At 36.9% G+C, this 232,279-nt stretch overlaps 17 protein-coding genes and 1 long non-coding RNA gene across 30 annotated transcripts; 8 read left to right on the top strand and 10 right to left on the bottom strand.

Moving 5' to 3' along the window:
- Positions 1 to 557: 557 nt before the first annotated feature.
- Positions 558 to 29,749, bottom strand: LOC661420 (H15 protein). Its single transcript, XM_967577.4, has 5 exons — positions 29,350 to 29,749; positions 25,440 to 25,770; positions 11,411 to 11,684; positions 5,912 to 6,147; positions 558 to 1,671 (listed from the first exon to the last, which is right to left on the bottom strand). The coding sequence occupies exons 1-5, from the start codon at positions 29,732 to 29,734 to the stop codon at positions 1,113 to 1,115; spliced, it is 1,785 nt and encodes a 594-aa protein (XP_972670.3). The 5' UTR covers positions 29,735 to 29,749; the 3' UTR covers positions 558 to 1,112.
- A 19,657-nt stretch (positions 29,750 to 49,406) lies between these two features.
- Positions 49,407 to 53,877, bottom strand: LOC661462 (annulin). The gene is made up of 5 exons (XM_967617.4): positions 53,605 to 53,877; positions 52,353 to 52,598; positions 51,649 to 52,308; positions 51,256 to 51,602; positions 49,407 to 51,172 (listed from the first exon to the last, which is right to left on the bottom strand). The coding sequence occupies exons 1-5, from the start codon at positions 53,714 to 53,716 to the stop codon at positions 50,270 to 50,272; spliced, it is 2,268 nt and encodes a 755-aa protein (XP_972710.1). The 5' UTR covers positions 53,717 to 53,877; the 3' UTR covers positions 49,407 to 50,269.
- A 555-nt stretch (positions 53,878 to 54,432) lies between these two features.
- LOC661504 (hemocyte protein-glutamine gamma-glutamyltransferase) lies at positions 54,433 to 57,684 on the bottom strand. Of its 2 annotated transcripts, none has more exons than XM_015980577.2 (7): positions 57,536 to 57,684; positions 56,768 to 56,976; positions 56,361 to 56,587; positions 56,044 to 56,313; positions 55,391 to 55,992; positions 54,749 to 55,345; positions 54,433 to 54,695 (listed from the first exon to the last, which is right to left on the bottom strand). In XM_015980577.2, exons 2-7 carry the CDS (start codon positions 56,967 to 56,969, stop codon positions 54,470 to 54,472), a joined length of 2,124 nt encoding a protein of 707 aa, XP_015836063.1. In that variant the 5' UTR covers positions 56,970 to 56,976; positions 57,536 to 57,684; the 3' UTR covers positions 54,433 to 54,469. The 2 variants fall into 2 exon arrangements, with proteins under 2 accessions (XP_015836063.1, XP_015836064.1); XM_015980578.2 differs by having other exon boundaries at positions 56,768 to 57,045; positions 57,536 to 57,662.
- Positions 57,685 to 59,116: 1,432 nt separating this feature from the next.
- LOC107398004 (uncharacterized protein) lies at positions 59,117 to 60,468 on the top strand. The gene is made up of 5 exons (XM_015980521.2): positions 59,117 to 59,347; positions 59,398 to 59,567; positions 59,618 to 59,746; positions 59,799 to 60,024; positions 60,072 to 60,468. The coding sequence occupies exons 1-5, from the start codon at positions 59,200 to 59,202 to the stop codon at positions 60,329 to 60,331; spliced, it is 933 nt and encodes a 310-aa protein (XP_015836007.1). The 5' UTR covers positions 59,117 to 59,199; the 3' UTR covers positions 60,332 to 60,468.
- LOC661546 (uncharacterized protein) lies at positions 60,331 to 61,966 on the bottom strand. Its single transcript, XM_967697.4, has 4 exons — positions 61,770 to 61,966; positions 61,226 to 61,721; positions 61,137 to 61,172; positions 60,331 to 60,468 (listed from the first exon to the last, which is right to left on the bottom strand). The coding sequence occupies exons 2-4, from the start codon at positions 61,715 to 61,717 to the stop codon at positions 60,364 to 60,366; spliced, it is 633 nt and encodes a 210-aa protein (XP_972790.1). The 5' UTR covers positions 61,718 to 61,721; positions 61,770 to 61,966; the 3' UTR covers positions 60,331 to 60,363.
- A 48-nt stretch (positions 61,967 to 62,014) lies between these two features.
- On the top strand, positions 62,015 to 67,089 carry LOC661592 (uncharacterized protein). Of its 2 annotated transcripts, XM_008195477.3 has the most exons (5): positions 62,015 to 62,324; positions 62,377 to 62,513; positions 62,711 to 62,776; positions 64,011 to 64,227; positions 64,277 to 67,089. In XM_008195477.3, the coding sequence occupies exons 1-5, from the start codon at positions 62,122 to 62,124 to the stop codon at positions 64,467 to 64,469; spliced, it is 816 nt and encodes a 271-aa protein (XP_008193699.1). In that variant the 5' UTR covers positions 62,015 to 62,121; the 3' UTR covers positions 64,470 to 67,089. The 2 variants fall into 2 exon arrangements, with proteins under 2 accessions (XP_008193699.1, XP_008193700.1); XM_008195478.3 differs by lacking the exon at positions 62,711 to 62,776 and having other exon boundaries at positions 62,016 to 62,324.
- A 135-nt stretch (positions 67,090 to 67,224) lies between these two features.
- Positions 67,225 to 72,557, top strand: LOC661636 (uncharacterized protein). The gene is made up of 2 exons (XM_967786.4): positions 67,225 to 67,540; positions 70,760 to 72,557. Exon 2 carries the CDS (start codon positions 70,816 to 70,818, stop codon positions 71,557 to 71,559), a length of 744 nt encoding a protein of 247 aa, XP_972879.1. The 5' UTR covers positions 67,225 to 67,540; positions 70,760 to 70,815; the 3' UTR covers positions 71,560 to 72,557.
- Positions 72,558 to 73,418: 861 nt separating this feature from the next.
- Nedd8 (Nedd8 ubiquitin like modifier) lies at positions 73,419 to 74,048 on the top strand. Its single transcript, XM_008195479.3, has 3 exons — positions 73,419 to 73,590; positions 73,671 to 73,801; positions 73,856 to 74,048. Exons 1-3 carry the CDS (start codon positions 73,573 to 73,575, stop codon positions 73,944 to 73,946), a joined length of 240 nt encoding a protein of 79 aa, XP_008193701.1. The 5' UTR covers positions 73,419 to 73,572; the 3' UTR covers positions 73,947 to 74,048.
- Positions 74,049 to 74,179: 131 nt separating this feature from the next.
- Positions 74,180 to 78,144, top strand: Tango6 (Transport and Golgi organization 6). Its single transcript, XM_001814799.4, has 5 exons — positions 74,180 to 74,384; positions 74,896 to 76,898; positions 76,945 to 77,140; positions 77,546 to 77,697; positions 77,774 to 78,144. Exons 1-5 carry the CDS (start codon positions 74,330 to 74,332, stop codon positions 78,068 to 78,070), a joined length of 2,703 nt encoding a protein of 900 aa, XP_001814851.2. The 5' UTR covers positions 74,180 to 74,329; the 3' UTR covers positions 78,071 to 78,144.
- A 112-nt stretch (positions 78,145 to 78,256) lies between these two features.
- Positions 78,257 to 82,558, bottom strand: LOC661762 (uncharacterized protein). Its single transcript, XM_967903.4, has 4 exons — positions 82,270 to 82,558; positions 80,158 to 80,475; positions 78,987 to 79,433; positions 78,257 to 78,576 (listed from the first exon to the last, which is right to left on the bottom strand). Exons 1-4 carry the CDS (start codon positions 82,325 to 82,327, stop codon positions 78,326 to 78,328), a joined length of 1,074 nt encoding a protein of 357 aa, XP_972996.1. The 5' UTR covers positions 82,328 to 82,558; the 3' UTR covers positions 78,257 to 78,325.
- Positions 82,559 to 84,148: 1,590 nt separating this feature from the next.
- On the bottom strand, positions 84,149 to 103,516 carry smog. Of its 6 annotated transcripts, none has more exons than XM_008195482.3 (10): positions 103,370 to 103,516; positions 96,530 to 97,094; positions 95,548 to 95,681; positions 90,294 to 90,456; positions 90,176 to 90,244; positions 89,691 to 90,107; positions 86,883 to 87,131; positions 85,537 to 85,755; positions 85,423 to 85,443; positions 84,149 to 84,929 (listed from the first exon to the last, which is right to left on the bottom strand). In XM_008195482.3, exons 2-10 carry the CDS (start codon positions 97,049 to 97,051, stop codon positions 84,777 to 84,779), a joined length of 1,947 nt encoding a protein of 648 aa, XP_008193704.1. In that variant the 5' UTR covers positions 97,052 to 97,094; positions 103,370 to 103,516; the 3' UTR covers positions 84,149 to 84,776. The 6 variants fall into 6 exon arrangements, with proteins under 6 accessions (XP_008193704.1, XP_008193702.1, XP_008193703.1 ...); XM_008195480.3 differs by having other exon boundaries at positions 103,321 to 103,502; XM_008195481.3 differs by lacking the exon at positions 103,370 to 103,516 and adding an exon at positions 98,383 to 98,600.
- An 89-nt stretch (positions 103,517 to 103,605) lies between these two features.
- On the bottom strand, positions 103,606 to 121,562 carry Rab3GAP1 (RAB3 GTPase activating protein subunit 1). The gene is made up of 3 exons (XM_008195486.2): positions 120,206 to 121,562; positions 119,356 to 119,552; positions 103,606 to 104,931 (listed from the first exon to the last, which is right to left on the bottom strand). Exons 1-3 carry the CDS (start codon positions 121,475 to 121,477, stop codon positions 103,650 to 103,652), a joined length of 2,751 nt encoding a protein of 916 aa, XP_008193708.1. The 5' UTR covers positions 121,478 to 121,562; the 3' UTR covers positions 103,606 to 103,649.
- Positions 107,481 to 119,351, top strand: haf (hattifattener). Its single transcript, XM_008195485.3, has 6 exons — positions 107,481 to 107,720; positions 114,747 to 114,929; positions 116,197 to 117,870; positions 117,926 to 118,288; positions 118,557 to 118,785; positions 118,832 to 119,351. The coding sequence occupies exons 3-6, from the start codon at positions 116,200 to 116,202 to the stop codon at positions 119,110 to 119,112; spliced, it is 2,544 nt and encodes an 847-aa protein (XP_008193707.1). The 5' UTR covers positions 107,481 to 107,720; positions 114,747 to 114,929; positions 116,197 to 116,199; the 3' UTR covers positions 119,113 to 119,351.
- Positions 121,563 to 121,630: 68 nt separating the features above from the next.
- Positions 121,631 to 122,801, bottom strand: LOC103313103 (uncharacterized). Of its 2 annotated transcripts, none has more exons than XM_064357118.1 (6): positions 122,659 to 122,801; positions 122,396 to 122,600; positions 122,224 to 122,340; positions 122,087 to 122,169; positions 121,895 to 122,034; positions 121,631 to 121,847 (listed from the first exon to the last, which is right to left on the bottom strand). In XM_064357118.1, the coding sequence occupies exons 1-6, from the start codon at positions 122,716 to 122,718 to the stop codon at positions 121,748 to 121,750; spliced, it is 705 nt and encodes a 234-aa protein (XP_064213188.1). In that variant the 5' UTR covers positions 122,719 to 122,801; the 3' UTR covers positions 121,631 to 121,747. The 2 variants fall into 2 exon arrangements, with proteins under 2 accessions (XP_064213188.1, XP_015836016.1); XM_015980530.2 differs by having other exon boundaries at positions 122,221 to 122,340; positions 122,659 to 122,798.
- Positions 122,802 to 123,584: 783 nt separating this feature from the next.
- Positions 123,585 to 171,773, bottom strand: LOC103313104 (homeotic protein spalt-major). Of its 4 annotated transcripts, none has more exons than XM_008195488.3 (9): positions 171,290 to 171,772; positions 126,769 to 129,569; positions 126,443 to 126,719; positions 126,245 to 126,378; positions 125,763 to 125,912; positions 125,455 to 125,710; positions 124,642 to 124,793; positions 124,267 to 124,440; positions 123,585 to 124,220 (listed from the first exon to the last, which is right to left on the bottom strand). In XM_008195488.3, exons 1-9 carry the CDS (start codon positions 171,369 to 171,371, stop codon positions 123,963 to 123,965), a joined length of 4,284 nt encoding a protein of 1,427 aa, XP_008193710.1. In that variant the 5' UTR covers positions 171,372 to 171,772; the 3' UTR covers positions 123,585 to 123,962. The 4 variants fall into 4 exon arrangements, with proteins under 4 accessions (XP_008193710.1, XP_015836011.1, XP_008193713.1 ...); XM_015980525.2 differs by lacking the exon at positions 171,290 to 171,772 and adding an exon at positions 132,906 to 133,035; XM_008195491.3 differs by lacking the exon at positions 125,763 to 125,912 and having other exon boundaries at positions 171,290 to 171,771.
- Positions 171,774 to 206,408: 34,635 nt separating this feature from the next.
- On the top strand, positions 206,409 to 211,316 carry LOC103312445 (uncharacterized). Of its 2 annotated transcripts, XM_064356780.1 has the most exons (7): positions 206,409 to 206,612; positions 206,670 to 206,817; positions 206,878 to 206,925; positions 206,975 to 207,043; positions 207,099 to 207,223; positions 207,284 to 207,559; positions 207,656 to 211,316. In XM_064356780.1, the coding sequence occupies exons 2-7, from the start codon at positions 206,670 to 206,672 to the stop codon at positions 207,806 to 207,808; spliced, it is 819 nt and encodes a 272-aa protein (XP_064212850.1). In that variant the 5' UTR covers positions 206,409 to 206,612; the 3' UTR covers positions 207,809 to 211,316. The 2 variants fall into 2 exon arrangements, with proteins under 2 accessions (XP_064212850.1, XP_064212851.1); XM_064356781.1 differs by lacking the exon at positions 207,656 to 211,316 and having other exon boundaries at positions 207,284 to 207,625.
- A 13-nt stretch (positions 211,317 to 211,329) lies between these two features.
- Positions 211,330 to 213,940, top strand: LOC135266308 (uncharacterized). The gene is made up of 2 exons (XR_010334265.1): positions 211,330 to 213,381; positions 213,714 to 213,940. It is a non-coding gene; the product is annotated as an uncharacterized LOC135266308 (long non-coding RNA).
- Positions 213,941 to 214,422: 482 nt separating this feature from the next.
- On the bottom strand, positions 214,423 to 215,762 carry LOC107397956 (uncharacterized). Its single transcript, XM_064356779.1, has 2 exons — positions 215,557 to 215,762; positions 214,423 to 215,499 (listed from the first exon to the last, which is right to left on the bottom strand). Exon 2 carries the CDS (start codon positions 215,497 to 215,499, stop codon positions 214,447 to 214,449), a length of 1,053 nt encoding a protein of 350 aa, XP_064212849.1. The 5' UTR covers positions 215,557 to 215,762; the 3' UTR covers positions 214,423 to 214,446.
- Positions 215,763 to 232,279: the final 16,517 nt, after the last annotated feature.

Genomic DNA, 232,279 nt, shown 5'->3' with positions numbered 1-232,279 from the left:
TGTTCAATTGGTACTATCCTTTAAAATTTAAGTTCAGCGTTGCCAATAGACTCACTTTTTCGTCTTTCATACAAAAAATATAAAATTGTGAACAACTGCGCTGTTGCCTTTTTTTAGAGTTAATAGTGTGTGCTTTATATCAGATTTTTTTCAAGAATAATTTTGTAGAGTGAAATGATAATACGTTTCGTGTATAGTAATTACATAAATATGTAATAATATAATTTTATTTTCCAAGTTAATTAATAGTTTCTGCCGTATTTTATTATTACTATAACTAATTACCATTGTCCTGTATTTATTAGGAGTTAGTGAAATGGTCGAAGTTTTATGGGTTCTTGCGCGATTTTTTATAGATGCTTTAATAATAAAAAAAATCCCCAGTTGATTTTTATTATTTAAGTATTGCTAAAACATTCTTTTCCATGATTTTTGTTAAACTAGTAGGTATTTTTGTATTTTTTAGGTACCTACCTAAAATTATAATGAAGTAATTGAAAAATGTTTTTATTGGAAAACAGTGCGTAGCAGGAAGGGGTTGGAGGAGTAAAACAAAATTGATGTTCAATAATTGTTTATTTAATTTACAATCCACATATTATATATACACAACAACAAATTCCTTTTTAACGTAGTGTAATACAATGAAAAACTAAGTAAATAATTGACAGTGAAGGATATTTTCATAAAATATACATTTTACGGTAGGTACATAAACTATTTCTTATAAAAAATTTGGTTCTGTAGCAACATTTGAAACGATTTAAAACTGAACCACTGACTTTATCTGATATGGAATGCCGGTAATGTAAAAAAATAAATGTTCGAGCGTGCCGTAGAACCAACAACAAAAGGAACGTTTCAGTTCTCACAATTAGGAGAACGTAAGTACTACACTGATGATTATGTACATTAATACTGCTATCTGTTGTACAAAATATAATTACACGTACACTTTACAAGTAATAAAAAAAATCAGTGACTCTACCAGGACTCCCTATTTTACACAAATAAATAATTTCAACGACAGTTTATTTACAAGGATATAATCTCACAATTAGCGTCTTCCGGAAAGACTCTTTGGTATAGTTTCGGCTCGGAGCGACTCTTCATCAGTGTCCGGACCGCGAGGTGGGGCTCAGCGAGGGGGCTTGCCGGGGCAGGGGCGACGCGTAGGGGCTGAAGCGGTGCATCGAAGAGGGGAACACAGCTTTGGGTAACCGCAGATCGGAAGTACTAACGGAGGTGGGACTGGGCGATCCCGAGGAACTGGGGGTGGAAGAGGGCGGCGGGGTCATCTGGGGCCGGTGAGGCGGCGGCGGGCCCAGCAGGCCCGGGGGCAGGCCGCCGTGGATGGGCGACTGCCAGGACGAGCCGCCCTGGCTCCACAGCTGGCTCGTCAAGCCCAGGGGAACGGAGGGCCGCTGGCCCAGGTAGATTTGCTGGCTTGGGGAGCTGTTGAGGAGGAACGCGTGCAGCTCACTGGGGTTGTAAGGGGCGCCGCCCGAGGCGCGGCCCCACATCTGGATGTGCGCTCGGGCCTTCTCCATCATCGCGGCCGAGAAGAGCGAGCCGGCGTTGTTGTTCTCGGCGTCGAGGGAGTCGCCGGAGTAGAGGCGGAGGGATGAGCGCAGGAAGTGCTGGTCCATGAAGAGGCTGTCCATTGGCTCTCTGGAAAAAAATATCAGATGGTTTAAATAGGCCCATCCAACAAAAACACAGAAAAATGTAACTGGAGCTGGAGAAAATACGCTATGAAAACATTAAAAAATAGTAAAACAAACTGAATTATGACGAAAAAATAAAGCAAATAATGTTACCTAAGAGCTTATGAGCGCTTTTACCACTACCTAATTTTACAATCCATTGCAAAATAGCTTTCATTCTGGTAGAGATGACCAGACTCATCATTTTTTTGTTATTTTTTAAAGAAATGTTTTAGATAATTTGTGTATTTGTTCCAAATAAAATATTGCCTCTGTAGTGTCAAAAATGTTTTTTTGTTATTTTATAAAAAATGCGGGCCTTCTCTCTCCAAATTACCCTATAATAGAAAGTAATCAAAAAGGTACGAAATTAAAAAAAACACGAGCTAATAAGATGAAAGAACAAATAGACACACAAGAAAGGCCGTCTCATTTCCGGCTCATTCTAAGCAAAAAACCTAACTGTAGCAATGCGAATTAAGCAAGTAAGCAATTATCACTCATCACTCAAAAAATACATAATCTTATCTTTCATAATTTCCGAGAAGAGTAAGTTTTAAAGCACTCAACCTGAATTACCATACAGCTGTACAAAAGTACAAAAAGATTAAAACACAGATGAAATGAGCACTTAAGAGTTATAAAATAAAACAAAATTTTATGCGGTGTCAAAAATAAAGTAAAATCTTTCGGCTATAACACATTTTCAAAGAGTGTGATTAACTGATTAGTGATTACATTATTATAAGTAGATACGCGTACTTCTGGGCGTCAAGTTTCTAATTTCAGGAAGTCCTCAAGCAACAAAATAAATTATAAGTAGTAGGTAAATTAATAAATGTGTATCTACTTCTTTATGACACAAAAATTACTACAGAACTCGGATACTGACGGAGCTGGGAGGCTGGAATCCGAAATCCATAAAAGCCTTTTTTGTAAAACTTCAGTCTAAATGTAATTTTTTAAATTTTAAAATTTGTGGCAGGTAATTAAGATGAGCTACTGCCAATTTAAAAAAGGGCGTTTAAAAAAACAAGGTTTATTTATTGATTACTTTCAATTTAAACTAACCATTCATTTAAATTATTGAATGAGTCTAAAAATTCAAAGCGATTGGTTTTTCACTAATTTTAATGGCCGACCTTAATGAACCAATCATAATCCAAAAATATAATTTTGAATGAATCAAAAATTCTGAAGTGATTGGCTTTCTCCGTAATTTTAATGGCCGACCTCTAAAGACCCAATCAAAATGCTTACAAATATTACAACAATCATTAGCGTACTTTACGTTCATTCATTAAAGGATGAGTCTGTCTTTGTTGCATCTCACATCTACAGCTTTCCTTTGAGTTCTACCCCTCTTAGGTAATGTTGGACGCTCAGCTAAATGAAAAACACCAAAATTGGGATAATGAGAGGAAATAAATAGGGAATATTGGGTTGAAATTCTTTTATATTAGACAAAAAGGCTCAATTGACGAATTCTGGAAATTGAACAATGTGCGCATGCGCGCGCACTTTTAATTTGACAATTGACATTTCCAGAAAATCCAAGTAAAAAGACGAAAAGTCGGTGGAAACTGCCCCAGGATAATCAAAAATGCAAAAAGGATTCATGGGGTAAGTAAAAGTTGTAGTTTTAACACCGGGGCTGGTGTTTTTTTGCAATAAGTGTTTGTGTCCACATTGGACACATTGGTGGCGCGCATGGGTAGCGCGCGAGTCGCCGGGAAATTATCTTAGATTAAAAAACTGTGGTCTTTTAGTACAAAACTTTCGTCAAGTCGAAATTTCGCAAGTCCGGGTTCATTAAAAGTTGCAATAAGCCCGTAGCCCGTGGGTGCTCCGGTCGCTGAGACGTGGTTGGTTTGCGCGTCGATGTGCAAATTTGCGCTCGATGAAGACGGATCTGCCGCGCGTTAACCGGAAGCTTGTGGTCCGGAGCCGGTAAAAATCCGGAGGCAACGAACCATCAGTGCCGGAGTGTGCGGGCGGAGCGCGGCCGCGAAAACAATCAATAATATTGAGACGGAGCGATCGCGCGGTGAAGCGATAATGAGAGGCTCCGGGGCCCCGCCTCCGGCCACCAGGGGTCGCTAGATGTTGTATACCGCGTCCTAATTAAAGACAAGCAAAAACCCGAAACGAGAAAATAACTGGGAAAACACCGGAGTCTACCTGAGGTGTGAGAAAATATCTCGCCTTCATTATATCATCAAGCCGTCGTCGTGAAGACAACGATTGTCTGAAATTACAGGGCGGTACATATGAACACGCCCCATAGCGGCAGCGCAAGATTGAAACACGTAAATTAAATTCTATCACAACAGAAATGAGGCTGTTTTTTATGCGCCCGAAGCCACATGAATTATTACTTATCACTTTCACCATTCGTGTGCGTGCTCGCCTCCAAATCAAACCGACTCCTTTAATTAGGACGGACCTCTCGTCTGCCGTAACCGCAAGAGGACGAGGACTGTATCGCGGATATCGGCAATATTAATGGCTTTATCCTGCCACCGAACTGCTGCTCAAATAACACCACAACCAGAGATTGCAAATCGACCACCATAGAAATGCCAAAATTCATACATTCCCATAATACTTTCTTTCAAATAGTCAAGCTAAAAGTGACGACAATTCGCTGTAATAGTCTTCCAATAGATACTTATATTTTAAAATAATAACCCAACGAACTTCAAATGCATGGTAGTTTTAAATTGATGATACTTTTTCAAACATTAATGCCACCACTTTTTTTAAATAATAGGTCACGTTTTCTGATTACAGACAATAGCTTCTCGATCGTTATTTCACACCGTCATAAATGATTATTGTTTATAAAAATTCCATGGGTGGCAAATGCAACATTTTTTCAATACCTAATTTTACTGAAATTAATTCTGATAACTAATATTAATATATTAATATTAATTATTAATTAATATTAATATATTAGTTATATTTAATAAAATTTAAAGATTGAGATTCTACGAAATTTTTCTTTTTACTGTAATAAGGTAAACAAACCTACCTAATATATTGAAGCAACAAACCAACAATTTTGTAAAAAATTTATCGGAAATAATTTTGGATGAAAAAGCGAGAGTTCAACTGATTTAAACAGTTGTTAATATGAATATTCAAAAACCTTTAATAGTAGAAATCTACGCAAAAGTTATGCGAACTTTCGACTACCAATGCACAATACCACAAAAATGATTAAGATATTTCCCGAGTTATCAAACTGTTACAGAAATTTCCCTGATATCCTTGTGATTCTGGTTGTTGGCTCTTTGTTTATGTGGTTTGGAAATTTCATTCTCCAGCAATAATTTTAGTTTAAAAAATTACCTTTAATCCTCTCGAGTTGCATTTGTGCCCATCCGGCCCATAAAGAAAAAAACAAACAGACGGAAGTTTTATAATAAAGGACTATCAAAAAAATGTATAGCCCCACAATAAATAAATAGCTCAATGAAGTTTGGACACTTGTCAGTATTTAGTTGCAGTAGTTCACATGAGTGAACTGCAAAAAAATTGTTTTGTAAAAATTATTATATGAAAAAAATAAAACATATTCCTATGATTATGCCTATGACTTAATAAAAACAATAATTATCTTCATTAGTATTTTCGTATGAAGCTTTAATAACCATCTGCAACGCAATATTTTTACGAAATGAAGGCGGTGATTTATAGTTTCAGCAGAGATTGCTCCACCGTAATTCAAATGTGTGACCAAATTAAAACCCGCATTTGCACACATCAGATAGAGCGCCGAAAAAATGCACTCAAAATCGCCACCACGTTCCCCAGATTTTCCCACCCCCATTAAAACTTTTTGCCAAATTGTTCCTGAAATATTTTTATAGCCACGGGTAATCTGTAAATTGAGGGGAGGTTCCGGAATCGTTACCAAGACGATGTTCGCTCTTAATGTCCACTTCCCTGATAATCTCGAAGCTCATCATCTACGCCCTAGCGGCTCCCCGAAAGTCATCAGCTACCGTGCTACTTTATAGGCAATAAAAGCCGCCACTAATAATAATAAGATAATTACTCCCAGACCTATCACCCCAAAAAACGCTGTTTTACGAGCACTCCAGGCCGTTCTCGGCCCAATTTAATTAAAGGTAGTGGATAGGCCGAGAGTGCACACGGAATCGATACCGTTTCGGAGCCATCACAAAGCTTATTACCTGTCAAAATCCGTGAGCCTGGACGAATCCCTGAACCCTTTGGCGAATGGGTTCGAATCGATTTTCAATTTCGTGATGAGTTGATTTTGATAGGCCGTAACTGCCGTGAAAACCGATTCGGGGAAAATGAATGTTCTGTACTGCTCCTGCTCCAGGTCCGTGATCGGGCCCGAGTGCTCCCGCCACTTGACGATGTGGATCCGGGGCTGGTACCGGTGCATGGAGTTCAGGACGATCTGGAAGAGAAACGTCGGTCATAACTCAGGGGCTGATGAAGGCTCAGGTGAGCTAAAGAGCGTCTTTATCGCCTCTAGACCGGCAGCCATTGTAAGGTTTCACGCCACCAATCATTATTCCAGCAAGAGTTAGGAGTGTGTTGCTTAGCAACTCTGGTTACGAGGGGACCTGGTGAGGTTACGCTCTGCTGAACGCAAGCGCAACTACAACTGGGTGTCTATTGCACTTCTCTGAACGAAAGCATCGCGGCGAGCCCCCAGAATGGGGTTTAGCCGACAGAGCTTCGGAAACACGCGAAACAAGCACAAATATTTTAAACTGAAAAGTTGTTCGTGAGTGAAATATTCAATAAAATAATAAAAAGTATCGGAAATTTCCTGAAAATTCAATATCTTAGCGAGTGGATAAAATCAGTGATAATATTTTCTTAAATAACTTAATGCCTCGACCAAAAATTACAGATATAATGCCACCTATCAGAAAATGAGAGCATTTGTGAGAAAATGTTGAAATTACCGTAGTTGTGCATTTCACGATACTAACCGCTCATCCAAAAAAGGATAACGATTAGTCCTTTTAAGGTAGAAAAATTATAAATGATCTTAATGTTCGCTTTACGCATAATGATGGTAGTAATTATGCATAATGTCCCAGGCATATTTTGCTGTAACAATTCAGATTGCAAAATAATCTTCTGTACTAATTATCATCAGGGTCTAGTAAAAAACATATCGAGTAACTAAATTAATTCTTACTGTCATATTTTAATAATATGTAAAAAAAGACAACAACAGCTCTGGACATAAAGTTTATTATACTGTTTAACTAATTTTCACTTTATATCTCGCCTTTGGACGAAAGAGCTGAATCCAAAATGTGAAAAGTTTTACTTGGAAAAAAGTACCTTTTTACTACAAAAAAAGTAATACCGATGGAAACAAATGAAATTTAGATCCTGCATCAACTAATTTTGGAACGAAAAAGTTCCAAAAAAATGGCACAGCCAATGAATCTTTTCAACGAAAATTAAAATAGGTTGCAAATTCACATTCAGTCAGTACCTACCCCTCTAAAGGAGGATTTTGGTGTTATAAGTTTTTGCTTTAAACATTTATACTTGCGATATCGTTAAATCTAATGAAACAACTTTTCAGCCAATAGGTTAATACTTCAAGAGTTTGGGCTTCACTTACTGTTTTTAATTTATGTAATGTTAATATCATTAACATTTTTTTACCACCTATATTTACTTTCTGTATCTACTGATGCCTCTTAACTTTAAAATTTTAACATTTTTTTTAATTAATCATATTTCAACGCTGTCAACTTTGTCTCATAAAACAAAGCGCCTTTCATTCACTGAGTTGGAGGGTTTGTTGGATCGCTATCATATTACTCAAGTCCGGAAACATTTATGTCTTAACATATCCCCCAGGCATCAATTTAATAGCGATGTCAGTGAATAATACAAAAATTCAAGGAAGTGTTCATTTTCGATTTAATAATTTTATCCTTGTTATAAAAATAATAATTTCAAGCTTGAGGCCTACGATTATGTAGTTCAGGTGTAAATAATGCCTAATTACACCAATTCCATAACTTGGCAGCTTCATGAGGTGACATTTTTATGTGTAAAGCAGCTGTTTTGCAATTTCTAGGCTCGGTACCCAACTATAAAATTTTCAAATAAAAATTACATACAAACAGTAAAACTCGATGCTGAAGCAATATTAACTCCAAGTTCGATTTTCCCTCGAACATGCAACTCATTCATATTTTTGTATAATATTTTAGTCTTTTCAAGCGACTGAAATTGAACTCTCTACCTTCCGTGACTTTGTCATATGCTGGATTTTTAAAAGTTACATTATTATTATTTATTGTAACAACTTAATAGTTGGAGTAGATTATTAGAGCCTATTTTAGATGTTTCATGTTTGATAAAAATAATTTACATACGAAAGTATTTCTTTAATAAGAAATTTAAACTTTTAGGTTCTGGTTATTATTTTATCAAGTTATTCAATAGATAAATATAATTTATGTTTACTACCACATTGTATTGTCTTTGCCTGCTTTGCCAGCACACTATAATTTTTCGGCACAATAGATGCACTAAAATAAATAACAGTAACCCATCTTCGTTTATTATTATGTTCAACTATAAAATTTTATTGGAATAATCTCATGTGCAAATTTAAATTTTATGGAAGCATGCGGATTTATATTTAAATGCAATAATATCGATCTTTTTTGAAAAATGCAAATGCAACGCTTTCACACTGATAATAAAACAAATAATTTAAGTGCTATTGAATTAATAAGTCCAGGAAAGGAATTATGATGCAATCGTTTCTTCCGCGTTAGATATTGATGTGCAACAAATAAATCTCCTTATCTTCGTGCACAAACAAATACCAATTAATATCAACATACGCCAACCATACAAGACTGTTCATCATTGTGAACTTGGCAAAAAGTAATTAAAGCTGTAAACAACAAAACATGTTAATGTGCTTTTAGCATAACCATTACCATCTCAAATTATTTGTTACGCTAGTTTAATTACTTATTCGTAATAACTTAACATCAGACGTTATCTGAAAACACGTATTCACATAAAAATTATTTAATTAAAGACTTGGAAACGAATCTAGTGTTAGTCTCAGGACATTTCGTCTGGGAGAAGAAGCTGCCGGTGGTCCTCATCCACGCCGGTTCTGGCGACATTTCACGCTTTAGAACCGGCGGTTATGAAACAGCTTTCTGTCGAAGTCATAAATCTGTAATGAAATTTTTCCGCTGATGGACATTTCCAAATTCGTCAGAGATGAATTTTTTACGTCATCGCGTTCTGGGAAGGGGCCCCAGATGCCAAAAAATAAAAACGCTGTCAGTTTAGTATTAATCAAAAGCATTACAGAAAAAATGTCATGCATATTAAAATCAGGAGTTATGATTATATGACATTGTAAACTGAAAGGAGAGTGTTGTGTCCCAGCTGTATTAATCTCGTGCTGGGTGTCCCGGATGCATGTTTACAAAACGAAGTCGTCGACCAATCACCTGTTTGTCCCGAAGAAAAAGCGGAGGATGTGCGTTCGTGAATGCGCTACCTGGAGCGCTGGGTCTCCTCGGGGAGTCCAAAGGACAACAAATTTCTCACCTAGAGGCTAACAAGGCATCTCGTTTAAAATCCATTTCATGGAGATTGAAATATGAGCGTTTGTGTGCAGGCCAGGCCTTAGGGGGGCCCATTCATAAACGGCCAATGTTTGGAATACTAGCCATAAAACACCGCAGATATTTATTTTTAATTTGTCGATAATTGGACGGTTTCCCGATCGATGCTATTAATTCCGATGAATTTTTCCACAAAAGCTTTTAAAAATTATAAGTTAATCAATCATCTCGACCGAGTGGAGTTGACGTGAAAACATGAAATCTTAAAACACGTAGTGCCTGCCTACGGTTTTTTAAGTGGAAAATTATTTTCGTGTTCGGGCCATTTGATAATGCAGTGCGATTGCCAGCAGCTGCTAATATTTATTCAGCATTTATAAAAATTTTGACACGGGGTTTGGGGACAGAGCACGAAACTATTTCGAGGAATTCTTCAAGCTTCTGCAGTTGAAACTGATCGGATGGATCGAGTATTTTATTGCAAGCGACAGTGACCAGTGGGTCAACTAATTCCACTGTCAAGGCCATAATTTATGGAGTTACAAGTAAACGATGTCGGAGTCTTAATCGCATTCCTGATCTGACATACTGAACAAAGTCACAAATTAGTACTAAACATGTGCTCTTGTGTATTTCATTAAGGTAACAAGGTGTTCTTTTATGCGACCACCTTATCTCGCATAATTGTCTAAGCTGCACAAACAAATTCGTCATTTCTCAAATGGATCTGTCGCACAAAAGGCTCTTTTACTGTTTACACCGAAACTGCGAGACTTAACAAGTTTTAAAACGATGATGAAAGGCTAATTTTATTGGCCATAATTATTATTTTTATAGTTATATTGCCACAGGCTGTATAAAATACGATATTTACGACTCTGCCTCACCTGTTCTTCTATTCAATGGTACATAATCCGTGGGTCGTACACATCTTATACACCTGACAAAAGCTGTTTGCTACCAACAAAAACCACTTATTCATCCACACAATTCTTGGATAAATAAATAGCTTGTGAATAAACGTGTAAAATACACAACAATTTTTAATCCTATTAACAAAGGGATGACTTTACACCGATGCTGTGTCACAGTCGTCAAAACAGACTCTTCAGCGGGCAGTCCCACGAGAGCATCAGCATATTTCCCATTCCTTACCTCCAGTTTATAGTTCCTTTAACAACCCTCGCTTATTTATGACCAACTTTGTTCTCGGAAATACTCAAAAATCATTAAATTAGGCATCCAATCAATGTATTAAAAATAAAAAATAGTCAATCCCAGTTGAATTAATTTAAATATTTTTTAAATAACTGCAAAACAATTTTCTTTTATAGGTAATTACAGAAGTGTAAGAATATTTGTATACCGTGAGGTGTTTTGAAGACACAAGTACGTTTTTCAGTTTCATACGATTTTTATGATTTAACACATTCTTACTGTTTGAAAAATCTACTTTAACTCTATTACATAAAAACCACATTTCCTGTGTTTATTTTCCATTACATTATTTCTGCAAATGTTAATATTTTTTCTACTTTTATGATCAGCTGTATCCTCAATTATGGCGGGCAACAGTACGTAAATAAAAGGAAAAATTGAAACAATAATGGTTTAGAATAAGAACGAGCGAAAGTAAAAGTTATATTTCCTTTGATACTAAAAGTCAAGACGTATTCATATTTTATAACAAATATAATTATTCATTAAACTTGATCCTTCGTTCTAATGAATTTCAACATGTGTATCTAGAGGCATTTACTACCTGCACTTATTTATAAGTATTAACAATTTTCGACTCAACAACTTTTCAATTCCGTCAATTAATTAAAAAAAAAATGCAAAATAAAATTAAGTGCTCGCCGTCTGACATGACAATGCAAAAATCCTGCATGTATATTCCAGTAGTACATAATTTAATAACATATTAAAATTCATAATTTGAATTAAAATCATAAACACGCAAGCAAAGTTCTAAGCTGTATGTTAATGAGTTAATAATAGTTGTTCTCAATATCGTGGTGTATTATTAATGCCCGCTGCAATTACAATACAATGAGATGCCTTGCAAAAACCACCAACCTGTCCGTTTTTGTCCATTTCGTTGTTGGTGAGTTTGACCTTCTCGAAGGAGACGACTTGCTTTCGTAGCTGCTCCCCGGAGAAGGGCGAGTCCGGATGCGCGTATATCCTGCAGGGAGCCGGAGGATCGGCCTTGCCCGCCACCAGCCACGAGGACCGGTGGTAAGCGTACCGATAGCGTTTGTTGTCAACCGGAACGATGTCCAGCAGGACGGCGTACCGCTGGTCCGGGCGAATTCCGGTGAAGGAAACCCTCAAAGTCGGGAACATTCGTCTGAAACAACAAACAATATAATGAAGCGGCAAAAATGCATAAGTGAAGATGACCAAGCAAGTTTTTAATAACAACGTGTAGAGATTGCTAATCGTACGAGTTTTTCCCATTACAGGCGCCTGCCTCTTACCCGCTTCCGGTCTCTTCTAATTACACATGCCCCACGAAAATAAAGCGATGTTAACTTTAAATTAATTTTGAAATTATAATTAAAAAGAGCCTAAATGAAAAAGTACTTAAATATGCTAATCTCCTAGGCGAAATATTAAATGTCATTGTAACATGTGTAAAGGTAGGTGTTATTTAGCCCCATAAATCGTGCGGTTTGCGAGTTATTCGCGCTATCTGGCGTGATTATGATTGTGTTGTTTCATTAGATTATATTAAGGAAAAAGAATGCAATAAATTACGGGAATTATTTACTTTTTTACGCCTCGTGCAACAGGGAAACGTACTATAGCTCCTTTAATCACTACTTGGATTAATTAATGGCTCTGGAGGAGTGGTGGCACACCATAAAACCACAACACCTTTCACAGGTAAAATCATCTCGCCTTTTCGAAATTTCCGTTTTATTTTTCCCGTGCGTTGAAAACGGCTATTAGTCCGTTGTCTATAATTTGGTAACCAAAATGTTTGTAAGGTGGCTAACATTATAAACGTTGCACATATGTTGGACGTTCTTGAACCTGCTAATGCATGTTTCGAAAAAGCCGGTGTTAAAATTCCTAAATTACCTCCATTCTCGGTAGACAGCCTGTAATTTTGGTTTCCTTAGCCGCCTCGATCTCACGTCGGCTCTAAAACGTGTTTACGACTGATGTTGCATGTGAAAAGGTGTAAAAATTATACTTTTCCAGCATTTTGCTGAAAAAAGCTGGCTGGTTGAGGTCTGGCATTTCGCTGAAGGCCCTACATCTTGATTTTACGTAATTTCTAAAAGTGCGCCCTGAGCCACTGAGTGATTAAGGAGCATTTAATTATTTTTATGCGGCTAATCGAGTTGTTTTAATTAATAGTTAGCCGAGGTCCTCGGGATATTGTTAAGTTGCCTCACAATCATTAATCAGCACATGCCGACTTTCCCCCAGGGGATTACGATTATTATACTAAATCATTTTACACTCTGCAACACGCCATAGATAGATCGCTGCTTTGATGGGCGTAGAAAGTGCCACAAAAAGCAGCGCTGGAATTCATTTTTTCAATTTCATCAAACAACAGATTTTTTTACTAATTTTATGAATTGTAGAAAAAATACTGTATGTGATCGAAGTCAAGTCTTGAAGACCCATAGTTATAGTCATAATTTTTGTCTTAGAGCATTTAGTTAACAAAGGTATAGTGAGGGAAAGAATGTGGCATCGTCTTCGTGGAGGCCTGGTCTGCGTCGACGTGCGAAAACGAAGCCGATGACAAATGGAGTGCGGTGTGAACTTAGCTTAGCACCGCTATCGATTAACGATAAAGTGGAAGTGAATAACGCAAAGGAGTTAAAGCATATCCGCTGTATGTGTGCTTACTCACCTGCTGTACAGGTTTCGCAAAGCCTGCAATTTGCTGTTGTGATATTTTGTAGTAACTGCAAGCTCGTCCGCGTATAAAAATTCTTAGCACTTTCGAGGCGATTTTTGTGTGATATAGGAGACAATTTTAATATTTAATTTATAGCAAGCCTTTTGAATGTTTCACACTGGGCTTATACGCTATAACGTTTTGACGGGTATATGGTTATTGCCCATTTGCATTCTTTTAAGTCGTCGAAGTCGTTTTTTGGGAGCTAAACTGGTCACACTTCTGTTTATTTAGAATTAACATAAGAAACGTGTGTGACTGCTTAATGTTTATAATTCCAGAATTAATATGAAATATGCCGTAATTAATTTCTCCGAAACTACCTTGCCTAATTAATTGACAGTCCGGCGAAATTAACATTTAATTCAATCCTCTCTTATAAATTTGAAATTAGTTTTGTGTCAGCGCAGCGGTAATCCCCGGATCAAATTACAAAAATTCAACCTCACCTAAACGACAAACTATATTTCAACCGCTGATGGCCAATAACACCGAAATTGTTAGATGGATATTCCCAACTTAACAAGTTTCGTGTGCCATTTGCTAAAGGTTATTCGCAGTTACGGACAAATTAAATGCTGCTTTGCGAACGCTTATCATAAACTTACAAAATAACTACACACAAGTCAAATTTTAAAAATATTATTATTTCACTTTTTTACAAATAGCATGTGTCTCATCACCTTGAAAATGTTTATGTTCAAATATATAAATAAAAAGCCGGATACATAAAGATATTATTTCGACGTAAAACCAACTTATACGGTATTTAAATTGAAAATTTGTTAACATATTGGAACCTACGCGTTCGCAAATTGCAAAAATAAACTCAAATTGAACGCAACTTTTGAGCTGGTGGAAACAGACTGGTTCTGTTCCTCACGCATTTCAAGCCCTTATTATGTTTTAATTGAGGCTCTTTATCAATACACGTATTGACCCACACAATGATAAATTGTTCTAATATCAAACCCTACACCTAATGCGTGTTTTCAAAATCGAAATCTCGTAAATGTGGCCTATTAAAGCATAATTACTTAGTTCAGCGTCAGTTCTGCGGAAATCAAATTACGAGTAATATATCATATCTTCGGCAGCTGCTCTCGTTCTCCGCTATACAGGTTGAAAGAAGCTTGTGACATTTTGCATAATGTATGAATATAAATAAGAATAAATAGCTTAACAGCGTAATTACTCTTGATTATACTGGACAAACAATAAAAACCATAAATTTTATTTCGCAATATGTGTTAAATAACTTTGCGCAATGTGGAAGAGACGTCTTTGTTGAACAAAGGTGTTAAAAGTGCCTGAAATACTCTGCCGGCAATACAATTTATGATCAATAACTTTCGCAATGTCCTTGTGGCTAATTTGGTTCAGTAATGTGACGAGTTTCGTAGTTTTGTAACATCGTTAATTATGCCATAAAAATATCACACATTTATTCACAGTTTGATTCAGAGAACGACCTGTCCGGCCACATTTTTCGAAAGAAAAGGACACTCCTTAACGTGTCTCAATTTTTATACCTTGGGCTTTGAGACTTTTGGTGCATCCTTCCAGCAGAAAGCTGTGGCTAAATCTCGTCTACGACAGCGTTGTCGTCTAGCGATAATTCACGCGATTATTAGCTTCTCCATGTAAACTTAATGCCTTCCGTAATTTAATGCTCAAAGGATAATACATGAGTAATGACTTTATGAGAATGTGTAAATGTTGTAAACTTCCCAAATGTCAGAACTACAGTTACGTTAAAGCACTAAACCGAGTACGCAGTGTTCTTGCTGGAAGGAGATGGTCATATTTTTACACACTCTCCTAGAATGGCTCAAATAACGACCCGTAACGGTGAATGTGTAAACGACTATTGCTAATTGTATTTCGTGAGTCCGGGTTTCTTTGTTTTACGAAACTGCTAATATTTTTTGAAAGAGTTGCTACAAATGAGATAATTACCACACATCGTGATGGAGGGAATTAGTGCTTAATTGCCCCCTTAGTTCATAACTTTTGCCGGAGACGGAAGGAAAATAATAAGGCTTTTGTTCGACAAAACGCCCATTAAAATTCTTACCGAATTTTGCAGATTCGAGTGATACAATTAAGCGGTAATAGTAGCATTTTTATCAATTGGCACGTGAGTGCAATAAAATATTATAAAGTTACCCGACGCGAGTTAACGAGGCCAAAGTCTTGTTAACACACTAACAGGTGCGCATTTAGCTGTTATGTACCTACACACGATTATATCCAATAATTATCGTACAACTGTCCGCATTCAGACAAAAAGCCTCTGCTTTCAACAATTGTACGTCATTTTAATGGCGATTTGAAAAAACTTGTGTTGGCACAAAAGCTGATTGCACCTCGGTACCAAAGTACTTTATGATACGACAATAATAAATGATAATTTGTAGCCCAACACTCCCTTTCCACGAGCGTCTACAGCAATTCTGGAAAAACATGTCTCTCTATAATCAATAAATTTTCGATTATTTACGTAATTGAAAATTAAATTATGCTTATTTATTCATATTTAGCCGAGTCAAGGTGATATTTTCATATAATATTATAGAAAGTCGCTGGATTGTAATTAAAATCACAATATTTATGTCGCGCTATCATCTGGTTTCTAGACGCTGCAATTCGTTATTAATCCTAATTTTATTCACTCTTGATTGCGCTAACGCTAAATTGTTTATATAAGCCGCATTGTTGAAATGTGAATTTATCACTATTAGAAAGTTATTTATGACATTTTCATCATTACTAATTGCTAGAAATGCTGCTGATAAGCGACGAAATGGAAAATGCTGCTACAGTTCCTGCTAGACTCCCCCCGCTGTGTTTCGTTTTTAATTTTATTAGGAACGACATTATTATAGTTAAAACGTTGTCTAGACTATCTCGGGTTCACGTGTAGTGATCTGTTCAACGTCTGAGCGAAGCCACCGCCGTTGAAGAGGACAAGCAAGATGATTTAAGACTATTGTCAGCTGGTTCGAGTCAGGCGGGTAGCTGGTGCTTGACCCTCACTATTAAAAATATTAATATAGGCATGCAAAGTAATTCGAGAATGTAAATATAAATATTATAAGTAGATATTTATCATAATTTCCTCTCTTCGTTTAGAAGGGCGCACAAAGTGACGGGCAGCTGTTTGTCAGCTGGGTTCACATATTAATGATCACTTTGTAATTAGCCACTTTAGCCACCATGTAACACTGTGCATACCACCACTTTATAAAGTGCACTTTTTGCAACAACGCTGGATAAAATCATAATTATCGACCGCATTTGCAATTAAGAAAACTCTTAATAAGCAGATTTTAGTGTTTCCAGAAGTCATAAAGTTTATTTACAACGCTATGCGAGCTCGCACTACAAAGTGTCTAAAAAATATTTCACAGACAATGGACACAACAATTCATTCCGAAATTATGTTCCTTAAATGTTGCTTATTTATAATTCTGGGACTCGTCATTAAGATAACTACATAGTTTTCAGTGGTAAAAGCTCGAGTCGTGTGCTCTTCCGGTTTCGTATGAGCGTAACAGTGTTTCCGTCCCAAGATTAATGCAGAGATAGCTCAATATCACCCGGATAATCTTCAGTAATTTCAAGATAATATATATCATAGCCGGGCCGAGTCTTTTGACAAATAACGTCCTGCCTATCTTTCCATCACGTATAATGATCCGTCTAAACGGACCACTCCAGGCCGGGGCTCGGAATTCAGCAATTTTTTTTGAATCCGACTAATGCGGTTTTTATTAATTCAAAGTTCTCTGAGAACTAATTAAAATCAAATACAATTTGAAGATTATTAATTGTTTAGTATGAGTGAACTTTCTTCTCCAACAAGCCAGTTACGGTACCAGCACTCTAATTATTTATTTATTACCATTCCACTTCCGTTTTATTAACAATTAAAGCCACCCACGAGCACGAAAAATTATTCCATTTGTTACCATAATCATGTATTGTAATCGCGGCGAATTTGGTTTAAAGCCCGGTGAGAATTGTGCGTTTCCGCACGCCGGATACATGTTTTAAAATTAGCGTATTTTCGGGCTTCTAGCAATCTCTCATGTGGACCAGGCTTAATAATTGACGGCAGGTCGCGAGCTGCCATTATCATGGAATTATCGTTTCAGTTTAGACCGCGGGTTCATTAATTATTGGGGGAATTGGTGACAGGCTAGGTGAGGTGGCGGCGGCGGCGGCAGCCTCCCGTGGGGGCGTGGTGCCAGCAGCATCTGCCACCGTATCGATCGGCGGCCGCAATGGCGCGACGCGTCTGCTGTCGTTCCGAACGACAACCCACGTCAATTGCCCACCATCGCCCACATTCCGAAAGGGAGGAAAGGACAAGAAAAAGAATCAAGCTTAAATAACAAAACTTGAAAACTGAAAGAATCGATTTCTCTTTAATTTTTAATTTGATTTCGTAAAACCTTCCTACAAGTAGGTATGTGTAAAATGGAGTCAATGGGGGCTGTAAATTTGTCCATTTCCCCGTTGGAAGTTTCAAGGGAAAGGCATTGTTGGGCGAATGCCGTAGAGGGTTAAAGGCAAACGCAGTTGTCACAACACTAATTTCAAGGATAATATCCGAAAGTGGCATTCTTCAGGACACCGTAATAAATTGGACAAGGTTCCAAATCGTATCGCAGCAGGCCATGCATTTTCTAGAAAACCAAAATAACAATAGTTAAAGATAAGAATGAAAAATAAACAAAACTGAGTGATTGTAAAGAGAACAGCGGGTGGGTGTGCAATAAATCACACACTTCATCGCTAGCCAAGGTTTGGTGTGCTAGGTGGGTGGCTCAGACTAGATTTAACAAGTGTGTCCATTTACGACCAGCTTTGTCTCGGACATCCTCGGACGTGCTGCACTTTTATTGCACTTTACATAAATATTGTCGCTGTGACACCGTAAAAGTTAGAAAGCGATAAATCCATTCAGCGCCCAAAATGACCTACATGGACGGTGGGTTAACAATAGACGAAATTTAGCCTTCACCACCTAAACCAATTAAAAATAATTTGATTAAGATTGAGCGTTTTGGTCAAGGTCCTCCTCGTGTGGAATCCGGGTGTCGAGTTGCAAAAAATGACCCCATTTTTGCATATTTGCATATTAAATGGTCATAATAATTAGTCATAACTAAGCCGACTTGGTGTAGCATTTTTGTTAGTTAATATTCACGGTTTCTGTAACGTTACCGTTCTCTATTATCGCACTACTTCGATTACCGTCGAAATTATAGGACAGGGCAGGACAGCGGTATTATTATCTGTCTATTGGCAAAGTTTGCCGCTTTCGATATTAGCGTTCTCAATTATCGATGGAAACACGGACTAGCACACCTGTCACCGCAAAATGCGTCGATATAGTACAAAGCCGCCGCCAACCGCCCCCAGAGTGTCACACTCAATCATGGCGGCGGCTTTGCATGATTAATACATTAACAAGCTGTTTGTTGATTTTTACAACTTGGAAAAATAAATAACAGCAGACTTGTATAAGACTTGACTTTATCCTGACAACAAAATAGTCGTCTTTTTTAAACAAAATTTGGTATCAGATTTAGTAATTATTCGTTGATTACCCAAAAAGAAAGTAGTCAAAGGAAGGACTTAAACTTCGACAGTCAACCCACAAATTGCTGAGTAAACTATTATTTACCAGTCATTTCTCTTAACTGGCGTATTTTTTTTAATTTTTAGTTTGCATTTTTTCGTACTTGTTAACAATCTAATATAAAATTGAGCATTCATTACTGTTACAAATTCTGCACCAAAAATAAGAGAATAAAAATTTTTCGTGACAGCAGAGGTGGATACTATAAAAGGAAATTGTTTAAAAAAAATTGTTAGAAAAACTAAAGAATTATAAAAATAGTTCCAATTTTGCCATTTTTTGAGCTCTAAAGCATATTTTTGAGATATAGACGAGTGAAAAATACGCTGTTTTTCATCCAAAAATTCGAAAGTTTGTCAAAAAGTAGCCGAAACGTCATCGAGTTGGATAGAAAATAATATTTTTCGAGCATGTACGCACGTTTATCCTGACTTTATCCTGACAACAAAATAGTCGTCTTTTTTAAACAAAATTTGGTATCGGATTTAGTAATTATTAGTTGATTACTCAAAAAGAAAGTAGTCAAAGGAAGGACTTAAACTTCGATAGTCAACCCACAAATTGCTAAGTAAACTATTATTTACCAATCATTTCTCTTAACTGGCGTATTTTTTTTAATTTTTAGTTTGCATTTTTTCGTACATTTCAACAATCTAATATAAACTTGAGCATTCATTACTGTTCAAATTCTGCACCAAAAATAAGCGAATAAAAATTTTTCGTGTAACAGCAGGGGTGGATACTGTGAAAGGAAATTGTTTAGAAAAAATTGTTAGAAAAACTAAAAAATTACAAAAATAGTTCAAATTTTGCCATTTTTCGAGCTCTAAAGCATATTTTTGAGATACAGACGAGTGAAAAATACGCTGTTTTTCATCCAAAAATGCGAAAGTTTGTCAAAAAGTAGCCGAAACGTCATCGAGTTGGATAGAAAATAATATTTTTCGAGCATGTACGCACGTTTTTGATATAAAAACTCAATTATTTCCGAGATTGTTTCGCGAAATTTCGTCCAAAATTACCAAAGAACTTGCCGTATTGGAACGGAAACTTCACAGCTTTTGAGCTAAAAAGTTTAATTAATACGTAATAATTGATAATAGCTATGTGCTAACTTTTTGTAAACCAGTGAAATTGACATGGCTGTGTAACATTGTAGCAGTTCTAAGGGGATGGGTGTAGATTTTGTTGACTGCGTTATTAAAAAACAATTTGCGTTATCAGTGGGGGATCAAAAGGCGCGCAATTTAGCGATTGAGTTATAAGAGATCGCATCTATGGATGGCATAGTATGTAGGCATGGGTTTGGAAGCCAGGTGCCAAGATGGCTTCGATAGGCCCAGCAACTTAATTGCCGGATAACTCTATCACCATTGTTTATGGGACGTGGTTTTACTGCCGTAAAAGTGTTCGATTACATGCATAAGTACTCGCTTTTATGACAAGTCACTGTCCTATTATAAATTTTAGCTCGATTTCCAAAGCGCCCGCACCACACACGGCGTCGCTGATATTATTTGGCATTATTATTGTGTCGGTGTTCCTCTAAGACCCATTTAATTGGATCGGAATCAGAGTTCCATTTTGTAATTTTTGCGGGAAGTTGTAATAAGGTTGTCTAACAGAGGCGGAAAGCCGAGCGTGATTTGATTTAGAGGGAAACTGAGCCGTAATTAACTACGTAGCTCAGTGCAGAGAATTAGGGAGCCATTTCCAGACACATTTCCAGAGATATTTCTGCCTGAAGAGTATCTAATTCAGATCGGCTCTCGTTTCGGCCGCCCCTCGAGTTGTCTTCATTGATTTCCCTCCTGCTAAAGCTCACTAAATTGCTTTTTCCTCTTCCCCCGCCGCGTGTAAATACCGGATTCCGGAGGTAATTTATGGTCAAGGTGGAAGCTGCCCCCGGACAATTAATACCCGATACATCACCGGCATTGATTCCTGATCGGCGATTACGTAAAAATTTGATACTTTCACGCATTGCGCCCGCTCAATATTTCACATCTAGTAGCGACAGCCTGTGTAGGCTGCTGATTATATTTGAAATGTGTACAAATGTAACAAACACGTCGTTTGGGAGGACAGATGTGAACCCGGGACAATAGCAGTAACGAGGTGGCCCATAATATCTCACAATTCTTCCTACTTTCAACTATGCATTTAGTTTTTACAGCCACTCTGTTGCTGATCACAAACTCCTAACCTTTGCGAATATGGCTCTAGTTACGTCATTATTTCAACAGATAAAGCAGCCACAATCGCGAAACTGTCACACATTGTCTACTTGCAAATTATGGGAGAGATATACCTCATGTCAACTGCAATATCAGCAATGCAAGTGTGCCTCCTAGCGAAAATTACCTCTTTTACTTTACCAAACCTGAAGTTCTGGCACTTTGTACATTTTGCCTAAATAAACACTTACTCTCAGTCTTTGTTATAAACGAAAATTCAGACAACGTGTTAACAAGAACTGAAGAACTGGTAGCAGGTGTAAACTGTTTAATATTATGTAAATGTTACAATCTTAAATCTGCATATGTTTCCTGATAATTCGATTTTACTGATAAAATGTACCACAATTAAAGGAAACACATCTTGTACCAAATCATAAAACTTGAGACAACACACCATTCAACAAAAGTAAAAAATCAACATCATATCAACGTTAGAAAGACAAAAATCATCCACTTGTGTTATGAATATTTACAGTTGTTATACGCACTTTTGAGTTAATTTTCAATTATATTATTCTTCGTTATAGTGTTTGATTATGTAGGTGTTAAGTTAATTGAGTATAAAATATAAAACTAGGCAATAACAATGTCTACCACAATAAAGGAAAAGCAAAAACATTCTTACTACTTATTATTTGTAGCCCAACGTTAAAATTAAAATAAGAAATTAATAGCAAATTCAAAAAAATAGCCAACTATGCCAAAAATTATTAATTACTGTAAACGAAAATGATTTTGTGTTCCGAAGAACAGTTGTAGTTTCGTGTTACAAAAATAAAGCTATATGCCCTCATAATTGGGCTATAATAGTAAGTAATAAAAAGCATGAATTTAGTGGAACTGTGATAATTCCCTCCGAAATAAATTTGTTTGAATATCGGTATCTGAAAAAATCAGAATCCACCTTAAGCAGGGTTCCCTTGGTATGCACCTTTTTTATTATCAGCCTTTTAATCTGACATGTGTCATATATCTTTCTACCATTAAGTTCTCATTGTATAGAGGAAAGAACAGTCTTAGGAGGTTTTACGTTTGAGTTAACGGCAGATACGTGTGGAATATCATTAGACATTCGTTAACATATTTTCACCGATAAAAGGCAAGGCTGTTTTCGGGAACTAAACAGAAATGTAAAAATAATCAATTCAGGTTTTGTCTTGCGTCGCGTTTATTAGCAAAGAATCATAAAAGCGTGTCGGCAATAGCACGGCTATTAGTAATTTACATTCGGTATTGTGTTTCGGAATTTATTTCGGTAATGATGCGAGACCTAATCATGCCCGCAACTTGCGGCCTGCCGATCCTAAATCAACACGTTGTTTTCCGAAAAGTTCTCTGCTGCCCCGCTGGGCTGCTTATTCGAAATGTCATACGTGTCAAGTTTTAAGGCCGAATGAATGACCACCGACTCCAACTTCTACGGTTTCTCCACAATTATGTTTTTGCAAAGCCAAAAGTGCTCTTGCGTAAGTGATGGCTACCGTTGCGAGACGTAATAACACTAATTTCTTCTCGAAAGTGTTAACAAAAAGCGAGGAATACTGTAATAAATAAGTAGGAAAAGCGACGAGGTTTAATGATGAAAACCAGTGAGCGGATGCGACGATATACTTTACAATTGACCGACAGTTGGGGCTCACACGCGATCTGATCATCAACTATGCGACATTTGTATAACGCCAACTCCGTATATTTACACCCGGTGAGGGACACTCCAAATTACGAGTAATGCAAGGCCCGGGCTTTAGCCACGCTTTTTTCATGCCCGGGCCCAAATTACACCAAAATTGACTTTCCGACACTTTTTTCGACACCACTGCAGCTGACTGCATTTTCAGCAAGCTTCAGGTTTATACTCTTTGCTACTAATAAAAATAAAAAGCGGTTTAGCTATTTTGATTAAATAAGCGCGTGGTATTTATTAATTAGGTGTGTAGGTATATTAAAGATGACCTAAGCAAAATAAACTTTCAACACCTTGAAATAAATTTACCATCAAATGCTGTTGAAATCGCCTTTTCGCAGAAAAATCAGAATAGTTAAACGCCTTGCTGCTATAATAAGACAAAGAACTGTCTTTATATTCATACATTTACATAAAAATTATTTTAGAAAATTGCTAAAATTGTTGCTATGTTTTACTGACATGATAATATAGTTTGTTAAAAAAATGAGTAATCGGATACAACTATTGAAAGCGTAATAATAACACTTACTATACCTGGTATACATTTGATATACCTACACGTGTCATATTTGATAAAAATTCTTGAATTTCTTTAATTACAAGTTGTTTCTAGGTGTGATAAAGACGTACTAAAGTCGCTGTAATGTAATAAAAATAAAAATGAAAATCAATAGAAATGTTATTATTACCGTATTTTTAAGTGAAAAAATAAGACCGATTCACATTTAGCCAAGAGTTTATATTTTTAAATCAAATGCTATGCTGCCAGGTCTCACTGCTCATTTTTCCCTTTTGAAATACTGACAGTGACGATCTACAGAGTCGACCAAAATCTTTGGTAGTAGGTGATATAAAAGCATTCAAAAAATTTTTTTTACATTGTTTGAGCCTTTATGACTTTAAAAAAAAATTTTTGGAGCAAGTTTTTTGGCAATTCAATTTTTTTTTTAATTTAGTTTTTTCACAATGTACTTTCTAAAGTTAGGTACAATATTTTTTGTAACGAATCTCAAAAAAATATTTTTTATAATTTAGTGTTTTTTGCTAATAGGTGCTAATAGGTAATAGGACAAACAATCAAAAATTTGACAAAAACATATTTTCGTAAAAAATATAACCGTTTCCATCTAAGCGATGGCGATACCAACCTATTAATTGTTCTTAGCCATTGCAAAGTAAAAAACACCACACTGCAGGAAAATCCGTTTCTCACAGGCTGGAGCGTGTGGGAAATAGTTGTCTAAAAGCTATAAGTACAAAAAAATATTCATATTTAATATTTACTTTTTTGTAAGTGTTCCTCTAAGAATTTTTAAACGGTTGATTATAATGAGAAACCAAAAGAACTAGGTAAATAGATGCGTTTTCTTATATTTGAAATAGAAGAATATTTTGACCATAGGTATATCCAAATTAAGTAAAAATTGTTTTAATTCTTGTAATAGGTACCATGATCAACCTCTAACAATATTAGAGATGTCTTTAGTTCCAAAATTTTTGACACTAAAAAGCAAATGTAGCAAATGACTTCCTACATTGTTATAAAAGCGTCAACGTATAAGAGTTTTGCATTTTCCTTTTTTACATTATTCTCGTTCAAAGAACATGTCCAGGTGAAAAAATTAAGTGGTAATTGTTGTAACGCCAGCTTATGTAAGAGGCGCTGTAGTAATGACTGTGTTTAAAATGTACAAGTGTTAGCCTCTCTTGTACAAGCCTTATCACAAAAATGTAATTTATGCACGTGCTCGCCTATTTTTATGAAAATATTTGTCTTTGCGATAATTTTGAACTAATAAAGATGTTATCCTGTAATTAATACGAAGTATGGGTTAAAATAGCGAATATACAATGTCTGTTATCAGCGTAATGGCCAGGAAAGTGTGTACTTATGTATTGTCCATAGCATTTATCACATCTACTTAACTTTTTGCAGTATTACAGTAATTAGCGTTATTGTTAGCCAGTTGTTGTATATGCATCGTGTTTGATCCGTTGGAACAGCTTGCGTGCAGTTTTTCATCATATGTATCCGTTTAAACTTCTTTGTTCATTGTAAGCAGTCATTCAACCGCAAAATTGCTAAATTATTTGCGAACATCACTGAGGATGCAGTCACAGATTCCGATAGAAAGCAGCCGTAAAATCGAGCAACAACAATGTTTATCGAATTCAGATTGCGCTTACAAGGTTTCTGTTTCGCGATTAGTTCCTATTTGAATTAATCAAGCTCGTAATTGCTCCGTTCTGATGGCTTAAGCCGATAATGTCGATGTTACAAGTCAATAAATAGAATCAACCCCATGGTACATGAATGGGAAGTTGATTGTGATGTAACAAGGGTCCACCCCCTATCAGCGCAAGTGGCCCTCCACAAATCCGATAAATATTTCATCGGACAAATTGCCCAATTAAGCGATTGGCGAAAAAGACGTGTCATTAGAGAAAACAGCCTAATTAAAATGGACTGTGCACGAGCAGCCACTGGCCTAACAATGGCGGCAACGTTCCGGAACAAAATCTTCGCTCTTGTTCACGCCACTATACTCCAGTAATTTTCTCGAACTTGTTATGCGTTTGATGTGAAAATGGCCACCTACCTCCCGGTTTTGGTGATGATCATTTCCGTGCCAAGATCGTGGAACTTGTCCCAGAGGTCTTTGGTTTCGAGGTGGCATTCGACGTTCAGCAACTCGTCGCAGTTGCACGATATTTTTGCTTTCGAAATGGGTTTCTCTTGGATTATGTCGGGGGATTCCCGGTCTAAATCGGCCGGTTCTGAGCCACAGTCCGAAATTGCGGGAGATTGTCGAAGTTTCGGTTTCGAAGCCCTTGCCGATTCGCTGTCCGAACACTCTTCCACGTCTACTTCTATATCATCGTCCTCTAAGGGATCCTCCATGTCGGGTGAGCTGGATCGCGAAGCGGCACCTGGAAAGTTCACCCAAATCAAGGCTGGACTGTGACAGGAGGGCGTTAATCCAGTCACGGAAGGATAGATAATTTTGTTAATAATAAGCTGAATTTTTACCATAGAGAAAAGTTATTCATAATAAAGGTTTCCGGTTTAGGTTTTAAAAATGCAAATAAGTACAGGAATATCTTTATAATCCGAACTAATTATTGGAAGGAATTCTCTTCTGTCAGCGAGTTGATGCACTTATTTTTCGTGTTACAAGAGTTAAAAAAAAAGCACAGGTTTATACAATTTTTGGGCATAAGTACGAGTACGTTATAATAATAAGTATGTATAGTAAAAAGAAATAAGATTGGCTGCTATACCAAGTCCATCATCTAATAAATGCAAAGCGACAGATCGTGCTTTTGTAATTACCATAACACAATTAAACCGATAGGTACAAATGACTGCACATCAAGAAATAGAAATTGAAGAATTTGGTTTTGTTAGTCATATAATAATTTCTATTATACAATAACTTGTTCTTACATGCGAGTGATATCACTTATGTATAAAATAGAAATCAAAATAATGGTGTTCAATTATTTCATGTCTTAGTAAAGTGAAAATGCAATTTTGCAATTCCCTTTAATAAAATATTAATTATGAACTGTTTTGGCCGCACCTTTCTTATTATTTATCCCTAATGTCCTGTTTGTTAGTTGTAGAATAAAAATACTAATGTGCATAATTAGTTAAATGTTTGATCTCTTTTGGAGTGAGAAAAACCCACTACCATAATTATTATATTTATTTTTTCTTATTTATTGTATATTTATATTGTTTATTTTTTACTATTCTTTATTATTTCGTCAAATTAGGAATTCTTTATTAATTACGTAGATCGATATTCTATGAAGTTTTTTGGCTTTAAAATAATGGCGGCCAGAATCACTATAAAGCACAGTCGCTCAAAAACAAACGAGATCGAGTGGAACGGCCAAAGTAACAACAGTTTTATTTTAATCTTGTGATTTTGAGGAGTGTTTTGACAAAATCTTACAAAATAAATGAATTTCAGGCTCAAAACTGGCTTTTTATTCCAAAGGCGTTTTATAAAGAAAAAAACAAATCACTTTTTTCACTCCTTTAGGCAAAAAATAAATTCAAATCGAAACAAAATAATTATTATTGAATTAAAATTAACAGTTTAGTCCTCGAAACCATTTTAAAATCAGCTTGTGACGATCGACCAATACATTCGCTTTAAAATTTTTTGTCTAGGCATTATCTTTGCCTTTTTATTGGTTGAACGCATTGAAAGGACATGACTCAGATTGGCTTTCGGAATGGCTCCACCCAATTAAATTTAAGTAATTTAAACAAAACAAAAATATTTAGCAATTTTGTACTGTAGTCGTCTTGAATGCCTTCCATGATATGAAATTTGTTTCACTGATTAAGATCCTTAAATTTATTAAATAATTAGCTTTCTGTCTTATCAACATGCTAGAGAGTTACCTAAAAATATTATCTTTGGTCTAATTTCTCTTTTAGGTTTAACAAACTAGTGAAATAATTTATTTTGTTAATTTCTTTGCAAGTTTAATTAATTTTAATTTAATAAACAAACACGGCGCAACATTTGATTTTGTTTATAGGATTCCATTTGGAATTAATGAACAAACTTGAAGAGTAATTCAATTCTTCTAGCATTTTTTGCATTATTCTTGATAATTTTTACGAAATAATGTTACTGCATCAAAAAATCAAGAAAAATTAAAAAATGCTTCTTTTGAATATCAGTTTTTCAGCTCGGTTTATTTATTCAAAACATGTTCACAAGCTTAAAAAAAAATGCACAAAAACAAACGAAATCCAGTGTAACATGCAGAGTTACACTTAGTCTCATTTTATTTTTGTGATTTTGAGATGTATTTTGTTAAAACACCACCAGTCTTGACTCGTTTTGTGGATTTTAGACGTTTTTTAAACAAATCTTGTGAAAATAAATGAGTGTCAGAGCAAATACGCTCGGTAGGCGTTTGTTTATGGACGCAACATTTTCATTTTAGGTAACTGTACCTACTTTTTCTATGTATATTTTTAAAAGATCTCATATTCCCAGAAGTGTGTATCACCTAGCCAGACATAGGTATTGTGGTCAAAGCCTGATACCTTCTAAAAAATTCATTTATTTTTATTCATTTATGTTTTAAAATAATTCTTTTAACTGTAGGTAGGTGTATGAACATAAAAATAAATAATTACATCCATCCATCATTAATATTGGCACATATTTTAATAAATATTCAAAGAACGTAAAAAATGTCGTAAACGTTTGACGACTGCCACATAAATCCTGTTTGACGGGTTTATTTTTAAAATCTATAATAGGAGTAATAATTTTGAAAATCTTGACTGTATGAACAATTTGTCTGCAACTTGCCTTTAATCGATTAATTTATTAAAGTACCTATACATAATTAGTTGCAAGTACAAATTTCCTTTTTAGTAGTTTGTTAACTTTAATGAAGGTTCTGGGATTGTTAATCAAGTCTAATCTTCATAGGTATCATAACTAATTATCAGATAATTACCTCATGCAGCAATAAAAATAAAACAGGTGATAATTGGGTATTAGAGGTTTGTTAGGAGATATTTACACCTTCTGTGACGTGCAGACCACAATACTACCTCAGTAATAACTAATAAACAACAACCAAACTTATATGAGCTTGAGAAAAACAAACCTTATTGGGAATGAACATGCAAAGATAAAGAAACAGAATTTAAAAGAAATTCTTTCATAAGTAACCAATATAAACCTACGATAGTTTGCATGTGCCCTACACCAAAAACTTTACTCATAAGTTGCGCTAACAACCCGTGGTCAATGGTAAACAAGCATTTCTATACTTTGTACATTAATAACGATTTTTTGGTTACTGCAAGCATATTTCTTAGCGTCGGCAGTAAGTAATTTTCTATATTTTTCTCAAATTTTTACAACAGTATTTTGAAAAGTCTGTAAGCATTCGACTGAGAATTAATGGAACTTTGCGCAGTCGCAGATCTTTGAAAAATGTCGAATTAAGATGTAAAATAACATATTGTTTATGCTGAATTTTGGCGCAATTTTCTTGAAATTATGAGTTTTTTTTAAATGAAGTTACACTTGTTGTACTTAAACGATTAATCGTAAATTATTGAATTAATTAAAAATCGGTGGTTGTCGTTTGAAAGTTTGGTGAACAAAGGAGAGGATTTTATTGCAGACGTGGTACTGGAGGAATGTTGAGGTAGCAACAAGGCTTTTCTTTTCTTTTTGTAAAATGTAAGCTTGTGCAGTTTAGCCAGAGCAAATATCATAAGTAATAACAAATGTCAACAATAAAAAGTGACATAGACATTAAGTAGACTTTACTGCCTATCGCAATCATAATTTGTTAGGTTTATTAGAGCCCTGAATGTCACGACTACCTACATCAGTTGAAATTTCGTTCTTGGGTGTATGTAATTAAAGTGAGAGCAAGGTGTAGCAATAACCCAGCAATGAGGTCAATAAAACAAAGTCGGAGGCTATCGTGGTAAAAATGAGCAGAACTGACCGTCGCCTGGCAGTTCCCTGGCGTCGGCGTCCGGCGGCGCGACAGCCCCCCTGGCCATGATCGCGGCGATGGAGAAGTCGGTGGCGCGCGTCTTCGCCGTGGGCGCGAGCAACCCCGCGGCTGCACTTTCCTCGGGCATCGCACCGAGAAGCATCACAAACACTGGAAAGTCACAGTCACCAGAACCCACGCCAGTCAGCACATGTCCAGTACAACTGGTACCCACTGAAAGACTGACTGGTCGGGGCCGCGGTCCGGCGGCGCTGCACGAGGGGGCGGTCCCGGGGCGGGGCCTCGGGGGGCGTGGAGGGTAGTGTGTGTGGTCTGCTATCAGTTTCGCGTGACTTGAGCTATCAATCAGAGGCTGTGGTAGCGGTGGCGACATAGTCTGTAGACAGGCCACTTGATATCACTCCCCGGATTCCCTGGGCCACCCACCGGTCACCGCCGGCAATCGCCAACCCGGCCATTGCTGCCCATTATGGCATGTACTCCACTCATTCAATGGTACTATTCATCCGGAGCGCGCCCGCAACGCTGACGCCTGTCTCACGCGCGTCAATTATTACACACCTTGCCAGATGCGCATTCTCCTGGACATCGGCTTCGGAGATGAGATGACGAGGCGGTTTTAGCACTAATGCAAGCCGATTAGCTTGCTTCCTTACGACCGGCGACTACAACTTTATTTTTATAAACGAGACACTAACTATTAAATACATTTCTAATTATAACTTATCAAAATACCAAGAAGACAGCTTTGATCAGCACAGGGTGTTACAGAATTATCTTCTTGCGCTATTAAAGGCAGTATTTTGTTGAGAGATAGCAAAATCAGCATTTTCTGCAACTCATCTAGATGCTAACCAAAAGTGTTGGTACAATTTACGTGTCTACTAAATATTTATTAGTAGGTGGGTACAGACTACAAAGTGCCTCACGTAGTTTTACGAGACTTGCGCCTGGAAATGCAATCAACAATCTACATTTTTTGCTATAAACTTTATTAGATTTAAAAAAAAAGGAATAGCGAAGAGAATAAATAAGTGACTATGAATGGGAAAGAAAGAGTACCTAAATAGTAGACAGAGTAATTCATGGCGCGATAATCCACATTTTTTTAAAAAATTACAAAAAAAATATTTTTGACACTTCAGAGACGAAATTTTTTATTTAGAACATATACATAACTACAGTTGTATTGAGAACAGATATCTAAATAAGAAATTATCGAAAACTTTTCAAAAAAATCAGGAGTTGAGCTATCTACAACATAGTGCTAGAATAACATAACTATGGATGATATTTAAACGGTTTTGAGTCGGTATTACGTCTTTTAACGTAAAACCATACCACATTTGTCGCATAAGTTCAGAAATTTTAGACAATCCCACATAAAACACCTCCTACAGTTGAGATACTTAACCCAATCAGTTCTTTTTGATGCTTGATTATGATTATATTCTTCTCCACCGCTCGAATTGCTTTTACTATAATGTTCTACTGTTACTATCCGTAGAATCTGGTCCCAAAATTGAATTAAGATTTTTTTGACCATGAATTATCCATTTTTTATTAAGTTTAAATAAGTGTCTTACTTTTCTTATTAATGAAACTTTCTGTGTTGTGGCGTTTGTCGGTGCCGTAAGTGTTTAGAGTTGATAGTGGCATTTTTACGTCGAAAAGTTCTCAAATCTGTGTTGTATTGTAAAATTGTTTTTAATAATAAATTAAATAAATGGACCTGATAGTCAAAACTTTTATTAATAAAATTACATGCAAAGATCTATAATTAATTTTATTTAAATGTCTTATTTTTCTTTGATATTTGTTTTACATCATTCATTTTTAATATTTGGTTTTATTCTTTCTATTTTTAGGTAGTTAGAAAATAAAGATTAGTATCCTCATAACTTAAAGTATAATGAAATATTTTCAAACCACTGAAAAAAATTCAGTTTAGGATTTTTTTCAAAAAAATAAAAGGTCTAGCTAACGATAAATGTTAAATGTGTTAAAGATTTAGTTGCTGGTATTTATTAATTTTTAAACTAGGGATTTACCTACCTAATGCCTATGTAGCTCTGTAGTACCTACGAGTATAAGTACCTACTAACCATATTATGTGATACATCTGTTTGCTATTTTAAAATTTTATTAAGCTGTATAGATAGCTTCTAAATTTTGTAAGTTACAATTATCTGACCAAAATGTATAAATGCTTTCGCTAGATACTTTTAGCTATAGATACACTAATTCTAAATATAGAGGAAAATTACCAAATATAAAATGGTACCTGCCCCTAACATGAAATATCTTAATGCCCTATTTTTCTAAAAAAAAACAGATCAAAATTACATATACGATGATTCAATTTATTTTGAAAAAAATTGAATTAAACTTCAGCAAAGAAAGGTCATGGCAACACAAAAATGAAGACAAAGGTACCGCTAACAGTTTCGGTTTAATAGAGAAAATACTGCAGTTATGAAATCACAATGATGGCTTTGTGTCCCATTAGAAATTAGGCGCAATTGAGTATCTAATTTAAAGCCTGCTAGAATTATCTAACTTTAGCAACAAATTGACAACAATCAAAATAATAGACAACAATACAAAATAATAATGAATAAAAAAAACTATTATTTAATTATCGTATCGCATCCAAAGGAGTACAAAAATTAAAAATTTTAAAAATAAAACTGTAGAAGAATATAAGTAGGTATGCATCAGTTGTTTCCAGAATATTTCACATAATTTACACATTTTTTTATTAAAATAATTGTACGATATGAAATTTATTAAATCGAAAAATATAGTAGAGCTTTTGTCTGTCTTTAAACATAAGGTATTTGACTATCTAAGTATACCTACGTAAAACAATTGTAAAAGCTGAAGTGTGTGTTTGTGATTGCAAAATAAATGTCAAAATTTGAGTGAAAACTACTATTTATTCGGTGCATAATTCTGAATCACCGTTTTTAGAATCTTGCATAACTTTGTTTCGAATAGGATCCAAAACGGACCAATAGATTTTTGAAATTTTTAGGAATCAAAGCAGAAATTTTAACTTATACATAGTTTGCAGGGTTTAGAAGATAATTTAATAGAGGTGTTTGTTGAAATAAAACACTTTACGTCTATTTTTTGTGTCAATAAAATGAAAACTGGTATACGATTTTTTTTACTAATGTGATTTTAAATAATAAAATAAATAACAAATAAATAAAAACGAGCAATACATCAAGAATCAAAAAAGATAAAAGAAGCAAGCGAATTTATTTTAATCGTCGTTTAACAAAAGATGCAGTGATGTGTTTTTACAAGAAATAATTTGGAAAAAGGCGTCAAATTATATTTAAATAATATACTTGAAATGTGTTTTTTTTCTGTTTTAAACCTTGCAATTGAAAAATTGCCCATCTCTTAAAAAGCATTTTATTGCGAGTGCTTCTAGAACCATTCATTAAAATCCATTTAATCATCATAAAGCAGTATCCAACAAATATCTCGGGGTTATGAAAAGGCACGAGGACCGTGTGAAATGACTTTAGATTCGGTCCAGGTGGGTCATGACTCTTCAGTCGCCCAGCCAAGTCCCCATCGCACTTTCACCATTTCATTTCAACAACTTGCCTGTCTTATACCCCCAACAATGACAGAGTTTACATTACGTGCTATACTTTTTAACAATTGCCGGGAAGAAACCCATAAATTCAATCCCGTTCTCCTCTGGTGACATCTATTAGAGGCCACCAAAGCAGATAGTGGAACCCAGTTAGCACAAAGGTCCCAATGTTTTTGTATTCGCACAACAAATATATTGTATCAACCACAGATTGAATGTGCAGTTAATTGACCGTTAAGAATAAGAAGAAAAAGGGACACTTTTAACAAGTCAAACCCCCTTGTATGGCTTGGGATGGACCTCCTGTTGTTAGAGAACTGTTTCCACTCCCTGAAAGGTGATACTGGGCGACGTTACTCAACGGCGAAGTGGAAATACATAAATTTATTATTTCTATGGCTCCACGGTGTCTTCGGGGGCTCACTGTTGTCTTAAAATCACTTTTGACACTATGCCCACCTGTTGGAGGAGAGGTGGACTTCATTTGAATTGTTTGACACCCGTGGATTATGATTTATGGAAGGCTTCGGGAAAAATCACTTTTTAAATTTTGATGAATTGAACGGGGAAGCTTTGGTCAAACCGGAAACCGTTAATGCGCGCTTTCGACATTTCGTCGTAATTACATGCGATTAAAGCATTATAATATTAAATTATCTTTAAAACGTTGAAGAAGCTATCGATTTGCATAATGATCAACCTGCAGCTATCATAATTTCTCTAATTTAAATGAAATGCTTTTGTTGTAATATAAATTGATGCAGGAGGTTCGGTAATGATAAGGGCATGTAATTTCCGTTGTGTTGGGAGTAAAAACTCTTATAGCCCGAGTTCCCAAAGAACCAGTCACGTAGCCGTTTAATAAAAAAGCTCGCGAATGTCCCTGCTTACTGTGGAGGACTTTAGCCAATAAAATTTCCATGAATGCTCAACAATCGGATGTTGGTGCTGTAAAGACAGCTTATAATAATCGTCGGAGAAGAACTTCTGGCCACCCACAATTCTCGTTTGAATGAAGAACATTCCTCGAGCTTAGCATATCGCCCCATGGTGTTGATGGCACTGATAAACAAGGTATTATTCGAACGCGTCAGGTATCCGATGACATAAAAAAGACTTGTTTATATTGCCATACACTAACTGCATGATTAATGGCTCTGACACAATACTGAAAAGGATACACCAAACCATCACAAATGCCCGGTTAATACCCGAACTCCGCAGCGGTTACTCGGCCTTTGGAGGAGACTATAGACCATTTCTCATTGTGACGCAATTAGCTCGCTACAAATTCATATCCACATTACGCCCGCTCTCGGTGGTTGATGTTAATGGCACTTAACGAGCGACTTGTGAAATCAGGCTGCAGAGCTCTGCTGCACTAATCTGCCTAATGCATGAACTCCATTTCAACGTGATTCTGCTCATTTCGTACAAAAAATAAGCACAGTCCTGTCTAACGCTGTTCAAATAATTCATCAGCGCAGCCTACCGACTGCGCCAATTAAAAAGCACCCAAATTTTATTGTTGTAGGAAGTGACAACCACTGGGTCATTTATTCGGTGGCTTTTCTGCAATTTGCAATTTTGAGATAGGTATCGCCTTGCAGTGAGCGTTTGCAGTGCAGCGAGCGAAAATAAGTTGTGAAATGTGTATAAATCGTGTAGCAGCAGCGCGAACTTTATCGTCGTTCATAATAGTGGCGACAGGTCTCCAGGGCGGCGGCATCCCGGTTCGTCCCCAGGGTAGATGGAGAGCAGTTCATTAGCATGCAGCCCGCAGGGCACAATCGCAGCTCCGTTCCACGCGAAAATAGCCGCATTAATTAGCATTTAGATGGTTTAATGATAATTAGTCTGCGCGCATTAGAGCGACCAGCTGGGGGATAAAACATGGCGGCGGCAGGACGGAACGTAGGAAATGGTGTGAAAAGAAGAAACCAACCCCACGGAGATGACGCAGATACTCAAATTATCATGACGCTCCTGCGCCTAATCGCGCCTCACCGACGCTTATGATGAACTTTCTCAGATCTGCATCTAACTAAACGAGATCGTTTAAAACTTCTGCCCGCGATAACGCTCAGATTATGCTCAGTTTATATACGCACTGATTCAAATTTGCATAATTACTAACGAACGCGACCAAAAAACTCACGCGCTAACGACACTTTGCCATCAGAAGGCGCGCAGGCGAGCCAGAAATCATAGTTTTGCATAATTTGCAAAACAACTCACCGCTAAAATGGGTAATAAAGTCGGCTGAAGAGCTGAGTTATCCGTATTTTTACTTATTAATAAAGTCAAGAACATTTCACCCAACATCATGGTACAAAATAGTCCCTTCAAACGCAGCTTTCTTTTGAAACTTCAGAAATTCAGAACGCAGTACATACCTTACTTTATAAATTTTATGTGCACCCTGATTTGGAGTATTTTTTAATATGAATGCATTTTCTTAACAATTTTAATTGAATTTATTATCAAAGTCCAAACTTTAGGTCACATTGTCAGTTAGGTAAATTCTTTAATTTGGGAATTTTAGAAAAAAAGGGGGGTGTCAATAATCCGTTAGGTCCTGTCAATGAAAATATTTTCAAAAGGGCAACATTTTCGGTTATAACAGAAATGGTTAGCAACTTTCTTATTTTAAATAATAAACTGTGTTTTTTACTGCATTTCTAGATTACTCAAGTTATTTTAAAGAAGCTTTTATTAGCTTTCTCTGTACTTAAGTTTAGTCGTTTTCGAAATAATTACGATTTTTTGAAAATTTTTGGATTTTTAAAAATTGATACCTCTGCCGTTTTTAAAAAAATTAGTTTTAGATCTGTCCTTTGGTGTTTTTTCAAACTTCTAAAATAAATTTGCATAGCTTCAAACACCCATAATTCATACAGTTTTCAAGTTACATGAAATTTTTGTTGGCACTGAGAAATTTATTAGCCATATAGTTTTTTCGCATAGTTGACGTGAGTAAAATATAAGAAATCAAAGCTTTTCAGATCCAAATTCAGTGAATTCATTTTAATTTAACGGAAAAGGAAGCAAAATTTTGAACAGAACTTATCGTAATTCAATGAAAAACATTTCGTTATCAAAGTGTGCCAAAATGTCTGAGGCTAGTAAGAAATTTTCGGCAATGTCAAAGAAAACCAACATTAAAAATTATCACAGATAGATAAAGAATCGCTTCAAAATTAAATTTTCTTAAAAAATAATGTTAATATTTCGGGAGTTTGTAAGCTTTTTTCCAATTTTAAATACACTGAAGCAGAGATAAAGGTTTTCTTTTTTATTGTATAAATACGATTTCTAAAACTTTAAAAATGGCACCCGTACCTATTTTTGAAGTAAATTTGCAAATCCAAAAATTTTCCGAAAATTTTGATTATTTCGAAAATAATTTAAGTATAAGAAAAGCTGTTAAAAATTCTTTTGAAGTAACTCTAGAAATACAAAAACGCAGTAAAAACATATCTTTTTATTTAAAATAAGAAAGTTGATAGCGACTTCAGAATTTTCAATTCTTAATGTGGGATTTAGACGGAATGCACGCCTGCATTTAACAATGAAATAAGAAATCCAAAAGTATTTACTTGTGATTTTGTCATTAGATTTCTACGAATCAAAATTACTTCAAATACAAAATATTTCTAACAGTAAAGAAATAGACATGATATTAATTTTTGTATAGAAGTTACGCAGAACTTTATTCTCATAAAATAAAATTAAACAATTACAGGATTCGTCTTCTATTGAAAGAGTGAAATAGAATTTACACATGTGAAGAACGTGAATTAGGTAGTGATTAATAAAATTTTCATGTCATCTAAAATTCCATATGATGACAGAGTGAAATCATTTGGTCATTCGTCAGTTTTTAGAACATTAAAGATGAATAATCATTCTCGGAAAATAGTCAAAAAAGAAAGATTTGAACTTTATTTAAGTATTAAATGCTAAATTTCTAAACTTTTGTGCTTGGGCGCATATCTCGCGTGTTCGAGCGCTGGAGTAAACTCCAAACTTCTTCGTGGCTGAACTTTCGGTAGATGTAGGCGATGCATCAGCTTTATTGTCCGAGTGTTTTAGTAAAGTTGATGATGGCGAATCAGCGAGCGTAATAAGAAGTCCAGACGTCGGTATTGCCGGGCAATCAGTGGCAATATCATAAAGTACGCGGCTTGGAAGAACGAACCAAAAGTGCTGAACGTGTTCAGCACGGATCAGCAACATATATCAGGCAGATAACCGCTCCTGCCGCTTGACCGGAAAACGTGCTCATCCTACCAACAAGCGCCATCTGTTCGTCGGCCTTCTAATATCTCTTTATTTATCTATCAGCGCAAAACATCCCTCTTGAATCGGTAAGTAATGCAAAACGAAGGGTCTTATCTAAATGGCTTGACCACGTTCTTATGCGACTTCTGATTCAAATCCTAAGTTTATGTTAGTGTTATTGCCGCTGAGGCCCGTCTCAAACATCTTGCTCACCCCTATCTACATAAGGACGAGGCTATAAAACATATTTGTGACCGCCGTTCACCCACGAATCAAACCTGCATTGAGTAATGGAGAATGTTTTGTACTCATATCGGAGATTTTGTATAATAATACACTAAAATCCAACCGCACAAAGGCCGATCCTATCTTTTGGGCAAGAAGTAATTGCTCACTTAAACAGATAAGACCCAGCTGTATTATTACACAGCTTATGGTCAGTCGCTAATAAATACTTGGAGGCAAATACCCATAAATACTTCTAATTATCATCAAATGTAATATAACTACGAAAAGAAATTTAATTAAGTGCTTCGGCAGAATGTTTTTTATTTCTCTGAACTTCCCCACTTTCGAGTGTTATAGATAATTTTACATATGACTTAGGGGATGTAGTCAAGACAGTTGGTTACTGCTGAAGTTAATGGCTGAAGCCCTTGGTAAAAGCGTGTCTAATCGACAATGGATTGGCCGTCAAGGAACTAATTTTACGGAAAAGTCAAAACGCTTGCCAATTTTTACTGATTTTTGTTGAGCTTTTACACGCCTTTACACTTAGATCCAAGTACAGAATTGTGTTAGCAATTATCAATAAATGCGAATCACAAAACCTGTTAGTTTTAATTTAACTAAAATGAGCTGATCCTTTAAATTATGGGGCTTGTGCAACATATTGCCGAGCAGAATGATGTACGTCTAGCCATCCGCCCCATCCAGTCCTTAATCTTGCAGTTATTGGCGTGCATCCTGGACTTAACAGCTTAGACCCCGGATTTTTCCGGGACGAATTGGAGTCTAATGTGCAAGTGGCGCACTCTATCGGTGAGTTTAGTATGCAGGTCGTGTGGACGGCGCCGTCTGCTGCTCATCGCAGCATTCAACGAGTGGGGCTCATTTGGGTATCTAAATCCCCACAGACCGTCACGCTTTTTATAATAAAGTCCGACATGTCATGGAGAAATATTAAACTTTAACCGAGATTATTTGCTATCACAAAATGCATTAACTGCACGTTCCGGCAAATTTGCGCGGAATGGGGCTCTCGTTCTTTGAAAGCCACCACCATAAATCGCCGCCACCTATCGGAGCCGTAAGGTAATTAAAAAACGTCCCGATGCAGTGATACAATTAGCCAATAATCCCTGTGACCAAATCCCTATTTATTCCTCTCCATATATCTGACAGAAGGGCGGCAAGGGACCCATCTCCGTTATTATGTTATCAAGATTAAATACACGCCACTTTTATACAGGGAATTGCTTCTGTGGGGGTCGTTGGTGAGGAGTCTGCCGAACGGCGGCCACAAATCATCGGGAATGTTTACCTGTGCCCTGCCACCGAATAATTCACTGCAAAGCAGCGATTTGCATTCTTTATTCTGAACAAAACGCATTATTTTCGAAACAGATAGAATACGATTAAAGGCCCCATTGTCGCCACGTACGCTCCTTAGTTCCGCGTAATTCGTCTAAGGGTGGTATGTCCCTGGTGTTCGGGAGCCGGGCGATTCTCCTTGGTCACGCGCAGGCCTCCGTCAGCGGATACCGCAATTACTGGCCCAACTTCAAAGAAAAGCCGCCACAACGGCCCTAATCGCTCCGCGAAATGCACGGATTTATTAATATTCATCTGCAGCTGCGATTGTTCTCCGCAGAGCGCACGTTTAAAATTAACTAACTCCGTCGCATCGGTTCGTTTACAACTTTGTTGTGCGCTTTCATCCGTACCGACATAACTTTTTTTCAACTTGAGGAGAATGCATAAATATTAATTCTGATGAGCTCGTCACTCGCCCAAATTGGTGGATGCTCTGACGCGAAATTACGGCGATGCACAAAATCATCGCTTTCAAACCACTGACGCAAATTCGATTTACAAACATGTGTATCAAACAAAAAACAAATATTGTTAGCCACTTTGCAAGAAAATGAACGCTCCGGAGTTCGATCCCCGGATTTAATTAGGCCGCGCTGGTGTTGAATTTGTAAAAGCTCCGCCCGGAGAAATCGGGGATGTGACACATTTCATTTAACCGTTGCGAGTGGAGGTATGCGTGTCTTGCTGGAAGGTATTTCTCCACTTCGTGTTATAATGCCGTATTATATATTTATGAAAACCACAATCTGATATATTCAGGATTCTGTGATTACAGATGTCGCGCAGGTGTCTCGCGTTTCCGGGTTTTTCCTGGGTCTTCACCGGATTCGGTGTAATTCCGCGGCAAGACAAACCACCTGCACAAAAATAAGATTTTTATTATACATAAGCCCGTACCGTGCGGTTAATCTCAGTTTGAGTAATATCAATTTTTGGGTTGAGTGACTCCTAAAATTGTGTTTCTTTTTCTATCACTCAGGCCAGGCTGGGTGGCCGCAGGGGGCGCTCATGTGGATTCCGAGCAGTTTCATGAGTCGTGTTGATTATTTTAATGTTCCGACCATAATTTGATTATGTGACCGTATCTGACGGCTGTTACCGGCACAGAAAGGCCGTGAAACATTTCTGAAAAATCGGTTTTGTTGTTCGATACAATGTTGAGGGACGTGGAACTCAGCTTTGATCTTTTAATGCGCCGGATACAATTACACTTTTATGACTTTTATCCACATTTCATCTGATTTGGACGCGCCGACACATTTTTTAATGCAATTGGCGACGTTATCGGCACGAAATCTGCGCCAAACGCCCCGCTGAGCTTGATTTTTCAAATTTGGAATTGCGCTTAACGAAGATTCAATCTGTCACAAATTAAAGCTCTACATTTGAAATTGAGAGTTAATTAAGCAATTTGCTTTCCCTTTTCCTAGACCAAACGTCCAAATTATGGTTTCGGAAATTTATAGCCATTAGGCTCTTAATAGCGGACAGTCAGCTAATTATGTAAATAGATTCAGTTAAGATCCGAGCGGTCAAATTAAAATTTTTGATAGCGTAAAAACCGCCCTTCTTTCAACAAATCGGGCGAAATTTCCAAGCTGTCAGGCAGTTGTTAACTTTTAAAGCTACTTACAATCGTTCAATTTTAATAATAAAGAACTGAATATTTTTAAAAACTAATTAATTTTTCCATCGACGTGATCTCTAGCGAGTGGCTAATGGAACGGAGTGTCGCTTTAGCCGGTTTTAGGCCTGGAGAGGACTCATGATCCGCTCGTTTTGGATGATGATTACTTAAATGCATGGCTTCAAATATGAATATTTCATAGGTGGAGTCCACACCTATTGTACCAGTGACAGTGAAAAGGGTCCATGTCGAATCGAATTCAGTGCTTAACTGCGACTTGGACCGTGAGGTGTCACTCCATCAAGCCGTTTATGCTTCTGGGGCCCTGTGTGGACCTCCCTGCGCACCGTTTACGGTCAAATTTGTTGCCTGATTATAATAAAATTATAAGAGTGAGGAGGCAGACAATCACGACCGCATTCCAAATTCGGCTGACTAGCGCTTTTCGTGTGCAACTCGACGAATAATGACGATAGAAGCAGAACAAATAAAGCAGCTTTTGCTGAGGAAAAGTCCTAAAGTTGTCCGAATTTTTACTATTTTTTCATGGAAAAATCAGCTAAAATATTTAATTAATTCAATATGTAAACCGCTTTTATCCCGACCTAAAAATACAAAGAAGTAAATTGATGGCCCGAGGGTGTCCACCCCTCGAATTATTCCGATTAACCCCGGAGATCAACATTTAATAAGTAACATCCGTATCGTACGATACCGCTAATCTGTGTCTGTTTCACCCTGGGTGTGTTGTAAAGTCCGCCACCCTCTTGATTCATATTCCACTACCGCATCATCCCTATTGTGCAAGTGGAGTTAATGTCACTTTGTTGTGTTTGCCTGTGTAAATAAGCGATTTATTTAATGCTAATGACGATAAATTGGTCGAGGGCGCTTAGCAGGGAACGGATGCACCATTATTGTTTTTGTTTTTAAGTTTGCAGATTGATTATAATTATTTACACACAAAAGTACTTACAAGGTATAAAGTACTTTTAAAAAAATCGATACACTATAAATATAATAATTGTAATAACTTTACCGAATATAATAAATAAAATACTAATAAAAAGGGAGTTTACAGCTAATTGTAATACACCTAAAATACCACAAAGCTATTAATCAGAAAGGTCAAAGACATTGTGTGTGTGCAGGGTCAAGTGGAAAAGTTTAGATTTTCTATCAGCCCTCATATCACCAAAACAGATTGATCATTTTTTATTTCATCCTAAAGAAACGAAATAAATTTCGGTAATTCATCATAAATGTCGGCATCCTTATATTTTGTTATCAATAACATGTATAATTTTTATTTATTTGTTGGACCAGGTAAATAAATGTAATTTTTTCTTTTGTTTTGGGAGACAGATTAATGGTGTTAAAAATATGAGGCAGAGATGGTGTTTTTTGTAAGACACCTCCGTAATAAAAAAGCACTCGAGTGCGTGACATAAACATTTAATTAAAAATATTTACACCGAGAGGCAAGATAGTGGCAGGGATTGCCACCAAGCGCGGTCCTTTCATCCCCTGCGGCTAATCTGTACGGCTCATACATATTTATTTATGTAAGCCACCCCTCGTTGATGTCGTACATAAACTCTACACGAGTTAGGCGATTAGGGTTGTTTCGAAATGTGTAACACACTCTCAGTGCTTGATACGTCGTCGTAATTTATTTTTGCGAATTTAGATTTGAAGTAAATGGAATTATTAACATTTTTATGATGCAATAAAAGCGCAAATTCCGTTGTGCTCGGCGGAAGGGCTCCCGACAAGCGTTACTTTTGTGTTTCGCCGAAATAACCAATATTATGCGGCTTGGTTTCCATTGTGTCAAATGTGGGGCGAATTCTGTTGGATCATAACACGGAAACTGTCAATTTTGGCGGCGCTCCTGTTGAAAAATCCTTTGTTTGTGTAAACAACCCCCAAAGGGTAACATCTGTGCGGTATTGCCTTCAACAACGTATGTGGTGTGCGTAAAATACGCATATTAATGTACCCTAATTTGCATGTAACACGCAATACGCTTGGTTTGTGTGTTGACACAGCCGCTACAGGCCAATACCACCCCGTAGTCTGTCAATCATAATTTGAATTACATTTAGCTCCGCCATTGTAAGACCGAAACCGGATATTATCGCAAATATCGGTTTCACCTCCAGTGAGAAGATTTTTGCAGTTCGGGAGCCACAATTAGGCGAATTACGGCGCTTCATATTAAAATCGTTTTAGTGAATTCTATTTCACCCCTTCTCAGACCCCAGTCGCAACGAAAATGCGCTTATACCAGATTGCCGTCTCATTAAAATACGTTAATCGCATTTATATTTGCTGTTTAAATGTGAGGCGATGCCATAACTCACTTCGAAGTCAAACACGGGTTCATGGTAGCCCGAAGGGTTAACTAACTCGAGATTTATAACGTTGACATCTGAACTGAGGTGCTAATGCTACGCACAAACTGGTCGCCACATTTTCTTTCTTTGACTGCACCAAATTGAGACCAAAACGAATTTCAACCGACAAATTGACTCCGTTTTTAAAACCTCTCCAACACCCTACCTCACTTATTACAGAACTTTTGCCTCCTGTAAACTAAATTCCAGTGAGAGACCAATATTATTACCTAGTTTGAAATAGTTACGTGTATCAATAAAAAAACACTAAAGCTGTATATTCAAAGAATATGGACAATATTTTTCTAGGCAATAGCAGGGGTAAATAATTATTTTTCATAACATATTTCAGGTAGGTACTCGTATATCTCCAAACTATGGCAACTTTGGCCAATGTTTTCTTGTTCCAATTTTTTTTAATGTTCTCAGTTAGGTCTTTTGACTTTTTAAAAACTTGAGTAGACTCATTATCTCCAACTTACATAAACAAACAATTTACACGTTTAAAATAATATTTTAATATAGCAAAAAGTAACATTTTCCTAACAACAAACTAAAAGCATGTTTTTGAAATTTTTATAGAAATTAAATATTTTTTTCTAAACAATTTCTTCAGCTAATCCCAACGAAATAGGCTCAAAAATTAAATTTCGAATTTAAAAATTTGAAGCAATTTGTGTTGAAAAATGGAGTAAATCAAACACACTAATCCAAAAATATAAATTTTGAAGCTAATTTTTGCTGTACAGAGAGGTACAGAAAGAAAAAACCAGAGACGTCACATTTTATACATGTATTTAGCAGTTTATAGTTTGAGTTTTGGTGAAATTGAGTGTCATACAAAAATTTTTTTCAGTAAATATGAAATATGAATTTATGCTCCTGTTTTGAAAACTGCGGTTGATGGAAAACATATATGGGATTAAGAACAATTTCCATAAATGTGGGGACCGAGCCAAAGGGTTCGCAAACTGTAAAAATCCGGGCAGACCGATAACTTGGATTAGAATCGGACAGAACGCTACCCTTCTCAAAACAGACAAAACATCACTCAGATACGACTCTGATTCCCATCTTTATGCAAATACGTTATAATCTACGAGCAATGCTTTATTGCAACGTGTAATTTAGTTTTTAAGTGCAAGTTAACTACTATAAGCGTCTCTTCGGAACCATAGTTAAAATATTTATCAAGAATTCTACTCTGTATATAGGTATAAAATTAATTGGTATTTGGTAACCGCCAATTTTTGAGAAATTGCTTTATTTGTAAAAGAAATAAATGTTTTAACTGAAACCTATTTTATATTTCTAAAAAATAGATCAGAAGTCTTAAAATTTGGAAGGAACATTAAAGACAGGTCAGAATCCATAAAATTTTAACTGTTGTTAAGACCATGGGTGATTTCCAAACGCGAAAACGTATTAGCAAGTTAACAGTAGAGGAGTATGGCGTATTGTGGCACCGACTTGCCGTTACCGAAGGCAACACCATTAACAGTAGCGATAATTAAATAGCTGCCATATACGTGCTCGTTAAAGTCAAGTAAAGAGTTGTCCTGATAAGGATAAAAGCAGGAAACACAAAGGAGCCAAGGGACGCGTGTGTTCTGATAAGACGACCAGCGGCAGATTAAGTCTCAACTACAACATCTCCGGTATATTGAGGAGGTCATCTGGAACGCAATAACAGGCGGCAACGCTAATTAATGGCCACCATATCAGGATATCATGCTCGACTCGTGCTTAAATGAAGGTAGCCATATGGTTTAGAGGATGTCGGCTGCGGCACTGCTTTCCTCCTCAATCAGCAGCCGACTTTATCGACACACACCATCTTCTGCCTTCCACGGTTAAAGTGTCGAATTTCCACCACGTCGTGTGAAAAAATCCAACAAATTGATTGGTGTTTTCCAAGTGTGAGAGAAGTGCGGACGTACATGGGCACCTTTATACTTTACCTTCATGACGTTATTACACTTTTCTCGATTTATATATGAAAACTCCTCCCCAAGCATAAACGCACGATCTTAACATTTGTGATTTATTTAATGATTTATTTACTTCAATTATTTATTAATGTTTGATTACATCGGCAATAACGAAAATTTTTAAATTGCTGATTGGACGTTTCCGGAAAATGGTCACCATTGGCAATGGCAATAATCCCATAACCACACAACGCGGAAAAAGGATTTTGATTTATTTTGTAATACGTGATCAACTTTAGAATAAGTGACGGGCAACCACGAGTGAAATGGTCGGTACTCGTATTATTGTTCAAACTTAATTCTTAATTTTATTATCTCTGTTGTTAGCCCTGCAATATGAATTTAACGGACTTTCAAAATTTAGGGTCATTGTTTTCACGAGAGCAATTGCAAATTTTAGCTCGAAGCTTGCAAATTTGTACATTTGTTATTTATCCACATTTTGACCATTTTAATTTGATAGGTGAATGAGATAATCACTTAAGCAGACCACAATCCCATAAAAAAATCTCGTCAAATGAACATTATAAATTCACTAAAGCCTTTAAACCCATGAATAATTTTTTGGTAATTATGGAAAACCGTTGCAAAATTGAATTTTGTACAAAATTATGTTTACATTTATTTCCATTAAACTGAAATAAATGAGAATAAAATTAAACAATTAACATTGTTGTACCTATACAGGGTCGCTAAAAAGTTAAATATTATAAAAACTCTTCATCAAAACTTGATATCTGCTTAAGATTATAAAAATTCTATCGTTTCAGATGTTTACCAAATTTCTATCTTCATTTGTTCTAATTGTTTTTAAATAGCAAGAACGGTCAAATGTAATATTTTTAAGAAGAGCATTTTTTTTTGTTTCTATGATGTAACACATGCATACCTTAATTTAATCGAAACTTAAAACAAAAAATTTCGAATTAATAAAATTTAAAAAACGTAAAATTTTGTTAGTCTTGGAAATTTTGTTAGCTCTTTGCTGCTTAGACATTGACCAAAAAATAAGTAAAAGTTAAAAATAGAAAAAAACACGTTTTAATTAAAAAAAATTAAACACGAAATATATAATTTTCATGCTACAAAAAATGTTTAAAATAATTTCCACTAACTTCGTGACTTTCTGTCGCCATGACCAACCGACATGAAAGTTTTTTTCCTTCAGTTTTACTTAAATGTACCACTGTTAAACTAATTATTGCACCCAAGTTTATTTTTTAGCTAATATACAGTGCGTTCAAAAAGTCTTTAGATCAACTCTTGCTGTGAAATTTTGAACGTATGTTGATTTCTTACGATTACCACATCACAGTAGCGCATTTGACATTTTAACCGAATAAAACGATAATCCATCAAAGATAATAAAAATATGTTAATCTGTCAATCGAATTTCCACAGCAAGAGTTGATCTAAAGACTTTTTGAACGCTCCGTACAAGTGACAGATCGCTAATAACAGTATTTTTAAAGGTAACTTGGTTTTACCTTTGGAGAAATCCAAAATTAAATTTTTGACTTATATTTTTTTCACATTTTAATAAAAATAAAAGTGGGTATTATGTTACACCACTGAATTCAGAAAAAAATAGTTGTTTAAAAATTAATTAACTTGATCCTTCGTGCCATTAAAAAAATTAAGTTAACCTTCTATTTTTATAATATAAAAAATTAAAATACTAACGATTTTACGTGATTTTACAGCTCGTGTGAACACAGTTTTTGTAAAATTTTTCTAAACATCAAAACTAAACGTTCTGAAACATTTGTTATTCAGTCAGCAACGCAAATAATCGTCAAAATATCGTCAAAAATCACTAAAATAAATGAAAAATACAGTGTTTTTGTCAAAAATAACTCGAAAAATTAGCGAATTTGACCGAGAATCGTGTCAGTTTTGTCTTTTCCAAGCGCTATATCTCATTTTTGAACTAAAATTTAGTTGTTTATTTTATTAAATTAGATAAAAAATATCATGTACTCCGTATTTTCCAGCGATTTAGTGTCTGTTTTTCAATCAAGTGCGAGAAACAAAACAACAATTTTTATATGGTTCTAATTTAATTCTAGTGTTGCATTCATTACTTTATTTTTGTGGCGAAAGCTTAAGTAAGAAACATCCGTCTTAATAACAGTTTTTAATCTTCAATAATAGCATGTATCCCATCAATTTCATCAATTCTGCAGCTACAAAGAGAGTATAAAAACTTTTTAGCGGCAAAATTTTAATAAAGCCGTGTGGTGTGAAAAAGGGGCTAATAACAGCCGGTGCCTAATTGTAAATGAGTTCAAAATGGTAGTTGATGCATAAAAGTGCTTTGTAAAAAGTCCTTCGGAATGCAGTCGAAGTAGCTGTTATATGCCGCATGTAGTTAATCGTCTTGGTGATATTAGGCAAAGAGGAGGACTGCGGTGGAGGAACGAAGGTGTGAGCGGCGCCCAGGATAATTACAGGCCCCGATCACCGCGATATGATGAATTAGTTGCTGTTACTGCCTCTCATCTCCACTTGAGAACGCTTTGCGCTTGAGATCACACCACACCGTATTAGAACCTTCGTTCTGGCTAATTCGTCCATTTCGAAATAATTCAAAATAAAAATGCGAGGGTTGCGGCTGCGTAAGAGCGGTGAATGGCGTTTACTGCCGCTTAAGTCGTCGACGGTTCCTAAGAATGAAAATCCAATAGGTTTTTGCTGATGTGAATCGTCTTAAATGTCTTTGGTGATGTATGGTAAGGCAATAATTTTATTTTATTGCACCGGTTTGTTATGCCGCTAATTTGTTTCGAAAAATAAAAGCCACGTTGCCACAGGCTAACTAACCGTCAGACGTCAAGCCCATCACTTATAGAACTGTTTTGCCCATAATACGAACCGCTTTCGTATTAAGATGCTGGTGCTAACTCGATGAGTTCGCCTTATTATAAATTTTGCTATTAAAAGATAATTAAACCGCGAGCTTTACGATTTACGAATTAGGTTTTTTAACGCACTATTGACCATTCGGTACCTTCTCTGTGCTCAAAAATAAATGTGAATCTTATTACAGACTTTGTTTTTTTGTTGGTTTAAATGTGATCCGTTGCTAATGCAATAAGGGCAGATTAATCTAGGGTGGGGATTCAAATAATAACTGCAATAAATATGCTCCGAGCTGATTGTTCATTAAAGGAGAGTTAGCCCGTATAAGTTGATACGAGCTGGCCGTATCGCCGAATCAGAACGGTGTGACCATAATGAATTATTAGACGGAGGTAATAGCCTTCCAAGTTTACACCTAAGTAATGATTTCGACACTAAACGTTAAAAGGGGCCGCTGGATGGATGGCCGACAATGGACTAATAGTTGGGAGTTCGACCTGGACCGATTATTTATGGGATACACGAAAACTAAACTCGGCCTGATAATTAGATGCTGAAACTAATTAACTGCTGGAACGGGTCGGAGGTGTGAAACAAAGAACCGACCGCCGGAGGATGTTCTGATTCTCCGACGTTCTTTATGATCTCGGCCGAAAGACGGGAACTATACTTTCGCCCAAAAATTTATTTTAGCACTTTATTATTTTGAAAGTTTATCAAATTCACCTTTTTAATGTGAATTTAAAGTGACGTCGAGACAAGAATGTAATAATATAGAAATTGAAAAATTCATTAAAGTAGCATTAAAATTTGTAAATGTTCAATCAAAAATGTTGGCTAATAACACCAAAATAAAAAAAACTTTCTGGTTATGAGAGTTACATAGTGTTGTTAAAAATTATTCGAGATCGGATTACTATACGAAGATTATGTCCAATTCGATCGTGTTTAATGCTAGAAGAATATAATACAAAAATAAAAAAAATTAAAATAATTACACGATTACACGATCGTAATTAGATGTATTTAAATTTAAAGAATTATAATTAATAATAATAATAATTAATAATAATTGTAATTAATTATTTTACTTTTCCAACTAAGAATATTTCATTAAATATTTTGCAGTTAGCAGTTTCCAGTTTGTTTTAATTTAAAAAAAAATACTATTTATTTTTCTAATTTTGAGCCAGCATCTGCCATCTCTCGACTAGCAACCACACTACGACGCGATCAAATGAAGCAGTCTATTCTCAGAACATATCAGTTCTGAGTTTGTAGTCTAGATAACGCACATATATATATGTGTATATATATATATATATATATATATATATATATATATATATATTTAAATATTTGAAAACAGGAAATATTTTTTTTCTAATAGGTAGGAGTACTTACGAGCACGACGACTGATTATCTATTTTTTAATAGATCCAGTATTCTTCTAATATCATTAACAAAAATAATAATGATAATATAACAATAATGAAACAAAGTTTTAGAAAAGTAGAATTAACTCTATTTTATTAAATGAAATTAAATTAAAACTGAGATTTTATTGATTTTAGAAAAACTATTGGTTGACTTATAGAAAGTCGAGAATTTTAGGACCAAATTGGTTGGTTACGTGGTCAATTAATCGAACTTTTGATTGATTAAATAAATTGTTTTTATATATTTTATTTTACACTTACGAATACAAAGATTGAATAAATATTATATTTCTTTGGTAAGAATTTTACCTCATATTAAGTCATAAAATACTAGCTTCGTAAAAAAGTTCATACATAATTATTATGCAAGTAAAAATGGGTTACAATTATACTCAACTGGCAATTACAATAGAAAATAATTTTGTACTTCCTACGGCTCATACATGAGACAAAATAAAAAAATAACTAATTATGCATATAGTCTTCCAACCGAATTAGCGAAGATTGACTAAAACAATAAATCATTGAAGAATGCTGTTGGGGTCAGATGATTAGTCTGCAGTAAAATGCAAAATAGGGTTTCTTCGGGTAAAGATGTTTATTGCTCAGATCGTCTCACTTTTCAAAACATAAATTGGACATAATAAAAACGAGGAATCTTAGGGAGTCCAGTTTAGTTCTGATTGGGTCGACGTAGTCCTGCTACGGTCATTTTGTGAAGTCGTCGTTGTTTTGTGGTACCAAGTGTGACATGTGCCCCATAAGGAATGTACAAAAACACCCACATAACTTTTAATCCCACCCTGTGACATATGGTGGAGGCGCCGTTGTAAAATATGGTGGATGCGCCGGGGTGATATATGGTGGAGGCGCCACTGTGACAATCTTCTATCTTAAGCTGCTTTGTTGTAAATGATAAATTACTTTAGTCAATCTTTACTATTTCGTTTGTAAGACTATAAATACTGGCGCAACACAAAAGTGTTACATATTAGTAAAAGTAGCTTTTTTATTTATGAATCTTAATATTAATTATTATATCATCATCAGAGTGTAGCTCTCTCATATTAAATGTCAGTCGAATAATAAAAACGTTAAAGCCTGCTTCCATTCTCCTCCTTGTTGGGCTCAACCATAATCACCAGATAGCCATCAACATCATCAATTTCCTTCGACACAAATTTGGCGGCAATGGTGTGGCGTCCAGTCCTCGGCGGTGTGAATTTAAACTGTGCTTTGGCCGTTTCTCTTGGAGGAACATTATTTTTAACCCTGACTTTAAGGCTCTTCTCGATACCTGGCCCTTCGATCGTAAACTCACCCTTTTTGTACGGCACGGGCAAAGGATTTTCTACGAAAATATCGGCAGTGACTTCCTTATTCTCGACTGGTTTGTCTTGCAAAACAATCTTAATATCAGGCTTGCGGACTCTAAAATCGTCCTGGGCGTAGTACTCAAACTTGGTGTCTTCAACCGTCGCCAGACAGGAAATTATAAAAGAACATTGGTCAACAACACGCTTGGCGTACTCGTTATAGGTCACATTCATTTTAACTTCGCACGTCGAGTCCGACTTAACCGTCATGTCGAAGTCTTCTTTTTTCACGTTTTCCCCGACTTTTCCACGGTATGTTACAACCTCAACTCGCAGAATGATTTTGACTTTGTAATCGGTGATCTTGTTCCTATTTTTCATGACTAGGGCAACGTCAAACGGCTGACCGATTTTAATATCGTCCCTTAGTTCGAAATTAAAGTGGATGTCGTTGAAGTCCTCGTTTAGGTAATAACGCGAGAACAAATTTTCCGATTGACGCAATGCTTTCAGCATTGTGTTTCTTTCCTCGGGAGATTTTTCCGGGTATTTGTACAAACTTGTGATGTCTTCGCGTTCGAACCTCCCTGGAGCTTTGGTGCTGATTTGCTTCCCAACCCCGTGCACATCCTTACGGAGGAGTTTCAACGGTTGCGTGGGCCCAGCGTATCTCCAAAACACCTAAACCAATTAAATAAATTATATAAAAGACGCCCACAGTACTTTAAACCTACACAATAATTAATTACGACAAATTAATTTACCTTGTCGGCGTTCACTTCGGCGTACAGAAAAGCCCCATCATAGGGCCGTAAAACCTCGCCTTGTTTGACGGCGAAGACCGAAGTGGGGCCCACTCTGTACATGTCCTCGCTCAATTCTTGAGGAGTGGCGTCGATGGCCTGCCAACCCGCGTAATCTCGCCCCAAATCAGGCCTCTGCATCCAAACTTCGTTCCAGACGTGGAAGTTCCAAATCGAGTCCGAGTTCAACTCTTCCATCACTGAACCTTTCTCATCGGTGAAGTAATCAACAGTCAGGGAGCTCTGAGTGTCGTGAGCTGAGGAATAGTTAGTCACAGTGCGAGCCGGAATCCCAATTGCACGACAAACTGGAAAAAACAATTAATAAAGTTGGTGGTACTTTGGGAACTGTACTTGTTGCCAAAACGCCGGAGAAGACCCAGCACTGGCCGTACTTGACCGGTCGTTTCTTCTTGTAGTATTTTTGCAAAATTTCCTTGCTCCCGATCCACTTGGTTGGCGGCGTTCCGCCACTGTGGTCCTCCGACCAGTTGCCCATGACAGCCCCCAAGTCATCGGCTGAGTTAACAGCAGCTGCCAAGGCTCTGGCCGTCCTGACAGGGTCGGCTCTGTACCCACACTTGACTTTGCCAACAATTCGAATCAAGTAGAGCGAACATTCGAGGATATCTTTCTCGAACTGGTCGTATTTCCAGATCACGGGCCGCATCCGGTTCGCTGTCCCTCTCCAAATGATTCCAACGTCGTTAAGAACCGTCTCATCCCTCCAGTCCTCCGACTTCATAAACACCTGGTCTTGCTTGCACCAGGGGTTGAACAAGAGGTAAATCCCCGTGTCCCAGCTGTAGCTGTAAGCACTGTCGTTGATGATTTTGGTGTCGACCTCCATGTGCCACTTCGCCACCACGGCGTCTGGAGCCGTGGTAATCTGGACCGTGATCGTGTTTTCGATTGCATTTTCCAGAACCACGTTCCAGTTCAAGTGGCGATCGGGCCGCCTCAGGAGGGGAACGGCCACCAAAGTGCCCTGGCCGTAGTTTGGTTTATCCTCGTCTGAAAAACTCAGTCACTCCTGGATGGGAGAAAACGCCCGTTACCGTCAACTGTGAAAATGAAGGAAATCCCGTCCTTCTCCTCCTTGTACGGCCGGCTGAGGGTGATATCAAGCCGGAAACTTTGACCTCTCCGCACCACAAGTTGCGGCTCGAACTGGCGGTTCATGAGTTCAAATTTTGATGTGTGATGAGAAATTCCATTGATGATAGTGCACGGGTCAATTTTTCGAATTATTAAAATGTCAGATTCCTCCTTCGAGTCGATAAATGGCACGCCGTCCGTTTCGTCTAAAGAAAAGTGTGATTAGGTGCGCGGCTATCGCATTTTTAATTTAATTTGGGAGCAGGTCAAGTGTTTGACCTCGAACGAGAGTGAAAATGCTGGAGTCACGCTGGAGGAATTTCACACCAGACATTCATTCACTATTTACATTATTTTCGGATTCGAATCGTTTCGTTTTCTGATAATTAGCATAAGTTATTACCGCGTCTGACATCATCATGACTCCAGGCTTTAAAAATATCTCGGACAACAATAAAATAAAAATGTTACTACCTAATAAGGAATTAAAGGCTGTTTTATTTTGATTTGATGTGCTGTTTATGCGTTTGTAAATAACAAACAATCAGAGAAAATTTATGAAAAATTGGCCACTTTAACTAATCCTGCCAAGGATGACTAAATGTAATTCTTATTCATGTGGCCGGGATTGATTCATTAACTTCGAGGATTATCTCCATCGTGGGTGCTGAAATTACATTACTAAGCTACAAAGAGAATTATCATGTGTTCACTTGATTTCAGGTGGTCAGTGCTGTAGAAGTTCACCTTGATTTCTTTTAATCGAATTCTCTTTATCTGTTTCATGTTTACATAATATTTACTTTACTGGATGTCACGTTTACTATAATAGGATGTTGTTACAGCTCATTAAATACAGATGCAGGTGTGTCTTCGAAGACACAGTCATTTTAAAAGCAAATAGGATTAACCTTCTTTAAAACAATTAACAGCGTTTGAAGTAATAAAAATTTTTGACTGGATATAATTATAACTTTGGAAAACCATTTAGACCAGCGCTCCTTGAGCTATTTTAAGTCCCATTTGGAATAAATTAGCATTGCGTAAACACAAATATTCGTAAAAGCCTTCATATGCCGTAAAATTTGAACGCTATTTTCGGAACAGGATGAAATTCTTTCCTTTCAGCAAGCAAACACGCCCTAAGTCGATTATTAATTTTAATTAGGTGCGGAAAAATTCTTTAAGTTTTTTATTTTTTTAGCGACTTACCTGCTTCTTTTGGCTTGGGTAAGGGTTGCAAGGCTGTGTCATGATTAGGGGTAAATTTTGCGCGGAAGCAAGGGATGCAATTGCACCAACGCGGACACCGCAGTTTCCCCATTTCACTTAATTATATATTGTGCACTGGTATTACGTTTAGTAACACTTATTGACAAAAATCTATCACAAGTAACATGTGGCTGGATTCAGTGTAGGATGAAAATGTTTAAACTCTCAACATGAGCCTGCGAAGTATTGGTGCATAGTGGGGATACCACACGATGAATCAGTTTATTTACTGATTATATTCGTAGTAAAATGCCAGAAATGTAACACTTATAAAATATGAATAAATATTGTTCCTAGAAGTGCTCAATATTGTCACTTTGATAAAAATAGAAATGCATTTTGGGATTATTAAAGGTGCGGCAAAAATGTAGTAGAAAATCAAGCGTTTATTTCTTAAAAAGGATTGGACGTTTGGGTTGCCCTACTTCGTAAATTTTTACTTCTTAGGTTGAACCTCGGATGAACGGGTTTTAATTTTTTTTATTATTTTTTTGATTTGGTTATAAAGCTTCAGAAATTATAATGCAAGATAAATACACATACATGAATAGTAAAGATGGTATGTAAGCTCAATTTTCATAAATAACAATGTACAAGTGAGCATTTAAAAGTATTAACACTTCATGTTTACAAAAACAAAACTATTTGTTATTGCGAAACATTCCTTGCTTGTTTATTGCTTATGCTTGAAGCGTGCCCATTGTATAAATAATACAACTTAGATTTAAATATTTAAAAGTGAGAACAGAGGACTTTGGAAAAATAAGATATTAAAAATTCTTACTTTAATTAAAAAACAAACAATCTATAAAAGAACAGTAACTTTGCTTGTGCCCGAAATGCCTTGCATTTGCCTGGAGTTGAAATTAACAACAATTCTTCTTTCCCCAGGCCGCTTGGCTTTAAATGAATCGCTTATGTTGACAGTTTCTTTAGGCTGAACATCCCTGAATTGGACTGTTTTGGGTTTTTGTAAACCTTCAATTGTGTAAATGCAATCGGTTAAAGGAAGATCCAAAGGATTTTGAAAACTAAAAAGTGCGAATGAAAAAACCAACATTGTGTTGTTATTTATACAACTTACCTCAAACTAACACTGCAATCTTCTCCCACCTTGCATGCATCAGCTATTTCCACAGTTATCTCCGGCTTGATCAAGGTAAAATCATCTTCTTCGCTCCAGGTTTGTTTGGTTTCTTTCACGTTAGCAATCGCGTAGATTTTGATCAAGCCATGGTCGACCAATTTGTCCAAATATTCCTCCGGTGTTATCGTAATTTTCAAAGTTTCTTTTTGATTAGAGTCCAAGGTGAAGGTTTGTTGCAGACGTTTAACTTGACTTGCCGTAACTCCGGTATAAAAAATTGAGCTTGCGGAGAGAACGGCACTAATAGTGCGTGTCTCGCCAGAGCGATTTTCCATCTCAACTCTCACTTCAAAATTTTCGCCAAAAGGAATTGAATCAATATCAACTAAATCAAAAAACACATCTTCCTGAACTTCACTTGGAAAGTCGTAAAGATGCTGCGCTTTGGGAACGCCTTTCACAGCGTTGTACACAGCTAGTCTTTCCGCTTCCGTCCCTTCGAGATTTTTATAAAAAGAGGTGATGTTCCACATGTCGGAGTCTCCTTTTTCGTCGGTTAGATCACTGCGTTTGGTAACGATTTTGCGTCCGACACTTCAATCAAAAATTAAATTAAGCTAACAACAGAATTGTTCTTACTGGTATTGGTTGATTTTCAACCGGGAAAAGCCCCAATCGGAGTTTTGGTCTTCCTGGAAGTGAATTATATCGGCGTTCACTTCCGAAAACACGAACGGAGTGTCGTACAAATACCCAACCAGGCCTTTACGGACCGCCTCCACTGACGCAGGCCCGCACCTGAAAATCCTGTCGCTTTGCTCTTGCGGCGTTGCGTCGATGATTTGCCAGCCACCGTAACCCGGAGGCAGGTCAGGTCGCGTCATCCAGACGTCGTTCCAGACGTGGAAGTTCCAGCAAGAATCGTTGCAGTCGCCCTCAGGGCCGTTCTCAATCTTGTTCCCGAACAAGTCGAAGTACTTGTCAACGGTTAGGGAACAGTTCGTGTCGTGGGCAGAAACGTAATTCGTGACTGAACGACAGGGGATTCCCAGAGCGCGGCAAACGGAAACGGTTGCGGCTGAGAAGACCCAGCACTGGCCGTATTTCATTGGAGTTCCGCCTGTTCGGAGGTACTGGTCCAGGATGGCCACGGAACCGGTCCAGGCGTGGGGAGAAGTACCGTCACTGTAGTTTCCGTCCCATCTGCCTTCCAGGAGGCCGTCATCGTCCACTGAATTTATCTAAAATAAATTCGAGTTAATTAATATTTTTTGAAAAGTTTGTTGATGTACCACTGCTGAAATGGCTCTGGTCACCAGAACAGGAGAGCCTCTATCAGCAGGAGCCAATCCTGACTTGTCCAGCAGTAGCACTGCTGCTGGTAGTACAATATCGTCAAACTGTCCAAAAATCCAGTGTCTTCCGACCGGTTTTTTGAACGTACCGCACCAAATTTTCCCATTTTCGTTGAGTATGTATTCTTGTTTTTCCTTTTCATCTGGCATGTAGACACCATCGTCTTCGCACCAAGGGTTGAAGAGAATGTAAATGTCATCTTCGACCTGAAATTTTGTTTTTTTATGACTAATATATTGAAAATTTTGAGTACTTTATGATCGTAGCGCTTGTCCCGTTGGCCCGAAATATTGGTTTGGATTGAGCATTTCCAGATTCCGACTTGGGCATTTGGCGGGATGTGAACTTGTAACATTACAATATTCCCGTCGATTCTGGTGACACAAGACGACCACATGTGGGTATTTTTTGGCAAGACTTTTTGTCTTGCCAGAATTGGCAAAATTGCTCTTGTTCCTCTAATAACGTTAGGCTTAGGTCCTGCAATTTTATGCAAATTGGTAGCAATTATTATTCCTTCAACAGTGCGACCTTGAGATGAACAGATACCAAAATCCAAAATTTACATCACATTAAATTTAATTACGTTATCCATCATCACATTGTAAACAACATTATAAATCGTTTTTTTTTCATAAATGACCATTCACAGGAACTCACCAAATCCGAATCTAACTCGAACAACATCGTTTATTTCGTCAAAATCCCGGTTAAATCGTATTGCGAAGAAAAAGTTGCACCCTCTTCTCAGTATCGGTGTTGGAAAATCAGGGTTGTTGACTAAGTCGTACTCTGCGGTGTGATTTTCCCTGGCGTTGTCTTTGGGGTAAAATTCAGTCGACTGAACTTCAATCGGTTCCATTTTGTTACTGCGTTAAAAATTGGGCCACCGGTAAAAGTTGGCACAGGATTGATGGCAAGTGCTTTGCCAGATTATTCTGTTCAAAGTGTTTATCATCGAATCAGACTAACATTAATGCACCAAGTGCCACGAAAAAATACAATTTTGATTTTGAGTAGAGTGTTTTATTATTTTTTCTTTAATAAAGGTAAATAATTAAAAAATACAAGGTAGGTAGAATAATGTAAGCCTGATGAATCATTTGTTATTAATCATTACCTGAAGAGAATGATTGTAGGTATACAAATTCTTTAAATAACTATTTATTTTTTTTAATTAAATTAGCTGTAATATAAATTCTCAACTTGGAACTTTTATAATCAGTAATTGAGAAAAAGAAGTACATAGTTTATAGATAGTTAATGTAAAAGTTAGTTTCATACGTATAAAAAATAGAACTAGATTTCTGTCAACTGAAGAAGAAATTCCCAACAAAACTGAGAAAGTTAAAGAATTAATAAGTTGTTTTTTTAATTTATATTTTCACTATTTATTTTTGGAAGCAACATAAAAAAATAAAAAATTACCTGTCAGGTATTCAACTGTTAAAAGCCTGTGAATATCCAGTTAGTTGCACTTTACACCAATGAAATACGAATAATACTGATGTTTCTTAAGACGGGAGATTCTATTTATGCGTGACTGCATTAGCAAAACCCTCCCGGCAGAATATGTCAGATGAAAAGCAATAAACAATTATTTTGAAGAAAAAAAAACATTTTAAATTCAAATTTGTATGATTTAATTATTTTTTGGACGCTTTTAGAATAAGAAAAACGTTGTAATCTATACTCGAAAAGCTTAAAATAACTGTTTTGTAATAAATAATAATTATTAAAATTGACCTTTTCAATTGCTTTACTATACTCGTAGTTCAAATTTCATTTATTTTGTTATGGTTTCTTAGACAGATTTGAATCAATTTAACCATTATTAAGTATATAAAGGTTATCTTAATTTTTTTTAACGATAAAAATATGTTTTAAGTCACATCAGAGCAACTGTTGTATTCAACTAATTAGAAGTTCTAAGAATTATAAAAATTTTGATAAATTGTATTAGTCTGCGCTAATTAAATGTCGTAACTAATTCCACTATAATTTTAATAAATTAAACTAGATATAGTATTTATTAATCATGTAGTATTAAATTATTGCCATCTTTTTTTATTTAAATACATTTCCAAATAAAGAATATAAATTGTTAAAGTATTTTATAAATGGTGAAAAATTGTGACCTAGTTTTACGATTAATATCTACCGAATAATTAATTTTCTTGGAAAACCAAGTATTACACATTTTTTCTTCTTCAAGTGTATTTAACTGGAAAAACCAAATAACGCAAGAATTAAGTATGTCATTGCCAATATATAGATATCGTTACTCATCAAGTCATCATTCATCAACCACCAATTTGCCCGGTATCTTTTGATGAAATCTGAAGAATTAAATTAAAAAATAGTAGAAGAAAATGTTTTCTCGAGCAAATTTGCGGATTTTTGAACTAAAAATATTTGCGTTTTACGTGAATTATTGCAATTATATAGTTTGTAATGTTGGTTTAGTTAAAAAATTTGTGTTAAAATATCTGCAAAACACGGTCAGTACCTGGGGCCTCGTGGCCCAGTGGTATAAGCACCACTTACAACGGGGGAGGTCGGGGGTTCGAACCCGGATCAGGTGTAACAATTTTTCTATGAAAAAAAGTGTAGAAAAGGTAAGGAAACAACACGTAAACAAAAATAAGAGATTGAGAGAACACATAGGCGTATAAAAGTAAAGCGGAGCTTAAAACTGAGAGAAATAAAAAAATAATGCGGCAAAAATGTAAAAGAACGTAAAGGCGCCAAATTGTAAACGTACTTTTTGTTTTGAGAGAAAAAGAAATGAACGTAAAGGTTACTTTTATTTGTTTATAACATAAACTGCAGAGGAAATCGATGTACAAAATTAAGGAAATTACACGTTTTAAAGAAAACAGAGAAAATTAAACAAAATCAGGATTTTTTTAATATTCTCATAATGGCCGTTTTTTTTGTTTCCGTTACCTTTTTTGGCAGTTCGGTCATTGCCCTAGCATTTTCAAATTACCCACACAGTCGTCGTCATGACAACCTAATTGTTTGTATTCAAAGTTGACAGGTAAACAAATAAAAAATTCGACCAAAAACCACAAGACGTAATTTTTGTGATGTTAATGATGGTAGTTTTAGAAGTTTTTACAAAGAATATAAAAATTTCTTATAAAAGTACTCTTCTATCAAAAGCATCGGTGCTAGCCCTAATTTTTGGGGTCTTATCGCTTGTGTTACCATTTATTTTTGCATACAAAAGCAAGGGTAAGAAATTAATTTTAATAAATTAGATAGTTCTGATAGCAAATTTTCAGGCTTGTGGTTAAAAAGAGACACTTTTTATGAACAACCGGATGTAAAATTTCGAGGAGAATACATTTTTGTTGCTACTACGAATAATTACAATAAGTCTGTTATAACGTGTAGTAATTTACCCCACTTTGATAATGTATTGCGGCCTTTAGATACTTGTTCAGTCATCAAGGTTTTTTTTTTCAGTTTTGTAACTATTAATTTACATATTGTGCCTTTTAGGTTCGTGAAACTGACAGAAATTTTGATGGTAAAACAGAAGAATTAGATTTGTCTCTCCAAGTTAATCTTCCAGTTAATACTCACCTCACGTCTTTTTGCATAATCATTCCATTTAATTATAAATTACAAGTAAGAAATTCGAATGTGTTCTTTTTTCTATATTTCTGTTTTTTTCCAATAGGTTTGTCCTCTTGAAATGCAGACTGCCATTATTTTTCAAGAATTGTTACCATTTTATATATCGAAGTATTCATTGGTGGCTAATGTGGTTGTGACCCAAACTAGCCCCTTAATTTGCCACAGAAAAAACACCAATACGTTATTTAATTATCCTGTGATTGTGGATAATGGGGATTTAAATAACTATGACATAAATACCATTATCACAAACTTTTCAAAGAGAAACAGTATAAGTTAAAGAATCTACAAAGCAATAACTAACATATTTTTTCAGTATCCACATCATTGAGAGACGTCTATAAAAGTTTTTCTCCTGGAAAAACTCAAAATTTCGTATTAAACTTAAATATAGAATTTCCAGAAGACAGGATATACTACAAGCCGGGCTTTTGGCAAGTACTGAAGTGGGCCTGGATCCAGTACCTCTCACTTTACATAATAATCTCATGGATAATTGCAAAAATAAAGCACTATATTTTTAGCAGGAGATTAATACTGTTTTTTGAAGAAAATCCGGTGAAGAAAAAACAATAAAAATTTAACAAACTTTATTATCATCGTTTTATTTACAACGTCAAGTCTAGTGGCTCTGAAGACGAACTAGAAGACGAAACTGCGTTCCTGTTGTCTTCCAGAACAATTGCTGTTTGTAGGAGATCGTCCACTTGAACCAGGGTGGTGAAACCTAAATGCACCAAGCCAAGTATAGGCGCCAAATTCAAAATCGACTGTAGTTCGGCTTGCTATCGCAGATGTCGCACACACGTATAGTCAATTTTAGCGAAGCTACCTATAATATCGGCAGAAATTAACAGTGGACCTGTGACAGTTGCCATTGTGTAAATCGCCATTTTGTGCTTGGTTTGTTTGGTGTTCGCCCTCGGCTTTGTTTTATGTGAAATTAGTACTGTTTTGTGGTTTTTTTCGTGTGTGTGCTTTTTTGAACTTTTTTATTGTGGGAATATAAATAATTTGATGGATCAATCATTAGTTTATAGTTATCGTATCGTGTATATTGACTAGTGATAATAAATTTTTATTACAAGTTTATTGTCTTTATTTATTCTCATATTTTATTTTTCGTATTCTTTGTAAATATTCAGCAACAATAGTTGTCTAACATCAGAAAGTGTTATTAGCAACTATTGTTGTGAATATTTACAAACAATACGAAAAATGCAATCAAACTTTAAAAGAAAAGTAACTACGGGCAATTCAAATCGCCCGCCGATAACGCTTAGTACGCGCTGGCAACAATAGATGTGCTAGTGACACTTTCGCTCTATCCGGACAAGGACAGATGCGTTTCTGTAAAACCTGTTATTCTGTGCACTTGAACAAATAAGTACCGATATTCATATTTCCCCGAATCATTCTAAAAAAAAGTAATAAAAAACTGACAGGATGGCTTACAATTGCAAAACGCACCTCCACCATCTCCAGTTGCACAGTCCCTTGGTGGAAACTCCCTTTTAAATAAAACTTCATCCTCAAACACTGCCTTCCATCTCTGTTATAAATCACATGACTGACATGTTGTCGTCTCCTCCTCGTTGTTTCGGCCCCAAAGGCCGTAATCGGAAGTCCGAGTTTATCCTGGATTCGGGGATCAGCCTTACACCTCTCAACTGCCTTAGAATACACATTATTGGGGCTTTTACTCGAGAACAACTCATTGAAAACTGCATAAAACAGTGAGCCTGTCACCCCCACGCCCAGCAAGATTATGCCTAAATAGGAAGCAGTCTTTGTCGTTTCTTTCACTTTTTCGCCTAGTTTTACATTAGTATCAACCTCGCTCCTCACTGTTTTGCTGAGGGCCTGTCGGCTTTTGCCGCGCTTGATTTGGTTGGATATGGGGTTGTAAAACAGCAATAACCGGCACCTACATACTGGGTTAACGAGCCGGGACGTGATCATCTTGCTGCAATAAATCTATTGCGTAAAAGAGCAGAAATAATTATTTTTATACCTTTTTCAATGACATGAAGCATAACCTATCCACACCGATGACATATGTGTCTACGGTTACGCGATAAAAAATTGGAAAAAAAAGTTAATGTGCGCCTTAGGTCACAAATTGTCTAATTGGGAAAAAAAACTAGCGATTGTGGCAATTGCAAAAACTGCCGATTTGTGTCAAAAGAGGGGTCGTTTTTTATTTGTAATTAAATTTGGGGCGCGCCGGCGCGTCACCTTCGCCACCGTAGCCCATTTAACTTGACATTTTTAGTTGACATTTGACAGTTGAGTGAACACAGTGGTAATAAAGATGGGCAACAGCAAATAAAAAGGCATTTGCTTGTTGTTAAGTAGTTAGAAGCATGGATTGGGTGATATCGGACGAGTTGTCCCTGACGGTGGGAACAGTGGTCGGCTGGGTCAGCGCTGGTGCTATGATTATAGGAGGTGTCATCCCCTACATCCCCCAGTACAGACAAATCAGAAAGACACAAGATGCTGAGGGCTTTTCGCTGCTAGTTTGCTTGGCCCTTCTGGTGGCCAACACCTTACGTATCATGTTTTGGTAAGAGCTGCTCTGCTCTGAGTAAAGTCATACTTGAATCTTGGGCTTTTAGGTTCGGCAGACACTTTGAGTACCCCCTTTTGATCCAAAGCATAATCATGAACGTCACAATGTTCATTATGATACACTTATGTGTTCGTGTGAGGAATAGGAATCAGCTTATGCAAGCCAGACAGCGGATATTTACAGGTATGGATTTTTGCAGGGGTTATTTTTAGAAAAACAATCAATATCCAAATAAATCTGAGATAATTGGCTCCTCAATGTTACAGAAATGCGATTTATGGTAAATGATTATTTTTTTATCCTGTTTTGCGCACACCTGTATTTTTAATTTTTACTATTAGCGTTACAAAATTCGAATAATAAATTTTTATTTTTGACAGCTAAACCCAGTGAAGTCGTCAGATTGTTAAAATCTAAGCCTCCCCGCTCTTCTCACAATATTTGTGGTAATTGCTTGCACGCCTCGCTTTTGCTTTCAGTACTAACAACGATTTAAAGTACTGCCAAGTTAGCACAAGTTTTTTTGTTAACTCTAGCAGTTAGCGTTATCAAAGACCCTTCTTCAGCAGTAATTAGAGTTTGTTGGCATTACTTTAGTCAGCATGATAAATCTTTTCTATTTCTATCATTGAACCCATATTTAACATGGATTTCTATTTCTTATCTCTACTAAGGTCATTAGAGTCAAATTATTTAATCAGAGAATAAATAAAAGTAGTACTATCTTCGCTTCTAATACTCTTATCGAATTTGACGACCCACGTTTTGTTACATTATTTTATTCATTGACGCCAAATGTTACGTAATGAATGGTAGGTGTGTAAGTCATTTTTTATTTAGTTTGAAGCCTATTATAAACAAAACTTAGATAATAGTTACGTATCCTCGAAATTTGTAATCTCTTAATTCAATTGTTGCATTGTTACGACGAAATCGCGATTAATTTTAAAACTGCCTACCAATATTTATTTCGCCAAATTAGTTTCGTTATTACGGCTTTTTGTGGTTTAAAACAAATTGTCTCGACTTGTACTCCAAGAATAAAGTTTCAAAAATAATTGGAAATACGGACTTTAAATGCTGTACGATTTGGAGCGACTTGTTAGCTATTATTTTACAAAACTTGTCAAGGTTTTTATTTCCTACAAATAGATTTTTTTTTAAATACATAATTGTATTTTTTGTTAAGAATAATATGAGTTAAAAGCAAATTTGCACTTGAATGAACTGTTGATGAAATTTATTAATTTATTCGCAGGAAATGATAACTTCTGGACATTGAAAAGGCTATTTATACTTATTTTCTTGCGATATCACAGTTATAACAACACTGAGTTTCGATTTTATTAGAAAATGAAATTTTCTCTTTCAGCAACTCAAACGATAATTAAATTGAAATTTTTTGTTAAGCATATATTTTGATTTTGTGTTTTTTTTTTTCAATAAATTCAATTCAGTTAATGTAATGTTTGCAAAGGCGGTTTTATTTATGCGGGAAAACCACGTGCGCCAAATTAAATCAATAACAATAATTCACGTTGAACCTTTCGTTGCGCAACGAATTCGGTGAATTATTCGGAATCCTAAATATTTGAAATAGGCTTCAAACGTGTCAAAAGCGCATGTTAATCATTGAAATGTTCCATGAAAGTGTGGCGAAACAAGGAGGTTTTTTTTCAGATTTCGATATTAAGTACTTTTGGAACTGGAACGATTTCCAGTCGTACATAGACTGCATGTTGGTATTTACAATAGCGACGTCAATTCTAATGTACGTTTTCATCGACAAGATAATTTTCGTGGAGCTGATGGGCTTCCTGGCGGTGTTTACCGAAGCCATGTTAGGTACGCCTCAGTTAGTAAAAAATTTCAAAAGTAAATCGACTGAAGGGATGAGGTGAGTGCCTGATTTGCTGTTAATTGGTTGATTCATTTCTGAATTGCAGTGTCAGTATGGTGATAATGTGGACGTGTGGTGATATTTTTAAAACTTTGTATTTTTTACTGCGTGAGGCGCCGATCCAGTTCTGGATCTGCGGATCAGTGCAGGTGGCTGTGGACGTGTTGATTTTGTTACAAGTTTACATTTATCGGGGAAATACCGAACCGCAGCGCGACAGAGCGCACCGAGGAGATTGAGTGGTTATCATATGGACTCATGAGGACGGAACTGACCAAAGCAAGGACGTTAAAGTTAACGAAGAGTTGCACGAATGCGTGAATAACAAGAACGGCAGCAATAGTCTCGACGATCTGTCAAACGTTGTGAGTTCACACAATGAGAAGACTTCGAATAATAGTGATAGGTGTACAGTACATTCCGAAAAACAGTTAAATAAGCACGTTGTTAATGCCGATATACACAACGAGAGTCAAGTTAGGGTAGATGATAATGAAACTGATGGCAACGCAAGTAAATGTAATGGCGTTACCAAAAATCGGGCTTCGCATTTTTCATACAAGAAGCACACGAAGCATAAAGTTAGTATGCTAATTCATAGACATACGTTATGACGTATGCTTTTACACGTTTTGTAGGCCAACAAATTTGAACGCGTTTTATATCGTGTTTTTACCTTGGAAAGGAAATTTATTGTTTCTTGTAAACAAACATAATCAATGCTAGATTTTAAGCGAAATAAACGGAAAAAATCAGACAAATGCTTATTTTGTCAATATTATAATCAAGATTGTTATTATTGTGTTTTGTGTATGCTCATACTATTGCAATAACTGAACCCAATTAATTCGAAAATAAAATTTATTTTACTTGGTTGAACCTAGTTCTTGTACAGAAAGTTTTATTTTTTGTAAAAAATGTATATTGTGCACGTAATTATTTCATCGATAAAATAAATAAAAAAATGTTTATTCCTGCACACTCAAAATGTACAAAGATAATCTATGAAAGAATTTTAATTAAAAGACTCATTTTTTATTATAAATCCTCTTTGTGTCATAACATTTTCGTTTGTGAGTCGAACACCACAGGTTAAAAATTTTTTTACTTGAAAGTGGAACAAGTTTTACGTTATTTATACAGGCTGTTCTTTTTATTTATCGTGTTCCTGCAAATTTAATGAAATTTTGTTAAATGCTTAGGGCCGGTTTAGGAAAGCTGAATTAAAATTTAATTCGCTGTTAAAAGTTAATTCGCCATGTAATCAGTTAATCAGAACTTTAATTGCAATTAACGTCAGGACGCTTCTGTAAACTACTTGTTTATTCATTTAGTAGTACCTGAGTTTTGGGACAACCTGTTAATTTTTTTATAAATATAATTCATTTCTTTTTTATGATATATCATTGTGGCAATAACTTGTAGGTATATCCATATTTGTATTTTTTGGTTGCAACCGAATATTTTATTTGACTTCATTATAAAAAATATGTTCGTCATTATTTATTACTCCATACTGCTGTGATTTTACGTGCTGCTAGTCTTTCTACAAATGCAACATAAAACTATAATTTATGTTGATAATTGCTTCCTAAATAATTTTTGTTTGTGACGCCTATACAGGGTTTATAAATGTTCTTACAACACGTTAAGTACGGAATTTTTTGCATTGAGAAAAAACTCGTACAGCAAATAACAAACATGATCACCGACATTTGTAAACAACCTGTATATTGTTAATTTGATTTATCCACTAGTTGAGTGTTCGAAATAAGTCATGCTTTTAGTATATTAAGCTTTATTTATTATAAATGCCTTCGTATAAGAAGTTTCAAGTGCTTCCTTTCGCCAAAAAATAATTACTTCTAGTTTAGTAACATAATCTGGAAATGACATTTCGTACATTAATTTGTACCTTTGTGTATTTTATATACCTTATTAATATAAGGTGAGTCCTCTAAAAGTATATTTTTACTGCTAATTTTCACAATTTTTTATTGTATCGATTGTTGTTAATTTAGAGAAATTTTAAATAAATTCAGAAGCTTAGAAAAGAGTTAATTATTCTGAGAGAATCGTAATTTTTGAGATAGATTTTTAATTAGTTTTGTCGCAACTGGAAGTATTTATTTTTTTGGTGGAAGGTAACATTTGGAATATCTGGTATGTAGTTGATATTTTTTGTTCAGTTTGTGCTCTCTCATAATAGTCTTTATTAAATTATTTTCTTAATTTCAAGCTGAATGCTTTTAGTTCATAGTAGAGAATACTAGTATAGTGCAATTAGTGAAACAAAGAATAGTTGGATACCATTTTTTTGGATTTTTTTTCTTTTACTTTTGATCATTTACGAATGCGGCGATTTTGAAGTTCAAAGTCCATTAATTTCGAAACACATTTTTATAATCACTTTCCCAGTAATGTTATTGTAATGCTTTTCTAATTATCCCAACATATGGTGTTGTAATTTAAAGCGTTTTATTAAAGAGATAGTCTTACATTGTCACCGCATGTAGTAAACAGAAACCTTCAAACTTTAGCTTCTAAACAGCATTGCGGTAAAATTACGAACGCTTTTGTGCAAGTTTTACCAACCGCAAAAGTATTAAAATTGTTGAACTGTTAAAAAATTCTTGTCAAAGATAATTTAAGACTAATTGCACTAAACTGTGTTAAGTAGATCGGAGTTTTAATGTAACATTCCAACTAATAACGAGACAGTACCTACTTTGTTTTCCGCTGTACCAAGCTGTGTAATGTATAAAACTGTTAGTAGCGTCTACGCCAAATTACGTCTTCTGTTTTCGAAAAATTGTAATTTTTATACCTTGTAAATAAAATAAATTATATTTGACAAAAGTGCATTTTTATTGACCAGTCGAAATGACGTCACCCAAATCTGCGAACCACTTCGCCCACTCAAGCATCGCATCGATATTAAGAAATCACAAACACAAAAATGCGCCTTCCAGGGGCTGCAAACACCCACACCCACACCAACTCAATTATCAAAGTGCTGCATGCAAACTTAACACTGGCGACGCCAACAAATGTGTCGTTTCCAATTGTAATAAAGCCGTTAATGTCCGCAAAGTGTGCTTAACGTAATCAGCAAGCCCAGCTGACGAGGCTGTCTTTTGAGCCATCTTGGACGCCGGTTTTGTGAGGCGCCGGCCATCGATCCGACTTAGTGCGCCAAATCAAGTGGCCTGTGCATCATCGCTGCCAGTTTATCAGCAAGGGTCAGCTAGAGCCTGTACCAACATCTTGCTTATCTCAGTTTTATCAATGGAGAAGTGGACTGTTTTGGGTAAGTACGCTCATTTTGTAGACGTGAAATTTAAGGGAAAATATCGGCGCCGCCCCTTCTTTCACACTTTTCCACCGACAAAGCTCGTAATTTTTGGCACGTAATAAAAAGAGCGCAGAAAATTTGAAAATATTTGAACCCCACTTACCCAAAATACGACAATTTTTTAACGCCACATTTTTTTTTGTGCGAAATTTGTCAACTGTTCTAAATACCCCACAAGTGTTAGTTAATTACACTTTGGCAAGATTTTATACCTGGAATCTATTTATAATCTAGTTCTAAAAATTTAAACTTGAATCAATATATTTTTTTCTTACTTGCTTTGCTAAAAAACGTGCACTTAAAACTACGAATTTTGAGTTTAATTGCACTGATTGGTCCGATTTCGGTGGCGATTAAGTAGTGTGTGTCCTTGGTCATTTATTTTTTAGCGGGCTGTTTGTTATTCCATTCAGGTTTCAACAATTTTTATCGCCTAAATATTGAGATCAATAAATCGTACAGGTACGATCCCATCATTCATTCCGAACTAGCAGTAATTATTTGCGATTAGTTTATTCACAAAAGTGCAAATGTGCGGGTACTAAAGAGTCGTAAGGTTATTCAGAGCATGTGTAGAATTCCGCTTTCATTATGATAAAAATCGGGAATAGGACAATCGATATTTCATGCTATTTTTTAGTTGCTGAAATTTGAATCGTGTTTTTCGTCTTATTGATAAGTGGGACAATAACTCATTGAGTCGCCTATAAATAAATTAAAGATAATGTTAATGAATCCAATTCTTTGAGTTATCTTTGAGACTTTGAAACGTCGGATGGGTGGAACCCAATTTATCACAAAGGGATGTTGGTGATGACACAGATGGACGTTTGCACAACAAAAACAATTTCTTATGCGCTGTCAACGCAACTAAACGAAATTTTCCGTTGTGGCCGCTTCATTTATTATTGTTTTATATTCGTTGATCACTGCATATTATCACGTACTTTTGAGAAAGGTCGCTTCTAAATTCAGCAAGTGCACTTGCAAATTTTATGTGCTTGTTTTACCTGTCCAGGTGTGTCTGCGTGTCATCAATCAAATGTTGCTAAAATTAGCAAACAATGATTTATTTTTTTTGCAAAACGGTTTTAGTTTTCTGACTATGACGTGGTGCTAAACGCTGTGATTAGGATCTACTAATGCAAATTCATGGTAATTTGCTAAAATCCTTCACCTTGGAGGATGTTTTAGTTTAGACTGATTTCCACAGCTAATTTATCGAATGTAGTTGGAAGTAGAACGCGATTAATAATTTGATTTTCGTTCAAGGAAATAATCTGTGACTGGGTTACATTCGTTGACTAAACATTTCATCCATTTGTTCACAAAGTCACTCAGAAAAGGAAATTAAATTTTACATTACCTCTTTTATGTATAAAAGCCCTAATTTAATTTTTAATAATAACAAGCATTTTTGCGCTCTAGCATTTTATTTCCAGTTGTCATGATATGGAAGATAATCCAAATACATATTCAGCTTGTCCTCATCTAATGTAAATTTCGACTGACGGCTAAAACAATTTATTTTCTCGGGAAAATATGCTATACTAAATTAAATGGAAAAGTTGTTTACGTGTTTCGTATATAAAAGCAAGAAAAAAACGAGGATATGTTAAAAGATTGCTAGAAGCTCGCCTGTAAGTGATTTGTAAGCAGGAATAAACTTCTATTTCTGTATACCAAACTTATAACTACGTTATTGATTGTGACATTATTAATTCACAAAGTTTAGAACAGATTAGGTCATGATTGTTTTATCAAATTTCAGTTTGCCTTTCGTAACAATATTTGTGTACGAGAATCACTAAAATTGCAAAGCGTCACGAGACGTTTTAAATCAAACATCAGCTCATTGCATGTGAATTTATTCAGAAATGAATTAATTAAAATTATATATTTTTTTGGTTTTGAGAGTAATTCTAAAACAACTATCTTAAATGATGTTTTGGGCAAGAAGTACGTGACAAAATGTTTGGTTGTTCCAAAATTATGTTCACTTGAATTTTTAATTTTTATTTATATTAAAAGGAAAGTACATAAATAAGGCCCGCGACATTTTTAACGTATTTTGCATAAAACCTTTAAGCATCTTTTTTTTTAAATAACCTAAGAAATAATATGTTTTGTGCAGCGATTTAATTACTTAATTAATTTTCATTATAGGAAATCGTAGAAAAATTTAAAAAAATACATGCGAGAGAAAAATATTCCGTATTTGATAGCAAACACTGAATTTTGTGTGAAGTTTTTGAGATTCAGTAAAAATCGAGGTAAAAATATACTTTTACTAGACTCAAGTGTATTCATAAATTAATTAATTTTGCTTTACTGTTTTATCATTAATTTTACATTAGGTTATAAAACTTTGGTTTCTAAAACCGAATTTCGAACTTTTCATCCTAATATTGCGAATAATGTAAACAGTCATATTCCTATGTAAGTATGACTAATTTATCTAAACAAGTAGTTTAATGTATATTATTGTTATTAGACCTCGTTTACTAATGAATTGTTGTCATAAAACGAAATACATTGTTTTATCTCCAAAAAAAGTTTAAACGGTGAAACATTTTATTTACAAACCATACTTGTGACCACGTATTATTACAAAAGTTAATGAATAAAATATAGGTGAGTCTTAAAAACTTAGAAAATTAATATTATTGTTGATAGCATCGCTTGAAAGTTGGCGTAAATGTAGGTGATTGTAAACCTTTTTTATTTCTGCATTTATTTTCAGTCGATATACAATATTTTAAAACACAAGAACTGTGTTATTTTACTTTACTTATGTTTTAAATAAATGTAGAGTTCTACATTGAAAGAGAAATGGGACCGTAATTTCATTTTATGATTCGCAAGCTTATAATTCCGACTCTTGGACTTGAATCTCTCGTTGACGAACACCATATTCTGACCTGACCTGTAACCTTTTAAGTTAACTTAATAACCCTCGCACGGCGTAACTTTGTAAAATCATTTACAATTTTAAACAAACGCTTATTTTCCGCTCCAATAAATTATTGTAAAAAATATCTGCACTAATTTATTCACAGACATGCGAAAGTAAAAAAACCTTATTCACATAACGAGGTTTCACTGACTATTTTTTATTAATAAACGAAACCGTAGCAGTTTTTGTCTTATTTTCTCAATTTTTGTCCCTTCCAGGGCTTACAGCAGTTTTGCAGCCGTAGTCGCGGATTTGCGTCGTAAAAATCGCCAAAATGAGCAGCCGATCGAAGGAAAAAGTCACCGCAATGTTCCGCAAAATTTTCAAATCCTCCAACAAAGACGGCGAGGGTCCCAGCAAGGCCAATCCCTCGGGGTCTGGTTCTCCCGCGCGCCGCCTCCTGAGGGGTTGCCGCGATTCCGTGTCTCCCGCCGCCCCCCAAGCCAGTCCAGCCTTCACCTCCAGCAAGGGGAAAAAGGGGGAAGACGGCCCCTCGCACAAAAGTGTCCGCGCCCGGAGACTCATGAAGGAGTATCGCGATTTGCAGCGCCTCCAAAACTCCAAAACGGACCCGGTGTTTACCGTCGAGTTAGTTGACGATAATTTGTTCGAGTGGCACGTGAAAGTGTACAAACTGGACGCTGAAAGTGAACTAGGCAACGACATGAAGGAGTTGGGGATCAACTACATTCTGCTGCATGTTGTTTTTCCCGAGAACTTTCCCTTCGCCCCTCCCTTCATGCGGGTGATTTCGCCGCGGATAGAGAAAGGGTTTGTTATGGAGGGCGGCGCGATTTGCATGGAGTTATTGACACCAAGGGGGTGGGCGAGTGCTTACACAGTCGAGGCCGTTATCATGCAATTCGCCGCCAGTGTCGTTAAGGGTCAGGGCCGCATCCAGAGGAAGACCAAAGGGCAAAAAGTGTTCAGTAAAAGGACGGCAGAGGAGAGCTTTAGGTCGCTGGTGAAGACCCACGACAAGTACGGCTGGGTCACACCCAGCCTAGCCGATGGTTAGATAGTCTTGTCCAAAAATATCGAATCCGTTCCGTTTAACAGTGTTATCTGAATGTTCAGAATAGATATGTATTTTATGATAAAGCTGTATACTTATATTGTCCAGTTTAGACATTTATTCAAATCACGGTTAGGTAATCATGATTCGTTCCTTTCGCCAAAGAAACGGAAAATCCTTCCAATATTCTGATCCCGATTTAATTGGAATTCCCAAGTAGTGTTTGTCACATTTGACTTTTATCTTCCCTTGAGTTTCCCTTGCGATTTCGCCCCAGTGCATGCGAGTAATATCTATCAGTGTGGAACAAACATCAAAACTATAAAGCACCAATTTCAAGCTCATTTTTTCGATAATATGTGTTGAAGCTTCGCGAAAATAATGTTAGACAAGTTGCTGTACCCACAATTACGTTCAATGTAGATAGGAAATTTTTAAATTCAATACTTTTTACCCGTACTTGTATCTTACTAAACTTGTGTCATTTTCATTATGAGTATTGAAAATGAGGCGAGTTTAGAAATGGCTAAATGGTAATGTGTTTTGCATGACTGAAATTTTTCATTTGAAAAAAAATGTGATTGTTTACTATACATGACACAAATAATACAGGGTGAACAAAAGGTGATGCTAATACTTTAGGCAAATTTGATTGCTCGCTTTGTTCAGCCTGTATAATCTTTAATTTTGTTTTGTCAAGTTATGCGGCAAAACTGAAGTACTAAAGGCTAATGTTCAAAAATGAAAATGCTCATACAAAGTATATTTTATAGTACATTTAAGTAAAACAGGTGAGTTAGTATAATTGTTGTACCTCCAAAAAGTCCACTGAAACAGTATTTTTAGCTAATAGTTGTGATTTGTTATTAAATGTGTATTTTTTTATTTACTATTTTGTCTTCCAGGGTCAATTTTATGTAACCAATTTATTTTTAAGATACATATTTAAATATGAGTCAAGTAATTGTTACTTAATGATAATAAATGTAACATTAAATGTTTACTTTGTTTTTTTTACCCCAAAAGTCATTCGTTACGTTACGTTACTGCGTACAAACGCAGCTTTATAATGGTCTAACTCTAAAGTAGTGGGGACGCGTCGCAGCTAAAACAGTTTATGTCCAGAGATGGTCATCAACAGAAAATTAAGTGACAGAACAGAACAGGCCAGCCCGATCTTGAAAAGCGTCATAATCCTTACTATCATTTAAATAGAAAGTCTAGCATTGATCAATTGTGCTTAAATACTTAATTTTAATATTTAAGTACTTATTATATTTGAGGATTGCTCTAAATAGTCAAATTAATAACTAATTTGTCTAGCAAGAACCACGTGGAGGTTTAGAGCATTCTTGCCAGGAAAAAAGGAAATAAGAATGAGGTAAACAATGATTATTAGAAAATGAAGGGAATAAGGAATTATCGGCTTATGAAATGAAAAAAAATTAATTTTTTTCGCTTGGTGTTAAGTAAAATGCATGAACAGATTTGGACTTAAATCTGTATTTTTGTGACTTCACGTCACGATTGAGGTAGAATCGAAGTGAGCAAAGCCACGGTTTGCGTTAAACTGTTAAACTTTACTTAAAAAATTAAAATGCATTTTCGATACAGTTTGTAAAAAACGAGATAAACTCGATATATACAAATGTAAACAGGGGCAAAAATGAACTTCTCGTGACAAACATTTTGATAAAAAGGGCGCCTAATCGTTTATACAGGGTCTATCAAAAATACGTGGGTTAAATTTACCACGTAATAAAACTTTTCTAGGAAACATTTTGTAAAATTCTGTATGGTTCTGTCTACGTCCTGTTCTGCAAGTGCACTATTCTGAGCTTCTAAAGCTCCCCATACTAGTAAAGAAATCTGCATTACCATCACGGTTAAAAAGGTGACAGTTGCAAATTTTCAGCTGAATATCGAAAATTACAGTTATTATTTGTATAATTTGATAACCCGCTTGTGGGACCAAATAATAAGTTTTTGTCGGTATTTAAAAAAAAATCGAGCACAATGTTAATCAAAGTTAAAGTAAGTCGGCAACTTTTAGGTTAAGAAGTTGTATTTTTAGTCCTTTTTTGTAACTTGGAATGTTTGTTCACTTGTTACAGACTCTTACCGGTAAGGAGATTGAGATTGACATAGAACCGACAGATAAAGTCGAAAGAATTAAAGAACGAGTAGAGGAAAAAGAAGGGATTCCACCACAGCAACAAAGGTTAATCTTTTCAGGAAAACAAATGTAAGGAATCTAAATAACAAGGGAAAACCAGCAGTAACTAGTTTTTGGTTGCAGGAATGATGAAAAGACTGCTCAAGACTATAAAGTTCAAGGCGGTTCTGTCCTGCATTTAGTTTTAGCACTTCGTGGTGGCACATCATTCTAAGTTCACCCTTTGGTTCATCTTTAGATTACTATGTAAATCATTTAATATTCATTCTTATTTTTTGATTCCTTTGTTTTAATAAATGTATGTGGTAACTTAAAATTTCAATGATTACCGTCTGCACCTTCCAAAAATCCTACAAAATCCGTTAAAATAGATTTATTTAGAAAAAAGTCCACTCCACACAATACTCAGGAACACAATGATAATAACCAACACATGGTATTACCAATTACTGAAATCTTTATTTTAATATAGATCAGTTTGGGAAGTGGTTTAAAAGTGTTAACATGTACCCTAATGCTGTGCATATTGTAACCTAAATAAAAGTGATTTTTTGTAACGATTTTTTATTTCTTTCGCTTGTCCAACATAATTGCATAATGGATAAATCACAGTTGGTAAAATTATTGTGTGAACTCAACGGAATTTCCACAGGTAATAAAATTTGTTTATAACATAGAACATAACCTTAAATAAGAGTTACCAGCCTTAACGCTTAAGCTGCGTTTACGCGAAACGTAACTTTTAATCTGTGACGTAACGTTAACTTAACAGCGTACAATGGAAAATAGGAGAAAAATATATTTGGTTATGAATTTAGGACATTGTGCAACTCTAAACTATCGCGATAAATTCATTAAAGATGTTTTTGTTAAACACAATCACGTAATTCTTCCCAATTTTCTGTGATACTATCTGAGGTTTTTCAGTTTTTGCTCAATGTGACATTAATAAGTAATAAAATCTATTGTCTTCTATAAACCGTATTTTTTTTATTTAAACTTGATTAAAAAAAAACAGTGCTTAAAAAAATAAGTGAGAAAATTCGCATTGGCAAATGGTGTGAAAATAATATTCTAAAAAATTACAAGCGTCTCGATGTTCGCGTTATTTATAGCAACGCGGTTTTATGTGGGTCCAAAATTGAAAAGATCATATTTTTTAGACTCAGATGAAGAGAACGAGGGTGACATATTTGAAACAAGATACGTAAAAGCTTCAGAAACCATTATGTGTTCTTGTGAGGAAATATTGTCAAAAGTTCCATCACTTGCAGTTTCGTTAGAAGGAACGGAGCCCAATAATAAAATAAAATACATGTTGTTAAATTTTTATATTTTGGAATTAATAAACGAACAGCTCGGAACATCCGACATGACTGTTTTGAGTGTCCAAGAAACAAAAAATGTAAAGGCGTGCTTACAAATCCTTATGAATAATGGGATTCTAAAAAACATTCAACCGAAACTCCCTTATTTTATTCCAACGCACAGTAAAAGTGACATTTTACTTGACTACACTTTATTAAAATGCACCGTACTTGGGTTTTACAAGGACATGAAATACCCGAATTTAAGAATGTTGATTTTACCACATTTGCTCCAAGGAATGTTGGTTGCAATTTACCAGCTCGCTTACTGTCCTCTGAAAAAACCAACTGGCGCTCAGGATAATAAGTTCGTAATGACTCTCGAAACGTATGAAAAACTGGTCCACGACCAAGAACAATTTCGAAAAATATTAGACGATTTGAGTCACAATATTCATCCCACAATCCTGATCCGGGAAACAATGGTCTTATTCCAAGCCAATGCTCCCGTGTGGTTCAAAACAGCGATTGCAAACACTTTGACTAAGATAATTCGATCGCCGAAAGGCGTCCGAAACATCGCTTCTGCCATGCTTTCCGGCATCGAAGACGACACCACAAAAACATGGCAAATTCTGGACGTGCTAACGAAGCTTATAACGAGCTGTCGTAAATTCCCAGACTTTGAGACAAACATTTGCAATCAAGTGTTAAATCTCCTGATCGAGGCCCGTGATTTGTTGGTTTTCGAACGGTTGGTTGTGTCTTGCACGAAATGTCTCTATTCCGAGGATAAAGCACTTTGCGATGCAGTTTTTGTCAAGAGGATAACGACTCCGTTATTATATTTCGCCAACAAAGAACACCAATTTCGTGACGAGGAGGTAACGGATGACATTAAACAAACTGTGCGTCTGCTTTACGGATGCTTCATCGACGGCTTACCGACCAATCTGTTGAGGCCTTACATCAACGTCTTGTTCCATTTGTATCACTTAACTGTGAAATCGGCGCTAGAATCGACCAGAAAGGAGCTGAGAGAGATTTTAATTAAGTTTTTGCAAGCCTGCACCAGGCCAGAGATGCACGAATTATTGGACAACTTTATTTTCGGGTTTACGCTTAACGGGATTTTACAGTTCCGGAATGACGTCGTCATTGAGATTGATCAAAAGATTATCGTAAAAAACAGTCCACATGTCATTATTTACACGACTGCAGATGTTATGGATACAGTTTTGAATCTCCTCGATCTCGAGCAAAAAATCGTCTTGTTCGGATTTTTGCTAAACTGTGTTACCGACAAAGGGAAATATTTCCCGACTCTTCGTAACAGTACAGAATTATTAGGTAATGAAGACCATGTAACGGGTACCGTTCTTGAACGCCTTTTAACAATCCATAGAATCCTATCCCAATTAGCTGAAAACAAAGAACTGCAACAGTTTCTCAGGAACAAACCTGACGATATCATCAATTACATTAACAACGTGCTGGCTCAAGAGAGTGACGAGCAGCTCATTTTCCTGGTTCTGATGATTCTGGACAATTTAATCGCAAATTCATCAGCGGGTGCTTTCCCAAAATACAAGATTTTGGAACACTCCTTATCAACACTAGCTGAGTCAAACAACCAGGAATTGAAAACACTGTGTCACAAAATCAAACGCGCAATAAACAGCGAAACCCATTCGGCTGAAGCCACGGACGAGAAAACCAATTTTGAGAAAGCGCTAGAGGACGTTTGTGACCCTTTGCTCCCAGTTAGAGGGCACGGTCTATTAACTCTATCAAAGTTGATTGAAAAGAAGGACAAACAAGCGGTTCAGAGAAAACAGTATTTGCTTAATTTATTCCAGGTAGGAGCGCCCGGAAACCACCTTTTCCTCAATCATTTTGTTGCAGTTGCACTTAAAAGACGACGATTCGTTCATTTATTTGAACGCCGTCCAGGGCCTTGCGGCCCTAGCTGACACTTTCACAGACACAGTTCTGGAGACTCTATGCGAGGAGTACTCCGATTTTACGAAGAAAGGGGAAAAGGCCCAAGAAATTCGGATGAAGCTGGGCGAAGTCTTGGTTCGCGTCACAAAAATTTTGGGTGAGTTATTGGATTTTCAACCTGAGGTCACGCTGTATGCACGGGATACCGTTACCGGCGAGAATTACTATCATTACGGAATTTTGATAAACTTTCCCAGGGGTTACAATTTATTGATACAACACCAACTTAATGCTAATTGATATTAAAATTACGGTTCTGCCGATTTATTGCACGTTGTAATTGCCAACTGAAGCCACAATCCCTGGCGCAAAGATTGTGATAAATTAAGCGTCAATTACAAATTTATTAAACTTATCTTCGGGCGGAAGAGATAATTGCATGAATTACCGGTTTATTCGTAGTGATCACTAGATTACTTTCATTTGAAGGCGGACCGTTATCCCAATATGCTACTGTCCGCAGAGCCGCTAAAATATTAGACTTTATCTGACTTAATTTTAGGCGAAATGGCCCCGAAATACAAGGCCGTGCTCTTGAACACTTTCCTGTCGGGGACAAAGGACGACGACCACCTGATCCGAGCGTCCAGCTTATCGAATTTAGGGGAAGTGTGTAGAGTGCTTAATTACAAGCTGGGGACGATAGTAACTGAGGTATGTTGGGTGCGAATTTATAGCGGAGTGTGTTATCTGGCCAGAATTCTAATTATCATATTTGCATTTATGCCAGGTTTTGGTGTGTGTACACGCAATTGTGGCGACAGATAAGGCCGTAGAGGCACGACGTGCCGCCGTTACGGTCATAAGACAGTTGTTTGTTGGACTTCAAAGCGAAATGATATCGTTTCTCAAAGAAGAAATTTTGCCGATTTACAGGACTCTCAAAGAGATCTATTACCACGATAAGGACGACGTTGTGCGGCTGCAAGCGCAGCTAGCGCTTGAGGAACTCAACGAAAATATGAAAAGTTTCGTGTTCCCCAACGCCCGGCTTAATTCGGAGAAGAAGGTTATTATGTTGAACTAAATGAAAACGCTTGTTTTTGTAAAAGTTTATTCGTAGTATAAGGAATAGAAAAATAAATAGCCAATTGCATACTATACACGGTGTTTTTGTTCCTGGTTATCCCCTTTGTAACACAACAATCACGCAAACACCTAGTATATGGGGAGAATACGCAATTGAATTAACAAATACCCAAAAATAGAAATATAAATTATAAATTAGTTTATTAAATTGTAATCACACTTGGTACTAGGTTTCATTAAATCGGTGATCACGTTATACATGTATCACGGACCGGGGCTGACTGTGGCAAGATATTTCGCTGTCTGGTGATGTGCTGCAGCTGCTTGTAGTCACCTCGGAAGCAATAGAGATGTTGTCTAGGTCTTCAAGCAGCTTCTTGTTGGTGATTTTTATAGCTATAGCGATGATTCCGATAACTCCAGCGATTGACAGCATCGCTATCACAATCACGGGCACGGCGTTCGTTCTGGACACACTTTCCGAAGCTTCGGTTTCCTCTTTTACTGAAAAAAAAACTCAATCTATAATTTTTTATTATTAACGCGTGACGATTGAAAAATTAGCACGATCACAAATATGTCTGTCTTTTCATAAGGGCCTCCGACTGTAAAAAAAAAGTGGGGCATTAATTATTTTGTGAATTTCGCAGTAAGGAAGCATCGCGGTTCACTTTCGTTGGTATAATTGCTTAAAATGAGTGCTGCTCCAAACCCGTTTTTCACTGACACAGAAAACCAGCGTTCTTCAGATAAACTTTCCTTCATTCCGCGCAATGCATAATTTATTACGAATAACTCAGCATAATAAACAAATCCTCATGATTCATTGCGACGCTAAACAATTGGAGTGTGACGCCGATTGAAACTTTCCCGACGAATTTCCCTATTTGTCGTCGAGGACTGGTTTTGCTCACCTAGCGCTTCAGGTTTTTGCAGTAATCTCCCAGTTCGGAAATTGCGGCCTCTTCTGCCGAGCGTGTTGTCTTCTTCGTACGGCACCGGAGCCATGTGTGCTTGGCCACGACCGGAATGTCCCGTTGGTAGATTTATTCCGGCACGTACGGTGAGCGTTTCCGGTTGGTACGAGCACAGTACGAGGAACCTCCGCGTGCTGTGCGTCAAAATCGGGAGGTTCTCTTGCACGAGAACGAAAGTCGCGACCGTGGTCTCGTTCACTTGGCTGCCGCACTCCGTGTGGTTGATGCGGAGGGTGTAGGTGTCCCGGGGGCTGCTCGCCTCCCCGTCCAGGGCGCACCGCTCCCCGTCCGCCGCCTCCACGGCTATGCGCCCCCCGAAGTACGGACCTGTTGATACTTCGATCTCGCTGGCGTGGGGCAGGCACTGCGTCGCCTTCGCTGAAACTGCAAGGCGAGATCTTTTTACTATCAAATTTTGTTTCGTAATTATTTTTAATTACATACGTAGTGAATTGAAGCAGGTGTGAAATTGTTAATTAATTTAGTTATTTACCTCTAGCGTAGGACAGAATGACGAGGGCAATTTGTATGATTAGTGTAATCACATCTTTAAAGTAACTGTTCACCGAGTCTCCAAGGAACAATAAGAAAAAGTTTCAATTATTCTGACCTAATGCTGAAGAACAGTTCAAGACGTATGTTATTACCGTCCATGCAGATAATAGCAGCTTGCATAAAACCATTAAAACGCTATTTTGCAGCATCAGCTCGTTTTGACTTTGGTCACAAGTTTATTCTAAAAAATGTAATTCAAATTCTGAAGATATGGCTATAATTCCTTAGGTCCAGCTCAATGATTTTTCGTTATAACGAAAGTCTGTATCAACTTTCTTATTTTCTCTTGACTCTGTTCAGTATTAAATTTGATATTAACCCAAAGACACATGATTAAATCATATCGTGACCGCGGATGAACGTAGTCAGAGCTTTGCAATTCTAATTAGTTATCAGCAACTGGGTTAATCCTACAGCTAGTAGACGTGTGAATTTAACAGAAAAACCACTGTTATGAAAAACTAACATTGAAATGCTTTATTTACATTTTTTCTGCTGGCTAATAATCGCATAATGTTGATTTATGCGATATCTAATTAATCTGAGTACGTACATCCTTTGGTGGGTATCACAATGATGTTTTCGTCCTTGTCGTCGCCCTCTGCCCTGTCCTGCCGTTCGCCCTGCTCTTTGACCTCAAACGAGTACGTGGTGGCCATCCTGAGCCCTTTCACTTCGACGCTATAGCCCTTCGCGTGATCGTCCACCTCATTCTCCTCGGACTCATTCACCATTTGGGTCCGACATCTCTGTGCACCCCACGTCTGGAGTTCACAATACCGGACTTGAAATTCGCTTTGTGAATCATCGTCGACTTCCCAATGTAGCCGCACTTGTCTATAATCCGGTTCGCCGGCGAGGTTTTTGATGCCTGCAAAGTTCGATTTTGTTAGTTGAACGGATGGATTTGTCACGGTGTAAAAGTGAATAAGGTGACCTGGTTAGGATAAGTTGTCTTAATTGTTTTTGCATCGTCCTAGCGTTAGCAAAACGCTAATTAAAGCGGCATCCATCATATGGTGCTGCTGGTGACAACAATTAAGTAAAATCACCGTTGGAGTGTGTTAGGACGATTGGAGGAATATGTAACGCTTATCAGCTTTCATTATAACGGATAATACACATGAGATAATGGTCCTTTTTTCATGTTCTCCCGTTAGCAATGTTAGAAACAGTTATTAGTCGCGTTGTAGGTTTTGTATAACAATCTCATTCGTCGGTGGCCTTCCGCAAGAATGCACAATGGTTCAGTGGTTTCATTTCGCCCATTGTTTAAACAATTCATTTGATAATAGGAGGATAAATTCGGAAGCGATGAGAGAGACTAGAATTATTACGAGGAAGTCGTCGCATTTCTTCGCACTCGCTATTGTTCATTCGAAATAACTCGCAATTATTTTCACTTAACGAACTTAACTACACGTAATTTCGAATTGCATTTCTCAGTTTCGTGAAACCACGACTATAATTTACTCTGGAAATCAAACGCTGATCATTTTACCACGACCCATCACCGAAAATCGTGTCTCTACCCATAACTGGAAAATCTCACAAATTGTGTGGTTTAATGAAACCAGGTTGTTCAAATGTATTTCACACAAAAGTGAAAAGCTCTCCAGCACATTGAGGAAGATATTGACGGTCCACCAATCAGAATATTCTCTGCAGTTTCGAGGCAGAATTACGTACGAGTACGGGAAACAAACCCAACTTCACATTCTCATTTTTTTATTTTTTTATTCTTTTGTTGGATTTTTTTCTTTATTATTATAGTTTTATTTGAAATTTGAGCGTTTTTTAGTAGATTTCCACAAACTAGCTTTTTCTGAATTAAACTATTTGTTTACAAAAGCAAAAGCTCGTCTGGTTTGCGTTTCGTGTATATTTCAGTTCGCTTTGAAAAAACGCAATTAAGAGATTCATTTGGTTTAGAAAAAAATCGTTTAGCGGATGTTATAGGAATTGTAAATCAACCATTTGTTTAAGGTTAACAGATTGTGATTCAGTTGAAGAGTCAAATCCTGTTGGTTTTGCTGTATTTTGTGCAAATTTGTAAGTTTCATTTCATGCATTCGTACACACTTTTCCAATTTTGCAACACTATGGTTTGTAGTATTACGTTACAAATTTTTTATATAATAAATAATGACTTTATTTGTATTTTAATGCGTCTTATTAAATACGTGTTACATCTAATTCCGCTCCATGGTTTGAATTAAAGAAAGTCATTTAATTTTAATGATTGTTTGAGTGGTTTGTTTTAGAACATTATAGAATACTGAAACTGAAAAAATAGTATATGTCCATAACTACATTTAATTACCATAATGAAAGATAAAACCCGAACTAATTACTAAATAAAACACTAACCACTTCTAGCGTCAATTACTACCGATCCGGATTTCAACTACCAATTATACCCACTTATCTATAAACGTAAAATGGTCACCTATTTCTTATCTGGGTACAGACATTTGAAAAATTGTCTTTGATTATAAACTACTTTCTTATTCCATTCAAGTTGGTCCATTACGAAAAGAAAGTTTTAATTGTCTTCCCCTAAATAAATCAGCACTCACACCTTGAAAAGTATGTTAAGCGCCGGTCTGTCCATAAAACTTTCGTTTTGTTATTTACAACAAAGTGATGACAAGTTGTGACTTACCGGAAGAATCCGCAGTCACTGTGCTCAAAACAGCAGCGGCGATGCAAATAACAAACATTTCACAGCACGCAAATTCACAAAAATAAAACCGAGAAATGAGCAGTTTTGCGAGAAATGTCTAACACATTTTGAATGAGATCGGTGATGAGAGAGGCGTTGAAATCCGATCAAAGCGCGTAATCGAGACTAGTTTGTTCGTAATGAAATTACTTCATGTATGAGCGCTTTTACGTGGGACCGGCTTGGTGCTCGCGAGCGGATTAACAGTCCGTACTTCGGTTTCGCTGGAGACGACCACTGTTTCGCCAAGGAGGGGTCACTGCTCTTCCCCACAATATTTAACGTCACTCTGTTGTTGGTTTGGTGCATTGGATTGTCGATTTGCGAAAAGAAACATCGAAAATGCATTATTTTCAACGGGTAAGCACCAGAGGTGGCCGCCGCTGTGTGAGTCTTGTCTGGAAAATTGCATTTCATGCTCGGCCAAGGTATTACGCAATTATATATTGCAAGAACCAGTCCGCTACTGGAAACCGTGAAATCGGACGGAGAATCATCGGAATAAATTGCTTATGAATAACGAGCCGCTTTCTTCGACTGTGGGCAAGGAGGTTTCGATTTGTCTTTTAATTAAATCAGCCAATTAACGAGTAATTAGATTCGATTAATACAGAATAAATTTCCGTATCATTGCAAACACAAATATGTGGAGGTACAATTAATTTGGCCCCTGAAAAACAGTTTGCAAATTTTTGGTCCGGCGCATCCACCAAAATTTTATATCCTCAAGGGTGGAACAGTTGGCGACATGGGCGTATGTTTAATGTCAAAAATAGATTTTATAATTTTAATGAGTATATTTCCTTATCAGAATATTACCTGTGTTAACTAGTTTCGAATCTGCACTAAAATTTTGGAATTTTATCATTTTTGTAACAATGATTTTTTCGTGACCGTTTGTGTTTGTGAATGATTTTGTCTCAAAAAATATGTATAATGTGATTTTGACGTCTAAAAGTCCAATTCTTGTTTCCTGTTCTGAGGAACAATTCAGACCATTCTTCAATGTTTTGTGTTTTTACAAGGCCTGGCATTAGTAGAATCCACTGCAACCAGCCGGTAAGTGGTAAAGTGGCAAAGCCATTACAATTCGTACTAGTTTTTCTGGTACAGTTCAGGTTGCAGTGCAAATAAGACAATTAAAAACTTGTTGGCTTAGAAAATGAAATTTTACAAGTTGGTGTTAACAGTTTCCTGAAAGATTGTCTCAAATCCATAACGGTTGGCCTGTTTAAAAGTGAGCACTGATCTTGCAATTTAACTAAAGACTCAATTTTTATTATAAGAATTAAAGGAACTCCCATGGCCGTTAATAAAATGTCGGTAACGGTTCCTTTGTTACAAGATATCAGATAAAATATACTCTAATGTAACTGTACGTAATTTTAGTGCTTCTCTAAATCACAACATAATCGAGAAATTGCTGACAATTACCGTGCTTTTTACAATTTGTTATTAAATTAGCTGAAAGCGTGGATCTTGATATTGTTGTAAGCATCCGAGAAATGCCGGATGGAATTTATAAGCTCCTGCTGAGTTTATTATTCAATCAGAGTCGTTATTAATTTTGAAGATGTGCAACCTCTCTTAAAGTGTTCTAATTGCTTTTATAATTTATTGAAAGGATGAAGTGAACTGAACTAATCGCCCACGGATTCACTCAACTGGGTTAACAGTTTGTTTCCGAACAAAGAAGTTTTATTAAATAATTTTCTTTTTTATTTGAGATGCGAATAACGGCCGCTATTAATTCCACAACTTTTTGCCCGCATTAAGGTGAACCACGACTGATCTACTTATCGTTTTGATAGAAACGCCATTCACCATAATGTTTTATTTTCAAATAAAAACCAAACAACAATATAAACTATATACAAAACAATAGTTTATTATACAACTCGGCTCTAACTCGCTTTTTACATAATGATGTAATTAGTTGGTAAAAATACATACAATGACAAACAATAATGAAAAGACCCTTCGATAATATCACTAATGTCTTGACAAGACTCCCAATTCGAAAAATTGAATTCTGCGTTACAAACAAAACGGATTTTGGGCTAGTTGGTCCCATACCCTCTCAATCTAAAATGCAACAAAGAGTCGATGCTTAAGCTTCTAGACTAAGCTGAACATGATACAAAATTGCACGAAGCACGTTAACTAGGGGTACAAAATGAATTTGGACGCAATTTGAATGAGGATTGTTTAGGTTTGATCGTACTTTTGATTTATCCATTTCGGTTATTTAGAGATTTCACTTTATCACCTTTTGTTTAGAAAGGAATCGTTGCTTACGCGCTAGATTAGGGCAGATTTTAGGTTGCAGTTTATAAAAGTGTTTAGTGAGGTTTTTAGTCCAACACAGATCTACAAAAATCTCTAAATAACGGATGCGTACACGACTACAGTGATACAAATTCACATTGCGAAATGGGCTATCTGCTCTATTTATGGTCGGTGGTGTGAGCGGTCGATGGTAGGTCGCTGTAAATGGCGCTGGGGCCCTCGTTGCTGCAAACCGAATCTTCCGGCGTCCTGGACGGTTCCGCCTCTGTCGTCTCTTCCTGCTTCTGCACGCGGTGCTTTCCATGCAAATTCTGCGCAACCACACAAACTATTAATAAAATTTACGCTTCCAGATAGGAAACGAGTCGCATCGGCGGATAACCTTCGTAGTAAATATAAATTTAACAATAAATAACGTAATATTAATTTATGGATTCCCCGACGTTTTATTCCTTAATAATTCGAGTTCAAAATAAACATTATGGTTCATTCCCGGCATTTACGACTTTTCGATAAAACTTAACTGTAAACTGCGCTAAACTGAACCATTAGGCGCAATACCTGAGGGACATGAAAGAATGATGGAAGCAATTATTCAACTTATTTATGAACAGGCACTCAAGGATAATTCATTACGCCAGGGACGGAGTCGTTGGTTGGATTTGGTAATTCCGAGGTATTTGAAAATACTTGATGGGCCTGCCAATGGGCAATTATCTTTACACCGAGCGAACTCGGTTATGGTGGGCGACGTTACCATCTTCGGTCGTGCGTTTGCTTTGAACAGCGACTAACGTGACTTACCTTCTCTCTACTTCCTTTTTTCTGCATGCGAATTAAACATAGACCGTGTTAGATAACAGTTTTTATATTCGAGAATAAAGTACAAGTACATTTGTGCGTTTACATGAAGAGTACCTGCAAGCTGAACCTGCGGTGTTGGGCCTTGCGTCCGCCGCGGCGCTTCGATATGTGTGGATTGTCCCTGCAGATGGTTTTGCTCTTGAAGAGCTCCAGCTGCAGGTAGAGTCTTTTGAGTTCGGCCCTGATGTCGTCTGGACTCATGTCGGCCAGAGTGACCTCACCCACGTCCACATCGCTATTGTTGCCCGTTAGTGGACCGTGTGCGTTAACATCCTGTGAAACAGGTAGCCGCAGAATTAAACTTAGCCGTGACTAATGGAAAAAATTGTTCGCAACTGGGGCACTCAGATGTCACGACGAACTTGGCCAAGTTGCAAGAAAAGGGGCGATAACAAAATTAAAGCCAACATCGAATGACATGATGTTACATTAAACACTGCGACAATCAATATTTTATTGGAGAGAACGCTATACACCATTTGAATTCAACGGTTTATGGGTCGTGGTCCAATCGACATTGATTCCAGATTGCGGAACATGATCTCAAAAAATAAAATGATTCGCCCCAAACGCCCCCATAAAAATTAACTGCATATTTTTAGAAGCAAGAATTTATTTGATTGTTGTGTGGCTTCCGAACATTCTCAGCTGTGTGACTTGTGAGAATGTTCAGGCACATAATCATTCGGCATTTAAAACGTATAATAACTCCGTGTTTTTATTCCAGTTTGAAGCTATATTAGGTTCAAACATTCCCATCATTAGAGGAACAAAACATCGTGCTTTTTCCTATTAATCATTTAAGATAATTCTATACCTACTACTCTTTTAAATTAACAAATTAAAGAACCAACAACGTACAATTAATTAATGCAGATTTGCATCTAAATGGATTTCTTTTCCATATCATGAAACACTATTATTGTATTCACTGCACAAATATTTCGTGAGAATTCCATAATTATGTTTTTACACAAATGAACGTATGATTTCACATTTAATAAAATTTTGTCCAAAATGTTTCGTGTATGTGATTAAATTATTTGATGTTGCGTTTGATGCTTTTTTCTCTGTATTTGTTTACACCGAATTTGTGTAATAAAGTATTAATCGATGTTATATTAAATGGGTTTTTGAGCACATTTTTAATATAAAACTGAAGCGTTTGTTCACTTGAAAATGGCACTTGATAAACGAGTATGATTTATTTTTCGTTTCACGGAAATCTCAAATATTTGAACATCTGCATAAATCAAATGATTAATAAGCTTGATATTTGCCAGTTTGCTACGCAAATTCAATAATTATTAGTCTTTTTGTAAACATAACAGAACAACTATTTATTGAAATACTAAATTTTGGAGCAGTTTTGGAGCGTTTCAAAAGGCAGGATACCTTACCTTGAAAGCATCTACTGGTATCCGGCAGGAATACTCCTGGGCGAGAGAGCGCACTTGCTTTTGCTGGTACCAAAATTTCGGGATGAATACCAACATCAAGGTCATACTTGTCGACAACTGCGTTCGTAAGCAATATATGATTAAAACGAAGTCCGGATGAAGTCCGGGAAGTAACAAGATACGTCCTACGTAAAAAAGGGTGCTCACTGCCAACTCGATGCTGATTGCGGCACACAGGAAACTCCGCTCCTATCGAAAACATATTATTTCAACTTTTTCATTTTAACAGAACATAAGTCAATAAATATTCCTACTGGAATCTCGAAATAATACGCTTTTAGGCAGTAAATTACGCATGAAGGAAAAATGTTCCCCCTTTGACATTTTCTAAGAGAGACCTAAAGGTCATAATAAATCATAAAATCTACAAAACTGTGCGCAAAATTATATTCAATTTAGTTTTAATCGATTTTTATCACGTTAACTAATAGGGAAATTTGGGCCGTGGCTCTGAGCAAGTGGATGATTTATTTGGTGAAAATATTGTGCTCACACAACAAGGAAGTACACATTTACTGTTACTAGAGCGTGTAATTATGTAATTCGTTTTTTCAGAACTAAATTCACGGTCAAAGAATACACCTTTTTAGCAAAAAATGTACCGCATCTCCAGGGATCGTAAAGCGCTTTTTTGGAGAAATTTTATAGTTTCTCTTAATTAAAACGCCTAATCAAAGTGAGCTCTCAGAAAACTAAGTTTTGGGCATAGCGTGGACAATAGGTTATTTTCTCTACGCCCGCTAGTTCCAAGCAGCAAAGTTTAGTTTGAAATAATTACGCATGACGATTGCACTTTTTTGGTAACTAATGAGTGCAAGTGGTTGTTTCTAATTGGGATTTTGCATGTTTAATGTCTCGCAAGATAAAAACTGAGAACTGCACTCCCTATTTTTACGATATGGTGGCTAATTCCGACCCACGCTTCTACATTTCATTGTTTGCGTTCATGAATATACATCTACAATCTATCAATATTAATTTTGTTCCATAAATTTGAATAGGACTGTAGAAACACACTCGATCAATTATTATTAGTGTTTGATGAAGTTATCGACCATCTGGTGATTATGTTGACCGATTAACTTGCTAATTTCAATGAGCAAACACATTTCCACAATTCGAAGGGTAGGAAAGTTGTTGTAGGCACGTTGACCTGGCACTACTTTCCTCGGTTCGTGTCCAAGTGCGATTCCCCAAATTGGCGTAGGATGCATATGACAGTTTAGAGTTTTTCTTATAGACAGTTATTGAATAACCGGAAGTAATGAAGTGATGTAGATGGATGGTCGAGAGGAGAAGGTGATGAATGCTGCGAGGAAGCCTAGTCGACAACCTATTGTTCTGTGATGAATTGGCCTTATAGTAGTTGTACTGCTCATTATAAAGCCACTATGTCAGCACTCTTGTCCTTAAATGCTCCGAATTTGTCTCTCCCTTCTAGTGCAACGCGGCTAAATTTTCATGTGCACAGATCGTACAAATAAACCATTTGAAATGTGATTGACGTGAACCTAGATAGCGTATTCCACAGTCAAAGCTGCTTTTTCGGCTCTTGAAAACTAAATCCACCAGAAAACCCAGCTTCAGGCGGAAAATCAGCCTCACACGTAAATTACACAACTACAATAATTTCAAATTCGATGCCATTTATTTACGTTTTAATCTCCAAACAGTGTAGATTACATTCTGCTTTCTTAACACATTCGCGGTCACCAGGTACTTTGCAGACACATAATCTTTCCTAATATTACACAAATGTCCGCTATGGCATTCTGTGGATCACATCCTAGCCATAGTTTGGCGCTGCAGCTCCTTTTTGCTTGTAAAATCAAGTGACCGCTGGAGTGTCCGCTTTAGCGTGTTAACTTGTTAGGGCATTATTGATATAATGTACTGCGCCAAGCGGACACAATATTACACACACACAAAACGCATGTGTCCGCTGTATTAGATGTGTCCGTTCTGGCGTCTTTGGCAAAGAAAAAATGCCTTAAATTACATTTAAACTTATATACACCTTCAAAAAATAGTTATACAAAGGTAAAATAAAACAATGTTGCAAAATTTGTCTTGGCAGCGAATGTATTAGATATAAATAAACGATCATGCTGTTTTTGATGTTTAACGTAAGGCAATAGTTTTTTATAAACTAACAAGACGTAACTAATTTGTTATTGTTATTAGCCATATTAGCTATTCTTTTTAATAGTAATAGTTACTTATTATTGTAAAAAAAATTTCACCTGTATAAAGAAAAGTATAAAGTATTTAACAACAAACGCAGATTTCTGTGGGATTATTAGTTGGTGGTGAATTTGCTTGCAAATTTTATTTTCGGAAAACTTACTAACTGACCCAGACAATTCATTCGTACTCAATACGTTCAGTGAGTACAAAACCTCGGGGCAAGCTCAAAGCGAGACCTTGCAGGAATTACGTGGCAGACACATCCTTAGATGATCGAGTAAATGGAGCGAATAATATGCGTTTGGAGTATCCCGAGCTCCAGTTTAGTGGGAGCTCTGTGTAACCTCAGCCTTTTAATCTCATCTCAAACCACTGTCAGTGTGAATGCATTTCCATACATTTATTGCACCCTAACTGTTGCGTGCAGTCATCATCAGACACGCAAAATTTAAATCATCATTTGCGCCACATGTGTGGCAATCGATTGCCAATAAATGCGAAAGGAAATAAAAAAGACATTAACCGCAATTTATGAACAATTGCCGAAAATAGAAAACTCACGTGAAATTGCGTCCGGGCGTTCCTGCTCGCGTAGCTCAGATGTATCCCAAATATGAGAATAACCAGTTCCCCTGTTTCCGTCACGTAGTCCCACCACAGGGGCTTGCAGGCTTGGTAGTGCACCCCGTCCTGGGTGACCTCCTCCCTCAGCAGACTGTAGTTTTCTTTGAGAAAGTTGAGGGTGATTGAGGTGTACGCCGCCATGTAGGCCAGCACCGACATTATCATTATGAGGAGGTACTTGAGGAGGTCCGTGTCTTTGACGACCCATCTGTGGGCCTTCCTTGTGCGAAATTCGATCAGATGCCGGTACAGCTTGAGGATAATCGCGCCGTAGCAGATGATGAAGCCCACCTCTCGGGCCCACGGCTCCAGCAAACACTGCACCACCGACGGCTCGAAAAAGCGCACCACCACCTAAAACCAACACCACCAAGGGCCCGATAACTGCGCGTTTTCCTTCCAGTTAATTAATAGCTACTTACCGTACAATACAAGATGAATATGCCGACTAGGATCGTTTCCAGGATCGTCCACATGCCGGAGGCAATCGACTGCAATTGATAGGTGAAATAATCGCGAGTCGAGGGAATCGGACTTTACCTTCGTTTTGCGCTGCTTTAAGACCACCAAGGCAATAATGACAGTTATTGCCATGCATCCGAGTTGGATGCTGAGAATCGCAGTTTTCAAATAAACGTCTCTGCGAGCCGAACATATCCCATTTGATTCGCAAACGTCGCATTTCGAAGGACAAGGGCCGCACCTGCAAGATGACTGTTTACACAGATTGTCTTATTGTGAAAAACGGGGCCCTTTTATTGATTAGTTGACTCCCATTTGTTAAAATAATGCTCGACACTAAACTTCTTAATTCCGACGCTCCTCGCTGACAACTTCCCGCATGTCTACACAATTACTTGATGAGATTACACGATTCAAGAGCGTAATGAGAAAGTTTAATCAATAACGTAGCGTGTAATATTTCCTAGGTTCCGGTAAAAAAGCTCATCAACTCTAATTTTCATCGACAAAGTTTATTTTTATAGAGGAGAGTAAGTAAATAAGGCAATAAACGTACAAGGATCATTGAGACTGATCCGGTAACAAGATCGTTCCTTACAGATTTCGGATTCGAAGGAAGACAATGCGCGCGCTCTTTGACCCTCGTAAAGCGTCTAGTGGTCTAGGTAGTTCGGAATTTCAGCAGAAGCTACCACGGAAATACAAATAAATAGTTTCCCGATTTTTCCTCAAAAAACACAATAATTTTCGTTTTGTTTTGTTAAAAATGGAAATATCTGATACCTTTTTATTTTTCCTAAACCCCTAAATTGACTTGAATCCTCTAAATATGGTTTAAACATCCCACAGTTTTATTACAGTGGTTTAACTTTCCTAATTTTTAAATTAAATATATTTTCATTTTTTTGTCAGTATTTAGAGAAAGGCCGGCTCTATAACCTGTTTACAAGTGTCTGTTCCTGGATGATAATTTGACCAATAAAAATATAAGAATTACCTCCTACTTGTTTATCTTATGCACAAAAAATTGCAAGCCGATCGAAGCGTTTGTCGTTGGAAATCGGGGAGGGATATGCACTCCCAACTGTAAAACAGACCAATCATAAGGCGCTTAAAACTGAGCAAAAAACTGTTTGCTTATTTTGTGAATGTCGGTCAAACCAACTAGAATTTCGCTGTTTTCTAAGACTATTTCACGTTTTTTGATATAAATGAGTTCAAAAATTGTGGATAAATTGTGGATCGATTTGTTTTTGATAAAGATTGATTCTCGCAGTTAGTTCGTGTTCAAACTTAGACATATCGCACGTTTTTCAACACAAACTCAATTGTTTCGCAAGATTCCCTCACAGAACTCAAAAAAGTGCCAAAAATCTTACTGTTCTTTAGTTTTGTTGCATTCCAGTTTATAATTTTTTTAACTTTCCAGTCTCTTAGTGTTTTGGTTATTTATTCAGAATCTAATTTTTAACCATGATTACAGCGAAATTATTAGAGTTAGCGAAAATCGGAAAAATTGGGGAGAACCGGAACAAAAAACTCTACAAAATAAGGATAAGTTTTATTTAATTTTGAGACACTTTTAAAATTGACCATTTTGTGTTGATTTTTTTTATTTTCTCAATTACGGCTAAACTATTCGAAAAAGTGGAATTGTTTTAATCCTAGCCTATGCAAAATGATCCGGGGATTCGACTGGCATCGAGAAAACTGCCAAATTCCCAATAGTTTTTTAGTTATGAATTTTTTAAAAATTTTACCTATTTTTGCTTTTATTTGCAATTTTCTCGAAAACTATTAGTCGGAGAACAATAATTTTTTTGAAAAAAAATAGATAATTCAAAGAGCTTTCCAACGATAATACACTTCATGGACTTATCTCAAATAGTTCCGGAGTTATTGCTTGATAAAGGTTCCGGACACCCAAAATCGACCAAAAACGCGACGAAAATTGAAAAATCAAACATATAAACTTTTTTTGGACTTTTAACAACTCTAGAGAGTTGTAAGAGCATATATAAATACGAAAAAGTATGATAGAACGAATTTAAAAAAAAATATTTTTTTCATTTTCTTGAAGGTAAGTGTATTACTCAGGTAATTATAGCAAAAAAAATCAAAATTTTAAATTTTGTTAAAAGTTGGTATAATACAGAAAATGAGCCGCTGAATTCAATGGAACAAACCGCATTGCTCTACGACTTTTAGTTTTTGAGTTATGAAATTTTTTGTTGAATAAAATTTTCTACTATGGAAAGTGCCTATCCTAATAGCAAAAAATGGTTTTTGTACGTTTTCAGACTTCCAATCTTTCAATCTCATAGTTTCCTAGTGTTTCAATCACACAGTTTTTGATCTTCTCATTTTTCGTATTCATTTCCAAATTTTATTAGTATTTCTTTGTTTCACTGTCTTATAATTTCAGTTTTCCAATTTTTTAATGTTCTTACTTTGCAGTTTTATAATTTGCTAATTTATCACTTTTTCAGTCACTTAGCTCTTCAAAATTTTAATCTTACTGTTTTTTAGTTTTGTTGCATTCCAGTTTATAATTTTTTTAGCTTTCCAGTCTCTTAGAGTATTGGTTTTTTATTCAGAATCTAATTTTTCATTTTATGTGTTTCTCTTTTCCAGTTTTACACTTTTTTCTGATTCTCAGTTTTTCAGTCGCTTCAGAAGTTCAGTCTCATAATTTTTAAGTTTTTTTGTGTTTCAGCTTTTTGATTTTTTTGACACGTACATAATGTTATTAGCTTCCTAAAAATCCGGTTTCTGTTTATTATTGTTCTTTTAGAACTCATTAGCGTTGTTTTACATGTGTGGAGTTTAGCCTTCAGTCCCTCTTAAAATAGAGTAATTGTAAATGCTGTTAGGAGTGACTGAATTCCAAATCAATGTTTAGTTTTTTGGTAAAAACGAGATACTAATAGTATTAGCAGACTCTCCTGGTCTAACATTCTTTTTGGAAAAGGCGAGTTTCATATTCAAAATGACTGTTTTTATTTAAGACACAATAACAGATCAACATTTGTAGTAAGTATAATCGAATAAACTGCAAGTGAACATTTTGCATTATTGTCAACATGCAATCTAAGAATTTGTCCGTGTCTACGGTAAACCCGCGTTGGCTAAACTGCAAGCAGCTATTTCGTGGCAAATACCGGATGTCATGAATTGTATTCGTATAAACCGGCATTGCATTTGACATAAATTTCGAAATGTATACAATGAAATGTTCAACATAACTGTATATTCCTCCAAATTATATTTAGCGTAAGATTCCAAAAGAACGACATTTGCTTAAAAATGTTTGTTATTCATATGCAGTTCGACAAATTCATTAAACCGCTATTTATTCTATTTTTAGTGACTTGGTTTTTCGTTAACTATTTTTTGTCTTACTGACCATTTGAAGTAAAATAATGAATTGTGCACGGTCCATAAAATTGAAATACTGATCATTTAGTTCGTACCGAATGTAAAAGATCGGTCCGCGTCAGTTTATAAATGACCGGCATTCCTTCATATCGGTTCTCACGTAATCGAAGTTAAACAATATTCTAAAATCAATCAAAAGCGGCGCCAGGATCCCATTTAGCAGTCATGGGTTCGTCGTAAAATCGCGTCGTAATAAAAGTGGAGAGTATGATGGTGAGCTTTCGAAATCAATGAGATCGTGTTCGCATCTGTGTCGGGAAGCGTCCGATGCATTAATAATTACTCGGGATTTTTCGTTCATGATACATTGCCGAAAGAATTTTATTCGTAAAAATTTCGACGAGGATGACCCGTAACAATATTTCACAATTATGTGTCGGCGGCGTGTTTTCATCCATAAATCCAACTTGGAATAGCTTTCAACTTGAAAAGTTATTAATCGAATTATACCACAAAATGTAAATGCGTCTGAAGCTCTCCTTGTCTGACGGTGAAAACAAGCAAATGAATCGATGCTGGACATTAAAAGTGATCGCTTACTTCCCCATTTGAGGGGTCAGAACAGGGAACGCATTAGTGTGACAAATGGAAGTGTATGAGCGACTCTCGATATTCGGAAGTAAAAGGTGAATGGGATTATACAATGTAAAATTGATGAAGTCCGTTTAATGGTTTACAAGGGACTGACAGCCGCTTGTGTTGAACCCCGCGAAAGATATCCTTTCCAGCTACATGTTTATGGAAGTGTCAACCATTCACAAATTTCACCAAAAACATATCTGATGTTGCAATAATGAACTTAACACGGTCCAGGACAGGGAACAAAAACGGACAAACTTTCATCACAAAGCCCAAGCTTTTTGCACTTTTTATTGAGCTATAAGTTGGGACATAAAATAGTTTACTTTTAAAATATTTTGATACAACGAAATGAATTTTGCTCTTGTTTACTGGGATAACAGCATTTTCTTCATTATTCTCAGATGCGATGAAACTCCCTTGTTTATTATTCATCTTGGTGCGCGCGAATGGCAGGGAACTTTGACACAGTTTAAATTATTGCAAAATATTAGGTGATGGCCATAGTTCTCGTCTTACGCAAATACTAACTGAAAAATGCCGAAAACAAATTACCTTTGTCTCTGTTTACGCTACAAAATGCTGGATTAATTCTATGGTAAAGTAAAACAATATTATTTTCCATCATCTTCGTAGTAACTAAGCCGCTTTGGTGTAAGTCCTTCATTATCATGTGCTCCAAATGTTCGCTCGTGTAAAGCTTGCAGAAACCTGAACTTTAGCCAAAAACACTGTTGTAACAATTAATCACAATTAACTTTCGTCTTAGATTATTTTATGTTTGGGACTTTGGGAGAGACCGAAAAATAAATGGTCTTGCCAGATTTATTAGTTTCAAATATTACAGTCGGAAACCAATATATTTAACGCCGGGAGCACCTCCAGAAATAGTAGATTATATGTGATTGAAAAATGAACAGACTAGAGGTTTCCCTATTGTCAGAGTCTGATAATAAATTAAATTGAATTTAATATTATCATGTTGACCTTTGGGTGTGAGGAGACTTTTAAATTCCAATGCACGTTTTAATGGTTTAGTATGCCCCAGAAAATAAATCTTCCACTCAAAAGGTGAAGAAACGGGAGATTTAATTTTCGGTCTCATACAAGGAGTGTGATAATTCAGACAAATTTTTATGAAATTCAAAGCTCGGTAAGAAGAATGCAAATTTTATCCCTGATTTATATCTCCCTCCTGCATTATGACTTTTTTATGGTAATGGTAGTTTTTATTTAATATCTCGCGGCAGTTTATCCCGGACGTCGCAGTCAATAACTAATTTTGGGAGTTAGGAGAAAAATATGTTATGCTCACCGTGTCGCGTTGGTGATTCCGTTCTCGATGTCCTTCCCCGGAAAGCCCTTCCAGCTGAGGCTGGCGTCAGGATGGAAGAATCCTTGCCGACAGAAGCAGGAATACCCGCCGTTCTCCTCTGGTTGCGGGACGCACTGGAATTAAAAATGAAAAATTATTGGTGAAAACCCGCATACCTCCATCGCAGTTTCAGTAATCTAATTCGTAAGTTCCGAAATGAAATCACTTCGCTCCGAATAAATCCGCTCTGAGAATTTAATATTAATTTGTAAAAGCATTTTATCGTTTGAAGCGCTTACACTACGCCAAAGTTGTGAACGGTTTAAAAAGCAAATACAAATTTAATATTTGTTAGAAAAGACAAATATTATAATTCGGCGTTGAGCAGATAAGGATGTTCGGGAAAGCCGCAAACAGGAGCGAACTACAAACAGTCCTACTAATGTATAATTTCTCGAGCCGGCCTTTGCACTTGGATTTTAGGGCTGAATCTTTTATGCCATCTATTTCCAGCGGAAACTTTTGGTTTTAATGAAACTAAGGACACATTTACAGCACGCAACTTTAGGCAGAGTTGGCGAGTTATGTCCACACACACAAAACTAATTTGTGACGGGAAAAATTGGACACCAACCCACACACACATTCATTTCTGATTTTTTTGAATATCACTCCCTCAATGGTTTCAGGCCCAGGTCCACCCTGCCCACGTACATAAAATTTAGCTTTGAAAGCAAATAAAGTTAAATTGATTCTAGAAAGTCGATATTCTAGGAATAAAAGCTGAAATAACAAATGTAATTCCCATAACAGAGGTAGGACATGTTCTAAAATTCTAAAGTAACAAATGTCACGGCAGATGCACTACTGAAACTCTGAATCTGTAATTAGTATTGAGCGGGGAAGTTGTGACTGAATATTGCAGAAGGAAACAGAAAAATGTTTTGATTAATCGTTGAATTACCAACTAATTTGCACTTACGTATGTGGTTTCCTGGTCGCATTTGTGGCGTTTGCCGAAAATCTCTTCCAAATTGTCGTCGCATTGATCCAGTTGTAAATTCAGAAACAGGGCGGTGGTGAGGTTGCTCTTGGTGGCGACAAAACCGTAAAACCAGCTGCCTTTCAGGAAATGACAGACTCTGAAAGCCGGCGTCCACCCCTGCGTCTGATTTCCTAAACCTGTCCAGAAAGCTTCATTTTCAACAGTCTTATTAGAAAAAATCCTCAGTCTTTGGGCAACGTTGAGAGCCAGAATTTGTTCGTTGGGAGACTTGAGTACAAGTCCGAGTATTTCAGGATGTGTGGTCAAAGTAAGACGGGCGATGTCCGAAAAATTATCACTAGCACGATTAGCAAAAATAGAGCTTGTAACAGCAGTAACGTTCAAGTTCAGTCTGGATGGAGCGGTTGGTTTAGAAAGAAATCGGATTTTACAATCTTCATTGTCGTTTGCTGCATGTACGGACGTCAAGAAGAGTAAGAGGACAACAGCTTCATTCATACCGTCATTATATCATCCTCAACTTCATGCTTTCAAGGGAGACCTGAGAGAGGCGAAGGACAGAGATTAGTTCCGTTATTGAGCAACAGCAATTAAATTAATCGGTCCGATATACGATACCGAGAAATCATTGGTGTCGTGTCATCTGCTCCGAACTAAGTGTATCTATTAAATTTCATATCGGGAAACTCACTCCAAATTGAATTGCTTGATCGATTGGAATTTTCACGTCCATTGGTATGGAAATGAAACTGACTAAATGCAAGCCCTGCACTAATACCAGCTTACCGATTTTTTTTTAATTTCATGTCATAAAAATCTAGATTTTTGCATTAAATTTTGAATGGGCTTGTAATTATTCTTTGAAAATATTTATGAAGAAGTAATTTGAAAGCTTGTTAAACCTTTTACAACGGAGTTTCCTAATGAGGAATGAAATTTCTCATTGACATTTTCGTAAACCTCCGCGATAATTACGCAGAATTAAACATCAGAAAAGTAATTAAAGTTTAAAATGAGGTAGTGTGTGTATAACGAATAAATTCATCGGGCGTAGCAAATACAATTAAATAAAATTAAATTAGCTCACTAAATTGCATATTATAAAAGTTGTTTTTTAATCTGCAAACTTTCGAGTCTAAATTAGTTAAGTCCACACCGGCACAAAGCTGTCGCGGATAATTTTAATTAATGCTTCGCTTTTTAATTACGAAATTAACAATTGTGCGCCCAAACAGAATCAATCGCTGCGAACAACTACGTACATAGTTTTCTGCCTCACCCTTTTTATGGAAAAAGCCCAACAAAGCAGCGCCCTTTAACATGAAAGTAAAAACCCTCTAAATATTTGGGAGCATTGTTTACATATTTACTGACAGGGTGATAAATTACGGTCGTGATGAAAATTAATTAAGAATTTTATCTTCAAAAGCGCTATTGAATTAATTAATTACGGATTATTGCAAGAGTGACTACACAATTTTGGCGTTTTTTATTTATTGTCAATCAAGTGTCTACTTACCCCGTAAATTATTCGCACTTGGGGAAGTAGAACCAAATACTACTATCAAATTCGAAACTATTTAATCCATCTAACAGGAAGTTAAGTAACTAATTAAACTTTACACTAAGGGATACGCTACGGAATTATAATGATGACACGTAAGAAATATTCGCGCAGATTTATTTGAGCGTCACTTCATTTGGTTTGTTACCTTGAAGCTCGCTAATTTATTAACTCCATCGGCCCTCTAATCCGAAATTGTCTTGCAAATTTAATTACGCGAATCCCACTATCGGGGAAAAATTCCAAAACGGTGGATTTTACTTACTTTTCAACAAGCCACCTGTTTCACTAACAAAGTTAAATTGAATTGAATGATCCTATCTCCAATTTCTGGCTTCTGATAAAGTGTTTTTAATATCCTGTTTTGGAACGTAAAATTCTCGTACATAGGGCTGCAATATTTCACAATCACTCTCCTAGTTACAAATTAGAGCACATTTTGTTCGATTTATAAAAAATTAATAGCTGCCGTTTGCTACTTTTTGGCCCGAATAACTTCAAAACAGAATTGATCTTCGCTATTGTACGTAACCATCTATCACCGAATGATAAGTTTGTTGACACAGCATCAATTGCTGTATTAGCTTCATTTGTGGACGCAATGAGCAGAAAATTGATGATTGACAATAATGGGAACAGTTGCACATATGTATTTGGAGACTAATCCACGAAGAAATCATTGAATTTGAATGCGGTAATTGGAAGCATTCATGCGTATTTATCTGGATTTTGATATTGTGTGTCACAAGACGGGAAAATCGAACGGTGTGCTTCATACAGTTTATTATAACTGCTTGTCAGCTCGGGGAGTAACTTGGAATCTACGCTATTTAGGTATTATTAGCTAGAGAAAGGGATTACATGCATCTAACAACGATAGGCGTTGAAGTGGACTGTGATTTTATTCTCCACACGAGTTGTTCTTCTTGTGCTCTAAATACCCAAAGCCACACATTCTGGTGAACAAAACTGATACCGTAAGCGGACATGCGGCTGAGCAACATTTTTCAAGTCAATATTTCCCACACTTTATTACATTATAATATGGTAAAAGAAGTGTAAAGTGGGAATTACGTTATCGCAAGAATTTAGACAGGAGCAGATTTTAATTACTAGCAGTCAAGGGAAAAATAATTTAAATAATATTGCTACAGCTAACGAGTTACTGGACAACCAGTCGATCTTCGCTTTCTGGAGCGATCAATAAAGAATCTCACTGCAGCAGCTATAACTTTTGCCCCTTATTGAAATATAATTGACAAGTTGTCAGTTCGGCGCTATCGTTTGCTCATCATCCCTTTGAAAAATTAATAAGTTAACAAAAATTACAAAACTGAAAATACGAATGCTAACGACTGTTTGTTTCCCTCATTTATAAACAACTTTAAGCTGAAACCGCCAGAATGTTTTGCAGGAAAAAATCAGTTTAATATTTTATGGCGCTTTTACTATTCTTATGGGAGATATTTCAGATGTCGGATCTCATAATTAAGCTGCAGGATTGATATAAAGCGGAACCACTTGAGTGATAGTAAATCTGCCGTAAAAATGAGTTTTTTATTTAAATAAATACTGAACTATATTTACGGCGCTCTTCATCAGGTGATAAAGTACTTATATAAAAACATTAATATTTATTAGGCCCATTGGTTTACATAATAAAGCGCTCATTGGTGAAATATACAACATTACGCTTTCATCGATATGAAATAAAAATATGCAGGTTGCTGCTGCTTGAAACTGGGACGGGAATAATCAATTAATCATAATTTTTTATTTACAATTGAAAGAAATCAATCATTAACTAACCAAATTGTGAAATTGTCGCAATATTTGATATTGAAATGTGTGTCCGCGTTATGAGCACCATTCGTCAATTCCTCGTTAATTTATTGTTCGATTAATTGGAAAATAATTAGGTCTTGTCTTCTCTGTAACATACGGTGTGATGATTGCAATATCAGTAAGACCTGTTGGTGTTCTTGATTATGGCCCATCGATTGGTGTCTATTTTTAAGTCAATTTGACCCTGCGGCTCTTATTTTCTAAATTCGTATTGCGTGTGGAAGCCTAATTTTAGCCAGGAATGAATGCTTAAATTTGGGCGAACACTTATCACACTGATACGAATCCAGTTTGGAAGAATTATACTCACCTGTGTTTTTTACTAAGTGTTGTTTTAAAATGCGGACAAGAACGCGTTCTATAATGACAGGGTAAACTTGAACTAAAAGGGAAAGTCATTAAAAATCTTGTTAGGAAATTCAAATTTGATTAGTCGCAGACTCGCCCACCGAGTAGAACAAACAGATAAAAAGCGGGAGCTTTCTTTGTGGAAATAATTGGAGTATTCATCACGCAAAATTAGCATCACACTTTTTAGTTGTAGGTGAAACTTATTTAATATGCACTCGTGAATATAACCCCTTTAAACGGCTGGCATGGAGGTAATTATCCAGCTTGGATGGAAAAAAACTCGTTAGCAGGAGCAGCGACTAGAAGACTGCCACGTTAAAAGCTCGGATGCCACTTTGTTCCCTTAAAGAAGGTGCTTGATGTCACATATTCACAAAATGAATAACGCGCTTTCACAAAGTTGCAGAAAATGGGGAATCAAAGTTATTGGAGCAGTGGCGGAGAAACAGGAAACGAAATTGTATTAGAAACAACAAAGGCAAAAGAAATGTCACATGACACAATAACTCTCTTGGAAATTTATGTGGAAAATCACCTCCTAACCAAGTCCGCACTGCTCATCCAGCGGCATCGCTTATTCCCAATTTCTTCCATCGAGAACTTGAATCCCGTAATTCAAACTTAAAATATAGATTAAGCCGTAAGTCGATATGACAACTTACATCAACTTACGGCAACCATCCGACTACCCATCTACATATTTTAAGTATATATTGCACGGTATATCCGCAAGCTGTATCGATTTCTTGCTCCTGGCGCTATCTTTCCCCTGATTAATATGGCCAAATGGGATGTCATCTCGCAAGTAAAGACAAAGACCGGGCTTGTAATTGTCATAAGAAGTTTCGTGTTCACACGTGAAATACTGAACGAGTAGTTTTCTGAATCTGATGGCAGCAGTTTCATGGAAATTCTATTAAACAGAACTTGCCAATAGAGCCACAAAGATTAATCTGTGCTCGCAGAAAACAAAAGCTCGGGAGAGCTAACCTGTTGTGTTAATTTTATTACCACCGCAATTAGAACTTGTTACGGAAGCGTGGAGTATCAGCTTTTGCTGAAATAATAGAAAACGTATTGAGGCGGATCACGCATTGAACATTCATTCTAATTAAAATGATAAATTGCCCAGGCACGGAGTTTTCCCGATTACGTCTCTGTGATTGTTAAAAACTTGGATTCTGGGACATTTGTGCAAGAAAGAAAACAAAGCAGTAAATTGGAGAATTGACGAGTTTATCGCAGTTCTGGGCACCTATACAATAACAAAATTGATCAATTTTTTCCCTACATTTTACTTGCTGAAAGGTACGCAATTTTTGCAAGCCAAGCGTCTGGAAAAACACACCCAATACAACCAAAATTAATTTTAATAAAAGGTTTGTTCGCCTGTTTCTCCCGCAAATAAAACAAATCTCGAAGAAGATTGCGTTTTTAAGTATTTCTCTAACGGCAGTCTTTAAGAACCTGCTAAAGCGAAAAAAATCAATTTTTAATTAACTGTTTCAGCTTTTACAGTTTTTGTTTACTTTACCTACTTTTCGACCACTTTCCCGGCACCATGTGGGCAAACACGTTGCAATATCGAGTGCAATAAGTATTGCACAAGTTACCACAGGATCAATATCCTGTTTAAATACAGAAGTTGGGGAAAATTGTTCAATTAGAACAGAAAGGATTTTGGGAACTAGCACAAACCTTTAAGTAAATACCTTGGGGTTTATTAAACGACGTAGAAATAAAATACGAGGAGTGGGTCTTTATATTTTTATTATTCCTTGTCAGCTAGTCTGAGGTAATCAGATTAGATTCTTGATACCGAAATCGTTTTCTTTCTTAGTGTCAATGCTAAAAGTTTCAATTTTTCATTTAAGTTGTATTGATGAGAGTTTGCAATACCACTTAAAAGTTTTTTATTAGTTTCGCTTATAGTTACACCAGTAATGTATCTTCAGAATTCAAATAATGAGCCAATTTTCAACAGCTGTTTTTGTAACTTCCTTTTAATTTCCTTTGGCCTGTGGCTTGCACATCTTGAATCAGTAAAACTGTTAGGTACTCTTAAATAGGAAAAGACTTGAAAACTTTGTCTATAGAAGCAATAAAGCAATAAAAACTTTATAATGTGAAGATGAAAGGTAAGTAATTAAAAGATTTATTTTCAATAAGGATCGTCGGGACGAGCTCATTTTTTGTTCGAGAAAACTTATGATTTACTGTTTGATAATGGGTTGGTTATATTTAGTGAGTTGAAGCGCAATCATATTTTCTGCTGTTTATGACAGAAAGACGTAAACAAGAATGATATTTTTAGAATCAATATTCATCAAATTTTTCAAAAGGGGGGCATTCCTTTAAAAACGAGCCGAATCTGGGAAGCGAAACAATTCGACAGTCTGGAAATGAACCACATTTTCATTGTTTTATTTACGCGTAAACAGAAACTACTTCAATATCCCGGCATATTACAGTACACAATTTGAGAGCTTTTAATTATTCCAACTTATGTGTAACAAATATTTCATGTTTACGTATTCCAAAATAGCTTTGTTTAGCTTACCTTCATGTCGGATTCAATTAAATTTTTCAAACTTTTAATGAGAATATTCACGAGCAATGAAAATCAATTGGTTACGGTCGCGATATCCTGCACACCTTTTATAGCATTAAATGCCAACTGTTTCAACCGTAATTCAGCCAAAGCCGAATTATTGAAACAGCGGCCTAGAGTAAGAATTTGCTCATTTCTTTCCGTTTTATTTCGGATCAAATAAATGCGCAATTGCGAACACAGAAGCGTTATCTCCGATTGCTTATTTATGTGAAGAAGGGGATTCTTTTATGGCTTGCCGGTTAAATGCAAACGCCAAATGTTCCATGTAACAATAACCGATTCGGGGAAATCGCTCCAAGACTCCGGTAACGTGTGTCGTTGAATTAAAAAATCCGCCTCGGCGAGTTGAATAAATAATGTAAAATTTAAACAAGGAAGACGAGCCATACTCACGCAACGCTTAACAGAGAAGACAGCAAGAAAGAGGAAATGAACCACTCACATGACACTATAGAAAGTCTTAGAAAAGGTGCCGAATAGACATTACGTTAGCATTTTAAAGTTGAGTAGCGAGCGAAGTTAAACTGATCTATGAGAATGACGAGTACGAGATCATCTGGGAAAACGAGCCAGGGGTTGGCACGGCGCAGCTACTGGATCGACCTGGGTCTCCATAGAAACCGGCGGGAATTTCCACAAAAACACTGTTTAAGAATCGTGGGCAATAAGACACGGGGCGAAATAAATAATCGTTTATTCAGTAGTAGTAATAAAATGGTACATTAGAAGAAGACTATGTCCTCGGAGAAGGCCCCCACGAGCCGGAACTCGCTCTTGCCCAGGACCGCTCTGAGGAACTGCGGGCATTCCGCCGAGTAGGTCGCCGGTCGGGGCACCGAGACCCTCATAACAATTTCCCTCTCACTGGCTTGAGGAAACGCGGCATTTCCCTTGACGCTTTTTCCATCCTCGGTCGCTTGTTCCGTAAGAATCATATTAGCCGCTTTCTGCGCGTCGGAAAACATGCCAACAATTCGATTACCCAAAGTGGAATCGACTCGATCGGCAATTTCCACTTCGCGTCCGCTAACCAGCTTCCCGATCAAATTAGATAAATTCTCATCAACGGCTCCCGCGGGATTGAATTTATACATCAGCGAGTTGACTTGCGAGGTGCGCAGCTCGAGTGCTGTCACCTCTTGGATGAAGCCCTCGAACCGGCGCGGCTGCAGCTTGCTCTCTCTAGAAATCCGCTCGGCGGTTTTAACCAACGCGCGCAATCTTTCGCCAGCGTCCGCAAGCTCGCGCGGCCGCTCTTCGCCCACTCTGTAGATGGCGATGTGGCACAAGACCGGGATCAGCATCTCGCAGATCTGGCACAGGCTCCTGGAGTCCAGGAAATGGAGCACCTTCTCCGCCTCCCGCGTGTCGTCGAAGAGCCGCTTCTGGCGGTGCGCCGGCACGGGCTTGGCCGAGTCCCACGTCTGGACCCAGAAGTTATCCTCGATCATCATGCGCGAGCTCAATTCGCCCTTCTTCTGCCCCCATTCGTCCAACTCCTCGCTCTCGATCCAGTCCCGCGGGGAGTACCACCGGATGAAGTCCTCCAGGACCGATCCGGGATTCGCCGCTTTGAAGGACTCCATGTCGGAGAGGAGCGAAGCGCTCATCATTTTGGCCCGGAGCTCGGAGCCCTGGGCGTCGGAGCCCAGCTTGAGCAGGACGTCGGTGTCCTCCTCCAGCTGGTCCTCGCTCTTGGGGACGGGCTCCTGGGTGACGGGGATGTAGAGGGGGTCGCCGGTTTTGAGTAATTTCAAATTGTTAAACTTCCCGAGGCGGCCCACGGGTTGGTTCCACAGGGAGTATTTTTCTTTTTTCCGAGTCTCTTCCTCCGGTTTGTCCGCGCAGTCGAAGAACTCGTCCTCGTCGGTGGAGGAGCCTTCGGCCGAATCGAAGGTGGTGGTGGTGTTCTCGCGGGCCTGTTTTCGCTCAATGCAGCAGTTCAGCATTTGGAGTTTTTGGTGTAAGAGGCTGGTGCGTAAGTCGGGGTAGCCGGGCAAAAGTCTGGAACCAAGAAAATTTGTGATCATCTGGGCACGGCGGTCTACTTAAACGACGCAAAAGTGAACGTATAATGTTTACGTTGAAGAAAATTTTGTTAACTGAATTGGGTAAAATTTAATTAAATGAAATTCGGTTAATGTATGTAAACATTTGCCTTATAAATTTTAAATTACGTGTAATAAATGCGTCGATTCATAATTTTTGCGAAGAATTAGAAAAAGTAAAGACCTCGATACATATTAATTCTCAGAAAACAACTACAAGTAATTGACGAAAACACTAAGATGTACATGCCCAAATCTAGGCAAAAAGATATCCTAAAATAATTACGATTACTTAACGTGTTATGAAAATACAATTTCCTACACATGACAATTTGTGTGCAGCACTAAATTGCTTTCCAAATAAGGTAGGTACATTTTTTTTGACGAAAACTGAAAAAAAAAAACAAGAATTTTATTGAAAAGTATGAGTACAATGTAAATAACTGCGAAAAGTGAACCTAATTTTTTACGTTCTTAAGTTTTTAAGTTCTTACTACCTATTAAATCAGAACAAAACGTACAATTATGCACAGAATAATAATTAAAACTGCAAATATTTTAATATTCTAAATACATGTAAATTGTAAGTATTGCAATTAAATACGTCTTATTATCGTTTATAATTATGACACTAGGACCAATATTCCTTGAACAAACTCTTACGTTTCTGCTATTGTTGAAGTTTATTTTAAAGAACTACAATCGTAACTTTTTCAATGCAAGCCATTTTCAACATTCATTTGTAATTTAAATTAGCAATGAAACAATAAAAATAGGATATGGTGGGCGGGTAACATAACACACACCTCTAAATTACACGTATCATATTGACAAACCAAATTTTGTCAAAAAAAAACGTACAAAAACCTTAAACCTAAAGTAAACTCCACACTTCTAAAGCAACAAAATTCGATATTTGGTGGTGAATTTAATATAAGATATAAGTTTGTAGCACAGATTACGTGTTTATAGTAAGTATGCTAAATTTTATTCTAAAATATTGTAAAAAAAGGAATTTGCTAATCTTTTGTGTTGCTACTCTTTCAAAAAAATATTTTTTCTTTTTGTTTCAGTTATTTTTCCAAATAAAATAGTCAAGGCATTTGGCTCCAAATATTTTTTAATTCAAGAAAATGACCGTCTTTTACAAATATTTTAAGACCATTTTTTAATTAGATGATCATTACAAACTATGATAATTATTTTAATTAAGCTAAAACGCAGATATTTTGCACCATTGAATTCAAAAGTCGCAAAATACGAAACAAAAATCAGCACATTAGGTCAAAAAAACATTTCCTTCAAGTGTTTTAGCACTTTTTTCAATTGGATACTCTAATTTTTCACCAGATTTAATCAAAAAACACAAAATTAAAGTAAGTAAAACATTTATTTTGGAATTTACCAAGCGTCCACGTTGATTTTTCAACGCGAAATTCACATATTTCGAGAGATTCTGAATTAAAAATTGAACCTAAATTTTAAAATAACATTGTTTTTACCCTTTTTATGATTTTCTGCTTGTCTTTGTCTTAGGAACCCAAAATTTTGGACGAATTTCATCATAAATCTCCCACAAAATAGTCAAAAATATCCAAAATATCGTCAAATTCGCCCAGCTTTTCAAGTTTCTTTGAACAAAAACTACTAAATTAAGCTCAGTATTGCATCGTTTTTTAACATTTTCAAGGTTTATTCATTGTAATTTTTCAGCCAGAGATTCACATATATCGCGGAATTCAATATAAAAAGACTAAATTGTGTCGAAAGTCAGATTTTTTCCTTTTCCAAAGCGGTTCAGCACTTTTTCAGCCTGAAACACAAATGTTTTGCAAAATTTCGTTCAAAATTTAAAGCAAATGCTGAATTCTGTGTGGCTGATATTTTTTGAAATACAGTAAAATATACTTTAAACAGACTCATCTTAGGTTTACACCTACGTAAAAACAAAAATGGGAAAAATATACGGTTGTGAAAAAAATTGATAAGGCACTCGAAGGATTTTTTGAAAACCGTTATGCATACATATGTATGTATGTAATATGTTAATAAAACATGTGTTTTATCTAAAAAAGTCCCTCGAGTTTCAACATAATGGCAATAACTTAGAATCATAAGGAATTCTTTTGATTTTCCCACAAACTTTACTTTTCATGACTGAGTGACGCAAACCGAGAAACTGACTGAAGATTTAGTGGATCTCTCTCCGATTGCTTATTGTAATTTGCCCACGAAGAAGGCAATGCTAATGGAGAATCCACGTCTATGCAAGATCCCACGATAAAACTACGCTCGATCGATTAAATTCCAAATAATTGAAGGTTGTAGGGAGTTGTAATGTAACAGATTTCCATAATAATACAATGACCAACCCAAGCATTAAAACCTCATCACGGCATCTCGCATATGCTAGTTAACAATTAAAATTAGCACTCGAACAAATAATTGAAAGCTTCTCGTTTTTTTAACTTTCGAGTTATCCCATTTCGTGCTTTCGTGGGGAATCGCTTTAGCGGGCGCCTGAAAACGCCTTCGGCAGGTGTATATACCAGCTCAAGACTTCTCCATGGTTGCGCGTCCAGTTAGCTACAAGAACTGGTAGGTCGATGTTGTGTGAGTGCATTGGTCTTTCAGACTATCGTGCATGTGCAGTTTTACAAGTTTAACGAAATAAAATTGCTAATGATCAGTCCTCGGTTTAGATGAATTAGTGCAACTTCTTGCCGGTTATTGGAATATTTTCAAGTAAGTTGATGATAATCAAAAATGTGTACTGTTTCAAATGCAGCCTCCGGTAATTTAATTATAGCTACGAAAAGATGTTAAATAAGTAATTTGTGGTAATGCTGCAGCAAGTCCTATAATCGAAGCAATTTATACTTCCTCTGTAAACAGATATACATTAAAAGCAATTATGAGGCAATAAAATTAACAACGCAGCTTTGTAAAAGTGCCTCACGATCTTCTTATTGCAATAAAATATAAATTGTGGTAATTTTGTGGCCGGGATGAAACAGAAAGTCGAATATCGCTAAAGTGCATCTAAGAAGGAAATTACATCCAGTTCTTTTTCAATTCAGGTTTGATTGAAAGAAATAGGAAATTCTAAGACAAAAATTGCTGAAAAATCTTCAGCTGAATACATTTGCATCTAATTAGCTTATGAATAACGTGAAGCGATAATGACTTGGGATTTTGAGCCACTTCACAGAAGAAAAAAAAGACGCGGAACCTCGTAATTATTATTGTGGTGATGTAGGTATTTTTTACCTTGACGGCCAATCAGTCGGTAATATTGAATAGTAATTCTATTAGTGAAGTATCGAATGCGAATACCGTGATCGCTGATCGCTGATAACCTTTGAGTAATATTTAAAAGTAAAAAATTAAATTGCGAAAATAAGTACTCGCAATATAATAATTTATATAATAACATAAAAAGTACCCACAATTCTTCTCCATGTGGGAAATTACTATACCAAGCAAAGCGTGTCGATTCTGTTACAAGTGTTACACATACCTTTCGTGTTGTTCCTCCACACCTTGCGGACAAAGTGTGTTAAAGTTCGCATAGTTTAGTTCATCGAGTTTTTTGGAAAATCGCTTTATTTGTGGGCAAATTGAACTACTTCTCCGATTCGCTACAATTTCTAAGAAAAAACTGCGAAAAGTTTTACAATGAAACGTCAACGTAACCCATAATTATCTTATAAATCGTACCTACACATAATTCGCACACAATCCTATTTCACAAGGATATTGGCGATGATTTAATCAAGTAATTTATCTCAAGCATAAAAATGAAAGTTACTGATTTTTACTTCATCTCCATCGATCGAGTTCAAGTGAAAATCGCTCGCAAAAACGGACATTTCTGTTTCATAGATCTCATGAGCAGTTCACGTTTTGTAAAAATGCACCCAAGTATCAACTCGATTCTTTTTATGAGGAGAATGTCCCAGAAACCACGAGATCGCTAACTGGGTTAGTTTTACGGAAAAAAGTAACAAAAATGAATAAAACAAAATTTACGGTTAACGCGGACAACGAAAAATGCTAAATGTCTACACATAAATATGGATTTTTTTAGGTAGGTATAAAGTATGATATTCAAAGAATTTTATCGCTTGGCATCGTCTTCTGACAAGTTCAAAATTACGATAAACCGCTTGGCATTGAACTTTCAGATGATTATCATTTGTAAGAATGTTATGGATTGCACACCCACGCTGAGAAATATTCCACATAATTATAGAAAAATTATTAAACTGAATTTTCTAGGACCAGTTAGTCACGATTTAAAAAAAAGTGATATTAGATATTACCCGATGTGAGCATTTTACGGAAAATTAAACATTCTCTAGTTTTACACTATGTACACAAAGATACGCTTCTCTGATTGAAAATTGCAGCCAAATGTTTATTCTTTGATGCCTTCCTTGGATAATCTCCGGAAGTTTGAACAAGACACTGAGCCAAAGTGGAAAAATTGTTTACGACGCTTTTCCTGTACGTTACTAAACTATTCATTTACTCAAAATAATAATTATTTCCTTTCGTCTAATGCACTTAAATTCGTAAGCTGAAACAACAAAAACTGATCCATTTTTCATTTATAAATAATCTTTTTTGTTAAATTTTATACCGCAAATTTGATAATAACAAGCCTTTGAGTGAGATATTTTCTGATCCTGCTATTCAAAACGAATATATTGTAGCAACCTTTTCTTTGTACACCATTAAATTTTTATTATGATTATCCCAAACCGACCCTTATGCAGACAGGCTGTAGTCTTTTAGACGAACCGATTGTTATCGTAAATTATACTAGTCTCCCTTGTCAAAACAACTTATTGTGAGGGTTGTTGTGGTATCTTAAACACCATTATCCGTTGTAAAACTTTATGGTGTACAAAGAAAACGGTGCTAAAAGGATGCGTGGTAGCGTTTCTTTGAGGCAAAAGCTTGGAAAAATTAAAGTAACAGTGTGTCCATTAATTAAAACATTCGCGAGATAAATTTCGAATTCCAGCTTTCTCGCTTTTCACCTCGCATTTTAGCTAATTCGCTAATGTGCCACATATCATTAATCACGCTCCCAAAGTGCTTCAGTTCTTCAAAAATAGCGAGAATCCACATAAGCGTGAAATACGCACGATGAGTCGAGACCACTTATGCTTGTAGAAACCAGGTTAGGGAGGGCAAGGATGCAGATCGCATAATTATCAGGTGAACACGGTTATTAATACCGATTGAGATGCTAATTGGTATTCGGCAAGTGCAAGACAACTAAATGGGCCGAAGGCAAAGCGGACGCGACTCCGTTCATTGACTCTAACGGCCCGCCAAACTGTTGCCCAATGAATACACCAACTTCTTTTGGTAAAGATGCAACAACTGCTACTTGAAATTTATCGAAAAGGCAAGAAATCGGATTCAGAATTTTCAACACTCTCACAATCAGTCGAATTTTTTGCTCTTGGGCGTCCTAGTTTTGGCAAGACTTTCCAACATGACGAGTCGTAAAACGACCGATTCCATCAAAAACCCAAAATGTTCTAACACATGCTCGTTTTAATTAGAACCACCACTTTCGACTTTTCTAGCTCAATGAGACAAGTAACCGACTGAAATTAAGGCGAATTTACATTTTGTTCTGATTTTTTATGTTAATGTCCGCACTGCAATTGAACGTGAGTGGAAAGGGAAATGCAGCAAAGCCGATTAGATATTAATTGAAAAACGGTAAAGATTAATTAAAACTTAATTATTTTACGCTAAAATCAAAGTGTTACTGTACTCGATCTTCCTTTACCGTAACCACAACCGTTTAAATGATTGATTTACCAGGAATCAATTCCGTTACGATAGCACAATCACATGTGACACAGTAATAAAGTTTTCCTCCATACATGAGCACATTTCTTGAAAAAATAACTTAATACGATGCCACCTTTGATCCTAGGTTCACGTTATATTTGTCAGAACCTTGGTAATGATCTTGCATAGTAATTGGTCCACATTTTGTCTATTTTTATTTTGCTCTCGGATCGTGACTTCGTTAAATACCTAAATAATGAAATGAAAGTAAACCCTACACGACATCAGCTCTTACAAAATTATCCGCTGTACTGAAGCAGGTCATTTGAAAATGTATACATGATTCTCACCTTTGCTAAATGCCACCATTGTTATACTCATTTGCGAAATAACAAAAAGTGAGCGCAATTTAATTTTCCACAAAAATTAGAAAATTTAAACCAAGCCAAACGTGACTACATGCTACTACTACTAAATTGAAATTCAATGTCAGTGCTGAAACTCTACGAAGACAAGTCACATAAAATTTATATTTGTAAACAAGTTTAAAAGCAGACTGAATATTTACCATTCATTAGTTGTAAAAAACAGTTCCGGATTTTCTAGCGAAACTTTGAATTATGGAGTCAATGCTCCAACGTTACACGAATTCAAAATGTCTGGTTTGCAGCAATTTATCAGTTCTTAATTATTTTTTTTGTCGAAAAATATGCAAAAATCTTTTTTATCAAAGGTAGTAGGTAGTAGTACAGTTCCGTGTATTTATGAAAATTTTATTCACATGGTTTTTACGTTATTTTCCTCTTGGAATATTTAAAAGGCTCCCAACATGCCTAACGTGAGAATTTACATAAAACAATTGTTAATGTGTCTGGAACAATGTGCCTGTGGTATTAACAACTAAGAGCAGATCTAGAATTATTCATTTTAGAGTCATTTTATTATCTTTTAAAACACGGAAATATTTAGATTGCCATCTTAGATCTTAACTAAAAATTCATCTTAAGTCCCTTTTTAAGGTGTAGCCGTGAAGGTACGGTCTCGCTTTAGACACACGACTAAATTAGAGGTTACAGAAGATCGATAAACGTAGCCTTAATTTGAAAAGAATGTTATAATGTAGCCAAACCAGCCTATGAATGCAAGAACTGTGTTTATCCTTAACGTATAATGGATACAAAATATGAGGTGCATTTTGTGGTACATTTCCTAAGCCCATTTTTCCAGGACTTGGACATCAAGCTATTATTATATCTCAATTACAAGGCTCCACGTCTGTCGCACAAATTGTTACTTTATTTAAATAACGGATTCTGCTACGGAGTACTAGTTTTTGTAGATGATTGAGTTAATAAATTTGCACTTTTAAGTCAAGTGGGGTTTTAGTACCTCATTTGTGGAGGCAAATGTGCCAATTTGATTCGATTTACACACGGTAGCGGTTCCTCTTTGTACTAACTCCTAATAACACAGCAAACATCTGCGTAAAAATCGGCCACTAATCATTGTAACCTAGAGATTTTCAAATCCTTAACCAGATTACCTCCATAAAAAGATCATTTGTTATGTTATTACTGTTCCTGGAGAGTTTCACTATCATTAAGAAAGACTAGAATTACAATTTCTAACTGTTCATATTCATAAATTAATATCTTTAGAGCTAAGCTTGGAGAACATGTAACTACAATTTCTCCTAACTATCCGCGGATGACAAGCCCGTCCGGTTTCTCAAAACAACTACTCTAATTAACCAAATTCGTTCTACATATGAACACACTTGACGTACTACCTGCTATGAAGACGAAATTAGCTTTATAAAAAAATTACTGCAACCATTTCATTGTGAGTTAGGTAACACTTGTCAATGCATCACACTAATCCGTTCTTTCTGAATAATAAAATTTCTGAACACGTTCGAGTTTATTGTTTCCGTTTCCTGAAAAATACGAGGAACAGAACCACTTGTCCCTAACGGAAACCGTCCCGTTTTTATATTCTTTCAAAATCTTTAGTTTTCTGTGCTCATTAGCAAAGTTTTGTCCAAAGTATCGTAACGTAGAGAACAAATCGTGTGAGTAATTTGTTTACAGAAGCTTGATATCGCGTAACTTATCAAGATTAGGCAGAAATTATTGCTTTCGTAAGTCGTAAAGCTTGAGAGAAACTCGTGTAATAAGCAGTAGATTTGATCAAATAACTGCAACTTAATCCTAATAATTTGAGAGAATCCAAAATCCAGATGCTCATTTAACACAATTACAATACAACACATGTCAAGCCCGTTAAAGCTCTTAACGCAGAAATAATCCATCAGCAGTGTGAACATTCCTTCGCAACAACCGATTTTGCACATTCCTCTACCGTTAAAGAACAAATGTGTAATTATCCATAATAAATACATGTGTGTCCGTTCTGCCAACACATATTGCGTAAATGGCAATGGAACGCCTGTGCGAGATTTTCAAGACTGAAATTTCAAAGTCTTGCAGATGCATGCGAGCTTACGCTCTACTGGTGGTAGATTATTGTTACGTGACGAAACTCGCTCACTTGTCCTATCGTGGATTCCAACGTTCACCTATTTATCTAAGGACGTGAAACACTAATCTTCTAATAACTCCATTATAAAATGTGCCATTAAGAATGCATGCTTTCAACACAGAAACAAACGTGCAAGGAAAGCCGCTGCGCTTGATTAACCGTTTTTTTGCGGAAGATCGCATTTTACATAAATAATTTTAATCTCATCTCTGTCCTTACATAACGCAACGTTTCCAAAATTTATCAAAGTTTTAATCAATGGACTGGGTCTCTCACAGCTTATTGTTGCTAAATAGTAAGATCTTCTCATTCGATAGTGGACACATGCTATAATTATTACTAATATTATTGCCTCTGCATAATGGGAGAAACTTTCACTAGGTAAAAGAAAATCGCAACGTATGACGTAATCCGAGACACATCTCCACGCCAGGTGCATAATAAATGACCCATTTCGAAATCAAAAATACCAGAAATGTGGGCAGATATTTCTAATTCCATTTATTGATTAAAGAATGTGCAAGGTAAACCACCTCGACGACGGTGCATTTTTTCTTTGACAGACCTGTTATTTTATGGTGAACACACGACTTATTGCCTTGACCTTAGCAAGTCACGTTTTGGATGGAAAATAATTAGCATTTTAATAGGGAAAAATCGCTATACAGGTCAGACGGCGAAATGCCCTTCGGCCAGCGGAACCGCTAGGATGCCTCCGATCATTTCAAAAAACAAAATTAAGTATTCTATGAGTGACCCACATCTTTCTTGTCAACTTTTAAGGCGAACCACAAGATGCTAGGGTTCTATTACAGAACTTACGAAACGGTTTAGATTTTAATTGAGATTATGCGTGATAATTAAACTATGTGAAAAACGGGACTGTAATAATACAATTAAGATTATAACAGTGCTAAAACCGCTAGGCGACTTTCAATTATTGTATAACTTTTGGCAAAATTGCGGCCTCAAGGGTACCCCGGGGGTTTTTGGGAATTGCAACACCAGTGAACAATCCGAGACACTCCTCAAATTCAAACGATGAGAAACGGTGTCAAAAAATGCGCTTGCCCAATATATGGGTGTAGAATATAATTAATTATTGTTATTCGTTTCAATGTTTAATTTAGAGCCACCAAATAATAATCAGGGGAAATTGTGTGAAGGATGTTTGGCAAGACTAGAAAACATCGGGGTTTTACAAAATAAAACAATTATTCTAATTTTACCGTTAGTACCTATCGCACTGTAATTTAGAAAACAAAAAATAAATATTAACACATTTTACGGTATCCATCATTCTGTTTGGCGCATAACTGTAGAATTCGTCATTGGGAAAAATTGCGATCTGCGATATTATCAACACTTTCTTTGGCTTCAAAAGAGAGAATGACAGTGTGTCTTTTGCAGGTTGGTTGACCATAACGGTCCTATAATCTTCACCTAGAGCCCGAGGCCGCGGATACCCACCAACCAAGGCCCATCCTTAAGACCTTTGGTATTTTGCAGCCGAAACAATGATCGATCAGCATGTTACATAACGGCAGAATGGACATCAAATGTTGCTATCATAGGTTGTGGCAAAACATTTAGGTGAGTAGAATTTGCGTGGAATTCCAGTTTTTGATAGCACCTCATTCCTATGCAAATTTAATCAGACGAACCTGATTCGACCCAATTTTTAATAAGCTTTCGGCGAAATCGACACAAACAATTGATCGCATTGTAACGGCAAAAATCTAACGGCGGAAAAATAACTGGTGCATAACACTCCACAGAAATGTGAGCATTAACAAGACGCTACGCAATTTTTTATTGTGCAAAAAACGTTTAATTCACAAATGATTCGAGTCGTTTCGACCGATGTTGTCCCATTGTTTCATTAACACATTACCCAAGAAAAATGGGGCAGTCGGAATTCGTTACAGCATTTCACATTTCTCACCTTACGTAACATGGGAACTGAACGAACCCCACAAAGGGGTCTTTCTTTTTGCGACATTTCTGCCGAGTGATACATAAAGGAAATTATGGCTGTTTACATGGGAATTTCTTATTGTGACATCTAGCCGAGGGACGACCACATTGTGATCGTAACTTTAGTTCCAATCAACGCGAAATGCCTGCGGTTTCTTCCGCTCACTTTGGTGCATCTCCTTGTGTCGAAACAATTCGCACCCATGGTGCGCCTAGGTCAGGCAATGTCGCTGACATTATGATAAATGTTTAGCAAACGATTTATTCAGCTATTCCACCATACGAAAAAATTGTGAAGATCGGGGGTAAAAACGCTCAGAAATGTTAGTGTTCAATATGCATATTTTGTACCGATTATGTAAATTTATTCCTGTTTCACTTGTGTTCTTGAATTATCCGCAATTTGTTTGCTGTTAATAAGCAATAACCACTTTCTTGTAGTGTACTAAACAGCAGACTAACAGGAGCCTCAATCGGTTTCTTAATATTCATTTCATCACAATTTTTGATGTTTTAGGATTGCACCGACCCCTGTCAGTTATTATGATTGATTAAAGAAGCATTTGGGAACGAGCTTTTGAAACACCAATTTAGTCGAAGTAATTGGTCTAATTGCGTTAGATTTTCTATTTATTCCTTCAGGATTTCTGCTTAAAAATGTGATAAACTGGACAGACGGGTGCGCGCTAAAGTGTTTTTAAGCGGATGCACCGAACAAGATTGCTAGCGGTTCTAACAACACGCGCTGTTTTAATATAAAAATAATTGCTTCTAATGCGCAAATAAGGAAAGAATTCCTCGTAGTTAAGTCACGCACTCGCGTATAATTTTTCCGTTAAAATTCGCAATGTGCCTCAAATAATTAATCACGCTTTAATTCCAGATCATGCAAGAAGGCAAAATCATCGCCACTTTTGTGGCCTTAATCACACTAGCTTCAGCTCAATGCCCTTGGCAGCGGGAATCCGTAGACCTGCAGTCGTCATGTCTGTGTTCCTACAATTTAGGACACGAACTTTCGGTGCAATGTGACATGGTCGACTGGCCAAAACTTCTTGCAGCTTTACAAAAGTACGCCACAGCGACTCCCCTTGACTTACTCTACGTGAACAATTCCACGATTGGTGCTTTAAACGACAATATTTTCGTGAACTTGCGAGTGCATAATTTGCAATTATCGGGGTGTAAGATAAACAGTGTGGCGGGTGGTACCTTCAAAGGACAGGAACAACACTTGAAGAATTTGAATCTGCAAGACAATGACTTGACCGAAGTGCCGGTTGAAAGTTTGAGGCCTTTGAGGACTTTATCACTTCTGGATTTGTCCCACAACAGGATTAGTGCGGTTCCGGACGGTGCGTTTGAGACTTTAAAAAAATTAGCCACGTTGAAGTTATCTGATAACAACGTCACGTTATCTTTAGAGGCGTTAAAGGGGCTCGAAGGCTCCCTAAAAAATCTAAATCTGAAAGGGACGCGTCAGAAAGATATCCCCGAAGCGGTGAAAAATCTAAAAACTTTGGCGTTTCTGGATTTATCCCAAAACAGTTTGCGGGAACTTCCGGGAATGACGGGCTTGAAGTCATTCGAGGGTTTGAATTCGCTCACTGCGCTTAATCTTGAGCGAAATTTGATACAAAAACTGGACAAGAACGCGTTCCAAGGTGTCGAGAAAACGCTAAGTTCGCTCAGTTTGCTCAATAATTTGCTCCCTGATTTTCCGACGGAGGCTTTAAGCGTCTTGTCTGAACTGCGCGTGTTGGATATCGGATTCAATTTACTGACCGAGTTGCCAGATAAAGCCTTTCAGGGCAATCCCTCGATCACATTGTTGGCTCTGGACGGAAATCCGTTAGCCACCATCCCATTTTCGGCTTTGTCTCACTTGAACAATACCCTGCGAGGTCTCAGCTTAGGCGGGCGATTTCTGCACTGCGATTGCCGCCTAGCTTGGGTCATCGATTGGATAAGGAACGGTGACTTACAAGTGACTAGCCGCGAACGAAACCCCCAATTTTGTGGCAGTCCGCCACGGTTCAGAGACCGCGGCTTCTACAGCATACAGCCCGAGGAACTGTCCTGTAAAAAAGAGGAAGGCGTGGGCATTGCCACGGTCGTCACTGCCGATCTGGACGACGTTTCAATCGCGGACTCTGAACTACCACCGAAAACTACAACAAAGGAGCCAACCACCAGGAAAACAACCATCACGACCAGCACCATTTCGACAACAACCACAAAAACAACCTCCTCGACCACCAAAGCAGCAACGACGAAATCGAAAGTCAGGACAACATCGCCACCGTGGAAAAACACACAGAGGCCGCCCCTCATCATGAATTACCCAACCAAGACGAAAATTGACGACGCGAACGATGTCATAGTCAAAAACGCCTTCCGGCAAGACAACTCGGTGATAATCCAATGGGGGTCCGAAACCGCCAATATCTTGGGCTTCAGAGTTGTCTATCGCCTATTTGGAGACAAGAGTTTCAAGCAGGGACCGCCCTTAGAAGCGAGCGAGAGAGAATTCAAGATTAAAAATGTGCCATCGCAGGTTTGCTTGCTTTATTGACGTATTATTGTTCCAAAAATTATTTTGTCCTTTACAGGAATGTATCATAGTCTGCGTGGTCTCTCTGGAAGAGATTAACGTCACACCCGAAACCGTTCCATATTCACAATGTCGTGAAGTGAGAACAGTTTCCACCGCTTCTTCCAACATGGACAAAATCACAATTGCTGCAAGTGCAGCGATTTGTGGAACCATTGTAGTTGCCGTGGTCATTTTCGTAGCGGCTTCGAGAAGAAGAACGCGAAAATTGCACGAATTACACCAACAGAAAATCGGGATGAAAAACGGACTGCCCATAAGTGGGTTACCGGTCAACTGTTGCACCGGTTTAGGGCCTGCAGCCAGTCCCGGCGGACCTCTGTCCTCGCTGGCGACGCTCAGTGCGTTCAACAACAACAAAGTAAGTCAAAATGTCAAAAAAAAGACACAATAAATAGGAACATAGGAAAAAACATAAATAGAAACATTTTACTTATTAATTATGTAAATAAGCACAAAGTGATTTTTACCAGCCACAGTGGATAGGGAAAATAAAACAAAAGGGAACACGGGCGCATTTTAAGTGTCATGAGTATTTTACCTTTATTAAAATTACGCATTATTAAAAGATTTGTATAAATTTGTGTGCCGTTAGTTTACAGAAGGTGGAATTTTTTTTGCAATTCCAGGACTGGGACCAAGTTTCGGGCTACAGCACGCACAGCGTCCAGAGACACAACCGGATGTACTCGCTGGACCAGCCCTCCACCCTAATCGCGGACGACATGCGTTCCCACTTCAGTACAAAAGGCACGAAATCGCGTTCGATAGCCGACGGACAATCCCAGAACAGTTTTTCCAACCACTCTGGACGCTACTTGAACGCATTTCCCAGTAACTTAATAACTTCGCGTCAAGGTAAATTATCCCGAATTGAGTCTAAGTATTGAGTTTGTTATTGCAGATTTGCGCCAATCGAGACAGTCCTTGACCATGCAATCGGACAGACTGTCGACTCGTGGACCTAGTCACCACGCACCGACCCATTCCGTGGCGTCCTCCAGACGCTCCAGACCCAGATCCCGGTCCCGGGACTACAACAGGCCCAGTAGCCGGTACAGCACGGCTGGATCGACTCACACTTTAAACAATTATTGCGACAATTCCGACAACTGGACTGACCACGATATGGACATTTACATGGCGAGAAACCCGACCACTAGGAACGGTCTCGTACCGCTCTGATTTAGTTGCTCAATGTGTTCGCAAGGAATGATTCAAAAAGGCTGTTATTTGATTCAGACAATTCGCAACAGCACGACTGATAGTAGGATCAGTTAACAAGTAATTTTAAAGATAGTTACTAGAGAATAATGATAATGTATTTTTATATTTAAACGATATTTCTCTATTTATATGTTGACGGAAGTATGAGTTTATTTTGTATATAACTTTCGCAAAATTAAATAAATCTCTTAAGTGACTTACCCTGGAATTGGAATGCTCTTCTCCCATCTGTACCTCATTTCTTGGGCGAATTCGAACCACAGGTGCGCAAAGGCCCGAATGCCTCCAAGAGATTGCAGAGCGTGGCCCAAGACGATTGACAATCGCCAGATCAAAGAGTCAGAAGGGCATGTTTTGAAGCCTCGACATTCATAATCGAGATTAAAAACGTTCTCTTCCTGAAATATAAACCAAACACTCGAGTGAATTATTTACCAATCCCCAACTACCAGAACATACAGGTGTCAATAATTTTGAATGTCAATTAATTTTGTGACAGTCAGGAAATGTCTTTTAGGCATTATTTCGTAAATTCTTTCGTTTAATGATTGTCTCGCGTACGAAAGCATACGCTTCTTTAACTATATGGCCTATAATATGTAAAATACACATCTAATTTTGAAATTATTGCAAATAACACAAAAATTTACGTTACAATTTTACGAAATTCAATTGTTCCTGCGATAACCAGCTATTGTCAACTATGAGTGCATAATTTCCAAAAAATATTAAATTTTTTTTAGTTCTTTTATTACATGTTTTTTTCTGCTTACTACAGTAATTACTAATTAACGTATTTTTAGTACAATTCATTATAATATTGAAAATTACTGTAATAACATAAGAACACTTATAATTCATTTCAATTTTGTGGCTTATTTTTGACGAAATCTTTGAAAATAACTGCTAAACATTGTGAAAACGATGAATTTTAAAGAATAAACTAAATAATACGATATGCTTAATTGTGAATCGTTTTTTGCTAGCTACTCTATTATTTTAACAAGACAATAAAAAGTAGTTAAAAGTTTGCTGCAAAACAGATGCTTACAGTCTGCGGTGGATTGCTGGGGTTGCTATTGAACATTTCCTTATAGACATGTGGGGAGTCTTCCTCCGCGTCGGGAAATAAAAAGTACAGAATCGGCACTAAAATCTCTTCAGACAGAGGTGCCACGCCTCTCCTATTCTTCGTTAGCGAATTTCTTGCCGCTCTAGTGAGTAAACTTGAGATTGTCGGTACCTTGGGCTCTGTTAGTAAATCCAAGGGATTGCTGACATCAGCGGCTGCCGTTGCTGAAGACGCAAACTCGCCCAGGACGTCGTACGTCGAGGACGAGTTGTTTAATAAGTGTAAAAACTCCGTCAAACATTCCCCAAGCAAACAAAGCGGTTGTTCGGCGGTCGTGATCAACATTGTCCATTTTGCGGCCAACATCGGGTCAAAATCGCTGTAACTTTCGCTGTCTCTGACCGCACGGTGGTTTAGATGCGACCACGAAGTTTTAAGAATTATTGACTCGATTGGGTCGATTGTTACGCCAAAGGGGACACTGCATACGTCTGTGCTATCGAAGTGGTCACTGTCGGAGTTTATGTAATCCTGCTTCCACACGAAATTACCAAAGTCGGTTAAAGTGTAGCTTGATTGCAAGGAAACCATTATAGTTGTCATCGTCATGGGGGAGAGGATTTTTGATTTGAACATTTCCAAAAGACCTGACAAATACTGGTACAGTCGCGGGCTTGTTTTCAAATGTACCATCTCCAGATTGGTTCTTATGGATTCAGACTCGTAAACGCCCAAGTAGCAATTCTGCCACTTTTCTCTAATTTGCACAAAAATCGGGGTTTCACATTTCGAGTTAGCTGACGCAACGTAGACGGAACTTAGCAAGACTTTGATCCTACTTTCTGAATTTATTCCAAAATTTCCGGAGGGACTTAGGACTATGTACTCGTCAATGCCGTACCACTTGCTGAGACAGGAGTGCTCAACTGTGTTCTTAGAATTGTAGAGCTCAAAATCGTACATGGTGTCAAAAGGGTTCTTTTTCTTGGTTTCTTCATTGTCTTCGACTTTGGACAATGTGGATTGTTTTCTGAGAAAAGTTAACTTGAAATCGACGTCAACGAAAGACAGGTTTTCGCTCTTGATGCTCCAAATTTCGCCAAACAGTTCAGTATCTGCTGCCTCGTCCTTTAATTCTTCTGTCTTCCACTGGTTTATAATTTCTTCGATGCGCGCAATAAAAATTTCCCATTCGGAGGCTGTTGTAAAATCTTGGTGATAAAATTCCGTTTCGTCAATTTCCTCGTTCATTTTTCTAACATATTTTTTGCAAATTACTTAAAAACATAACCTAGAACGTAGACGTCAGTTTTTATTTGACATCAAATGGGCTGCAACGCCTGCAACCAACAATACCGATCCTTACAGAGTGCTTCATGTAAGTTTACTAATGAAAATAAAGTCTACATTATTTACGACATTTAATTAATCAGATCTCGTGTTAAAACATACAAAACTGAAGAGGAGAATATTATATAGTTTAGAAAAACAAAGTGATAAAAATAAATGATAGCGGTTTGTTCACTTCAGCTGGACCATAAACCACTGAAAAAATCCGATGATTGCGAACGAAAAAGATAAAGGGAACCATCCAGCTTTAATCCACGCCCAAAATGTTAATCTAGAAAAGCATTTAGTTTGTAGGCACAAGTCAATCTAGAATCGTACTCGTATGGTTCGTCCGATTCATAAAAGGCCTGAGTTTTAAGCAACCCTGACCGAATTATGGTCACATCGTGTAAGGGATGATTATCAGTATCAGTTTTCAAGTGTTCTATTCGGTGAACAACGTCCTGACCTTTCAGGACCTGTAAAACACCGTAAAATAATTTATTTTTTGACTGTAAAAACGGTTTAGACCTTTCCAAATGCAACATGTATTCCGTCCAACCACGGAGCAAACATTGTAGTTATAAAAAATTGACACCCGTTCGTATTGCGGCCTTAAAAAGTATTTTTAAGTGATAATTACACTTTTTGAGAGTTATGCCTACCACCATTTGCCATACTGACGATCCCTGGTCCATTATGTTTCACTGTGAAGTTCTCGTCTTTAAAAAATCTTCCGTAAATGCTAATTGAACCCGAACCGTTATTATAAATCAGATCACCACCTGAGTGAAATATTATTATTTACTATTACATTATTTATGATTATTAATAATAGACCTTGAATCATAAATCGTTGAACAACGGTGTGAAACTTTGTCCCCTCGTACGTTTTACCACCAATTCCGTTTGTTGCAATCTGTTTAAAGTTTAAAACAGTGTTGGGCACAATCTCCCCAAAGAGCCCAATCACAATTCTACCAAGATATTTACCATCAGATTCTATATCAAAGTAAACTCGATCAGTTACTTTCAATAAATCGCACTAAAACACAATTAATAATTCAAATCTGCAAGCAAACGTGTGTATGTGTTTAACATACCATGCAATATTGAAATAAAAGTAAAAAAGTGAAGATCTTTACCATGTTTGCCGAATGCATTCTTTACGTGCCAAGCTTTTGTGAAACTAAGTAGAACAGATTGCATAAAGCCTTTAATTTAATTAGTCGCCCATTTACTGAAAGCTTAGACATGCGTGCTTACGACTGAATTTTATTAACTCAAACGAGCTTTTGCATTAAATAAATTGGAATCGCAACGATGAAATAATTATAAAATTAATTGAAACAACATTTTAATCGGAAATGTGGTGAGGTAATCAAATCTTTTTTCAATCATTTATAGATCGAGTCGGCAGTAAATATTAACTTTCTCTAATGTAAGAACGTTGAGATCCATTTGTGAAAAATGTTGATTTCAATATTAATATTTCAATTAGAAATTAAAAACTTCAGATATTATTCCACCTTCATTTAGAAGTTTCAAAGCTTTCGTCGTCATTCTTTGTTTGTTTTAAATGGGAAGCGAACTTTTGCACCACTTGTTCTTTTTTTAATCACGCTACTTTGCCTCATTACTTCTAGTTGCATAAAGAAAGTAGACCATAAATAGCTCAAGGGAAATAAGACTACGCAAGTTATATGTGATAAATATTTATATTTTATAATTAAACAGAGTTTAACTGGTTTGTACGAGTTTATAAATACAGACATAGTTAAATAGCGCACCAGTTAAAAATATTTGTACATTCATCCTGAAATAAAAACATTTCAAATTACTTACATTTACACTGTATTATTTTATAAATCTCATATGTTTACAAACAATATCTATCGATTGAGATACGTATTGATGTCACTTGATGTAGAGTAGATGAGCGTGAGTAACCTGGCTCAAGAAAGAGGAAAGTCGAATGTAATGAGTGGTTCAGGATTTGTATTTGAGGAGGGAAGAAAGCATACATCAATAATATGAAACAGTCTCATCGTACAGAGTGATATATACATAGAATGCCACGTGCCCTGCTAAGCAGGTTTAACAAACTCATGGACAACATCTAACATACGGTACAATGATTCTCAAATGCATTTAGTCCTATTTATGTACAGGGTGTTGTAAAGCTAGTAACTGGCATCGCCAGTGTCCTCGACACGTAATATAACACAGCAAACGATATACGAGTTATAGTCATATACACTTAGCTATAATACAGGCTCTAATGAAAATAACTCTAAGAAAACACAGCAGTATTAGTCGCTGTCCTTGCAGCTTTTACGGCTGATGTATCACAGTATGCATTGCCCCGATCCGCTCTTAGACTAGTTGAAATAGGAACACCGAATTTTCAGGCCGCCAAACCCTCCCTGCTCGCGGGCAGCAGCTCCTCTCGCGGGGCTTCCGGGGCTGATTTTCGCTCGAAGTGGAGGTCCCACAGGCTCCGGGACTCCGGGTCGCGGCTCGGGGGCCTCTCGGGCCGGTCGGGGGAGCCGCCCTGCGACCGCAGCGCCTCCGGCGGAGGGTAGCCGAAGCCGAGAAGCCCGCTGTACTTGCCCGCCGCGCTCATCCCGTTCTGGTTATTCTGTATAACTGACATTTCGTTCAGCTGCAAGCCAACAATCAGAAAACTTTCCTCAAGGAAACGCTCTCACCTTCTGCTGCATGCCGTTAAGGAATGGGGCCGGTAGGTACGGATAAAAAAGGTCGGGCCTCCGTTGCAGAAATTCGGAATCCTTGGGTGTCATGGGAATGGGAGGGAGGTCGAGGGACATGCGACGGCCGCGTCGCGACGCCCCGTTGCTCCACATATGCGTTCCCATATGTACCTGCGGGCAAGCGAGTCAATAAGAGGTTTCTTCGGCTAGTGGCAAGAGCTAGATCTAGATATATGCACACTGCTATCACTTATCTATGGATAGTTTAATAGTCCCACTACCAGAATGGACTAGATTGAAACGTGTAACATGTGCATACGGCTCCAAACCCAAATTAGTGGCGTTAGTGAAGCGCAAGCAGTTCTTTCTTACCTTGAGGTTCCCCTTGGTGGTGAAGGCCTTCTGGCACACGGTGCATCTGAACGGCTTATCGCCCGTGTGCGTACGCATGTGTATCTGCAAGGCCGAGCTGGACGAGAAGTTCTTATTGCATACGTGGCACAAGTGCTTACTTGCCTGTAAGCCTGCAAACACACACACAACACACATGAGCCCACAACCAGCTAGTTAGTGCAAGCGATGACAACAAGGTTAATGTATCGCTTATGGTCACTCTCATTATTTACACAAAATGTTTCGATCTAAGAAATTATCACATTTTGCATATTAGACACCAAATGATCAAGAATAAAGGGAAACACTCTATTTTTGAACTATGCATTCGTCTGGAACAAAATCCAATAAGGGTTTTATAAAAAAAATGTGCTAACTAAAAAATTGTTACGTATTTTGCGATGTATGGACATGTAAGGATCAACTGAAAAAATCCTACAAATAGAATAATTGTTTATTCCAAAAGACATTCCTTTATTCAATTGTCTTTTGGATGAACTTTTATAAGATGTATGTATGTATACTCCTAGATTGTTTTTTAATTTCTCAAAAGCTGAACATTTTTTCAAATCGGACCAAAATAGGTGCGGAAACGAGCAAATTTGAAAGCACTTTTTGATTTAGTCGTAATTTGGTTGTTGTCCCCTTTAGCCTTAAGAAAAATTTGGTTTTAGTGCCAAATGACACAGTAGAACTGAGTAAATTTTAGGTATTAAGTTTCACTACAAAAAATGGAAATAGAATCAGTTTTTTTCGAAATGAGGTGAGCGTAACCGTCGAGTCCATACTTACTGGGTGGACGTTTGGGCAAGGGTAGTTCCGTCTCGGTGGGTTCCCTTTTAACCGGTTGCTCTTTGTTTTGTTCAGATATAGAAGGTTGTGAGGGTGGATTGGGTTGTTCGTTTTCGCTGGGTTGAACTTCCCTTTGAGGTAAGTTTTGTTGGGATTGTTGCGAGTTTTCATCTCCGCTTATCGGCGGTTTATTCTCAAACATGTGTTGAGGCATGTCCCTTATTTTATGTGTAAGCATGTGTTGCTTCATGTTGCCCTGGAAAGAGACACTTCGTTGAAAAGCCTGAGTGAGATTGTTGCGGCCTTACCGCGATATGCATCCAGTTTGAGGCGTATCCAGGGCTCATCGGTAGCGGAAGTACCGATGGTATTGACTTGCGAGAAGCCGGTTTCCTTTTGCTTGCCTTCCAAGGCTCCGCTTCATCCTGGATACGCCTCTCTCTGCATACACATCCGTCCTGAAATAGCAGTTTAAATAAGCAAGCGATCGCTTTTCCGGAATTATATCGAATGTTGCGCGAGGTCAAGAATGACTCTTCTGCCCATTTTTCCTTCTGTCTCGAGTGATGTCTCGCATGTCTACCGTTACGATGTTTATCATTTTAAAATGGAGCCGAATATAAAAGTGAGATTCTTAATCAAAAATAGACCACTTAGACATTCGACATAACTTATAGCTGGCTGAGAGCCAACAGTTAATTCGAGATGTCGCCAACTCTATTGTGTCCACAAAAATAACTCGCTTTTATTTCTCAATTCAATCACATGCATTTAAAGACAGCTGACGTACCTTGGTCGAGAAGCCTCTATCGCAGATACTGCATTTAAAAGGACGTTCTTTCGTGTGACTCCTGTAATGAATCTCCAAGGCAGAGTTGCAAGCGAACGTCTTGAAACACAAGTTACAGGTGGTGTTCCCACGGCCTAAATCCAAAACATTTTCTCAAAGTTCGTTCAACCAACGACAAAAATAAAAGTAACAAATTACCTGTTGGTCCAACGGCTAAACGCAATGGACTGAACGCTGTGGATGTCAAAACAGACGACGTCAAAGATGAAAGTGCCGATGACATCAAAGGAGTGGAACCTTGACCTGGTGGTATCAATCCGAACGTTGAAAACAAAGCCGGTGGCGGGCCGGGACTGGGACCCGGACTCGTTATCAAAGGCTGGTTAGTTCGAGGGGTTAAGTCTAAAGCACCCAAAGAATTGCACTCGGAAGGAGTCGGACTGCCGGCATGTTGAGAGGAAGGTGGACGTGGAACCTACACAAACCAGTCACTCTAAAAACTTTTGACTTTGATGTGTTATCACCTGGACGGGTGTCGTTGTGACGCGGTTTGGCGAAGCTCGAATCTCCGAACTGCCTGGACTTGTGATTCCAGATTGGCAAGGCGATTTCTCCCCATTTTGCATCGGCGAAGCCGAAGCCGCAGTCCTAGTAGAACATAAATCTTCGGCAGAGCAACTTAAACCACTCATTGACAACTGGGAAGCCATGCTAGTCGGCACTCCTTGCATATCTGGCGAGGAAGTAAACCTCGGGTTTTGATTTTCGGAGTTGCTCATGTCATCGTCGTCGTCATCATCGTCGTCCATCGATTCGTGTTCCTCTTTATCGATTTTTTCATATTTGTGATTCATCGAGAGTGTGTGACCTAAGGGCGACAGCCCCGGAACGGCAAACCCTTGCCCTAGGAATGGATTAATGGAATTATGAATCGAAGGGAATCCTCCCGGCGACGGAAAGTCTTTCACTTCAGCCGCTTGAATCTGCTCGGGAGTGAGATCAGTGGGTTCACCCGTGTGAAGGCGGATATGTTGTTGCAGAACAAGCGCATTGGTGAACTTTTTGTGGCAGACCGGGCACTGGTGCAGCACCCGCATCGGGGGCTTGGCCCTGTGCACCCCCATGTGTGTCTTGAGATTGCCCTTGGTGGTGAAAGCCCGTCCACAAATCTTACATTTGAACGGCCGTTCGCCGGTGTGAGTTCGATAATGCATCTGTAAGGCGCTCTTGCACGACAACACTCGATGACATATCACACACTGATTCGGATCGGAAAGTTTATGTTCGATATTGTCAACAAGCTGTTGGAGTTTGCTGGTTTCCGACGTTTTTGTCACTTCTATCAAACTCTCCCATGAATTGTCGTTGCTCCCTGGCCGTGGCAATAAATTCGAGTAGATAGCGGGGTCTTTGGCTGGATCGATCACTGGCGTTGCTGGAAATTGGCCTAAGCTTCCCGACGATGTACTACTCGGCGGCGAATTCACTTGTCCGAACGAAAAGTTCGCAGGCAATCTCTGACCCGTGGAAATGCTCAAAGGAACTGTTATGGAATTGCTCTTATTCGAGAGATTCTCAGGCTCATCTTGCATATTCTCCGAATGGTCTCCTCCCGGGCTTCGCGCTCCCAGCGTGTCCTCGTTGCTGTACTTGCTGTCGATGCTGCATTCGTCGTAGGGCGCCGGAGAGGAGTATCGCTCAGGTTCGTGTTCGCCTTCGTCGTTTGGTTCTTGTTTTGGTGTTATCTGAGGAACGTTGGATTGTGCATCGTCATATTCGCGTTTTTCGTCGGAAATTTCCGATTTGCAGTGAGTGTCTCGCACGGGAGTTGGCGATCTTGCCGGTTTGGTGAGATTCTCAGGAGCCTCTTGTTCCTCTCGCTTCATGAAAAGGGGATGCGGTGGGAAGAGCCTTTGCGGCGGGTCTTGAGGCCTGTGCGGTGAAGGTTGCAGCCGACTGTTTAGCAAATCGGGCGGGGGGCCGTGGGGTCGGTACAGGGGCAATGAGGTGGGTGGGAAGGGGTGACCTCCGGGAAAACCCATATGTGGTGGGGGACCGCCCGGCGACAGCGAGGGCTGTTGTCCTAATTGAGCTAAGAGCGGTGGATGATACTTGTCTAGGTGTTCCGGGACCGGATTCGGGTTCATTTTGATATGAGGAAACTTTGCACTATGTCTTTGAAAATGTACTTTCAGGTTACCTTTCGTGGTAAACCGACTACCACAAACATTGCACTTGTAGGGGCGTTCTCCCGTGTGGGAACGGATATGTATTTGCAGGGCCGAGTCAGAGCCGAAGACTTTTCCGCAGTACCGACACCGGTGTTTGAAGAACGGTTCGTTCCGCCCTTTGGAGTCATAAGGCGATAACGAGCCTTTGTTTCTCCTAAAGGCCAGTTCGTCGGCCAGATTTGTGGCCAATAACCCCTGACTGGCGTTATCTAAGACCTCTTGAGCTCTCTTTTGCAACATTTCTAACGTATTTGGTTCGTCTAATGAAGGTGGTTCGTTATTGTGAGTGATTATAGTTGAAGCTAGTGATGATGATATGGAACAGTGCTGCGACTGCAGAGGTAGAGAGCAAGGAACATTCATTTCAGTCGTTTGGTTCTCGGATGGTTCTTGTACGATGGGTTGTGGGGGCTGTATTATGGGAGTTGGGGTTGGTTCCCTTGAAACGGGCAAATTTTGTGGGGGTGGCGAAGCTTCAGCCGGGGCATTTTCCCCGTTTTCGGAAGGTGGGGGCGAGACGGGACTTGCAGCTTTAGATCTGTCAATCTGCAACTGCTGTTGCAGCTGATTGATGAGTTGTAACTGCAACACTTGTTGGTGCTGGAGGGTGAAGAGTGTTGACTGCAACACTGCTAGTTCTTGGAGAGCCGCTTCGTTGTCCGTATTGTTGGCCATTGCCGTCGCTGCGAATTGCGCAACTGCCACTTTAGTGTTCTGAAGGGCTTCCAACGTCACATGGCCCGGTGCCGACGGGATTGGGATGGGGAAAGACAGCCTGGGGCTGGTGTCCTCAGGGGAGTTTTCTTCGACACTGTTGTTATTGGCGGCGTCCTGTCGATGACGTCGCATACGTTCCAAACGTTTGCCGCCTGCGTCGTCATCTTCGTCGTCCTCTTCGGAAACCACCATGTCCTCGGGGTCAGAGTGAGCCGGATCGTCGTGCTTGATTGCCTTCTTCTCACATTCGGCCTTGTGCGTGAGATATTCTTCAACGTCGGTGAACTGTTCTTGACATCGCTGACACATCAGTACTTCAGGTAGGTCTTGTGACGATGTCAGCGACATATCCCGGTCCATACATGGCGATGCTTCATCTGCAACGACAAAAAATCAATTAGCTGATCGCTGCCGACTGGAAGAAAAAATGCAATCTCGACAGCCGCCGCTGCAAGGGCGTGCGCTGCGCTAGCATAGGTCGAGATATTATTAAATGAGATATGAAACTGGTGGGGATGATATGTAGGGGAAGATGGAGCAAGCGCGAGAGATGATAAAGTGGTAGCAACGAACCAGCCAGGATCTCGGTTATGACAGCTGGGCGGCGACTAACTATTCATAAATATAACGCACTTGTTGCTCGTTCATAATCCCCGCCTTCAGGGACCGCCCAGATTCCATATCCATAACGCGAACAAGTCTCGATCGCTTGCAGCAGTGAGGCTTCTTTGTTCAGCGGGTCCGGACACCGAAGAATCCCGGAGGAATTCATTTGAAGTAACGCGATTTGACGGTTGAATACGTTACGAGGACCAAACTGGCTGTAGATGTGTTCTTAGTATCGATTGCTTATAAAAGTTATTACTTATTGCCGAGAACTCGTTATCGCAAGCGAGACCAGCAAGAATTCGATACGCTTGTACACCACGGCACATGCCCGCGTTTTTACACATCACACTTTTGCTTTTCCAAATTAACGCTACTAAATTGCCTCCCATTAACTTTTTCTTTCTCATTTTAAAAGTAAATGTACTTTCCTTGACCAAAATTAACATGACTTTATTCACATGAGCCTATGCATTTTTCTTTTAGCTTTGGTAACATTTTTCTATTTATAAAACAGTTCCTCTTGTTAATAGTATAATTATCTAAGTTTAGGGAAAAACAAAAATTATTAATTATTGGGTAGGTATAAATTATGTCTGTTGCTGGTCAGCAATAATCCTTCGTAATTTCCTGTCGATATCCAAAATAAAAGATTTAATTTAAAATGATTCCACTTTCCATTCAGCTATCCATTTTTTGTTATCTATAGTTATTGTAAATATTAAATTAAAATAAATTAAATCTGAATAATTAATAGTTTATTAAAAATAATGGGTGTGTGAAACGTAATAGGACGGTTTGGGCGCGGACGCATTTTCCATTGTGCAGATATCAGGGGTTGGCGGTGATGCGATCAAATTTGTTTACGATTAGGCGGATTTCCTCGCGGGAGGTATGAAAAGCGGTCAACTCTGCGAGATCGATCGGTTTTCCAAGTTAGAAATTCAATTCGATATAAAGGCTGGGGCGGCAGAGAGCTTTACGACTAAGAATTTCGCAAACAGCAATAGATAGATGTTATATATTTCACAACATCGGCGTCTCTAGAGATAGACGAAGAGCGGCGCTCCGTAATTTTTTCGAGTTTCGTTTACGCGTTCGTGGAAACGTAGAACTAGCCGGTTTATTTTTGGTGCCGAGTACATTGTATTGAGTTCGTTAGTGTCAAGGTAATTTAACCAGTCGTCATAAATAGATGTCTGTGGCACGTGCATTTTGGGCCGAATAGGGCCCTGATATATTTATCTAGAGAGGGTCGTTTGACAGACAAATGGTGGGACTCCTGGCTCGTGCTCGACGAAAAACCAGCTTCCGTTTTCATAAAGCTGGAAACAGGCTGTTGTCATATGTGCCGGATTCCCCGCATTTTTAAATATCGCTTCCGCCGTTAAATTACGCCGTCTATTATTCTGTTAGGGTGGGCGTTTTTTGAATCAGTTTTTTCACCAAAATTTAAGGGTTTGTTTAGGAAATATTTCCGCGGGCTGACTTCACCCACAGACTTTTCAATTTTGCTCGTAAACACCGCATGCCGGATGTAATATAAAGGCTTCCTCAGATCACGTTTCTATATCGAAGCCGTTCAGTGATGCGTTATCCAGTTTCGCGGGAAACGGACCCGTAAAAACGGATACCCCGAGATGCTATATTTGCAATTCCAATTAATTACGACTTCTAAACGAAACAAACTCACTTCACTTACAACCGATTGCCAGCCCGCCCTTACGCCAAATCTCATTATCATTCGTTGCACTGCCATAGACTTCACCGACTCTAAACAAATACCATCAACTTGCCAAACCTCACAAATAAAGATTACTTTCGCGAAAAGGCCAGCTTTTAGCACCTTCATGCATTTTTCATTTGGAGCCCTAATCAAGCATAAATAACATATTTTACACAGCAATTCCTATCTGGATGCAAATTGCTCCCTATTTTCAGAGCTATCGTAAATGACACAAAATCCTCTTCACATGGATTTGACATAGAATTAGTAAAAATTTCTATTTTTTTAAAAATAAATGTGCCTTTGGGCCACCTGTTGTGTAACGAATGGACGTTGAAACAGGTAAATAGCACACACATCAGAAAAATTCTCACGGAGTATACCCTATAAAGCAAATCAAAGAAAAACCTAAAACCTTGAATACTAAATTGATTGCTTTATAAAGTAGTAGCAATGATGGACATTAATTAAGTCTCTAATTACAATCGAAAAAGAACGAAAGCAATAAACTGTTTAATTTTGTCCATGAAGGTAATAAATAACGCTGAATGTTCGGAAGTTCACTCACTAATAGCGTAATGTTTTATTTCCTTTGAAAACAATAGTAAAAGTGAATTTTAATTTTGAGACTACGTTCAATTGACGAAATAAGTAGGTTTCCACTAACGAATTCGCGAATGCAAATGAAAAAACGTGTCTAAATAGAGAAAATGCACCTTTTGTTGTTTCATTATTTTCAGCGCTTTCGACTGAAATAACCTTTAGGAGATATGTGTAAATAGTAGTTGGTAACGGGCTATTGAACTGCTGACTCTTAATCGTCTCATTTAACTTGTTAGCGAGTGTACAACTTTAGTCTAATGCCAGTTTAGCGTATTACAGTACAGTTATTCTAATTCATGATAGGTGAAACAAAATATTGGTAGGATGTTGAATATTCAGACAGGCTTTCTTATGAATGGATCAGTAATGTTTCGTGCCAATATCCCGGACATTTGAGCAAAATAAAAACGCTGAAATATGAGGTAGCGAAAGCCACGATCAAGCATTAGCTAAAAACAAGTTTATAACCGAATAGTTTGGCTTATGTTCCCGTGAAACTATGAATTTACAGAGTTCTCGCAGTAATTTATCTGGGACTCTAAATATACGTTGTTGTGTTCAAGAAATGAAATTTTTGAATTTGTCCCCTGAAATCCCTTAGAGTTGCCGCCACGATAAAATCTCGATGCACTTGTGTGGAAATAAAGCGCAAATACCGATAGTAATAACAGAGGGCCGGGCCATTTCCTTTCTTTAGTTTTACCGCAACAAATTTGTCCCCGCGCTCTTTTATGTGGAGTGAATGCAACGCAATGTAATCCGAGATATTTATCCTTACCTGACCGCATAGGCACTGCTCCAAACTGCGTGTATAATACGGGCCGATATTCGAAGACAAACAACGTCTATATTTATGTCATTGTAATGTCATCATTGCGGCTATTGTGTCCTAAATATGTCCGGGATTATGCCAGGTAGCGATGCGACAGTGCCGCTGGGGGGTGGCAGATGTGCACCCCCCATTATCATTTTATAGAATTTCGGGCGACAGTTGCGCAACTGACCGTCGTGAAATTAATGCTGCCACCCCCGCAAATCGATGATTTATTGCGCCTTTCGGAAGTCACCCTATAATTTCGCTTTTTAGGTAAAAACCAAATGCATCCATCCAAGGCCAACGAAAATAAATTTCGGTATTATAAATAAGCACGAGGAAACAGCCTAACCCAACATAACGACTCTGGCCCACCACATTTAGAATCCCGTGTTTATTTTAATGAGGAGACGTGTTTTCATTTATTTCCCCAAATCTCCAGTTTTATTAACACACGTATGCGTCAAGGCCAAAACGGATTCAAGGAGATTTTACAGAACCCCGCGGTTATGTTTTAGTAAACTTCTTTGACAAATGCGGACACAAAGGTGGCATTAGCCGAAAGTACGGTTAGTCACGAAAATACCACATTCACGATTTACGTTATCTACAAACAACCCGTTTACTTAATTATTTGGTCTAAAAGTAACCACACTTGATAAAAATTAAAATTTTGTCTTTAAATGGAAAATAATTTCGTCTTTTCTTGTAAATTGTTGAGCCAGTGGCGGAGCTTACTTTGTTTCAACATTTCAGCAACGGTTACATATGACATCTTTTAAGATATGTATGCAATTAATTAGCGAATGTTAACGAGACAGATCATAAATAAGGATCACATTTTTAACGAATACATTTCAAACGTATTTTTATTTTCCTCTTATAACATGTTGCTTATCAAAAAATCTACAAATAATTATAGAGCTATATTAAGTTGTAGCAATAAAAATTGTATGATAAATCTGTAGATTAACGTGATAATGGTCTGAGTTATTTTCAAACAGACGGCGAAACCAGAGCATTGGGACTTGCGCTCCCAAGGTGGCACATTTTTTTTGGGGGTAATGTCGCTTCCATAGCCATTGCCCTAACAACCTTCGAACTGATTTTTTTCATTAATTTTTCGAAAAGTTACGCTAAAGGATAGACAGAAATAAAACAGTAATAACTCAACAAAACTCATTTCGGTTTATTTGAAAACATTTGAGTGAATTAATTATGAAAAAAATCGCAAAATAAAAGTTTCATTGTCTTATTTTAACGATTTCGTACGTTATTTCCTTATTTTTCAGTTACCTACAAGTAAAATTTTGTTACCATGATTTTTTTTGAATTGATTTCTATTACTTTTTGACAAAAAGTTTTGACTGATTTCATGTGAGTATCTATGTTTAAAAAAACGTTTCGGCACAATTTAACAATAACTAAAAAGTATTAACTATTATAAGTCTCCTTTAATTTTCATAATTCTTGTTTTATTTTGTGGCAAGTGATTTAAAAATAGGGAAAAATACATGTTTTTTCAAAAAATATGTGTTTTAAATTACTTTATTTCTGAACACTCGGTTGATCGATAAAACGAACACCTTTCTGCAAGCAATAGAAGTGAGATTATACACTTGTACTGTACATTTTTTTAAGTATTTATATAAAGTACAGTACATAAAGATTAGGTAGAATAAAATAATAATTCAGTAACTCTTAATTTCCAGAAAATGCTTATTATTACAAAATATGAAGTAGTTAGAAAGATTTCTTAGGTACGTTTTACTTTTTTACATTCTTGTCAGAACTAAATATATCAATATTTCTTTCAATGATTTTAACAATTGCTAACAAAATATTTAGCAACTTCGCCATTTCTGAGAAATAATGTTTTATGAAGATATATTTTATATAATTGGGTTAATTAAGAAATCATTCATCCTCATACACGGTCTCAACTGGTAAGTTTTTGTTTTTTTTTTAATTTAATTTTTTTGAATCAACACTGCCTTTGACTTGGTTTAGAAAAATTTTAATGCAAAATAGGAAATAGAACGCAACATAAAAAATCAGATGAGAGATAAAAAAAATAAGTGTAAAAACAGTAAAACGGGAAAAAATTGTTATAAAAAAAATTATTTAATTTAGGTATATTAAGACTGTATAATTTGCAGTTTTATAGATCACCATGTTAGGAAAATTACCATTTTCGCTACATTTACCTGCGGCATTGTTTTGGGTGTTGTGAGGGTAAATAAGAGCAAAATCGGTGAAAAAGTTGTAAAACGTCCGCTAAAGTACAAATAAACAATTGTCTGTGATTTATCGGAGCCTTAGAAAACAATGGCCCTAGGTTGCATTTGGTGCTGCATCAGTTGGAATAATCAAATAAATTGCTTATAACAAAGCAATACCAGAAATATAAATGTAACACGTTCAACAATGGCCGACCATTTGGTACAAATACGGAATGTAAAAGCCAGCCCAGTCACGGCGGCATTTGCATCAGTGCAACCCCAGAATAAGAGCTCGATCGTTTAATTAATTTATATCGAAATTCAAAGCTGTGGCCCCTCCACGACCAAAAAATCCACCGAAATAAAACGCGAGACTATTAAAAGAAAACAAAAGTATGGCGACAACAGCAATGGCTTCGCTCTGGCGACAGAGGAGGAATCGCAGGCATTGTTTAAAAACCACTAATTATAAAGCTTGCTAAGGCAGAGCGTGGAGATTTATTTTTCTTGCATATTGAAAGGCTTGCTTCGCTTGTTGCTGGCAGTGCAGTTGCCATATAACTCAGATCATGTGACAGGGACCGGCCAGGGCCGCATCCAGCCCCCGTCCCCGATGCCGGCCCTGCGCCGCAATTTTTCGATACGGCTTGCATGTTTCATATCGTGATAAATTTACACACGTCTTGCCCACAGCGATGTGAATGCGGCTTAATTTTTTCAACCGGGCTTAACAGATGGACGGATTCTAGGGAATCTGGGCGCAGTCACCTTAGGCATTCCAGATCGCACACCGATAATGACGGCCTTTGGGCAGGAAGCTGCTCATACGACGCAATTAAGCGGATTGAAAACGGCTAATATTTTACAAAATAGAAGTTCGACTACGATATTTATAATTGCACCGCCAATAATAAAAGTTATGTGTTGTAAAATAATATTACGGAGCTTTAAAGTTCTTATACGCAGCAATAAATTTTTCCACTTTACGATATAAAATACGCCCTACTAAATGAAATGACGTTCACAATGTTTTATTTATGATTTCGAAATAATTGACCATTATTTTTGATTCGCAATAATACGTTTTAATTGATTTAATTTGTATAAAATTCATGCATCAAAATGAATTTATTTGCTCGTAATAGGGGGATAAAGAAATGGTGAACTATAAAAACATTATAGGATTAAGTTTACTATGTCTAATAAGAAATAATTAATTAAATACTGCGATAGATATCACGGAGAGAAAATTTATTACTTGAGTAAATCTGGTGTAAAAACTGGTTTTATCGATATACAGAATTTATCAGATTTATATGACATTTCCACAAATCAAATCAAACACCTGATACATATTTTAATAATTTTTACATCTTCAGTTGAGTTCATTTTTCAATCCAGCTAAAACACGGCGACTTTATATTCATTTTTTTTAAACTAACATATATGTAGGTATATACATTAAGAAATCTTAGGGCCGGTTTATAGATTATTACCTCCTTGTCCTAATTAATCCAGAGTCATTTACTTTCACGTCAAATTTAGTGCGAATTATAATTTAAATACAATTAAATGTTATATAAAAGACGAATTATATTTTCTATTATTGGTAACATGATACCAACAGAAAGCTGAATGTAAGAAATAAAAATGTATATAGAAATATTTTTAACAAATTTTCATTGAAATGAGATTGACGACAGTAAATAGGATGCTAAGAATTCAAAGTTAGGTTGACTTGTGGTTAAGTTAGCTAAAATTGTATTGTTCCACTAGATATTACTCTTTTTTTTGGTATTTATTCGTTAAGGTATTAATAAAAAATATTAAGTTATGCATTATTTCTGTACTCATATGTATATACTTATGGGTGTTTATTTAAAATTTCAGTGGTTTAAACAAAATAAAATTTACTGGTAGTTAGAACGTGTGCACAGTGCTGGGTCACTTAATAGGCCATAGCCTAAGGGTGCCAACGTATAAGGAACGCATTGATCAAAAAGTTTAATTCTGTAATAAATTAAAAATAAATTTTCCTGTAAAATAGAAACGATTAACTAATACATACAAAAAAATCAGGGCACAAATTGTAATTAATTCAAACACACATTTGAAACTTTTTTTATTAATCAAATAGACGACAAGCACAAATTTCAAAGTTCCCAAGTCATATAGTATTGAGAAGCTAGATACTTCTTTTCTAAAAACAATTTCTTTGCTATTGAGTAATTTTTTGAAGAGTACCAAAAAATTTTTAAAGTTTATTTTTTTACAAGCTCATTGAAACAAGAGAAACTAGTGAATCTTGTTCCTTTGACGATTAACACCAGGTATTAAAAAATCCTGGACATCTAACCGCGGTTAAATCTTAACCAAAATTTTATCCGTGAGATAAAGATTGGTTTAGTGGAAATTGGATTAATTTTCAGATTTTCTATTCAGAGCACTCTAGGGTTTAAATACCTACGCATGTGTTGGTTAGTTGGTTAAGACAAAAACTAGATTTTTTTAATAAGTGTGCATGCCAAATATGTGAATATTTTTCCAAAGTATACACAGGCAATAATATCCGAGTATTTTTATGGTGCATCGAATGCTAGGTGATACCTATAATATGCACTAAGGTATCGACAATGCTGACGATTAATTCAAAATTTTCCAAAATACGAGCAAAAAAGTCATGAATTAACCCGAAAAAGCTGGTTAATCCAGGTTGACCATAAAATTAACCGCGATTAAAACACTGAAATACGACAAACTAAGAAATAAAATGGTGAAAATACAGAACGTAAGACACTTTACTTAAATTTTGATGGTGTCATTACAGACACCGTTAAATTGGCATTTTAAGCCAACAATTTCGTCTTTAAAATATATTTTTTTTACATATCGACTAAGCTAGGCCTAGCAAAATCTCTAATTTGTTTACACACCTTCAAAAAAAATTATTAAATTCTCGTAGATACTCCTGAGAATTGATTTTGATGCTAAACCTAACTACAATTTTCAAAAGTTTATATGAGTAAATTAAGCCGAGGTTTAGAAATAATTCTACAAATAGTACAAAATATGGGATATTTTTTAATTTTTGATTTTGCGCCGTCAACTTATAAAAGTTTTCGAGTTGATAAAAAGCATCGCGGTTATTAAGACTGTGTGCTCATGTTGGTTGTGTTAAGAAAGTGAAGCATGTAAATACTGTAAAAATCGGTTTTATTACGGTCCGTGATGAACGCAATGTTTCCGGAAAGAGTGGGGCTGGATGTATGAACGGGTTCTTTTCTGGGGTAATGCCTCACAGCAGATAATGAAACCATTAATGTAAACATTGGTGGAACAAATCAAGAACCCCCTATGCGATAGATAGCATTGATAACAATGGCAAGGGAATATAAACAAACACAAAGCGACCAGTCTGATTGCGAGTAACAACCCGGACTCATATGCATGTATATGAGCCTACTACCTGCGACACGGGTAGTTTATGTGACTGGTCAATGAAGAATGCGTTCCCCCATTGGCTTATAGAACAAGTTATGATGAGGTGAGATTGGCTGTACCTGGCCCGAGCACCGCCTTCGCCCAACCTTCGCTTGTCTTGTTCATAAGTTGCTTTATTACCGCTGTCGGCGGGTATATTAGACGAGGGTACCTCGAGTCCGGTCAGACGCTGAACACCTCAATAAATAGACTGCGGAATGAAAATAGTCCGGTGCAACGTAATGAAGTACTCTGCCGGCCGGAGAACCAGTTTTGGTGATGTTGACGTGCTCTTAACATGGCCGTGCTGATGGGACCGGTCCCAAACAAAGGACGAGCCTGTTTGCACCAAAGGGTCCTAATTTCGGTCCTTGCTGGCAGAGGAAGGGAGCGCAGCGGCCGCGCGGCCCACCAACTTATGAGGCGAGATTGCGACTGCACCTCCGTATTTTAATTTTAATTAAGCTCACTCATTAAGAAGTGTATTGAGTTCTGTGTATTGATCAGGTAATAAGATTACCTTGAGACCGAGCAATGCCACCGAGGTTTCGCGCCAACCGTGGCCACGGGAGATGCCTAACGACCACGATGGCACCTCCTCAACACTCATTTGCATTTTTCTAGCGCACAATGAACTCCATACTCTTTCAGTAATTAACGCCAAATTGTAAAGCTGAACCAACACTTGAATCACTTCATTCGGACAGAGCTCTGCCTATTTAATTATTTAAATAAACAATGCACTCCTCCAAGTACAACCTGTAATACCTATCCAGACACCTAGAATATTCCAACGTCAGGACAGTGGATTTGTATCCACTGTAATGAAATAATTTGTTATCCACCATTGAAGATGGAATGATTTTTGCCAACCAATCAATGAAGAACCCGCATTTTTTATTTAAAGTTATACACAGAGGTACACAAAAATAAATTTCAAGTATACATGTTGATAAAACAAATTCATTGAATAACAAATAACAAATCAAAAAAAGATTGATTAATAATGCTAAGAATAGGTTTTAGTGTCATATTATTTTTCTTAATTATTAAATTACTAATTTAATTGAATGCCTATATTATTTATGAGTCCAATGTGAAAAGTTACAAAAAAAATTAAAATTGTGAGCAGAAATGATTTATGGTAGGAACAAATTCGTAAACCTCGAGAGTGCACCAAAGGTTTTTAATAATTTTGTGAGTTTGAATCGACATCCTATGAAAACGGACCTGTATAATATGTCTCTTTATGTCTTTTGCAGAACCAAACATTCCAAGAAAATAGGGCAAATGGTTTCATCATAGTTATGTTACAGCCGCCGAAATTGTGATGGCACAAAAGGGAAATGATATTTTTTTTCTTTCGGTTAGGATAAAGATCACACAAAGATTAAATAGCTCAGTAAATCATTAAAAATAATTGATGTAAAAAATCGTAAAATAAAGGTTGCATTATGTTATTTTGGCCATTACATTCGTTTCTCTCAATTTTCAATACAGCCGCGGTATTTTTCCTGTATATTGTTTATACCAAATGACTATTTGAATTTCAGTTTGTTATCTTGTATGAACTCACTAATTTTCACAATTTGATTAATTTTTTTAATTAATTAATATAAATAAATAAATTTTATTAAACTTAAGCGTTTAATAATATAATTTCGAAAGATAATATTTAACTGAATTACATTTTTTTCTCAATTTGCTCTAGTTTATCAATCACAAAGAAACAAAACGGCCTACTCTAATTATTATAAATTCAAATAATCGCATGGTACTTTCATTGAAGTTTTTTCTTTAGAAGAGTCGACAAAATCAACTTTACTGTTGCTTAAAAATGTCAAATTATACTGTCTAAATAAAACAACCAATCAAACATTGCAATTTTTTATGTTTGCAGTTTAATTTTAAAAGATTTTCAGTTATAACGATAAAGTTTAATAACAAAAGTACAAATTACTGTCACGAATCTTATAGATATTATAGATATCAACATGGTAAAAAAAATTAAAAAGTTAAATACATCTAATAAACTCACTAAAACTTGCTATTTAGCAAAGCCATACATAAGTTATTTCAGAATTCTGCCTACGAGTAAAACATGTTTTTGTAAAAAATATTTTTGCTGCTGTTTTAAATTTGAATATGTTTGTTGGGCAGTTTATTAAATGGTGCTCTCGTAACCCTATATAAATAGCGTTTTTTTTTTTTGAATTTATTTGTTCATTTAAACAAATGAAAAATTTTTTTAAATTAAAATTGTCCACCTCCCATTAAATACACCTCTACACAGCGATTCCCCATCGGTGTCCGTTGTTCAGTGGTTTTACTGTAGAAATGTCCCGACGTTTTTCGTGTATTAATTGTTTACTAAATATAAATAACTAAACAAAATATTTCGAAATTATTATTTCATTTGAACTTTTTGTTTACCCCTACAGCGATTTTCAAAATCCAACCTTTATTTGGCAATAAACAGAAAATTAAGCTATTTGAGATATTGATCATGATCTTCACATCATCATCTGATTACGTTTGCAGAAAAATGTGCGTAAAAAAACAAAAAATGGTCAAATGGATTTGGTTACGGCTGTTTTTGCTTGCATAAAATACGGTCTTCTTCAGTCCACCATATTCACCTGATTTGTCACATTGTGACTTTGATTCTTCTTTAAGATCAAAATGATCGTAAAGAAATTACGGTATCATTGACCATAATAATATTAAATGAGTACATGCCAGGAAAAGTCGCAAAAAATTTCTCACGTCATTTATTTAATGAAAATGTATTTGATTGTTGCATCAATGATAACATGGATATGCTAGGATTTTTACATAAAAATATTTTAAATTCATGGGCGATTGTGCACCATAAAAGGCACACGGATAAAGGCAGTACTACCCCTAAGAGATACAAAAGTAAAAATAATACAGATTTATCCTTGGAAAGAAGTAATAAAATTCTGATCATCATTTAAAGAATCACACTGGATAAACACTCAGGACTTTGCAGGGTTTAGCATTTTACCGTGGGTATGCAACACTTGATGCCCAGCCTTTGGCAAACCGCTCCAGAGGAATGCGAATCGTTAAATTATGTCTTGTCGTAGTAATCGCTGATATGCTGAAATTCGTTTTCTCCGGAATCCCCCGACATACAAACAGTTTAGATAATCCTATCATAGAAATTTTTGTTTTGACTTCTAGTATTTAGCATGCAATTAAAGCGCACGAACGGCATTCGTCTAGTGGGGTACGAACAACCCCGCGTGGGCAGGAACAACGCGGCTATTCACGATTCAGCAATAATGTTGATGTAGAATCGTTGGTATCGATGGAATAGCGCTGGATAACGATCCTCCGCATTGTAATGTCCGCATTTAACAAGTTCCGATAGCGTGCCATAGCACAGCACAGTTCTGATAAATAAATCCTTATTGCTGGACGACCGGAGATAACACTGAGCATCACCTATTTGTACTCGTATGTTAGGCTGATACCGCCGTCGCTGCGGTGTAGATGCCACACCAGGTGCAGACTAATCCCACAATTCCATCCCGATTCGGGATCGAATGCACCTCTTTAAAGAACTGCCACCAAAGCCACCAAGTCAAGGGATTTTGCACAAAGTGCCAAAAATAATGCTCCGAGCTTTGGGGGTCAGGGCCGTGGCGGTGTTGACGGAAAGTTTGCTTTAAAAATAGCAAGTCCACCTAAACAGCCAGTGAAGATATTGTGTCTAGCACCGGTTTAAGGCAGGTCGCGAACTCTGCCCCCGATCTCCACGCCAACCCTCAAGGGGAAAACGTCAGGTCGCATTAACAAAACGCCACAAATGCGGAACACGTGTGGAAATGCTGGAAATTGCCCTGATACAACTAAAATTAGCCGAAGAATGCGGTGTTTATGGCTAGATTATTCTACCAAGTCAAAACAATACTAAAACGAAACGCGGTGGTGAACTTGACAAATCATCACGTTTGTACAACAGTGACTAGCCACACACGAAAATCCAAAGGGTCTGAGGAACACGCGAAAGAAATTAATGACGTGTGTTGAATTATTCGTTCGGGATTTGTTGGACAATGTTCTTCCAATTTATGTCTAAAGGATAATGCATACGGTTTGTTAGCATCGGGTTTATTAATATTTATTGCCTGAGGCAAGCTCAAAGCGACTGTAAATCGTTTTATGGGCTCATCTCTGCAATATAATATGGGAACAACCGACTCGACACGATGCACCCATCAACACCGTCTTCCCAGACGACCTGAGAGGTATTAATACATCCACTTGCTTATTATCAGTACCATTATTCTACGCTTCGCCCAACGACTTCCCGCACTCACACTTCACCTCAGGTCAGATTAGACGGATCTGTTCTCAATTTATCCATATTTCTAATTTTAAATTTTTCATTTGGAAAAGGAGAGCTCGCTAATTGTTAATAACACGAAGTCACCTAAGTGTTTTAACGTATAAAATTATATTTTCCCCCTTAAAACAGCTTCTAATTTAATGAGATTCTAAATTGGTCATAATTTACTATTGAGTAGTGTGAAGCCTGACAAGTATCAATTCGCATAAAAATTCTCGAGCTAATTCGCCAACTTTTGCGTTATTTTATTATTTTGTTTGTAAAGTTGATTTATTTAAAAAGTTCGTGTTAAAATATCTGCAAAAGACGGTCAGTACCTGGGGCCTGGTGGCCTAGTGGTATAAGCGCCACTTTCGACGGGGGAGGTCGGGGGTTCGAACCCGAATCAGGTGTAACAATTTTTCTATGAGAAAAAGTATAGAAAAGGTAAGGAAACAACACATAAACAAAAATAAGAGATTGAGAAAACACATAGACGTATAAACATAAAGCGGAGCATAAAACTGAGAGAAATAAGAAAATAATGCGGCAAAAATGTATAAGTATGTAAAGGCGCCAAATTGTAAACGTACTTTTTGTTTTGAGAGAAAAAAAGATGAACGTAAAGGTGAAATATAACTTCAAACTTTAGTTGACTTATACGCCAGGTATGTTTTGATAGAATCTAATGAAAAATTAGAGAATTAAATTGAAAAAACTAGAAAAAAATGCTTTCTCAAGCTAATTCGCCGACTTTTGAACTGAAAGTATTTGCGTTTTATGTGAATTAGTGCAATTATTTTGTTTGTAATGTTAATTTATTTAAAAAGTTTGTGTTAAAATATCTGCAAAACACGGTCAGTACTTGGGGCCTCGTGGCCCAGTGGTATAAGCGCCACTTTCGACGGGGGAGTCGGGGGTTCGAACCCGGATCAGGTGTAACAATTTTTCTATGAGAAAAAGTATAGAAAAGGTAAGGAAACAACACGTAAACAAAAATAAGAGATTGAGAGAACACATAGACGCATAAACGTAAAACGGAGCATGAAACTGAGAGAAATAAGAAAATAATTAGGCAAAAATGTAAAAGTACGTAAAGACTCCAAATTGTAAACGTACTTTTTGTTTTGAGAGAAAAAGAGATGAACGTAAAGGAGAAATATAACTTCAAACTTTAGTTGACTTATACGCCCGGTATGTTTTGATGGAATTTGATGAAAAATTAGAGAATTATATTGAAAAAAGTGGAAAAAAATGCTTTCTGGAGCTAATTCGTCGACTTTTGAACTGAAAGTATTTGATTTATTATTCAGTATATTTAACATTTTCATAAATTGCGGAAATATAGTGAGGTGTCAACGCCTTACGTCGGTATGCAAATGTGAAATAATTATTTTTGACGCAACTTTTTTATAAATCAGTTAGAGAATTCAAATGAGTATAATTTGAATTCAGATTATTCAATATTTTTTCTCCTATTTCGTATCCTTTGGCGTGAGAGGTTTTTGATTTAATTTATCCACTGGTGAATAAATCAAAATCTGCTCTCTTTTTCGAGAGAAATAGGTGGTGTTCTCCGTGCTTCGCGTAAGTGCAGGCTGTTTGAATTTACAAGGAGATAACGGCGGGTAATGAACGAAATTAAAAATAGTTTGCAATTTAACAGAAACAATTTCGCCATCGCGCCGGGCAACCGAAACCGAGCGATTTTACGATGTATTTAACAGCCTATTTTAAACGTTTTACGGCAAGTAAACAAACATTTGGGCCGTTTGTAATTAGTGGCAATATCGCAGGCGGCACGCTAGTTATTCGGCCAGGAATGATAATTCCCCGCAAAATATTACGGCCAGATGTGTGAAATATTTAGGGAAGTGTAGTGAAGTGGAAGTAAATTAGCTGGCAAGGAGCAACCGATTCAAAGGTCTAAGCGCGTGGGTGACAAAAGAAGTGCAGCTGCCGGACATGTGTCCGCAGGATCGCCACCTAGATGGACAGGGGTCGCACGTGCCCCACGACACCCCCGCATTTGGCACAAAGGATTCGATTTTAGTTCCGGATAATAACCGCGGACTATGCCCTTGGAGAGGTATAACTCTTCACAAGGGCCGCCGTCTATCCGTTAATTAGTGCTCGTAAATCCGCCGTAAAACGGTGACGTGCACTTTTCGGTACTAAAAACATGCAGATTGCCGCTGAATATTACGAGCAATTCCGATGCGCATTCGATACACTGCACTAGAGGGTGTAATCTATATGCTAATCGCGACATGTCATTGACTGACTGCTGCTTAAGAGGTTAACTTGGCAGCACCAAATGCTGACCCTTGTTGCTCACGCTCGTCGCACCTCCGCTTTTGCTAAACGGTTTCACACAATACGCTTTAGCACCTCGTCACCAGCTGCATTTTTCGAAAACAAAACCGTCAGAGAATTTGATCATTTCGCTAACTCGCACAAAAAAAGAATTAAACAAAGGATGTGCAAAATAAATTAATGCCCAAACCAATTATTCTATCTTTGACAAAGCAAAGAAAGTTTAACTATTACAATCACTAATTAGGATCAGATTTTTAACACTACGAGTACAAAAGCGGACGAAGAAACAAGAACGGAAGTGAAAACAGCAAAAAAGACATGAATTATAGTCATTTAAATAAGTTACGTCGGAATTTTACAAATTAACCCTGAGCAATGTAATGTTTAAATTGTATGTTTTGTTGAATGTTCACATCATCAGAAGAATTCGCACGCATCTTTTGACAGTGAAGAAGTGTAAAAAATATGATTTAATTTTCAATTCTTGAGCTATGGAAGTGTATAAGACAAACATAAAATAATTGGAGATAACGCATGTGCTCATAAGATTTATCGCTTGTAAATCACGCTTTAAACAAGCCTCTAATCTCTAAAATCTTCTTAATTGCTATAGAAAATTAAGAGAACAAATTGTTTTATTGATAATTTGTTTTATTCAAGTAATTTAAAAATTTTATAACGCCAAGTAACATGTGTTTTCAGGTTCACTAAAACTTTATGAGAGAAGCAAACAATACTTAAAAAAATATGACAAGAATATAAAAATAGGTCCGTTTTCTCGATGCTAATGGAATGTGGAATTTTATCATTTTAGAAGCTTTATTTTGATCTCTAGCTGCAGCTGTCATTTCGTCCTTTTTTTGATTTCAACTAAACATGAAACAGGTGCAAATCCAACAGTAATTTCATACAGGAAATTTTAAAAACACTTTGATCGCGTAACACACAAAGTGTTCGGAAGTAATGCATCCACATTTGTGTATTTAAAGAGTTATCATTATTGCCCGGAGTGGCGGCCATAAATCCAAGGCTGGTGGAAGGAGAGCCAATAAATTTATGAAATAGATCCAACGGGCTGATATATGTTTTAATTAATGTTAAAATCTTTGGTTGGGTAAGGCCGTATTATGATATCGGAGAAGTTATGGCCTTATTAGCGATTGGTGGACCCGGCGCTATTGTGAGTGCAGCTATATGAGCTATAAAACCGCGCCCAAGTCTGCCTGATATCTCGTTTTGATAGATTAAAACGTAGGGTTTCGTCCAGAGCTCGTCTTCACTTTGTCACTTAATTAGAGCGCGGACTTTTTGTCAAAAATCCATAAATTTGGCTTTCGGGGAAACAGATGAGCAGAAGCGACTTGTGAATTGCTCGCAACTAAAGTCGAAATTCCCGCTGTGCCGTTTATTACTGGATCAGGGGTGGCGTGTGCTGTAAATACAAAACCTTGATGCAGGGTTTGCACCTGTTTTATGGTCCAGGCCTTAACTTTACGACACCTTCTACCTCTTCCCATTGTTAAAGAAGTGAAATCTTAGCACGGTTCGTTCAGCGAAAACATTGAAAGCCACTTTTTACATTAGTCCAAAGGGTTGTAAATTTCTAGTCTCATTCGATTCGTGGTAATTGGAGCGGGGGTTGTCAGGAAGGACCTCGCGATTAAAACCAACACTTAATCAATTAGAGTTATTTGGAATTACGAAGTTTTAATCTGTTACAAATAAGGCAGTACTGAGCACGTAAAACGATCTGCAATTCCCGGTAAGCGTTTTTCTAGCACGGTACTTAGTAAACGAGTCTTAGTTAATTAGTAAACCTCTCAGATAGGCGATTGCCAGTCTACGAAAGCCATCGAACAGGTATAAACTCTAGTTATCGCTAACAAGTGGAGGCGCGATGTCTCGAACGATATTACAGAGCTCTGCATTGTCGAATCCCGAGATGCGAATCGTCGCGATCTAAAAACTTATAACCAACCTAATCTGAATCCTTATTTCGGTGCTATTGTATAATATATTCCATGCAAGACAGCCCAAATGCCGAGTAATAAAAACACTATATAAACTTAATTGAGCTCTAGTTTTATGATTGAAATGGTCCAACTTATATTCAATTTCTCAGAAAGACACACCGTTGCTTCTCACGACTGAAATTTTTAATTGGCACCGAACTGATAAAAACTAATTTCCTTTCTAGAAATATCCATAACATTTACTGCATAATAATAACATAAAGCAGTTTATGAGCGATCCAATTTAATAAAACCAAAAATAAATTAGTCCGAATTCAGAGGTCATTTTAGAATATCGATCATTTGCATAAGGAAATTAAGTGGCATTTGCATATTTTAACAAAATTAATAATATAGACTGTCCATTGAAAAAATAAAATATTCAATCGCCTCGACCCACGCACGTGTGAGACCAATTATCCAAAGTTGTCGCCATTTTCTTGTGAAAATTAAGGTTTACCTGTTATCCCAACGTGTACAAGGTGCTAGGTATGGAAATACTAACCTGAAACAAAAAAACGTTGTTAGATATTACTCGCATGAGAGTTTTCTTCCTAAAACTAATTTATAAGCAAAGAAAAAAATCTCATGTTTAGGGAAGCTGCGAAACTTATCCAAGGTTTATCCGAGAATTGTAAACAACTAATTGACGACTTTTAAAATTTTAAACGTTTATGAAAAAAATATTAACGTTTTTATTGACTCATCGTGTTTTTAAAAAACTTTTTTTAGACTAAGAGCGGCCCTTAAAAACCCCTTAAATTCCCAAGTTACTATCTAAAAAGATAGAAGATTTTTGACCTAATACGTATGGTACATTTTGTAGTTGAGGGAATCTTACGAAACAATTGAGTTTTTGCTGAAAAGCTTGCGAAATATTTAGGTTTGAACACGAAATAATTGCGAGAATCAATCAGTCTTTATCAATAACATATCGATCCATAATTTATCCACGATTTTTGAACCTAAGTGTAATAGAAAACTTGAAATTTTCTTAGAAAACAGCGGAATTCCAGACGGTTTTGCCGACATTTACAAAATAATCAAACGATAATTTTTTGCCCAGTTTTAATCGCCTTATGATTGGTCTGTTTTACAGTTGGGAGTGCAATACCTTTCCGATATCCAATGACAAACGTTTCAATCGGCTTGCAATTTTTTGTGCGTCAGATAAGCAAGTAGGAGGTGATTTTTATAGTTTTATTGGTCAAATTACTTACTCCAGGAACAAATGAAACACTAGCAAACAGGTTTAGGGCCGATCTTTCTCTCGGAATGGGATTTCGCATTAGGTGCGAATAAAATGGTCGATTCTGCTTAGTTTTTGAAATAATTTAATTTTCGTAGGATGTTTAAAACAAAACAAATTAATTTAGGGCTTTAGGACAAATAAAAAGAGTGCCAAATATTTTCATTTTCACCTAAACAAATTTATTTGAGTTTTAATAAAAGCCCTTAAAAATTGCGAGTTAGGAAAGTTTCCTAAAACCCGGTCTCCATTGATAATGTTTTTCTTGAGACTAATGGTGGACTAAAAGATACGTACTTTGCTTTATTTTGGATGAAAAGTGATTTCTGGGTAGTGTGTAGACGTAGAGTGAAAGAGTGGGTGCAAAATAACGGAAAACAAAGAAGTGCATTTGCGTATCCATTTGATATAATATATCAAATCAGTATCGAAGACTTAAAAAGCCGCGATGCAGCCATAGGACTGACGTATGTCCAATTAGTATATGTTTTAAACCATCTGGATCTGGCTTAAATCTGAAATGTTCACGTCAGACGGGTGACTTTGGCCGGTTTCAGCTCATCTGCTGTCGAATTGATTTTGATCTTATAGTTTCCGCGGGTTATTACACTATTGTTCCATCCATCTATATGCAAATGGTAGGCTGTTTTTGCAACAGCTTGGCCGAAAACGTTCCAGGACGTTGGCTCCGCAAGAATCTCGGATAAGAATTAATTAAACGGTTGTAAAATAGAAATCTTTAATCGCCAGCTAAATGTAAATGTTAACTTGAACAAATATGGCTTAATTCGGAAACAAGAGAAAACACGGCTCAAATATGGCAGACATTTTAATTAAGAGCGCCGTCAAACAGACCGAAACTTATTTCCTCACACTCCTATTGTAATAAAATTAAAATATTTCTCTAATTAGGCTTATATAAACAATACAAATTATGAATTCAGAGGGAACAATGGGCATGCGCTTGAGATTTTGTTGATACATGGCTGTCACCTCGTGAAATAAGCGGACATAATATAACGGGTCGGTGGAAATTAGTGTAATCTTGACGTAAACTTTAACTGCGTGTGATATCGCCAGTTATTTCGCGCCGTTAAACACGGACACTAGTCATATAAACGTGAATTGATGGCTGAAATTAATGCTGGGAGGAGGATTTCTAATGAAACGTACGCCCACGGCCTTGTTTCAGGATGATACGCCATTGTATTTTCGTTCCGACCGCGATTACTACAAATAGCCACAAAGTTATAGGCCGGTCGTGCGATAACGCCCCTGTTATACGATAATCCGACGTTATTACAGATAATGAAATTTAATTCGGGAGACTTGCGCAAGAACCACCCTTGGCGAGGCGACGCCAAACTTGACAAAGATTCATAATATCTACAACACAAACGAAACGAATTTCATAATTAACCCGACACACGCACATTGTGCTTTAGCTATTAATAACCAAGCCATTGCAAAATTTGACACTAAACGAATTGATACCTTACACCGCCAGTATTTGTAAATGTTATTGCATGATTGACGAAAGTGTCAGCGCGACCAGATCAATAGGACTAATTTATTTCACCATCTTTTTTCACAATTTTCTTGATAATAAATTCTAACTTTGAATTTTATAATAAGTGTCGAAACACAATTATATCATAATTAATTGACACAAAATCAAAGAGAAGAAACACCATGAAAGGGCAGGACAGTTTGGTGACTTCAAACGAGCTGTTAATCACTTTTGCAAAAGCGAATCCAACTGCCATTACCTTAAACAATTTCAAACTAAATTCAATTTTGTTCAAACAATGCCACCATTTCTGCCTTTTTTACAATTTAGTTTGTTTTCTGGAGTAGGTATGTCAATAATTTTAGGAACAAGTAAGGTAACATATCTCTTTTTTCAAACAACAAATTAATTACATTAGCTTCAACCAGGGCTTCAATTAAAGCGAGTTTTTAAAATTAAAAAATTTTAATCAAACAATCCTTTTCGGGGTATATTTAGAACATTAAAAAATATATCTCAAATCATAAATTCAAAACAGTATTATCAATGTAAATAAAAATATTTTATACTTTTGTTTATCTTTTTTGAAAAATTGAAACGACAGAAAAATACGTTTGGATTTTTAAATTTATTATAAAATAGGTATAATAATAATAACATAAATACATCGTATCTGGACTGTTGTGTGAGTTTGTAAATTATGGATTCTAAAATCAGGTCTTGATATAACGAATAGGTATCATTATTGTCATGGTCATTATGCAGTCATCAGGAAATAATAATTAAAATAACTATGCCCATAAAAAACACCTTAAAATAGTATTTTCTTTTCTGATATAAATTGACCTACAGAAGAATTTAAAATAGGAAGCACAAAGATTCGTAAGAATGTCTTAACGTCTTATGTTTCTAAAGTCTGGAAGATAAAAAAATTACTCATTCTATGCGTTACTTTATAATAATTTTTTTCTTGGTTCCACAGTTGAATAGAAAATTTGTATTGTCTAGAATATCTATGTATCATTTAGAATGACACCATAATTAAGTTTCTTCATAATACAAAGTTATCTGTCTTTTATTATTATTATTTTTTTAAATAATAGTAGGTACCCACCACAGCACCTTATATCTCTAATTATGTACTTCTGAAATTAATTTTTTCATAACGACCTAAATTTCCGAAGATTTAGAAACTGAGTTAAATTGTGTTAGAAGTATGGTCCGCACATAGCTTCACTGAAAAATGAAGCTCTACCCATCATATCGTCATTAATCATCCATTTAAGTGAAACATATTTGTAGTTTCGTCATTTTTTCTAAAAAGTATGACACGTTTCGACCAAAATAAACTCGTAAAAGATTTGGGTACACAAAAATGTCATTAACGAAATAAATAATTTTAATTTAAATTAATGTCTAAATAATTAGCAATAAAACTTAAACATATAGATTCCGGTTTGATTTAATAAACCCAACAATCTATTAAAATATGTATAACCATTTTATCTAGTCAATACATTAACACTGGTTTACCTAAACGACTTTTTATTAGCGACATGCATCCAATTAGCATATTCATTTTTAAAATTTTTCGATTTTTATTTAAATACGGAACTGAGGGTTCACTTCTTGGTGAACTTTTGGGTTGGTATTATCGTGAAAAAACGGCGTCTATTTGGGTTAAAAGCGTACACGCAAGCCTGGTCTAATTTTTTAATTACCTCCTCACGGTTTCAGGATTCTATGAATGTCTGCAATTAAACAAATGCAAATTGATGGTACAATGCATGTTTACAGCACCAAAGCGAGTGGGAACGTTCCTTATTTCCATATCAATTTCGTGCCGGAGCTCCGGGCAGACGCGTGTTTGTAATTAATCAAGTTTTTAGTGATTCTGGCGTAGGTGAATCGGACCGGAGGGACCGCAGGTGCCCTTCCGAGGTCCTGTGCTTTGCGATTCACATTAATAAGGTCACGTGACAGCTGCTCGACCACGTGATGTAATCGCCAAGACGCCGGCACGAAGACCCCATTACGATCACATGAGCAACGACGAATCGCACGAATTTTCCGCAAATGTGAGATTAAATAAATACACAATTCAATTAAACTTACACTAGAGCACCAGCTTCGATCGGAATTTATCGCCGTTCTTCATAAAGGTCGGATCAGAATAAAGCTTAGCGAACCGTGCTACATTGTGAGCAAATTGAATCCCGGCTTGATAACTTTTCCGAATACGTACCTGGCGAATTGACAAAACTACAAGAGGAGGAGCGATTGTCATACACTTTTTCCCAGCGAAACGGCGGCCATCGCAATACACATTTAAAAACGCACACAAAATATGAACATAAAGCAAAAATAATAATAATAATAATAATAATAATTTTTTTCAACAAGTGAATTACCCAATTACAGAAAAAATAAAGTAATTTAAATAAACGTATTCTATTTAAAATAAAAACTAAAAACAATAGAATGGTAGGTAATAAGAGAAAAAAAAGAAGTAAAAAATAACACACATCACCAAAATTCTTGCAACCCCTGTCTAATAAAAAAATCGTTATAGGTGTGTAGTAGACTGTTAGTTTGTCCACTTTAAATCCAAGAGAAAAAATTAAAAGAATGATTTGATTTGCGCTTTTAGTGATAAATTAAATAGCTGCATGATTTTCAGTATCCGAGTTACTGAAACTTTCTACCTAGTGCATCTAGGTGACGACGCCGCCACATCGACCTAGTTCCTCCAAGCGATCTCTTTGTGTTCATGCAAATGCCTAGTAAATTCAGTGTTCATAATAAATTTAGCATGAAATAATGTGTATGCGATACATCGATAAAAGTTGGAGAATTAAAGCAGTAGTGCGATGGGTACAAAGCGTTTCCTTTTCAGCGCTGATGACTTCGTGTTGATTAAAGCAGCAACCAGAGTCGTGCATAAAGCGCATAGTAAGTGCATGCCTCTGGGAGCGGTTTTATTTTGTTTAATTTGGATGTATCGATATCGAGAACAGGTGTGAGTCCGGAAACGATGCGGGGGTGGCATTTGTAAGTATTCAAATGAGCAACCGACTCTGCAGTGCAGCTGATCTCTCAAGACAGGTGAGACAACATTCACAGAAAACGCCTTTCCATATCTCTGCTGCTCTGTGTCTGCCATTAGAATCGACTACTGCCACTCTCACGGTTCCGCGCATATAAATACTCGACTCGTCGTGATTTGCATTCATTTAAAAAACGAACAAATTGCCTTTCCGTGAGTCCGGGATTCTTGCCGGATTCCGGGCGAAGAGGTGGTCAAAACGACGAAATGACCGATCCGTATTTACGTCTAATAGCGCTGGTAAATCACCTTCAAACGCGGTTAATTACTTAATGGAAAAGCTATTTCCATGAGGCTCCGGTGTAGTTTTTATTAAATATTCATTCCCCACAATGGGTTTTTGGTCAGTTCATTTGAGCCGAATCGATACTCCCACCATTCACTGCTAAATTACAAATGATATTCCATCCTCTATGAAATATAAATTAATGTTATTGTGAATTGATGCCAAACATGTGTAAATTTCATTTTATTACCTTGATTTATCGCTCTATAAAACTAAATTTGTACTACATGGGATTAAAAAGCGCATTTGTGCTTTGTACAGTTTATGCTAATGGAAACAATATCAAGCACAGCTCGTTTAGGCTTTTCGCCGCCAATTTGTTCACTCGATGTGGAGCAGTACTTTCTCGGGGCCTTTTCTGTCAGCGCGTTATGACAAGGAGAGACGGTTAATGCGGCGCGATAATGGACTTAATTCGCCAACAAATTATGGATAAGACGAGAATGCAACTCAATTATGCTCCAAATACGAGAGGAAAAATGTTAATTTATTAATAAGTGACTGTATTTGAGTCGATTCAAGTGCATCTGTTGTCTTCATTAGTAAAGCAAAACATTTCTGATGTCGAGAACACTTTAATGATGTTATATTTGCGAACGCTGCAGACATGATACAACAAATTGACAAGTGGATATTCGCTTCAATTATTCAACTCAACATGCTACTTGCTGTTGTTGTCACTATGCAATCACAATCCAAAACTTCATGAGCCAAAAAGACGGAAAAACTCAAAAACATTTCAAGTTTTATCTTTTGTCAACGCGCGATTGGTCATAAATAAGCCCTCTGAAAGTGGGCTTTATTCATTATGCATTTTATAAGATAATGAATGTGTCACTGAGAAGGAAAAGAACAAAAATGCACGTAGAACCTGAGCTTTCAAGTACCATGTCGGAGCAGTTGATTGCTGACAATAATTCAGTTGGTACACGAGGCTTAATGAGTTCGAAACATATTTAATTAGACTGCATTTGTTTATCTACTTCGCTGTTATGAGATAAATAATCGATACCTTGCACACAAACGGTGTAAATAAGTAACTGGATGCAAAGGTTTGCATTAAGCCGTACAATGTAGTTCTAAATCACTCTATTTTTAGTGTGTTTACACGATACTAATGCACTACTGCATTAAGAGATGGTCTTCATCTAGTAGATATAAGCCCGTATCTGATCCAAATGTTAAAAAGCTTCTAAATATGCCAGCGCTTTATTATCTCGAGATATAATCGGAGAATCAATTCAAAGTTATTTTTGACAAGGGATAAATCTTTTCGTTTAATTAATGGTATCCGTAGAATCCCTTTTGTAATAATTATAGCACGGTACTTGCAACCAAAATAAAATCCAACAAACCAATCACAGCCGCAACTATAATAAGCCACCCAATAAAATATACGAGCGCGTCTTTAACAAGTTGAAAAATAATTTTATTATCTGGTCGATATTTTTTCATTCTTTTTGGAATACCGGTCAATTAGTGGGGAATAAGAGCAGACCAAAGATTTTATGGTCAAAAAATGATAATTCGAGGCCTTGAAATACCACCAATGCCTGTATTTTGATAAATAACTTACATGCGTCCATTTCAGGTAGGATTTTATAGAACCAGTACCAATAAAATCCAATAAAAACTTTTAGAATACTCCCGGATTGTCTAAGACTGGGCCAAGACGGAATTTCTTTCGGAATTTTTAGAGCAAAAAATGACGACTAGGAACTTCAGTGAAATATTTCATAATTAGGACAGTATTTAGTTAGGTAGGGGTCGTACGGTGATATTAAAACGTTCACAAACAACACGACAGTCGACCATTACTCCGGAATGATTAGGTTAATTGCAAGCGAGTCCCGGAGCAAAGCTCGGTGCATGCCTGGAGTCATTACGACCTGCGCTTTGGGAAAAATACGTTTTGATTGGCATCTTCCACAATTTTTCAAACTAAACAAAGTAAGATTTTTGCGCAAACTTCTCCACAACGTAGCTCTTGCATTTGAATAATTAAATTAAAATGCGAGATAATTATTATTATCCCCGGACGTTTATTACTCTCTAGTGTAAGCAATTAGCCCAAAAATTATGAAATGCCCAGAAGATAATGTATACTAAAAAAGAAAATTAAATAAAATGAGAATCGCCTCTTTTGAGATTTTTTAAAATTGTATATCTAGTGAAATCAGGTGTGTGAAAGCAATTAATCTGCACCTCTGACACTCCGAAAGGATATTTGGGTCTGAATATGAAGCAACTTGCCATATCCGTTAAAAGTGCGTGTCTGATGGATATTTTTTGGAGAAGTTATCCATCTGTAAAGCGGATATTGTGACAACAGCACCGGGTTTAGTGCGTTCAAATCTTGGAGATACAATCTGATTACGTACCCTTCGATCTTCCCCATTAGTTTATTGTGTTGGCCATGTCGCCAATTATTGTCCAAAAATCTGTGTTTAATGGAACGTGAATACCCGACAAGAGAAATGGCAGATTAAAATTTTAATTCATGGTAACCGACAAAGGAATGATTTAAAACTAATCGTTAATAGCAGGTATGCGCATAACAAAACTTTAGGGTGGGTAAACAGAGAATGGTAAATTTATGGTTAAAAATGGTTCGAACAGTTCGAATTAACGATACTATCAAATGCATAATTAAATTTAGCTTTTAGTAGCAAGACATATGTTCTTTTACCAGCTTCATCGGACACATTAAATTAATTTAACATGGCATTAACTATAATCAATAGCATCCGAAACAAACCCTATTATAAAATATGACATGAAGTGGCTCTAATGTACCATATGCGACACATTAAGCCGCACACGTGACAATAAAAAATATTTTACAGTTCTGTGAACAGGACAACGGATTCACTTATGGTTTGTCATAATATTTATACCATCCTTTAATGTCACAAATAAAATTCGGTCATAAACACTCCGATTTTTACGGTATATTTATTTACCCAACATATTAAAATATAAAGTATTATTGTTGTTTTATAATCACTTTAGCTAATTTATGGGTTGTCAGTATGGTGGCCATATGTTGCTTCTTCGGAATTGTGAAATCCCCATTGCAGCAAATATGCGTTAAACCGATTTCAACAAATTACCAGCAAAACGATGATTTTACGCACACTCACGAGATCCAGACGCATTTACTTGTCGCAACCGCAACACGTGCCGCCGTGAAATATGTCGCAAACTTTTTCTCGCACTAGACAAAAGCCGCACATGTGAATATTCTGCGGTTAATTTGTTTGTAAGCAAGTGCCCAAAAATATTCACCGTTTTTATGACAGTTCGTCTACAGGAAATTGTATTCATAATTCCATCCACTGTGTTGACTTAAATCCGAATTAGCTCCAAGATTTTCATAAAATTTATTAGCTGTTTTACCCTACTTGAATTTTAAAGTGCACATTATACTTCCAAATCAACATTTTTCAGTTATGTCGACGTTATTAAAGCTTCTGTTTTAGCCCGTGATAACAACAAAGAAGCAGTTTTCTCACGTCGTATTTCTTCCGCCAGATTGTAATATTTATGGAATATTTATTTTTACGGACTCACAATGGACTGCTTTAATTACTGTTATGTCAAATCAATACTCAAAAGGAAACATGTGTTTGACGGAGTTTGTATACATTCATTTTTCGTTTAAAATTCACATTTACTCATACCAGACATTTCCCATGTACAAAACAAGATATTTGAAAATGCCGGTCACTAAAAATATATGCATTATGGATCGGTATTCTTTCGAAACCTGGCAAGTTGTCAAAAATTTTGGATCATTATTTAATACGCTTTTGTCAAATATTTTCCCCTACCAGTGATTTTGAAAACAAATTATAGAAGATAATGGCATGTTTAAATCATAAAAATCTTTAATGTGGTTAATTCCTACGCAACATCCTTCAATAAATAAACACTGAAAACAATAGAACACCGATAACTAATGCATAAATGACAAGATTTATCACTGCGAATATCATCTTTCCGAACAAAAACAATACTAATTTTGCATGTTAAACTTAAATATGATGTCAATTTATATACGATACACTGAGGCACATACATAATTTTTCCATTAATAATCAAATAGATAGAACAATGTAATTATTTTTCAATAGAATTGTAATGTAATTGCAAGCATGTGCCGTATACAACTTAATAAAAAATGATTAAATAAATTTCAGAGCACTTAGAACCTTGGACGAATTAGGTAGAATGTTTGCCTTTTTTGCTTAATTTGTCGTAGCAATAGTTTAATTTAAATTTTTACAGCACATTACTTTTATGTCTGGGAGTAAAACTGGGCAAATATTAATGACGTTGGCACTAAAGCCAAGTTCATTCAAAAATTTTATCAGCCGTTTGCCAATTAAATGACAAAATGCTGCATACACTCGTACACATGTCAATAGTATAAATACCCAGTTCTTTTAATCACAAAAATAGTTAATGAATCATTCACAACTGTAGGATGTGTGATATTTATCAAACAAACATGGCAAAATGTATACAAAGATTATTTATATTTCGTGTAATTTAATTAAGGATGGGGGGTAAAAATCCATCAAATAATATCATTTCTTTTGATTTCGTTAAGAGTTCGCTCCAGTGATTCGATTTTAATTCAATTTCCATTTCGTATAGAATTTCATTCTTTTGTAAATATGCTCAGTCGCGTTCATTGATTTAAAAAATCGCACTCTCGCGACGCTAGAATGGAATTTATCGGCAGTGTCTCCTAAAATTTTCTTAAATTCGGCGTAACAGCTCAATAAAGTAGGTGTTAAAAACAGCAATATTCCGTGACGTTCCTTGTTTAATAGAGATTTTTTTCATAACAGGGAGGTGTTGGGAACATTTCTGTCGTCTCAACAACAGGAAGTCAAACAGCCTCATGTCACGCAAATTTTTCCATGCCATCCACACGCAATTCAAGCAATACCTTGAGTATTTTTTGTCATTATCGCCATATTTCAAATTTATTAACGGCAGTGTGGGCTTGTCAAGCAGAGCCATATTTTGAGTCTGGTCGCTGATTGATGGCCGAACCACACCCGAAAATGCGTTAATTATCGTGAAATTAATAGCTGATCGCATTTATTTATCATAAATGTCACACGTAACGGTATGAAATATTACGGATTTGCCTTGGAAGCGCTCCAACGCTGCTTAATGGAAATTGTACATTTTGCAGAGTCGCCCAACCAAAATAACAATATGACTAATTAATTAATTTTTAATTATTCGGCGCAGTTGTTGGACCAAATTGACACATCATACTGCGACGTGTCTTTTATTGCCGATGTGTCATTTAGAGCGCTGAGACCTGCCAAGTGTATTTTGGACCCACTACAATGAACCCCAGCCCGTATCGAATAAACGATTAAATTAATAGTTTTTTGTTGTTTCTAATTCAAGTGCCGAATAATAATGGAAGTCGTTCGTTTTTGCCACGAAGCGCAAGCTGACAACGGTGGCAGGTGTCGCTCAAATATCGCAGGAAAACTTAAAATTTCAACGACCCTACTTAAACGCCATTTAACCGAAGACCTTCAAGGGCTTTGAAGAGTCCGATGACGATTACCGAAAGGGTGAATGACAGAATACGACTTAAATACGCACGAAATTCGATCCATTCGGGCCTATCGTCGAAAATCTGACTACGATGGGCATTGATGGTTCGAACAACGCGAACTTATTTGCTTGGGTGCATCCAGCCTGTTCCGCCTTATTGGGCTCATACACGTTTTGTCAACCTCTTACATCCGATATTTTGCGACAATAATGACGACAATGCGCCGCAAGATCTCCGTACAAAGGACATTGTCGGGGGAGAATGGGATTGTTATGTGAGTATTAAAAAAATATAAATCGTGGTTAAGAAGTTCCGAACTGGTGGTCCCAAAATAACAGGCATCGTATGTCGAGAGCCACCCTCGCATATGGGCGCTGTCGCACGGGATTTGGAAATATTACGTTTCGTCTGTATTTGGCTCGTGCTGAAGTAAACTAAAACAAAGATTTAATATTAAGTGCCATATGCGCTCTCGAGTTACACGAAAGTCGGCTCGAGCTAATGGGGTGTAGCCCCATCGAGTCGATTAGAAATATTGCAATCATAATCTCGAGAGCCGTTTCCTCAGATTAGATTGTACTAACAAAGTCGGGAGAATGTGTTCAGCGAGGTTTCAAATATTTATGTCTTTTGTTTTACTTCCCGCTACTCGATATGCTCATAAAAAGTTTTAGGGAAATGGGATTTCATCGGATATTGGTAAAATATATGCGCAGTTTTTAGGGCCTATTTGGCGGAGAAATTTTGTTTTCTTTACCCCAATTGAAGTTGCATTTAATCAATTTGACAGGGCACGATGATCCAGTAATAAAATAAGCCGGCTGAATGGCCCATAATATGGACAAACGCCCCTATAAATAAACAACGAGGCAAGCAAGCCTACTTTTTACCTGGATCGAAAGAAATTAAATTAGTATTCTATAGCTCCATTCAGTATACTAATTCCTGAAAGCGACCACCAAAGTCAGTATAAATTCCGGTCGAGTAAGTCCATTAAGTTAAAGTGTACCAGTTTTAATTCGGTGGCTAACTGGCAGTGACACCGTCGAGACGCCCTCGGGCGGCAGCGTCGAGACGCTTAGGTGGCGAACCAATGTTAACTTTGTAAATATGAAATTCAAAACGCCTCTGGCACCCTGCCAGCATGCTAATATATCCCTGCGCCTTCTGCAAATACTGGATATTGCTGCGAATATAATATAACTGTTGTAGTCGGAGGATATTGCCGACGGTTGACATAAAGGAGTGTGCCGTTACTGAAGGGACTGTCGTTTCGCGGGATGCAAATCTCATCACGGATGTGGCCGTATGACCGCCGAGTTTTACATGGTTCGAGTGTCACTGCTCCCGAGGGACCGCCGCAAACATATCCAATGAGATTCGACAACGAATATAAATAAAACGCGAAATTTTTAACAAAATCCTGCAGGAGATATTGAACTGATTCACACTTTACACTAATAAACAATTTTTGGACCACAATGTTTTCTTCCTCCGCAAAGCATTTTCACCTCCCAAGTGCCCACGATTGATAAATTGCTGATTTTTATCCAAACGATTAAAATGAAAGATGAAAACGCGCCTTTGTATCAATAAAGTATTTATTTACCTCGCCAAGCTTTGTTAACAGCAACGTACTCATCTTACAAGATTAATTTATCTCCAATCAATCATTATCTCGTTTCCGCCTACGCAAATCTTAATTATTAATAAACAATATGCTAAAAAACAGGAAAGGTTTATAGAAAAGTACTAGGAAGAACGTCACAGAAAAATCGGTGAACAGAAAACTACCAAACAGAAAGGTCAACATGTTTGTCACACTTTATTACGAAATTAATCAGGTCTAGTTATGGATTATTAATTTTTAATTTAAATCAAATAAAAGTGACAAATCAACAAACAACAAAAAAATCAATTAACAAATATAAGTAGGTGCACTGGGTGTGCCAGAAATAGGTCAGCAAATTTTTACTAATATCTTGGAAAATTCCTGGATTTTTCATTTATTTTGATTTTTTCAGCAAATCTCTATAGATTACTAAGCGACACACTTTAATTCAAAATCGAATTCTTGTAGTTTTTTTATCGCAAATTAGTTAAAAAAAGTATACTGAAGGGTATGCTTTCGGCTCGTTCCATATAATTTACAAAAAGCATTACACATTTTTTTGATACACACACACGGTATTTCTTCTGGGTCAAAGCACTTACTACTCAAGAAACTCAGTGTTTGTTTACATAGTACTATATTTTAATTCATAATTCATAAATTAGCTTAATCTCTTAGGAAATCATTTATTATTTATTAATTCGACTAGATTGTCTAAATTAATCTAGAAAAAAGCCAATTAAAATAAATCAGCTATTCGGATAAAAAGTTGTACATAAATAATTAATTATGCGTAGCGTTTCCAGAATTTTTAAATACTATTTTTCGAAATAAAAAACTCTTGATGTCATATCAGTGGTCTCCGTGAGAATGTGATGTTTCACTTAGGCTAGGTCTTTCCATTGCAGGTTGAGTTTATAGTTGCAAAACTGTTGGTTAATTTTGATTTAGAGTTTAGGTTACTGTTGGATGCTGCGATAATGGGAAGTTGAGAAACATTTTTTAGAAATTGGAGTGAAGCAGACGCATTGGATTAATAAATTTGGAAAGCTAGCCTATAAATTTCAAATTAATTGGATGATAGATGAGAGTGTTGTATTTTTTTCGTCATTGACAGCAAACATATTAAGCAGTTCTGGAGGCCCGTCATCCGACAAGATCCGTCTGCAGCTAATAACCCCACGGTATTCCACATTGAGTAGGCACGCCATAAATATTAAAAATAATTTTCCGTGAGACTGATGACGCTGGCAAGAGTTATGTGACATTGTGACGCGCTTATAAATCGTCATGTGGAAAAGTGCTCTCTTTAAATAAGTGCGTAGCGACTTGTAAATTGGTCCTTTCCGAGCTAATGAGGCTCGAATGATGGATAAAACGTATATTAATTAATAAAGGGCTGACAAAACGTCGCCGGCTTCCAACAAATGAGCGCGCCTCGCACTTATGACAAGTAGCATCAGTAATTAGGCCGTCTGGCGCTTTATGACACTAATAGCACATATTCCACGCAGGTGGGCCCCCATATACCAGCAATCCTGACTCGAATACTAAGCGCTCAGACATGTGGAGTTTTTTCGAGACGAGTCCGGACCTGGCACCCCTATTCGAGGCCTTTGGCCCGTGAAATCGGACATATAGGGCAGGGGACCCGGTATTAGACGCTTGTCATATTGTTTACACTATCTCCGTATTGTGATACTGCCGGCCCGATGGAGATGTCATCCTACCCTCTGAATAAAAAATCACTCAAAATTCGCATTCAACGGGCAAAGGGGATTTAGCCCAGCTATCCTACCAGTATTTCGGCATTTGAATAAAATCTTTGTATTATTTTACAAAAATAAAACAAATGGTAATCTAAACATTTTTTGTTTTCTAAAAATTAGTGAGTTGGGTGAACAATTATTTTTTCTACTCTGGCTTCACAAATCGTTCATTGAAAAACTGAAAATAGTTTCGCAAAGAGAACTTTTGAACAGATTTTGAAAAGTTAAACTAAACAAAAATAAACAACAAAAACAGAAAGTAGAAAAAACAGTATATCACACTCCTTCGTCGTGCTCCAAAAGCATTCGTGCCACAATAGAACATCGTATAAAACTGGTATAATAATATACTATTTTATTATTCCACCGATTGAAACTGCACCAAAGACTTTTTTTTCTTGTAGCTGTAGTAAAGTGTTCTGGGTGTCTTGTATCGTTTACAATAATTTAGTGTATTAGCCATAATTCATTAATCACCGAGATAGGACCATTTGTAAGATGTGTTTCTGTCAGTTGAACGGTAATTAGTCATCTCGGCACCTCTGTCAGGCATACCACACATTAAAAAGCTAAAACCATCATTCCAATATTCATCGCAGTATATAAAAAGCGCTTTCAGCGATATACGAGATCCATATCTCCATATATTTAATGTTACTTTAAAATTGTTATAACACAAAAGACCAGCTGCATGAATGAGATGCTATCAAGACTATCTTGTCTCTACTCGCATATGTCACCAGCTTTGTGAATCTCAGAGAAGTGCGCATGGTAAAACTGGAATCCCCCATGATAAAGTTCCCATAAAACCAAACTATAATTCCTTTTAACATAATTGAAATTTCGGCAAATGTAAACTAGAATTGAGGCTCTATCACGAGGACAATATTGGCTACATATTGGACCATAATAAAGAATAAATCCCCGGGGTGACCTATTGTACGGGGATTAATTTTTTTCTATGCCAAATTAGGCCATCCCGCTGTGAAGAAATCCATAACGGTTATTTAGACAGATTATCGAAAACAGCTTTGGTGCCTTAACCAGGTTTGATTAGGTGATAATTTTTTGCCAAACTAAATTTAGCCGCCTATTAAGCGATCTGAGATGGAAGACAAGTCGTGGGTCCAAATTTATCTGGTGTTTAAATACAATCTACGCTAAAAATAGTGCGAGTTTGTTCTTTAATAGTCCCGAATTGAAATTGGCTGGAAACGCGTTCAAGTGTCCGCTTTTGACGAGCCTCTCCGTCCAATTAAATCGTGTTGTGTTGGTTTTTTCGATGTAGCACGAAATTAAGAAGGATTGGCTCCGATTAATAATTTAATTTGGAAACGTCGATTAAGCGACGATAACAGCTTGAGTGAGAAATTCCTCAATCATGATATGGCGGATTTGGTATAGTTGCTTACAAATTTTATCTTCAGTGGAAGTGACAGCAACAGAACAGCTTTTTGCTAATGGTAAGTCTTGTGCCAGGAATATTAGCGGTGAACACTTGCTGCTTGATTAGAATTGCGTTGATATCGGAGATTTATGTCGATTTCGTTGTGTCATTAAATCTAAATAGACGACTTTTATTAATTGAAAATTATTGCCTCATTTCACGTTGGTTGGAAAAGTTAAACGCGGCATAGGTAGGCCTAATATAATTTATTATCCTGGCCTTTGATACGTTCATGTCTTTTAAAAATTTTATTCATACATTATGCTAATTATTCACCGTAAATAATACGTGATTATCGAATATATAAAACAGTAGTTTTATGGATATTTTTAATTGACCATTAAATGAAGTGCCGAAATATTGATGACGATTTTTTCATTATACCTACACGGACCCCGTTCTAGTCCACTTTTATTGCCTTCTTCACAATTAAAGCTTGCACAAGAGTAGTAAATTTAAAAAAAGACAAGTTACACTGCGACAGATTTTACTACTTTTGAGTTACGTCAAACTCATCCTACCAGTCCTGTAGGAAGCATTTATTTGTTTTCAAGAATGAGAAGCAAAATGTATTGTGTCCACCTAAACAAACACAAGTAGATAAATTAAACACAAATAAACCATAAAATCCGAAAAATTAAACCTGACAGGGGCCGTAATTTATTAGGAATTAAAATTTGGGATCAAAGCAAAATTTTTGGGACACGAGATGATCAAAACAACAAATTTGCTTCTTTGCAGATACCTTCAAGTTTATGACTCATTAATTACAACTTAATAAATAATAATAAACAAATGAGCAAATTAGAATAGAATAGTGTCTTCATATTTTTTATTTTACGGTTGATATTTAGAGTGGCGGTTAATTAATCTCAATCACTTGTAACGTGAACTGTAATTTGTTACAGTTTTGTTAACTTACCATCAACACCTACAATTTACAATTATATTTTTGTGCTTTTTTAATTAAGAAACGAGATCAGAACTGCACTTTTGTTCCTACTTTTTTATTATCTAATGTAATTACATGAAACAATTACTCCTGTATGGAATTTGTAATTCATGCGCACCGATCACTGTCTAGAGTTGGAAAAATACGTTTACCGCCCAAGTTGTAAGCGGGGTGCCTTTTGACAAATGGGGAAGTTCGTGGAAGAAAAAACATAATTTGGTGGCATATTTTGTGAAATGAGAGTGCTTTTGACTTTCCGGTTGTAGTTTATCTTTCCCTAAAATATCGCATAACTGCAAGCGTTTTTTAAGTGGGTTTGTTGAAGAAATTCAATGAATGCACGGTTACTGTTGAAAGGACGACTAAATGATAATAATATTTTCCATAATTTACGAATTTCTATTCACCTCATTTTGTTATTACTGGCATGTTTGTGATAGTGATCGTGAAAATATTATAAAACCACAAAGTGTAAATAATATTTCCTATTTTATTCAATCATGCGACATTAACATTAAATATAATTTTTAATGTAGTATCGTTAGTCAGATAAGAGCTTGAGTAAAGGCGGCCGTAGAATTAAATTGCTGGATAATGCAATTTTACGTGAATACATTCCCGGCTGTTGAGTGCCTACGTATTCCTAGAATGTTGACCATACATTATTTATATATGAGGGATTTTAATAAATTCAAGTGTTTATGCCACCTGAATGTAAAATGTATTTTTTTCGTTGAAAAATGCTTTTAATTTTCAATAAAATAATTATGAAAAGGTTAAGTTCGCCTTGAGTGTTTGTTTACAAAAGCGATTTGTATACGCGGCTGTTTCAGTTTAGACAGGTTGTCCCTCGAGACTGGGGGTTTCACTTCGATTTCTGTCAATAAAAGTAAATAAAATATTGCCGCTGAATGTACTTAAAGGCAATTATGGCATATAATTTATCTGCTGTCAGTTTCATTTGCTTAATATTCTGTTTCATGTAAATAATTGGAGTCTAGCTTTTACTTATTTGTTTCATCGAACAATCGATCAGTTTTGGCATCCCTCGGTCCAATTGCGTAACTTTGTGCTAGAGCACTGAGGACGTAATTAATTTTTAATTAGGAGATTCGAGTAATTTCTCTTTTAATTTGTGACAAATGCATTATCGCAATAATGGTGCAAGTAACCGCGCTTTTTCATAATTATTTCTAGTTATAACATAGAACCATAAATCCTTTATTTAATGCGAATTATTGGTTATGGTTAGGTGAGCTACAAATTTATTATAGTATTTGAGAACAACCGATCAAGCATGATTTCCTTTTTGCTCACTTACAGACAAAATTATGCGTTACAAACAGGACTGTACATTTTGTCCTGGCCAGAATGAATATTTCGGGCATAAATTCGTTACGCTGTCGTTAAAATGACAACTCGGGACAATATTTATGCGTTTGACGATCATTTTGCGGAGCGTGTAATTTTTTGGTAAACGACCTTAAAAGGCAGGTGGGCCGGGGATAATTTACGACTCCCCCAGAGAATGTCTAATCGTGGAAAAAACGATTTTTATTAAATCGCAAGTGGCGTTACTGGATGACTGACAACCCTCCAAACATTAAAATTCACAAAATTCAATTGGACCGTTGATAAATGAAACGTAAAAATTTCCCGGGGTCCTCGTGATTATTAGCAGCGATCCTGAGTAAATACCAGTCGGAAAAATCAAATTTCAAAGCACCCTCCCGATTAATTGCGTCGGGGCTTATTATTACATGTGTTAGTATGACCAACGGCACGATCAAAGATCGCTCGACCCAGTTATACCCCTTTTCACCCCGGTATTTCTTACGCTTGGCCGGGCATAACAGACACCCCACCTAATGAGATTATCATACTGAAAGGGTTGCACCGTTTACAAAATGGCGCCGCCTTTATTAATATGGCGATCATTTACAAAGGCCGGATATATGGATGCTATTACATACTTTTGTTTTCTAACCTGTATACCCGCTAACATAAAGAGATTATCAAACTCGACCGACGGTATTTATCTAATAAAAATGACAGATTTACGGCCGTCCATTAACGATGCCGGTAATAACGAACAGGTTTTGTTTTGCGCCCACTTGTGCCCATTCCAGTTTAGTGGATACCTTATAGGAGACGCGCCCGACACCATTGCTATATGACAATCCAGAAGTCTTCGAAAAATTATTATCACCACCTTATTAAATATTTTACGATCACGAAGCAGTTTGTAAATAAATAATAAACAACAGAACAAACACTCATCTAACTGAAAGAACTAAAATTATAGTTTCAATTTCTCCAATTTCCTGTTACCACCAGAATAAATATCAAGTTGGACCTTAGCTGAGAAAAGGTCCAATTAACAAATAACATCTATCAATTTTAGCAAATATTTAATTTGAGGGAAATTAAATTAAAAATAAATAATGTAATTAAAAATAAATTATGAGAATATTTCATTGAAATTTTGGTATTTAGTCATGTAAATTGTACTAGCTTAAAACCATGAACGTAATGGATAATAATCTGTTGACGTCAGGCGAAGGAAATGTGTTTCAATTTTTTTTAAGAAAAACAAAGTTAATTTTGCTGTAAACACAAGCGAGCTTTATAGTTTACAATTGTGATTAAATTTATTATTCTAACCTGATAATCACAATGGAACGAATAAATTTAACCACAATTATAATAGTGTGCAAAAGCAATCTTTTTCTCTAAGAAAAATATATTTTCTTTTTTCTTAAAATTAAACATTTATCCCGTAAGTACTGATTTGACCTTAATAAATAAAGTAAAATTAACAAAATTAAAGACCAACGTCCGTTAATAACTTTATTGAAAAATATATAAAACAAATAAAATTGTATGAACAAATAATATCGGAAATATTTTTTCATCAATTATCTAAGACGTCATACCAAGAGGTAAGTTGTTTGTTTCAGATAAATCTATTTTTTCTTGCTTACTTGTACCTATTTAAATCAGGTAGATGCATAAAAGAAGAGTTGGCACATCTACAGGGTAGTAATAATTAAATATCAAAAAATAATCAAAGCTTCTTTAGGCCTAAACAAAGCAATTACCTACTGTCGTAAAGAATAAACAAAACGCTTCCTTAAAAAGAATTTCTGTGTAAAAAAACTTCGTCAGTGACAAATTTACAACCAAGAAGGACCATTACAGTTGAACTTGTTTATACCGAACACTCAAGGAACTTCAGAATTTTAGCTGTTTCCTTGAACGAACAAGAGAGCAAAGTGCGTACGTTATAAGTTATAACCGAGTTGTAGACAGCTTTTTTGTTTAGGGAAATATTGGATGTTAAAAGTTTGTTTATTCGTTAAAATCGAACCATTTTGTTTACTATAATAGGTGTAGAACTTTAAAACATAACTTTTAATTTTGTTCGTTATATCAGAGCTTTGTTAAAAGCCGGGTTCGTTATATTTTATATTTCCTCATATTTTATAAAAAAAAGTGTCACAATTGTGACAGAAAAAAGTCCCGGGGAAGTATATTTATTTAATTCATTTGAATACTACAAAAATTACAACTTTTTAAAAATAGAAAACTAGAAAATGTTTATAAGGGTAATCTGTATCAACACCCTGTACCGATCTTTCTAAGGGTGGATATTGTTATTTTTTACCAAAGCTTCTTAATAAGGAATCGCTAAGAAATTTGGATAAAACATTTAATTATGAGTTACAATAACCCAACCATTTATAAATTCATTGAAATTGTTTAGGTAAAATCAAATGTAGAAGCTATAATGGCAATTATTTAAAGAATATTACAGTTTTGCCCAATGCGATTTTTTTCTGTTCAACCTGTTGAACATGAACGGCTTGCAATATTGGTTGTAGTTTTTCGGCGTCGCGACTAGTTCATAAAATGCGAATATTTTTCTTTTTTGCAAAGAAGTAAATTAAACACCGCGAACTGCGCTTGTGGTAAAAAAAGCGCTTTAAACAAACTGTTGGGAAATTTTATGACAAATCAGTTTGCCGGTCTAGTCTTTGTTATGACGGTAACATCTCAAGCAAAATTTAGTAAGTGATTCGTGAACAAATTAGCCGAAACAAGAAATCGTCCGATGCGAAGTCAGTGGAGAAGTAGTTACGTAACAAATCGATTAGTTCTGTTGGCTTCGGGCGCAAAAAGCGTCCGTTCCAGGCCGTAGTCCGGCAAAATGTAACAGTTAACATCCCAAATCGCGATGCAAATGCTCTCCGGATGAAATATCATCGATCACAGCGTGGACCACCGAGGCCTTGGAGCTGAAGAAACACCCCAAACAAACCGTCGATCATAAAAAGTGTAGACGGAGAGATCAAACCTGCCGCGCACAATTATGAACGTTAATATATCCAGAAATTGACAACAAATTATGGTCCTTTGTGTCGGCCGATCGTCCATCATCAATTAAGCAGGAAAGCGGGTTTTTCAAGACTGGTAGCATAAGCAGTTATGATTTGATGTACGCTACACGGTTAGCTGTCGAGGAGGCATTCTCACGGACTTTTTACCTGACAGTTTGGCATCTTCCAGATGACAAACGCAATTAGCACTTGGAAGCGGTGATTTTTGGGCCGTGGAGTTTTCAGCTGGGGCCCATTCGGCTCTGCAGCGGTTCGTTTGAACTCACAGCGCGCTTCAAGTATTTCAATTTTCCAAATACTTCGCAGTCCGCGACACAAATAAACTCACTCAAATTGCCATAATAAGAACAAATTACGCACAATTTATAGGGCAATAATATTTATAATTCGCTCGAGAAAAACGCGGTAATTGTACTTTCGATGATATGGGCTTGCTTAAAGAAGCCGTCGGAAATATTATGGCTCATAAGGTAAAATTATAGAAACCGACTGGTCGTTAAACGCGCTTTGTTGATATTCTCAACGAAAAAAATAAACACTTGACACACCAACTCACCACTACATTCTATAACTTCTTTTTACATTTTTGTAAATAAATAAACTGTGTGTCGGTGACCGCTTAAACAACACTCATTTTTCTAACGACCGACAACTTTTAGCCATAAATAGCCGCGACGAAATTTAACTAATTTTATTAAACACCTGGACAAATTTCGCGGAATTTCCAATAAACTCTCGAACTTGTCACAATTCTTCGAATGTCATTCAAAACGTTTCGGCAAAAAACCAAAATCAAAAAAATCAACAAAGAATCTGCATCTTTTGTATCAGTTCACAGCTTTCTACAGTGATTAAAAGCAACCGCCCGTGTGACAATACTAAGGCCCTGAACAAAATACAAAATTGGATGTTCCTCCTTCATAAAAGCCAAAAGCCATAAATTATTTCATTGCACCATTTCCTTGTCTGTTATTTCATAGAATTTGCAGGTTTTAGTCACGCCGTTTCGAAGGCCATTATTGAAAAGAGTTACTTCTGAGATGAATGATAGTTGTCATTTAATTGTAAGAGTAAGGACGTTCGAGAACTCACGATAATTTACTGCTCCATTTAAATACCGAAACCACCCCAAAACGTGTGATTATCTCGTTGCATTTACCGGGTTAATGGATGATTAAATGTCTGTGTTGCAATAAAAAACAAATTTGTCGGCCGCATGAAACTATAATTTACATAATTAAATACAAAGATTTTTGCATGTAGGTATTTAATGGGCATTACAAAGTCATGTTGATATTAATTAATGCACATTCTATTCAAAACGCCACAAGTGACACATTTTCATTTCACACAGGACTGTTCTCGTGGGTCGAAGCGGCACTTAGTTGCTACGAAAAACAAAATTTTTAAAAAATTCAAGTTTATTTTAATTTTTATTATATTAAAGAATACGCAATGCTTTATAAAATTATCACAACTAATAGATCTTCAAAATTTACTTCAATCAGTTTGCCTAATTCAGCTGATGATGGATAAAAAAAATTCATTATCAAAAATGCATGAAAATTTATTGAAAAAGCGCTAGTCGTTAGTAAACGGCTATTTTGTTATACTTTTCTGCGATGACTGCGACCTCATGGCTATCATAAAAAACATCAAAACTGAACCAAGTTTGCTATATTTTGTCTAAAATCTGAAAATCCAAATTTTTATTTGGCAAAAATGCGTGGAAATTGTTTATTAATAAAAAAAATCTCGATTTGGTAGGTATGCAGTGTTTTATTGTGAATAAAGTTTAGTGAAATTTTGAGGCCGTGGAAGGCATTTAGGAGCGGTCCAGGTGGTTGGCTCGGTCTGTGAAGTCGTTGAATGTTATCGCGAATCAATGGTATGAGCGTATTACATTACATCTGGTTTTCGATAAATGCCGCTTTAATCGTGTGTATAACTCGCGTTTATCGCCAAGAGCCGTCGGTCACGACGAGGAGGAGAAGCCCCAGGTGGAGTGCGTCTCAAGCAGTCCTCCGGACTTACCGAGGCCCGCAGCGGCGGGGAAGGCCGGAGCGTCGTCGTCCTCGAGGAGGCGGCTGGGCCTCGCTTGCTTCCTGCGAGACATCACAATCACAGTTCACTGAATCGTCACCAGTTTACCACCTAACTACAAGAAGCACTCATGTCGGAATATGAAGTTATGATGTGGCCGTGATTGGTGCAGGTGCCGTACGAACTCGTCGGCGCCGCGATGCTGTCTGCTTCAGCGCCGCGCCGTGGTGGGGGCTTAGATAAGGGCGGCGCGTCGAACTCACCCTCGGAAAGGGTCGGTTCTTGTCGACGGCCACGCGCAGTCTTCCTCGGACGGGACGACACACCACTACGACATTCCTGAAGGAGCACGAGGAGACGGCGTCGCTGCCCTCTGGATGCGTCGCGACGGTTCTTCTGACAGCTTAACGCCTGCGGTGCGGACTGACAGGACAAGCAGCCGACTCGACGAGCGGCATTTGACTAAGTGACTATCTCGGCCTGCCCCACGAGGACCCGCCCACCGGCCTTACCTGGGGAGTGGGGCTGGACTACTCATTCAACGCACCGCCAAGTCCAACACCGATTCATAAATCACTGATGATATTGCCGGAGTATCTTAATGATATTCTGGCGCGGATTAATGTCCGCTGGACGACAAGACACTCCATGCACCCTCTACGAACTCACGAAATTCCCAAAAACCATACCCTCCGATACCTATAGGTACCTCCACCACGAGGACGATCACACTCGGGTTTTTACCATTCGATCGTGCTGGAATCTGCCTTGGGAAAAGAACTTAATTTTCGCGAACACCACCCAAGACAAGATTCAAGAAGCCATTAAAACATTGTAGTCTTAGCTGTTTTTAGTAGAACGTGTCAATTTTTTTCCTGCTGGCGCAGGAAATTTTGACATAGCGTTAACCACAGGATTAGGAGGATTAATCAAACTATTAGTTAGCTGTTAGCTAATAAGTAAAATTCATTTAAACTAGCATAAGGCAAGTTATGATATTGTGTACAGATAATAATAATTTTGCTTTAGCTCCAACATTTTTCTCTGTTTAATAAAGCATTTTGCAAATTTTTCCCCGTCCAGTGTCTATAAATTTCAGCATCGAAAAAAAGCGGAAGTTATTCCTCAAACATTGATAATATTGTCACTGAATCAAAAAACGCTATAAGTTCAAAATTGCCAACAATGATTTAAATTTCCAGTCACCCAATTCAAACGAAATTATACTTTGTCTAATTTATCCAATATGGTACAATAGAAAAATTTAGTTCGCACACGAGCAATTATCATGAGAACAGACTTTGGTTGCATAAGTAGGTATGAAACACAGCTTATTTGGCAAAGCTTAATCATGAAGTCAATACTTAATTTTTTACATTTAGAACTTAATAAAATCTCGGTTACTAGTTCTGGGTTAAGTTTTAGCCAAAGTTTTAACCCGAGGTGCGCCTTTCGAACTACTTCTGTCTAAATTGGGTTAAAATACTTAACCATAATTCTGGTGAGATTAAAGGCGAATCTTTAATTTCAATTTATTGTTAATCAAATTAAATAAATATTTACAGTAGATAAGGTAGGTATAGTTTGATTATTTAAAAAAATATATCAAGTCCACCAAATACAGACAACAAAATCACAAACAATAACAAAGTTTTACGAAAATTACAACTGTACAAATGTTAAACTGGAAAATGCTATTTGGTATTTGTTGGTTAAAGTTAAGCTTTGTTACCCGTTTGTACAAGTATGATTAAATGGTAGCTGACATTTTTCTGGTTTAACCCTGCATTGAACCCGTTCTTTATCAAAATAATGTAATTATCGTAAGTCCATTTTAAAGATAGAAACACGACAGCAAATATACAGGGGTTTGAATTCAGACGACAATTTCTAATTGGTTGACTGTATCTGCCTAAATACGTATACAAGGTGTGTACGGTTTTGAAGTTTAAAATTTACCTGGTAATAAAAGAGCGTAAAAATGGTGTAACTAAAAAAAACTCGGATTTACTCCGAGCTCTATTAGTAGGAGAAGGTTACCAAAAATGGGATACCTACTTAAGTTTTGGATTTGGACCTGGTTTAAAAAAGTTTTGAGTACAAAATTAGGGACAGCCCTCAATAATCATACTTTATTCAAAAAATAAACATAACATGTGTTAGTATTAAACATTGAACAAAAAAAAACTGTTTTCTTAGACGAGGCAAATTTCCCATTTTAAGAATATACCTATGTATCTAGAACGGGACCAATTGTCTTTCTGCAATGGGATTATATCTTAAAACACAACGTGTTTTCAGTTAAAATATTCTAACAAAAATAATTTTGAATAACACTCATCCGTAAATGTTTAAAGTTCTCGCATACGCTCGTTGCATAACGACACGCTCGAACTTAGCGATGGCAATGCAGACAATAAAAAATGTAGCTTGATACAGTTTTGCCATTATCATTATTTCAATTGGTTTTACTTTAGTTATCACCAAAATTTAAATTCTAAGGTCTTGATCACACCTAGCGAAATCCTTTTAAACAAAATGGGATTGTGATTTGTAAACTTTTTTTATCGAATTTATGCAAATATTAAACTACTAATAGGAAAATTGGTTGTCATATTTAGGAATAAGAGTGAAGCAAAAAGTAAAGGTCCAAAATGGCCAAAAATGGACTATTTTCCGTTGCGATTGGTATTTTAATTTTATAGCGCATTGGGGTTCCTGAGCACTTCTTTAAATGTAAACTTCAAAACCTGCACCTTAATTTCCATACCAGTTTTATTAAATAAACTTGAAATCCGTAAATATTTTCCGGGAAAAGTTATACTTTATACACAGTCCGTTTAAGAAGAAACACAAATATTATTTTGCTCAATATTTATTTTCAATTTTTGTTTTAACACTGCATAAAAATCGTGAGAGACTGCCGCAAATATGTGTCTATTCTTTTTCCCTGGCTTTTATCCCAGCGAGACACCTCATTGTTTTTCGCTAATCCTTTAGGGCCATCGCTCGCGCTCCAACCCCCGTTTTCCTTGTACGGCCATAGCCACACGGCAATCGTGCAGTAATTGTGGCAAGTGTCTCTCACTTGCTGTCGATATTCCTGCTGGATTTTTGCCGTGCGTTCGAGCTTGTTAAAGACTGGCTCTCACCGACAGCTGCCAACAAATCAATCAAAATAATGAGCGTGATATTAAGTACAACGACGAAGTACAGTGGTCGCATTGCGGCACGACCGCTACAAAACATCTAATATATTTATTGAGGTTGTCAGCAGGCTGCAGGCAGCAAGTAGCAGACATCAGTTTTTACGGGGTCGAGGATGCATCATAACACATGTCTTGAACGGCTACAGAACTCGCGCCGCGAATAACAAGCGCTACATCTAACGAGACCCACTGTATAATCACACCGCTTAAAACGCACCACAAGAAGGCAAAAATCAGGCGAAAAATCATTTCAATGTTACGTAACTAGAGGCACTAAGCCGGTTCAAAGAACTATGCGGTAGGCTTTGATGCAACAATTGTACTTAATTTTAAACTTGTCTACTGCAAGTTGATTTTACATCAATCGTTCTTCTCTAACGGTTGTCTAATGGCTAATACGTGTGGCTAATAAACAAAGTCCGGATTTTATAGAAATATGAAAAGGCAAAACCTAATTTTAAATTTCTGGCAAGCAAATGGAGGCATGAGTTTTGCCCGCAACACCCAGTGAATGATGTAAAACTATTTTTTGAAGCTGTAAATTTGGGTGATTTGGTCCGAATTGGTATCAGCGCCAGGTCCTGGTGGATCTAATCTGCATGCGGCACTTTAAAATCGTGTTATTTGTTGATACAACGGCGTATAAGCATAATCCCGTAGACCACATAGGATTTAGCGATAATGCAGCAGTGTTTACACATGTTATGTCTGAAATGGACGCAGACCGACGCGTTCCCATCGCTGTCATGCCATAACAATAAGGGATTTTAATACTGACTTCCCTCACAATCTCTCCAATAAATCTGTCAAAGGCGACAGCACCGACGACATGCAAATGCTGTTCATATGATATTGGGATATCTATCCTGCTGTCGCGCTACCGATGGACGGGATCTCTCCCTAATAAATGCCCATCGGCATCCATGAAAGAAAATACCAACGGTCTCGACGACAGACGCATAATATTCTTATGGAAATATTAATATAGAGTCGAAAAGAAAGGACGCATAAATTTTTAATGTGGACGATGCCAAGTGACGTTCATGAATAAATTTTTCGGTCAAAATATAACCCATGTCTGTAACGTTTTACAGTCACCTCACAAAAGATATAACTCTCAAGATACATCATTAACGAAATTTACAAGGACTCGAGTGAAAATAGCATTTGTCTTAATTTGTGCCTCTTGCATTTTTGCGAATACATTAATAGCGAACACGGAATTTTCACTTTGATCCTCCCATTTCCAGCCAACAAATGCATATTTCGATATAAATGCATTGATTTGTCGAACTGCTCACCAGAACCAAAAGTGAAGTAACTCGATATCAGATAAATTATCGAATAATTGCGAATCGAATTGATTAACAACAAGCAATCAATTATCGCTTTAAATGTTATAATCTGTACTATACAAAAGCTGGTGTCCTAATTAATCTAAATCTTGGGTGACAACAAAGAAAAAACAGCATTATTTGTTAATAATAATTAGCCAACAAATAATTGGAAAACTTATTAGGCAAACCCAACAAATAACAGAGTGGACACCTTCTAACTCAATAAATAAGTTCAAATTCTGACATTTATGCTCCAATTTCCGGAAGTAGTTCACACCTTGTAGTTCACACCTTGCTGTAAGCTGTTTTCATTAGTTTTCAATTCCAGTATTCGCATATCTGTATCAAGATTTTTGTGATTAGATTCGTGGATGCCTGTTTGTCATGTATATTCAAATTGAATATAAATGTAAAAATTATGAAAAAATAATTCGAAGAAATTTTTTCAACAAATAGCAGGGAAGGCAGGTCTATACACATCACAATTATCACAAAATTAAGAAACTTAATTTTATGACCAAAAATTGATAAAAAATAATTAGTGAGTATTAACATAAAGGTACCCACTTTACAAGGAAATCATAGTCTGTGTAGGTATAAAGCTAAATTTAGAGTAGGTATCTTTTTTATAATTTAATAATCATTTTTGACGATTAGATTTATTGCTTAATCATTTTATAGTTAGTCAGTATATTTATACAACTCTTGGTATAGATCAAATTATCTTTTAATTTAAAATTCCAATAGCACACCCGCTAACGGTTAATTTTTTGTCTACAGAGTGATTCAAAAGTCTTGGGCCAACTTTCTAATAGTGTTCAATTAAGCTTTAAAATGCTGCTCTTTTGTTTCTTATGTTGTCGGTTTTAATTTGTTGTTGTTTATTAAATGTTTTATAGATCATAAGACACAAATTGGTAAATTCTCCCACTTCCGCTAACTAAATACACGAAAATATTGTGAAGTGTCTTATAAACTTAGCCCAAAAATTAAGGACTATGTCTTGTGAAAAAAACAAACATTTTTTGGAATTTTTGGCGCATTTGGTTGTCTTTTATTAATAACAATAATTAAAAGATAGCCCGACACTAAACACCTAAAATTACAAAATTAGGTTTTTATTTTGTTATTGAAAAAGTTACAAAAAAATAACACAAAAAATATATAATTAAAAAACAGAACAAAATAGTGGGTATTTCAAAAAAAATACCAGGTTTTTTGAGATAAAACTGGTACTTTTTTCAGTAAAAACATTAAAAAAAAAATAAAAATGTCCGTTCTACGTCTGCAATTTTATAAATTGACCAATCTATTACATTTACAGATTTTTTAGGTTGCCTGGCTGTTAATAATAACAATAATAATAATAATAATAATAATAAATAATAATAATAATAATAATAATAATAATAATAATAATAATAATAATAAATAAAATAAAGGAAACAAAATAAATCATAAAAGTGTTTATTTAGGTGAAAAAATGTAAAGTAGGTGAGAAAAATTAAAAATTGGTAAAATACAATTTGAATATACGTAGAACCCAAAAAAAAAAAATTAAAACGCTAAAAACCTGCAAAAGGTATTTTACCTTGAATCCGATATTTACTTATAAGTCAACGTGTATTACCTTGTATAATCTACTAAACTGATTTTTTTTCTGATTCTGAGAGAAATACTTTCGAAATGGTACAGTGTATTTGAAAAACTAAAAGCGTTTTAAACAGTCACAAGACACTGAATTTTTCAAAACACAAAACAGCTGAATACAATATATTGTATCTATTTGTATCTTTATTTTATTTGGCAGATTTAGTATAACTATGAGCAATAGGTTTTTTCCGAGCTAATTGCTCATCAGAAGCCTCAAGCCAGAACTAGGTTGTTATTACTCAAAATCATCAGTAAAGATAATAGGGTTTTCTGAGTGTTCCAATTGAAAGTGATAAATATTTCCCAAATAACGAGCGATGATTCCTGCGGCGGGTATTCGGTAAGAATTCGGCAAGTCCTTGAGCTGGTCGGCGTTGGAGCACGGTGGACAATCGGCGAGGCGTTGTCACCGTCTGCTGGAAACACTACAATCTCCTTCTAATTGGGCCCCGTCCTGATATAATATAGATTTATGTAGAGTTTTGGGGCAAAACTGGATCCGTCTTGGTGATTTGTGGGTCTGCGTCCATCGTCTCGAGCCCTCCAATTCTTTATGAAACTGATGAAGACAAAGAGGAATTCGTCGGCGGGAAAAGGCCGATTTGAGGAGCTTTTTGCCCCGTCATATCTCGCGGTTATGATGATCTGCAACACGGACACGTGTGCTTTCAGATGGTTCGATGGCGATATTCACCGCCGGGGCGCATAACTCTTCTCCACAATGGATCGAAAAACGCATGCCGACCAACTTGTTTTCATATCACCTTGTCGCATCCCCGCATGAATTATTTATTTTGCGCCCAGCCAGACGCAGGAATGCTCCACCAAGTGTGAGAATGGACACCTCGAAGAAGGCCACCAAACCAAGCACGCCTCTGAGAGGGTTTTTGCGCCGAGTACAACTCTCTCCTTGCTTTTTCTACATTATCACCACAGCTAAGCTGCAAGTGCCTTTATCGCCATATTACTCTGAAACTTTTCAAAACGTGACTGTAATATGGCCCTCTCCCGGCTTATCCATACTGCTGACGCAAATCAATCGAAATTATGAGGAGATAAGGTCCAACAGACATAACATCATTTCTGCTATTTTTGCACGCTGGGAACATTTATTACGGACTTAATGCAAATAACTCGCTTATTGCATCCACACCGTGTTTAGTAATCAATAATAATTGCATTGGAATATATGGATAATAATAATTATAGAAGATAAATTGGTATTTTACTGCTCGAACAAAAATAATTCATTATAATGCATTATCATTAAAATTCATAAAACACCACAATTCACTTCGAGACAATAATTTGTATTGCCGATAAATTATAATAAGCCTTAACACGCAATTTTTTAAATTAATACAGTAGATTATCGTTAATATCGTTAATAAAGCGTTTAATTGCACCTAACACACCATTACAATTTATTTTTTTATTATTTTCGAAGCTGTGAGAGCCTGTTCAGGGCCGCTTATAATTGGACTCAAAATTTGCAAAGGTATTTGTGCGAATATTCGTGAAATCCTCTACTTTTGTAAAAACGTCGGTCGTAAATAATCTGCTGGGGTTTAGAAAGTGTTTCAAAGGGTACTTCTTTTCTCTAGTATCCACACGCAATCCGCTAAATCACCCCTTCCTCGCTCCTAACTGGGTCAGATAAATATACATTGTGAAAAATGTCGTCCTGAAATAGATATATTTCAAGTAATCCTCTCGAAAATGTTTGTTAAATTTGGTACAGGTAAGAACTTCAGGTAAACCTCTGGCAATAGAATGGTTTTATTGTTTCGACTTGCTACCAACGATTCGTTGATTAAATAGGCGCATTTACATACACCATTAGATTCACTAACGAAAAGATCGAAACTCCAAATTAGAGGAACAATAATAATAATTATAGCCGAAGTTGTGGGTTGTTGAAGCTTTTCTCTGTGAGCGTGGCGGCATTCTCGTTAACGATTGTTATCTAATATTATCAATCTCTCAGATAATCCGGTTGGTATGCACCAATAAAATGATGCGGCCCTAATAGGACTCATAGCGTTTCGACAAAAGTTAATTGACAGATATTTAGGAAAGTTTATAAAATGACACGATTTGATTTTATCGTGTGTGTATTTTTCCTAAATTATTTTGCTATGACGAAGCACGAAACAGTTGTTTAGATTCCTCGCCATTACAATAATTGAAATTCTTTATTGCTTCAATATAGCCATAAAAAGTTTACGAGTATGAAATCACAATTTGAAAATTTGCAATGGTTAAATCAGTTTAATATTCACTGTCAAGGACCGACAGGTGATTTTATGACTTAAGCACCTCGATTACGAGAAATAAATTAAAATGTACAAGTCAGAAAAATCATGGTTGTCAATCACTGTTTGTTACAAATACCACCTAAAAAGCTAAAAAAGCCACACACACAGAAACTCAAAGAAAATTTTATACAGAATTTTTAATTTTAATTGCTAATTTGCTGGTTCTGGGAGATTGTGATTGATTTGGCCTTTTTCAAGGAGGGAAATAAATTTGAAAAATCTCAAAGTAAGCTGTCCAGGCGGGCTCAATTTACCGTCGTCAGTATTGCGATTCGAGACAGCGTTTTGCTTTCCCCGCTTTATCAGAAGCAGGGCTGGCTCAGGTATATTGGCCATTATTTATGACTCATTCTGGAGACAATCAGATATAATCACACAAAATCCTAATCAATGTTAATTTATAGCGGTCGACCCTAATAAACATATATGAACCCTTTGTTTCATCCGGACACATCGGACGTTTAATAATGAGCCGAAAAGGCACTATCATTTAAAACGTTGAGGTTTTAAATTTCGGCCGGCGTGGGCCGACTTGTTTGTCCATTCAAGTTTCGGCTTATGAATGTGTTGGGAACAAGGCTAGTAAATTGGACCAGACCCTGGATGAAATACGGAAATAGTCAAAGTTTTGGTTACATTGTTATTACTCAACGCTCCATATTTATTGATCTCGAGTGGATAAATTAAATAATTTCATTTCCAATGCAGCTTGGTTTATTTGTGGACTGCTTAGTCTCAGTTCTTCGATTTGAATGGTAGTGAGGACGGAATTAACCGCGCAGTATTTAGTGCGTAATTGCCAGTATAAAAAATAACGATGCAAATAACACAATGCATCTGGATGCGACAGCAACAACGGAATGTCGAGCAGCACAAACACAGAGCAAGTTTGAGAGATGACACAACGCTCGAATTTAAATGATGTTTAGTTGAAGCAATAAACCTGTCAAGGGTTCGTTCCATTGCTACGTCAGAAAAATATCACCGTTTGTTGTACTGTTATTATTCATCACGTACACCCAAATCACAGAAATAGCTTTCCCATCGCTGAATTATTTCAGTTCACCTGCTGGTTTGTTTCCAGGTTTCACGTTGATTAAATGATCCACAAATGTGATGCATGTTGGAAATCGTCAGAAATATGTAAATGCCATCAAACTCTACTACTTATCACTAGTTTGTTTTAAACGTAGGCCCACATGTTTCATCAGTTCGGCATTATTTTGCAATGCTGTTTGAAAAGTTAATGACTTTCCTATTAACTCATGGAATTAACACTGATCAATTCAATTTATTTAACACAACGCTGGAGGTGCTCCAGTGAAAAGCTCTCAAGCTTGTTCTATGGCTTCCTGCTCAGACAGTATCTTCAGGTGTATTTTCTTCATTAGGTTATTTTTTTCAGGACTTTGCAGGTGTCTAAGTGGGAGAAACCTGCAAGCACCTGATTTCCAATGCCACTAGTCCCGTTTCTTAGGCTTATCTTTATTAATCAATTATCATACATTTTCAAAAATGAAATAAATTTTATGGCTAATTTTTCCAAACTTGGCCGCCTCAGCTGTCGCCGAAATTAATTAGCGTTAATTTTCATTGGTTTATCGTTGTTTATCGGTACCACGTCTATCAGTTCCTCATATTGATGAATTTCTCTTCTCAGCCGTCCTCGTTGAAGCAAAACAACTCGCGGCCTCTGTATTTGTTCATTGATTATAATTCCCATAAAACATCATGATTTAGCTTGTCTATGCACACGTCGTCCGCTAATAGTTTATTGGAATTTCACCGTCTGTCGCCATAATCAAGAACGCACGTGCATTTACCTATTTCGGACGCGGTATTTGGGCTAAACACGTAGAAACACACACAATATTATCAGTAACGGGGCTTGTTATTATTGTGTTTACATGTATATTTCATGTCGCACTTCTGGTGGGCCCGTACCGTGCATATAATATATCCACCTGTCCCGCTATGCGACTACCGACTTTACTAAACTCCTACTCAAGTTTCACCATATCACATACAAAGTAGATAATAATGACATAAACATTTTACATTTCCTCGTGATGCGAAGAAACTGCCAGATCTATGTGGTCATTAGCACCGATTAAATTTAGACCCAAAAACAAATTTACACACCTTGTTCTTTCCCAGTGGTTTAATGACGCAATTACCGGCCGATTTCTATTGTTTACTTAGATAAATGCTTGCCAAACACCTGGTTATTTTATTTGAAATGCTACTCCCACACTTGATACACTTGAATAAGCGCGATTTTTCCAAAAGCAATCAATCGCTGATGACTGGACGCGACTGACTCATAACATGTGTCAAAGAGACACTTTCCTGCTATGTGTTACTGTTATTAATTTCATTGTAACTCCTTGCAAAGTGCACCTGGTTAATACCTGTATTTATCGTTAATTGTTGAGTGTTTCATCGATAAGTGATATAAAGATGTAAGATCATTCATTTGTGTTGCATTGCACATTTCTGGTAATGCCAGTAATAACGTAATTATTAACTAATTCACAGTAACGAGACGCACATTTGTGGTTGGTGGTACACACCTGCCCAACATAAATAAGTAGAAAATGAAGGACGTGATGGAAATCAACAATAAGTTCTCATCATAAAATACACATTTATGAACAATACTACATTCATTTTGTTGGCATTAATTTATTTGCTTTGTCTCACACGGTGGCACTTGACTTCGCTCGTACATTTTTTATTTTCAAACCGAAACTGCGTTTCTCGCAAATACCAGTTGATTTTTAACAAGACCTAGTCTCAATTGGCGCAGTCAGTAGTGTTTCTAGTGTGTTGATAGTTTTCTCGGTTTTACTAATTATGATAAAATAAGTGGGATGTCCAGGCACGTGTGAGGCATTGACGAGTGACAGAGTAATTTGCGAGGTAAATCTTGGCTGCGGTGCAGTCGTCTGTACAATAAATCCATGCAGCATGAGGCAGTGACTACTCACATATCTAATACACCCTCTCTGTGTATTGAGGATAATTAATCCCTTGTGTTGCACATAATATTGTTTCAGTATAATTAGCGAGCATGTAGTTCTGACTGCTGTCTGGTTGGTACAGTTAAAGTTGCCTTAGTGGCGCTCTAGCCATTATATATGTGGTCTGTTCTCCTGTTCTACTGAAAGCTTATGTTTATAGTGGTTGCGTTACTGCTTAGCTGTTTACCTGCGACTACTGCAACATTTATGTAAATACTTCTGAACACGTCCTCTTGATTTCATTAATATTCCCGTGGTTGGCCACTAGAGCTACTGGTCTATAATTGGGTTTTAATAAATTTCCTTTGAGACAGCGTGCAAAACAAGGCAAAATGTTGGGTGTCGTGCGTAAGTCGCATGGACCACACCGCAGTGCCACCCAACGCATTAATGACCATTCGATGTTGGTATAATTTATGAGACCATGTTGGGACGTGAGTGGGAAGCTAACGCACACACCACTGCTCTTATTATCTCAACTATTAGATATGGAACAATCAGGCCTTGTTCTTATAATTAGAGGGCATTTAAGTGTTTTTATAGCACCGTTCGCGGGAATTTGCTTAATTGAACCGCGGTTTCGCGACCATTGAGGGATTTGTTTGTTGTTTTGTGCGAATCCTAAATTAGAAGGACTAACGAATTCCTTAATGCCCGACGTTATTTAGAGGCGCTCATTGTGCATCTCGGTGTCGGAATATGGACATGCAATAATCTCGCTGAGCGCGTGTCATTCTGTCACACCATACTTAGCCATCGCGCTGATCTTAAGCACACCGCCCTTGTAAATATAACCGGCACAGGACAATGCCGCATTCATGATCCTTCGAGCACCTCAGGTGCTTTCGTCTAATCACATTCGTCAATACAGACCTTATCGCATCCGGTAAATTGACAGTTCCTGCGAATGCCACTGGAGAGACTTTCTGACTTTCCCGGAAAGACAACGACTTGACTTTAATGCATATCTACGACTAGCACATTCTGGGCAATAATTTATTAAGCGAGTATCCTGCCCGATCGAAATAGATATAATCGGCTGTTTATTCACTGTTATTAAAACAACCGGCTGGGCACTGTTGAGTTGGATGTTGCCCTACATTAAAGATTGTTCATAATGAAGCGTGGAGATCCTGGCTGCTTCTGCATTTTGCAGCAGAGCGGTCGTGAATCGTGCTGTTGACGGGACAATGTCCACCTTGAAGTGTCAGGTGCGACGCGACAAATACGAGCAATATTTCGATTTCGTCGGAGCCCTGAGTCAGCTCGTTTTAATATGACCACCGTCAAGTTGTCACACCACCGCTTCATCTAAAGCTCTCTTGCCAAGAAAAGTTATTCATATTGTTATTTGTACCGTCTGTTGCCTATTTGTTCCTCTGTAGTTAAAGCCGTGTTTTGGAAGTCGTAATGGTCGATTTGGAAATGTGTGAAATAATTGCACGTTTGTTAACGTCGCAGTCTAATTTAGATCTCCCGACTTGAAAAAATAGAAATGAATGGCGGTAGAACGAAAGTGGTAGCGATCGTTAGAATTGTCAACCGTTCAAGTAGAAATTGCAAACTACATCTCAAGGGAATTTCTAACTGACCAGTTGCATATAATACGTGAATTAACAAAAAATATTTTTCTAAATAGGGAATAAAATCCAAAGCAGGTAATAATGAAAATATCCAACAATAAAATTGTAAATACCTTCTCTTAAGGCTTTGACTGTCACCGCTGTATAAGCCTATCTCGACATTAATGGGGAAACGAGACAAGAACGTTAATAACCTTTTTAAAGCCTATTTCGAATTGTTTTTCCATTTTTTATTATTATCTTGTGTATGATAAACAAATCCAAGCCACATTTTGTATTCTCGGGCAGTCACTGACGGGAAAATTGCCTTCTACCTGACGCCCTGTGCATTACCTGTCTTCCTTTTGTTTTATCGCCAGTAACTCGGGCCAATAAAAAAGTTAAAAACAATGGAAACCCCAAACGCATCATCTACAAAATTCCTACGAAAACGTCTGAAATACCCAAAAACTTAGTTATTAATTTCCTATTTGAAGTGGTGTTTATCTGAAGTAAAACTTTTAATAAACACACATCAGGAAGCATTTATAATTTAATATCTACAAAAGTAAAAGTGATATAAATTATGATATGTAATACAATATTAAAGTTAAAATCGTTGTAAAGGCATTTGTGGGTAAAATTAATGAAACGATTTTCTTTATAACTACTATCCAATAACACTTATAACAAAATTAGTAGAGCATTAAAGAAAGTGCAGCCAAAGAAACAAGTGGTCGAGGCATTTATGGCCTGAGATAAAATCGAAATAATAATATCTAAAAGTACAAAATTTTTAAAAAATATTATTTATGACTGCTTTTATTTGTTTATTGATATTACTTTATTTGTTTTTGTTACAAAAATTGTAGACTGCATTGTGACCAAATATCACACCTACAAGATTTACGTATGCATGTGTAAAATCTCCGTTTGCTACCTGACCAAAAATTTACACCTTCATAAAAGCTTGGGCTTATACTTTTACATTCCTCCGGAAACTATTTGAAAACAAAAATGAAATATTTTGTCGGGTAATAGACTGGAGAAATTATTTATTAAATTGAAGAAATAGGTCTTATCAGTTATTCTCCATTACGCTGGCATCATAATAATTGTAAAAATGTAAATTGGCCTGTGCTGGGTGTATGCAAATGCGCGGAGAGGTTTGATCGAAATTGCACTTTATTAGCAGTGTTGAGTTCTTAACTATCAGCATATTCATTCATTCATTCCTGAACTTGACGTCGCTGTAATAGCCGGCACATCCAGCATCCTCTAATTGTAGCAATAAAGTAACATACTTGCATATCTCGGTACAAACGCGCTTGTTTTGTGGAAAAAGTTTGATATTTATATGCGACACGCTGAATATAAACATGAAATACCAACAAGACTGGTGACGAAAAAATCGCATACATATAATTTGAATTCTTTTATTTTATGCGCCAGAGAATAATAACGCGGCTGCCGCGAATAGTTTTGCGAAATTTACGCCGTGCGCGGGTTTCATCTCATTGTTCTCGATGAATATGCTAAGCGACTCGCTGGAATGCGACCGATGTTCTTCCATGCAGGATTTCTAAATCCAACTTTGCTTTCATATGATGGAGGAATTATAATGCAAGAACAGATTTTAACGCAACTATTCTAATTATTCTTCTTCGCTGCAACCCCACATCTTCGCCTCCGCCACATTAACGCAAGCATGTCGGCCTGAAAGCCACATTAAAATTGGGGAAAAAATACAGGAATATCTGAAATACCGCTGGCATGACCTTTGATCTGGCGAAGTTAAGTGTAGGTTCACCCATTCGAAACCTTTGGTTCCTATTATTTTTGATATGTAAATGACCCACGTCAAAACGAAAAAATCACAATTAAATAAATTGTGGGCAATAAAATGTAGTCGCGAGCTGCGCCTAATATGATGGTATAGTGGTGTCCATCACTTGTCAGATACGACTTACTAATTTTTGTATCATCCATAACACATTAATAGCTTAATAAGCATTTATATAAAATTTGAGTAATTATGGTAGGACCGTGGGTAAGTGTCCGATTTGGAGAGAAACATATTTGATATGAAGAGTATGAAGTAATAGCTGTAAGCTGTAAGTTTAATTCTGAGGGGAGGGCGAGTAATTGGCGCAGTGTGCACCCTCGGTCCAAGATCGAGGCTATTGTACGTGGATCAAGGATCAGGTTATGACCCTGCTCGCCACCGACTAGCTCGTGTTTCCTCAGCTCTATCATTATATAAATACACCACTGGGAACTCTGGCATATCCCAGCCTGAGCTGTCACTCATTTATCTAAGACACCCCACTATTTAATCACTGCTATCATTATTGTTGTTCTTCGGCGTGATGCGTAATCGTTGCTTAATGATTACTGTCCGTCAGACAATGGATTTGGTGGCTAATTGTCCTTGTTATAAACAAAAATTGCCATCGAAGATCAAATCGAAGCTGTTGGCTTTGGATTCCAAGTTGGGTAATCTCGGATAGTCAAACTTGGCGTGGTGGTCCAAGAACTTCATTAATCTACTGGATACAATTAATGGTCGAATTGCTATACTTAGTTGCGAATTTAATTGGGAACAAGTTTACGTTCCAATAAGGATTATCAAATTTTGGCCTTAAACCTTCAAAAGCGTCTGCACACGATCCATTGGTTCTTATTCGAACAGACCTAATTGCAGAAGATGGAATCACTCTTACAGGGAAAAATTCCTTAGTCCCCGGTAATCCCTCGAAGTGACAAAGTGTCGGCCACTTTTGATTCTCAAAACATACCGCAACACAAAGGGATTACATCCAAGTATGGACTTGGAACATGTTTGTAAACTTTTTCCGCCGATATGATCCCTTCCTAATATTTTTATTGTTGCCGGCAAAACTCACAACGACACCCAACTTGTCGCATTGCTTTGTTACCCACGAACACAGATGTTCAAAAGTATGACGATAAAAAATCGAATAAAACTCTTATTAGCAACTGATTTATACGTGCCATAAAAGAATATAAAAAAATGGAACTCAAATTTATTGTTTTAATTATTACTACAAGTCTCACGAAAGCAATTAAGCCAGTTAGAAATTCTCCTTTTTAACAATCATTAAGAAATTTACATAAATACTTAGTAGAATAGCTTTTATTTACGAATTTCGAGATACAGGAGGAAAACTTTAATAAATTCAAATTGGGAGCGCATCCTCAACTTTAAACGGTATTAAACAAAAGTTTTGGGATCTTATCTTAATGCGATGCAGTTAATTAATACTCAAATTACCTAAACATAGCTCTAATTATGGATAAATATTCTCAAAAATACCCTCTTTAATTACCTTCATCGGTCTTCTGCTCTCGATCCCTCCTGGAACTCTACGCCGAGGGGACTCGAGTATACCTTAAAACATCTAACTCGATCGGGTTTTTAATCACCTGCATTCATTATTCTTGCCTTCCAAAGCGCCAGCAAATACCCAGTAGCTCGCCAAATAAAAATCCTCGATGAAATTGGAGCATTGTTGAACCAAGGTTTTAAGAAAATTATTATTTAAAGCAACAGAAACGCCACGCAGTGCATTGTTTTGACTTGTCTATTGAAGTCAAATAACTGCATTCGTAATGAACGCATTTGTCACGAGCGAAGGGTCCGCATCGGCCAATACTTTTTTCAATTTAAATTCTACATACGAGACATGGTGGGGTGGAATGCAAAGAATAACCCTATACATTTTTGCTTGTGATAACTGTCAGTATCTCCGATACATAGCCTGTCAGTGGTGGAGGATGTTGATTGACAGTGATTATAGGTTCTGTCCTGACGCACGTCTACACCAATTAATATCAAGCTATGTTTTTCCAGTCAATCAAGAACGTGCAATACTGGATCAAGACTGTGCTCGATTTTTTATATTATGCAAAAAATATCACAAAGGTTGTTTGAAATTTAAAGAAGGCAAATAATAAAAAATTAACGATGCTTTTACTACTGGCGGATAATACAGTCGCTAATTACTTAATTAATTAGTTTCATTTGAGAAGATGATCAACAGAGGAGCAAGTTGGCGAAGTAATGAAATGATGTGCGTTGCTCTTGACTCCATTAAGTCCGTTAATTAGAAATCAACAGTGAGTCCTGCCTGCCGGCATCCAAAAGATCTTAAATTCAAAAAGTATTCACCCAGAAAGGATAAAATCAGTTAAATCTGAGATAATCCAGTCGAAAGCGCTGCTCGGAATTATTTACCTCGCGTTCCTTTATTTTATACGCGCGCATATGTGTATTTTTTCAATAAAATGTTTACGAGAAACAAAGGTGTTCTAAATTCTGTATCTCATTTCCTTTCTTTGGTTATAAAATTTACCTACGCACGTCACACCGTGAATATAAAACAAGTAAATGCGCTTTTCTTACCTTCCATCCCACGTTACCGAACTTCATTTACTGTATTATTCGTCAATAAGTTTGGAAAAAATCGAACCTTTCGGGGGCCATAATTACAAGCTCGCTTCCTTATATGGTTTTATGGCATCCAACTTCTGACAGTAAAGGATCTCAGCGGACCATTTTATTGAACTCGTGCTGGATTCTCCGTCTTAATTCGGATTGACGGTATATAATAGTTGCTTTGAAAACAATTCGGAACATTCTATGATCTGAGGTGTTATCTGGAGAGCCGCAGTTGCAATACGTAGAACCCTAACTCGACCGGATCAGTGGCCAACGCTCAGAGCTTAGCCGAGTTTTGGATTGTTAGCCCGTCTTACCGCCGAGATTAAGGGCACCGACCACCCCCGCTACATGTACATCACATATCCACAACTGCTGCATTTGATCTCTCCTTTGGCGAAAATTTTGGTCTGCGATTTTTCATTTTTTTAATGATTTCATTCGACAATCCCGTGTTAGGCTACTTCAATTTTTGCCCAGAGGCAGCAAAAATGTATTTTTGTCGTAATCGAATTGGGGCGCGCTTTGTGTCTGCAGTTTAACATGAAATTAAAAGTATTTCATTGGCGCGATGTGTGTATGCAGAAATCCCGAGAGTAAACAGGAATAATATTAAAACGAGCGAAAAAACGCAATCACAATTTCCATCCGACCGAATCCAATATCCAATAAAAATAAAACTATGCGAAACGAAATAAATATTCCTTTTTGGCCGGTGACGTCCCCTGCAGAATTATAGCGGGTGTCCAGCGGCCAGTAGATCGCCAAACAATCTACTGCTGTCAATAAACGCGCCGGATAATATTTCCCTCGAGTATGCGTTGACATATTGCAATTTCACAAGTACACACGTCCAATGCAAACATACAAGAGGATTCACGCCTTTCCGACGTCCGAGTCGATAACCAAACCATAAAATGTGGGGCAGACGATCCGTGGGAGCCGCTCGACCTTCCAGGTGTCACAAGGTGTGCTTTACGATCTCCACTAACCAACTCATTTTTACACGACGGGACTCGTACATGCGGCCAACATACGATTACATCGGTTTTTACCCGGGTCTGAGCTTGCTCTATGGACTCGGGCTATTTATTACTGAATTGTGGCACTTTTTCCAAGAGGAAACACCAAACGGCTCATCGTCGACGGCGCCACTTGCCCTTCAGCCCTCCGGTTCACATAATTAAACCAAGAGCAGCTTCCCCCGATCAACGCGAAAAACATAAACCAATGCAATCAGCTAAAATATTGCGAACTTGCTTGCTTGGTACTTGCTACACCTGATTCTGATTTATTTGCCCAACCCCTGCTCAGGCCATAAACCAGCAGAAGGGAACTTTTATAGTCGACACTCTCATACTAACTCAATGAAAATATTTCACAATACCAGTTTTATTTTTCCGAATCTACATTTCCGCGGACACTTTATATCGCTTCAAAACATTGTAAATCTTGCTAATGCAACACAACAATTATTAGGAAAAACTCACTTTAGCACCAAGACTGCAAGCCCTCCATACCAAATGGAAGGAAGATGAGAAGAAGTGGAAATAATGTTAGGCCTAACAGGCTGCGCTTTAAAAATAATTGCAGTTGATGAGTTACATCAATACTGGATCAAAGTTTAATTGTGGCGGAGTACAAGTCAGACGGACTGACCGACAGGTCTATAAGTCACCAATTATCAGATTCCCTCGAGCCTATAGAAGGCATTACCGAGTGGTGGCTATCAGATCTCATCTCGAAGAAGACGTCTTAGAAGCTGAAACCCCCCGAATGTTCCAATCACGGCAATATGGCCACAATTAAACCCCCTTTTATGGTTGATAGAATTCGGTGTTATTGCTTCACACTTTACGTGTCTGGTACATTTCGAAAGATAGCGAAAGTTTTTTGTGATTTTCTTCCCCCTTTTCCTACATTCATTAATTTGGAGATATGTGGTGTAATTAGCAGCGAATTATAATGAGGTATTAAGTTGCATAGTGTTTGGGAAGATTTAATTAATTGGGTTTTTTGTAGGAAGATAGAGGTAAATCAAAATTAAAACAACAAGAGCAGTTAATTAGGGATCTGATTTCATTTGAATTTTAAACATCGCGAAGTTCCTCCAACATCCATTAAGAAATATGCTGATGTCGAAATTTGGCCTCCGGTTATTTTTGTTATTTACGGAACGAGAGAAAATTAAGTATGCCTGCTTTTTCCTGAACTTTAACGGCCTAACGTAACGTTAGATCAATCAAAATAAATGCAATTAGTATCTGGTTTCTTGTACAACACTGTAATAAATAATTCAGATATGTCTTGCGATTTTGAAAAGTTCAAAGTGTGTAGAATATCTCGCAGGAAAGTAAATTCGTTCGTCTCCTCTATAATAAAGTAACGTCTAAGCTAAAGTAGACGACATGAAATCAGGCGGTATAGTGCAAGTTACGTGCTCGAGTCGGGGGGAGCGCATAAGGTATAATTTCCTGGAGACATAAAGAGAATACGCTGATGTCCAGCTCTCGGACCCGGCTGTCCCGCGGGAACCTTAAAGAAATTGCCGATGTATGACTCCCGATTTGTTACATCGTGAAAGCCCCGATCAAAAAGATACTCGTGAAGATCCCACCAGCCGGTCCTGATCTTTTATCAGCGACTTCGACCGAATTACCTCGCTGCTCACAACTGAATTTCCTGCTGAAATGGTTTTGTTTTTAAATTTCCCTGCATTTCACGATTAGACTCGCTTGTGGGAAAACCGAGACTGCTTCGAAAAGTGTCTCCGACATCACAACAGATCAAATAGCAAACACGATAAGTATAATGCACTGAACAACGTAAATCCATAAAATATTTATGCCACTGGCTCTCAAGGGAATCAGATTATGACGGCTTGGACAGCGAAGCGCACAACATACCCTATCCGAATCCTTGCACCGAAAACGATAAATACAAAAATACATTTTAGTTTTAATAAATCCCAGGACATTTTTGTAACTTTACTTCTTTGCAAAGTTTCTGGTTTGGTGGTATGGTTATTACCCGGAGTTACATGACGGCAAAGATGACAGAGGTGAGTTAGGGTGTGTTTGGAAATCGATTACCTGATGCCAACATTCATTTTGATCGTAGTTTTCCGGGTAGCTCTGCCATACTTTGGCTGGGTCTCCGGAGTAATATTCACATCTCCTCCACTGCCAGACCGACGCTTTATGCCTGTCTATCGCCGTTCGTTATCAATGATTATAGTCTGTCGATATCGACGCCGTGGAGAGAACGTCGGTGTTTCGAGTTGGGAGTAGAAGTCTTAATGCCTTACGATTGTCTCAACAATCCAGAACAGTTTGCACGATTCCGTTTAGGTCCCAGCAATAAAAGCAGCCTGGGTTTGGGTTTTTGTGTGCGGTATTAGTGCATAAAACGGGAATAAATTTGAGGTAAATATTTGGAATGCAATTTTATCGGCGGAATTAAATCGCCCGGTAATGGACATCGAAATTTGGCGCCCTTAATTATGCAAAACGCCGCCTATTAAAATGGAAATATTTTTAAGTTGCTATAAATGGGGGCAATAAGCAATAAAGCTGAATGACGACATTTATATTAGTGCATTTTATATGAAAACGGGCGGAATATCCATTCCGGGGAGATTACGCTGATGAAAATGTAGAGCCATCGTAGCGCAGCATCTATTAATTAAATATGCAGTAAACATGAAATTCATCGTAAAGTGTCGTTTGCAAAGATTATATCCCGAGCGTGTATCCGACGTGGCGGCCCTCCGCCAGGGGGCGGCGCAGCATATTAACTAGCAAGGTGCGAGGCAGAGAGACATATCTCAGTCCACATAAAATGAATCCTCAAGCCGTTTTGTCGGCAGTTTATGCTTGGAAATGCAAAACCCCGACTGTTTTACATTTCAGTAAGCTCATATTTAATGGCGGAGTCTGTGAACTATATTCCCCCGGATCGGGACGCATATGCTTCCCCTCCGTATACCAGATTTAGAGCAGCTTAGATTTTATGGAGCAAATGAAATTACATTCCCCTTTAAAATATGATGAGCTCTCCCGATAATGAAACCGACTCAATCTCGGGATATCGGAGATACCGCCTGCCTGTCTCGCGCAGCTTCATCTCGCCGCCTCCAGCCTCTCACCGCTCCACTCATTACACACCGGCACACCACCTCACACACACGCCGGAGACGACATCCAATCATAACAACCAATTCACTGCTAATTGTTCCCAATCCAGCTCAATCAACCTCCAGCATGTTATTGTCTTACTAAAGACACGATTATTTTTCCAAATTTGGAATTACAATTGGTACAGAAAATTAACTTATGGCTTTAGAATATTTTATGTACTGCAATACCTTGACATGTTGTGTTTATTAGAAACAGATTTGTTTCGTTAAATGATATTAGATGACAATTTTGTAATTATTGTGAGCACCAATAACTCTCGTATCCTTGTACCTACGCGTAATATTATGATCTATGAAAATTATGAAAATGAAAAATTTTTTTGATATTCTCCTTTACTTTTCTGACAATGTACATTTTTGGATTTCAGACTTATGGACAAGTAGTCACATTTTGCGTAGATCAAGCGTTTGATGCGTTTTTAACCGAACGGAAAATGCGGTTTTTCTTTGATGGACCATATTTAGAGTCGTCCTTTGTGTACGTAATTTATAAGGGAACATATTATGCAGTGTAAAACGTCAGTGTCCATTATGACTTTATTTATTATTTAAAGAAAGCTGCGTTACTTAAGTATGTTACAAAACCCGTTTACCCGATGAAATCGGTGTGGAAAAATTAGATTCAATTTAAAATAAATTCCCATGGAAATACCTCGATATGTTATAAGTAACTGCACAAGTGCATGTCGCCGAGCATATTAAGCACCGCTATAGTTTTATTGTCATTCAAAATAACAAACGTAAACATTTATTATGAGCGTCCAAAGTGAATACAAAACGACGTGGCAATCATTGTGTTCATTTACACATTGATAATGCGAAGAATCATCAGTTTGAAACGCAATTTCAATTCAGATGTGTTTATTAATCTCCCGATCAAAGGGTCCAAGTGTAAAAAACAAACAAGGGTCATGTTGGGGGTAAATACAGCTCGAAATTATTTCCTATACACATAAAAGGTGTAACCAATCTGAATATTAAAATGGCAAGGCCTCAAGGCTAGGGGAAAGGACGTTAGATTGGGGGTGGAACGCTTTGTCATATGCAGCTTCCCATAAATGTAACACTTTATTCATCAACTTGTTCAGATTATTATGGGGGAGGGCCAACTGCCGAGTGCATTTTTATGCTTTTTATCAAATTGATTTCGCGCACTAAGCCAGATTTGCATAATACTGTGACATCATCAACGCCGATCATTATCATGAGAAAGAACTCGGCGATTAAGTGTTGCCGTTATAAAAATCGCTTTTGACCTCACGAATTTTTTTATCAAAGGCCTCACTGGTTTCAGAGACAATACTTGTCAAAAATAATTATTTTGTCGTTTACCAGGCAGTTCATTACCCGGTATATTTAACAGTGAATCCCCCGCCAACAAAAACACATAAGTTGTATTGAACGAGACACGAACAATATCAAACTTAAACAATAACACGGTAAATCCAGGCTCTTAAGACTGCGACAAGCCATCACAGTTTTTTCGATAAAATATTTAAAAAACACACTAAAAGAATATTTGGCAAAAGTGAGCTAATTTGTCAGCTTTCATAAAAGCCAAACGACCTAAATGTTTTTTGATTGTTCTGAGCAGGTGTACGGTTTCAAAAACTCATTGTTTCACCGAAATTATTTTTAGAGTCCATGATAAAGTATGCGGTATTCATTTTTTGTTGTTTCTCGGATTTACCGCAGGTTTTAGCACTAATTTTAACCCTAGTTCGAAAAATGTAGCGTCTACAAATGCGTGAGTTTGGTGTAGACTTGGGTGCAGCTGTCAGAACGAAATTTGAATAATTTACACAGGTTGCATTTCGTCGTCTTGCTTAATGGCTCAATTTGAACAGCATTAATCATACATTGTATGGGTCGAGGGATTTGCTTTCGTTATTTGAACTATAAATTAATATTTCCTGGCAGCTTTTGATAAATTGACTCGTGCCTGTTTCAATGCACTTTAAATTTATGGGGCTAATAAATATTACGAAGTGGTTGACTGTCAACAATCAACTCATATAATGCAAATGGCCTGATAATGTCTTTATGAATTACTTCACTTAACGCCAACCTGTCACCCAAAAGTGGAAAAATAACGCATTTTGCTTACACATGTTCTCATTACAATAACCGTTTTATGCAAATTCCATGTAGGCATTTGATGCAGATTTCTGGGTCTCTCCGATAGTCATACTGATTTAAATCTGCGTAAAAAATGGATTATAGCATCAATCAGTTTCGGCGCAAACGCCTCCACATCAACTTAATCTGTTGAAACTACATAATCCCATCATGTCGAAAGCGCGGCTTAAGCTCATTAAAAATTTGAATATAACCGGGTCCCCCGAGGTGCTCTATTAATTATTTTATTGAGCGCTTAGCTCCTAGAGGGAGGTGGCATAATCCCATGTCTCTAAGCAATGAGGCATAAGAGGCAATTTTGCCTGATTTTGTGCGCTGCATACGAGCTTAGTAATATGGAGATCGGACTGCGCTTAGGACCTAATCCGTTAATAGAGCGTCGCGACCGTCCGGCACTCATTTCACGCTCGACGCTCTCATTAATAATATCCCCAGCGTCGCTTTATGTGCGTCACCCTTATTATAAGACCCCTTCAGGTGCGCAAGTCAATCCCAAAATGGATTTTAAAGGGGTATGCGAATTATGCGATTAGAGCAAATTGCTTATTAAATTGATTAAATTCATGCCTTCCAAGCTTTTCAACTAACTAAGTAACTAACACGACCCGAAGACAATCTTGCCCAAAAATACCATAGACATAACGCATATACATGATGACTTTATACAGAAATAAAAATAAAAAATTCCGAAACATCAATTTGCAACTTGTGGTGTACTTTTAAAAACTGTCGCTCCTACCCTTTTAAAATACAAACAAACCCCTAAAAATTTAATGGCATGATAATAGCCCAAACGATCATTTTCTTTTGTTTCCACAGTACAATACCATTATGAGTTGAAGGAAGGAATTGAATAGGCAATAAACTGCTGGTGGGTAGGTGCATTAATTGCGCGTTTTTCTTTTTATTTTACCACATTTTACGTAATAGCGCGCCTGGTTTGGAATTGAAAGCATTGTGAAGCTCTGCCATCCTTGAAAGAGGTTGTCTGTTAAATATGAATGAAGAAGTATGTGAGAACAGATAGCGGTGTCCCGTGACAACGTCGGATGGGGTTATTAATATGAGTAAGCTGCCGCGCAGAGTACGGTACTCTAGGTGCCGAACCGTAGATATGATCATGACCGACGCCGGGGGTCTGCCGTCAAGGCTGCGAGCCCGCGAAGGCGAATGTGGCGAAAAGCTTCAGTTTGAGAAAAACGCGTCCGTTTTTATCGGTCGCGACCGCCGCAGGAATTCCTCGACGGAGAGTATGATGAATCGTTGTAAAAAAATTGTCACATATGAAATAATAATAAATAACGGCGAGTAAAAACGGATAACGAGAGCGGTGACTCTAAAAACACCTGTTGTTTGTAGTCAGAGAGAGTGCATGCCGCGCATCGCAATAGCACGGCGGCTTGTTATGTCCAAAGTTACCTCCAACCCCGACCACTTAAATAGAACTAGATCTACACACACAAAGAATTTGTTAACAGTCGTGTATCATGTCAATCAGACATCGGTCTCGTATATTTTTATTGATGCGATTGCACGACGCGCTTACGAAAGCTCACCGCTCCGGTGAAGAACTCGGAGATCGTTAGACAACACCATCGCCGCTTTTTAACCCTCATACTTTTCGACACGAATCTTAATAACAATCGGACAGCGTTTTTCTCACAGCAAACACCCAATCGAATAAAAACGACAATGCCGGTAGCGGACGACGACGCCGAAGCCAGAGGGAGGAAATGTGAATATTGCACAAGGGACCAAGACGAAATATGAGAGGGTTATCTCTCACGTATACGTATAAAGCCCGATGGATGGAACGCGTCAGGTGCTGAACATAATCCTAATGTTATGGAGAAATGCCCGGCTTGGGGACGAGGAGCTGCTTGCCCCTGATGGCCCCATTAACGCGAACATCTCTATAAACCTCAAATTATGAAAAAACTAAAGTGCGTTTACTGTAGAAATTTTTTTCTTCAAAATTAAAGTTTGGTGGAGGAGTTAGTGATGACTTAAAAGACACCAATTTTTCCTAATTTCCACTCAAAAAATATTGCCAGGTCGAGTGCATTCTCAGGCATTTTTAAAGAGTTCCTAATTAAACATTAAAATTACAAAATCTTGTAATATTATTCTTGGACCCCAGTGTGTAGAAAATCAGTGGCACATTTCGGTTCTGGGTCAGTCAGCCGGCCACCGGAGACAAAAAATCTATAAGACACTCCGCTCCGAAACAATCTGATGTAACTTCCCCATAAGTAACATATGAAGCGAATTCCCCAGACATGATGGGCTGACAGCGCACTTATCATCTCACCCCGTGAGTTTCCCGTAATATGATGTTATAGCCCGTCAGAGCTCTCAATCATCCTTGGCAGCTCCTCTCTATCACCTCGCCGAACAACACGGACGACAAATGATATCGAATCGAATGCACCGAAGAAAGATCACAGCGGCTACGTGTGGAAAACTACACGGAATTTGAAGGTTGTGGATATAAGATTCTACAGGTGTAGGGATTGCTAAAATATCATATTGGGGGGAACTTGAGCACCAATATGTTATGTTTGGGGTTTTATAGGCTTTTTCATATTGATATTGAATAGCGAATATGAGATTTATGGAGGCGGGTTTAGGCCGCATCTTTGGTGGTAATAACCGTGGTGTGAGCGAGCATTGGTCTTAATTGCGTATGCTAATAGAGAAATAAATTTCACGTGGCTGACGGTACGATAAGACATGAAAAATCGCTTAAATTCAGCGCGATTTACATATGAAGTTGTGTAATTGTTTACTTAACACACCGGAATTAGCATAACAATGAACAAATTTTTCGCAGTGTTAAAATTGAGTTTTTCACTCCGAGCTGTTTCGGCGAGGAATCGATAGTTTAAGCTGGGTCAGTATTCCGCTCCGTGAAGAGATCGGTTATCCTGCGACCCCATCAAAGAGCAGCAGAAGCGTGCTACTGCATGATGTATTGCCGTTTTTTTATTATGATTCTACGTCACATATAGAATCAATGCGCCGAGCAAAAGTTGTAATAGCCAGCCGATAATATCGCTTGATAGATCGCTTTTGATTCACGAAGGTGATTTTTATTGCAGCGCTTTATATAGAAAGTTGAAAGGTTATAGGTTTTGCTTCTGCCGCTTGCTACGGTCAATAGCTGCCTTTCATATCAGCATTCAACCCCGATTTATTCCACATGAAAACACACCAGCGGCGCACACCTTAATTGCTACACTTTCATTCGAATTTAATTTGTGTTTTTGTAAATCGGCGAGCGTCGTCATGCCGCAAAGCTCGCTGAAGGATTTCTTAGCTGGTCGGTGGCGTTTGCGGTGAGAGAGAATCATTCCAAATCCACAGTGCGGCAAATTGGAGTCGTATTTAATGTTGTTATTCGGATTACTGTTCGTTGTTATCTGTATCAGCCGCAGGCACTCGCACTTAATCTCTTCAGGAGAAGCCGAGATGCTGCCCGGATTTACCATTGCGTACCGGCATATTGCCATTGTTTATCGCTGATGCCCTTTGTGTCCGCCAAACACACTGCAGCCGGCAAGGCATGGCCTTATTTCGATAACAAACCCCATTAAGCTCATTTCTCGGGTTTTAGAAATATTTACACGGAAATGTAGCAAAAAAAATCTCTAGGCTTGTTTCAGTTTTAAGGGTTGTATTTTTTCATCTAGCGGCTTATTCAATCAAAATCCCACAAAAGTGATATGTGGCCGTCGAAAAATGACTTATCGATTGCTCAGTTTTATTCCCTCGACTCTACTGTGGCCCGATCATAAAAGCTATCGACATTCCATATAGCTACCTATCCAATAACTAGTTACAGCAGTATCCATATCAGGGAGCCATCCCATAACTCACAAAGTTCGTAACGCCAGCAGTGTTCAACGTGCGTCATACATTTGTGGCGTTATTTGTGCCCATAGGTCCGAAGGGTGCGAGGCCAGAGGCCATTTGTCTGCGGGATGAAAAATCCATTTCTGGCCGACTTATTGATACGACCCTGGAGGTTTGATCTAATATTTGAAGCGTAACTTATGGCAGACACTTTAAAACGCATCCGTCAAACTTCGAAGATTTTCTTAGTTGCGGAGCCGCATAAAAGCGTCGCGAGGAATATTTCGTGTTTTATCACGGCTTTGAGGAAAGCTCAGGGGACGATACTGATTTGGACAGTGGAACGCTGAGTGCGAGAGGCCGCTGGGAATATGTACCCTTGCAGGACAACTTATTGAATGTGTTTGTCTATTCAAATGTGACGAGTGGTGGAGGCGAAAAATAATGGACTTATCTGAGGGAACTTTCCTAATTCAAATCCGAAATTTATCTTCCGGTATGTGCATAATAATTTACAATGTCCATTAATCTCCGAAGTTAATTAATCAAGACTCGCCAAGTACAAATTATAAAATTGTTGTAATTAAAAGTAATTTATATGTTTTGCGCTTCGCTCTCGGTTATGCACCATGCTCGGCACAACTTTAATTAGTTTAGGTTGCGGATAGGATTCCTACCTTTCTTGGGGGCGACAGCCCGACTCAAAACGCAATGAAATATTAATCTGCACCCCGCGCGAAGACTTGAAATAAATAGCCCCAAAAGTTATGATAATCATCATTTCGCTCCATCTTCCAGCGCTGATGAATGTCGTGATAACTTCCAGATGAAAATGATAATTACCCAACGACGTGCCAGCTTACTACCCAATTAATTTAATTTTTCACTTAACCTTTTAAATATGATGTTTTACAAGCGGGCCGAGGTGTGATTAGAAGTCGGCAGAGCGTGTTTGTAAATCTGTAAATCACCGCGGATCCGTAATTAAATCTTCACCCATTCATAATATCATAAATTAAAAGATCAAAGATTTCACTATCCATGACAAGTATAAATGCGAAGCCCTGTTTTTAAATGGGCAACTTTCATTCGACTTGATGCATTGCACATCTGCCGCTTCACTTCATTTATTTATGAATATCATGAAGCGCGCCGGCCAATATTTCCACCAAGAAGTCGGGGCATTACTGGAGAGCCGCAAAATGGAATATTTAAGCGAGGATTCTCAGGATTTTAAAATTTCAAAGCTCCTTTGCCTTGCATTTTCTATATTTGCGGAGGGTAAGTGAAAGAACGATCGAGTTTTCGGCATGAGCCCACCCCAGGGACCACTAACCTACTTATCAGTGCTAGGCTCTTGCAAATGTCTCGGTCGCACATACGCCAGAGCTACGTACGCTTATTTTTAACTCCATCAACTTGAAACCTCCTCATCGATCTGAAAAAATTACGTACTAGCAAAACCTTGACACCGTAATTTGATTTCGAGAAGCAAAAGGCAAACGGGTTGTTATTAATTTTGTAACTATTACGGAAAATAAGGATAGTGAATGTTTGAATAATCGTCAGTAGAAACGGTTCTCGAGGAAACTACTGATAGAATGATAACTGGGCGTGGAGTGCCATCGTTTCAAAGACTCGTCTAACATGATATTCACATTTGCTGCCGGCGATTATGTGGTAGGAAGTGACATGGGCGTGATTCCCTCAAAACTGAACACGATCGCACTATTACAACTGTCCTAATATGTAAAACACGGTTCATAACTTAATCCAAGGTGTCTAACGGAAGCCGTTCTCATAACACAGTGTCATTTAACAGCAATATAAAAACAGTTGATGGTTTTTAAGTTACACTAAGTGTTTTGCAATTATTTCCGCTATAAATTAATCTCCCCCCACAGATTACAGTACAAGAAGTGGAAAAAGGGACATCCTACGCTGATTTTTAGAACGAGTATAAAGGGAATGAAGTAATTGGGTAGAAATACGGGTATTTTTAATATGTTAATTAAATTTGAGATCATAATATTTGAAGGTGTTAGAATATACCAGCACGTTTTTAATTCGTTTTTGAGAAGATCTTAGATGTTTTAGTGCTATCTATGAAGATAATGTTCCTTGGCCTTTGTTCTTTCAAAATATTAGACCAATCTTTTAAACAAATTACGTTTAAACCTGAGCAAACCACTAGGCCAAAAAAGTGCTCAAAATAATTTGATTTCAATAATTTGAAAATATTTCGGGCAATTAAATAAGTATACGGAACGTTGTCAAAGTAATATAATATAATAAAAATTAACTAAAGTTTTCAGCCATCCAATCAAATATTTAAAAAAATATTATCTAAATAATGTTATCGCCAGTAATTTTTCTTTCCTGCTGTACAAACTATGGAGACGTTTAATGTCATAAAATCCTCACGAATCTAAATGCACTGAAAAGCTGAAGTTTAATAATTTATCCACTGCTTTTTAATTAAGAGTAATAAGAGTATAACAAAGATCGGACAACATTAACTCGCCTTCATATAGTATTAAAGATAATGAATCGGACTTGCAGTTAAATTGGTGTCAGCAAAAAGGGTTTAACTAAGTCTAAAACGCATTTTAGTTGGTGTATTTTAGTTAAAAACTCGAGGATCTACCGAATCCGAATGTATCAAAATGATTTGCCATAAATAGTGAAAGTCTTGAAGTCTAAGACTTACTTTAATTTTTAGTTATAGATAAATTAAGCCTGCTGCTTTGGTGTACTCAAAAAGTCATAGCGTATCTTTCCAATTAACAAAAAAAATAGTAGATATTAATAAAGTATAAGACTAGAAATTGTGGATTTTAGTTAGTGCCACATCACTTCATGGCATCACGGCTATCGTTTAATACAGAAATTAAATTTATTTTATTTTTTTCTATGTTTCCGCAGTGTTCACCCAATAAGTAATAAACTAATAAAAATTCGTTTCTCTCTCTTTTTTTTAAATACCAAATTTTCATTAAGTGGAAAAGAGGTGTAAGCCTCTATTCCCTCAAATATATTTATCAGAATTTTCTCTACTACGGTTGGTACAGGAAGGAACCGTTAAGAAATTTACGCTGTATAAATTCCAACTATTAGTTCGCTCTTTCAATTCAATTCAGAACTCGTTCAGAAATAAGAAATGAAGATTATCCTAGAAATATTACCTTCGGTCATCTGCAAAAAATATTTTTTATTTTCCATTATGTTATCTCCTAAATTGTAAAAGAGGTGACTATATAGACTGGTGATCAGACAAAAGAAAAAAACTCTCTTTGAAAATATTCCAAATATTTAGAATTAGAAGAGTTTGTTTAACTATTGAATGCAGTTCAGTAAAATTCCTTTGATTACACAAAATTCAGTTCGTAATTTTTAGTTCGCCTTTCGGTTCGCTAATTTTGAACTGTTTTTCAACAGGTGTACTATAACCATTTGATTAATAAATCTATAGGTACGTGATACAATGTCTTCACAGGTGTTACAATAAACAAAGACTAGTTATAAAGCTGCACCAGTGTTTATTGTTTAATTCTTGTTACAAAAAAAAGTCTTTGAGTTCTACAATTACAACATTATCGGGTGAGGTTCCTTGCGGACCACCAATGGGTTCTGTTTTAGTGAGAGCTGATTTGGCTGTTGGTGTTACCTTTGGTGGGTCTGTCAAAACAGGTCTAAACCCCTGTCCGGTGGTTATTAAACCGCGTTATTAAGTACATGTCAGCAATTAGAGATAGTGCTAGTACATTAAGCTTAACAAATTCAACAGCTGGTGAAATTATCGTTTGAGAAATGTGAACCGTGCCTATGGTTTCTGGAGATAGCGATCTAAGTTATGGTCCGCGGTGGCGGTGACGCAGTACTCCCACACTCCCCGCGGGGCCCTTCCGGCCGCCATCTTGCCCCTAACTCATGCAAGCTTACTAATTACAGATATGTAAGCAGTGGTTGGCCGGTCCGGTGAGCTCGCCTTGTAAGACACCGTTCCAGCATTAGAAATAATTTAAATTAAGTGCGTTTCCGCGTGCATTTTCTTGCGATTTGCATACAATATGAGCGCGGAGGCGGAAGGCGCTGCCGGTCATGCCGATGATAAACGGCGACTCCTGGGGATCCGCGCCTCACCTGGGTCCAGCCCGGGGCCAGTCCCACCCACGGGGGCACCTGCCCAGCTTATGACTTATGCTAATCGCAGTGTAGGCACTCACATGCAAATGCGGCAGTAAACGGACGGTTTACTGCCGCCGGTATTGCGATTAGAGGCTCAGCGCCTCTTCCGGCCTGCCTCCATCTGATGTAATCAGATCATTCTCCTTTATTTTTCCTTTTCATAAGCGGCTGTTTTTCTCCCGGATAGAGTCAATCCGCCAGGATCAGTCCTTGTAATAACTTTATGATTCCTGCCGGTCCTTGACAAATGGCTCGTATCGGGAAATCGCCGTTGCCGCCCTCAAGGTATATGGGTTATTGAATCAGCATTTACGACTTTATCGGCTGACTGGTCATATCATAACTCAACCAGATGGGGATTACCTCTTAGGTGATTAGGGGCATCCATCTCGAATATTGGAAAAGCCAACGATAAAATATAATTCTATAAATACGCCTAATACGTGATACGAAAAACAAACATTCGTCAAAAAAATACTAAAATTTCGACAATCCTGGCCAAAAGTTCCACAAGTCCTTTCCAGCGTTCATTGACTGGACTAAATGTGAACGTTCTTCCTTCCACAAGCCCCTTGTGATGTTCGTGCTTTGTGCATGCAGACGTATTAGATCGGGAATCAATCGAACATTCTTTTAATATTTAAATTAGTATTTATGGTGGGTAATTTCCATAACAGACGCCGTTTCGACACCCTGTCTTCTCGTAACACGCTTAGCATACAAAACGAGAACTAGTCGAACGATGACATCGCTTATGATACCATTACTGAATAATGTAACTGTGGGCCAGTCGGTAATAGTGCAGTTAATAATCCAAACGTAGCTTTTATTCACTCTATAACTCTTTGTTCAGCTTTGGGCCTAACAACAATCTTATTGAAACAATGAGTGAAGTTATGTATTTATAATAGAATACGTGCCGGCCATTTCCAATCAGTGTTTCCTCCTACAATCACAAAATATTTTGTTTAAATCTGATAATCCACCCTGTTTATATGTGACGCGTTCGGAAACAGGATTTTGAAATGAGGGTGGCTGTCCCTGCAGTAGGTGTTCAGTTAGCGCGCCTTTAAGCCGATTATCAAATTTTATTTAGTTTATCTCCTGATTATGCCGATCAATCAATTTGATATTTATTAAATTTTGGATTAAAGCATGTGGACGTCAACGTAGCAGTTATGTATATCTAATTGAGTATAAATATGGTCTGATTAGAGTGAAAGTAGTTTGAATTCCTCCATTGATAGGTTTCGATATTTATTCCTCAAAGTAGAGTTTTACATTCGGATTTGCATAATTGTTTTTGATGAAAGGACAAGGCGATAATGTTAATATATGCTGATGTTCCTATTTGTCGATTAAGTGAATGCAATGAACTATGATAACTATTAAAGCAAACTTCATTTACGGCGAAATCCTGACAGGATTTTAATTATTATACGTACGTGAAAAGCCTCGCGGGACGGTTTACATAAATACGGAATGTAATTGGCGACATGCCCATCTTTAGGCATATCACTCCAAGATGGCAAGTCGGCCAATAATCTATTATAATCGAGGTTGTTATGAGCAAGGATAACAATATGCCGCACCATGTCTTTTATACCGTACTTGTAACTGGAATATAGCTTAAGCTTTTTATTCCGACCGTGTTCGGAAATAATAACATAGCCACACGGCGTGTGTCTGCTTCTTGTTACCTTGCTCACTGTCTTACCTGTCGATCTCCGATAGGTGTCGAAAAAATAATTTATCACCATTGTCCGACACTGATGGCCTACTTTTATAACCATAATTTATTTATTTCATGCGATGTCATCACTCACACTAACACATTTTTGATGACAGATTGTAATTGCGATCGTTTATAATTAACCCCGTTTAAAGAACAACTCTCCCTCGGACACACAAGCGCAAGCAAAATGTCTTAATAATTCTTGCTACATATTCAACAACTGGCTTCGGCGCTAATTCGATTCCTTTTATTGCAACAAATTGACTCTTCGGAATTTTTAATTTACATAACTATTTCGCATTATAATAACCGACACTCTTAATCTGCCCCAAGGATAACTGAATACATATGGTTGTTCTTAATAACCAAAATGGAATTATTTTAAATAGGAAACTGTCTATCAATACCCTATTCGTTTGTTGTTTTTTCTGAATTATGTTCATTGACTCGCTACTGGCGTAGTAATCTTCAAATTATTCAGAACAAAATTTCTGTTACTTCTTAGTTTTATACTTTGACTCATGTTTAATTTAATTATTACGAATTATTATAGAGTTATAAAAAATATGTGAAGCAAGAAATCAAGTGGTACTCAAGGAAGACAATTATAAAGACAAATAAAACCAAGTTTTTATTAAAATGGGGTACCTAGGCCGCCCCATTTCCTAATCCTTCAACACCTGTGACATCAATGAACACATATTTATTCCTCATGGTTGTATTTTTCTAAAAAATAACAATTTCTTCAACAGAAAAGTCAAAATTCTTTGTATTTTTTATGAGAGTAAATTTTTTCTCAAATTCTATGATTCCCTGTGAACTATGGTGCGCTTGTGGCAAGGATGACCGTTTCTCGAGGCTTGGTTAGGTGTTCTGAGCAGATAGTGCGTTTATTAATTGGTAACGGGGTTGAGGAGCGAGGGTGGATGGGAGTATTAATCCGAGAGCCGTAAATGTAAATGCTTGATTCCATTATGGGTCGCCTGCACTGTACAACCCTTTCACGGTAGCCAATTGTCATTAGCACACCGGACGGGGTATTCAGCCTCACATGCGCCATTCATATCAAATTCAAAGTCAATTTAGCTGGCGAGTGGTTGCACAATCTCAGTCAAATTGTAAAATTTTTAATTTTCTTTCAGAAGTTGGTCTTAATGTAAACCTGCTTTATTTAGCTTTCAACAAGCATCAGACAGTTCGTTTCTATTAATCAATTCGTTCGAGGTGATGTCAACCATTGCCTTTGCTTCCCACAATCAAGCACTACCGTTACTCACTTCCATTATTTTCTCTACTCCGCTCCACACCAACACTATTGTTAATTGTTGTATCATAAATATATACTTACAATAGGGAGCAATTGTTTTACATTACGGCAAAGACTGATACGCATGGTGATTACCATGGTTTGAAAAGAAAGCACTTTATGACAGTAGTATAAGCGAACAATTAGTGCTAATGAGGTCATTATCTAATGACCGCTGCAACTTTCTCTTAATGACCGCTACACTTTGGCCGCTACAATTTTGCTATATGTCATACAATATATAAGACCAAAGAAAATTTAGGAAAATATTCAGTGTTGTTCTCGTGTTTGTTCTTGAAGAAGACGTCTTGGTGTATTGTGAAATTAAGGTAAGTTTTTTAAGAAATTATTTTAAATATTTATTAACTGTTGTGAATTTGTGTTAGATGCCTGGAAAACGTGTATCTTCTATGCCATTGAAAAAATCATCTCCGAAGCGTTTTAAAGCCCCAGGTGATGGTGGATGTGTAGAAGAAGAGGAAATTAGTGAATTTACCAACCTGCAACCCTCAACATCTAAGGCAACAGAATCAGGTAAATACTTTATAATTTATATAATAATAGATTAATCATTAATTATAATAATATTTACAGTGAATGCTTTAAAAAGACGCCTCCCTAACTTCGAAGATGGTCCTTTAGGTAATTAATTACATACTCATTTCTATATTATAAATGTACGTGTTTGTAGATACACTTGTAAATCAAATCGGTGCTGGTCAAATTGACGATAATGAAGTCTTTGAAAATTTTGCTGATGGTAAGTAATAGCAACAACTTATTGAATATGTGAATACTTCAATATTTTCTTACAGAATTTAACTTTATTAATAAAAATGGAGAAAATGAATCATTCATAAAAAAGTTTAATACATTAGCGAGACGTATGAGGTTTTCCTTTAAAGATAATGCGCCGGAGAATCCAATTGAATGGATGCAAGTAAGTGTCACGTTATGTTTGTAAATTAGTTAATTAATTAATGATATTTTCGTTTAATAGAATGCAATTGAAGAACTGTTGGCGCACATTTTTAGAGGATTTTCAAGTGATGACTATGTCGGCTTAGTTCTCGAAAATGAAGAATTCCCCGAGCGACCTGTTTACATTTCCTTCCGCAAATTATCCCAATATAATGTCGCAATGGTGATGGAAACTGTAGGAAATGTTCTTCAGAGCAATCGTGCGTTCTTTGTTAATGATCGTTTATCGATACGGGTGGACAGGGTGGCTTTACCTGTGGGAAAAGGATTTCGTACCGCCACCGATGGATTAGCCGTAAGTTATAATGAACATTGTCTTAGTAAAAATTAATAAATAAATAAATAAATCTAATAAATATGATTTCTGTGATTTTATTTTGATTTAACCCAGAATGTGTGTGTGTGTGTGTCGCGCCCGTCCCCGCGCCGCCGCCACCCCGTCCCGCGCCCGTTCCCGCGCCGCCGCCACCCCGTCCCGCGCCCGTTTCCGCGCCGCCGCCCCGTCGTCCGCGCCGCGCCCCGTCCGCGTCATGCTGGTGAGTAACGAGATATAAGGAAAGAAAGAAAAAACATGGATCTTGCAAAGTCTTTATTTATTCATGAAATATTTGTTAAACATTTTGTTGCATAGTTTGTCATTATTGTGAAAATCTTTGTTAAATAACTTTAGAAAATCATCAACAGAATTGCCTAATGCGTAGTTTAAAAGAAATAAAGTACAGTATTTGCCACAGACGGTTGAAGAAAAATCTTGAATTTGAGAAATATTGTAAGACCACATCATAGCATTTTTTCTAAGAAATTTTAAAATATTCGGAGGCGGCTGATTTCCAAAACTATCAAAGAAGTATGCGAAACCAAATTTATCAATGTAAACAGCCATCCAATGACTACCCGGGAGGTAATCAGGGTCTCTGTTGATAATAACCATAGAGGGTCTGGTGATTAGGACAGGTAGAGTGTTATACGCAGAAACAAGAACGTGGTGTCTTTTCTTCCGAGAGATCATCTCCAGACACGTTTTGAGTTGTAAAGTATTCATTGTACCAACTAGCCAAGTTTTGTACGTTTTGAACAGCGCACACCGAATCGCTGATTATATGATTCACACAACAATTCGTATCAAAATGTTCTCTCAAGTAACGAAGCGATGGACACTCTAAATCTTCAATGTTTACAATTTGACTTTTTGGTAAACGTTTCAAAAGTAGACGCTTCTTATCTATTCCTTTCACGTATATACACTTTGAATTTTTCGTAGTTTCATTCAATATTTCAGACAACTTTTCGTAGTCGTAATTACCGCAGTTCCAAGAAAGCCCGTGAAAGTTATTCGTCAACCAATCGGCTTGCTTCTGATAACGATGCGGTAAGGTTGAAAGATCATCGGGTGGTTTAAACAAAAAGATGTCTGGTGCGCTTTTGTTCGTATTAAATACAGCTAATTCTTTTATGGTTAAAGTTTCGGTACAATTACCGTAATTGAACCCTTGAAAATCCACAAACACAACCATTTCGGATGACGGGTAAAATGAAAGTAGCAAATTTTTCATTTGTAATAGCAATTTATTTATCACTTATATAAATTTATCAACTACTATAATCTACAATTACATTACGTTTTTTATCAATTTCTATTACACTATCAAATTCACCATACACTAAACAATTGACAGTTTCTGTAAGAGCAGTGTTAAAACCAACTTCTATTCGTAAACTTCCGTTCTTTATCAAATTCCATGAAAGAGCATTATGCGATGATAAGTCAGGTGTCAAATCAAAAACAGCTATTGAATATCCATCAGCATAATTATCACGTGAAATCCCATTTCCAGTGTTTAGAAAATGTATACCAGTACCAGAAAATAATGTGTGGTACATTGAAACAAATTTCTTATTTGGACCGATAAATGTAGGTTGTAAGGGTTTACTAGGAATTTGGTTACCATCCACGTACAAGGATAGATAGTTTAAACCAAAGTTTTCGAAATTAAATGGATTTAAGGAATAATCACCGTTAAATGCTTTATTTGTCACAAAGCACAATGCACATCTTTTTGGAAGTTGGCCCAAATAAACATTATCCAATGATTTTCCTTGTACTCCTTGCGGTATAGTCAAAACCTTTAATTCTGTTCGCGTAATTGGATATTTTGCAGTTGAAAGCTCTAAAGCCTTTGCATGCGCAAGTAATACGCTTGGATTTATCCGATTTCTTCTAATCATTAGAGTTGCATCAGTAATTTGAATTTTTCCATTAAGATTATTTGATGACATCAATGCAAAACTATCACGAGAACGTACAAATTTTAATCTCATTTCTACACCGTTGATTAAAAATTTTTCTTGATTAAATATATCACAATTTAAGTGACCAATAAGATCGACTTCTTTACTCGTCGACGTTAGTTTGAGTCTATTGGCGAATCCACTGTTCTCATTGGTTACTACATTCATTTTGCCTGCCGTATCGGCGTACCATAATCCACAAGTTAAATGGGAATTCTTCGCCCCTGAGTCATAATTTAAAAGTGTCTCCAAATAACATTTATAAGCGTATGTATTATTTGGTGGTGAAATCAGTTTTTGATTTAGGTATACATCAACTTGACTAAACATTGAGTGGAGAATATTATTAACTGGACCAATTGTATCTTCAGCGGTATAATTACTACCGTCATCTTTGCATATTTTAATACAAAGTGAAAGTAAAGTTTGCGATAAATCTATATAGTCTTCACCACCTGGTATTACAAATTCTAAAGGACTATTTTCAGATATACTAGATACAGTTTTGTAATGAACCCATTGACCGCTTTCGATGCTTGTTTGAGTTGGCGGTAAAGCAAAAAGATCCAATTCACTTTTCGCGCACTCACAACTATGAGGATGTAAAAACGACATTCTAGCTAAAGATATCTTGATGTTTAATAACTGAACTCGTTTTACACTTCTTTGCAGAACGACGTGAAGAACTATTCTGACTTTTATTTTGTACTAGCCTTCTTTTTATAGATCCAGATCCTACCAAGTTGTCTAATTTATCTTGAGCTTTTCGTTTCAAATTTTCAACTGACTCATTTACACGTGTCTTGAATGCATCCTTTACAGGCACCTCATTAACAATGTCGCCAAGAAAATTTGAACCAGTGCGTAGTGTTTCCTTACCAATTGTTTTAACACCACTCTTTATTAACGGCATTACCGTACGAAAAAGTCCCCGTAAAAAACTACCAATACCATAACCCTTTTGGTAACTAATTCCTTTGTAAATAGCACCTACACCTGAACCAGCTTGATTGATGTAGTAATCGTGATAATGACATGAAGGCATTACGAAATTTTTTTAAAATGAAGTTTAACGCACACTGTTCCAAACTGAAATGGCACTTTCTCACCAGTTGCACTTCTTATATCAATTTCAATGTTTTCAAATTCCCTTTTCAACAGAGGCACGTAATGCGGATGCGAAAATAATTGCGTATGATGTGTACCGTAAATGTAGTGTTTATTATCGATAACAACGATTCGAATTACTTTTGCCATTATATCGCCCACCAATTGTGGTTCAATTATATCACTGTATACGAAAAGTTGTGAAGGCAAACCCAACATAATGTTTGCTGGATGTGTTGAAGTTTTACTCAGTACATTTGTATCCGGTTGAAAACCTAATTGTAGACTTAATGTCGGTGAAAATGATAGACTTGTCAGATATTTGCTACTGCTTGTTACAGTTACTCTTTTTGAACCATCATTTAATCTGAACTCAACATTATCTTTTACTAAAACTCTTACCGAGTTTAGAGCATCCACAATAGATTCGATCGTTTCGTAGTTACCAGCTTCAAGCTTAGTCTTATATTTCGTCATAATTACATCGTGTTCAAATGTGATCGTTTTCATTTTAAGATCGCGCATGAATTCTTTCGAAGACTTGTATTTCCTTCTTCGAACCTGATCATCGATCCATGTCGCAAAACGGGGATCTTTAAACAATATGTCAATGGCTTTTTCACCTTTTTGCATAATCGCCGATAAACTAAATTCAAAAGAGCTGTAAATAATATTTTCACCACTGTTGATGGTTAAGAAGGAACACGGATACTGTATTTCCGAAAGTCCCACACACCATTCACCATCCAAATGAACAGTTTTTGGAAGTTGTGTGCAAAAGTGCGTTGTTGTATTTTCGGGAAAGTAATTGGTTGAGCTGTTTGATACCAAAGTTAAATAAAATTCGTTATTCATATCGATGTAAGGGAACTGCACGGAATCCACGAGTTAAACTTTGAAGGATAATTTTTCCACTGCACAAAAATTTCACATTTACCTCTTTTATATCGCTTCTTCAATACTTTTTCAATGTGAAATGTACTCTGGGGGTCGTACGTTACGCGCTGTAATTCGGGGTGATAGAAGACGCCCTCTATTGGTTCATCCATTAAATCGGAAATTTTGTACACAACGGGTTGTCTCATTATAACATCAGTTATTTTGAATATTTCACCGCTCCAATTACTCATGTAGCCTTTTTCAAATACGTGCTTGTACTTGGTGATTCTGACGTAATCTCCAACTTTGTACACATTTTCGAGTTTGATCGTTTTAATATTCTTCTTTCTCGTACTCATAATGTTATCGTATACTTGCGCAACGTTGTCAGGATTTACCTCGTTAGGAGCCATTTTAATAGTACGATGATAAGAATTATTGTAAGAGTGCATGAATTCGGGTAATACATCAATGTATTGCATATTATTTGCAAACGTAAAATATTTATGCATTTTTGTTTTTAAAGTTTTATTGAACCTTTCTACCACAGCAGCTTTTACATCAGGATTATTTGTTACATAATAATTTATATCATATTGTTTAAACAATTTTTGGACATTTTTCGCTAGAAATTCTTTTCCCTTGTCAGTCTGAAGATTAACCGGAACACGCTCATCAAATATTTCTTTAAAAGCTGCAGCCACTTCATTTCCCGTCTTTGTGTATAAAGGTTTAACCCATGCAAACTTGGAAAATACATCGATGACAGTTAATAGGTAATTTACACCTCGATTATGTTTTGCGATGTTTCTCATATCTATTAAATCAGCTTGAAATAAATCGTCTATGTTGGTTACATGATAACTATTTCTAGGAAATCGACGACGAACTTGCTTATGTAATGTATAAGATTCCACACCTTCTAGCCATTTATTAATTTTTTTCTTATGTATATTTGTAAACTTAGCTAAGTTGTTAGGACTCGAAAAACCAAGAGGGTCACGAGGTATAAAATATCTTTCCTTTATTTCATCCATTTTTGTCTACTTGCTTTCATACGGCGACCAAGGAACTCTCAAGCGTTTTTGTTTTCTTGATGACGATCGCATTGATTTCTTCGTTATTTGACTATCCTCTTCTTCTTCTTCTTCTTCTGTGTCAAACTTTGACGACGATATTGGTTTTACTTTCACTTCGTTTTTTACTTCTTGCTTTTCAGCACCTTGTTCATTTATATATTTCAAACGTTTTGGATTAATTATAAGAGTACGTGGAACGTTTATTTTATACAAAATTTCCGCAAAATTTTTCCATCCGACAGGCTCGGCATTTAACTTATTACTACTCTTCATAACATCAGTGATTAGATCAAATATATTGGAACCAGGAATTGTGTTTCCATCGTAGATAACGTTTCCGGTTTCATTCCATGCAACTCCATTGTGTGTTAAATTGTTTAACAAAGCATTCGCTTTAACTTGTAAGGGTCTTGGTAGGGAACTCAAAATGTTTCGAGTAATTCGTTCAGATTGTTCTAATTGATTTTCTTTAGAATAAATCACAGGTATGGTAACAGGTTCACGAGAACGACTTATCATTTTTAGATATCTTTGAAGCACTTGATTATACAAAATCCATTTTTCATTATCATCAATGTTTTTCGTATCTATGATTCTTTTCATTTCATGATCTAAATCATTTAGGGTGTTTGGCTGAGTGCTTTTGTTATTATGCAAACGTTCAAGTTCGGATGAATCAATGAGTACCATTTTTTTCGTATGTTCCATTATTTATTAAATAAATGACCCAACACACCCGAAATTATTGGAGCCAACAACAATGGTAAGAAAGCACCTCCTTTTTGCACAATTAGTTTCTTTTTTCTCTGGAGAGATAATTTACGATTTACTAAATTTCTCAGTAATTTTTTATGTTTCTTTAATTTGCTCTTTTGAGAACCATTTAAAGGAACTTTCCCTAATAACGTATTGTGAGCGCACTCGCATATACAATGCACCAAGTTTTTATCGGCAGAATTAAGAATTGATTTACGATAAACAGGTGTTGTTCTATGCAAAAATTTTAATAACTCGGCGTTTCTTTCTAACGCTCGCGACATCTCAACGACGACTGACGCATAAACTACTTACTTTTATATTTATAATCTCTCTTAGGTATGTATGCATAAGAAGGTTCTTCATCAGGTAGAATATTTGTTCGAATACGGAATTCATCTGGAGTATCTTGTTTTAAATCAATCAACAAATAACCATGCGGTCTCATTGTGGCATCCTTATAAGCTTCCTGGATAAATTTTATATTTTCAGGAAAAATCTGTCTAGCTAAGAAATTAATTTGAGCTTTATCACGAGGATTTTTAAAATAAACGATATAGTTCGCATTCAAAGAAATATCTCTCTGTCCTTTTCCTTGATGAAACAAATTTTGCGTAATGTAGAAGACACTAAGGTTTCGATGATGACTTCCCTTAGTGAAAATATCGACCACACTGCCATTAGTCTCTCTCATCAGATCATCCAAAATTATCAATGTCGCTTCTGTACCATCAAAATCATTCATATCAGGAACGCCTTGACGAAATTCAAGATTACTATTATTGATTACATTAGTTTGATACAACGGTTGCCACTCGTCATAAAACCAAAGCACTCGTTCAAATTTTTTATCACAGACCGAATTTATGTGGTTCAAAAATCGTATAATAAAGTGCGTTTTTCCGCAAGCAGTTGGACCAGCTATAATTGCTGTAAACGGAGATTTGAATCGTAAGTCCATTCTATTTCAAATAACTTTCATTATTCAACACCAAACCAATAATGATAACTTTTGCTACGCGGCGGAATATTTAAAGAAAACAGAGTATACATTTTATTTAATTATTTATTATCACAGACAGTTATAATCATTATTTTCCCTATAATATTGTATTCTATTTTCGACAGCAGTTTTTACATTCACAGGCAGTTTCAAAACTATCTCATACAAGGTTGCATTTTGTTCATACCGATTCTTAATAATATCATACAATTTTTGAGATAAATTTTTACATCCATTCTCCATAACATCAAGCGCAACATTATTTATAAAACTATCGTAACATGGATAGAATTTATATTGAATTCTTCTTGCATGAAGCAGATTCAATAAATGCTCGCCCATATTTACGACAGTTTTAATTGTGTTCAATGATAAATAAATGCCCTTGTACACGCTGGGTTGACTAGGTATAAATTGAAGAGTATTATATCTACAAACCACCACGACGTAGCCACTTAGCATACACAACATCTGACCTTCTGGAACACTAATTTCTTCTACTTCTTCGTCCTCCTCTCTTGATTCAAAGATCTTGCTCATTTCTTTTAAAAACTCTTCAAAGGTTTCAATAGAAAAACTTATCGCCGATGTTAATTCTGGATTATGTATCTTCAACAACGGCACAAAATCATGGAGTGGTTTTACTCCAATCGATAAAAGTTTGCTACCAGACTTAGTTATAGGATACACCACTTCATGAATTAAACGAAACTTCTCATTGATCACCATCCGAGCCGTTCTCTCAGCTTCATCTTTCTCACTTCTCTCAGCTTCATTTTTCTCGATGTTGTCGGCCATTTCCATCAACGATCGCTCCAACACAGGATCCGACCATTCAGCTGGTGTTATGATGTCTTCTTCAGCGTGGATAGGCTGAGGCGACTTGGGGGATGCAGCTTGGCTAAGACCTATTTCAGATACTCTCGCTAATTCTATGGATTGCGATGGTGGTGGTGGTGGTGGTGAAGCAGCTGGAAATGCTGACAAAGACGACTTCGGAACCGATGGAACTTGCGAAGCACTAATTTCCTCTTCTTCTACACATCCACCATCACCTGGGGCTTTAAAACGCTTCGGAGATGATTTTTTCAATGGCATAGAAGATACACGTTTTCCAGGCATCTAACACAAATTCACAACAGTTAATAAATATTTAAAATAATTTCTTAAAAAACTTACCTTAATTTCACAATACACCAAGACGTCTTCTTCAAGAACAAACACGAGAACAACACTGAATATTTTCCTAAATTTTCTTTGGTCTTATATATTGTATGACATATAGCAAAATTGTAGCGGCCAAAGTGTAGCGGTCATTAAGAGAAAGTTGCAGCGGTCATTAGATAATGACCTCATTAGCACTAATTGTTCGCTTATACTACTTATGACTACTATAAAAGTAACGATTAGGAAATAGAAATTAATGCAAATCAAATGTAAAACACGATTTACACATTTAGTTCAAACCGTTGCTCATTCTAATTGCGCCCAATATTAAAAAGGACATAATTAGCTCACTTGTTCTACAAACGCTACCACCACTTTTATGACAGGTTTCTGCTGGAAAAGCTGACTACTGCTACAACTTTAGCACGAAATAATTACCAACCTCCTGATTTTCATTAAAATCCCAGATTCTAATCTGACAAGAGATGTAATATCTCACTCGCTCAAGAACTGATCCTAATTGAATCAAACTGTTAGAGGAGGGTTTTTAACGTTAAAGGAAGGAATAAAAAATAATAATCAAAACGAGTAAATTTTGAAACAAACAGAAATAATGTTTTAGGAGTTATTTTCGAATAATACAATTAGAAATAACGGAAACCAGTCTTTTTAACCCTTGGAAACGCCGATACAAGTTTGTAATGTAAAAATCTATAGAATTAAGATGTGGCTTTAGAAAAGTGTGCAGTGGGTTGCGTTTCTGTGACATAATGCGGATTATCTCGTCCTTCTTTGGCAATGTGTGAATCGTGTACTGAGAGCTTTGCCATTTGTACTCACTAATGGGTGCACGTAAGGGCACGTCCGCTGCACAAATCCTGTTTATACACTATTCGCGTGAAAATACTGAAAATGAGATGTAATTTACAGATTTTCAGTGAATGTTTACAGTGGAATTATATAAATGCTTATTTTAATAAGTGGGTTGGAATAATTTACCAGGAGATATCTCGGTGCTATTTAAACAGTTACTGCTGATATAAGTTATACAGTGGCATAACGATTGCTTGAGTATTTCAGTAATCGGGATGAAACCCAGAAATCCATATGTTTTTGTGTGTTTATAAAACATTTCAACATTTAACGGAGTGCCTGCTAGTGTTATGAATTCTATACCAGTCTATTTATTGAGTTCATAACATCGGCGGTTAAGATATAATCGATTTGAATAAATACACAGCGCATTCAGAGGCATTCATTTAGGTTTCGAGTAAACGATTATCTCTCGGAAGCCGAAAATTATTCCGATATCACTAATATTTACAGCCCACGCGGCGCCAAATCGAAATTATAAACCAATCATTTCCGCAACATTTTTGCGAGTGGAAAGTAATTTTTGCAAATTGTGGAAAAGTGATAAATCCTGCGATGTCGGGATGGCAGTCTGCGCAGCAGCCGGGCTCAGATATGGTTATTTTATTTCGCGACACTCCCTATCTCGGCCATAATTTGTGACGCTATGAGAATTTATGGTCTTTATTTTGTGAGCCAATTAATTAATTCTCGTTCGCCATGTTAGTTCTGTAGCAGCAGAAGCGGGGCCCATTATCCAAGATTGCAATGGCTTATAGCACGACACCGCCTATAAATCTCATTCGGGATTCTAATATTCGCTGCAAGAAATAAGAAGAGGCGTAATCAGAACGGGGGCTGGGAGTTTCAGGTAGTTCGGTGGCGACGATCGCTGCAGATGGACACGCTCCTGAGCAGCAGGATGAGGCGATAGCGCCGTCTGCAGAGAGGTATCAGGACTTCATCTCACGACCGAGGACAGCGCGAGACTCCAATTAAGGCCTCGTCCATGTTATAACTTTTTTATAACATAATTCCGACAGCTTTGATTCGCTGGAAATTCCACTCACCTATTACTTCAAACCAACTAACGAATAAAGAAAAAGGAAAGCTCATGCGACGCCCATAAAATATGCCTGGCTGTCGCCTGCGATTTGCGGATAAATCGCTCCAAGTGCTTTGTTCAAAACTGATACAATCATCGGCAATAACAACTCTAAAATGATTTTTAATTAGGTGCCAGGAATTTAATTTCTGGTGGTGTTGTCAAAAAAACTTTCAACAACCCTTCTTGCTTATTATTTTGCACTGACCTAGTTTTTTAAAACTTTAACTAGGTCTGTCACCTGTTTGAGGTTTATGTGCTCATCTTTATTAAAAAGTATGGAAGTAGCGCAAGACACAAGTAAATAAAAATAAGTTCAACACTTTCAGCAATAGTTTATTTTCATGCAAACAATAAACTTTTACAATCCTAATTTAAACAGTGTTTTTTTTTTAATAGCGTGATGATAACGATAAAAAATCATGTTTGATGATGTTTCAAAGTTTCCAAGTCATAACTACATAATTTTAATAAAAATAATCGAAACTCAAAAAAACAGACACAGCTGCATTTCTGAGGTTTCACCATTTAAAATTAAAAGGGGTAGTTGGATTTATAAAGGGGGTAATTGCTCCAAATTTAAAAAGTAAAAGCCAAAAGTGTTCATTTTCTGCTCGTTTAAAAAAATGAATGAAGTTTGCGCCAATATGAATTTATGTTAAAGGTGTAACTCGAGTGGAAGTAATTTATTAATGAGCATGTTAAACAATACTGCAATAGCAATAACGCGGAGGCAGTGGCGGTAGCGGCGGCAAGATGAAACTTTCCATTGAATAATTGAGGCGTAGCAGTATTCATCTGAGAACTAATTCATCAGTTGATTAATATGAAGAGCCTGAAAATCAATTATGCATTTCCACATCTTGGTTGAGCGCGAATCTGGAAGCAAGCAGCGGGAGCATCAGCGGTGCAGTGTAGAAATAATTTGTGAAATTATTCCCGCTGAATATGCCCCTAATGATTGCCAAACGGAAGCGATGTTCATTTGCAAATGACTTCATCTCCAAGTGAGTCTGGCTGGTTGCTCGTCAATTCCAGCAATCTTCATATTAAAGCTGCCCTTTCTGCCCCTCTCTCACAATATGAAGTTGAGAGTATAATTTTGATAGACGTCGAGGGTTCAATTTAGGAGCAAAAAAGCTTGTGGGATCCTTCCGGAAAATTAAATAGTCATTGAATCCGCCGATCTACATAGAACGGTCAGTCGTATGCTAATCGCGGCCGTTCCCTCGCCGGCGATGCCACTTTGCATCATGCCGAATCATGGAGAGACGGCGATATTTTTAATTAGTTCGGCCCATTGCCAACAAGGGACCCGTCGAGATTGCCTCACTTGCAATTTTTTCTCGGATAACTTTTACTTTGGGGCCACAAAATTAAATAATGATGAAGTAGGACCCTCGCTCTGCATTATTGATTAGCGCTAAATAAACATCGCTGCTTCATCAAATCGCTACAAACCTTTGTTGTTTCTCTTTTAAAAGCCGAGACAACTTCGCCTCCTCATGCATCATCTACTCTCTTCCCTCAGCGGAAAACTCGCCACTCTGGGGGAGTTTTTACATCGCCCCGGCATTTTTTAGCAGTAATAAAACTATTACATTAGTTTTTTGCGAGGGTCAGCGTGTCCCTTGACGAAGTGACCGTGATACATCAAGTAATATCAGTTGTCTGTGCAGAAAGACCCTGGAGCCCTTGGTGGCCATACATTTCAATCTCGACTGTCACCAGGTCTCCGATTCTCACAGGCGTTTTCATACTTGCTCGTTCCGGACTTGAAAATTTGTCGACTGAAAAATTAACGCCGCAGATGGCCTCTCTGATTAATTGTGATATAATGTCACATATCTGGCCTCATATGGCGGGCGGTGCACATGACCATTTATCATGGTAAAAGAGACGGCCTGCACACGGCTCCATCATTAATAAAATGGACACTTGCACCGGCTACAGGTACACAGGGCCAGAGGTGTTAGCTGGGCCTTTCGGCCGAAACAAACACTGTAAATCAACCTAGCCAGTGGGTCTAACGCTGTTCACGTCAAGACTCTTCCCAAATTGCTTTCGAGGACCATTATTGTGCCCGTTGGGAAATAATTAACGCCTAATTAGTCAACTCTACTTTCAGAAACAGACAAGTTTATTAATTCGCCCCCAGCTCTACTGCAAATCAAAAAACGACACCTAGAAAAAATCGCTTCTCTTGATATGTACTAAGAACAGTAAGAAAAAAACGACTGTTCCCCATAATTACACTGCTTCTAATAAAAACATCACCTCTTTCTGTCTCAATGTATAAACACATTTTCGCTAACAATAAAATTGTTGTCCTCCAAAAATTTTTATTCGGAATATTTAGGTAAGAAAAGACGAACGCTGCAGCAAAAATGCACCGAATCGAATGATGCAATAATTGCTTGTAACAATAGAAGCTAATACAATAGAATTTAATTAATTATGGACGTTATATCGTGTAAATACCAACACAATAACAAGATACAGTAACGAGGCGTTTCTTTAATTGATAAGTTAAATTAGACTTCCGCACGCAGTTGAATCATTTTCGGAACCGTGGTTCTGTGTAGTTCCTTGTTTGTAAAATTGCCCGTATCCGCGTCCATTTACCAAACAAAAATCCAACAATAATATCTATCGTGTGGGAACAATCAACTAAGATAATAATCTCCACGCAGATCTAGCCAGTAGTGAGCAGAGAAGTCGAGCATAGGATACTTCGAAGAGTTGGAGGAGTCGGAGAGGCGGTTAAACATGAACACGCACGGCAGAACAAAGCCTTTATCACTGCACAATTATGTTTCGTGTCAGATTATAACATGTGGTGGAAAGCCAATTAGTGATGAACTCAGTCGTACGGAACAACATAAGCTCCTGCAACAAATTGCTGGTGTTGCAGCAGAAACCCAAGTATCATTATAACTCGAGCTTCCGCCAGTTATGGTGATGATCATGATGCTGCTAATTGAGGAGCAGTTTTCCGAAAAATTTTTCTCGGGTCCGTTCATGTGACCGGACAGCTGGTCAGCTCATTGATTGCAGCCTGATGAGTACATCTGGCAACTCGCAGCCACCAAAGGGCGAAATTGCGGCCCTTCTCCGTTCTCTGACGAATCTGATGGCACTTGCCACCGACTCCTAATGAACTCAACAAGGGCAACTGAATTACGACCCATGCGAAAACAAGCGACCAAGAATATTTTCAAAAACCGAAAGGAAAGCCTCAAGCTTCTGTTCGAATTAAAAGCTACAAAGGAGCTAAGACGACCTCATCTTTTCCTGGTCGTAAATGTTTTTTATTGTTAGATTAAAACATGATTTTAGAATAGCTCTGCCAAATTTAAAATAGAGATACGTAATATTATGTTTTCAAAATTAAAACAATACTGTCACAAGATTTTCATCAAACGTACTGCTGAGTTTGCATAAAATAATAGGTGGTATTTATTTCTTGCATGAGCCCTCCAGCTTCTGAGACTTTTTTTGAGTAAATTCAAATTTCACAAATAGTAGACTTAACTGCCTAATTTTATTTTTATACAGACGTAATACTTAGTTATTTAATTTACAAGACAGGGTTTGGGTTAAAGTTTATTTGAAATAGTAAAGGGAAATTGAAAATTTCTGTGTCTGTTATTTTGATGCGATTATGGAAAAAGAGAAATCCTTTTTTGTCAATTTGGCGTGTTGAAAGCGGCCGCTTAATATCGCGGCTTCGATTTATGATTGTTTCCCAGTTTAAGTAACTGGATGTTATCTGAGTTATTTGATGTCCTTTTTTGTTGGCTATATGAATTCCGCGAATAATAAAAAGTAACGAGAGCGTGCTCAGCTCATCTCTTCCTGCATTATAGTTGCCGTCATAAACTAGCGATACTGTTTCCATATCTAAAAGCGGATTTATTTACAACCGAAGCTGCTGGTCGTTGTATAACGGAAGGCATATACGGAGTCCAGCGGGATTTCGTCCTGAAAAGCCGGCCATCGGTTATTACGATCGAATTTTAACGATTTCCGGCCGAGAGCCGGGCTCCCCGGAATCGCTGGCGATTATTTTGACGAGTCTTGGTGTCCTCGAGTTATCCCTTATCCAGTCCTATGACCTTGCGCAGGTGTGCCATACTGGACCAACCGCATTCCGCTGGATGTGAGTGGCAGACTGCGAAGCGCGCCCTGTATAAATCTTAATAAAGCGGCAGATATATGGTGATAAATTCCCATTTCTCTCGGAGATACGTCCTCATTTATCCTAACCGGACATGTCCGTTTACGGGGCGCCCATAAAGCACTTCCATGTTTCCGGATATCATCATTTTCATTTCTATAACCCCAATTTATCAAGTTCGCTGCACTTGCGCTAAAATACTTTTCGTGTGATCAAACTGCCTGCTGCCGGTTCGTCATGCCCACGGAACAGCGATTCCTTCTAAGTGACAACTACAATTACCGGAAATGCTTACAAGTCTTACACTGTCAATATACTATAACGGCAATTAAAACGTACACCTATCCCGGATAACTCCAGAAAGACAAAGCTTCCTCACTTTTTCACTCTTTCACTCACTTTGGCGCAATTTTATTATGCAGCTTGGAGGCAAAATAACAGTTTTTTAATAAAAATAACAAAAATTTTGCATTTTTTTAACCGTAAACTGCAGTTTTCCCGAATTTTCTATTTTACGTGCATGTGCGAATGCCCGACGTAATTACTCGTAAAACTTCCACCAATTACCGGATAATGGCTTTTTAATTCAAGAAAACGAGTTTTCAATTTCACCGCCGAGGATCTTCACTTACATCATACCTGAGTTACGAATCCTGTCAATGTTTCTAAATTATTATTATAATTACTTTTAATGCGCCGGTATCATGTTTCACGTGACATATTTATTATTGCAAGTTCTGCACTAGCGTATATAAGATGTCCCGCAAAATGCAGAGAAATATATCCGTTACCGATTCGAGCGATAAAACACTGCAGAATACCAGAAAAAAGCTAATTAGTGCTTTTGCCTTAATACGGCTACTACATAGTGTTACGGGTTTCCGGAACACATCCTTGCGGCGACCAGTGTAGCGATCGTTAGATGTCCCTTGTTCTTGTTATTACCATTATCATTATTGTGGCTAATGGTGATTGCCGATCTGCGATGAATCAGGCCTGGCGCACTGCCAAGCGAAAATGAAAATTGTGTGCCGTTTAAGACCATTTATCTCCGAGACGGAGGAGTCATATTGTGGCACTGGGGACTCAAAAGCCACAACCTTCAGTTTTTGCTTTTGAAATTCATTTGGACTTGGTGCTACATTTTTTCGCTACAACGAGATGTAACGGCTTGATAGGGAAGCGGCTGACAATATGAGGAATATCCATTTAAAAATTGTATAGAGATCAGTGAGTCGAATCTACTGCGTTTTATAATCCATTCATTCCATTATTAAGCAAATTATCATATCACACTATAATGGAATAATAAAGCGGCACCCACTATTATAATATTACACCTGACAAAACGGCCTTGTTTGTGAATCGCGCAGGATCAGAACGCATCAATATGGAACAAAACAGTTTACAGTTCCGGTTAATATAAATGTTAGGATATCCGGTCGCCGATAAAAGAATGATTTAATTTTCATAATATACATTGTTGACTTTGTTAATATAGGATGGTTGGCTTGATTGCGGCCAACCCAGTTTCGTCCTCGATGAAAAAATGAGCGGATAATCGAGTCGAATTTTTTAATTTTAACGTGGGACTCGATCATATCTCAGCTATGTGAACGTTAATATTGATGCCGTCATGTCAGTGATGGATGTCCCGCAATGCGCGTGCATTATGCATGCAGAGAGTCCACAGCACCACAACACATCACTCATAATGGCATTATGTGAGTTTTATTGAAATTACGTTTTGATTTGTGGAAAATGGGTTCGGCCTTCGGCTACTGAATGATAATTAATGCCCATATTGCCCAATGGATACATTTATTAATAATGTTGCACAATTGTGACGAGCACGATATGGAATATTAAAATCCGCGTGCTAATATCGACCTCCATTAATATTAAACGGCAATAACGATGCTACATCTTCATACTGCGCAATAAAAACACCAACATATTTATTAAACACATGAGGCAAATCGCAAATGAATGTTTAAACAACCAACAGACAAACAAACATTGTTCTCATTGTGAAATAAAAATTTTAAAATCACCTCCTACTTGTTTATCTGGTGCACAAAAAATTGAAGCGTTTGTCATTGGGTATGGGAGGGATATTGCACTCCCAACCGTAAAACAGACCAATCATAAGGCGATTAAAACTGGGCAAAAAATTATCGTTTGATTATTTTGTAAATGTCGGCCAAACCATCTGGAATTCCGCTGTTTTCAAGAAAATTTCAAATTTTCGATTACATTTGACTTCAAAAATCGTAGATTAATTGTGCATTGATTTGTTTTTGATAAAGACTGATTCTCGTAATTAGTTCGTGTTCAAACTCATGCATTTAGCACGTTTTTCAGCAGAAACTCAATTATTTTGCAAGATTTCCTCACAAAACTCAAAAATGTACCAAATTAGGTCAAAAATTATTATATCTTTTTCGTTATTAACTTGGGCACTTGAATCTAACGAGTTATGTTTTTCTATAACTAAACAATTTAAAAATCTTTAAGAAGCAAGAGCAAAAAAATGGGTGTTCCATTTAATTTTTAAAAATAATGCAGAGGTGTCTGATTTTAGTACTAGTATGTATTTCCATATAATGAGTTTATTTTCTAGGTTGAGATAAATTCTTACGGAAAAACAACTAATTTTACAACAGCAAATTTAGAACAATATTTGGGATCAACATTTAATTAAATTCTTTACAGCTTTTTTGTGTAATTTTAAATTTTTGGCAAAACGTAATTCGTGTGGTTTTTTTGTTTTTGTAATGGAATTTATTGCAATAAAAATTATGTTTTTATTTTTCCTGTATTAGAATTTCTGTTCTAGTACAACCTTTTTTTTTGACACCTAAATACGGTTTGTAACTTCATTATAATCCGGTATTATTATTTAGACTCTTTAAGATATTATTGCATTGTCACGAATACCACAAATTTACGCAAAATTCCAGCTCTTTCGGATAACAGAAAAAAATTAAATAGACAGCAAGTTAAATAACAAATAAATAAAAAATAGAAATAATTTTGCGACATAGGAAACATGAATTACCACGAATTAACCTTCTTACAAAAATGTGTAAAAATAGTTTCATTAAATTATCAAAGTTCAAAATTTGTCCATTTCTGTCGATGATCCCCTTCACTTGTGGGCTGTGAATTCTCTTTGCATGCAAAGCTACGTTGTGCCATTTTTAATTTAATTTTGAAGAAAATATAGACGCGTGTAAGTTTTGTAAATGTGTTAAAAGCCTTGGAGAAGTGCTCATGTAAGAAATTATGGCTTATGAGCGCTATTGTTTTCTTATATCATTTTAAAATAGGTTCTCTAAAAATAAGCACACCAAAGACATTTAAAATATGATGTCTTTTGGCTTTTGTTCAACTATAACTAAATAATAAAATAGTAAATTATTGCTAATATCACGAACATTTAGAGCTGTGACTACTGATTCCTAATTTAGAATCACATAACGTACCTAAGATGTGTAAAGTTTAGTAAAATGGATAATGTTTACTGAAAAAATGAAGACAAAATAGAACTGTAGTCGTTAAATCTATCACTTTATCTTATTTAACATAAGCATTATTTTGTCATTTTTCGGGTTTTGTCCCAGGATTGTGGTTCTCAGCGTTGTATTAATTAACGTTATAAGTAGCTGGTGGTGTTCATTTTCGAGTTGAGAAGCAACATCGTTGAATAACATAATGGTAAACACCTGGTCGGTGTATTTGTACGACAAATGTTACCCACGCCACATTTTTTCCCATTCATTTAAAAAAAGCAATGCGGTCGTGCCGCAGATTCAAAGTAAAAATTTGTCATAAAATTATTAAAGCGGCTGCTTCAAGCATCGGAGATAATTATCTTCCTAAAATGGTTGAAACTTGAATGGTGAGATCCCTCCCGATTAGAATCTCAACCCTTTGACAATTTATTCTCTCGCGTGAGATTTAAAGAAATAATTTGAATCGTTTTGAAATTGTTCCTCATTTACACCACCCTTTTATAAACAAGCCATCATTTGGAGCAAAGGAAGGGTCAGACCCCGAAATTCCAAGGAGGAGAAAAAATAATTTGTCGCCAACCCTTTTCCTTCCCAATTAAAATTTAGGTCCAGCCTTGGCGATTAAATTTTAATTTTCAAATTCATCCGCTTGTCTTCTGACGGCTTGTTACTGGCTTTCCAAAGGATCTAATTGATTTAAAAAATGCCGTGACATCCTCGTGCGGAGGCAAATCGGGCATCGGGAGATATGTTGCGTCTGCATTATTATTTATTGCGGAGGACGTTTGTGTGTGGCTATTTTTGTAAAAAAGGATCAAAGCCGTCATTGTATTTCAAGTTAACTCTCGTTTTCGTTAATGGCTGTAGAGATAAGTGGCAGTGTTGGAATTTTAGAGTATCGCATATATCTTTAACGACACCTCCAGAATGCCAAGGTAGAATATTCTATATAATATGCAGCATTCAATTTAAATTTTGTGGGAATCGGGTTTTGTTTTTTCCATCGTTTTATGGCTATTTATATGCTTATGGTAATCCAGACTCTTGTTGCCTTTTTATTGGGAGAAACACCGACTCTGTTTTAGGTTCTACCTCGATAATTTTAATGGGCAGTGCGGCCTAAAACGCATTTGTCATCGCCAAATTCGAATAATTGAGGGACGAACAAAAAATCGCGACGGACCACTAAATTTGTCTGGACTATTTTCGGAGGAATGCCTCCGTGGATACGCCGCAATATCAATAACTAAATACTCTGTTTACACTGACGCTGTTAAAAATACAAAACACAACACAAGAGCTACGAGCCAGTCTGGAGCGACAATGAGACAACACCAGACAATACCCACAACAACACCCAACCACCTACGACTCCTCTCGTATGAATATATTAGCACTGCATAACAATAATTCTTCACACTTAGCCATACATCTGATCCCTCAACACTTTTCCCAACTATCGTCCCTACTTTACGACCCAAACTGAAAATGCTGCCGCAGAAATTTTCGATAAAAACGCATGAATGCACACATAAATAAATCCATTAAGAAATTAAAAGCCATAATTTGCATTAAAGCAGTGACAAGCTTCTGTTGTCATACCGGCAGATAAATAAATTTATGAAACATAATGCACAAGCAGTCGTAAACAAAGCATTCAATTACCTTTGATTAAATGCAGTAGTCTGCTAATAAGGTCAAAAGATAATAAGACGATAAATCGACACATGTGCCATAAGTTATTTCGTGATTAATTATGCAAATTTGCGAGTTATCGAATAAAGAAAGCACATCCCATTAATTCAGAATGTTGGCTAACGGAAGTGATCGACTGAAATTATGAGGGTGTCCCTCGTAATTACATAAACCATAAACTGCATAGCACTGTGTGAGGAAGTTGACCCCTGCCGTGAGACGAGCCTCCTGGGGGGCACCCGCGGTCCTCGACAAATCACGCTGGCTCCCCGGATAATATCGATAAATATGCGCCACATGAGTAGCGACTATGTGTTGAACTTGATGAGTATATTGTTGGCGATGACTTACGGCCATCCACCAACAAAACGGCACACAAAAAAGAAATTCAAATTTTAAATTTGACATTTTTTTTGAGTTTCTTGAGAAACCAATTAAAGACGTGGGTACGTGTCATGAAAGAATTCGCGTAATATTTTACTCATCTTTAATTGTCAATTTTTTGCATGTTTAAATTTTTGTAAGGTAAAAGTTTATATTGTTTTTACTTCTATTCAAGTCAAAAACGCTTTGATCGGGACAATAAATAGCAAATTTTTCCTTCACTTTTTATTTTCTTTACGTTGAAAAATGGTATAAATGTTAGTTATAATCTTCACTTTTGGGACAAAACTGTTTTGTTGTATTCTATGTATTGACAGAGTTAAAGCTTTCTCCAATGGCGATTTAGCCTCTGAGAATTGCTTTGGCTTATAATTTTGTCTAGACATACAAAATATTGATATTGAACTAAAATCTTGTGATTATGACTCGAATAGTCAATGGTAATGGATTTGATTTTTTATAAATTCATTTGGAAGATGTACTGAAAAAAATAATTTTGTTAAATTAAATGTGATGTGTCAAAAAAATTGAAAATAAATACTGAAAAACCATTATGAAAGAATAAATCGCTGCACAATGCAGGAAGGCATGTGAGATGTGGAGCTGTGATTTGTGGCCATTTGTCGGCCGTGAATTAAAAATGTTAAATGTCGGTTAATAAATTGGAGAGTTCGCATGATTATAATTAACGTTTTTGTCGAATTGCTCCGTTAATAAATGTAGCTTGTTGCGATGAAATCTGTGTGGATCTACATGTAATTGAAATACAATTGAACCGTCAGTTTGTTTAGTCAACTCATTCACGTTATAAACGAAAATCTCTACCTTTCACAAATAAAATACATCGCTGAAACAGATAACAAAATCGACAACGTTCTGCTCGTATTAAGATCTAATCAGTAACCTGACCAGAGACGTAAAAAGACGTAGAAAACCCAACGATCCCATTCGACTTAATTAGATGAAACTTACAAAAATGTATAAAAAGAACCAGTTTAAATCAGTTTAGCTCCGAATGCAAGCTCCCTTTGAAATTGTTAATTTTGAAAACCGGCGAGATGAACTGATAATCAAACTAAACGGACACGGGGAGGTGCAAAATCTAATCAAAACCGATTGCTATGATGTTTTGACTGAGTGGTCTGTTTGCTCACTGCACGGGCTCTGATTAAACCCTTTGTACATTAGTATAGAGAGTAGAGGTTACTAAATACATACATCGCACTGCAAACATTATTGCATGAACATGATGAACAATTTACTCAATCAACCTAACACTAATCCGCATACCGATATAATGAATTCAAGCTAATTTTTAGGCAAATCAGTGAACACTCAAGCCACTGTTTACGTGTTTATTACAAGATAAAGTATGCAATCCTCGAAATGAACCCAAACACACACACAATTATGTAGCAGATGCACTAAATGTTTACAGGGAATTTTTCACGATGTATTTCTTATTTCTGTTTTGAGGTTTTTTACTATTCCACTGCTACATTCAACATGCGTTGGGAAGCAGAAAACGGACGGAAAGCTATAAAGGCTTTATAGCGTAACGTTAACGTTTTTCTAATAAATATTGAGTTATAGCAAGACAGTTGCTTTTTAGTCAATTTTACTGCACCATCTAAACGGAAAATTAGATCGATTCAGCTACATTTTGCTAATATTCCTTCCAACCTGATTTATGCCAATATGAGCTTTCGTTCGATATGACACCATAAAACCGTAGCGAGTGTGTAATTTACAACCCCTATGACGGATAAATTAGTGAAAGGTATTTAATAAAATTCATAAAGTCTCAGGTTACATATTTAAAACGAAATTTATGGGGAGATCCCGTAAAGCTGCGCCGACCTTGGTGAAACAGCGACGGTGATAAATACATCGACATATAATTTTATTATGACTCCGATTTTCCCAGCCATAAATATAAGTGTTTGTGGTCAAGCCCCCCGAAATTAAAATACTTTTACAGTGAAATATGCTGTTTCATCGAGTTTCTCACATTTTGAGGAGCTTTCGTCGAATATGATACACCACCACCTTCCTTCCGTTTTCTGCTTCACACGATATCATTTCACATAATTTCCTGCATTATTCGGCTTCTTTACGCAATTATACGATCGTTGCTACACTCGAGTAATTGTTTTATTGCACTTGTAAGGATGTGGCGTCGTTTGTTTTAAAATATTCTCGGGACAAAACGAGGCTGTAAAAGATGATATCATCGCGTTTAACTTTGCAGTTGCTCATTTGGGCCGTATTTAGCGCTTACCTGGGCCCCGACCGGCTATTTTCATAAATATCTAGTTTTAATTAATATGATCAAAATTTCTTGGTGCCTAAACTGGTTTTTTCACCGGCGTTCTCCAAATATCTGACAATTAATAAATTGTAAACGTCGTTCGTTATAGACTGAATTCTGTTTCAGTAATTCTGATTTTTCGGTTATAAGGCAAAGTGTGACAAGGAATGTGTTTAGGATCTGCGTTCAATTAGTTTTCGTGCACGGTGTAAAACGCTTATAACCGGCAATGGCAGTTGAGAGATCGTAGGATTCGTCTGAATGATTATATGTATATAGTTATAATTAGCAATTAGCGTTAGTGTTTTGTGTAATGGGTTTATTATTAGATATCCCTTTCACCCATTAACCTCTCTCGGTGTAGGTGTAAGCTTTTTCCGGTGGGTTATTGCGGTTTGACGTTTTGATATGTTTGTAGTGAAATTGCATGCGTGTAACTGCTTAATTTCTCACGCTTGTGACGCCGCCGCCGTTATTAAGACATGGTATAACTGTGGCACCCCGCAGCAATATAACTTATAACAGAGCTCCAACCCCTTTTCCCTCATGTTATTGCTGGTATAAGGTAGTTGTTATTTAGTGCGGTGCAATAACGTTTAACACAACACTAGTCATCTCGCCAGAAGCCTTATATTTATACGAGAAACACGCGCTTTATGTAAACAAATGTCTCATTTACAACACCATGGGAATTTACGGCACACGCCTAACTGCCCCGACTGGGTCTTTATGGAAACCTCCAAATCTTCAAATTTAACTCGATTGGCTCCCCGAGCTATTAATAAATTAATGGGACAACTTTTTCCGGGTCGGAAGGATTAACACAGGATTCGAAGACAATCCAGCTACTGCCGTAAAATAAGTAGTCTCCAAACAAGCTATTTTCGTTCACAGAAAAAATTATCCGAAGAAATTACTCAGCTTTTCATAAGTTATGAGCTTTTTTCCCGGTGGTGAGAGTCATCGTCGTCAGTTAAGTTAAATACTTAGTTTACAGTAGTAGTTAGGTGAGAGAGGGTGGCCTTAAGGATCAGGGGTTAGTAGCGAGTCCGGGTAATATTTCTGCTGGCGGCATAATTTGATTGAGGAGTACAAAAGCCCTTCTACTGTAAAATAGGGAAATTCAGCAAATTACATGATAAATTAACTAATCTCTCTCCCCCAGCTTTCAATTTTAAACAATGCAGCCTAATGAAATTAAGTTTGGAACGGGTTGAATTGTAATAAATTTATACGTACGTGTGCTGCTTCCAGAATTGAAGGAAAGAAGACCGAAAATGCTGTACAAACGATGGTGGGGAATTAATAAAATGGAAGGATGGGTAAAATAGCCGCGGAAACTATTCAATAAGGGCGAAAAGCGAAATCGATTCTGTAAACAAACAGTGGGGAGCCGCAACGAACGGCGGTCTGTGTGTTCTGCCGAACGTGTCCTGGTTCGCCTTTTGCTTTTTACCCACCGTGAAAGTCACGATACAGCCATCTGTGTGCAAACTGACCAAACATACGAGCACTTTTTGTCTAGTTTTTAGAACAGAATGCGCAGTTTCCGCCATTCTTGCCACCGGATTTGCACCGTGATACATTTATGAATATTTTTCACATAAATTATCGCGCGTTACGGGGGACTTATGGCGGACAAAACGAGATCGTTAATTAAAACATTATCACGGTACATGGCTTTAAATTTAATGAAATGCTAAGCTCATAAAGATAAACATAACAAAATAAAAATTGATGTCAAAACACCATTTACATTTCAAGCCTGTTTCATTCAAAAGCGTGAATAATTGTGCCTCATTATACACTCTTTAGCAACCATCCTGCATAGCTTTCCATGTTTAAATAAAGAACATTTTCAGAGAATATAATTATTTTTTCGGCTACCTTCCTACAACAAAATTGTAGATATATTTGCACATTTTGCAACACCAACTTCAAGGTGAAGTCTCAAATGTTAAAGATCATCTAAAAAGTAAAATACTAATGTTTGGTATTTTGGAATTCAATTGAAATCAGAATTTCATTGGGCTAGTGACATTTTTTATGGATTGCTTGCTCCGAAATGACAATATTTTTTAATTAATTTTAATATTCTTATTCTTCTAATTAATGTAATTATAAAAAAAATATAGAAAAAATCTGAAAAAAATTCACTCTGAATTCTGTGTGATCATTAGTTTTAGAGGAATTGTAAAAACATAACTACCTACTTTTAGCAGACTTACCTTGTTATAATTTATAACCACAGACACCTAGTTCTTGATAAATAAAAGCAAAGGAAGTTGGAATATATCACTGTATTTTGGTATAAAGGGCGGCTGGCAGCCCTTCACTAGTGGATAAAGTTGAAAAAAATCACTGAAATACTTTGGTATGACAGTCAATGTGCGTTTGCGGAAAGCGTAATGCTTGTGATCGCCGGTGCATCTTTAAAAAATTAAGTCGATCTAAGGTGTCGAATGACGGCCGCGCCAGACGGTCGTTCATCAACATCCTCGGCCAGGTATAAGGCAATGGTCCGGGCAGGACGTCAGGTGTCCGCCTGTGTATCGCTGTCACCAACGCGGACAGGAATCCTAGCCGGGTTATTTATCAACCAATTTAAATCGGAAACAAGTACCGACGACCATACGTGCCAATTTTTCAAATGCTTATTTCAATTGCGTCATCGTGTGCGGTCATTTTTC

Source organism: Tribolium castaneum, chromosome 5 (genome assembly GCF_031307605.1).
Source record: "Tribolium castaneum strain GA2 chromosome 5, icTriCast1.1, whole genome shotgun sequence".
Classification (NCBI taxonomy): Eukaryota; Metazoa; Arthropoda; class Insecta; order Coleoptera; family Tenebrionidae; genus Tribolium; species Tribolium castaneum.
Note: the sequence above shows the minus strand (reverse complement) of the source record. Positions and strands in the feature narration are given on the sequence as shown.

Bases quoted from the DNA above. Each gene is read 5' to 3' on its own strand.
- LOC661420 (XM_967577.4), bottom strand. From the start codon at position 29,734: ATGTCGCCACCGCTACCACAGCCTCTGATTGATAGCTCAAGTCACGCG. The intron at 6,148-11,410 runs GTTGGTGGTTTT...TTTCTCTTCCAG, and splicing joins AAATGGACAAAAACGGACAG to ATCGTCCTGAACTCCATGCA. The intron at 1,672-5,911 runs GTAATAAGCTTT...ATTTTTTTCCAG, and splicing joins AGGCTCACGGATTTTGACAG to AGAGCCAATGGACAGCCTCT.
- LOC661462 (XM_967617.4), bottom strand. From the start codon at position 53,716: ATGGGGAAACTGCGGTGTCCGCGTTGGTGCAATTGCATCCCTTGCTTC. The intron at 52,599-53,604 runs GTAAGTCGCTAA...ACTTTTCTTTAG, and splicing joins ACCCAAGCCAAAAGAAGCAG to ACGAAACGGACGGCGTGCCA. The intron at 52,309-52,352 runs GTAACGGGCGTT...TGAGTTTTTCAG, and splicing joins CTTCATTTTCACAGTTGACG to ACGAGGATAAACCAAACTAC.
- LOC661504 (XM_015980577.2), bottom strand. From the start codon at position 56,969: ATGGAACCGATTGAAGTTCAGTCGACTGAATTTTACCCCAAAGACAAC. The intron at 56,588-56,767 runs GTGAGTTCCTGT...ATAAAATTGCAG, and splicing joins TCGAGTTAGATTCGGATTTG to GACCTAAGCCTAACGTTATT. The intron at 56,314-56,360 runs GTACTCAAAATT...ACAAAATTTCAG, and splicing joins ACAAGCGCTACGATCATAAA to GTCGAAGATGACATTTACAT.
- LOC107398004 (XM_015980521.2), top strand. From the start codon at position 59,200: ATGTTAATGATGGTAGTTTTAGAAGTTTTTACAAAGAATATAAAAATT. The intron at 59,348-59,397 runs GTAAGAAATTAA...GCAAATTTTCAG, and splicing joins TTTTGCATACAAAAGCAAGG to GCTTGTGGTTAAAAAGAGAC. The intron at 59,568-59,617 runs GTTTTTTTTTTC...TGTGCCTTTTAG, and splicing joins ATACTTGTTCAGTCATCAAG to GTTCGTGAAACTGACAGAAA.
- LOC661546 (XM_967697.4), bottom strand. From the start codon at position 61,717: ATGATCACGTCCCGGCTCGTTAACCCAGTATGTAGGTGCCGGTTATTG. The intron at 61,173-61,225 runs GTGCGTTTTGCA...ACTTTTTTTTAG, and splicing joins TGCAACTGGAGATGGTGGAG to AATGATTCGGGGAAATATGA. The intron at 60,469-61,136 runs GTTCAAGTGCAC...TTCACCACCCTG, and splicing joins ATGAATATCGGTACTTATTT to GTTCAAGTGGACGATCTCCT.
- LOC661592 (XM_008195477.3), top strand. From the start codon at position 62,122: ATGGATTGGGTGATATCGGACGAGTTGTCCCTGACGGTGGGAACAGTG. The intron at 62,514-62,710 runs GTATGGATTTTT...TATTTTTGACAG, and splicing joins CAGACAGCGGATATTTACAG to CTAAACCCAGTGAAGTCGTC. The intron at 64,228-64,276 runs GTGAGTGCCTGA...TCTGAATTGCAG, and splicing joins AAATCGACTGAAGGGATGAG to TGTCAGTATGGTGATAATGT.
- LOC661636 (XM_967786.4), top strand. From the start codon at position 70,816: ATGAGCAGCCGATCGAAGGAAAAAGTCACCGCAATGTTCCGCAAAATT.
- Nedd8 (XM_008195479.3), top strand. The intron at 73,802-73,855 runs GTAAGGAATCTA...TTTTGGTTGCAG, and splicing joins ATCTTTTCAGGAAAACAAAT to GAATGATGAAAAGACTGCTC.
- Tango6 (XM_001814799.4), top strand. From the start codon at position 74,330: ATGGATAAATCACAGTTGGTAAAATTATTGTGTGAACTCAACGGAATT. The intron at 76,899-76,944 runs GTAGGAGCGCCC...ATTTTGTTGCAG, and splicing joins ATTTGCTTAATTTATTCCAG to TTGCACTTAAAAGACGACGA. The intron at 77,141-77,545 runs GTGAGTTATTGG...ACTTAATTTTAG, and splicing joins TCGCGTCACAAAAATTTTGG to GCGAAATGGCCCCGAAATAC.
- LOC661762 (XM_967903.4), bottom strand. From the start codon at position 82,327: ATGTTTGTTATTTGCATCGCCGCTGCTGTTTTGAGCACAGTGACTGCG. The intron at 80,476-82,269 runs GTAAGTCACAAC...CGAACTTTGCAG, and splicing joins AGTGACTGCGGATTCTTCCG to GCATCAAAAACCTCGCCGGC. The intron at 78,577-78,986 runs GTGAGCAAAACC...TTTTTTTTTCAG, and splicing joins GCAAAAACCTGAAGCGCTAG to TAAAAGAGGAAACCGAAGCT.
- smog (XM_008195482.3), bottom strand. From the start codon at position 97,051: ATGAATGAAGCTGTTGTCCTCTTACTCTTCTTGACGTCCGTACATGCA. The intron at 85,444-85,536 runs GTACTCTTCATG...ATTCGCATGCAG, and splicing joins ACCGCAGGTTCAGCTTGCAG to AAAAAAGGAAGTAGAGAGAA. The intron at 84,930-85,422 runs GTAAGTCACGTT...GTGGTTGCGCAG, and splicing joins AAAAAGGAAGTAGAGAGAAG to AATTTGCATGGAAAGCACCG.
- haf (XM_008195485.3), top strand. From the start codon at position 116,200: ATGCAAGAAGGCAAAATCATCGCCACTTTTGTGGCCTTAATCACACTA. The intron at 117,871-117,925 runs GTTTGCTTGCTT...TGTCCTTTACAG, and splicing joins TTAAAAATGTGCCATCGCAG to GAATGTATCATAGTCTGCGT. The intron at 118,786-118,831 runs GTAAATTATCCC...TTGTTATTGCAG, and splicing joins CTTAATAACTTCGCGTCAAG to ATTTGCGCCAATCGAGACAG.
- Rab3GAP1 (XM_008195486.2), bottom strand. From the start codon at position 121,477: ATGAACGAGGAAATTGACGAAACGGAATTTTATCACCAAGATTTTACA. The intron at 119,553-120,205 runs GTAAGCATCTGT...TTTATATTTCAG, and splicing joins CCAGCAATCCACCGCAGACT to GAAGAGAACGTTTTTAATCT. The intron at 104,932-119,355 runs GTAAGTCACTTA...TCTTGGTTCCAG, and splicing joins AAGAGCATTCCAATTCCAGG to ACTTTTGCCCGGCTACCCCG.
- LOC103313103 (XM_015980530.2), bottom strand. From the start codon at position 122,718: ATGCATTCGGCAAACATGGTAAAGATCTTCACTTTTTTACTTTTATTT. The intron at 122,601-122,658 runs GTATGTTAAACA...ATTGTGTTTTAG, and splicing joins TTTTATTTCAATATTGCATG to TGCGATTTATTGAAAGTAAC. The intron at 122,035-122,086 runs GTCTAAACCGTT...GGTGTTTTACAG, and splicing joins TACATGTTGCATTTGGAAAG to GTCCTGAAAGGTCAGGACGT.
- LOC103313104 (XM_008195488.3), bottom strand. From the start codon at position 171,371: ATGTCTCGCAGGAAGCAAGCGAGGCCCAGCCGCCTCCTCGAGGACGAC. The intron at 129,570-171,289 runs GTAAGTCCGGAG...TTGTCGTTGCAG, and splicing joins CCCCGCCGCTGCGGGCCTCG to ATGAAGCATCGCCATGTATG. The intron at 124,221-124,266 runs GTGAGAGCGTTT...GTTGGCTTGCAG, and splicing joins TTAACGGCATGCAGCAGAAG to CTGAACGAAATGTCAGTTAT.
- LOC103312445 (XM_064356780.1), top strand. From the start codon at position 206,670: ATGCCTGGAAAACGTGTATCTTCTATGCCATTGAAAAAATCATCTCCG. The intron at 207,044-207,098 runs GTAAGTAATAGC...ATTTTCTTACAG, and splicing joins CTTTGAAAATTTTGCTGATG to AATTTAACTTTATTAATAAA. The intron at 207,224-207,283 runs GTAAGTGTCACG...TTCGTTTAATAG, and splicing joins ATCCAATTGAATGGATGCAA to AATGCAATTGAAGAACTGTT.
- LOC107397956 (XM_064356779.1), bottom strand. From the start codon at position 215,499: ATGCCTGGAAAACGTGTATCTTCTATGCCATTGAAAAAATCATCTCCG.